The sequence below is a fragment of the Megalobrama amblycephala genome, linkage group LG2 (genome assembly GCF_018812025.1).
Source record: "Megalobrama amblycephala isolate DHTTF-2021 linkage group LG2, ASM1881202v1, whole genome shotgun sequence".
Lineage (NCBI taxonomy): Eukaryota > Metazoa > Chordata > Actinopteri > Cypriniformes > Xenocyprididae > Megalobrama > Megalobrama amblycephala.
The window spans coordinates 53,546,702-53,793,349 of record NC_063045.1 but is presented as its reverse complement, the minus strand read 5'-3'; the positions used below and the strand labels follow the sequence as shown (position 1 = coordinate 53,793,349).

The 246,648-nt window shown below is 37.2% G+C and overlaps 9 protein-coding genes across 21 annotated transcripts; 3 read left to right on the top strand and 6 right to left on the bottom strand.

Annotated features, from left to right (window-relative positions):
* Nucleotides 1-4,074: 4,074 nt before the first annotated feature.
* Nucleotides 4,075-7,076, bottom strand: LOC125262261 (collagenase 3-like). Its single transcript, XM_048180934.1, has 10 exons — nt 6,602-7,076; nt 6,261-6,520; nt 6,042-6,190; nt 5,625-5,765; nt 5,364-5,525; nt 5,160-5,277; nt 4,937-5,067; nt 4,672-4,831; nt 4,482-4,585; nt 4,075-4,376 (listed from the first exon to the last, which is right to left on the bottom strand). Exons 1-10 carry the CDS (start codon nt 6,701-6,703, stop codon nt 4,279-4,281), a joined length of 1,425 nt encoding a protein of 474 aa, XP_048036891.1. The 5' UTR covers nt 6,704-7,076; the 3' UTR covers nt 4,075-4,278.
* Nucleotides 7,077-8,750: 1,674 nt separating this feature from the next.
* Nucleotides 8,751-12,231, bottom strand: mmp13a (matrix metallopeptidase 13a). The gene is made up of 10 exons (XM_048180926.1): nt 12,079-12,231; nt 11,733-11,974; nt 11,503-11,651; nt 10,552-10,680; nt 10,299-10,460; nt 10,081-10,210; nt 9,837-9,970; nt 9,351-9,510; nt 9,168-9,271; nt 8,751-9,088 (listed from the first exon to the last, which is right to left on the bottom strand). The coding sequence occupies exons 1-10, from the start codon at nt 12,181-12,183 to the stop codon at nt 8,988-8,990; spliced, it is 1,416 nt and encodes a 471-aa protein (XP_048036883.1). The 5' UTR covers nt 12,184-12,231; the 3' UTR covers nt 8,751-8,987.
* A 2,003-nt stretch (nt 12,232-14,234) lies between these two features.
* On the bottom strand, nt 14,235-25,403 carry LOC125262252 (matrix metalloproteinase-18). Of its 2 annotated transcripts, none has more exons than XR_007183535.1 (10): nt 25,156-25,403; nt 21,448-21,683; nt 21,223-21,371; nt 18,262-18,387; nt 17,827-17,988; nt 16,652-16,769; nt 16,416-16,549; nt 16,174-16,245; nt 15,957-16,060; nt 14,235-14,503 (listed from the first exon to the last, which is right to left on the bottom strand). XR_007183535.1 is itself a non-coding variant. In XM_048180924.1 (10 exons), exons 1-10 carry the CDS (start codon nt 25,345-25,347, stop codon nt 14,403-14,405), a joined length of 1,482 nt encoding a protein of 493 aa, XP_048036881.1. In that variant the 5' UTR covers nt 25,348-25,383; the 3' UTR covers nt 14,235-14,402. The 2 variants fall into 2 exon arrangements, 1 of the variants encoding a protein (XP_048036881.1); XM_048180924.1 differs by having other exon boundaries at nt 16,174-16,333; nt 25,156-25,383.
* Nucleotides 25,404-30,060: 4,657 nt separating this feature from the next.
* Nucleotides 30,061-41,282, bottom strand: acer3 (alkaline ceramidase 3). 2 transcript variants are annotated; one of them, XM_048180922.1, is made up of 11 exons: nt 41,155-41,282; nt 39,931-40,123; nt 37,758-37,868; nt 37,540-37,592; nt 37,299-37,351; nt 36,591-36,672; nt 35,624-35,659; nt 34,194-34,252; nt 33,474-33,575; nt 32,065-32,169; nt 30,061-31,982 (listed from the first exon to the last, which is right to left on the bottom strand). In XM_048180922.1, the coding sequence occupies exons 2-11, from the start codon at nt 40,031-40,033 to the stop codon at nt 31,883-31,885; spliced, it is 804 nt and encodes a 267-aa protein (XP_048036879.1). In that variant the 5' UTR covers nt 40,034-40,123; nt 41,155-41,282; the 3' UTR covers nt 30,061-31,882. The 2 variants fall into 2 exon arrangements, with proteins under 2 accessions (XP_048036879.1, XP_048036880.1); XM_048180923.1 differs by lacking the exons at nt 39,931-40,123; nt 41,155-41,282 and adding an exon at nt 39,415-39,813.
* A 1,222-nt stretch (nt 41,283-42,504) lies between these two features.
* On the bottom strand, nt 42,505-47,668 carry serpinh1a (serpin peptidase inhibitor, clade H (heat shock protein 47), member 1a). Its single transcript, XM_048180921.1, has 5 exons — nt 47,460-47,668; nt 45,004-45,606; nt 44,822-44,920; nt 43,433-43,665; nt 42,505-43,345 (listed from the first exon to the last, which is right to left on the bottom strand). The coding sequence occupies exons 1-5, from the start codon at nt 47,527-47,529 to the stop codon at nt 43,043-43,045; spliced, it is 1,308 nt and encodes a 435-aa protein (XP_048036878.1). The 5' UTR covers nt 47,530-47,668; the 3' UTR covers nt 42,505-43,042.
* Nucleotides 47,669-56,262: 8,594 nt separating this feature from the next.
* gdpd5a (glycerophosphodiester phosphodiesterase domain containing 5a) lies at nt 56,263-94,062 on the top strand. 2 transcript variants are annotated; one of them, XM_048180919.1, is made up of 17 exons: nt 56,263-56,664; nt 71,986-72,150; nt 81,678-81,781; nt 82,073-82,166; nt 82,733-82,792; nt 82,881-82,979; nt 83,118-83,211; nt 84,586-84,731; nt 85,021-85,103; nt 86,178-86,328; nt 86,408-86,629; nt 87,742-87,899; nt 88,412-88,559; nt 89,419-89,501; nt 90,155-90,169; nt 90,405-90,514; nt 93,428-94,062. In XM_048180919.1, exons 2-17 carry the CDS (start codon nt 72,034-72,036, stop codon nt 93,541-93,543), a joined length of 1,800 nt encoding a protein of 599 aa, XP_048036876.1. In that variant the 5' UTR covers nt 56,263-56,664; nt 71,986-72,033; the 3' UTR covers nt 93,544-94,062. The 2 variants fall into 2 exon arrangements, with proteins under 2 accessions (XP_048036876.1, XP_048036877.1); XM_048180920.1 differs by lacking the exon at nt 90,155-90,169 and having other exon boundaries at nt 56,264-56,664.
* Nucleotides 94,063-95,661: 1,599 nt separating this feature from the next.
* samsn1b (SAM domain, SH3 domain and nuclear localisation signals 1b) lies at nt 95,662-111,351 on the bottom strand. Of its 3 annotated transcripts, XM_048180915.1 has the most exons (17): nt 111,248-111,285; nt 109,399-109,465; nt 109,124-109,261; nt 108,737-108,801; nt 106,745-106,782; nt 106,195-106,275; nt 105,775-105,869; nt 105,428-105,490; nt 103,362-103,485; nt 102,881-103,284; nt 100,648-100,722; nt 100,436-100,561; nt 99,249-99,360; nt 98,913-99,064; nt 97,713-97,919; nt 97,403-97,553; nt 95,662-96,225 (listed from the first exon to the last, which is right to left on the bottom strand). In XM_048180915.1, exons 2-17 carry the CDS (start codon nt 109,459-109,461, stop codon nt 96,041-96,043), a joined length of 2,079 nt encoding a protein of 692 aa, XP_048036872.1. In that variant the 5' UTR covers nt 109,462-109,465; nt 111,248-111,285; the 3' UTR covers nt 95,662-96,040. The 3 variants fall into 3 exon arrangements, with proteins under 3 accessions (XP_048036872.1, XP_048036873.1, XP_048036875.1); XM_048180916.1 differs by lacking the exon at nt 109,399-109,465 and having other exon boundaries at nt 111,248-111,351; XM_048180918.1 differs by lacking the exons at nt 102,881-103,284; nt 103,362-103,485; nt 105,428-105,490; ... (5 more) ...; nt 109,399-109,465; nt 111,248-111,285 and adding an exon at nt 100,966-101,353.
* Nucleotides 110,121-186,526, top strand: nrip1b (nuclear receptor interacting protein 1b). Of its 7 annotated transcripts, none has more exons than XR_007183533.1 (3): nt 110,121-110,224; nt 111,760-111,974; nt 132,627-133,464. XR_007183533.1 is itself a non-coding variant. In XM_048180911.1 (3 exons), exon 3 carries the CDS (start codon nt 181,532-181,534, stop codon nt 184,730-184,732), a length of 3,201 nt encoding a protein of 1,066 aa, XP_048036868.1. In that variant the 5' UTR covers nt 110,121-110,224; nt 111,760-111,974; nt 181,158-181,531; the 3' UTR covers nt 184,733-186,526. The 7 variants fall into 7 exon arrangements, 5 of the variants coding, with proteins under 5 accessions (XP_048036868.1, XP_048036871.1, XP_048036869.1 ...); XR_007183534.1 differs by lacking the exon at nt 132,627-133,464 and adding an exon at nt 112,436-113,580; XM_048180911.1 differs by lacking the exon at nt 132,627-133,464 and adding an exon at nt 181,158-186,526.
* A 9,530-nt stretch (nt 186,527-196,056) lies between these two features.
* On the top strand, nt 196,057-225,254 carry usp25 (ubiquitin specific peptidase 25). Of its 2 annotated transcripts, XM_048180907.1 has the most exons (26): nt 196,057-196,296; nt 199,845-199,922; nt 200,066-200,210; nt 201,708-201,831; nt 201,982-202,144; nt 203,714-203,800; nt 205,614-205,751; nt 206,948-207,024; nt 207,300-207,373; nt 208,876-209,027; nt 209,605-209,732; nt 210,254-210,349; nt 210,622-210,786; nt 210,887-211,128; nt 211,240-211,310; nt 211,402-211,630; nt 212,609-212,836; nt 212,915-213,054; nt 215,143-215,307; nt 215,851-215,946; nt 217,766-217,944; nt 220,532-220,610; nt 221,119-221,198; nt 221,488-221,611; nt 222,499-222,694; nt 224,309-225,254. In XM_048180907.1, the coding sequence occupies exons 1-26, from the start codon at nt 196,255-196,257 to the stop codon at nt 224,485-224,487; spliced, it is 3,477 nt and encodes a 1,158-aa protein (XP_048036864.1). In that variant the 5' UTR covers nt 196,057-196,254; the 3' UTR covers nt 224,488-225,254. The 2 variants fall into 2 exon arrangements, with proteins under 2 accessions (XP_048036864.1, XP_048036865.1); XM_048180908.1 differs by lacking the exons at nt 215,143-215,307; nt 215,851-215,946 and having other exon boundaries at nt 196,058-196,296.
* Nucleotides 225,255-246,648: the final 21,394 nt, after the last annotated feature.

Below are 246,648 nucleotides of genomic sequence, written 5' to 3'. Positions count from 1 at the left end.
CATAACGGCAACATTTCTATGTGTTTCTATGTATTATAACACAAAGAAGGGCAACATGGTAATAATGTTTTTTAAAATGCTTTACAGCATGGTCTTATTTAACTTAAATTAACTAAATAATATAAAGTCTAATATACCCCCCCCCCCCCAGTTTTAACATTTTTTTTTACCTTATTCCTAAGGTCTCTTTTGAATGGAATTTGTACAATGGAATACTAATGGCCAGAATGGGGCCACCAGCAACAGATGTTCCACTTCGTCCGCCCGTACTCTGAGCAAAACCGCTGAGAGCAAATGGATCAGCGGGAAGGCATAAAGTCTGGTACTGGACCACTTTTGAGCCAGAGCATCCAGTCCCAGAGGCGATGGAGGAGACAGGGAGGACGAGAGTGGGCAATACGTAATCAAGCTTGGAGCAAACAAGTCCACTTCCGCTCGGCCAAATGTGTGCCATACGAGGCTCACCACCTGGAGGATGTAACCTCCATTCTCCAGGCTCCAGGTCCTGCCCTGAGAGTAGGTCCCTTCCCAGGTTCAAATGACCTGGGACATGAACCGCTCTGACTGACAGAAACTTGGTCTGTGCCCAAAGAAGAACACTCCTTGCCAGTCTGTACAGAGGGTAAGAACATAGTCCCCCTTGGCGATTCAGGTATGAAACTACTAGGGCTGCCCCCTGATAGTTGACTAACCGTTACTCGACGAGAACAGGCTTAATAACCAAAATTTTATTGGTCGCTTAGTCGAGAAAGAAAATTCATAGGAAGTGGCGAAGTCACGCAGTCTGTGACGGACAGATCAGCTGGTCTGTGTGGTAAGTACAGGACATTGGGCAGGACATCCAAATGCTCGCCTCTCATGTTGTCCGTTCTGACAATTATGTGATAACACCTCAGAGAAACACTGCCAGCATCTCCAAACGATTTATGTGCCAGTGTCGATGCACCTGTGTCCAAGCAACAAAGGTCAGACGTCCCTGATAGACTGCACCCCAGCCTGTGGGGGTTGCAACTGTCGTGATAGTCTTGCGACAACAAAACACCCCAAGCTGGACTCCTCTGTGAAGGAAATGGAGCCTCATCCACGGACGCAGTGCACAAAAGCCTCTGCCACCACTGGAATGGCCTCATGTTGAGCAGGCCCAACTGAACCACAGGGGATGCTGCTGCCAAAAGACCCATCAGTCTGCCCGAACCTCCGTAGACTAGACTCCTTGTTCTGAACTGAGTCAGACAGGTCCGTAATGACTGAACATGCACAGGAGACAGATGTGCCCACAAGAATCCAAGTCCACGCCCAGAAAAGTTGTTTGTTGATGTGGCAGCAATACACTCTTTTACAGGTTTATGCGTAATCCTAGGCTCCTCAAATGATCAAGTACCAAATCCTGTGATTTAGATAATATCAGCCAATCGTCCAGGTAATTAAAAATCCTGATGCCCTGAAGCTGCAACGGGGCCAGAGCCACGTCCATACATTTCATGAGCGCTCGAGGAGCCAGAGCCAGTCCGAACCTCGAAACCGAACCTGAGGAACTTCCTGCATATCTTGACAATCTGGATGCGGAAGTATGCGTCCTTTAGGTCGATAGTCACAAACCAATCTCCTGTTCGAATATGAGACAAAATGGACTTTAACATCAGTATCTTGAATTTGCTCACTCTGAGCAAAGGATTTAGGTGACGCAAGTCCAAAATCGGACGCAAACCACCATCCTTTTTGGGCATAGAGTGTCTGACGCAGTGCTTGTCATGAGAGCTCAGCTTAAAACCCCAGAGGTGCAATATGCGGCGGGACAGTTAAGACCGGATCTGGGAGGCCACAATGATAGAAGCAAATACGCGAATACGGTTCGTCCAAACTCTCCAAAGGAGGACAAGCGAAGGGATCAGGAACTGCTGCTGGGGGCCTGAGAACGAGAGGCCTTGGCCATCAAACTCAGGTCAATCCATTCCTTGCTGTGAGCGAACTGGTGGAATAGAATAGACCCTCCGGTCTCTGCGAAGAAGTGCCATAGGCGATGGCTCACTCTGCTGCACCTCATGGGGGTGCTGTAAAGAAGACAAGTGTGAACAAACTGCAGGTAGTTGCCGCTTGACCTCCCTAGACCTGCATGGAATAAGCTGGCAAAAAACAGCAGACTGCTGCTTCGCTACCCGAAATGTTTCCACCACAGCAGTAACCGAATCTCCAAACAGACTATCCTTGGACATGGGGGCATCTAAAAGAAATGCTTTTTTCCTATTCTTTGATGTCAGGTAGAGTAAGCCAAAGATGGTGCTCAACTGCCATCATTCCCGCCATGGACCTGCCTATTGCCCAGGCCGTATGCTTGGTAGCTCTAAGTGCCAAGTCGGTAGCTCCTGTCTGAGCTCCTTAACAGCCTCTGGAGTCTAGCCCTCTCCCTCATCCAGCTCTTTAAGTACATCTGCTTGATTAGCTTGGAGCACAGCCATAGAATAAAGAGTGGCCCCCGCCTATCCAGCGGCCATGTAAGATTTCCGGGGTTAAGCACATTGTGAAAAGCCCTTTTGTGGAGGTCTTGGAAGAAGGGGAGAGGCTTACGGGGCTGGGCTGGGCTGGGGTGTAGTTATTCAAAAATCGGTCATCCCATTACGACTGGGCCTGATTTTTAGTCGGCTCGCTGCACCATTCTAGCCCCATCTTGTCTACAGCATGAGTAATTACATCCAACAACTCGTTAGGATGGGGGAAGGGGAAGTGCATTTCTCCTGTCCACTTGGAGGGAGAGAACTGCACAAATCACCCATAAGCTCCTCAGAATCAGAGGCCGCTGTAGACACATCATTGAACAGTACACAACCAAAAGAAAAAGCATTACGAACTTCCGGGATTGGCCGCAAATCATCAACAAAGACAACTATTCCATGAAGCACTTGTCTAATGCTTGCAGGCGGCCCGGAGAGAGTGAGAAAAAGGGAGAAAATTCCGCACGCACCTGTCATGAGTGTCTCCTCCTGCAATGAACCTGTCGCACGGATCGATGCATCTCCTATAACTCATCGTGTCCGCTTGAGAGAAGTGAAAACTGCTCTGAAAAGTAGCAAAGAACACAACAAAAATGCTAATTTCCTGAAGGAAATTAAATCTGATGAAATCGTGCATAGCACGCTGATATGAGCATGCATGACATGTTAGCAGTAGCACCCCATCACTATCATCACTCAAAATACTGTATGCTAAAGGACATCATAGTTACAGTAGTAATTTAGCAGACAAATAATCACATGGTTTTATAATAGGTTTAGAGGGAGCTAGGGCAGACAACACAACCCTTATGAAAATTATCGATGGTTTTACTACATGTAAAACAAAAAACATGGTTACTATAGTTAAACCAAGGTAACAGTAAAACTATGGTTGTACAAATGGTAATAAATATGCTAAAAAAAAACTTGCAAACTATACTTTTACTATAATAAAACCATGGTTAAATTTCGTAAGAATATGACTCATGATAATGCAATAACATGTTCAGTGTTTTTCTATAAAGATATTGTCATGATGTAGTTATTATTGTACTAATTTTGACATTTAGGCAATTTAGAAAGTATTGTTTTGTTAAATGTAGATTTTTAAGTTATTTTAAGATAAAACAGTAACACAATGTCCTAATGTATTACTTTAAATGCAATTAAAATAAAATATTATGTGCAAACAAATTACAATGAGGTGGTTGACAGTTCTGTTCATAACAGTAGACATTCTGACGAAAAAGTGACAGGTACAAAAAAATTACTGAAAAAAAGTAAAAGTAAAAAGTGTACTTTTGCCATCTCTGGTGACATGTAGTCATCCATTTCTCAGAAACACCATACTATATCAATTGCAACAAGTGCTGTGATTTGCTGATCTGACCTTTTATTTTAAAAAAAAGGTGTATTTATTGTTGGGGGTTTAGATTATTTGCTCTGTCAGTTTCTACAAAGTCTAATAATATAAATTATAACTATATTGGTTTGCTATTGTCTGATTCTGAAAGGGTCAGAATTAATGTTAAATGTATGTCCCTGCTAAAAATAACTTCACATGCTCTTCAATTGAATTAGGCACTTTAATTTATTTGAAAATAGTCATTAACATTAAACATTATACAGATTCTTTTAAATGTTAACAATGTTAAAATAGAAGTCCAGTGACAATTTTGATTAGAAGAATCCAGAAATACAATAAACAATTACTTAATTTTAACTGTTTTTTTAAGCATTTAAGTACTGTAGTTAAGCTCCATTCATTTCTTATTTCAGGGAAACGTGACTAACAGGGAAGGAAGTAATTATTATTCAGCACACGGAGGAGATTCCTGCTGCTGCTAAACTCATACACCTTTGTCCCACTGAAGAGATAAATATTCCCTGGAAGAAAAGAAGTCAGTGAACTTTATGAAATTGTACATTCATGCCAGTATTGAGTCTTTGAATTGTTACAGATTTGTAGAAGAGGAAGTTAGAAACACCTACCATTGAATAGATGGGCTGCTGTAATCCCTGCAGTCACCCCTGGAAATCCAACTTTCAGTCGTTTGGGATACCCTTTGTCCATCTTCTTCATCTTCTCATCATAGCTAACAAAAAAGGGGAAATTTTACATTCTGACAGCTTTTCAGAGGAAATTGTAATGCTTTTGTTTATGATACAGCATTTGACCCACCTATAGTAATATATGTCAAAGAAGAGCAGTGTTTTTCCTGAGTTTTTGTCGTGGACGGCAGCACTAACTTTTTTCACAGATGGTGGCAGACCAAAGCTCCTGAGAGTCTTGGGATAGCCCGGCTCAACATTGTTTCCATTAAAAGCCCAGACTTGTCTTCCTATAAATAAATACAGGCCACAATGTATTGTGAGTTTTTTTTCTGAGCATGGATACAGAGATTGTAAATGGAATTTGTAGTTGCCAGATTGTTTGAGAAAGATACCTTTGAAAAAGAAAACTTTATCTTGCACTGGATCCTCATAAGCAGCATCTATATTATCCGGGGCATTGGGCCAGAAACTCTTGATCAGAAGTTTAGACACACTTCTGCTTGGTGAACGATGCCAGAAAATGCTGCACAGAGACACATAAGTCAATCCATTTAAATTGTATAGGTCTATCTATAAAAATTTATACACAGGATTGTTCTGTTTTTTGTGTATTACCTATCCTTGAAGAACATTGTTTCTCCCCTAAAAGTTGTAACTGCATCCAAGATCAGGTTAAAGTTACAAGCTCTAGTAGTCGTTTGAACAGCTCTAGTAGTCGTTTGAACAGGTGGATCTGATGGGAATACCACATAGTAAACAAACAATTGAATATATTTGACTCAAAGATTATAGATGTACACTTAAAGATCATATGCTTACACATTGACTGAATCCCTGTGATGTCATCAGAGTGCAGAGAGAAACGATCCGGATCAGTGAAGTCGTATGTGGGAAACATCAGAGCACCACGAACGTTGGAATGAAAAAGACCCAAAGAGTGACCAAATTCATGGGCGGCCACCAAGAACAGGATATAACTTGCTGAGGAATCAAGTAGAACAGTTTAGGTAAAAATTACAAAGTTTAATTGACGCTTTGTACATGAAATCAAAGTGGTGCCAAAGTCAAAGCTCTGAAAACCAAAAAAATTACCTCTTGATGAGCGTAAGGTAAAAAACTCATCATCATCGAAATGTGCGTCTCCACCAATTCCAGGTGAGGGAGCAAAAGCATGAGCCAAAGTGCGTCCTGGTCCATCAAATGGGTAAGCATCACCATGATCTGTAGGAAAGGGTTAGCTAGTTTTGCTTTTAGGAGTTTTATGTGTATAAATTTGCAAAATTCTCTTTTGAATTGAATGGATTCGCTGTTAGCCCAAATATTCATATCCCTTCCATAATAATTTTACTGAACAATGTTTCATATATTATTACAACAACAGTGAGTTAGAATCCAAAATATTATCAAGTTTGAATTTAGTTCAAATAATTCATCAAAATAAAAAGCACATAGCTAATAAACAATATATGAACAGATAAATGGTTAGATAAAACTTACCTTGTGTAGCAAAGGAGATCATGATGTCAGCTGTGCCGTTGTAGATACGGGTGAATCTCAGAGGAGTGACATCTGCCCACACTTGCAGGGCCCTTTTGATGGAATCATCCACCTCTCTTACAGGCATGTCAGGAGTGTAATTCTCAATCCTGTGGAAAAGGCCCATAGTCTGTTATCTGAATCTTTTTTTTTGTGACACCAAGAGAACTGATATTATACCTGTAAGTGAGGTTGTTGGTCTGCCATTTGGGTATGTCGTCAAACACGGAGTACTCAGCAACATCTGGAACTCCACAGCGGGGCTTCTTCATCACCTCCAGTGTTTCTATGTCCAGCGTTCCAGTGACATTGAGCCCAAAAAACTTCTGCATCTCTTTCAGTTTCTCGGGCAGTGGATTTTCCTCCGGCCGTTTGCCTTCACCACCAGGAGCAACAGGAGCGAGTATATATCTCAGATTGTAGAAGCTCTCTAGGTAATTCTAAAGAACACAAAAAGAATTATTGGAAGAATTAGGCCTATGACCAAAGACAAAACAAGCAAACATATATAAACCCCAAACCGTTGCAATTCCATAATCATCAGCGGGTTGTTCAATCGGTCCTGCATCAATAACAAGCACCAGGCTTGCGAGAAAACACAGCTGGCGGTGAATCCTCCTCATGTTGTGAGTTGCTTCTTACGCTTGTTTGCTTTCCTTCTGATAGATAAGTGTCTTATGAAGACTTATATACTCTTAAAACAGTGAGGTGTTGAGGCACAGGTGAAATTATCAGCCACAAACTTCTGTGAGTAACCCATCAAACTGACAGGCAAGACAATAAGAGCAGGATTTTCAGTGTTCTTCACAGCCTTTTCCTCCTCGCCCAGATATTTGTAATATTTGTTTTCCACATGCCTTTATTTAACGGCAACATTTCTATGCGTTTCTATGTATTATAAACACAAACAAGGGCAACATGGTAATAATGTTTTTTAAAATGCTTTACAGGATCTTATTCAACTTAAATTAACTAAATAATATAAAGTCCAATATAAAAAACCCCAGTGCGTATAGCAAAATCAGGAAGAAAGTAACCTTAAATGTATGTACATTGTTAAATATAATATAGAGTTGCAGCTTAAGCTAATTCATACTTTTATCTTCTAGCTAAAATGAAAAGTCTTATATAATTAATTACTGTAAATGGTAATATTGCTTACGTTTAACCAATTAACAAAGTTAGTTATAAATTGCTGAAATATATACACTTAAACCACCTCCTCTCAAAACCTCAAAAGGAAAATTGTGACTTTATTTACTTATAAAATACAAAAGTAAAAGTTGTATTTTTTTTAGGGCTGGTTTCTGTTAGTTTGTTTGTACTAATTGCACTTAATTTCAGAACAAAAGAAATCAATAGGAATTCCCCAAATAAGAGAAGAAAGCTTGGCATGTATGTGCAAAGAGAGTGAGGTGTGTTTGGGGTGTTGATAAGAGATCTGCTGGTAACAGCAACCGTTGTCACTCGTTATTGTCAGACTAATGAGTAATATTTTATAATGATGACTGAGGCTGTATGCATCTCTTTCATATGTTGAACACAAAAGAAGATATTTTCAAGAACGCTGGTAACCAAACAGTTGACAGTAGCCATTGACTGCCATAGAAATTCTTTCCAATATATGGAAACAGAAATTTCATTTTTGGCTGAACTATCCCTTTAAAAGGTCTGTATAACTTTTATATTTTAAACAATAAAAATGTGAGGGTCTATGATAGGTGCATGTGAAGACTCTTTTTTATTAGTATTATTTCACATTTATGGGTAGCCAAACAGTTGAAAAAAATGGAAAGAATACTATAGAAGTCTGTGGAGCCCATTAACTGTTTGGTTTCTGACATTTGTCAAAATATCTTTTTTTGTGTTCGGCAGATGAAAGAAGTTCATACAGGTTGGGAACAACTTGAGAGTGAGTAAATGATGACAGAATTTTCATTTCAGGGTGAACTAACCCTTTAAAATTGAATTCTTGTTTACAAAAACAGCCTGGCAGGAGAACAGAAATCTCCATAGGCATGAGCTAAAAAGAAAATTATGGGTGGTGGAAATATAGAACATGGAGGTTCGAATGAGTCAGTAGGACACTAAAGAGGTGATTCCGGATTTGGAGAATGTTGCAGTAAACATCTTTAACTGTCATTAAATTAATGTTACATCGCCCTTGAAAACAGCTGATATGTCCTTTGTTCTTATCCCAAAGACAAGAGTTTTTTTCTTTTTAGGTGTGTAGGAAATGTTTCCTGCCTTAAACATGTTGACAAACAATATGACAAGATTTTAATTTGAAAAAAATTATGTGAATATACAAAGTACACTGTATGTTGTATAAACATTTTTAATTTGTGTGTGTAAAACATTATTAAAAATATTTTGGTGGAAGTTTTTAATCAGATGTTATAATTAGATGTTATAACTAAGAGACAAGAGAATCTGCTGATTCAACATCCATCAACATGACCACAAATCAAATTAAAAATAGTAATTTTTTTTAAACAAATTTTTTTTTGTTCTGTCATTTCCATATATTTTTACACTGTAGATAATTGTACTGCAGATAATATTTAATTGGGTAACCAATCCTGTGTTTTAGTCTTCCCTACTTTACACTCCCACATTTGGTGTTTTAATAAACAGGCAAAAATAATGAATAACAAACAAGATTGTTCCGATTGTTTATCAAACTGCTCAAATCTTTATTTTGAAATTGCATCAATCAGAACAACTTTTACTTGTTGCACAAACACTCTTTTAAACGATACAAGACAATCTATAAATTTTTCAGTAAAATAAGTTAAAAAGTTAATAAGTTACTCAATAATTTACTTTAAAATACTGACGATTCAAATTTTCCTTCAGACAGGCAGTATATTGATGAGCTTTAAAGAAAAACTCAAAATTAACGGATTAACATGGCAGGAAATAATTGTTGTTCAGAACACGGAACAGCTTGTTGTTGTAGGAGCCAAACTCGAAAACCTTTGATCCGCTGAAGAGATAGTTGAAACCTAAAAATGATCATAAAAGACAGAGTTAGATGGGATTTTATTTTAGATTTTCTCTTGTTACATTTTGTAAAACCCTCACCTTTGTACTGGAAGGCTGCGGTCACCTTCCCTGTCATTCCAGGGAAAACAACTTCCACCGGTTTAGGATAACCTTTCTCCATTCTGCGTTGTTCCTCATCATAACTGCACAAAATAAATTCTTGTTACTTGAAGACTCTTGAAAAAGATGACAAGGCTAACTCGTTCAGACTGATTTACTGACCTGTAAATCTGGCTTTCAACGAAAAACTGGATTTTGTGGCTGGTCTCATCGTAGAGGACTGCGTCGATTTTCTTCACTTTTTTTGGCAAACGGAACATGCTGAGACTCTGGGGATAACCCTGTGCCACATCATAACCATAGAGAGCCCAGACCTTCTCTCCTGAGGTGTGACAACATATTCAAATTATATTTAATTTCTCATATGACATGTAGTTATCTTCACTCTAAAAAAATAAAGGTTCTTTATTGGCATCTATGGTTCCATGAAGAACCTTTAACACTCCAGGAACCTTTCCAATGGACAAAACTTTCTTTATAGTGGAAAAAGGTTCTTGCGATTATTCAAATGTTCTTAAAATGGTTCTTCTCAGTGAACGGTTCTTTGGGGAACCCAAAATGTTTTTTCTATGGCATCATTGTGAAAACCCACATTTGGAACTTCTTTTGGAAGAGTGTTTCAGTTTTTTATATTCATATGGTTTTTACCTTGGATAAGGAAGACTTTGTCCTGCAATGGACTCTCAAATGCTGCATCGATATATTCAGGAATCTCAGGCCAGAAGCTTTTAATGAGATGTAGTTCAGCGGTTGTGCTCAGGGGATAACTGCGCCAGAAGAAGCTGCGAATAAAGACACCAGTGGGTCAGATCCGACTCGTCTTAAGTGTCATAAGCATCATAACTATCATAAGCTCACATCGACATCAGAAAGCATTTCTGTTTCTGTTTACCTGCCCTTGAAGAACATAATCTCTCCGCGGAGCATGGTGACAGCGTCCAGGACCAGTTTGGGATCACATGTGTTTGGGGTAACTGGTGGTGTGGGTTTTGAATCATCAGGGTTGATATCAGGGTTTTTTCCTGTTCGATAAAAACGTCAAATCATTACAAATGCCACTTTCAAGGTCTTTTAAGCCATCACCAGTATTTTTAATTTGTAATATCTTACCATAAAGAGACTGGATTCCGTTGACATCATCTTGAGGGAGGGAGAAGGTATCGACGTCTCTGTAAACGTAGGTAGGATACATCAGTGCACCCGGATCCTGGGAATGTTCAAGACCTAGAGAGTGTCCGAACTCATGGGCAGCAACCAGGAACAAATTGTAGCCTGAGGAATACAGTAAGTGGGAATGTGAATACAGTTGGTTTTTATTTTAAGCATTGGTACAAACTGGAGACTTTTCCAGATGAACCCTAACCTTCAGGAGATCTGTACAAGAACGTCTCATCATCGTCAAAATGGGCATCACCACCGAGGCCCTCATATGGAGGGAAGGCATGAGCCAGAAAACCATTTGGTCCGTCAAAGGGGTAACCATCCCGATGATCTGGAAAGAAGAGGAGATTTGTTTTAAAATGCACTTTTAAAAATATACTTTCATATATATATATATATATATATATATATATATATATATATATATATATATATATATATATATATATATATATATAACATACATATACATATTTATATACATACACACACGTGTATGTATATGAATATATACATTTTTATACATTTACATTATTTCCAGTTTTTTATCTCTATTTTTTTGTTTTATATATAATATACATATATATATGAAATAACACAAATATATATATATATATAATTATTGCTCATTATTTTCACAATTTTATATTTACTTGTGTTTCAGTATCAAAAATATATGCTTTTAAGTATAGTATCTTTGTATCATTTCAAAGTTGAAATATCTTAAAAATCCTTAAAACAAAATAGACTTGTTTTGTGCTATATTAAAATTTGATTTCATAGATTCTGTCTTACTGCATTGGCAGACTTTTTCACTTGTTTCTAATCTGTTTTATATTCAAAAAGAAGTAAAGAAACCTACCAGTGCAAAAAGACAAAATCTCACACTACAAACACATTGTCTGAAAACAAGTCTTAGTTAATAGTACATTTATCTTGATTCAATTTTTTTTTTTTTGATATTTTAACTGGAAAATAAGACAAAAATGTTCTATAACTCTTAAGAGATTTCAGTGAAGTGACAGTAAAATTTGTATGCATCTTTCATTTACTCTACATCCACATTTAGTCCATTATTTTTAGGTGTGTTTTCTACAAAAATCCCACTTTTTCTCATGTATCATCTTGTTAATGATTAGTTTAAAAAACTGACCTCCAACAACAAAGGAGATCATGATGTCAGCTGTGCCGGTGTAGATTCGGGTGAATCTCAGAGGAGTGACATCTGCCCACACTTGCAGGGCCTTTTTGATGGAATCATCCACCTCTGCTACTGACATGTCAGGAGTGTAGTTCTCAATCCTGGCAAAAAAAAGACAGCAAAATAAATGTTCCAAGTCCTTTTTAATGGTTTTGTGTTAAACGAGTGTTAGCAGGTCTTACCTGTAGGTCAGATCATGTTTTTTCCACTTGTAGTCCCCTGCAAAAGTGGAGTACGCCGCAATATCTGGAACTCCACAGCGCGGCTTCTTCATCACCTCCACCGTCTCATCATTCAGCTTGCCTGTTACTTTGAGTCCAAAAAACTGCTGCATCTCTTTCAACCTCAAACTCATGGCACTGGAGCGTCTTTCAGTGTCAGAAGAGGTCTGCTTTGGCAGGCCATATAATCTATTCAGGTAATTCTGAAAAAAAAAAATAAATAAATAAAATTAATCACAGTGAGTTTGCAAACTGTATCTTATAGAGATGCCAAATTTGTTAACGGTACATTCAGTGTGCAAATTACCTCAGCAATGTTCTCTCGGTCTTCATCAGCAGGTGGCGCTATTGGGCTGGTGTAACCAGAGACCACCAAAGTGATAAGAACGCACAGCTTGTAGTAGCTCTTCATGTTGCTTCTCCTTCAAGAGACTAATGCTGTCTGTGTTTTGCTCCCCTCTTAAATACTCCACAAAGGGACTGGTTGTGCAATACGAGATTGAGTCACATATCGCACCTTCCGTCACAGAAAAGGCAATCAGGGAATGACATACCTCCAAACACAGACGTTTTAGCAATAGTTTCTACTTAATATTGAAATCATGTAGACTATAAAGGAAATATTTTAATGCCTATAATTAAATCTCCTTGTGTCATTTACATTAAAAAATAATTTACATCAAAAATATCTACACTAGACTGTAAAAAATTATTTTCATGATTTGTTATCATATCTTTTTTTCTTTTGTCAAATTAACTTAGATAATTAATGTGGTTTGGATAACAATATTTTGAGTTTCTATTTATTAAACCAGTATTAACTCAAGTTTTTAATTTCAATGAACTCAAAATTTTAAGGCAACCAGCTAGCTAACTTTTTTTTAAGTTGAATCAACAATCTTTTTTTACATTGTAGGAGTAGACAACTCTTGACCAACCCTAAAATATTATTGCATTTTGCAGCTGATAATAATACTATATATGTGAGCAGATAATAATAATATTCACATTTTCTTATTTTAAAAATATATGAGAATTTAAAAATGCTAGATAAATATATTTTTTCCATCAACACTAACTTTTATTAATGGAATGAACAGTCATTGTGGAATTTTATTTGAGATTTTTGTTTAAATGGTTTTATTTTATGTCATACTCTATAGAAGCATTAATCTAATATATAACGTTAGAAAAAAAATATAGATAAAATTTTTTGCATGTATTTTTAAAGAAATTTCTGTTGTTTATTAAAAGTTTTTTAACAATCCAGACCCCAAAGTGTATTGCAAAATGTATAAAAGTGTTATCTTCATTCATTCCAAGAATTTGAAATTTTATAAAACTTTCAGAGAATCTGAAAAAAAAAATGTAAATGCATTTTCTCAAGATTGTGTAACATTGGTCGCAAGGAGTCTTACAAAAACGTACCATAACTCTTGCATAGTAACTGCAACTGCAAGAACTGTGGTATTTGTAAGACCATAATAAGCACAGAGAAAACCATGTATGTCTCTTTATTAGATCAATGTATTCATGTTTTCTATAAACTAAATAGTAAAATTTAGAAACTATGACTGCCATATTTGTCTCTTTTACTTTATTTAGGATAAATCAAATGTTTCAAAGTCAAATTAAAAAAGAGATTTCAGTTAAGTGACATGTAAAATTTGTATACAACATTGATTCTGACTTATTTACTGTACATCAACACTTGATCCATTATTTTTTTAGGTGTGTTTGTTGCAAAAATCCAACTTTTTCTCATGCATCATCTTGAGCAGGGGAAGCCCAATCCCTTCAAAACATCCTCTTTGTCCTTTAGTGTTGTAATGAGATGCGTAACATGAGCAGATGAGTTGTGACAGCTCTGTGTTACTCATTTGTGAACAGGGCCAGAATAGACTGGTTTGAATCTATTTCTTGACAGTGTTTCTGCCTATTAAGGCAACACTAAATGTCTTGTGGGTATATTTTATTTATTTTTTATAAAGATTATTATTGGTGATCGGAGTAGCTTCTTCAGTTCATTACAGTGAAATATCACTACGCATTTTTTTAAGCACACGCTTAAAAATAAACGGTCCATTAGAACCAAAAACATTCTGAACAGCCTGATGTAGTTTTATTCATCAAGTTCATTATTTTAGTTTAATTTTAGTACATTAGCACATTTTTTATCATTGGCGGATTGGCAGTACTGTGCTCTCTTTGCAGATTCATAATGTACTAAAACTAAACTAAAATAAACTAGATTGATGTACAAAACTACATCAGGCTGTTTAGAATGTTTTTGGTTCTAATGGACTCTACTAAAAAGCATTTGTTAGAAGTACGGCAACATACGGCATGCACTAATTAAACAAATACAACACTGTATCTTTTGGGGATTCAGACACACAAAAAAAGACACATTAACGCAAATGTGTATACATACAGGTTTTCATCATCACTCAAACCAGTGTGTGGTTCATACGCCGCTGAGGCAATTTATTTCAAAAGCATTTAATGAGAAATTTGAATAAATGGGAATTATGCAACAGGAAATCCTCAAGACGGCGGATGCAACAAAATAATTCACAATTTGGTTCCCATCACCTTAGATCATGCTGTTGATCAACCGCCTGTTATTTCTCAGCACTGAAGCCATGTGTTTGCAGCCATTCTCGTAGTTACTTGTCTGATTTCGGGGTCAAATTCCAGTTGGTGAGGCCCTACGAAGAAATATACACGTCCTAGACAACAATAAATAAAATTATTCAAAGGTCTGAAAATATGGCCTCGGTTTGGCTCAATATTGCAGGTTAATATAGAGAGATGCTAAATTGATTTTGCATCTATTTTTTAAAATTCTCATTGTTTTTCTCTGGAAAAAAAACACTATATATCATGACTAATTATTTGCAGATATGGGTCACCAAATAATTTTTTAAATAGAAAGTTAAGTTTTACTCTTGTAGTGTATTTTGAATAATGACATAATAAAACGTTTTTCATTATTATCACATTTCTTTATTTCTTATACACTTCAGTATCAAACATGTTATTTAAAAAAAATCTATCTACTGCATATTGCAAAACAAATCAGGTATTTCAGTATTTCTGAGTAATTTCTTTGTATAATTTTGCAAATTTGTAAAATATCTAAAAATACTTATAGATACATTTAATTTTATAAAGAATAAAAAAAAACAATATCTAGACCAACTTATTATTTGCAGATTTGAGTCACTGAGGATTTTTGTTTATATCAAGTTTATATATAAATTCACAATTGTGCATTATAAAGTCTGAATTGTGAGATATAAACTTGCAATTTTTAGAAAAAAAAAACTTTTTTTTTTTTTTATTCTGTTGTGGAAACTTAGAGTTCTTTACACAACAATGTACTAAAAACAGAAAAGACTTTTCCTTCACATTTTTCTCATACAGACAACATAGTCATCAAAATCACGTCAAAATTACACAGATCCACGAAAACGACTCAAAACACTGTTTTATGCTGCCAGGCCAGTAGTTGGCGATAGACTGAACACGTAATACACATGCGCATGACATTTTCACAAATTCGCGCTTTTGTAGTTTACACAGAGACTATAATGATATCATTTTCAAAAACGTGCACTTTTTGAGTTTTCAGGCCCCCAAAACACTTCCGTCATGTAAAAATGCCCAAAATGGATAAAAAGCTTACCATTTTTATTTGAAAATGGTGTCGTGTAATCACTCCCTCAATTAGCAATTTTGAAAAAAATGGAAAACTTTTTATGCGTTTTGGGCATTCATTTACATGACAATGGCGTTTTGAGGGCCTGAAAATGCAGCTTTTGAAAACAGATTTCAAATTGCACATTTTTGAATATATCGTTATTGTCTCCATGTAAAAAAAAAAGTGAATTTGTGAAAACTGTGACGCCATGCACGTGCATATTACGTGTTCGGTATATAGGCATGTAGTGTTTATTTACAAAGTGACATCGCCATCTACTGGCCTGGCAGCATAATACAGTGTTTTTTTGTCATTTTTGCGGATGCGTGTGAACGGGGATCGTTTTGACAACTTTGTCGCCTGTACACGAAAAACACAAAGGAAAACTTTTCCTTGTCAAGTATATTGTTGTCATGTAAACATACCCTAAATTTGTCAAAGTAAGCTTGTGTGGGATTGGTTCCACAGGTGATACCAACCATTATGGGCCACTGCAGCATCCACGGGTGAGTCAATTCCTGGCCATTCATGAGCGATAGGTTTGGGAAAACCTTCCATCATCTGTCCTGCATCTTCATTAAACCTTCCCAAAGCAGAAAACACAAACACATCCTTCAAATAGAGATTTAAGTGCTTGTCAAAAGCCAGTGTTAATTATCAATAGCTGTTATAGAGAATTTGTACAATTTCTTGTACCTCCAGCATTCTCCTCCAATGAAGAAATCAGTGAGATGTGTTTCTTGAGAATACAAGGCTGCATCGATGCTCCTAACAGTGGATGGGAATGCAAATTCTGAGATGTTTCTTGGATAGCCATGCTTTACTTTGAGAGAGCTCACTTCCCAGTATTGAGAGCCTGTGTGAGGCACAATATGTAATGGAACTATTATGTTTTTGATGAAACAGTTCTTTATGATGTTGAGCTATGAAAGCCTCACCTTTGAAAAACAGCATGCTGTTTTGGTTTGTGTTCTCATAGGCAGCATCTATGTCAGATGGAATTTCAGGCCACAAATTTGTTATTAGTGTGATTCCTATTTGCTCAAAGCTGGGATGTACCCGCCAAATAAACCTGCAACAAGCATATTAGTAAAGTTAGACAATGTAGTGCAACTAACGTTAGATTAGTGAGTTCTAAAATAAATGTACACATGTGGAGCCACACTAACGTTACCTGTTTTTAAAGAAAACTAGCTCCTGTTGCATGCCTGTCACCGCATCGAATGACAGCGTAGGATCACATTTATCTGGTGTTTTCGGAGGAAGTCTGTCCAGACTTATTGCCCTCTTACCTTTGGCAGAAAAGAAAAGGTATACACAGAACACGTTTCTCCATTCCACTGCGCTACTTTTCCATTGTATTTCAATGTAAACACGCTTGACCATTGCGCTGGCGTCTTTTGCAGCATCTCGGGCATGACACAGAGTTCTAAAAAAGGCGCTAAATTTAAAACAAAGTCTCCTTAAGACAAGTCATTTCACTCGGCGGCCATCTTTGAAACACCTCTCGGGCATGGAACTCCTCTCTCTTTGAATGGGGAAACATCAAATTTTCCAAAGCTGTTTGCCAAGCTTTAGATTAAATTTCATATTTGTAATCACCAATGAAATCTGACAACAACTGTCTCATATTTTTTTTCCAAACGCTCGAATCATGACCAAAAAAACAATTTTTCTGGCTGGATCAAGCTAATGCGCATGCGCAGACCTAAATGCGCGTCTCTTGTGCCTCATTTCTGAGGCGCGCGTCTGACTGTTTCTATCCGCTTGTCTATGTTGTTAAGTCGTGACGTAAGGAACGCCGTTTCCGGGTCCAAGCCTAGACTCGTTTCACTTGAGAATGCCATCGAGTGAGTGCTATTTATTCATATTAAACATCAATCATTTAAAAAATTTAAACATTTTTAATACTTACAGTCTACACAACAGTCTCCGTGCACACAGCATCACAGACAGTAATATTTTAACGATTTATAAAAGATGAATCGTTGTCTGACCATCTGGAATTTTGGTATGGAGATAAAGGTTATGATTATAATTTTTTTGTAGTATTACACCACATCGTGTGTGTATATTATCACCATTTGATGTTTTCTTATGGTATGAAATAGAGCGTTAGGACCCGGAAGCGCTGCCGCGTGACGTCAGACTTAATTTGTGTTACAAAGATGAAGGTCTTAAAGGTGTGGAATGACATGAGGGTGAGTAATTAATGACAGAATTTGCATTTTTGGGTGAACTTACCCTTTAACATAACCAGTTCCAGACACTGAAAATAGAGTTGCGCATGTTCTTACATTTCTTTCTCAATATCTCAAGTGTAACACAATATTCACAGACATACCATACCATATATTTCCTGTATATCATTGACGTCCTGGAAAGACAGCTGCAAAACAGAGTGCAAGCCAAAATTATAGGCTGGGAACATGATGGCTCCAGGATCTGATGAATGTGCAAGGCCGAGAGCGTGTCCAAACTCATGCACCGCCACAGCGAGGAGGTTTCGGCCTTTAGGAGATGCAGAGGTGTCATCACCCGTCATGTGTTATGTCACGTCAGCACAGAAAACATTTTGAGTATACATTAACAGAGCAGAAACTCTTCAATTGTAGACTCTTGAAGGTATAGCTCACAACTGTAATTTACTGAGTAAATACATTCACATAAATGTGTCAGGGCTTTATCGCACATGTAATATTAATGTGAGTCATGTGAAACGGCATTACATCTTCACTACTATAAGTGAATGAAAGATGTTGCAACTGTCTTCTTCCACTTTACCAGTGGCATTTGTTGTCCAGGTCTCCTCATCATCGAAGTGCACATCACCTCCAATGCCAGGCCCAGGGAAGAAGGCATGCGCCAGGATGCCTCCCTCACCATCAAACGGTGACCCATCTTCATGATCTACCATAAGTGCCACACATTAGTGTAGATCCCATATTCATATATATATATATATATATATATATATATATATATATATATATATATATATATATATATATATATATTGCTTGAAAAGTTTCCACTAATATTCTTTAAAAAGTCACCACTTAATATGACATTTTAAAGAATATTAAAATGTCATAAAATGTATATAAATTTTATATAACATATTATATATAATTATATGCAATTTTTTTATATATATTTTAAAGATATACATATAAACAATGTATTTGGTTTTGCTTGAAAATAATTTATATCATATTATAAAATGGTTAGTTCCTGTCCTTGATTCTGATTGGTCAATAGCTGTGTTTTATTCATGATAATACCATGGATAATACACGGCTATGACCGCTTCACCCAACGGTTCTGTGTATAACTACACAACACCCTTAGCAACCACTCTTAGCAACCTAAACTGTATGTTCTCAATTGATATTGTTCATTGAACTGTACTGTATTATGTAGAAGATTATTGTGAGAAAGAGATCAAGTGAGCGAGTTTATTACCTGCATTCAGATTTAATATTTTCCTTCAGGTCAGTCCTATGTTCATAATAAAAAATCTGTTTAAATATCCGATGCATTATCTTGTCCTTTTAACAGTTAAAGGGTTTTCCCGTGACTGAGAGCGCTAGTCAAAGCATTTGTCAGTTGCGTCTTGTTCCGTGTTCACAACAGTTCAGTCTTTTCAATGTAAACGCTACTGACTGACACATTCATAAAGACAGTCATCTAATGGCGTAATAATGTAACTTCTGTTGCTGTTGACGGGCAGGGACTATTTTTTCAGGTGGAAGGAAGGCTTTTGGTGAAAGTTTAATTCAAACATGCCACATGACTCCTGAAAAGTGAAGCCAAAGCATCTCGATCGCCTTCAGGTGTCTGAAAGCAGTAATAAACCCCGCCCTCTCTATGTATTCCAGTGGAACGTGAGACAAACTAAACAATTCAATTACACTTCAAATATTTTTTTTCCAAAGACAATTTCTGTCATATTAGGCAGTTTTTATCACGCTGGTGTTAGTTCAAGTGTTTGTTCTTTAAATAAGGTTTTAGTTAGTTATTTGATGCTGTAAAAACGGGGGTGAGACGTCATGATTGACAGCTGAGGTTGACGGCTTCCCTGAGTTAAGTAGTCACTGAGGCGCCAATGGACTTTTTTCTGGACTTTCCCGTGGTGACTGGAGCTTTAACTTTTTACATTTCTACATTTCCATAACTGTTTATTTTTCACCGACATAATGAGTTGTTCTGAGTTTGGGCGGGACCTTGATATCACGGCTCCACTACGCGCTCACTACTGCGCAGACTCGGGCTCTAAGTTCACTATGCGCAGACTCGAAACCATAGACAGTAAAAGAAATGGACACAGCGACCCCATTGGAACTCAATTGAGACAAGTGAAGCCCATTTTTAGCGATTTTTAGCACTTCCGTTTCTGACGCGCAGACTCAAACTAAGCTTGATGACGTCAGCAACCTGTCTGACAGATGTAAATCTTCTAGTAGCTGTGCATGCAAACTGCCATCGTTAATCTTGCAGAGACGGCGAGCTTGAGCGGGGAGTTCTTTGGCGTGAGTGAGCAGGAGTAATTATTCTGATTAATTATTTTGTATAGTATTTTAAAATGTAACGCCAGTACGCCATATTAAGTTAATGCATACTATTGCCTGCGAGCTTCTCCTCCTGTCTGTACGGTAATTTCTCTACTGTGCGACAGAGAGTCGAGTGGTTATGACGCAATCGTTAGCCTATTTTTACAAAAACTGTTTCTACGGGGCCATAATGTAACATAGAAGGTAATGGAGCCCTTTATACATTGTCGTGTATCTTTAGAAATAAATAATGGACAAATGGAGTCTTTAAACGCCTCAGATATAAAGTTATTCTCTGTCAAAGTGACGCCAAAATGAATGGGAGTCAATGGGATGCTAACGCAAGTGAAGTTCTGCTACAAGATGGCGGCACGCGGCCGACTTCAACTTCCGGTCGACTTCCTTGGGCACTGCTCGAAACTCAAGATGTCAGAGCCATATTGACACACTGGCGGCTTCAGTTACTACAGTGGAATAGAGTGAAGTGGCGTCGTCCTTTTTTATTTTTTTTACAGTCTGTGATTTAATTCATGAAAGTGGCATCGATACATATTTTTGGCTTTAATATTTGCATTGTGGTAACCGTTTTATAAAAGCAATTAGGTACTATATATATATATATTTGTGTGTGTGTGTGTGTGTGTGTGTATAATTTTATCTAATAAAGATTATTTTTGTTATCTTCAGACATTTTTACATGTAGCTTCAGTGTTCACATACATTTTGTAGCCAGAGTATAACTCCTTTAAACTAGTGCCATTTTTTACTGTATAATTATGGTATCAGTCCATTGTGACTAAATGACACAAATATTCTGAAAGCATTATACACTTTTGAAGGAGATCCCATAATGATTCATTATGATTTTACAGTAGTACTATTAACTTTGGTAACTGATTTTTTTTTAATTTGGCTTCCAAAACACACACACACACACACACTTTATGTGGACTTTCCATAGACATAATGATTTTTTGTACTGTATAAAATTGTATATTTGCTAACCCTAAACCCTACGATAAGCTGTTTTCTTCATGGGGACCAAAAAAATAAATAAATACTGGTATTACTATCCTTGTGAGGAAATTGGGTCCCCATAACATAGGGAATAGCAGGACCACACACACACACGTACACACACATATGACTATTACTCAGCTCCATAACTCAAAGGTCAGCTTTTCTTCCCCACCTTTGTTATTAAAGGAAATGATGATGTCAGCATCACTCCTTTTCTTCTGGCGGAATTTCAAGGGCACTGCTTGAGCCCAAAGTTTCCATGCCTGTCTGAATGCTGTCCTGACCTGGGCAGATGTCATCTTTGAGCTGTATCTGGAGATTCTGAGCACAGATATATGAAAATATGAGTCATCATCATGCTGTAGATTTTGCTGGCGAGAGTATTACTGAACCTCACCTGTATGTTAGGGTTCTGTTTGTCCATCGCATCGTCTTTCTGAATTTCTCAACATCAGATAGACCACAGCGAGCTCTTCTCATGGCCGCTACGGTCTGCGGATCCACGGCTCCACTCTCTTCCAAGCCAAAGAAATGTTGCATCTCCCTCAGTTTGGCCTGGAACGGGTCAGGTTCTGCTGCACGCCTCCGTCGGCCAGTTACGGGTTTATAGTTGTAGAATTTTCCCAAGTAAACCTGTTTCATCCAAATCCATTTAAATAATAAGACATTCTGTGGCCATTGCATAAACTCCAAGACAACAAATTCCAACTTCCAAGTGCACAAATTAATCATTTAAGTAAACAAATCATTCTCACTTGCTTCCATTCACAGATTAATTTCATTCTCCGAAGTCGATCCCTTTTGATTCGGATACATGCAAGGTGCCGTGACTTGTGCCTGACGACGCACAATTAAGAATATGTAATTAAATGAATTTATTTAGGTTTTTCTTGTTGACGTTTTTATGTAGGTTGATAAAGTCATGCCCAGAAGTTAACACTACATGGCTGGCAAAATTATAGATCTGATTTGTTGCCATTTAAAACTTGTGTGATGCTTCTGGGGTCTCTTTGTAGATTTTGTGTTTTAATAAAGGACAATATGACTTATTTCTGCCAGGTTCAACACAATGTTTTTAAGAGTCGTTTGAGTGATTCAATGATTCAACTTACAGAACGAACGAGACGCCAGTTTACTAGAATAGGGAAGGCGTAGGACATACAGCGCAAGCTTTTTGAACAATACGGAAAGTGGAAGCACGAGCAAGGCGATCATCTGTTTATATAAATCATATACAGTTGTATGTTTTTCGAAAATGATCGATCGTTTTGCTAGATAAGACCCTTATTCCTCGTCTGGTATCGTTTAAAGCCCTTTGAAGCTGCACTGAAACTGTCATTTTGACCTTCAACCGTTTGGTGCCCATTGAAGTCCACTATAAGAAGAATAATCCTGGAATGTTTTCATCAAAAACGTTAATTTCTTTTCGACTGAAGAAAGAAAGACATGAACATCTTGGATGACATGGGGGGTGAGTAAATTATCAGGAACATTTTATTTGAAAGCGAACTAATCCTTTCACTATTTGAAAAATGTATGTTTTTACTTGCTCAAACGCATATCCCAAAACATCACGTCATTCGGTACAACTGCTATAAAACATGGAAAATGTTGTAATATTTTAAAAATTTGTACTAAATATAAAATGTTTGATTGTCCTTTTGTTAGCTAGCTGGCAAGGTAACTAGCTAGGTAGCTAGATATCAATCTGTTACCATTGTTTGAAAATATTGTCATTCGGCATAACCAAATGTGTCATTCGGTAAAACCGAATTTATGGTTAAACCGAATTACTATCTTGTAAAAAATGACAAAAGCAGTATTAATTGATTATAAAAAAACAGATAATCTCATTGTTAACACTTAATAAAACTTCAAAATTAATTACATCTCCATTGTTTTTTTTACACTTTTAAAAACCTTATTCATCAATGGCCCATACTAGCATACAATGTATAACATAGTATATGCTGTATTAACTACACTCAAAAAAATGAATTGTTGGATTTACTTAAAAAATAAGTGTCAAGTGGTTCCACGCAACAATATTGAGTAATTTGTACAAAAAACTATTTAGTTGAATGAACAAAAGAAATTCAAGTAAAGCTGACAAAACTTCTTTGAGTAAATACAAATCATTTGAATGTCACTGTTACATAATATTTATATGTGCAGTTTACTTAATGTTATGTTGATTACATAAGGTGAACACATTTTTTTTTGAATAATCATTTAAATAAAAAGCATACAATATCAAACATATCAAAATGCACTCAAAAAATAACTAATTGAACAAACTCAATTGAATTGAGAGCAGGAATAAACATGCGTATATGAGCGCGCACAGCCTAAACAGGCGACACTCTTCTGCATGATGGTAACCACAAAATTCAAAAACATTACAGAAACTACTCTAAATGTCCAACATAACTGAACATTAAACACTAACATAAACTAACAACATCTTTCCCTTTACTGAAAAACACATAAAATAACACTTTAATCCCTAAATTTACTCTCTTAATGCAGTCCCTTGCAAAGCATGCTGGGAACTACGGATCCACTGCACAGTTAGTTATGTCAACAATAATGTGTGCGTTTCACACAGCAATGTTAGGTTGACTGAACAAACACTTACTAAGTAAAGCTGACAATACTCAATTTTAGTAGAAACAACGCAGTTAAATTACGTTCATGTAGTTACATGAGTTTTTTAAGTAATGTGAACAAGGATGGTTTGAGTGAAACTAACAACAGTGAAAGTTCATTTTTTTGAGTGTAGTGAATTGCTAAACTGTAGTAGCTTATACTGTAGTTTTATATATACCTGTCAAAAGTTTGGAAACATTACAATTTTAATGTTTTTGAAAGAAGTCTCTTATGCTCACCAAGGCTGCATTTATTTAATCAAAACTACAGTAAAAACAGAAATATTGCGAAATATTATTATGAATTAAAATAACTGTTTTGTTCATTTTAATATATTTTAAAATGTAATTTAATCCTGTGATGCAGAGCTGAATTTTCAGCATCATTACTCCAGTCTTCAGCGTCACATGATCATTCAGAAATCATTAGGCTGAACTGGTGTTCAAGAAAGAATATGGTAATACTAATACTAATACTATGGCATTTTCTCATGTGGGGTTTTGATTGTAGCAACCACCCAGAACACACTAGCAATTGCCTAGCAATATACAAAACAACATATTTAAGCTAGTCATGATGTTTAACCACGAGGTCACATTCACGTCATAGGTTCATTGTTCTGGTTAAGATTTGGCTTTCGTGCATTCCAGAAATTAAAGTTGAAATGATTTGAATTACATATCACTCACAATAAATCTGTTACCCAGAGGGCTGTTTACTATAATCATTTCAAGAATTCCACCGCTGTGCAGGAAGAGACAATGGCACATACACAGATGCTGCTTTTATTTTATGCTGAGAAAATATATCCTTCAGCCAAACTACATGTATAGACTTGAAAATGATTTTAAGACAAACACAGAAAACTTTGGTAGTCTGCCCATTCTAGCATGTGCACTGTACATCAGTGTATTTTGAATCATCCTCTTTGTGTAATACACACTCATAAAAAGTCACCATCATGGATAGCTCAATGTGTTTACGCAAAGCACCACCTCTGCATTTTCACACAGCAACACAGCTGCTGTAGATATACTTGAATAGCGGAAGTTCCCAGTGATTTCACACTATAGTAACTTCCCTTTGTGTTTAGGGATGCTGTGGTGAAGCATGAAGTCAGAAAAAACCTGTTTTGAAACATCATGTGACATATATCTTCCTGCATTACAAAGCAAGACTTTTTTTTTTTTTTTTTTTTTTTGCATGACTTGTATGCAAATAAATAAATAAATAAATAAATAATCCAAAAGTAACAAGTCATTTAGATTATTTTATCCATAGACCCTGCAACACCTGGAACACTCTAATATCCACATAGCAACACCCTGGCAACCCCTCACAACACCCCAGCATTGTGCTGGTGAGTTTTGCACAGACAAGCACCAACCAGATTTTCTGCTTAAAACTAGATTTGAATATTTTGAAGATCTATGGGTGGTTTTTCCTTTCTAATTACCTCTGCAAACTCCAGATGGCCATCACTGGACAGTCCTACAGGCCGCAGCGGGGAGGCGTGCAGAATAGCAAGCTGCAGCAGAGTCAAGAGCCCCAGCCAGAGATTCCCCATGTCTGCTGTGGACTCAGCACTCCCAGAGAGGGCTTTATATATGACTGCCCGACATCCAAACATGAAACAGACTACCTTCATTAAATGCAAGCTCAAGTCAAAACAAGCAGCACACTGTGGTTTCTAACACTGATTATATGCTATATGAACTATGCAAAAGTTTAAGCCAAAATGTGCATGTAAAGATTTGACCCTGCAGTGTTGTGGGGTACAGGGGGAGTTTTTTTTTTCTTTTCTTTTCTTTTCTTTTTTGGATAGTTCTTACAAGCACACAGTAAGGAATCTATCAACATACTGTGCAGGAACCTTACAGGCATTTTGCTTTTTCACTTAAGTTCACACATCTGTTTCATTAAATAAATGATCAGAATGAGATATGAGAGCATAGTTTATAATACCATCAGTGCCATAAAAGCAGATTTTCCCCTGGTTTCACAGACATGGCTTAAGCTAGTCCTAGACTAAAATTCAGGTTTGAGCTGTTTTAACTGAAAGCAACTTGCACTGACTGATCTTAAAATATGTCAGTGTCATTGTTTTATCTCGAGATGTACACAAGTAATGTTTTTTTCTAGGGTATGTTTATAAAAGCTACTTAAATGCCCTAATTGAAATAAGGCTTAATCCTGGTTTAGCCTAAGCCCTGTCTGTGAAACCGGCCCATTATGTCTGTAAATAGGGCAGAGGTATAAACTCAGCTCCTTGCATTACAGATCTATCTCAGCCCTCATCTACTTCCTGTACTTCCTGAATTCCTCCAATGGTTTAAATATGGACCAGAAAGCCAGTCTCAGACTCCAGACACTCAACATCCTTGTCATATGACTAATAGTATGTGATTAAAGGATTAGTCCACTTTTAAATAAAATTTTCCTGATAATTTACTCACGCCCATGTCATCCAAGATGTTCATGTCTTTCTTTCTTCAGTCGAAAAGAAATTAAGGTTTTTGATGAAAACATTCCAGGATTATTCTCCTTATAGTGGACTTCAATTGGCCCCAAACAGCCAAAATTACAGTTTTAGTACAGCTTCAAAGAGCTTTAAATGAAACTAAATGAGGAATAAGGGTAATAAAAAAAAATAAATAAATAAGGGAATAAAAAATAAGATAAGATTAGATAAGACCCTTATTCCTCATCTGGTATTGTTTAAAGCCTTTTGAAGCAACACAGATCTGTAATTTTGACCTTCAACCATTTGGAGTCCATTGAAGTCCACTATAAGGAGAATAATCCTAGAATGTTTTCCTCAAAAACCTTAATTTATTTTCGACTGAAGAAAGAAGGACATGGACACGGATGACATGGGGGTGAGTAAATTATCAGGAAATCTTTATTTAAAAGTGGACTAATCCTTTAACAGGCTACATTCACACCCAATCTGTTCCCCTTTAAAGAAATGTTTTGGGTTAAATTAAATATATATTCTGTTAAAACAGAAATAAAATAATTTTGACTAGTCTCACAGTTTGTAGGTTCACATAGAACGCGTTTGTTAATTTCACTGTGCTACATTTCCATTGTTTTCCTATGGCAAGACAAAAGGGTCAGAATTACGCTGTAGCTGAATCGCATTCACATCCAAAATGCCGTATTTGATTGCATTTAAGATGGTTTTAGCACCATCAAATACGGTGTCCTCATTCCGAACGACGTTAAAAAAACGTGCATGAATTGCCAAAACACTGTATTTGACTGCATTTTAGTCTTAGTGAAAAGTGCTGCTTTTTACACCTTTTGGCTTGCCACAAGACTATCGAAAGCCATAAGGGTCCAAATTCGGCACTAAAACCATCTTAAAAGCCATCAAATAAGGCGTTTTGGATGTAAGCGTGATACATCTATAGCGTAATTTTGACCTTTTTGGCTTGCCATATTGTTTGTTGTACTGGCATCTAGCATTTTTAACAGCAAAAATGTGTTCTGTGTGAACTGGCACGAATACAATTGAGGCTAGACACTGTTGCCTTTAGCCTGTATTTCTGATTTTGGAATAGGAAATTGGTTATTTAGATGACTCACATGATATCTCACCAAATTATCTTAACACATCATAAAAACCTGGTAGTGCCCTAGGACAGAGTCATAGCCAAGCCTAGATGCTGTAGAACAATTGTAACTCTTTTAAGCCATAAAGTTCCACCAACGCCATGTGTGCTTGTTTATTAAATACTTTGGTTACTAATCATGTACTCCCAGCTCCAAAATAAGACATTTCACCATAATGTATTTTACAGAATTCTGCTGATTCTCTCTCAAAATTAGCTCAAACATATGAGCAACAGCTGTTTATCAGAAGTGCTTCCACTGATTCAGGATTTCTGGAAATACTGTAAATCAAAAACACCCCCCCTCAAACTTCACTGATTGTCTAATCTCAGCAAAATAATTGAAAACAGCTCATCTATAAATGAGATGGTCATCATCACTTAATTTGCCTATACAGATGCTAGCACCAACACCTCTACATCTGCTATTGTGTAATCAGTTTTAACAATAGTGTTGGTGACACATACAGTAAATCTTGGCGTGACAGTCTGTTGGTTCAGGATGGAGTCAGGGAATTTATTTACAGCATGTTTTTTTCACCTCAGGGATCATTATTCATTCCTAAAATAAATACAGGTATAGGGACTGAGACATATAAAGATTTATCATGTACAGTGTGTGCATGTATGCACATATAAATCTGTATTAAAAGCCACTCAAATACAGATTTACCTAGTGTAATCTGTTCTGATGTGGATAGCTAAATGACAAACAACAGAACCTGAATATACGAGGGGGGAAATGTATATTTTAACTTGTCACTGATGAAGTTTTCACCACTTTCAGACTTTTTTTCAGGTCACTTTAACAGCGTGTGCATAAAAAAAATTATATCAAAAATAAATGTATGATTTAAAATTAATAACATGTCATACTACTGTAACGTGTCAATTATCAATGCATGTTTGGGAACATTTTGGGTCCTTTTTTACCCAGGATGCCTGAAGAACAAGCCTGATGATGTCAAGGAGTTTCCTATTTTGGTAGTCAGAATCACTGTACTCAGCTGAAGATGCACGTTCACCTGAAATCTCTGATGTCATGGAGAATTCCCTGCTTACCTGAGACTCCAGGTTCAAACATGCTTATTTTCCAGGCCAGGAAATGACTCAGTGACAGACAGGTGTGCATGTCAATAGTGTGGAGACAGGGATAGCTACAGGTCAGAGTAATGGGTCTGCTGAAAGAAGGCTTGCCAAAAGGTGAACTCCTACAACAGAAACTAACCCCTACCCCACAGCCCCCGACAGACAGCTGTCGCAACCAATGATAAAGACCTTTTTCCACACCCCAACCTTTGGTCACGTCCATTACTCCAACCTGCAGATACCCACACTTGGAAATGTGTGGAATAAAGTTCACTGTGGTGGCGCCCTCTACTGTTACAACAATGATCTGCAGCCAGTTTTTTTTTTTGTTGTTTTTTTTTGGCCAGGTGTTTTATCATTCCAACCTGAACTCATTAATCGTAGGTATTCATATTTAAAGTGTGATTCTAACACAGACTACATTTTCATATGTTTGCATAAACACTGAACGGATATTATTAACGTGACAGCATTATCGCTTATGAACAGCTTTAGAAACGTGCAAATGTTTACAAATCCATTTATGATAACAAAATTAGGAATTTACCGTATAAATTAAGGAAACAAATCAAGGAATTAAAGGGTTAGTTCACCCAAAAATGAAAATTCTGTCATTAATTACTCACCCTCATGTCATTCCACACCCGTAAGACCTTCATTCATCTTCAGAACACAAATTAGGACATTTTAGTTGAAATCCGATGGCTCAGTGAGGCCTGCATAGGGAGAAATGACATTTCCTCTCTCAAGATCCATAGAGGTACTAAAACATATTTAAATCGGTTGATGCGAGTACAGTGGTTCAATATTAATATTATAAAGCAACGAGAATATTTTTGGTGCGCCAAAAAAAAACAAAATAACGACTTATTTAGTGATGGCCGATTTCAAAACACTGCTTCAGGAAGATTCGGAGCACAAATGAATCAGTGTGTCGAATCATGATTCAGATCGCGTGTCAAACTGCCAACGGCTGAAATCACGTGACTTTGGCACTCCAAACAGCAGATTCGATACACTGATTCATTTGTGCTCCGAATCTTCCTGAAGCAGTGTTTTGAAATCGGCCATCACTAAATAAGTCGTTATTTTGTTTTTTTTGGTGCTCCAAAAATATTCTCGTCGCTTTATAATATTAATATTGAACCACTGTACTCACATGAACATATTTAAATATGTTTTTAGTACCTTTATGGATCTTGAGAGAGGAAGTGTCCATTGCTCCCTATGGAGGCCTCACGGAGCCATCGGATATCAACTAAAATATCTTGTGTTCTGAAGATTAACGAAGGTCTTACGGGTGTGGAACGGCATGAGGGTGAGTAATAAATGACAGAATTTTCATTTTTGGGTGAACTAACCCTTTAAGAATAAAGAATGGTTTTACTGTATTTAATCGATTATGCTACATTAAATTTGTTGAATGAATTATTAAAGAATATCTATATTTAATAGTAATAGCTAGTTAAAACTAATGTCACCATATAATCTGCCTATTATTTTTTATTTTTATTGAGAAATGCTTTAGTTCAGGGTCCCAAAATATTTAGCTAATAGTAAAATGTTACTATGGAATTATAGGCTATTATTTTAAAAATATTTGTTTTTAAAGCTGTACAATACATTTAAAATAAGGTAAAACAATATTAACAATATTGGCAACAGAGATTTTAATGAGAAAAAAAAAAAAACACAACTTACATAAATCATTACACAGGACAATGACCTTTACAGGACAATGCTGGGAAGGTTAGCCACAACATTCCATATTATAACTCACCATTTCAGTCATAAGCAAAATTAGAGGTCCAAAAAATGTAGTGCTTAATATCTAAACAGCTAAATCTGGATTTAAGCACTGTGATAGTGGCAGTAATTTAGCTGTTGCTTGTTCATTTGTACTCTCAAGAGCGAAAATGTTGACCTCTTTATTTTTGTTTAAATTATTATATGTGATGGGATATGTAATTCATAATTATTTGATATAATGGACATCAAGGCAACAAGGAATAAACCACAGTTTAATCTAAGGCATCCTCAGTGGTAGGCCTATACAAACACAACAGCAGCGCTTTATCTGAAACATGTGCCTCACCTCACGTCTCACCGATTATATATGTTTTTTTCTCAACTGTGCTTCACATAGAGATGACTGTGTTCTTAGTGAACCATTAACTTGGCACAATAAACAAATGACGAATCAATATTAATACACGACTTCATTCGTAACCACCCTTCACTGTTCCCTTTTTGACAAGCAAGCACAGCCAGTGGCAGTTCAAGTAGTCAAAATTAGAGATGAGAATACAATGTAGTTTATGAGACATTCATTTTGCTAATGATAGCAAGGTTTTACTTGATTTGAATCAATTTACTCTCGACTGAGTAACAGCAAGTATAACATTTAAGCAGCTAAGTGTTAATTAGCATACATGATGATTCCTTCATAAAATGTTCAACACTTTTTTTTTTAAGCAAAAATGATAATAAATTAAATTCGATTGCATATTGGTCACATGAGGGGCTTGAAATGTTTGAGGGGCAAGCTGGATCAGGCTTAAATGTTTATTTTTACACAGCGGTTAGTTCAGCGACCTCCTTGAATCATCTGTGTTTTGAGTCACTCATTCAATTGATTCGTTCGAAAACTCTGATTCATTCTGGAACAAAAACGCGACTGTCTTTACAAGTGAGTCACTGAATTATTAATTGAACTGATTCATTCAAAAAGACTGGTTCATTCTGGAAGTAAACAAGGGAGTCACTGAATTATTGACTGCAGAGCAGTTTATGACTATTGTTAATCTGTCTTACTGTAATTACAAATATTAATATGTAATATGTGTAACATAGACACAATTAAGTAACATGCTACTGTATCTCTGAAACACAGTAAAATGACCATATTACAGTAAAATGTGCATGTATCTCGTCCCTAAATGCCTTAATGGTTCTTCAGGATGAAGATCTTACTTGTTAACACTCATTCATTTTTCTGATCTGTTTCATTTGACCTTCATAATCTCTAAAATTGTAGAGATAAGTCAAATTTTGCATAATCTCAAGATAGTTACATGAAGTTCAAGTACAAAATATGAATACGTCAAATATGATCCATCAGAGCTATATTATTTTCCCTCATGAAGGCAGAAAGAAATACCAGAACATAATCCTAGTTTTGGCCGCTTCTTTCTCGCTAATTAGACCCTCCGATTTATAGGACAACTTATGTACATGTTACATTGTGCAAAATCACAAGACCACTACAAAACTCTCATCTATCCAATAATAAAGACAAAATCGTTCCTTCGTTTGGCAGCTTTCTCATTAATGCACTTGGCGAACGGAGCAGGAAGGGGAACAGGGGAACCAAACCGACAGCCGCTGGTCACTTCCTGCTGCCGCTGAAGCTCATTGGCTGGACCTCTTTCTGTCTGAGGTCTGCGATTGGTCCATCTTCCTCTTCTCAGGTCCTTTTCAACTCGCCTTCTGAGATTCAATGTGCAGCATCGGCCAAACGCCACATAAAAACTTCACTTTTGGTCTGTGCTTGAGGTAGGTTGACCGAATCTGGAGGCTATGGCAAAAAAATAAAATCATTATAACCATATTTACATGCATCATCCATTCAAACAACTTCATTTCTCTCAGATACGTACCTGAGGAGTATGTGTAAATATGACCCCAGGCCTGTTAGGATGTGCCACCAGGCATGAAGCTGAGTAACCGCCCCAATCACAGGAGGCAGTCGCTGCCGTGTGGCTCTGAATGAAACAATGACAAGTAATCACCTCTTTGGTTCTCATTTTCTGCTGTCATTTTGCTTGGCCAACCACAAAGTTACTCATAATGAACATAGTAGATCTAAGTAATATTCTAAATAATATTAATATATAAAATATTTGATTATTTACTTTAATTTTGCACATTTTTTGTAAATTAAGTAATATTTGATTTTTGTTGACTACATTTTTTGATATTAATGATAAATGATTAAATATAGATTTTTAAATCTACAAAATATTTTTAAAAATATAAAATATGAATATTTACTTTAATTTTGCGCTTTCTTGTAAACTAATTTATTTTTTTGTTGACAAATTACATGCTATTTCAGAATAAAACTGACAAAATATTTTGTCAAAACTCAAAAACTAATATATATATTAGTTTTACACATTTTATGTATTTAGTAAATATAATATTAATTATTACATAGTGATTTTTAAAACTATAAATATATAAAATATTTGAATATTTTGTTTAAAGCTGCAGTCCACGATTTTTCCTTTGTCGCCATCTCTGTTTGAAACCTGCAATTGCAGTCATATGCGGAACAGTTATCTGTAATTATGCATCGGCACAGCTCGTCTTGAAAGTATGACCAATATAAGAATTTTCACTGGAAAATATCATCTGAACAAGTAAGTAACATGTCTGCCAAACCATGCAAATTATTATTACTGTTATATTGTTCTCAAATTGTTATTGTTAACAACATCAGCATTGCGTGACTATGTGTATTTAGTGTGTATTAGTGTTACCTGTAGATTTCAATTTCTGTAGCCACTCCACAGTCCAAAGTCTTTTGCTTTTTGACTACGGGTGAATCTCCAGTTGTCACTGATGATTGTCATTTGGACCTTTCTGGATTACAATCCACCATCAAAATGATAAGTTGAATTATTTCAGCTGCTGTGAGAACAGACTATAAATAATCCGCTACCAGCAGCATCCTCACATGATAAAACCGACTTGCCTGGACTCCTTCTTTCTGTTTACGGACGTGACATAATGACGCACAGAGGAACTGCTGCATGCTTGAATTTCCCGTGGAAATCCACCATGTCGCTCTTATTATAAAACATTATTACAAGCTTACCGTTGTGAATCGAGCTAAGATAATGAGATCGTTTTGAACACTGGCTGGTTATGTACTTGCTGAAAAATGGATTTGATCGATTTGATTGAAAAAGTTACGGACTGCAGCTTTAATTTTGCACTTTCTTGTAAATGAAAATAAATGAATATACTGTTAAATGTAACTGCAATGTAACTGTAGAACTACCTGAGAGAGTCACACAGGATATTATCGATGTTCCATAATACAAATCCCAACAGGAAGACGGTTAATGACGTAAAGCCGAGGGCTCTGAGCCACGGATAGACCCTGCAAAGCACAGACATGATGTTAAAGCATTTACTTCCTTAATACACAATAACAACTTCATAATACAGCAAACTTGCATTCAAGACTGGTATGAAAAGCTCACTTTTCACAATCCAATCAACAGAAGTAAAAATTCCATTCATTTTCTCCATGGGGAATTGATTTTGAACAAGAACTTACCTTGACAGACCAACTGTGAGCTACGGGGTTGTTAAACAAGCCATTTGCTGTTTTTTGTAGTTCTTTCCCTCATTAAAGCCGTTAAGTACACAGTCTTGTACCTTTTTGTCTTTTGTCATTTTTTGCCTCAAATCAAAATGTGTAATGGCTGTTTGGTTTCATTCATGACTAAACACCTTAATGAAGACTTTTTAAAAATCTCTCTGAGAAAAATGAATGGAAAAAATACTTTTGTTTTGGAACCAAGGCTGCTTACAAATTGGGCGGGAAAAGCTTATAATCCATTTCAAAAATTTTATTAACTTAATTTTATTTTTTCAGTGGACTGGAAATGTTAAATTCAGTCCCACCCCTTTTTGTCTTGTTAAATATCCTATTTTACTCATACATCACATTATGGAAGTAAAATGGCCAGCAAATACAGATTCATTCACTCACCATGTGACTATGAAAACTGAGCGAATCACCAAGAAAGCCACTAGTATGGCATACATGACCTGGGGGAAATGATAAAACAGCTGTTAACCTGTATATTTAACATCACCATCTGATATGTAACCAATATGACTGTTTAAATGGTGATTTTTTTTTTAATTTTTTTTTTTATGTGAATGTTTTGTGCCGGCAGTTTTAAAGAATTAGTTCACTTTCAAATGAAAATTAGCCCAGGCTTAGGAGATATCGGAGATATTTTAATAAATATCCTGACGCATCCGAGGTTTATAATGGCAGTGAACAGGGCACAAGAAAGTGCATCCATCCACATCCATCCATCATAAACGTGTACTCCACATGGCTCCGGGGGGTTAATAAAGGCCTTCGGAAGCGAAGTGATGCATTTCGAAAGCGACCGCCTTCCATATTGAAGTTACGAAGAAAGTGTAAACTGGCATCACGTCAGTTACACTTTTTCCTTAAGTTGAATAGGGAAGGCGTAGGATGTAGCATAAGCTTTTACAAGACTTTTACACTTTCTTCATATGTTGAATATGGAAGGCGGTCTGGCGGAAGCTAGATATTTTACTTCATAACTTGTTAAAAACTTGTTAAATAATCATTGCATCGCTTTGCTTCAGAAGGACTTTATTAACCCCCTGGAGCCATGTGGAGTACACGTTTATGATGGATGGATGTGGATGGAAGCAGTTTCTTCAGCTCATATTCGTGACCCCTGTTCACTGCTCGGATGCATCAGGATATTTATTAAAATATATCTGATTGTGTTCATCAGAAAGAAGAAAGTCATGTACACCTAGGATGGCTTGAGGGTGAGTAAAGCTTAGGCATATTTTCATTTGAAAGTGAACTAATCCTTTAAACAAAAGTCATTACAGCAGCGTGTTTACAGAAGCTCAAGTACCATTCAATACCCTGAGCATGATTAAAGCCACACCTAACTGTCATGCCCTTAAACAACAGAAGCAGACAACAAACACTGCCTGCAGAAGAGTTGTTTTGACAGGCATGCTCTCAAAGAAACCTGACATGGTCAAGTAGGATAACCCAAACTAAAGAGGTTCTTAAAGGGATAGTTCATGAAAATTCTGTCATCATTTATTCACCCACAAGTTGTTCCAAACCTGTATGAATTTCTTTCTTCTGCTGAACACAAATGAAGATATTTTGAAGAATGTCGGTAATCAAACAGTTGATGGACCCCATTGACTTCCATAGTATTTTTTTTTCTATACTATGGAAGTCAATGGGGCCCATCAACTGTTTGGAAACCCATATTCTTCAAAATATCTTCTTTTGTGTTCAGCAGAAGCAAGAAATTCATACAGGTTTGGAACAACTTGTTTGGGTGTTAAAATGATGACAGAATTTTCATTTTGAACTATCCCTTTAATATGAGAATCAGGCCTCACCTGATGAAAGACAGGCTCTTTCCATATCAGATAAACCTGCAAAAGACAAATGAAATAAGAAATAGTAATTAAAAATATAAATAAATATATACATATGGGGTCTGAGACTGTTTTGACAATCTGGGGATTTATTCATTTAAAACAAGGGTATAAACAATGATGTACAGTTTTTTTTTTTTTTTTTTTTTTTTTTCCCAGTTCAAACTATGTTAATAACTTTAGTAATGCTTCACTTAAAGCCTATTTATATAATGAATTATAAAATAATTTTTAATGCATTAATTATGCATTGTAATGCACATTATAATGCATTGTATGATCTCATGAATAACTGTTATACATTATAATACTTAAGAGATAATACATTATGATGTACATTATAAGTACCTATATAATTATAATGCATTATACTAAAGTCCCTTTAAGACAAGTCATTTCACTCGACGACCATCTTTGAAACGCCTCTCGGGCAGCTATTTCAGTCATGCTAGTGTAGCTCCTATCTCTTTTAATGGGGTAATATCAAATTCTCCAAAGCTTGTTTCCAAGCTTACGATTAAATTTCATTTGAAATCACCAATGAAATCAACTGTTCTAAATGCTCAAATCATGATAAAAAAAGAGCATATTTCAGGCTGGACCAGCCAATGTGTGCATCTCAGAACATTGCCTGTTTCAATAGCAACCAGATCTTCTAACGGCAGCTTGCAGTGACGCAATGACTTGGTTCTTTTATTAAGAAGGCGGGACTTATTCCACCATGTTGCATGTTGCACTTTCTCCCATTCATAGTAATGTGAGTGCACCGTCTTTGTATATCTAAAGTCTTTGATTATACATATAGTTTTTAAGTAAAGTGTTATCATCATGCCATTTGAAATAAAAAAGTTTTTTTTTTTTTTTGCTTTTGGGCCCTACTGTACTGTATATTTTTTTAGAAAATGTAAAAGAGCACAGAAAAACTTACCACACTAACAGTAATACTGAAGGTCAGCAAAAGTGCAATTGAGACATAGTTAACAGCACGCTCTTGCTTGAAGCACTCGTATCTGTAATGTAAGTAATATATTCAGTATGTATGTAATGTATTCAGATCAGCCACAGAAAAAACTCAGAGGAAAAGCATCCACAATAAATTACCTACAATCATACACTATCATTCAAAGTTCAAAAGTTTGGGGTCAGTATGTTTTTTTTTTTGTTTGTTTTTTAAGAAATCAAAACTTTTATTCAAGGACATATTAAATTGATCAAAAGTGACAATAAATACATTTATTATGTTACAAAAGTTTCTACTTCATATAATGATAAGAAGAAATGTTTCATAAGCAGCAAATCGGCATATTAGAATGATTTCTGAAGGATCATGTAACAGAAAAATGGAGCATTGATGCTGAAAATTCAGCTTTGCCATCACAGGAATAAATTACATTTTAAAATATATGAAAATAGAAAACAGTTATTATACAATATTACTGTTCCTACTATATATAATCAAATAAATGCAGCCTTGGTGAGCATAAAAGGCTTCTTTCAAATCCAAAAAAGCTTAATGATAACAAACATTTTCTGTCAAATACAACATCTGATCCTCATTAAGCTCAAGAAAAGCATTCAGAGGTCAAAGTTGAAAGCAGACTGTGTGACTTTGCAGGTGTAAGAAAGGTCAACTTACAGACAGTAGACAAAGACGCAGCAGCTGTAGATCATCGGCAGCTCATCCAGTAACTAAAAGCAAAAACAATGCAGAGACTGACAGCTTTTGTGTGTCACTTGTGAATTACTGCTATTGCTTTGGGCATGTACCGTTAGAGAAGCAGCTTTGTGGCTACGAAAATGAAAGTGAAATAAGCTTTTCATGTGCTTGGGAACAAAATGCACACTTTGAAAGGCTGAAGAAGAGAACTCAAGCTTACCTGCATTTCATACTGTAGTGTCATGTGAAAGCTCCATGAACCAATGCCCACGGCTGTGACGAAAAGAGCGACAATATAAAAACAGAACTTTTTATCTCTATTTGTTTACAAAACACATCTGGGGGAAAGGTCACTCCTTTCCAAAAACTGAGATTTTTGTGTGTATATATATATATATATATATATATAAATAATGTGAATGATGGATCAGTTCGTACCAGCGAGTCCTAAAAATGACCACACATAGCGTATTTCCAAACCATCTTTACACGTCTGAATGGCTCCATAAATGGGAGGTAGGATCATTATCAGGTTACTGACGGTATTCCCTGGAGAAAGTAAAAAAAACAATGTTTTCATGTTAATGAATGTAAATATTAAAGTCACCATGTAATCACAATTAACATTTCTTATTTTTTTATGGAATATAGCAGTAGCCTATTTGTTATAAATTATTTATCTGGGCACATAATTAATTTTTTAATCATTCCTCTCCCTCTTGCAGCTCTTCTCTGATGACACGTTTACTGGTGTGAGGGCGGGACAACCTGTCACTCACATGAGATCGACCCATAGCAAGCCACAACCAATCCAATCAATTCCCGACAGTCAAAATCAAGCCCCGCCCTACATATTTTCTTGTTCGAGAAGTCACTTCACTTGGATACACATCACAATAGGGAAGAAAAGACTATCACAACTTCCATTTCATCCCGACTTTAGGCCCTATTTGAGTTAGTCAATAAACAATAACAGCAAAAACTGCAGCAATCTTCCACTTGAATTGATGTGAATAATAGTTGAGTGAACTTCATCCAAACTGGCCTCTTAGCACTACCAGCAGCTGGCAGACTGCTATTGTGCCTCTTTGCTGAGTCCAAGAAAACTAAACCTATGTTCGAAAGAACTAACATAGTTTATACAGGCCTATTGTTTCATTAGATATACAGCTCATCATACCGAACATGGCACATTCCTTCACAAGAGAACAGGTTTCCGCTGGACACTAAAGACCTCTCTGATCTCCACAGCACTGAAATTCACGCTGGTTCTAGCAAGCGTTTAAAACTTATGTTTAAGATATGACTGTGTGTTGTAAAGTACAACTCAAATAATCAGACTAACCAAAAAACCCATAGTGAATTGCCGAGGGAATTCAAGCTCTATTAGTATTCGTGTGTGTTAATGCGTTAACTGTCACTTTGTGCCCTTTGAGCATTTTATCAAAGTGACCTGAAACGTACTTAAGCAAACAACATAAAGATCTAATCAATGGCTACATACATTGCGTCCTTCCATACTTTCATATCCGGGATATAATCAGCAGTCAAGAAAAGTTAGCATCAAAGCAATCAGAAATCTAGGTAGAACTTCTCCAGTTAAATCTCTGTAGCCATGGTGAAAGTAATGGTTTATTAGCTTTACTAGTTTTCTGTTTGGAAATATACAAATAAGTGTATTATACTTACAAAAAATAGTGATGGTAATAAATGGTACTTCCAGCTGATCTGACTGGAAAACCAACAACATTTACATTTAATCATTTAGCAGACTACTAGACCAGCAAATCCTCTTAGTCTGGTTTAATGTTGTTGTTTTTATTTCAGCAGTGACCAAAAAAACCCAAATTTATTACCTATAAGTAGTATTATTAAGTGCACTAATAACTCGTATGCATGTTTACAGTAAAAGTTATGTTGTTGTTTACACTAATAGTTCTACATTCAACTGACTGATTTTCAGTCTAGCAGCACTCGAGTCACTTCTCACATTTTGATACTTGAAGCCAGTTTATAATTAAAGCAAACTAAATAACGTTTTAACATAAGAAAACATCTTCGTGGTGGGAAATAAAGAATTTTTTTCTATTCATACTCGCTGAAAATCCGTATAGTCGGCACAAGCTCTTCCCCAAATGTCGCCACACACTGGGTTTCATTCATTCTCTTCCCGGTCATTTGTATGATTTTCCTATGTGTTCTTGGGCTTTCTGATACGAGTTCAATGCGGACAGAGGGTCGCTGGCCTCGGCTGCTTAGTTACGAATCCTACTATGGCAAATGCTTATGAATTTTAATTAGGTTACGCTGACGTTGAAACGCAACTTCGCTATGAACAAGGCTTGGCTTTTTAATATTAATTACGTTATTTTGACGTTACTTCAAAACCTTCCAATGGAAATAACTGATTCATAAATATTAATTAGGCCGTGCTGACGATGCGTCGTAAGCGTCCAATAGCGTATACTTGCCTCATGAATATTAAAAATAACGACTTCTCATAGTAGGATTCGACAATATTCCTCTCACCGTTTTAACATCCGTGTTTACCGCTCTAAACAACCGTAAACCGTGTGTCCCGAACACAAGCTTTGCATTTAAACGTACTTACAGAATTCTGCGATGTAATACGAGACCACATAATTCTCCTCGCACCAGTCGAGAGTTGAGGTCGGTGTTCCCCAGTAGCCCGGCCTGTCCGCCGCCGGAGCCATGATGAGAGAGAGATCAGATAGGTCGGACGGGCGGAGGGAGGAGTTGCTTGTACGGTAACGGATTCAGCGCTCCATCCAATCTGAAGGGGCCTACGTGTGATAACAGTTGCACTGTAAACAATAGCCTTCTGTAACTCAATACAACGAAGTGCTCGTTGTTCTAATCTAGTACACTTTGAAAGGACAGTGTAGCCTACTAGCTATTATATACGCACAAAAATGCATACACATATATTATATTAGCTTAAAAGATCACATTATACTTTGATTAATTGTAATGTACATGTGTTCATGAACTATTTATCTCTGAATAATTATATAATTTGTGATGACATATTAATGAAAAATAAATGGTTGCTATATTTCATTAATATCTCTGTAACAAACAAACCAACAAATAACTTAACACACACTCTCATAGTGTTTAACATTTTACCATAGCAGGTGAACTGAGAAACTGTGCTGATTACACATAATTCATATTGGCTGTAAATTTATTTCGCATTATTTTTTTGTTCAAATATTTTGTTAACATATAATGTTAATGTTAATAATAATGTTAATAACATATAATGTTCCATTTGTTTACAATATTTGACTATATTAGTTAACATTAACTAACAATTAAAAATGCTTAAAGCATTTATTAATCTGAGTTAATGTTATTTTCAAAATTTAGCTACTAATGCATTATTAAAAACAAAAGTTGTGTCTGTTAATATTATTTAACAGACCTGCATGAGCTAACAATGAGCCAAAGATTAATAAATGCAGTAACAAATGTATTGCATATTATTAGTAAATGTTAGTTTATGCATTTACTAATGTTAACTAATGGGGCCTTATTGTAATTTTTATTAGAAATAGTTTGTCCATCATGGGATTTTTTATTTTTATTTTTTTGCTATTTTTTCTTGAATATTGGGATTATAGCGATTATTTAGCTGTTTCCCCTTAAAAATTAGACTGTATTTTTTCCCTTTTTTACCCACAGTGCAATTTTTCACCAGGACATGTACTCTTTTTTTTGTCGGTTGAAGGTAAAACATACTCGTGCACAGTTGAACCCATTCTCCTCTGATCAGATAACAGAGTTTACACATGTGAGAATACAGACAAACCTGTTTCTTTTGAATAGTCAGTCTCTCCACGGACTTGATGGAGTAACGATAAACAACTTTCTTTCTACAGCGGAACAGATTCTCTTTCTAACCAGATGCATCCAGATCACGCGTATTTTTGCTGCTTCACATGCCATTATTAGTGAGCGTTGATGTAATTTCAGTGAATCGCGCTAGATGTCGCCAAAGCTTTGTGCAGACAAAAATAGAAACCTTTGGTTTCAAACAGTACTGTACTAAATTGTGACGTGGCCTTATTTCATTGCAGACGGCATATGTATAATTCAGAAAGTGCCATCGTGTTGTTTTTTCAGACATAAAAAATAGCTATGTTTTACTTTTAATCAAATTTTGTGTAAAAACAAACGAACAATGAGTTAAGAAAGAGCTGTTAAAAATGGCTGACTTCATATAAGTCATTCTCGAGTACTTATTTTGAATAAGCACCACTAAAAAGTACATTCTATATATACACATGTGTGTAATATGAATGTTATCCAGATGTCTACATGCACTATGTTGTCATTGTCTACCACAAATTCTCTCCTGTGGCCTTATGGGATAGTAAAGTGTCAGAATCTTGCCGGAAGAAGTAGGTCATCTAGGTACTTTTTGCCTATTCTTATAAGTAGCCTACTGTGAATTCGGACATACTATTCTAGTCACATACTGTTTTTCGCCTACTATATAGTAGGGAAGTATGATTTTGGATGCAGCCAATATTTCTAATTCATTCATCACACATGAAATTGAAAGTCAGGTCAAGCGCAGCGTATTATTAGATATAGTATTCCACACAGTAAGTATACTTCATATTTTGGCAAATGGCACTAAAATCTGCATACTGCGCACTTACTGTATACTTCAGAAATAGTAAGTGTAGTCTGCAGTTCCGACCATAACCACAAACCTTACTTTGACCTTAAAAGAAGTACAGCATAAAAACTCACACACGTTCTCAGTGATGCTGATTTTATTGAAAAATCAAGGAACAATCCAACATTTCAGACAACCTGTTTTGGCACAATGTAAATACAAACTTTAAAGGGATAGTTAACCCAAAAATGAAAATTCAGTCATCATTTAATCACCCTCAAGTTGTTCCAAACCTTCTGCTGAACACAAAAGAAGATATTTTGAAGAATATGGGTAACCAAACAAATAGTTGATGGACCCCATTGACTTCCATATGGGGAAAAAAAAAATAAAAAATACTATGGAAGTCAATGGGGCTGTGTGATTACTGCCATTCTTCAAAATATCTTCTTTTGTGTTCAACAGAAGAAAGAAACTTGGAACAACTTAAAGGGTGAGTAAATGATGATAAAATGTTCATTTTTGGGTTAACTATCCCTTTAACATGGTACAGACATGGGCTCATATCACACGCTGTCTAGTGCAGACGCAGTATTCAGTGCAGACACAAGTGTGCACTTCTGAGAGGAATGTTTCAGCATGGAGTGGTGAAATTTCAGGCACTATGTGCAACAAAATCCACAGACTTTTTGGGAAATCAAACACTCGGCATAGTGAGTTATTCACTCAAGCCATCGAAATGCAAATAAAGAAGAGGAACCCCTGAGCAAAAATGCTGTTCGTGTGGATCTAAAGCAAATTTCAATAGAGATCATACTTAATATAAGCATGCTGCGCTTCTCAGAAACCGATTCAGGTGTGAATTTACGATACTTTGTCTAGTACACTTGCGTTGTTTATAACATAAAACATTATGAGGCACCTAAAGATCAATTTTCAAAGTAAACGTAACGGATAGCACATGGTGGTCCACTGATCTAATGGAACGAACTCAGGTGTACCATTTACACACATCCACAAATCTGCTCACACACACACACACATTACATACACTCACATTTAAATTAACAACCTACAATTCATCTCTCATTTTATCACCCTTTGGTCGGACCAGCCTGCCCATGAAAAGAATGGAATTTGTCTTGTTGTCCTTCACCAAGAAGATGAAGGGATGGTCAGCGTAGAAGAGTTTGGGGTTTTTGAGCTTGTCTGTACCAAAGATGCTCGTATCGGGTGGATTTCCCTCTGTGTCCCACTCCATGGCGGAGGCGTGGAAGACATTGGACAGGTAGAGGTCTTTTTTCCCTGAGATGTTAGACAGATCTGCTTTGGTCTTGTCCACGGCTTCGGTCAGACCCAGCTCAGCAAGATGTTTCTGCAAGAACGCGTGGTGTTATATAAGTAACTGAATTCACAGGTGAGTTTATCACAAACACTTGCTGAAATTGCAGACTGTTCATACCTGCAGGTTGTGACTGACTTCCATGCTGACCTTTGGCAACGACACCGCAACCGCCCTCTGTTCCATCTTACCGATCCAGGTGTTCAGTTGTTGACGTGTCAACAGTTTCTCCACTCTCTCCAGGGCTTCTACGTGGTACGGCATGATAAACACCACAGATGACATCTTATGGGCCAGCGGCATGTCCAGAACTAAAACCTTGTTGGTTGTGTCGTCAAAGAAGCCATAAATGCCTGAAAGACAGCATAAACGTATGATGTAAACGTGCAAGGGCAAATGATGAAAGCCTGAAATTTCCTGTCAAATCAAACAGCAGTTTTGGATATTAATGATTGGCTTACTGTAGTGACTGAAAGTAAGTGAGTTTTGGGAAAAAAAAAATTTTTTTAATGTACTGGCCAGTAATCTTACTGAAAAAATGCTTAATGAAAGTTTTTTTTAATTAAACTATATATATATATATATATATATATATATATAGTTAAAATATATAGTTAAAATATTATTGAGGAAATTTTAAATATTTTATGTTTACTAAAATAAAAAATTAACTAAAACTATTTATTATACAGTAATTACACACAGTATATACTTTTTCAGTCAAATAAACTGGCCAAAATGAAAGAATATGACATGATAAAATATTGAATAAACTTAAGGGATATTTTTGTTAAACACAAAAAATATATTTTTTTACATTCTATTATCTTTCTTAGTTGATAAGCAATTTAACTAAAGTTTTTAAGATTAAACTAAATACTAAAATGTTTTATATAATATATAAATATATCAATATTAATTTTATAATATATTTTAAAAAATCAACATTTAACAATAAAGATTGATATATTGCTTTAATATATTAAATATTTTTCTAAACTACAATGTTATTTTTATTGACTAAATTTACATGCCATTTTATAGAGATACATTTACTAAAATTAAACAATATGTCATGACAAAATAATGACTAAATTTAATGGATATTTGTCAAAACAAAAACTAATATATATTAATTTTATAACAACTTTAAATGTTGATATATTTTAATGTATTTAATTACAAATTAATTATATATTGATATATTTTTTAAATATCGGAAAAAAATTATATAACATATTTGAATATTTAGTTTAATTTTGCACTTTCTTGTAACCTTTGTTGATGAAAATTACGTGATTTTATTGACTAAAATTGAAGAATATGAAGTGACTAAATAAAGAATATTTCCATCAAAACAAAAACTATGACAAAAACAAAAATTGTATAAAAATGAACCAGTACAGTAGTATTGTACAATAATTAATTCTCAGTAATGTACTTTAAACCACTAAGTTTTGTGTCTCATTTTGTGTTTCAGGATCACATCTGCTTTAACCACGGCCTCACCTGTGCGATGCATCATGGGTACAGAGACGGTGTAGGAGCGGTGCACTAAGAAACCACGATTGTCTACCATCTTGTGATGGAACTGCTCATCCCAGTGTGCTGGAAACAAAACAGAGTCTCATTTTAGCTTCTAAAGAATCTACAAATTGCTTCTCATTCTAACAGTGATCAAGAAGACTTACGTTTATAAAACATGGCATTGATGATCATGGCTCCATCTGTCTTCTCCACATCTTTGGTCACCTCGGGCAGCTTTCCATCGGTGGACTTCGATGCCCATTCGTTGATGGCTTTCACCGCGCTGCGCTTGTCACGGAAGTTTATTTTGGAGTGCTCGTAGTTATAATGCTTCTTGCTGCTCTTCAGAAAGTCGTCAACGAAGCTAACAGAGCTGGGCCCATAGAAACGGTTGCTGATCTTCCAGGTGACGTTGCGTGCCGTTGAGTTACTGACCTCGGTGAGAAGCTCAGAGAGCCCAGAGTGTAGCTGCTCATCCTTCACCGTAGTGGCGCTCAGGACGGTTTTGACCTGAGAAGCAGTGTTGGATTTCCCTCCAAGAGCCACCAAACCCAGTGAGGAGGCCACTACCACAGGAGAAATCAAGATGTTCTCGACGTCCTTCTCCTTGGCCATGTTCTGGTACAGGTTGAAGGCAAAAGTGGCGCTGTTGTCTGCCAACATGGTGGCATGGCTGCTGAGGGTCTTGTCTGCACTCACAGTGGTGAATAGGCACAGGAGAACCACGCTTGACACCAACATGATTTTAGAGGTGGTAAGTTTACAGCCTGTAAGGGTAGCAAACAACTAGTTAGTGAGATGAAAAGTTCATTTTATATAGATATGAGATGATTTTCTTTATACAACAGTTCTTTCTGATTCTCGAATCTGATTGGCTGAGAGCCGTCTGTTATTCAGTATCAGCACTGAAACCGTTTCACCATTTTATATCGCTCCACTTGTACCAAATTGAAAGGGACTGGTTGTAAACAAGGAAGTTGATTTATCGCTGTAATGGGAAATCCCCTGAACTTTAAAAAGCACAAAGATATCGCTATCCTCAGCGGACATTCAAACTGATTTTGGATGTAATATTATGGACATCGACCTGAAGAATGAATGCTATATTAGATGCAGGTAATCGGAGTAATGGAGGCTTGGGCTCAACTGTTAAACTGTCAACTTGAGATTTGAAACCGTGGTGGAAGGAAGTAGTGCTGCACAAAAGAGGGTTTTCTAAAGACACTCGGTTGTTGTTGTTTCTTATTTATTTACTCAGTTGTGCCATCGAACTCTTGTATAAATGCAATATCACACTTGTAGCTGTGCGATATGGCTGTAAATCAGCACGCTGTGATTATATCGCAAGGCTACGAGTGTGATTTTGCTCATATATGGGTAGAGATGTGGACTGCTCTAGTTCCTGACCACAGAACTGAGAGTAGTGCCAAGATTAAAGCTGTAATTTACATAGACTTAATGACAGGCCTGCTATGCTAAAGAAAGTCCAGCAAACATTTAAGGCAGAAATATTACATAACTGCCACATGCACCGTTGTAACCTCACTAGGCTCTCTGAAGCTCGAAGATCCTTCATCACAACATGTTTTTGCTTATAGATGAGAAATATTCCTTGGGGAACATGAAAGAAGATATTTTGAAGAATGTTTACTGTTCAACAGTAAGATTTTTTTTATGTTTTTGAAGACGTCTCTTATTCTCACCAAGAATTCTTGATCAAAAATACAGTTAAACTGTGAAAATTATTACAATTTCAAACTAACTGTTTTATATATTAATATATTTTAAAATATAATTTATTCCTGTCATAACAAAGCTGAATTTTCAGCATCATTACTCCAGTCTACAGTGTCATGTGATCCTTCAGAAACCATTCTGAAATGCTGATTTGGTGCTTAAGAAACATTTATTATTATTTTCAATGTTGAAAACAGCTGTTCTGCTTAATATAGCTTTTATTTTAAATATAAATCTTTTGTAACATTATAAACATCTTTAATGTCACTTTTGCTGAATAAAAGTATTTTTTTTTCTTTCAAAAAGTTTTGAACGGTCATGTATAATATCACATGTACCCAGGATGCAAATATATATTCATGGGGAAAAAAGCTGTAACAGCCACATATACAGATTGCATGGCTCCCGGAGTCATCTTACACTGGATAACCGTTATCCAATCAGCACTGCCAGGATGGCAGGAAGTTCCACTAGTGTGGGAACATCAGACTTCAGACATGTTATAGTTTGTGCAGCTTTCCCCACCCTTCTACCAAATGAACAGCCCAAAATGTTGCCTTCAGCTATGCAAAATGCACCAAAATGGACTTTTGTTATGTTTATATGGGCGAGTCAGAGCTTGAAGCAGCAAGTTGAGACATACACAAAAAGCCTTTAGAATCACTACACAAAAACAGTAAATCAGATCACTTAGCTGCTTATGAACACTTTATCTTTGAGGAAAACTATAAAAGTCTCATGCAAACATTTATTTTACATTTCAGCATTTTGAATGAATTCCGTTAGGATTCCATTATGAAATACTGCACATTTTTTAAATTTTTTTATGCTGTTGATGAAGCCTGAAAATGTTTTCACAGCTGTAATGGCATCTATTACTCACCTCTCAGAGCTTCCGAAAACTTCTGCAACCTCTCGGATCTGTTGGCTTCCCCTGACATCAAATCCTTCATGCAGACTTTATAGTCTGGAAAAGAAACTTCTGGAAGTTGAGAAAGGAGTATAATAATGGTTCCCGTGTTCTATGAGACCTCCCCCAGATCCAGTTACTGTGGGAACTGGACTCTCTCCTCAAGGTCCTAAAGGCAGCAGGAACTGACCCTTTTCCTGCTCACACAATGACTATAAAGTGCTTTTTCATGCAAGGAAAATGGTGAACATGAGAAAAGGGGCAGATTAACTGATTATACTATATAAAAAAATACTCTAACAAGAAGCAAAATGTAATTTAGTCTAAAATATGGTGATACTTTTTTTTTTTTAGTATTTGTATTTAATTGGTAAGGAGAGTTTAACATTTATATTATAAAAGTAACTGTAAAAAGACGTTTCATCTGTGAGGTTAAGACAAGAGGTTATTCTACTTCCACCCCCACCCTGTCCGTCTCTCCTCCCTCTCTCTCTTCTGTGTGCCACGTTAGTACTGGATCGTGTCTAGGCCTGCACCGGACAGCAGACAAAACAGGACAGAGATTTTATCTCGCTTTGGGTGTGAAGCATGCTTTATAGTTCATATTTGTGCCCATTTAAGAAAACAACATCTATTTTAAAATGTTCTTCCAAACTAATAAAATATTTATCTTCTTCTTTATATAGCACCAGGAACCCTGTTCTACAAACATGAGGCACTGGAATGCATAAAGTTTCCCAGAGGAACATTTTATTTCTTAGAAGTTGCTCTTTCAAAGCTCAGGATACTTCTTTGTTTTGTATTTGATTTGACTTTGACTTTATTGTCCACCAACGTGGAAAATTCTCCTTTGGATTCTCATAAAAAAACATCACAATTATATAAGTGTCCTTATCTCAGCACTGAAAAAAAAAAAAAAAAAAAAAAAACATTTTCTTAATCGCTGTTTTTGTCTTTATTGTCTAAATAGTATAATACAAAATAAAATAAGGTGTGATTTTAGAGAATGTTTTGATATATATATATATATATATATATATATATATATATATATATATATATATATATATATATATATATACAGTACAGTCCAAAAGTTTGGAACCACTAAGATTTTTAATGTTTTTAAAAGAAGTTTCGTCTGCTCACCAAGGCTACATTTATTTAACTAAAAATACAGTAAAAAACAGTAATATTGTGAAATATTATTACAATTTAAAATAACTGTTTTCTATTTGAATATATTTCACAAAGTAATTTATTCCTGTGATGCAAAGCTGAATTTTCAGCATCATTACTCCAGTCTTCAGTGTCACATGTCCTTCAGAAATCATTCTAATATGCTGATCTGCTGCTCAAGAAACATTTAATGTGTACAATTGTACAAAATATTTGTGTACAATATTTTTTTTCAGGATTATTTGATGAATAGAAAGTTCAAAAGAACAGTGTTTATCTGAAATCTAATCTTTTGTAACATTATAAATGTCTTTACTGCCACTTTTGATTGATTTAATGCATCCTTGCTGAATAAAAGTATTCATTTTTTTAATTTCTTTTCAAAAAAATAAAAATAAAAATTCTTACTGACCCCAAACTTTTGAACGGTAGTGTATAATGCTACAGAAGCTTTGTATTTCAGATAAATGCTGTTCTTTTGAACTTTCTATTCATCAAGGAATCCTGAAAAAAAAAGTACACAACTGTTTTCAACATTGAAAATAATCATAAATGTTTATTGAGCAGCAAATCAGCATATTAGAATGATTTCTGAAGGATCATGTGACACTGAAGACTGGAGTAACGATGCTGAAAATTCAGCTTTGCATCACAGGAATAAATTACTTTGTCAAATATATTTAAATAGTACACAGTTATTTTAAATTGTAATAATATTTCACAATATTACTGTTTTTTACTGTATTTTTAATTAAATAAATGTAGCCTTGGTGAGCAGACGAAACTTCTTTTAAAAACATTAAAAATTGTAGTGGTTCCAAACTTTTGGACTGTACTGTATATATAGATATATATATATATATATATAGATATATATATACACACACACACAAGTCGCTGTTTGGATTTTAATAGGCAAATACTTAAGAATCTATGAATGGATCATTATTACAGTGATTATTATGTTTCTAGCATGTTTATTATGTTTATTATGTTTGGCAACGGTTCTTTTAACCATTAAAGATGGAGTGCGTAGCTTTTCATTTCTTAAACAACCATGTAGGAAGACACATCATGGCCATTTTCCAGGATGACAATGTCAAGATTCACCAGGGTTAAAATTCTGAAAGAATGGTTCAGAGAGCATGAAGAATCATTTTCACACATGAATTGGTCCAGACCTTAATTTCATTGAAAGTCTTTGGGATGTACTGGAGTAGACTTTACAGAGTGCTCACCTCAATACAAGATCTTGACCAAAAAATGATGCATATAAACACTTAAAATAGTAATCATGGTAAGACAAAACCATTTGGAAGAAGGATTATTTGAACTTTGTTAATTTTGAACAAAAAGTTACATAGTGTACCTATAATCTGAATAGCAAATCTCAGATAATTTGGTTTTGTGACTGTTAAGATGTGATCTTAAAATATGTGTCATGAAACAGATCTCATTATCTGCATGTGCTGCTGCTGCTCATTAACATCTAACATACTCTGTTCAAAGATACAAACCATTAACAGCACAGCTTTCAAAGTATACACCTCCAGGCCACTTTGTAAAGATCAGTGAAAACACAGCTGATGGCGGTGGCATTCCTCAGGCATCAGAATGTAGAAAGAATGCTGCTCGCTTCACTTGTCAGGGTTTCTTTTTGTCTCATTATGTTGTTAGATCCGCATAGCTTGTGGTTTAACCCAGACTGACAGTCACTGATTAACTGCCGTGAACAAAAGGGAAAGCGGGAGAGTTATGTCATCACTATAGACACTGATACAACTACATTTATGCCCTTTTATTTGCTTCTGAGGCGTTTTTTCAGGATTCTTTGATAAATAGGAAGTTCAAAAGAACACATTTATTTGAAATCAAAATTGTATAACATTGTAAAAGTCTTTATTGTCACTTTTGATCCATTTAATATATCTTTGCTGTATTAAAGTATTAATGTTTTTTTTGTTTTTTGTTTTTTTTGTAATCTTACTGACCCCAAACTTGTATATCTATATATAACAATAATGTAGAATTCATATGTATATAGACAATGAGCACCGGGGAAATGACAGGATGCTCTTCCTGTAGTCCTGTTTACATCCACATATCCATAAATAACCCATTACTAGGGTCCAGCCTGCCAAAATCACATACTTTAATCAAAACCAACCTCCATTTTGACTACATTTTAACTATTGTAGTTTTTATTGTAGGATTTCTGTTCATTGTAGCTCTATGTCTGTTGGATGGGATATTTCAGGTTATGAATGAATGTTCTGCAGTATATGACTACTGTATCAGAGGTTCAGATCAGTGGAAGCTGCCCAGCTATTGTGAGCTTTTCCGTCACACAGAAGGAATTTCGCTCTCAACACGTTAAAGATTTTGTCTGTTCTTTGTACTCTGGAGGCAGAGCAAATCCAGAGCAGATATGATCGCTATGTCGTAGCGGAGTCTGGTCTGTGTCTTAACTGTAAACTTAAATTCTACCTTAATGGTGTCACTGATCTCTGTATACTCCAACTATAAATGATTGTGAGGAGTCATTGGTATCTGTTGTCACTACTATGGTAAACACTATAGTATTTGGTAAAGCAGTTTAAGCTAATAGAAACAACTTTTTTATATCACAGTAATCTTTATTTATTATAAAAGACACAATAGTACACGTCACAATCTTGTGAGAGAGACAAAAATCCAGGAGCATCAAAAATAGATGAATGTGTTGTGGACAAGTATGAAAATGTCAGCTCACTTTTGTTTTGCACGAGTTTCTATGAGTTTAACCGCATGTTTCTGCAACTACGAATGTGACCACTAGGTGCTGCTAGTTTCACACGTCTAAACATGCGCAAAATCTGCAGAGGAACTGGTTTCTTTTTTGCTTATTCTTGTTTTGATGGTTTCCTATACATATATTTCACAATTTAAGGGTTGTAATTAATAAACAAATGACTATTTATATTTGATAAATAAATGTAACATGGTATCATCATTCCAATAAAAAATATTATATAAAACGATTCTATTCTATTGTTATAATCATATATATCTTATAATCATATATATATATATATATATATATATATATATATATATATATATATATATATATTTCTTAGACAGCAATTAAAGGTGCCCTAGAATTAAAAATTGAATTTACCTTTACCTTGGCATAGTTAAATAACAAGAGTTCAGTACATGAAAATGACATACAGTGAGTCTCAAACACCATTGTTTCCTCCTTCTTATATAAATCTCATTTGTTTAAAAGACCTCCGAAGAACAGGCGAATCTCAACATAACACCGACTGTTACGCAACACCGACTGTTATTTGCATATGCCAGCTCATGTTCAAGGCATTAGACAAGGGCAGCCAGTATTAACGTCTGGATCTGTGCACAGCTGAATCATCAGACTAGGTAAGCAAGCAAGGACAATAGCGAAAAATGGCAGATGGAGCAATAATAACTGACATGATCCATGATTACATGATATTTTTAGTGATATTTGTAAGCTGTCTTTCTAAATGTTTCGTTAGCATGTTGCTAATGTACTGTTAAATGTGGTTAAAGTTGCCATCGTTTCTTACTGTATTCACGGAGACAAGACTGTCGTTATTTTCATTTTTTAAACACTTGCATTCTGTATAATTCATAAACACAACTTCATTCGTTATAAATCTCTCCAACAGTGTGTAATGTTAGCTTTAGCCACGGAGCACTATCAAACTCATTCAGAATCAAATGTAAACATCCAAATACATACCATACTTACGCGATTAGACATGCTGCATGACGAACACTTTGTAAAGATCCATTTTGAGGGTTATATTAGCTGTGTGAACTTTGTTTATGCTGTTTAAGGCAGTCACAAGCTCGGGGGTGGGGAGCACGAGAATTTAAAGGGACCGCAGCCTGAATCGCCGCATATTTAATGATGTCCCAAAATAGGCAGTTAAAAAAATAAATAAAAAAAATCTATGGGGTACTTTGAGCTGAAACTTCACAGACACATTCAGGGGACACCTTAGACTTACATTACATCTTTTAAAAAGATGTTCTACGGCACCTTTAATGTTGTTGAATGAATGTTCTTGTCTATTTAAAACTAGACTTGCATAGCAGACTGGAGCTGATATGAGCAGAATGATCATCCTGACGTCTCAGCACATCAAAAAATATCACAACGAATGCACATGTGACCCACACAGCTGTGCACGGCTTGTGTGTCTAACTCAAAGTCACGCTTGCTGAAGGACGGCTTCAGTCCACCAGTAGGTTGTTATAGATTAGGATGTGATGCAAGCTTGGCTCAGGCCAGAGGTTAATCTCTCTCTGTCATCCTGGAATAGAAGCAGTGGATGCTCTGCTCTGGCTCTCTGCCCGATGCAGTCTGGATAAGTAGCCGCTGTGCCTGACAGAGGTGGCCTCTCCAAACACTACTTCACAAAACTCTTTCTTTGTTCAGGTAGACTGACAGAGCTGAGGGACAGAGACACAGCAACCATTAACGAGTTTCCATTTGGGTTTTCATGGTCAAGTATTAGCTGGTAAGTACAAGCCATAGCTGGGGTTTCTGGGGCCCCAGTGCAGATTGTTGCTGTGAGCCCCCCTGAAATCCTGTTCTTCCCCCTCGGTTGAAATTGCGTTTCGAGGTGGGTGGTGGTAGTTGAGGAGGGGGTTTCCCTCTCGGTTCAAATCACGTTCGGGAGTGGGGGGGGGGGGGGGGGTGCTTTGGGGTGTCCACCTCGGATTAAATCGCGGGGTCATCCTAAGGCTGGGGGTACCTAGAATCGCCACCACCTTTTGTCCTGCTAGCAACGGTTAGTATATAATATTGAATATTTAGTAACAATGTTAATTTACATCATTTTCAACAAATCATTAATATCAAAGACGCATGACTTAAAGTAACCCTCCACTTATAACATCTGAATGAAGTGGGATTCGTTTGTGAACGAAAAGACATTTAGTTTAAATCGATGGTTAAAGCCTTTGATGTTAAACTCCTTTTTGACGCATCTTAGCTGATTTATAGAATAACCTATTTTTAATAATAAAGTTTCAGTTCCAATTGAATTTTTTGACAAATCAGTTGACTGAATTAATCAATGACTCATTCATAAGACACTCACTTGTCGCCACCTACTGGGATAATGACGTAACCTGCAGAAAGCTAGGGCCACATATTAAGGCCCGGGTATACTTCATTTTCCATGTTCCGCTCCGTCTCGCACACAGTTGAGCGTGCAAGCCTTTCAAAATATACTCCTTTGCAGTAAGCGCGGAAAGACGCGTTTGGCACCTGCGCTCTATCTAGTGGACTTTGTTTTCAAGTGCTCAAGTCTGCACACAGACAGTGTGCGCAGACATCCACGAACCCTCCTGATGATAAAAAATTATGTCACATGGACAGTGTGTGGCCCATTGTAGAACGCGGACTCCGAAGTATACTTTGGGCTTTAGGTGTGTTTTACTTGAAGCTAAGCTGCTTAGACCAATTAGTGTATGATATCAAAGCACAGCGAGAGCGATTCGGATTTCGTCTGCTTTCTAATTGCTCTTCCAGTACGTTGATGTCATACACCAATCCGTCTGTGCAGCTCCACTTCAAGCCGAAGGCTGTGTCTGAAATCGCTCCCTACACTCTTACTGTTACTGTTCTTAAATAGAGCATGATTTGTAGTGGGGTCCAAAACTGCACTCATTAAATCCCACAATGCACCGCAATAACGAGTGTAAAACCAATGCACGCCCAATTGTTAGAGAACACCTATAATGCACTGTGAGATTTGTGCACTGAATGAATTCCCTCGTCTGACAAGATGGCGCCCACAGTTGAATTATCCATCCATCCATTTTCCAAACCGTTAGTCTAATGTGGCTACAGCATAGGCTAATCAATTTATATAGCGCTTTTTACAATGTAGATTGTGTCAAAGCAGCTTTACACTGATAACTGGTACATTATTTTGGCTGCACAGCAGCTCTTAAAGGTGCCATCGAACGTTTTTTTACAAGATGTAATATAAGTCTAAGGTGTCCCCTGAATGTGTCTGTGAAGTGTCAGCTCAAAATACCCCATAGATTTTTTTTAATTAATTTTTTTAAATGCTTATTTTGGGGCATAATTAGAAATGCGCCGATTCAGGCTGCGGCCCCTTTAATTGCTTGCGCTCTCCGCCCCCTCCCGAGCTCTCGACTCTATCATTGCTTAAACAAAGTTCACACAGCTAATATAACCTTCAAAATGGATCTTTACAAAGTGTTCGTCATGCATGCTGCATGCATACATCGGATTATGTGAGTATTGTATTTATTTGGATGTTTACATTTGATTCTGAATGTGTTTATGAATTATAAAGACTGCAAGTGTTTAATAATGAAAATAGCGACGGCTCTTGTCTCGATGAATACAGTAAGAAACGATGGTAACTTTAACCACATTTAACAGTACATTATAAACATGCTAACGAAACATTTAGAAAGACAGCTTACAAATATCACTAAAAATATCATGCTATCATGGATCATGTCAGTTATTATTGCTCCATCTGCCATTTTTCGCTATTGTCCTTGCTTGCTTACCTAGTCTGATGATTCAGCTGTGCAGATCCAGATGTTAATACTGGCTGCCTTGTCTAATGCCTTGAACATGAGCTGGCATATGCAAATATTGGGGGCGTAAATATTAATGATCCCGACTGTTATGTAACAGTCGGTGTTATGTTGAGTTTTGCCTGTTCTTCGGAGGTCTTTTAAACAAATGTGATTTACATAAGAAGGAGGAAACAATGGAGTTTGAGACTCACTGTATGTCATTTCCATGTACTGAACTCTTGTTATTTAACTACGCCAAGGTAAATTCAATTTTTAATTCTAGGGCACCTTTAAAGAATAGTGTCAATGCAGGCAGATCAAAGCACTGTTGAATATCAAATGTCAAGTCAAATGTCAAGTGTCCCCAACTAAGCAAGCCAAAGGCGACAGCGGCAAGGAACCCAAACTCCAACAGGTGACATCAGGTGGCAAACAAGTGGCAAATAGGTGTTAAAATGGAGAAAAAAACCTTGGGAGAAACCAGGCTTAATCGGGGAGCCAGTCCTCCTCTGGCGAAAATGGATAAATTCCTTCCTAATTTATTATTAAATTGTTCAATTAAGGTTTATACATAGTTTCCATGACAAAGTTGAAGATAAATCTTTTCATCTGGAGCTGCCAGTTTGCTAAGTTTAAAATGGTTATTAAACAGCAAAAGTGGCAGCCCTTCCAGCACACTCAATCCGAATTCACTCACTCGTTTTCATTCACTCCCTCAAGTGAACTATATTAGTGTACTAATGTAGGGAATAGTGAAGGTACACAGGAAAACACACCTAACGAATCAGTAAACAAATTCATAAGATTCGAGTCACTGAGGTGAATCAAATACCTCAAGTGTTTTCTTTGCTGAGAAGCTGGAGCTGTTGAGATGCTGTTTTTTTTATTTTAAACATTTATAGTTTAAACTTAATTAACAGATATCGCTTTTATGAACTTAAATACAGCACTAATCACGAATACTCTGGGTTGTTAATTATTAGGAGCGCGCTGATGACGCTTGATCAAGAGGAGGAGGAAGAGGAGGCGCGCGGCTCCTCCCACGGGCTTTTGGATCGGATGGATTTACCACTCGCCCGATCTGTACTGAATGTCTTCGGTGAATCACAATCCTTCAAACACAATGTGAAAACGCGTTGTAGTGAAATATTCATATGAACCATCTTGCTGGAGCTCATGTCAGTGCCAGTCAGATTGGATTTAAAGCGCTGCGCGCTTCCGAAACTTTAATGTAGTTTATTTCCACTAATGTCACACACCTTGATATACTCAGTGTGTTGAAGGGCTGTTTAACATTTAAAGAAAGAGACAGACAAACGACAACACAAGTTAAGAGGAGAATACTGGAGAGAAAGTAGGCTACTCAACTACCTGCGCTGATCACCTTGCCGACGAGAAGGTAAGAAGGAGAAGGATTCTGGATAAGTAGCCTATACTTAAACGTGTTTACTATCACATGCAAACCTAGTACGTCTTTACGTTTAGTTATTTGATTTATCTATGATGAATGTATTGCAACAATATGCAATAAGTAAACGAAGCCTCGTTTAGTTTATTTAAAACTTCTGTTTATCTTTATAGAACCGAGTTCCCTAAAAAACGTATGTGATTGTATGATATTAGATGGCAATACCATAACTCTTTGATAGGCTATTCCATGGTTTTGCATTTTTGTATTCATAGTATGTGTTTATGTACCAAGGTCCAGAAAACATACCATGTTACAAACATGGTGCTTTCAGGTACTTTTTGTTAGTGTTTACTTAAAGCTTCATTAAGTATGTCTGAGTTACTCTTCACTTAAAGTTATAATTACTCTACGTATAGTATATGTTTACATATAGCAGAGACTGGGGCAAGTTGTCACAGTTTTTTTACTCTAAAGTGGGGCATGTTGTCACACAGTATGGGCCTGTCACTATGGAACATTCCTATAAGCTTTACAGCAATATTTAAGCAGTACATTTTCTAATTTTTATAGTTTTTAACATTACATACAGAGCAATCAATGTGAACACAGTAAAATAGCTAAATAAATAAACAAACAAATACATTTATAATTGCTAAACACTTGATATCTTGTCCCATGTTCCTCGACCTGACATTTCGGGGGGAAAAAAATAAATTATTTTGAGAACAAGTTAAACTTTTTAGTTAAAATCTAGCTTGATTATATAGTTTACTCTTGTCTGATGTGGTTTATTATGTTCAGTTGTTTCACAGCAGCTATAGAAAGATATGATGATAATATTTCTATTTTAGTTTGGAGAACAGAATTTGCAAAATTGAGTTTTCACTTTGTAGATTATTGATACATTGTCCCTGTGGCAACCAGCCCTGGTATACTGACCATCAGCAACTGTCCTTTGAGTTAAAGAAAGATGAAGTTTGGACTTTTGTGTTTCATACCCCTCATATACTCTCAGTGGCTTTTGGACTGCCAATTGTTTATGAAGCTTCCAGAACCTAATGAGAGCAGACAATTTCTCTAAAGCTTCAAAAGTTTTGGGCTGAATGTTGTTGAGGGAAGTGGTGCAGACCGCTCCTCAGGAAATGTCCAAGAGAGATAAGACTAACAGCAGGGCAAAATGCTTGAGCAAGAGACGGGAGCAACCAGATGGAGGGTGTTGGATCTTGATGTCTTTCATCTTCTCCAGACTCAAGCTCTGACTGTAGACTTGTTCATAATAACAAGCCATTTCAGGTCTCCTGAGCATTCATTGCCTGATTTCACCTTTATTCTGGTGTCAGCAGTAACATTCAGTCACAAATACGGTCTTCGTATCATATTTCGCTTGTTCTGTGGCATCTACGTCAGGTACCGTCATTATGAGCTCTCCGCAACAACCGACCATGTTTAACATCCAAACTGAGATTGTTGTTTCCCAGAGCAGGTGAGAAGGTGCCAAAACAAAAGCAGCATAAGAAGAGAGATAAATGAGGTTTTCTTTGCTCACATTATCTCAGAAAAATCCACAGAGGGCCCACCGGAGGAGTGGGAATACAAAGGGCTTGTTTCATCCATGGGAAAGTAAACCCTTCCTCTGTGCGGTGGATCCATCAAACCTTTTGGATGATTTCCCACAGAAACTTCCCAAAGTCGTTTTAGCCATTCTTCAATATGTCACTGCTGTTCTGCTCTGTCTAATCAGCTGTACAATGACTAAATGTCTCTCTATTTTCAGACTTTTGAATCATGCATGAGTCCTTGAATAGAAACAGCGTTCATTTTCTTGTTAATGTCATGCTGGAGTTAATGAGAGTTTCTAGTCTCAAAATCTGAGGTGAGAAACATTGGATCTCATGAGGAATGAGTTGTTTGTGAATAGAAAACGAACAACATGATAAAGAAACCTTTATCATGTTGTTCCAAAACTGTATGACTTAGGGGTCATTTACACAACACTGTTTTTTTTTTGTGTTGTGTGCCGTTTACGTGTTTTGGCCGTTCATTTACACAACAACAGCATTTTTGGCTGACTGAAAATGCAAACTTTTGAAAACGGGTTTCAAAGTGCACCTTTCCATGAGCTTTTATGAAAATGATACTGTTTTTGTCTCCATCTAAACTACAAAAACGTCAATTTGTGAAAACGGTGAAATCATGCGCATATTACATGTTTCACTGTAAAAAAAAATCCCAGTAAAATTTACGGTAAAAAAACGGCAGCTGTGGTTGCCAGAACTTTACCGTAAAAAATACAGTAGCAACGTAAAAAAAATCTGTTAAATAACGTATTTCATTAACTGATATAATGTTAATTTACCAACCTAATAAAGTACTAATATCTGTTTTGTACCTTTATAATACACTGACAGTCACCAAACACAGTGGTGATAAGAGTCACATGATGAATCAAAGTTCATCACAAGCAGATTTTCTACAAGCTGAGAAGGACAACACTAACATATAGAAGGTGCACACAGTGTCATTCACACACACACTAAACACCATCATGGTAACATGCATGACATTTTAAAAATGCAATAAACATTAATTTAACAACATTAGATGTAACATAAAACCCTAATGTACATAACTGATTAGAAAAAAATGAGAAAAACTAAGAAGAAACGGAGTTATTTCAACGAAAATATATCACATGTGAAGTGTCACGCAGGGAATTGTGGGAATGTCAATTTACGGTTTTTCACTGTAAATTTTACAATGAATTATTTTTCACTTCCAAAAACTGTGAATTTAATGGTATTTTACCGTAAAATTACATTAAATGTACCGTTAAATCTATTACAGTTATTCACCGTATATAGTACGGAAACTTTCTGTAAACCAATTGATAGTTTTTCACCGCAGCATTTTTACAGTCTTTTACTGTTAAAATCACGGTCATTTTTTACAGTGTGTCTAGAGGCGCATGGTGTTTCTTTACAAAGTGACATCGCCAACTACTGGCCTGGCAGCATAATACAGCGTTTTTAGTTGTCTTCGCGGATCTGTGTTAACAGGGATCGTTTTGACAACATTGTCGTCTGTACGTTAAAAAGGAAAGGAAAAAACTTTTCTGTTTTTAGAAAGTGTAACCGAACCCTTAATTTCTTTAGTGCAGCCCATTGCACTTGTCCTCTTTTTTTTTTTTTTTTTTTTTTCCAAAAAAACAAGAAGCCTGATTTGTGCTAAATATGCAATGCAATCATTATTATTTTTATATGAATATATTTAATCATATTTAATAAATATTTTATTATTTTTTAATTATTTTATGTTATATAAAACTTATATTTTAAGTTTTATATTAAACTTAAATCCTACCCAGTTAGTAAGGCTTGTGAACTGGACAGTAGCCATTAGTTCCCTGTAAAATCCCATCAGGAATGAACAATGAGTATGTTTGTGCACATGCTGCTCTGAAGTGTCTAAAAGTAGCATTTTTTCTATAGTTTGGATGTCGCAATCAGATCCAAACTGCTGTATTTGCTGTTGGATGAATAGAAAGTGTTTCAGTTTTTGTACACTGTACGATTCAAAAGTCTGGAGTGAAGATCTTTTTAATTTTTTTTGAAAGAAGACTCCTGAATTTTTGAATGTTGTGTAGAAGATTAACAATGTTTCACCTCTTCAGATCTATTTGCATCTTTTAATCTTGCAGTGGTGTCTAATGATAGGTTTTCAGAATTACAAACAAATCCCTTTCATTTTCTCCATAGAGAAATAGTTTCAACGACAATGTCAAAACCTTTTAAGACAAACTTTCCATGAGCTCAGAGACTGGTAAATGAGCATATTTCTCTTTAGAAGTCAAGTTTCAGTTTCAAGTTGTTTAATATTCCCAGTGGAAAAACTACATTACTCATAATCTTGAAGAGAGATTCAGATTCTCCTTGGATCTACCAATCAGAGAATTCGCTGTTCCCATGGAAATGAGAACTGCGCCAAAAGAGCTTCCCACTTCCATGAAGCATTGCAAACGCCATGATCATAATCATAGTCCGTATCCATACAATCTCAAACAACTTACATATTTATTTTACAATACATTTTAAATACATTTAAAATATTTTAAATTGTTGCATATTTTAAAATACATATACACTACCAGTCAAAAGTTGAGTTTGACTTCTTCAATCAATGACTATAAGTCAATAATTGTTATTTTTTTGATCATATAATTTGCAATTCTTCATGGGCTGTTCACAGTTCATTTTCAGTTTGTAATTTTATGATTCATCTCCGACAACGTTGGTTTGATTCATGGATTATACTTATTAAAGATTTTTAAAAATGTAGAAAATGAATGGGGAAAAACACTTCACTGCTGAAACTGGGCAATCACCATTGCTCTCAGTTGCATTTAGTCCCTTTGGTCACTTAAGAAGAGGGCCTAGAGTGAGGCAGGAAATTAAGCTAACAAAATGTAGCGTCCTGTTTCTGGCGATCATACCTGTCGGGAAAGTCCATCAGACGTTGAAGGACAAGAGGGTCTGCAGTTAGAGCTTGTGTGAATGGGACTCAAAGCAGCAGACTCGTTTTAACTCTCCTGATGTCGGCGAATTCAGGCGTTTGTAAGTCATAAAAGCTCATGGAAAGCTCAGTGTCATGGAAACAGACTGAAGCATGAAGCCCCACACCACTACAGCTGCGTACACACACACACACACACACACACACACACACACACACACACACACACACACACACACACACACACACACACACACACTTCATCTCTTCTGCTCAAGTGTGTGTCTGCCATTGAGAGATACGGTTTTAAATGGATTTATGAAGAATCTGTTTTAATACTGAGTTTGAAGGATCTGTTTTGCTCTTCCAAAAGTCATGCAGCCGCACTGTACTGCTTCTCAGTGTCATAGGGAGACATAATAGCGTCAAGAAGGTGGGTTTAAGCTTGCTTACATTTATAATTTAGTATGTATAGTACTAATTAAAAAGATCATATACACTACAGTTCAAAAGTTCGGGCAGGTTTTTGAAACAAGTCTCTTATGCTGCTCACCAAGGTTGCATTTATTTGATCAAAAATAGAGTAAAAATTTATATTTTAAAATATTATTGCCATTTAAAAGAACTTTTCTATCTTAATATTTTAAAAAGTAATTTATGTGATGCAAAGTTGAATTTTCAGCATCGTTACTCCAGTCTTCAGTGTCACATGATCCTTCAGAAATCATTCTAATATGCTGATTTGATACTCAAGAAACATTTATTATCTTTATCAATGTTGAAAACGGTTGTGCTGCCTCATATTTTTGTAGAAACCATCAATTTAATGCACCATTTGCTGAATAAAAGTATATTTTAAAAAATCTTACTGAACCCAGAGTTTTGAACAGTAGTTGTATGTGTGGTGTGTTTACTCTGAACTTCCCAGGTGTAAAGCTTCCTGACTGCTCAAACTCACAAAACCCTAATGAAGTTGGGAATGAATTTTATCCCATTTACTTTCCAGCTGGGAAAAAAATCTGTAGACCATCTGAATTTATCTAAAGCTCTGAAGACTTTGTCTCTGTCCATACAATGTAAGGGTCCGTTTTAATGACAACAATGTATTAACAATGGAAAAGTTTTTCCTTTGCGTTTTTCACGTACAGGCGACAACGTTGTCAAAATGATCCCTGTTCACATGGATCCGCAAAAACGATTAAAACGCTGTATTATGCTGCCTGGCCAGTAGTTGGCGATGTCACTTTATAAAGAAGCACTACGTGCCTATAGACCGTACATTTAATACGCATGTGCACGGTGTCACAGTTTTCACAAATTTGCGTTTTTGTAGTTTACACGGAGACGATAACGGTATTGTCTTCAAAAACATGCACTTTGAATCCTGTTTTCAGAAGTTTGCATTTTCAGGTCCCCAAAACGCGGTTGTCGTGTAAATGGACAGCTAAAGAGCATACAAAGTTTTCCATTTTTATTTGAAAATGGTGTCGTGCAAACGGCCCCGCAGTCAGTAGGTTCTCACTGTTGTTCATCAAAATATTTTTTCCTCACAAGAAAGTCCTATAGGTTTGGAAGTGGAACAACATAAGGGTGAATAAATGCCAATTTTTATTTACTTTTTTTAACTGAACTGTCCCTTTTAGAATAGGGCGACAGATGGGATGTTAACATCAGGTCCATGATGTGTGTGTGTGTGTGTGTGTGTGTGTGCTCTGCCCTAGTCAGGCGGTCACACCAGAGTGTTACCTTGCTCAGACAGGGCCATTTTCAACAGGAAGACATGTCTGAAAGAGATAATGACTTCTTTTGTTTGACACAGGACAGGATGCATGTGAATGATTTAACTGGCGCATTGCATATCTGTGGGACGCTGTAGACATTGTACTAAGTGCTGTACGCCTGATTTCCAATAACAAAGGATAGTACATCAAATCTAATCACCAAAACAGAAGGGTTACACTACTCTTGATCACACTGAAGGAACTGTGGAAAAGAAAAACACAGATGCTTTCAGATTGTCATACACATTCACATTAGCATTTTCATACCGATTTGTTACAGATCCATCGTGACTTAAAGAACTGCGGTTATGGGATGACTTGTGAGGAATCATATGTTAACATCAGAGCATTTGCTTTGAGTGGTGGGCCTGTTCTGAATGACTCGAAGGAATATGATTATTGTGGAATATGAAACAGGATTTTTGAGGAAATGCCTAAAGAAGACTCTTAGTAGCTTGTTTGTGTATTGTGTATGAGTCAGGTTATTGAAGATGCTAATGATATTCTAATCTGTCTGTGTGGGCGCTTCTGGTGGACAAAGATCAAGTCTGTGCTGGCTATGTCTTGATAGCCCTCTTTAATTACTGTCATTGAAATCTGTTGTTTTTCATTGGAGCATCTGGTGTGGTAATGCTGGGTCAGTGGTTGACTTATGGGTTTGTGATGGGTTTTATTTATGATGCATTTGAGGAAACTATCAATTATGCTTTTATATCCCTCTAAAATAAGTAGAAATTAAAATAACCGCAGGTTTTGTTTCTGTTTGCAAGAGTGCCATTGTGGATGTGGCAGTTTGATGTCTCTGAAGAAAGTATCAGAATGATCCCATGCGACATGTGTTGTGTTGTATATTCCAAGTGTTCTGGGGGTATACAATATGAAATTTAATGTATTATTTAACTCCCTGAGGTCCGAAAACGTGCCGGCGTGTTTTGCAGGATTTTTTTCACATTGCAGCAAAACTTAAAATACTCCGTCATTTCTTGTCATAGAGACATAAGTAATATATCAATTGAAACTATAGAATGTCTTCTTTTATTTGTAAACACAATGTTGTGCTTTTTGTAAAATAAAGAAAACTAACATGATGCGTGATCTCTCCCTCTGAACGAAGTCCAATCTGATAGTTCTCAGAAAATGAACTGTAACTTATGAATACTAATGACAAAAAAACGCCACTTATGTCTAAAGAAACGTTGAGATATCAGGTTTTAAATCGTGCAAGTCAAATCGAAAACAAATATTCTGTGTTTATGTAATCTGTATGAAAAGAGAGCCATGTCAGAAGTCTGTGATTCAGCTCATTACCCGCTAATGCGGCCACGCCCACGGAGCCAGCGCTATTCAGACGCAAATTCTGAGGCAATACATGCATACATCGTCTCAATCGTGTATTTATTGTCTTGAAAAGTGTTTATTTGGATGTTAAAGCCATGGTTAGCGATCTCTAGAAGACATGCCGTTAGTTCCTAGTTCCTTTTCTTCTTTATATGAATTTGTGGCCTAAAGGTGTACAGAGAGCGCCCTCCGGCTGCAAGTATGAATTGAAAACACAGTATCCAGCACTCATAGTGATGACAATAAATATTACTTCTCAGTGTAGAAAATTAAATATATAAGAATCCATCAATATTTCTCCAAATGTGCATGCTTTTAAGCTAAAAGCCTATATGAAATGCCATAGAGGTAACATAATTGTTCAGACACTTTGCATCACAGAAATACATTATATTTTAAAGAATATAATAGAATACCATTATTTTAAATTGTAATAATATTTCACAGTATTGCTGTTTATGATGAGCTGAGACATTATTACAGAGGGTTTTTTTCACAGCCTACCTGACTGAAAGGCCTCATTAATATGCAAGTCATTTCAGGTCATTATTATGTGATTCTTTTGTCTTCTCAGGTGTAAATGGCCCATTATTCATGCAGATTCACGCCTCCACACATGCTGTGTTTCTTGACAAAAAGTGTCTTACAAAAACTAAATCAATATATTGTTTTATATGAAGGAGTAGGCAGCATAATTTTTACATAATTCTGAAGCAAAAACTCTTGTCTACAACCTCCAATACCCAGAAGTCTTGTGAACACAGATTTAATATACTTTTTTTGGCCTTATTTCAGTGACTTAAGTTTTTTGTTTTTTCAATAACCACGCATAAACATTATTCATTCAAAAATACAAACATGTACATACATGTTCCTCACATATTATTGTAGCCTAGTTTGTGCTGAATACAGTGTAATGACACTTTTGTCATTTATATGTTTATGAACAACTGAAAAAAGCACAAATGTCAGGGCATGTCAAAACTTCTCCAAGCCCCAAATCAGCCTCAGACTCCAGAGGGTTAATGTAAATCCTAACCTTGGCCGCTGGTCTTCAGTGCGTGGATACGCGACATGCGAGTTTGTGTGACTCCTTTAGTGCCACAGTTCACTCCGTCTAGCCCAGAAAAAGCACACAAGTTGTGAGAAATCAAGATTAACAAAAGCGCAACACTAAATACAACGCCTAGAACTCCCAAAAAAGTATCCGTGTACTTTCTTTACCGAGTCAAATGTCTCCGAATCGGAATTCTGTTTGTCTGATGACAGTTGGAATGACAGTTGATAGATGTAAACACAATGATTTCCTGTTACGACGAACACAACGGATATGTTCACCTCAGAGAAGAAGGTACATAGATTGTATTTCTTGTTACAACAATGATGCATTAAAACGGAAACGTTTTTCCTTTGCGTTTTTCTCATACAGGTGACAATGTTGTCAAAACGTTCCCTGTTCACATGGATCCGTGAAAATGACTAAAAACACTGTGTTATGTTGCCAGGCCAGTAGTTGGCGATATACCTTTGTAAAGAAACATTACTTGCCTATAGACTGAACATTTAATAGGTATGTGCATGGCGTTACCTTTTTCACAAATGTGTATTTTTGTAGTTTACACAAAGATGATTACGGTATCATTTTCATAAACTTGCACTTTGAAACCCGTTTTCAGGCCCCTAAAGGCCGTTGTTGTGTAAATAAACTGCCAAAACATAAACACACAAGTTTTCAGTTTTTAGTTGAAAAGGTGTCATGTAAACAGCACCTAAAATTACAAATGTATGGCGTTATTTTACTGTCAATTGTCGAGAGCACATTATTGTGACGCGAGAGCATATCAATGTAATGCGCGAGCGCAAATCTGTCCGCTCGCGCGCGGATTTCCTCTGCTCTCGCGCAAATCTGTCCGCTCGCGCGCGGATTTCCTTTGCTCTCGCGCAAATCTGGACGCGCGCTCAAATATACAGTGCTCTCTTATGAACTGCCTCTCCTCTCGCTCAGATATTGCGTGTGCACGCTCAAACTGTTTCCTGCGTGCTCAAACGTGTCCTGCGCGCTCAAACTGCACATGTGCGCTACGAATCTCTCCGTGCTCTTGCAGAAATTAATTTGCTTTTGGATTAAACGCTGTCAAAAGTTATAAACCAATCAGAAGAGACGACTGATCCATGAAAATGCTACATGGAATCTTATTGGCTGAGAGTGAACTGCGCCTGGAATTCTTTCGACAAAGATATGTATTTTATTTATTCACAATTTAATAATATTTATCAAATGTAACCTAGTCTAACTGCATCACATTACAGGTCAAACCCCTATTTATCTAAACAAACAAACAAAAAATGTTTCTTAAAGTTATTGTGGTCATACGTTTTGTGTTGAAATTAAAAAAAAAAAAATAGGTAACATTTTACAATAAGGTTTTTATTTGTTAACATTAGTTAATGTATTATCTAACATGAACTAACAATGTGCAATACATTACTGTAATTATTAATCTTTGTTAACGTTAAAAATACAGCTGTTTGTTGGTTGTTTACTTCACAGTGCATTTAATAATGTTAACAAATACAACATTTGATTTTAATAACGTATTAGTAAATGTTGAAATTAACATTAACAAATATTAATAAATGCTGAAGAAGAGCAATTCATTATTAGTTAATGTTAACTAATGCAGTTAAATAATGTTAACGCAACCTTATTGTAAAGTATTACCAACAAATATCTTCTGATTTAAGACCGAACAAGATCAGGGTCAAATCGTCATTCCCTTAATACTTAATGTGGAGATCACATATACCACTATAGTCAATTTCTTTTGAGGTCTGGAATTAATGATTCTGATACATCAAATACATTTTAACAGTCACTGGTCACCACCTACTGGCAGAACAGTGTAACAACATTAGTTTCAACATTCATTTAGCTACTTATTTTAATTGCTGAAATCAGTGTATATTCAGACTATAAATTGTTATTGCAATACTTGCATTATTATTTAATGTTTGCAACACAGATGTAGCAATAGTATGTTGTTGAAAACACTTTGTGAAGCTGTTTAAAACATATAGCTTACATGACCACTGCTTTCAGCAGCAATGCAAAAGCAGGTTTAAATATTCTGGTATGATTGTAATTTCAAAAGGTTTAATAGACATAACCGAATCGTTGTCATTTAGGAATAAGATCGCGTTCTTTTGCTTAATCGTGCATACACAAGAGCTTAGGTATTTTTGTATGTCATGTTTTATACCAGACCTCAAAAGAAATTGACTATGGTGGTATGTGTGATCTCCACATTAAGTATTAAGGGAATGACGATTTGACCCTGATCTTGTTCGGTCTTAAATCAGAAGATGTTTGTTGGTAATACTTTACAATAAGGTTGCGTTAGCATTATTTAACTGCATTAGTTAACATTAACTAATAATGAATTGCTCTTCTTCAGCATTTATTAATATTTGTTAATGTTAATTTCAACATTTACTAATACGTTATTAAAATCAAATGTTGTATTTGTTAACATTATTAAATGCACTGTGAAGTAAACAACCAACAAACAGCTGTATTTTTAACGTTAACAAAGATTAATAATTACAGTAATGTATTGCACATTGTTAGTTCATGTTAGATAATACATTAACTAATGTTAACAAATAAAAACCTTATTGTAAAATGTTACCTATTTTTAAAAAAAAAAATTCAACACAAAACGTATGACCACAATAACTTTAAGAAACATTTTTTGTTTGTTTGTTTAGATAAATAGGGGTTTGACCTGTAATGTGATGCAGTTAGACTAGGTTACATTTGATAAATATTATTAAATTGTAAAGAAATAAAATATATATTTTTGTCGAAAGAATTCCAGGCGCAGTTCACTCTCAGCCAATAAGATTCCATGTAGCATTTTCATGGATCAGTCGTCTCTTCTGATTGGTTTATAACTTTTGACAGCATTTAATCCAAAAGCAAATTAATTTCTGCAAGAGCACGGAGAGATTCGTGAGCGCACATGTGCAGTTTTGAGCGTGCACACGCAATATCTGAGCGAGAGGAGAGGCAGTTCATAAGAGAGCACTGTATATTTGAGCGCGCGCGTCCAGATTTGCGCGAGAGCAAAGGAAATCCGCGCGCGAGCGGACAGATTTGCGCTCGCGCATTACATTGATATGCTCTCGCGTCACAATAATGTGCTCTCGACAATTGACACTAAAATAACGCCATACAAATGCTGTAGAAGTATTGTTAAACTGATGTTAAAGGTGCTGTAGAACGTGTTTTCAAAAGATGTAATGTAAGTCTAAGGTGTCCCCTGAATGTGTCTGTGAAGTTTCAGCTCAAAATACCCCACAGATTTTTTTTTATTCATTTTTTTAACTGCCTATTTTGGGGCATCATTAAATATGCGCCGATTCAGGCTACGGTCCCTTTAAATTCTCGTGCTCCCCTTTAACAGCATAAACAAAGTTCACACAGTTAATATAACCCTCAAAATGGATCTTTACAAAGTGTTCGTCATGCAGCATGTCTAATCGTGTAAGTATGGTATTTATTTGGATGTTTACATTTGATTCTGAATGAGTTTGATGGTGCTTCATGGCTAAAGCTAACATTACACACTGTTGGAGAGATTTATAAAGAATGAAGTTGTGTTTATGAATTATACAGACTGCAAGTGTTTAAAAAATGAAAATAGAAAGACAATTTACAAATATCACTAAAAATATCATGATATCATGGATCATGTCAGTTATTAACGCTCCATCTGCCATTTTTTGCTGCTGTTCTTGCTTGCTTACCTAGTCTGATGATTCAGCTGTGCACAGATCCAGACGTTAATACTAGCTGCCCTTGTGTAATGCCTCGATCATGGACTGGCATAGCAAATATTGGGGGCGTACATATTAATGATCCCGACTGTTACGTAACAGTCGGTGTTATGTTGAGATTCGCCTGTTCTTCTGAGGTCTTTTACACAGATGAGATTTATATAAGAAGGAGGAAACAATGGTGTTTGAGACTCGCTGTATGTCATTTCCATGTACTGAACTCTTGTTATTCAACTATGCCACGGTAAATTCAATTTTTAATTCCAGGGCACCTTTAAAGGGGACCTTATGCAAAATTCACTTTAATAAGGTGTTTGAACACAGATGTGTGTCCACAGTGTGTGTAAACAACCAAGCTATAATGGTAAAAATCCACCAACTCCTTTTTTTTATAATCCCCATAAATCATAAACGGTCTCTTCAAATGCGTGGTTCCAGAATTTCAATTGGATTTCAATTATAAAGGAAATGTGCCGGATATATTTGCGCAAATCATTTTATGTTGGACTGCTTCACAAATCGGTCAGTTCCACGCTGGATTTGTACAAAAGATTAACATGACGGTACATGCTAGTCGATGGGTTGAATCAACTCCACAGCAACTATTAAAATGTATCCACTAATCATTAAGAAATGTCCAGTTGCATTCTAAAAGTTGTAACTTCATCCTGAGTCTCTCCATCAGTGTCCGACTCCGGTTTGAACAATGTAAGGCTGAACACCGTTACTGACAATTGTCATTTTGACTGCGTGAGATGCTCCAGCTTTGTTGTTGTTGAGTATCCAAAGCGTGAGCTGTTAAAGCTCCGCCTTCTTCTGGAAAGGGGGCCGGGATCAGCAGCTCATTTGACTGAAATTTGACAAGCTATAATAAATGATCTGTAGGGTATTTTGAGCTGAAACTTCACAGACACATTCTGGGGACACCAGAGACATATTACATCTTGTGAAAAGGGACATAATACTGTAGGTCCCCTTTAACAAATTAAACTTTATTATAATAAAGTTACCAACTTTTTCAGCTTCACAGCTGTATACAGGAACTGTATGAACCTTGTTCCTCAAGCTGCAAAGGTTTATGATTAAGTCTGGTGGTGTCTGCTGCACTGAGCTTTGGGGAATTTGGTGACCTGTAGACTGACAGAGAACTGCTTTGATTCTGTAGGGTCGCATCTGAATATCTGATTATGTAAAATCTGGAATTATGTATGTGTGTCTCACAGCTCATAATCAAAAAGCTGCTGCCACACAGAGTCCTGTAGGACCTGCTCTTAACCTCAGACGGGCCGCTAACAGTCCGTTCACTGACCATCAGATGCAAATTGCACACAAATCTGCCAAGAAATCTTGTGATCCAGCTAGATCTTATCTGGTTGGCCAGGATGGTGGAATAACTGTATATTCTTTTTTATTTATGAGTTACTTGTATGTCCAAAATGATCAGTACTTCTTAATTTTGAATGAATAGAAATAGAAAATCTACATTTACATTTTTTTAGCAAGGATGCACCAGTATTTACATTTTTACACGATACCTATAAGCCGATAATTATTTTAATTTTATGGCCGATAACCAATAAATGGCTGATGCTAAAATTCTTCTAAACTACTTTGCATAAGTGAAATAAAAAATAAAACATATGCACACAAAAAAGTTTTAAAATGCTACAAGTGAATTTAGGCATCTCAACATTATAATGCAAAGTATGAAAAATGAAAAAAAAAAAAAAAAAAAAAAAATTAAAATTTGCATTTAGTAGTGTTATATTACATTATTATTGGGTCATTCCGTGTCATTATTTATGGCACTCAGACAGGTATGTTTTATGCAATTAAGTTGATAGAAAAACACACGAGATACATTTCTAGTTTCAACATAATTTGTTCTTCAGATATTCCTCTTTAAAAGAAAAAAAGTGTCAGCTTTATGCAAAGTGACCCACATTTTGTTTTTGACCACTGAAAATGTGTACAATTTACCATTTTACTCATGGAGCCGCATTAAGATCCCCTTTTCTCTGGAATTGAACCATTGAGGGCCTTTAAAATGAAGGAAAGTTAGTTAAGAACCAGAATTTAAAAGGATATTAAGATATCTTTAATACTTCTTGAGTTGCAGGCATGCACACTTGAGGCAAAAAACACAAGTGCTTTTTGCAATTTTTGAACTGTCACCTTTGGCATATAGTGCAACAAAGATTGCTATAGATCTACCAATCTCTGTGTATAAATAAAAAAAAAAAATGATGCTGCCATCTTTCTAAAGTCATTTCTACACCCCTGTAAATTGGCTCCAAATCTCAGGTGAAAATTGTCATTTCTACCAATTGTTTTTTAACTTTGAGCATTAGATGACAGCAAAGGTAATCTAAATCTAAAAGTACATTTAAATATCCAATAACAATGAAACAATGAATTAAAACAAATGGTCCATAAATGTGTTTTAATTGTATTTGTTTAAGTGCTGCCAGTTGTGTTGCCATTGTTTTCAGCTGCTGTTTGATGTCATTTCCTGTCTTATCCATGATAGTTTCATTATGAAAAGATTTTGTACTTTTCATTTTACTTGGCATAAAATGACAAGGTTAACTCACATTACTGTTGACCTACAGATTCCTTCATTTATTACTGACGTGATGTTTATGCTCCGGCGCTGTAGGATTTTCTCTGGTATGTTTATCTAAGGCAAGTTTCCCAGACTCAAAGCTAAACGGCTAAATCCTCCACTGGTTTTTCAGTGCAATGTCAACACTGACAGTATAATTTAGTTGAAGACAGGGTTTCATCTCAATGTCTTGTTACGGATAATGCCATTTCTCACAGATGTGTCTCGTCCCTCCAGGTCTGCAGTGTGTGAGTGGGATGTCTGCAGATCAGCTGTGGCCTGACTATGGTGAAACACCAACCGTTACAGGTGTATGAGAGACAACTGTGTCTGTCCTGTCTGACCGGGATCTACGGCTGCCGCTGGAAACGGTACCAACGCTCCCATGACGACAGCTCCAAGGTAACCACAGCATCATCAATTGTGGGAGAAGTCATTGTATTCTAACCACATAGAAACCGAATGATAGGACATTATACAGAATAATGTTGCTGTATAATTTTTTTTAATCAATTTACTGTATTAGCACATTTTACTGAAAATCACACTGTTTGTGGAAAATTCAATTAATTCCTGTGGGAAGTTGTGTAAAGCTTAACTCTAACCGAGTTAGTGGAGCTTTGCAGTGTCAGATGCCATCTATGATTCCCACACCTCTGGATCATAGATATGGATCCACTTTGACGATACTGACACATTTCTCTGGTCGTTTTTGCCAATGTATGGTCATAAATGTTTTGCTGGATATACTTTTAAAGGGTCATGAAACCCTAAACTAAAGTTTTGTGTGTTGAACATCATAGAAGACAATGTTACCATTCCTTAGTTTTAACTGTTGTGAATTTTAATCTTTTTTGCGCTATTTTCAACTTTTGCGTTTAAATTCATCTTCGTGTGGTGGAGGTGACGTTTCCTTCTACTATAGAGGGTATGCAGGTGACGTCACCGTTGACCGAAGCGACTGCAGTTACACCCATTGAGAGGCAAAAATACTGAGTGGCAGCATTTGTTTTTTGGTTTTCAGCGTGAATGCCACGAAAAACACACAAAACACATTCAAAACGGGTAAGAGCTTTGCGATTGAGACTACAAATAGATTTGACAAGAAATCTGAGGTGTATTTTTACAGACTGCCGAAAGCTAAAGAAAAGAGAAGCAAATGGATGGCTGCAATCCACAGAAACAACTGGACTCCAGGCAGCGAAACATGGATTTGCAGTTATCATTTTGTCAATATGTTGAATTTTGGGGTAAAATCATACCCTATATATTGTATTGTTATATAATGTATTGAAAACTCATCAATTAAAAGATTTACCATCTTATATTCTGCAAAATTGGTTGTTTTTAAATAAACAACACTGACAAAAACTGTATCCCCCGGTTTCACAGACAAGGCTTAAGCTAGTCCTAGACTAAAATGTATGTTTTTTTTTTTTCTAGGGTATGTTTATAAAAGCTACTTAAAGGTGCCCTAGAACTTCTTTTTAAAAAATGTAATATAAGTCTAAGGTGTCCCCTGAATGTGTCTGTGAAGTTTCAGCTCAAAATACCCCATAGATTTTTTTTAATTAATTTTTTTAACTGCCTATTTTGGGGCATCATTAACTATGCACCGATATATAGGTTGCGGCCCCTTTAAATCTCCCGCTCCCCCTCCCCCGGAGCTCGCGCTTGCCTTGAACAGCATAAACACAGTTTACACAGCTAATATAACCCTCAAAATGGATCTTTACAAGATGTTCGTCATGCATGCTGCATGCATGCTTCGATTCCTGTGAGTATAGTAATTATTTGGATGTTTACATTTGATTCTGAATGAGTTTGATGGTGCTCCGTGGCTAAAGCTAACATTACACACTATTGGAGAGATTTATAAAGAATGAAGTTGTGTTTATGAATTATACAGACTGCAAGTGTTTAAAAATGAAAATAGCGACGGCTCTCTTGTCTCCGTGAATACAGTAATAAACGATAACTTTAACCACATTTAACAGTACATTAGCAACATTCTAATGAAACATTTAGAAAGACAATTCACAAATATCACTAAAAATATCATGTTATCATGGATCATGTCAGTTATTATCGCTCCATCTGCCATTTTTCGCGATTGTTCTTGCTTGCTTTCCTAGTCTGATGATTCAGCTGTGCACAGATCCAGACGTTCTGCCCTTGTCTAATGCCTCGATCATGGGCTGGCATATGCAAATATTGGGGGCGTACATATTAATGATCCCGACTGTTACGTAACAGTCGGTGTTATGTTGAGATTCGCCTGTTCTTCGGAGGTCTTTTAAACAAATGAGATTTATATAAGAAGGAGGAAACAATGGAGTTTGAAACTCAGTGTATGTCTTTTCCATGTACTGAACTCTTGTTATTCAACTATGCCAATATAAATTCAATATTGAATTCTAGGGCACCTTTAAATACCCTAATTGAAATAAAGCTAAATCCTGGCATAGCCTAAGCCCTGTCTGTGAAACTAGCCCTACAAGTTTTAGGGCTGGATGATATATACAGGTATAACATTGATATATGTGATCACCCAGATTAAAGCCTTGGGTTTACTTCGTTTTTTTTTACGCGTACGCTAATGTACGCGCACAGTCGAACACACAGCCTTTGAAAATATACTTTATTTGACTCGTAGGCATTCAACACATGCGCAGTTTTGAGCAATCTCTCGCCACAAGTTACAACCCATGCAAACATCTTTGTATTCTTTCATGCTAGAGTTGTACAAATGAGGGTACTTTCTAACCTCTTCGCACTTCGCATCTGTTATCTATATAGGCCTCCATCATCGCTGTAGCTTGCATGTGTTCCGGTCTGCGCATACTCTTCTGATGATGAAAATTAATTTCATGTGACTGTATACTGACCCTTGCGTATGTGTAAGAAATGAACTACACTTTGGGCTTTAGACCTACCTATATTATATAAAGCGTTTACTGCAAATTTGCTTTATGTATTTCCCCGGCGTCAAAATCAGGCACATATAAATGTCTAGAAACAGGATTACTGGCTGTATGTCAATATCCATGATTACTGGAACACTATCGAGTCTAACCTTTAGTTTAATTGTTTGTTTTACTCGTGTTTTTGCAGTTTCCCCTATTAAATCCAGTCATGCAGCAGGCTCTTTTGCCACTCAGTCTGGCTGAGGGGGCGTGTTCCGGCAGGAAAGTTACGTCAATGCATACCCTCTATAGTACATCAATGACTCATCAGTGTCCCATAATTATTAATAAGACTGTGTGCCCTTATCCTATGAGAAGACGCCTCGCTTAATTATTCACCGCAGCATGCGTTGATTTCCTATGACTGGTGTTTCAAACACTGCGATTGCATACAATATTGAGAGATGCAGTAATAGGTCAAAAATTACTGTTTTGGCTTTGTTCGAGTTTCTGCGTCACATAAGTTCTTTTAGTCTTTGACACGAACGCGATTCATCCACACTGGGAGGAGTGTAACTGGTCTTTACGGCCCTTTAACCGATCAAATGGATTATGAAAATGGTGCAAAATAAGCCTTCAAAGTTATTGAACGTGCAACAGCACGTTAATCTATATTTCTGTTGCTGAGTACAAATGCGGACTGCTATGCTTTTATTTGTGCGTTAAATTATAGCAGTCACATGAGATGTCTCTATTTGTTTAATTTACGGTGAGCTTGTGTATATTGTATTGCGTGTATTGGTACATTGCGGCGTGCCTTTGTAGGAAGCTTTGATGCTTTTAACTCAATGAGAGCTAAATAAAACTGTCTGTGTTATCGGCCTCCCCCCTTCCCTCTCCATTCCATCTTACCAAGCTGACTTTTGTAGCATTTTTCAAAACTGTGGTGAGAACTGACTGATGCTGAAACAGGGAGTTTCATGACCCTTTAAAGGCTGACAGCAGACCCGAAGGGCAACTTGGCTTTCTGTAATGAAGTCCCTTCGCTTTCTCCTCTGCTGTCTGACTGTCTCTCTATCAGACAGAGAGAAACTCAAGCCAGGGTTTCAGATTCCCCGGAGGACGTGTTGTAGGTCAATTCCAATCTGTATACAACACAGCGAGAGGCTTAGTCAGGTCTCTCAGACTCTCTTTGACTTGTCCGTTCAATGTCTGGTGACACCAAACTGGATACTGACATTATTTAGCAAAGTTATTCAACCAGAAATGCCCGTTATTTTAACCGAGCATCCATTCCAGCGCAGCGATCAAATGTTATGACCTGAACTGAGCCGCAGTCAGATTGGAAATCACCCCTTATCTAATCTGTACAGAAAGTCTTCTAATATTCATAGGGTATCAAGCTTAAATGTAGGAACAATCATTGATTTAAAGATTAAAAATCAAGCTCAGTTTATCCAGGGGTTCTGATCTGGGACTTGTATATAATACATTTTTTACATATACTGTGCAGTTAGCAGAATGCTAGTTCTAATCTGATCTGTTTATTCATTCCATATTCTGTCTGGTTTGAAGCTTGCAATGATTCAGTTTGTGGGTTGTGTTCCTTGTTTTCACCTCCCCACAAGTTAACAACAAAAAAAGTCTCCTTCAGGAGTGAACGCACATGCACACCCACGGCGATTAGTTCATTTTTTCATTTGAACAGACTCTCTAAAGAAACACCTCAGCATTGAGAACAAACTCATCAGAAGCCCTGTGATTGGCTGGCGTGCTCCGTGTCATTACTGCTGGCCCCATCTACTCTATAATTAGAGCACGGTGATGATGAGTCCTACCCGATGTGCTCATGAGCCAGTCTGGAGGAGCTGATTGGATTGAGGGATTAGCAGCTGTCAGCAGTGCAGAATGAATGAACAGAACAGTCAAATGTGTCCTTTGCTGTAGAGTGACTGCGCTACAATCCACATGACAAATAAAACATGAGTCAGTCCATTATTAAATTCTCTATCAGGGTGTGTGGAAAACTTTATGCGAGTTGTTTATGTTGGGAAGTGGATTTAAGGCATGTCAGATGACTGTTATTGTGGTCTTTGAAATGTCAGAGTTGGTGAAAAGCTTCATTGGTGTAAAATAAGATGCTATAATGCTAACCTCTAATCCCCTCATCTCTCTGTTTATAAACACCTGCGTCCATATGGCGGACACGCATACCATAATGCCCTGTCCTCTCCCAGTCTGCATGTTAGTCAAAAGAAAGAGTCTTTTTGTTGGAAATGATAGCCATTGATCCTAATATTCATAATGCAATCACATTATTTTTCAGTATTGTTAAATTGTCAGTCAAATTGAGGTCATCTGGACACTGGGTGCTGTGAAACACTTAGCTCTGTTTTTGAAAGAAGGATTAGTAGATCAGATGAAAATTACCCCATGATTTACTCACTCTCAATCCATCCTAGGTGTATATGACTTTCTTCTTTCAGATGAACACAATTGGAGTTATATTAATAAACACCCTGATGCTCCCAGGCTTTATAATGGCAGTGCACGGAAACCACCTGTTTGAAGCTCAAAAAAGTGCATCCATCCATCATAAACGTACTCCACACGGTTAATAAAGGCCTTCTGAAGTGATGTTTGTGTAAGAAAAATAACCATATCTAACACATTATAAAGTAAAATAATTAGCTTTCACCAGACCGCCTTCCATATTCAACTTGCGAAGAAAGCGTAACACCTCTCACAGTTCAAAATGTTTACGCTACGTCCTACGTCAGTTACGTTTTTTTGTAAGTTGAATACGGAATACGGTCTGGCGGAAGCTGTCCTATAACTTGATCAAAAGTGACGGTAAAGAAATGTATAATATTACAAAATATTTCTATTTCAAATAAATCATGTTCTTTTGAACTTTCTATTCATCAAATATTCCTTAAAAAAATCAGTTTCCACAAAAATATTAAGCAGCAGCAGCACAGCTGTTTTCAACATTGATGATAATAATAATAAATGTTGTGACATGGAAGACTGGAGTAATGATGCTGAAAATTCAGCTTTGCCTCACAGGAATAAATTACATTTGAAAATCTATTTCAATAGAAAACACTAGAAAACAGATCAAATAAATGCAGCCTTGGTGAGCATAAAAGACTTCTTTCTTCAAAAACATAAAAAAAAGCCTCATTGGCATATCAAAACATTAGAATATTCTAACTGGATTGGGGTGAGAATCACAGTAAATTTCAGTTACCCTAATTCACCCTGCATCTGAATGAAACACCTACAGAATCTCGGGACGTGGTCATTAGATCTCTTCCTCACCTCCGGAGGAGTGAAAGGTCTTTTTGGGTTCTGAAAGTCTGCATGCCAGCAGGATGCGAGCCATCTGATCTGGTAACTGAACTTAGATGTCTCTCTGCACCTTGTGTTACCCAACAGATTCATGTACTGTGAAATAGTGGCAAATAACATGGCTTTCTTTTGTGTTGCATGCAGAAATGTACAGTACAACCAGTATAGTCTAAGATATAATTCATGAGCAAATTAGTTTTATGATTTACGGTTTGACAAATCCTGGAAAACTGAATGAACTTGTTACTAAATCAATTGATTCATCTTTATACTTTAAAGGTGCCCTAGAATTAAAAATTGAATTTACCTCGGCATAGTTAAATAACAAGAGTTCAGTACATGGAAATGACATACAGTGAGTCTCAAACTCCATTGTTTCCTCCTTCTTATGTAAATCTCATTTGTTTAAAAGACCTCCGAAGAACAGGCGAATCTCAACATAACACCGACTGTTACGTAACAGTCGGGATCATTAATATGTATGACCCCAGAATCAAATGTAAACATCCAAATAAATACAATACTCACATAATCCGATGTATGCATGCAGCATGCATGAAGAACACTTTGTAAAGATCCATTTTGAGGGTTATATTAGCTGTGTGAACTTTGTTTATGCAATGATAGAGTCGAGAGCTCAGGAGGGGGCGGAGAGCGCGAGCAATTAAAGGGGCCGCAGCCTGAATCGGCGCATTTCTAATTATGCCCCATAATAGGCAGTTAAAAAAATTAATTAAAAAAAATCTATGGGGTATTTTGAGCTGAAACTTCACAGACATATTCAGGGGACACCTTAGACTTATATTACATCTTGTAAAAAACATTAGATGGCACCTTTAAAGGGGACCTATTATGCCCCTTTTAACAAGATGTAAATTTAAGTCTCAGGTGTCCACAGAATGTGTCTGTGAAGGTTCAGCTTAAAATACCCCACAGATCATTTATTATACCATGTTGTTAAATGCCCATTTTTGAATGGAAGGAAAAACATGCTGTTTTCATGCATGTACCTTTAAATGCAAATGAGCTGCTGCTCCCCACCCCGCTTTCCAGAAGAGGGCGGAGTTTGTACATCTCGTGCCTCAGATACTCTGACAAAAACTAACAAAACATCTGTTTGGTTTTGATTATCATCTCTATCACAGTGACATTGCAGTTCTTTGCCATCATGAAAGTTTATTATTTGCATGTGATTTAAAGCCATAACAGTTTAAACTTCTGATGTATGGTTTTCTGAGCGCAGACACCGAAGCATGTGCACCGAAAGCTGGCTGTCAGATGGTGCATCCTGCGGGTATTAAACTGATTTCTCTTACACGACTTATTGCACTTAAACTGTCAAATACACACAAAGATCCCAAAACAGAGTCGGTAATGTTTGTGAACATAAACAGCAGGGAAAGAAATCACGTGTTTATTAGATCTGCATATTAAAGTGACTGCAGGATAATACACAGTAGGCTATCTACTGCTGTTTATGCTGTTAATATGAACCAAACAGCAAAAGAAAAACAGATAATCACTCTCTTCTTTTAAATAACTTTACTAGCTTTAAAAAGAATACATTTCTGACATGAATTCTGCTGTTAAATGCTATGGTGAAGAGATAAACATGGCGGACAGTGTACAGCTCAGTCAGGGGAGGAGCTAAGCTAATAGGGTAGATCATCATCAGTCATGGGCGGGGCTTCCCTACTCTTATGTAAGTGTAGAGGGAAATCTGAGACCATTTATGATTTATGGAGATTATAAAAAAAAGGAGTGTGTGAATTTTAACCATTTTAAGCTGGTCGTTTACACACACTGCAGACACACATCTGTGTTCAAACACCTTATAAAAGTGAATTTTGCATAATAGGTCCCCTTTAATAAAAAACTTTTGAATATTTGATTACATCCTTGCCCAAATGAAAACTGATATCTGACAGATTCACTACAGAAACTCCAGTCATTGTGAGATTGTTTCAGGTGCTTGCCGCTTTTCCTTCCACTAACAAAGCTTACGAGCTCATATCATTTACACGTACGTAAAGGAAATTGAGCCTTTTGGTTATTATTATCATTTATTTAAATTAAAATAAAATTTAATTATTATAATGACTCCTACATAAATGAAATTGGGCCTTTTGGTTGTTATTATTATTTATTTAAATTAAAATAAAACGTAATTATTATAATGACTCATACATAAAGGAAATCGAGCCTTTTTGTTATTTATTTAAATTAAAATAAAATGTAATTATTATAATGACTCGTACATAAAGGAAATTGAGCCTTTTGGTTGTTATTATTATTTATTTAAATTAAAATAAAATAAAATTATTATAATTTTTAAATAATAACATCTTCAATAATAATTACACATTTAATTTTTAAATTTTTAAATTATTAATTTATAATATTATTCGAAGTAACCCCTTTTTCTGCAGTATGTCACAGGTTACTGAATAACATTTGAGAATCATACATAAATTATATAATATCTACATGACATTCCCAATCACTGAGTGAGATCTTTTACACTATCAGCATCAGGTGAGCCAAGACAAGTCGGATCGTTATTACATCACCCTTTAACTCCTGTTAACGGAACAATGAAGCTCCGCCCTCTCTATCTCCAACAGCGACCTTGTTTGGTCTCCCAGGAAACATGCTTTGGTGCCAGGCAATGTCTCTCTCTCTCTCTCTCTCTCTCTCTCTCTCTTTGAAAGATCTTGCTGTGCTGAAAATGATCCATTGCTGCTGTAATTTGCTGTGGAACGCTGTGTGGTTTCTATGGTGAAGGAATTTAATTGCCATCTTAAACTTATTAGTAGTTACTTAAGCTCACAATTTAATATGCTCTCTAAAACATTAAAGCATCTTAAAAGCTACGTGTTTGACCTCGGCGGCATTTTACCTTCCCTTGCCACTCTTTATATGTGATAAATGGGGTTTTGGATAATGTGAACATGTTGTGAAGGATATAAAGAGTGAAATGAAATGTTTACACCTGGTATTAAGATCCATTTTGGTCGATCGGATCACAAGTAGACGAAGTTTACACCTGGTGTTTTAATCTGTCTCTTTTGTCCACTTTCAATCACTTCTGTCCTGATTTCTTCAAGCGGAGGGTTTATGGGTGGGTAAATGTAAGGGTTTTTTCATATCTTCCAATCTAATGGACAAAATAAGCTTGCGCAATTTACATACAGTATGAACGCGCCCGGAGACGATGGAAAATCATACGGAGAGCAGCAGCTTTCATTTCTGCTCTGTCAACTGCAAGAAGACGCAAAACTCTGTGAGTGTGTGTTAAAAATCCGGAATGATGAGAGAACATTGTGCTTGGTACATTTTTTGTCTTCAAAGCAAACTTGGGTCTTTAGCCAAGTTTGGTTAGTGTGCTTCCCATAATGTTTTTGTTAGGTCAGTAGGTGGAGAGGTGGTCGAGGTTTTAACCCTTTCGACCACATGAGCGTCTACACTATGAAAGCAATCTGGTTGAATGTGTTTTCAAAACATTTCAGACCCCGTTTACACCTGTATTTAGTGTCGTCCACTTATGATCCGATCGACCAAAACACATCTTAATGCCAGATGTAAACAGGGCCTAAGTGTCTGTCTCATACAGAGATTATGTCCTACAGTGCATGTGTGTGTACATCACTTCCTGTTTTTGCTTTTCAGTGGGAATGTTCATGGTTCTTCCTCCTCTGCTGTTCATTTCTCCTCCTCCTCATCTGGTCCTACTTCTGGTTGGAGGCTCGTAATGACTACAACGAGTTCAACTGGTGAGTTCAGCCTGGTGTTTAAGGAACCTGCTGTTTTGGAAGTGACATCAGCTGGTCATTAACTCTGGACCCTGCTGTGTGTTCTCGCCTCGAAACTGACATCAACCCTGTGATTACACATTTCATTGCTAGAGCATGTGTATGAGTTTACTATGAGTAACTAGTTTAATTGCACGGTTTACTGTTCATTATAATTGCAAAAATTGGATTGCATAACAAGTTTCTGAATTAATTTTACATACTAAGGGTTGGAAAAACCATCTTTCTCCCTTCCCCCTTTTTCTCTGGCAGGTTGTTATATAATCGTTCGGCCGTTTGGAAGGATGGCACAGTCCCTATTCTTGCCACAACACTCACAGGATTCACTTACACTGCATTTTTAATGGTGAGCGCTTTTCTCACACGCACACGCAACAGAGAAAGCGAGCAGTGCCTTTAAACCTTTCATGGCCTTTTCATTTTCGCAAATGTCGCAAATGTCTAGCATTGTGTCTTTGATTACCTTTGCATTTATGTTTGAAGAACTTAACTACAGGTTGCTTCAAGGAAACTGTCCATGGTCAGAAATTACCTAAAACTTATATATATATATATATATATATATAAATATATATATACATATAATTTTTTTTTTTTTTTTGGGGGGGGGGGGTGTATATGACTTTCTTCTTTCTGATGAATACAATCGGAGAAATGCTAATAAATATCCTGACGCATCCAAGCTTTATAATGGAAGTGAACAGGGGTCATGAGTATGAGCTGAAGAAACTGCTTCCATCCACATCCATCCATCGTATACGTACTCCACATGGCTCTGGAGTACGTATATGATGGATGGATGTGGATGGAAGCAGTTTCTTCAGCTCATACTCGTGACCCCCTAAATTCTTATTTATTATTATAAATAATAATAAATAAATATTATTTTTTTATTTTTTTATTTTTTTCCAGATTCTTGCACTTTGTCACATTGCACTGGGGCAGCAGCTTAATTTATACTGGATCCATAAGGTGAGATGGAGCCTGTTTGTTAGTCTGTTTAAGTCTAAAGCCAAACTGAGGTTCTGAATGTACATTTAAAACATTTTGTTTCTCACAGATTGTAGTTTTGGCTATTCTACTCACCACCATAACAGGAGTTGTGTCCGTTGACGATTTCTGGCAGGACGAATGGGACATTGTCGTCATTTCTCTGCAGGTTGGATCAACCTCATCAGCATATTTCTGTCCAATGTCTTGGAGGTCTTAATTGACAGTTAATTTAAGTTCTATTTATTTTTTTAACTGTAGTGTGATATTTGAAAGTTTCATCTGTCTCATGTTTTTACTGGTGTAGTTCACAGGGCCATTCCTGCACATCGGGGCTTTAGCTGTGGTCACAGCATTAGGGTGGGTCATCGCCGGTCAGGTGGTACGCGGAGAAAGATCAAGTGAGTTGAAGGTCATGTAGGGGGAAATGACAGACCGGGTCAGAGCCAGGACGACTATAATTTGAATCAGGCACCCCTACAGTAATAAATTAATAAATCACAGTTAATTGTTATTTTTTTGTGCATTTTTATTCCACAAAAATCACAGTTTCCACAACTGTTTTAAACATTGAAAATAATAATAAATGTTACTTAAAGGTGCAATATGTAAGATTTTTGCAGTAAAATATCCAAAAACCACTAGGCCAGTGTTATATATTTTGTTCACTTGAGTACTTAAAATATCCCAAATGTTTCCAACTATTTGTAAATCGTGAGAAAATTGCAATTTTAACCAAGGCTCAGGGACGTGTGAGAAACCATGGAAACACCAAAGACGCTTTAATATATTACATGTTTTAATAGACAAGGGAACTGTTTGGTTACGTTTATAGACAGAAAACTAATTGTTTTATATAGCTCAACAGGTTTAGTCTTATTGTTTAAATCTAATTTTCTTGATTTTTTTGCGAGTACCATGCTTTACCATGCCTCAGAGAAAAACACTATTTTGTCAAGTAGCTAACATAGCATAATCAGATGCAGCTTTATTTTTAGTAACAGTAATACACAATTTTCTCCATCATACAATACGTTTAATTGCATGCCATTTATCAACACAGCCCATCCCATTTAATATGATATTCTAATATCGATCTAGCTTACTGCAGTGTGTCTCAAACAAGTGTCTCACAGCAGCTGCCGAGTGAACGCACAGAGTAACGTTATAACATCATTTTCAACACACTCAAATGTATCTAATATGATAAACAGAGCTGCGTTAACTCATACTCATGACGGAAGCGGCGCCGGCGACTGCGGCATAATAAAAGTTCCTCTGCTCTCAGCCCTGCTCTGCTTCGTACTACAGTAATGTTAATAATCGCATCCATGAACATGATTTCTTCCCGAGTCCTATCCCGATTGTTTCCACCGGCTGTTGAGGTGAAGACCACATGTCCCGAGATTCTGCGCTCAAACTTGGCGTCATCAAGCTACGCCTTTGTTTTGAATAGGCCTCTAGCGACCTCTAGCGGACAGAATTTTTACATATTGCACTTTTAAGCACTGAATCGACATATTATAATGATTTCTGAAGGATCATGTTGAAAATTCAGCTTTGCCATCACAGGAATAAATTACATTTTAAAATATATTGAAATAGAAAACGGTTATTTTAAATTACAATAATATTTCATAGTATTGCTGTATTTTTGATTAAATAAATGCAGTCGTGGTGATCATAAAAGACATCTTTCAAGTATATTAAAAAATCTTACTGACCCCAACCTTTTGAACAGTTGTGTATTTTCTGACATGCATATGTTTGTTCAGGACTCCAGGTTGTAACGCTGGTGCTTTATGTGAGCGTTCTCTTGGTTTTGTATCTGGTTCCCCTCTTCATCTCTTCTCCATGCATCATGGATCGGTCGAAGCTCGGTCCTCGTCCTGCTGTCATTGGCCGTCGTGGAGCTCCAATGGTGAGTTTCAGAATCCTGGTTTTCCATGCTGGAACATTGTTTGACCTTGTTTGAGCCCAAGGGCTGTGTGTCATGGCTTGTTTGTGGTTACTTTCTGACGTTTACCAACAAATAGTAAGATCTGGAATTATCTCCGCTGTAGAGAGTAACACTTACACTTACTCTAAACATTAAGCCGATTGTACAGTGAAGCTTAAACCTGTTTGTTTGACTTCTTCAAAGGAGTGTTAAGACAGTAACTCACATTTTACACTGCCTCTCTCTCTCTCTCTCTCTCTCTCTCTCTCAGCTCGCTCCAGAACACACGATTATGTCCTTTAGTAAAGCACTGCAACAGAAAGTAGCTGCCTTGGAAGCAGATGTTACCATTAGGTATCCATTTTGTTGTTTTTTATGAAATTTCATATACCGTTTTCAATTAATCATCTTTTATTTTATTGATCTAAAAATATTTAAGATTTAAAAATGTATGTATTTTGTTGAAATATTGTTTATTATGTCTTATTATTCAGTCTAAATCTTAAATTTTAAGAATAAAAATATTCTTAATAAGTTTCTAACATTAGAAGATACTTTTTGAGCCGAATAATTTCTAATGAATTATGAATTGATCTAAAAATATTTATTTATTTATTTTGTTTTATTAGTGAGTCTATATATTAAATATTGAGAAAATTATTCTTAATAAGTTTCTAACATTGGAAGATACTGAGCTGAATAATTTCTAATGAATTATGAATTTATCTAAAAATATTTATTTATTTATTTATTTTGTTTTATTAGTGAGTCTATATATTAAATATTGAGAAAAATATTAATAAGTTTTTAACATTGGAAGATACTGAGCTGAATAATTTCTGATGAATTATGAATTTATCAAAAAACATTTATTTATTTAGTTTTATTAGATAAATCTTAAATCTTTTAAATCTTAAATATTGATAAAAAAAATATCCTTTAATAAGTTTCTAACATTAGAAGATACTTTTTGAGCCGAATAATTTCTAATGAATTATGAATTTATCTAAAAATATTTATTTATGTATGTATGTATTTATTTTTTTTGTCTTATTAGAATGTCTAATAATCTTTAAATATTGAGAAAAAAATATTAATGTTTCTAACATTAGAAGATACTTTATAAGCCAAATAATTTCTAATAAATTATGAATTCTTTTTTTTTTTTTTTATATTTATTTATTTTAGTTTTATTAGTCAGTCTAAATCTTAAATATTGACAAAAATATCCTTAGTAAGTTTCTAACATTAGAAGATACTTTACAAGCCAAATAATTTATAATGGTGAATTTATCTAAAAATATTTATCTGTTTATTTTATTTTGTTTTATAATACCTTTTTTGAATATGAGAAAAGAGTGGCAGCAGCTCTGATTGGCTCTCAATAAGAAGACTCTTATGTGATTGGATGCTTTTTTCACTTTTCAGTCTGGATGGAGTGCCCTTTCTGATGAGGGACCGCACTCTACGCAGGACCACCAATGTGGACAAACTGTTTCCTGCCCGTCAGGACAACGACGCCTCGTTCTTTAACTGGACAGAGATTCGCAGTCTCAATGCTGGACTTTGGTTCCTCAGGGTACTAAATTCTATTCCTTTCTCATTTCTATTGTCAGCATTCACTGATAACAAAGATATTGACGTTATTTGTCCCTCAGGATGATCCGTACTGGACAGCGCAGTACATGTCAGAGAAGGACCGCAACCGCACGACCAATCAGACGGTGTGTAGCCTCGCGGAGCTGCTGCGTCTGGCTGCCAGAACGAACCGCTCTGTGATCTTCAGCCTCCGCCGGCCTCCACCCCAGCATCCCCGGCACCAGCTCTGGGTCAGTGATGCACTGAAGGTGATTCAGAGATCCAGCATCCAACCAGAACAGGTGAGAGCACAAAACACATGTGCACAGTTAGCAGTGTAAGAAATGACAGAATAATATGAATATTATAAAGTAAGTGGGCAACATGTTATGAAAGCACCATATAATTTCAAATAAATTCATAATTTATCTAACAATATTTGAGTTTTAAAAATATATTACATATGTATGTCTGTACATCTGTATGTATGTATGTATGTATGTATTTATTTATTTTCACACATACAGTTTGTCGAAATGTTATCTTAATATTTAGTCTAAAGCTTAAATATTTCTAAAAATATTCTTAATAAGCTTCTAAAATTAGAAAAGACCTTTAGCATCATTTTATGAGCCAAATATTTTCTAATAAAATTCGGAATTTGTTAAAATATATTTTTTTCAATATCAGTTTATTTATTTATTTTATATAGTTTGTTGAAATGTTATCTTAATATTTAGTCTAAATCATAATTATTTTTATGTAATTTAATTTGTGACAATTTCAGAATTTTTCAGAATTCATCTAAAAATACTTTTAAAAATTTAAAATTAAATGTAAAAAATTTATTTACTAATTTTGATATAATTTGTTGAAATGTTTTTTTTAATGTCTTATTATTCTGTCTAAATCTTAAATATTGAGAAAATATTCTTAATAAGCTTTCAACATTAGAAAATGTGTTATCAGATAATTTATTTATTAAATTCACCTTAAAAATATTTAAGATTTACTAATGTATATATTTATTTTTTATGTCATTTATGTAATTTTAGATTCATTTATTTGGCAAACAATTTCTAACTCAGAATTAATCTAAAATACTTTTACAATTTAATTAAAAAATATATATATTTTTAATCTTGTCTAATATCAGTCAGTCTAAATCATAAATATTGAGAAAAATATTCTTAATAAGCTTCTAACATTAGAAAAGACCTTCAGCCAAATCCTTTTTAATAAATTACGAATTTACCTAAAAATATATATATTTTTTATTTAATAAATTTTGTATATATAGCTTGTTGAAATTTTACTTTAATATTCAGTGTTCAAAAAAAATATTCAGAAAAATATTTTGAACAAGCTTCTAAGATTAGAAAAGACCTTAATAAGCTACTGTTTCTATGTTTAGGTGATGTGGACACCTGACTGGTACAGGAAGAAGGTGCGTGCAGCAGTTCCTCTCCTCCAGCAGACGTCAGATGAGAAACTTCCTGTGGCTGAGCTGAAAGAAAGAGGGATCAGTACTCTGACCCTGCACTACAGCCAGGCCAGAGCTCAGGATATCAGGTACACACACGCACAGATCCGCCTTTCTGAATCTGTATTGAATATCATACTGAAAGCATTTTGCAGTGAAATATAACATCAGATGTTCTCAATACCTGTAAAATCTTAGTATATTAAAATAACAATATGTAATTAAATGGGATACAGTTATTGGAAATAACATCTACACTTATTTAATATTTTATAGATGTTTTAATGTATGTATTTAGATAATTGATGGGTCTTTTACTGATGTTTTATTATTGTTTATTTTTATTACTTTATGATATCTTATAATGCATTGTTTTATAGTTTTATATTTATACAATATATATTTTAATGTTTTTAATGTGAGATTTTATTTTTGGTGCATTATTTATTGCTCTATTTATATACATTTTATTATTTCATTCATATGAAAATAGAGCATGGGGTTTTGTTCTGCAATACTTTTACTAAGCACACTTTCTCTCTCTCTTTCCCTGTGTGTGTGTGTGTGTGTGTGTGTGTGTGTGTGTGTGTGTTGTGAGCAGGCAGTTTTCTGGCAGTAATGTGAGTGTAAACGTGTATCCCGTGAACGAGCCGTGGCTCTATTCGCTCATGTGGTGCAGCGGGGTTCAATCTGTCTCCTCTGATGCTCCACACATCCTGAAGAAAGTGCCTAATCCTATCTGGATCATGGTACTGATCTCTCTCTCTCCCTGGCTGAATCCCAATTCACATACTTCTGTTAGCTCCTATGGCCACAGTCAAGCAGGCCTACACAGAACCCTGTGCAGTTTTCCACAGATTTGGAACGCCTGTCATTCAGTCCTACACATTGTCCGCATGTTCATTTAATGACTAATTTGATTATGCCGTAAGATTCCAAGGAGGATGTATTGAATCTTAGCCCTGTTTAACACATTTTTTAATTTTCCTTTAAAAACAACGCAGAAAATTTGCAAAAAGTCTCTAAATTGAGTCTTGGCATACATAATATTTGATGCAAGATTAGCAATCCAGTATTGGGAAATAATGCAACCTAGTTGCATACATTTGCATCAGAAAAACGTCTGTTTAGTACAAGGAAGTGTGGCCAATATCAGCTCCAAGAAACATGCATACTACTAGCAAATCTCATAGAAAAATAATATACTATTTGCATACTATTTTTAGACTGAATATAGACAACATTTAAAAGTTTACATTTTATGTAAAATTCTAGAAGTATCTCACATATATATATATATATATATATATATATATATATATATATATATATATATATATATATATATATATATATATATATATATATATATATATATATATATATATTCATACATGAAAAGCAGAATCAATCTCTCTCTCATATATATATATATATATATATATATATATATATATATATATATATATATATATATATATATATATATTTTATTCTATTCTACTCTGTTTTATTCTATTCTGACTATATTGTTTTTCTCCTCATAAGTTCTTTTATGTATTTATATTGATATCTAATGGCAGGTTGCTGCTATAACATGTTTTGTAGAGTGCAGATGAATATGGCCTGATATGGATCACTTCAGATTTAATCTCTGTGGCGATTGTCATTGGCATTTTCATATTTCAGAAGTAAGTGCATCTCTTTTATCACGTGCTTTGAGGTGTTTCTTAAAGGGATAGTTCACCCAAAAATGAAAATGTTGTCATCATTTACTCATCCTCAAGTTGTTCCAAACCTGTATGAGTTTCTTTCTTCTGTTGAACACAAAAGAAGATATTCTGAAGAATGTTGGTAACCAGACAGTTGACGATAGCCATTGACTTCCATAGTATTTTTTAAGTCAATGACTACTGTCAACTGTTTGTTTGATTACCAATATTCTTTTGTGTTCAACAGAAGAAACTCATACAGGTTTGGAACAACTTGAGGATGAGTAAATGATGACAGAATTTTCATTTTTTTTTGAACTATCCCTTTAATATTTTTTAATATTGGAATCAGTATGCTTTTGCTGTGTCGGTAGAGGCTTTACTGTCAGATATGTTGTTTTCTGCACTCACACATTTGCACGAACGCCTGCCTGATTTTCAGAGCAGTCCTCGGCATTAACGTTAGATTGTTTTGTAGTTAGCATGCTTGCTATATCTTAGCTGGGCGGCCGGATGCTTTTCAACTGATGGCTCTGCTCTTTTCTCTTTGGCAATCTACTTTCCCTCCATCTTCTCGCTGTCCTCTGCTCTTTGCATGCGCCTGTCCTCCTCTGCACGCTGAAATTGCTCAGCTATCACCTGATCAGGTAATAAGGATGAGTATTTTAGGGACAGAATTCTTTGAACATGCTGTTAGGTAGTTTTTAATTATTTTTTCACATTATTGTGCATTTACCTCAGTTCTTAGCTCTGTTCTTATCTCCTTTTAAGTTTTCTACCTCACTTTATCTCATCAAATATCTCAAGATGTGATGCTCAGTTTCACAATAACATCCAGAACTTTTTGGCACTTCAGAAGTGTGTCGTCATCTTTTTCCTCAGGTGGAAAATGAGTGGAATGCGCAGCTACAACCCTGAGCAGATCATGCTGAGCGCGGTGCGTCGGCCGAGCCGTGACGTCAACCTTATGAAGGAGAAACTGATCTTCTCAGGTGAGATTCACAGCTTTGTAGAGATAAACTCTGAATAATAAAGCCACAGTACAAATGAACATTCTGTGACCTCTGCTTATGGCTGTTACACGTCGCCTCCTGGTGGCAGTCATAATGCACCGCCAATATCAGTGTTCATATCTGCATATGGTAACACTTTACAAAGTGTTTTTATGTCAGGTGGTACAACCAAATAGTTGTATGTATATACTGTAGTTGTACCACCTGACACGGAAAGTGTACCAACCTACCAATACTTGAAATGAACAGTTTTTACCAGTATTTGAGAAAGATCTACAAACCTTTTTACTCCGCCACAAGGATCAGTTGGAGTCCTCTGGATGATGCATTATGTTTACTGTTATTACCTTGTCGATTCATAATAAAAGAGCCATGTTTGCAGTTGTGCCATCCTGACATTTGAGAATATACAAATTGCTGGACAAAAGTTTTTCAATTATCTTAACAGCTTTAAAACTACTGATATTTATTACATTTGTTTATATGAAAAGTTTCAAACTTAAAACAATGCCATAGTATTCAGAGATATATATATATATATATATATATGTATATATGTATATATGTGTGTGTATATCTGTCTATCTATTTCTCTCTCTCTCTATATATACAGTGTGTATATAATATATATATATATATATATATATATATATATATATATATATATATATATATAAAAAATGTGTATATATGTGTGTGTGTGTATATGTTTGCATGTATGTACACTACTGGTAAGATTTTTAATATTTTTAAAAGAAGTTTCATCTGCTCACCAAGATTGCATTTATTTAATTAAAATACAGTAAAAACAGTAAAATTGTGAAACATTATTACAATTTAAAATAACTGTTTTCTATTGGAATATAATGTAAAATGTAATTTATTTCTGTGTTGGAAAAGCTGAATTTTCAGCACCATTACTCCAGTCTTCAGTGTCACATGATCCTTCAGAAATCATTCTAATATGATGATTTGCTGCTCAAGAAACATTTATTATTATTATCAATGTTAAAAAGTGTTGTATACTTTTTTTTTTTCAGGATTCCTTGATGAATAGAAAGTTCAAAAGAACAGCATTTATCTGAAATACAAAGCTTCTGTAGCATTATACACTACCGTTCAAAAGTTTAGGGTCAGTAAGAACTTTTATTTTTTTGAGAAGAATTTAAAGAAATTATTTTTTTTTCAGCAAGGATGCAATAAATCAATCAAAAGTGGCAGTAAAGACATTTAAAATGTAACAAAAGATTATATTTCAAATAAATGCTGTTCTTTTGAACTTTCTATTCATCAAAGAATCCTGAAAAAAAATATTGTACACAAATATTTTGTACAATTGTAAACAATAAATGTTTCTTGAGCAGCAAATCAGCATATTAGAATGATTTCTGAAGGATCATGTGACACTGAAGACTGGAGTAATGATGCTGAAAATTCAGCTTTGCATCACAGGAATAAATTACATTTTCAAATAGTTTCAAATAGAAAACAGTTATTTTAAATTGTAATAATATTTCACAATATTACTGTTTTTACTGTATTTTTAATTAAATAAATGCAGTCTTGGTGAGCAGACGAAACTTCTTTTAAAGACATTAAAAATCTTACCGATCCCAAACTTTTGAACGGTAGTGTACATATATATACAGTTATTAATAAATATAAATAATCTATATATACATAAACAAAATAACATAATTTGAATTAATAACATTTAATTTTATATACTGTGTATATATATATATATATATATATATATATATATATATATATATATATATATAATGTATATTTTAGGGGTGTAACGGTGCACAAACATGACGGCTCGGTACGTACCTCTGTATTGAAGTCATGGTTCGGTACATGAGGAGGGAGAAAACTAAACATGAAATTGCCTATTTTTTCTTTTTTTTTGTAAAAAGTGGTTTATTGAACAAATTGTCTCTCTTTAAATAAATTCAAATATAATTAACATTTTCTTAAGGATAAAAAAAAAAATCTATCAGTTAATGCTGTAAAATATATAGGGAGCCTTTCCTCGCACATTACTATAATATTAAAGGTTACATTTAACAACAGAGCCAAAACTATTACATTCAGTTTAGATATAATCAAAAAAAAAAAAAAGTAAATTGCACATAAGGCAGGTTTTGGAACTTCTAAATCTAATTATAAAATTATTTTTCAATTATTTTCTACTCAAATTCATTTTTTAACTTGTTTTCATGATAAATTTATTTAACATATGAAATAATTAAGACATTACTAACGGGGAAAGTAAATAAAATGAATATATAATCTAATATAGTGCATATATTTAGTGAAACGCTCCCCTCTAGAGTTAATTTCTCCAGTGAACTAACATGCTGTGGACACTAAATGACTTGCCTGAGGTAAATGTAATGCTACGTGAGATATTATTCTCAAGCTGTTTTATTGATGTTTTTCTGCAGTTTAAACACTGGTTGAAAGATTACAAATCTATGCATAGATCGTCTGCTGTTGTTCTTCTGCGTTTTTTCCTATTCTGGCGGTTAGCAAACAGTGTTGCATTACCGTGCGCACCCTCTTCTGGAGTGGAGTGTGGATCGCCCGAGGCCGACTGTATTCGTCATCTGACTGTATCCACCGAACAGTGATGTCCGTACTGTGACTGTTCGGGATGAATACATGTACCGTTACACCCCTAAAATTCTGTTGTTATTTACAGATGTTTCTATTTAAGGCAGATCACTGTGGGCAGACACATATTGTAATATTTTATTGGAGTATAAAAACGTTATTGTGGGCTCTGTGAATGTTTCTTCGTTTAAATAGAGACCCTATATCACCCCCTAGTGGAGAAGTCTGCCCTGTGAGTCTATTAAGTTGTGTGCTCTTTTCATCCTTCAGAGATCAACAATGGTGTCGGGAGCACAGACGAGCTCTCCGTCTACACAGGAAACGGACTGGACGCGTACGCACACGATGACATCATGACACCCGCACGTCACGCAGCGAAACTTTAGTGAAGACTTGAATTCATTTTATGGAATGATCATCTCGAGCTCAAAATCGTTCATTATTTTAGACCGAGTTGCTTTTTTGAACGCTAATCTCTGATGGATGTTTATTTTGAACGTTTTTCGTTGGTTCACAGACTCTCTGGGGAGTGTATTCAACTGATTCAGTGTTCTGCTTTGATGCCTTATGTACTGATGTATTTTTTCTGTATAAAACCGTATTTAAAATGGAGCTGAGTTATTGTGCACTGTAAATTTTAGAGTCCAAACTGTTTAAAGCAGGTAATAAAAGTGTCCTATTATTAATGTTCTTGAAGAACAGACTGAAGAATAATGGATTTAATGTTAAAGCATGCAGAAATCATAGGTTCAGAGATGTTTTGAACCCCAAACTAGCCCGATTGTGAAGCTTGATTGCAGGCTGAGATGAATATTTATTTTTTATTTATTTTATTTTTGTAACACATCATTTGCTTCCTGATGATTCATATCTCATTGCACTAGCTTAAAATCATCTTTCTTCTACATTGCTGTATTGATGTCTTTTTAAGTGATTGGTTTTGTAATGAAATCTCTTGTGTTGGGAGCGTTTTTCATGAGGTTTTCAAGTGAAATATTATGTTTGAGGAAATTAATCAGTATATCAGGTGAATTCAGGTAATTTGGGCCACGTAAACTAGACTAAATCATCCTGTGCTGAAGTAAAGGAAAAAAAAGAAAAACTTTTTAGTCTCACAGAACGATACTTTAGCTTTAAAATGTCTTCTTTTGTTAATTTAAGGGGACATTTACACGACACCATTTTCAACTGAAAATGGTGTTTTGGGTGCCTGGAGATGCAAACTTTTAAAAATAAGTTTCAAAGTGCAAGTTTTGAAAACCATACCGTTATCATCATCTCCACGTAAACTACAAAAATGTGAATTTGTGAAAACGGTGACGTCACGCCCATGCATATTACATGTTCAGTCTATAGGCGTATAGTCGTTTACAAAGTGACATTGCCAACTACTGGCCTGGCACCATAATACAGCGTTTTTAGTCGTTTTGACAACAATGTCATGTCGTCTGTATGCAAAAAAATACCATTTTTAGTACATAGCTGTCGTGTAAATGTACCCTACAGGTTTTTTATTGTATATTAATGGGTAATACATTGGCCATATTCATTCATGAGCAGAAAATTTGTGCAACGTTCATGTGGCCAGTAAGATTTTTTTTAAAATAAATTAATACTTTTACTCAGCAAAGATGCATTAAATTAAACAAACATGACATTAAAGACATTTATAGTGTTACTAAATATATCCATTTCAAATAAATGCTGTTCTTTTGAAGTTTCTATTGATCAAACAATCCAAAAAAAATATATAATAATATTAAAAAATTATGTTTTTCTGGTTTCCCAGAAAAATATTAAGCTTAACAACCATTTTCAAAATTGATAAATGTTTTGTGAGCTGCTAAAAATTCAGCCTTGCATCACGGGAATAAACATTTATTTTAAATTGTAATAATAATTCACAATATTAATATTTTACTGTATTTTTAATTAAATAAATGCAGACTTGAAGAGAATTTTTAAAAATCTTACTGACCCCAAACCTTTAAACGCTAGTGTATAGTCATTACAAGTCCGTAGTTTATGCATATTCAAAAATGAATCAAAGTTTAATTGTTTGAATGTGCATTAACTAATGATTAATAAACCATTATAGAATGCCATATTTGTTAATGTCAGTAATGGAAGTTATTATAAAGAGTTACCAATTAATATGCTTTAAGATAGACTTAAGCAAGAACTGTGTGATAATGTTGCCAAACTGCTTTTTTTTTTCTCCAGCAATTATATATATATATTATATATATTTGAGTTATATATATATATACATGCCGTCAATGTTTTAAATAGTTTGCTATTTATGGAGTTAGTAAATGCTCACACTAGATGGCAGCAACAAATCAAGACTGACTAGTGTGAATGACACAGTGTTTCAGTTTCAGAGTATTTCTGATCTTTTTGTTTCTGTTGACATTTTTAGTTTGAGGAAACCACTGCCATAAGCTCTGTACCAGTAACTATCATTATATTAATATGACTGGATATGTAACAGATGAAAATAGTACAATATAAAGAATTCTTTTTATTGCATAAAATAATACATTTGTAATCTCAGTAGTTTCTTGTTTTGTCTAGCATGTGCAAGGCAAAGTTTAAATGGTTTACAAGAGCAAAGTTGTACCTCTCTTACCATATTTACAGTATATTTACATGTCATCTTTAATGTCTGTATATCTCTAATAACTTCACAGTGTCCATGACGTGAGAGTCCAGTGTCATCAGACATCAAAACTCCTTAATGCAACAGATCTGAAACACAAAGTCTTCTTTACACTGTCAAAAAATCCGGCCAAAATAGGTTGTGGTCAGCGGGTAACAGTTTTTGCACCAACCAGAGGCAGACAAGGGCAAAAAAAAACAAAAAACATGCAGGGCTGTGGTTTATGCTTCTGTTGTCGGTGGGCTGAGAGGGGCCAGCTGGGTCTCTGTGTCCTCTTTACTGTTGTCTGAACAGTCTGATCCGATGTAACAGCCCGAGTCTCTGGGACAGTTGCTCAGTTCGACTTTGACTTCTTCAGAGGGAGATTTGGGCTCCTCATTTGTCTCTCCCAGATTCTGATTATTATCTGTATTAGAAAAAACAAGGCTTTCACAACAAGCTGTGGTTTTGTACACGCACAGACGCAACGATAATGTCATCGGATGATTGTGCATAAATATTCATGAATTACTTGGAAGTATGTCTTATAACACCTAACACACGCAAGGTTTTTCTGTGTATTGCAGCATTTGATGTAGTTGGTGAGGTGTGGCTGTATGAGACGGATACCCACAAACTCACTGCTCAACACACTTCCTGTTGGGTCTTTCATCACATGCAGGCGACTGGCCTCAATGACATTCACTTTTTTCCACTAGCAGCATTTTTTTTATTTTATTTTTTTTATTAAGCTACACTAATTAAAAAAAAACCCTGAAACTCCTTTTCTAGTCATTATGGACAATTTTAAAGATATTTTAATTTTTTTAAAACATCAATGTATTCAATTTTTTATTAAAAATATTTTAAAAAGTTTATATTATCTATTTAAATATATTTAATATTTTATATTTAAAATGTATTTAATAAAACACCTTTTATTTACACATTAATTTTATTCAATTTTTTTATTTAACATTTATTTAAATATGTTAATATATTATTTAAAAATATACATTTTTAAAAATGTTTTTAAATGTTTTATTTAAAAATATATACTTTTACATTGTTTAAAATGACTTTGTTTTCTCATCTTGTCCTGTGGTTAATTTATTATGTCATAAACAAAATTTTATTAAAATATTCTGTTAAAAATTTCAATATTTTATATTATTTACTTAAATATATCTTAATTAATAATATCTTATTTATTTTATTTAAATATAGTATTTAATTTAAAATATATATATTTTACATTTTTTAATGCATTTTAGCTCATTTTTGTTTTGTGTTCATTATGTATATCACCACAGTTATACAACTGAGGGGAAGAAACTAGATTTTTATCTGAGGAAAGACGTGTGAAAACTTGAGTTTTCAGCTTGTCGCTTCACCATTGTGGCTTTGATGAGGTTTGTTTTTGAGTTTCTGAAACGATCAGAGCTCTGAGGAGCTCATCCTACATCACCACTTTAACTGAGAGAGATTTTTTATAAAACTGAAAATTCAACAACATGTCTTGGAAAACAAAGATAGCATCATTTATGTGGCATTTGCTGATATTTTTAACTTCGTTGATGACTTTTTGATGTTCACCCACTTACATTCAGGGTCCTGCAGGCTTTCTGCTGCCGCTAGCAGCAGGTGTCTGTGTTCAGGGTCGGTCATATTCAGCTCTACAAGGTGCTGCTCCTTCAAATCCCGAAGATCGTCCACCGTCTGATACCCGTTCAACAGCAGAGATGAAATGTGCTCCTGCGGTAACAAATTTGTCTGTTAAAGTAGCACCAACTTCACAGATAATACATAACATCCTGTTTTTGAGCTGTTTGAAAGTGAATTGGGTGTTTTTGGCTCTTCTGAATGGTGCAGGTTGATCATCAGTGATAGTATTTAATTGTACAGTTTAAGCACCTCCAGATTGAGTCTTTCCAGAAATTCCTGAAGGGTTTTGGGTCGAGGTCTTCTGCTCCTCCTGTGAGAGCGAATCCTCGGTTCCGGCACGCTTTCCTCCACCAGCATGTCGACGTAGATGAACTTAAAGCTTCCCACTTTACCGTTCAGCATCCCAGTCCAGATTCCCATGGCAGGTTTACTGATGATCTCAATAATATCTCCCACCTTAAAAACAAAAAATAATACATGGCAATGGAACAACAAAACCTCAAGTTTGAGAGACTCTGTGTCATATAGACTGGGAACAAAGTCAGAAATAATTCTAACATGCTGATTTGGTGCTCAAGAAACATTATTATCAATGTTGAAAACGGTTGTGCTGCTTAATACTTTTACGGAAACCATCAAACACGTTTTTCAGAATTCTTTGATGAACAGAACATTCAAAAGAACACCATTTATTTAAAACAAAAATTGTGTATTGAGTTAGCACTGCTGAGTTGAGTTTGTTTCTTTTCACTTAAAGGGTTAGTTCACCCAAAAATGAAAAATCTGTCATTAATTACTCACCCTCATGTCATTCCACACACGTAAGACTTTGGTTCATCTTCAGAACACAAATCAAGATCTTTTTTTATGAAATCTGCGAGATTTCTGTACTCTCCATTGACGGCTATACCACTTTGATGCTTCAAAAAGTTCATAAAGAGAACGTAAAACTAATCCATATGAATTGAGAGGTTTAGTCCAAATGTATATCGCTTTATATGATGAACAGATTGAATCTTTTATTCACATATAAACATTCATCAACTCGCACCGTAGTTGATGTGGTAAACAGAAGCTCGCGTGCAAGAACAAAAAAGGTTCATTCTTCCGCAGGTTCGAATGAGCTTCTGTTTATGTTCGCTGATCAATGCTTATATGTGAATAAAAGCCTAAATTCAATCTGTTCATCATATAAAGAAAATTTGGACTAAACCTCTCAATTCATACGGATTATTTTTACGGCCTCTTTATGAACTTTTTGAAGTGTCAGTTGCGTAGCTTTGAATGGTGGGACAAAAATCCCTCAAGTTTCATCAAAAAGATCTTTATTTGTGTTCTAAAGATGAATGAAAGTCTTACGGGTTTGGAACGACATGAGGGTGAGTAAATGATGACAGAATATTCATTTTTGAGTGAACTAACCCTTTAACATCTCACGTTGGTTTTTACCTTGAGTTTGAGAGACTCTGTGTCATACGGACTGGGAACAAAGTCAGTGTGGACCTTGGCTCTCCCGCAAAACTGGCCTGTGTAGGGCACGTCTTCTTCTAAACGCAGGCTGTCCCTGTTACTATAACCTTCAGAGCTGCTGGTCACGCCACCTAAAGCACCAGGAAATGCAAAAACAACCAGTGAAACACAAACCACATGGTTGAAATGTCAAGAGCACATCTGCACCAAAATGTCATTTCAGCATTTTTGCTCATGTGGCAGCTCTGTTTAAATTGCACATCAGACCTATGGTCCAATAACAAGTGGTCTACTAGTTGTAGAAGATCAGCTTACTAGATGAACTCTGGCCGCTGTGCAAACTGAACAAACTTTCCATGGAGGGGTGACAGCCTTTGGCCAGCGTACCGTCCCCGACTTCAGCCACCACAGCTTCAGTCTCCTCGCCCTGTGAAAAACATCAACTGCATTCGTGAGCGGAGAAAGTCTCAGGGAAGTGTCCCAATCAAAAGCTGATACGTGACAGGTCTTCAGGTACCAAGTCGGGTCGTGCGAGGCCGCGGGCCGCTCGAGGGAGCAAAGTCTTTAATCCGTGAGAGCTGCGATGCCATTTTTACCTCAGACACGGGAGCTGCATGTAATCCACCCACACAAGCTCCTCAGAAGCTCTTTATAGTACAGCGGCAAATAAAGGCACACTGCTTCATGAACTAAATAAATGAGAAAACTACAGAAACGTTGGGCGTTCTTGTTTTTACTGCTTTAATACCTCAGACTCACACTGCTTACTCAAGATAAGTGTTGTAGGAGAAACTTTCAAGTTCTTCTAAGAACTTTTACTCTTTGCTTTGTACTTTTTTTGATGTTTAAAAAACAGTTTTAAACCCAAATTGATGTACTTTTTCCAAGCCTGGACATCACTTTTACTGTAGATTTTTACAGTTAACCTTTTTGTCACGTATCAAGTCAGAAGGTTCCTGTATAATTTACAGATTTTCTTTCACATATAAGCAAAGCTAGTTTGAACCTACACTATAATCAAGTCTTCTTGATGAGGACATTTTTAGATGACCTGAGGAAGATTTTCAAAGATTAACAACTTAAATGTTCTCACATAAAATCTATTGTGCGACTCTGAACACTTGGAATATAACATGCAGGTCATACACACTACTTTTATGGTACTTTTTTGTCATTTTTGGACCTCAAAAGCCCCAGACCATATAATATAAAAGAGCACTTTGGACATTTTACAAATTATTTGTGCTCAAAAGTTTGTTGAACTAAGCCTTTAAAAAACCTAGAAGTCAATTTGCTTATCTGAACAACTTATGATGCAACATCAAGTTCTCAAAAAGAACTCAAGAAAAAATGTTACAGAAAAAAATGGTTCTTCATAAGAAGAGCGTTCTTTGCTGAACCTAAAAAACGTAATTTTTTTAAGAGTGCAACAACAACACGGCTGGTAAGTTTTTATGTTGTTTTAAAGGTTAAAGGTGCTGAACTGTCAAGAAAGCGCTCACCGTTTCCTCTGACAGGGCTTTAGTGTATTTCCGGCCCATCTTTTTACGCATGGTCAGTGAGATGTTCTTCATCTTCTTCCCGAGACCTCCTGATTTACTGGGATCCACCTCAGCTGCTTCCGTGGGCTACACATGGAGTTCAGAACAAGTTTTTTTGTCAGTACAAGTTCAGTTTTTTTTATATGTGCATTATTGAAAAGAGAAACACTCACCAAACTTTCTCCCTTATCTTCTGCCTTGACCTGGGTGTGCTGCTGTCTGTCAAAAATCCCAAAACTGGTGGATCGCTGAAACAAAATGAACAAAATAGGTTAATGGTGGGCTGCAGTGGTGAACAGTCCTCTGGTCACAGAAGAGATCACTAATGGCCAACAAAGTGACAGTTTCGCATGGCTTTTGTTTGCAAACAGACAAGGTCAAAACAGAATAATAAACTTTTAAGTGAGCGAACTGTTAGTACTTGCGTAATGTATCATTTCACCACAAAAGATGGACCAACTGTTTGTTTTTGGAAAAGAAAAAGGTTTTACCTTAGGTTTGTTCCTTGATTTGTCAGAGACATTTGATGGTTTCCTTTGAAGCATTCTGTCAACTGTGTCAAATGTTTTTTCTCTTAAGTTCTCCTGACAGAAAGCAGCTCAGCTCTTATTGAAGACACCAGCACTGGCCTGAAGCAACTCACACATACAGCCGAGTCTAAACACACTTCCTCAACCGCACAGGATGTGAGCGTCTACTGACATCTCTAATCAGTGACTTTAAAGTGTCCTCATTAACGTCACCAACGTTTTAGAGCACAACACGGAATTAAAGTTATTGTGATGTAATTTGCATGCGATCTGTATAAGAAATCATTGTAACTGAAAGTTTAATTTATCATTGATTAATTTGTACGCTGTTTTTGAAAGAAGTATTTTGTGCTCACCAAGACTGTATTTATTTGATCAAAATACAGTAAAAACAGTAATATTGCAAAATATTATTACAATTTAAAAGAATTGTTTTCTATTTTATTATATGTTAAAATGTAATTTATTCCTGTGATGCAAAGCTGAATTTTCAGCATCATTACTCCAGTCTTCAGTGTCACATGATCCTTCTGAAATCATTTTAATATGCTGGTTTGCTGCTCAAGATACACTTTTAAATCAGTGTTGTACTGCTTCATATTTTTTTCAAGATTTTATGATGAATAGACAGCATTTATTTGAAATAGAAATAGTTTGTAACATTTTTAATGTCTGCAATGTCCCTTTTGATCAATGTAATGCATCCTTGATGAATTATTTTATTTTTTTAAACTTACACTAAACTTTTGAACAGTAGTGTATATTACATTAAAACTATATATTATTTTATACATAAAATATGTGACATTAAAGGTGCTACAGAGGATGTTTTGTTTTGTACATTTTTGCAATATTACTTGAAACTGTCTTTACTAACTGATAAAAGACTATTTATTAGGTGCACTGAAAGGAATAATATTAATATACATCATCTGTGCACGAGGTAGGGCCTTAAAAACATCAGCCAATCGTTTACACGATCATCGCATAAACGATTGGCCCTCTGGCTTGTCAATCACTGCCGTGACGTTCCTTGTGAGAGACGTGCGCAGCTGCGCGCTCCAGTAACTTTCCACACTCCACAGGCGCCGCATGCAATGTTTTTGTCAGGAGACAGGAGTAACAACTGCAGATTATGAGTTACCTGCGGTGAGTCCGACATAATGAATCCACTAACACGACACAGCGAATGCCGGTGGTAAACACTCGTGTTCCAATACTCGTGCACGAGTTTTGGGAGGCGTTCCCTCGAAATGAGCTGTGAAGGAGGGGGGTTGTTCTTACGCATGCGCTCATTTCAAAAACTCACTAACAGTCTTTGGTTTGTCAGTCGACGAAAAAATCCTCTTTAGCACCTTTAAATACTATGTTACATAATGTAATTGTTTGAAAAATAAAACAAAGAAAATACTGTTTCAGTCTTTCTACTTCAAAAATGTAATTTCAATGTGTTACTTGCCAAATATATATATATATATATATATATATATATATATATATATATATATATTTATATAAACAGCATTTATTCGAAACAGAAATAGGTTGTAACATTTTATATATAAGTAATATAAAAGCAATTTTATATATATTTTTTCATTTATTTTATTTAACTTTGGCAATTACTATTAAAAATCCATCACAAAACAAACAAAAAAATAGTCTTTTAAGCAGTATGCACCACAAATTCCATTGTGGATCAAAGAAGATATTAATAAAAAAAACTTTTGCCTAGTTAAATTGGTATACTTTAGTTAATAAACAAATCAGCTCCCTGTTTTGCATATTTTTGTAGCTTTATCACCTCTCCCTGAAACACATCTGAAACACCAGCATAGCATGCTGTTCTTGTGTGCACTTCTGATCAGTATCTCACCAGGGGGTCTGGCATGTCCAGGTCCATGACGGAGTGGGTGATCCATCTGGCTTGCTGGTCTCGTTTGTAGGGGTCTAATCGGTGAAAAAGCTCCTCGTATTTATCCCAGTCTGTGTCTCTGGGGAGGGTGAAGTTGAAGTTGTACATGACCTGTTCAGCCGTTGACCTGTGGCAGGTGTGTGTGGATGTGTCCCACGCTGGAGAATACGCCACGGGACTCCAGTACTCCTGAAAGAGCCCTGGACTCCAGGAGCCCTCCGATTCTGTTGTATCCACATCCTTCTCCTGCATGGGCTGCTGGGATTGTGGTGGTTGTCGTGTGGGCTTCTTCTCAGCTTTTTTGGTCAGGCTGATGCAGGTTATGACAGGACTGTGGTCTTTGCCATTGGATTCTGTCAAATGACCTAAAGGAAGTAATATAGATTATGCAGCTTTTGTATTATTATTTTGTTCGAATAAAAAAATACTTTAGGTTTCTCACCACCAGGCTCTATGTTGTTCCTCGATTCTTCCGTGACACTTTGACCCCCCTTTTTCACTCCTACCAGTTTCTGGATTTTCTTCAGCGTGCCTTGCGTCTCGTCCTCGCCCTCTGACCTCCTGGTCTGAATCAAAGTGGCATTGGGAAATTACAGCATGTGAAGGAGATCAGAGATGCTCTGTACAGCTGACCTCTCTTACTCTGCCTCAAGATCAACACACATGAGATTCCACGAACTGCTGGGGCTTCTGGGTAATACTAACTCTACCATGAGGCTCTGACCTTATTAAAATCCTTTCACAGATGTGCATTCTTCTTACACTGACATGTCATTTGAGTTCCTCATAATCTGACCTATGAAATTTTCTATGAAAAACGTTTTTCTTTCTTCCAAGCTAACAAAAGTATAAGAACGTTTTGCTAATGTATGAAAACGTTTTTCCCTGATAATGTTATTCCCTCAAACATATTGCGTAACCAATGAGGTGTTACGCAGCATGTTTGAGCTTCTGGAAGAGGTTTGTTCTCATGTGTCATTCAGATTCATGTTCGCTGATCAATGTTGATATGTGAGTGAAAGCCTAAATTAAATCTCTTCATCATAAAAAGAGATTTGGGCTAAACCACTCAATTCACATGGATTCGTTTTCTGATCGCTTTATGAACTTTTTGAAGCGTCAAAGTGGTAGTTGCAAAGCCAGTCAATGGAGGAAAAGACATCTCTCAGATTTCATCAAAAAGATCTTACAAGAAAAGATCTTAAAAAAAGAGTCTTATGAATTTGGAACGACAAGAGGAATGACAGAATTTTCATTTTGGGGTGAACTAACCCTTTAAATTCATCCTAAATGTTGCATTTAAAATGAATTTTCGATTTTATTTTAATTAATTAAAAAATAGAAAAATTTTATATATTTTTTTTTTTAATTTATATAGTTTTTAGTATTTTATTTTTAATTTATTTAAACAAAATAGTTTTGACTTTTTTTAACTGATAGGTTTACTGCCATAAAATAAATATTTAGTAGCTTATTGTGTGTAATTTTATTATTGGTGCATCTATAAGATTTTGCTTAATTTGACTTAAAGGGTTACTTCACCCAAAAATGAAAATAATGCAATTTATTACTCACACTCATGTCGTTCTACTCCCTACTCACTTTCGTTCATATTCAGAACACAAATTAAGATATTGTTGATGAAATCCGATGGCTCAGTGAGGCCTCTATAGAGAGCAATGCCATTGAGGTCCATAAAGGTACTAAAAACATATTTGAAACAGTTCATGTGAGTTCAGTGATTCTATCTTAATATTATAAAGCAACAAGAATAGTTTTTGCGCGTTAAAAAACAAAATAACGACTTTTCAACGATATCTATATGGGCCGATTTCAAAACACTGCTTCAGAGCTTTACGAATCGAATCAGTGAATCAGAGCGCCAAAGTCACGTGATTTCAGCAGTTTAAGTGTTTGATAGGAGATCCGAATCACTAATTTGAAACAAAAGATTCATAAAGCTTCATGAAGCAGTGTTTTGAAATCAGCCCATATAGATATTGTTGAAAAGTCTTTTTTTTTTTTTTTTGCCGCACAAAAAGTATTCTTGTCGCTTTATAATATTAAGATAGAACCACTGAACTCACATGAACTGTTTCAAATATGTTTTTAGTACCTTTATGGACCTTGAGAGTTTCAATGGCTCTCAATACAGCCCTCACTGAACCATCGGATTTCATCAACAATATCTTAATTTGTGTTCTGAAGATGAACGAAGGTCTTACGGGTGTAGAATGACATGAGTGTGAGTAATTAATGACAGAATTTTCATTTTTGGGTGAACTAACCCTTTAATTCTCAGGGGGAAAAAATGCAGTACTCTAAGCTTTATTTCATGCTAAAATCCATTATGCATAATTTTGCAATTTTTTCTCAGAATTAGAATGGAAAATGTGAAAATTCTGGGCTGGACCATAAGTGAAGGCAGTAAAAATAAAAATTACATTAAAAGTGCAATAACTATTAAAAAGTTCAAATTTTAAAGCAGTCAACAGAGAAGAAACTCACCAAGTCTTGCTGTCTGCCTTCAGAGTTTTCTCTATTGGGATTCCAGGCTTCGAAATTCACACCCTGTGAATAAAAACACCAATGCTGAATACATTTGAGAGGGATATTGTCTCAGTGTAAAAATCTCAGGTCTGACATTGAAAGAATGATAAAAGTGCATTATTACACAGATGAATGAATTGCATTAATGTAATGGAGAATTTAATCACAGAGAAGTTTATCCTGTATTATCCAGAGGCACATTTTCTGGATGCCACTCTAAAATGAATATTTGATGGTGTTTGATGTTTTTGTCACATGAAAGTGAGATTGTAGGATATTTTTCCCATGTTGCTGCTGTGATTTACCTGGACAGAAGGATTTTTAACAGTTTTCTCTGAATTCCCCCGCTCCTCATTCTCTTCTCTGGTGAGTTTTGACAGGTGGTGATCTTTGACCATCTCTAGATTAAAAAACAGAACAATTTAGCTCAAGCCCTGGATTTATGACAATTCAGACTTTAGAATTAGATGGAAACTTGGAAAGTCTGGGGAAGAGAGTGTGACCCTGATCACATTTTATCTGACTGTCAGTGAATCAGTCTGAGCCCAAATCAAATCCTCTGTTTCACATGGGCTTTTGGAATTGCTTTGTGTCGTCACTGATCTAATCCACTAAGACTGTTTGACACACACGACTTTCTCTGACCCCTAGCCCACCCCACTTTCTCGGCTAACAATCACACACACAGACACACAGACACACTGCAGTTTTTTTAGACCTGTTACCTGTGTTCATATGGTTCTTGCCATGTACAAAGCCATCTTTTTTCCTGGTGGAAGGCCAGTGGGCATCAGACTCTGTATGATCTGTCAGAGACAATAACAGGTTATTTTAAGAGCAAAACATGGAAGGCAAATGAAATAGTGTTATGGAAAGACGCCGCTGCCAAGTAGGTCAGCAGGACCGGCATTTGGGTAACAGTGCTAAAAAATATAAGGCAGAAGAGCTTTGCTGGAATTCAGTGGGTCAAATGCAAAAATCAGTTCATTTTTTTCAAGTTCAATCCTTAATCCTGAAACAAAGCAAAAATTCAGACAAAGATAAAGCTTAATGCTATGGGTCAAGACAGATGAACTTCTGGATGAAATAAATGACCCTTGGATTATGAATTTGACAGACCTTTAAACTCTATGACACTTTGTTCTATGACAAGCGGTATTATTAGTACTGTAGTATTTAGCGTGTGGTTAAAGTTAGATTATACTGAAGTTCATAATGAACTGTGAGTAACATCAGCAAGGAATTCTGGGTATACATTTAAAACAATAGACAAACCTGTAGTCTCATCTTCAGATGTCGATAGTTTTTGGGACCTGTCATGTGAATAAGAAAATGAATATGATTAATAAGTAAGTATATAAACATTATATATATATATATATATATATATATATATATAAGTCTCCCAATCAATACATTTTTATACATTTATTTTATTGATAAGTCAATGTTATTTTCAGTTTAGAAAATGTCAGTTTTGTATTAGCCTAAGCCTTCGGTTTCATTCAGAGTGCTTGTGAGAGGCCCGAGTTCAAATCCCAAACTTACATAAGTTTTTAAGGTCAGTGTATATAATTGTAACTCATATAACTCAATAACTCTACTATACTATACTTTTTGGCAATTTGCAACAGGTTATACTTTTTAGCAACTGAACTTGCCAATTCAAGTCAATAAATCATCGAATCGTCTGGTGCTGTAGTTTTCAGAGCTCAAGAAGACAGTGACACTACAAGTGCTTGTCAAATAAACACAGTGTTAAATAGCTGATTCTTATTTTCTGTCAGCTACTTAGAAATAGAACTAGCAAATCGATGTTTGTTCCATGAATGAATGACTGTTTGTGTCGGTTCATTCGCATGAATTGCTCATACGGACAGCCAAATGGCCTAAATAAGTTGACGATTCAATTTGAATCTTTTGGAGATATTTTTTTTTACTTGTCAGCAAAAAAAACAAAAAACAAACAAAAAAACAATAGTATCCAGTTGCGGTTCTGCAGTTAGATATATCTATATAGATATATGAACAAAACTGTCTGAATCACAATTCAGTCTGAATCACTTAGTAAGTTTTCTCATTTTTTGATTCAGTGATATTGGGTAACGCATTACAAGTAACTTGCGTTACGTAATCAGATTACTTTTTCAAGTAACTAGTAAAGTAACGCATTACTTTTAAATTTACAACAAAATATCTGTTACTTTTCAAATAAGTAAAACTTGTTACTTTGTTTTCCCAGTTATTGACTGACAACTCTCCTGTCCCCATGTTGAAAGGAATCAAGAGTAAGTGCAGAGGTGTTGTGTGTAAACATGATGGTTACTGTAGTTCTAGACTAAATGTGAACATTTACTCACTTGCACAAAAACAGTCAATATTCTTCAATATGAATAAAAACAGTGAAATGCAATCTCAGAATATTGCACAAACCTGCAATAATTAAATATATTAAATTAAACAAATATACTTTATGTATTTAATCTCACTTTATTAACCAATGTCTTTGCTGCTGACCATCGATGATCCAATTGACTTTAGAAAAATATTACATTTGTGACAGCATGAAGCTTATTCATTTCACTTTTGGTGTGAAAGGGCCTTTACATTTTTCCCAAAAACAGAACTTTTTTGCTGTTATTAAAAAACAAACAAGCAAGCCCAGCATAGGTGAGTAATGTAATGCATTACTTTCCATAAAAAAGTAACTAAGTAAAGGAATTAGTAAGCGATATTGTAATGCATTACTTTTAAAAGTAACTTTCCCCAACACTGGTGCTATTCAGTATTCAGTTTTAAGTTTTTATTGTGTATTACATTACTTATTCTGGTCAAAACTACTTTAAAGGCAGATCACGACCAGTATGCGATGCTGTAGCAGGGACAAGTCTGACATTGGTTTAAACAGTTGGGTTAGAACAGTAACTAAATCCCTCACACTGGTCTCAATTAATATAATCCTAATCCAGCTCTCTCATTCTCTCATAAAACGCAGCATACGGCATGTCATGATCTAATGGCGGCCCTGGCCAAACTGACTGTAACTATTGCAGAGAAGAGATGTTAATGTTATCCTTCCCATAAAAGGTATAGTTCTGAGAAATGCATTCATATGAATTGTATTACTTTATGTAATTAAACTTCCCACAATTGTGGAAATTGTTTTCATTTTCTATAAATTATATACTATTTTTTCAATAAATAAAAAAAAGAAACATTTCACAGGTCTTGAAGTATCATTAACAGACCAATAGATCCAGAACTTACTTTCTCTTCACCTTTTCCGAAGTCTTATTTTCCTGAGTCTTCCTTGTGTGAGTCTCTGGAAGCTTCTGAAATGAGAGACAAGAACATATTTAGTGTCTGTCTTCATTTTGATTCAGATATTTATATGAGATGATCATATATGATACATCAAGTGTGCATCAGCTCATGCGACATCTCGTCAGGATTTGGGGATTTTGGTAATTTCCTAATGAGTGTGACCTGCTGTTCCCCACACACGTCACTCACAGATTAATCAGCGGTTATACAGGTGGCAGCACTTTTGCTTATTAATATTGTCCTCAATGTCACATTCAAACTGCAGTTTAGAATCTCATGAAATACCATGTGAATCCCCTTGCGTTTGTAGGAATGTGCGGATGAACCCACCATGGCGATGCAGGGCTCGGATCCGCTCCACACGCCCATGTTTTTCGCACAGTTTGGGCTGGGTAGCCTTCTGGGCAATGAGTCTTGACAGTTCAGGCCAATCTGGGCTGGTTCGTACAGGCTGTCCGTAGAGCCATCCTGGACCAAAAAAAGAAAAGAAAAAAAAAAGACATTTAATTTAAGAGATTAAGAGCTTTGCCTTTTGTTTTTAGTTACTAACATGAACCACGGTAGTAACCTGAGTGGAAATACCTCCAAAATGTCAAAATTTGTACCTTTAAAGCAGAGTTATAAGGGTTAAGGAGGTGATCTATGACAGGTAAAAGGTGATGAATCATAATTCTGATTGAAAGAAGAGACATTTTTTATCTATCTGAGAAAAAATATATATTCTTGTAGTTTGTTATGCTTTTCTCTTTTTTATATTATTCTTTAATTGATAATATTTTAAAATTTGTATCCACATGTTTTCACTCTGTAATAATGTGGGGTGTGTTTCCCAAAGCGAACTATGGTTGCAAGTTCCGTCATTACCAATAGAGTTCAATGGGACTTACGACCACAGTTGGCTAACGATGCTTTCGGGAAACACACCCCAGATTGATTGTAAATCATGAAGAATAGGTTCAGGTTCAGGTTTTCTGTCCTCCTCAGAAGTCATCAATAGTCCAACTGCTACAATAATTGTTACTGTGTTTTTAAGGTTGGTCATTGACACAGATTTTCTATTCATAAGCTTGCAATTCTTTACAGATATACTTTCAATTATATTCAATATCAGTTCACTTGGATATATATAATATGGTACAGTACATAATATTTCTCAAAGAAAAAAATCTCTAAGAACCCAGTCAGCTGGTACATTACTATATAACATTAACAACTAATTTGTATAAAATTGCATATAATGCATTTTTTACAGTAATAACGTTCTAATAACTTTTTAATAAGAGTAAAAATATGAATATGTAATATAGTGCTTTAAAAATATAACTATGGAGTTTGTGGGCATGGCTTTCCTGAGGTAAATGTGACGTTACGTCACGTGACATTGCTGCCGTGGTTGAAAACACTGAGCGATTACGTGAAACATGTATTTCTGTAAGTTGTACCGTTTCTTCCAACATTCCTTTTGATTTTCATTCATGTTTATTTCGGGCTGTTTCTAGTAGTAAAGAGTAAGAGATTATCGGTTCACCTGCCACTTGAAGTGAGGCGACACAGGTCTGTCACTCCACATTAAAGGGTTAGTTCACCCAAAAATGAAAATTCTGTCATTTATTACTCACTCTCATGTCGTTCCACACCCGTAAGACCTTCGTTCATCTTCGGAACACAAATTAAGATATTTTAGTTGAAATCCGATGGCTCCGTGAGGCCTCCGTAGGGAGCAATGACACTTCCTCTCTCAAGATCCATAAAGGTACTAAAAACATATTTAAATTGGTTTATGTGAGTACAGTGGTTCAATATTAATATTATAAAGCGACGAGAATATTTTTGGAGCGCCAAAACAAAATAACGACTTATTTAGTGATGGCCGATTTCAAAACAATGCTTCATGAAGATTCGGAGCACAAATGAATCAGTGTATCGAATCTGCTGTTCGGAGCGCCAAAGTCACGTGATTTCAGCCGTTGGCAGTTTGACATGCGATCTGAATCATGATTCGACACACTGATTCATTTATGCTCCGATGCTTCATGAAGCATTGTTTTGAAATCGGCCATCACTAAATAAGTCGTTATTTTGTTTTTTTGGCGCTCCAAAAATATTCTCGTCGCTTTATAATATTAATATTGAACCACTGTACTCACATGAACCGATTTAAATATGTTTTTAGTACCTTTATGGATCTTGAGAGAGGAAGTGTCATTGCTCCCTATGGAGGCCTCACGGAGCCATCGGATATCAACTAAAATATCTTAATTTGTGTTCCGAAGATTAACGATGGTCTTACGGGTGTGGAACGGCATGAGGGTGAGTAATAAATGAAAGAATTTTCATTTTTTGGGTGAACTAACCCTTTAAAGAGCGCCAAAACCACATTTAAATTAGGCTATTGTTTGAATTAGTAAAATTGATCGCATTGAAAATATGAGACTTTTTCATATAAAAAGAAACCTGCTCTGTTGTGTCTGTCGGCGCGTTGACAGTTTCCTCTTTGCTCCTCAATGTATTTTTCACTGCGTGACAAAATGGACGTGTGGACGTTAGAATGTGACTGAATTGAATGTCGCCCTGCATATGACAACATTTTATTTTATATATATAGCCTAAACAATATACATAATATACACATATTATAATATAATAATATATAATATAATAATCATCTAATATAATTATCTGACTATTAATATAAGTATTGATGAATTAATTGTTAAATTAATAATGTGCTATCCCACTGCATGGTATGGCTCAGAACGGCTCACTTTTATACTCCACTTTTTATACATTGTAAAATGTAATATATATTTACCTTTTTAAAATTTGTTATTATTATTATTAGACATAATTTATAATATATTTCTATAATTATTATTTTATAATTTTTTTTTTATGTAGTATGGCTGCAACTAAATAATATTCATGCAGCACATGTGTGGCTAAAAGTCTTGCTCTATGATTTTTAGATCTGCACTCTATGAAAATGAAGTATGGATTGTCCAGAGACTCCTCTCACACATGTTCAGGAGCTGCAGGCTGCTGTTGGATGGAAGTATCTGGATTCAGGGGATGCAGTGTCAGCTCAGGACCTTCAGAGGTGCTGTAGTATTCCTGATCCATGAATAGGACATTTTCCTCTCTGCTGATCCGTGATCTGCTGTAAGGAGCTCTCTGTCTCACGGTAATCCTTACCACCGCTCAACGTTTCCATACATGCCAAATCCCAGCCAAATCTATCCCACTTTCTCTTGACTTAAGACACTATCATGATATCTACATCTAAAATGAGCATTTTAGCAACTTTTTCTGGGAAGTATTGGTTTGTAGTATAAAAGTCTGTTGGAAAATCATCAACACTTGAATATACTAAGCCACTGCTGTTATACAAACATACAAGTACTGTAGCATTCAAGTTAAACCAACAGCAGTGGAATCAATGATCTAATCTTGTTCTTTCACCAGCAGAGATGCAAATAATCAGTTCAGTCTGATATAGCATACAGTGTCGGCGTGAATCAATTCAGATCATGAGATGTCAACCTCTCATATCTTCTGGAATAGCTGATGAATCACTCCTGATAAAAACAATATCCTGCTGTCAGTGTATATAAATGAGTAAACGAAGAAACTTTCTCTTACCAGAGTGAAGCAGAAGAGGTTCATTTTCCAAGTCTGTGTCCTGTCCTTGTGATTTCACACACTTTTATCACAGAAGTGCATATGTGCGTGAATGGGTACGTGAGCTCCCACATACAGAGAGTGCTGGATTGAGTGGCTATTGGACTGTCTGTGGCCTCACAGATTAATGCAAGTTGAAAATCCCTCCCATAATCCAATAGCGGCAGTGGCCGTCACTCTCTAGGTGCCCCGTCCCTGCCTGTTAATGAGCTGCAAATACCCACAACGTTCCTTCACAAAAACAAACGTGCCGTCCACGTGCCATCAGCAGGGGACAGGAGGACACGTGGCAGAAGTGGTCACCCCTTTCATGATTTCAGTTGTGTTTTTAATCAGATAATGACAAGTGAGAACAAAGTTTGAGAGTGAATTTAGCCTACAAAAAAAGTACTGGTGAAACCATAGTATTTTGACATATACATCATGGTGCTAAATTATTACAATACTCATATATCATGGTTTTTACTTTTATATTCCAAATAATTTAAAAGTACCAAAAACAAGATATTATCATGGTAAATGTCCAAAAAAATTGGAATACTGGTACCATAGCATGTCCTTAATATAGTACCATGGTACTTGATTGCCTTTGACTCTGGTTGTTTTTTTTTTTTTTTTTTTTTGCAAGTCATTAGTTGCGGCCAGCAGCTCTATTTTTGATCGTGGACTTAAAGTGCTTTTCTTATGCTCATCCTGGAGAACTTTCAAGGTTAGCTGTTCACAGAAATTCTGTTCTTTTGAATGAAATAGAGAGAGAGGGTGGCTAAAGACTTCTCAGCTGGAATTATTTCCTGAACGAGCAGGTTTTGAACTCATACTTGAAGTGTGTGTAATCTCTGGTCTTGACACATGAGATAACTTGACAGGTCACAGACAAAAACAGCTGATGCTGAAAGTCAGTTTCCTGTTTAAGTGTGAACAAGGACAGAGAGGTGTTTGTGGTAATTGTGCCTTTTCTTTATAGGTTGTTGAGTCTCACAGTTTGATAGTGTAGTTGACAGTTCAGTGCATTTTTCTTCTGTTAGCGCCCCCTTGTGGATTTAGGGTGAAATATTAAATATTTAATTTAATTACATTTAATTTATGTATTTATGAAAGCTATTTTAGAGGTGACAAGAGAAAGTATAATATAGTATGATATATGAATTTAAAAATCTAATTAATACCAGTCAGTAAAATCAAAATAGTCCTGTTCTACAGACACTTTTATCTCAGAGGTCAGACTTTTATTAAAGGTGCCGTAGAACGTCTTTTTAAAAGATGTAATATAAGTCTAAGGTGTCTCCTGAATGTGTCTGTGAAGTTTCAGCTCAAAATACCCCATAGATTTTTTTTTAATTAATTTTTTTATCTGCCTATTTTGGGGCATCTTTAAATATGCGCCGATTCAGGCTGCGGCCCCTTTAAATTCTCGTGCTATCCGCCCCGGAGCTCGCGCTTGCCTTAAACAGCATAAATACAGTTCACACAGCTAATATAACCCTCAAAATGGATCTTTACAAAGTGTTCGTAATGCAGCATGTCTAATCGCGTAAGTATGGTATTTATTTGGATGTTTACATTTGATTCTGAATGAGTTTGATAGTGCTCCGTGGCTAAAGCTAACATTACACACTGTTGGAGAGATTTATAAAGATATAAAAATATCATGATATCATGGATCATGTCAGTTATTATCGCTCCATCTGCCATTTTTCGCTATTGTTCTTGCTTGCTTACCTAGTCTGATGATTCAGCTGTGCACATCCAGACGTCCTTCCCTTGTCTAATGCTTGAATATGGGCTGGCATATGCAAATATTTGGGGCGTACACCCCAACTGTTACGTAACAGTCGGTGTTATGTTGAGATTCGCCTGTTTTTCGGAGGTCTTTTAAACAAATGAGATTTACACAAGGAGGAAACAATGGTGTTTGAGACTCACTGTATGTCATTTCCATGTACTGAACTCTTGTTATTCAACTATGCCAAGGTAAATTCAATTTTTAATATTAGGGCACCTTTAAATATTTTTCATAAAAATATGAAGCTTACTGCGTTTAAACTGTTTAACCATTACAAAAGTCATTACAAAACCATTTCAGTATTTACTGTGTGGAAATCAGTTAAAAATTTGCGACTGTCTCAGATGTGATGTCGTTTACCTCAGGAGACCAACAATTTGCCTCAAAGGTTTTCAAAAGTTAGTATACTTGGTGATCAAGGATACAACGATGAAGATCCCAAAATGAAATGTGAAACAAGTGAGGGGTGAAGAAGGTAAATGTTGTCTTTGTATAGAATATTTTATTTTACAGTTAAGATGTAATTTTGTCAAGTTACACAAAAAGTGTGGAAATATTACTGAGCTGTGTTTGTTTAGGATAAATCAAATGCTAGCTATAAAATTAGCCATAGAAAGACGTGAATCTGCCGTTTTATCCAAAAAGCTTACAATGCAATTTCGCCACCGTTATTTACCATAGATATAATTTCCACCACAGAATGTTGTGATTTTGGACTTGCCATCCAGGTGGTTTTAATAACATTCATTTTCAGGGTTTAGCTTCTCAAATTCTTTCCAAACAAAAGATTCACCCAACAAGCAACAAATTGTGCACCAACACATGCAAAACTGACAGCATCGAAAGTTTAGGAACATGTTCATTTATCTATAATTTAATTTACTTTTTTGAGGAAGTAGCTTAAGGAAGTCAATTCTAGCTTGTTTTTATACTCTTCCCCACTTGAGGTCGTTGTTGCTCCAACTATAATTTTAACACACCACACCACACCACACCACAGCCACTGCTTTCAAAGTTTTGCATGTGTAGCATGTTATGTCCTTTGTAATAATTGCTCTTGATAAAAATTACATAGGATAATATAGTGGTGCTGGCCTATTAAATTGTTTTGGCAGTTATTCAGGCAACATGGAAATGAACCCGTAGGCTAAAAATATGAGTGATTTATAAAGTAAGATCCCCTGGTCAAATCTCTCTCTCCGAGATGATCTGAGAGGTGGTGAGGGAGTGAGACAGGTGAACGAGGGAAGTGGACCTCTGGAGTTTGATATATGCGAACAGACCCCAGAGCCACAGATGATGTGCAGGGCTGCCACGGCATTGATTTTGTCTGTCCTTGTTCAGAATTCGTAAATTGTTCAGTCTGGCCTTTGCTTTTCACATTAGCTCTAGCCTTGACTCAGATCTGAACCGAGAAGAAGCTTGTTTGTGTCAGATTGTCTCTCTCAGATGATGAAGAGATGTTCACTATATTTTTTATATTAAAGGTGATCTAATAACAAATATAATTACTATTGATCTCTCAGGACCCTGATTTTACTTTGCATTTAAAAGCACAATATGTAAGATTTTTGGATTAAAATTAGGTACTTTTGTACATAAAATCCACAATTTTAACCAGGACATTGACCGTGTCATTGCGTCACCTGTCATATCCGTGTTACCCTCAATTTCCAATTCTACTTCTGTAAAAATCATGGACACACCAAAGATGCTTTAAAATATTATGTGTTTATTAGACAGATTAGCAACTGTTTGGATACCTTTATCGACAGAAAACTAATCATTGTTATATAGCTCAACATGGTTAGTCTTATTGTTTGAATCTATTGTTTTCTTGATTTACTGCGAGAAAAATGTTTGTACCAAAAAAGTAAATCAGAAAACACTATTTTATCAAGTGGCTAGCATAATTAGAAAGAGACTTATTTGTAGTAACAGTAATACAGCATTTTCTCCACCATACAATATATTTTAAAATTAATTAAATGTCATTTAGTAACACAAGTCATCCAGGTTTTATTAATAGACCTGGGATAGGCCTATTCTTATATCGATCTAGCTTACTGCAGTGTGGAACAAGCAGAGTAATAAAATAAATTTGATCACACTGAAATGTATTTTTAGTATGATTGTTTTGACCAAGTAAAACAGTGCTGCGTTACCCCACAATTTTTATTTGTCAAATAAAGTGACCTGTATAAGTTGTAATTCAGCACTTGTGGCTATTTCATTAGAATAAAAAAAAGAAAATTATGTGATTTTAAGTGATCAAACTTAACTGTCTGTAACAAAGGAGGTGGGAACCAGCAAACATTAAACGTAACATTAATCATAAAACTAAACATAACTAACAAAACGAATAAGCATAATAAAAGCTCCTGAGCTAATCCATTGGACACGCAAATGGTGTGTCATTCAGGTTTTTGTCTTATTAGTAGGGGTGTGACGAGACAGGTACCTCACAAGACGAGACACGAGATTGAGTTCACGAGAATGAGACAAGATGAGATTTTTACACAGTATTTTTAAGAAATCCTCAATGACAAACAGTCTGCAGGTGCATTTGAAATAACTAATCATCTTGTAATGAATGTCATTCCAGTTCTACTTTCTGAGTATGAATTATCATAAGCAGTAAAAGACAACAATACTCAAGCACTGTAAACGGTTTTGCCACAAACTCAACTGACTGGCTTCTCTCCTGTATGATTTCATAGAACTTTTGACCTCCTAACTGAACTCCTTTCCACAAATTGATCATAATAAAACTGTATAAATAAAAACTAATAACACAGTTTTCTCTTAGTCTCAAGTGCAAACAGTAAGTGCAACCATAATCAAAGTACTCTCTCAATATTTCAAGTGCAAATAGAGACCAAATTTTTCTTCAAGCATGATACAGAGCTTGAAGAAAAGAGAGGGGTATTGAAATCGTGTTTTAATACGTGCTCGAATTTTACTTACGCTTTCGATTTCGCGATCGATCGTAGCAGCGGTGCTGAGCGCGCATTCTACCGGATTAGACATTTGTGAGACGCTTAGGCTCCGTTGTGCAGCGAATCCTCTGCCGTGGTCTTGTCAGTCATCTCGTCACTTATTTTCGTCACGTGATCAGTGAGCTCTGATTCCTCCTGCTCCGCTACGTACAGTGCTGCAGCTCTGGAAGAGATTGAAGTGACCGTTATCCAAATGTATTAAATGGTTATTATTTCTATAAAAAGCAAAACGACAGTGGAGCCATAATGTAAACGCAGGGATGGCATATTCTATACTAATTTCACCCTCACACTCCGTCATGGCAATTTCGCGAGACAGCTTTTCTCCTCGATGAGAAATCTCGTCACATTTTAATCTCGCAAGATCGCACCCCTATTTATTAGCATTCACTCCACTGGCCCTGCATGCTTCATACCACAGTAACGTTAATAAAACTTTAAAGGAACACTCCACTTTTTTTGAAAATAGGCTCATTTTCCAACTCCCCTAGAGTTAAACAGTTGAGTTTTACTGTTTTCGAATCCATTCAGCCGACCTGCGATTTTAACCTTAACCATATCGGCCAAGAAAATCGCAACTTTTCATTTCCGTTGGTCTTTGTACACGATGTAACTTCAGAAGAGTCAAGTTTTAAAGGTGCTCTAAGCGATCCTGGGTGGAGTAACTTCCTGTTGACGTTCGAAGTGTTGTCAAACAAAACAGAAGGCGTTTCTCAATGTCAAGGATACTTCCTTGGCAGGACTGGTCCTTCCAAGTCACTTCCTTCAGAGGCTAGGCGAGGCTCCTCTTTAGCATTCGGAGAACACGTAAAATGGAACAGACTAGCAAGTGCACGTCATTGCCGGTGACGGCAACCAAGCTAACAATTGTTAAATGACGGTCCGGTTCAGTTAGCCATCAATAACGTAAGTTGTATTTGTATAATTTATAATATCAATACGGTAGTAATTTGTACTGGCATTTAAATGTTAAACTTTATTTATCTGACATATTTACTACAGTTATAACAAATGTTTGGTAACGTAAATATACTTACATTTGAAAGCATATTGCCCGCTAACGTCCGACATTTTTTTTTTTTTTTTTTTGAACAAGATTGCAAAGTTGCGCGCATAGGATTGTGGGTGATTTTAGAGCGCGAAGAGCACGAAGGCTACACATATGCATCCTACAGAGACCGCGATTTTTTTACAGTGTGTTCAGGGGACAGGCAGCTAGCGGATAGTGAGGAGATGTTTGCTGTATGTGACAAAAAATGTTTTGGCCTAAAAACGCGTGACATCGCTTAGAGCACCTTTAAATAGGAAAAATATTAAAAACTCTTTGATAGACAAAATCAAGCCCCGCCCTGCCTACATTTGTTGTTTTCTCATTTGAGATAACACATATATCACTCGGATATACAGTACATCACATTACGGAAGAAAAGACTATCGCAACTTCTGTATTATGCCGAATTTAAATGCTCACACACTTAAAAGCAGGATGGATTCTGATTGGCTGTCAATGTTTTTTATCTTTCATCAGCTGGAAAAAACATTCTGGAAGTAATTCCAAAAATATAGGTCCTCTGTGCCATTATTTTTATAGTTGTAGTATCGACCCTGCTATTCTTTTAAATTTAGAATGTTTTTTAAAACTATATCTTTATAGTTATCATCCATGGTGTGCATGAGCCTTTAGTGTTGTTTTTCCCAGCTGTCAGATGAACGTCCCGCTATGATGTGTTTCCTGTCAGCTGTCAGGTAGCTACACCGATTTTGACGATTTGTATTTGAAAAAAAATGACAAATGTTCTTTCATCTTAAAGGGTAATGTAAAACATGCACGATTCAATACATAACATGATTTAACCCAGTCTGTATTTTTTACCAAAGTTTACAGCGCAGTTCTTTTATCCCGACACACATAATATATGTCTCCGAGGTGCCTTGGCAGTGTTTAGTCTCTCTGATGAAGGATTACGCAGTCTAGCTGGATCCTGATGGAGCAGAAATGGTTTCAGGAGGAGACACAGACCGCAGTTTGATCTGCACTGGTGTCAAAAAGATTCATGGGCAGGAATGATTCGAGCTGTCGTTCGTGAGCCGGACTGCAGGAGAGAAAGAAAAAACATCAATCCATCACCAATATTTTTGAGGAACAACATCATCTATCACCTCAAGGGCATCACGCAGAGTTATTTTCTGGTGGAGGGAAAGATTTAGAGTGTATTGAGGCTTCTGTCCTGATAACCCTTTGGGAGGTGAGTGAGGTGAATGGGATGAGGAGGGGACATCACTCCCCCGGGCACCTCACATGCCTGTGCTGACCTTTGAACCCTGGTGTGCACGGAATCTGAACCCAGAGGTCGCAACCTCTCGCCCTCCTTTCTGACCTGCTGAATGTTTGACGCCCTTTAGTCAAAAAGTGAAACAGTTTGCCCCTGCGCCGGGCGACCTCTCGCCCCTTCTCATCCCACTAAGGTATGAGAGCATGATGACCTCTGTGGCCTTTATTAGCTCGGCCTGTTATTAGTCTCGCAGCACATCAGGCAGAATATTGTTACCTTCATCACTATCTTGAATGTTAAGTTCTTCAAACACAGACTGACTTAAAAATGTTGCAGTCAAAGTCAAGGTTCGCTTTTATCAGCACAGATAAATGAATCCTGTGAAGATTCTCCTTGCAGTTAAGCTGACCACTCACTGAGGGTCACCAGACTCTATTATTCTAAAGCTATAGGAGGTACACTGAGTAATAACTTTGAACCTTTCTGCATATGGGTTGCTTGGACATAAACCTATTTTTTAGGTTGTAATTTGTATAAATTTATGGAATAATATATTTGGGGGTTTGTAAGATTTTTTGATGGTTTTTAAAGAAATATCTTATGCTCATTAAGACTGCATAAATACAGTAAAAGCAGTAATATTGTCAAAAATTATTACAGTTTAAAATAATTGCTTTCTATTTTAACGTATATTAAAAAATTTACTTATTCCTGTGATGGCAAAGCTGAATTTTCAGCATCATTACTCCAGTCTTCAGTGTTCGTTATCCTTCAGAAATCATTCTGATATGCTGATTTGCTGCTCAAGAAACATTTATTATTATTATCAATGCTGAAAACAGTTGTGCTGGTTAATATTTTTGTGGAAAACGTGATAGTTTTTTTTCTTCAGGAATAGAATAGAAATAGAAAGTTCAAAAGAACAGCATTTATGTGAAACTGAAATCTTTTATAACATTGCAAATGTCTTTACTGTCACTTTTGATCAATTTAATGCATCCTTGCTGAATAAAAGTATCAATTTCTAAAAAAAAATCATAGTTTTTTTTGTTTTTGTTTTTTGGTAGCGATTTGACTCAAAACCTAAAAAATTCACGCTCTTGCATGTTTTTTTTTTTTGCAGAACCTTAGGTGCTACAAAAAAGCAATGCTCTTTTTATCAAGAACTATTTGCAGTATATGGTATATTTTAGAGAATAAAACCATCTTTAAAGAACCTAAAGGGATAGTTCACCCAAAAATGAAAATTGTCCCATAATTTACTCAAGTGTAAATATCTTTCTTCTTTCAGCCAAACACAATCAGAATTAGATTTAAAAAAATATCCTCTTCCAAGCTTTATAATGGGAGTGAATGGTACCATTTTTTTAAAAAAAATTTTTGGAAGCCCAAAAAAAAGTTTTCCATCCATCATAAAAGTAATCCATACGGCTCAAGTGGGTTATTAAAGGCCTTCTGAAGTAAATTGATGCATTTTTGTAAGAAAAATATCCATATTTATAACTTTATAAACTATAATAACTGGCTTCCGGTAACGCCCATACGCGAGTCTAGTTCTGGTCAAATAGTGACCTGTAACCCAACGCATGACGTATTGATAAACGCAGAAGCACAGAGGACTGCACAAAACAAAACACCGGTCACGAAGTCAAAAAACAGAAGTCGAAAACGAGAATTTTTAAAGAGAAATGTCAGAGGAGCTTGAGTTTGTTGCCCAGCCCTCTTTGTCTGAACCTGAGAGACGTCTACTCTCACCTAAGCTTACGCTGCTCCTACATCCTACGTCATACGCCGGAACTCCACTCTCTTGTGAACATGTGGATGGCCGCTCCGGAATCTAGTGATTACAGTTTATAAAGTTATAATTATGGATATTTTTCTTACAAAAATGCATCGTTTCACTTTCAGAAGGCCTTTATTAACCCCCTGGAGCCGTATGGATTACTTTTCTTTTATGATGGATGAGCTTCTTTGGGCTTCCAAAAAAAAATGTTACCATTCACTCCCATTATAAAGCTTGGAAGAGCCAGAATATTTTTTTTTATATAACTCCAATTGTGTTTGGCTGAAAGAAAAAAGTCATATACACCTAGAATGTCTTGAGGGTGAGTAAATTATGGGACCTATCCCTTTAAATGTTGTTCTTTGGCATCTGGCTGTAAAACACTTTTTTAAAGTTCCACTGAAATTATGGCTTTTAGTTCATGTTTTTTAGGCTTTGAGGCTGCCTATGCTAGTGTACACCCGTTTATATTTTTTTTTTTAGCAGATATATACACATTTTTAATTTCTCTTCTAGAAAAGGATCAAAAATATTGATGACTCATCCTGCACTCACTCATTTTGTCCAATCACATGCTCCCTAGAATGAGAATGTACCTCCCCCTACTTTTGAGTTTTGACTAACAAATGTTAATGTTCATGGCCATTATGTAACTAAAGCCTATTGGTTAATATTTTTCCTGATTCAATAGTACATCAGCACAGGAAAGAGAAATGTGCCAAGCCATTTCATGTTACTCAGAGCCCATTCCAGTTGTTTCTACTATCAAATCAGAGATTATTTCAAACTGTTGATGATGAGGTGTGTTTTGTGGGGTAGGTGTGTTACGCCAACACATATCAACACCTTTGTGAGAATCATTTTTTCACAGTAGTGCTAAAAGCCCACGGAGAGCTGATCCACTGTGTACTCCTGACTCATCTGCCTCTTTAGGGTCAAATCATTGACTCGGGTACGTGTAGGCCTCACGTGTGATTCTCAGAGAGTGCCCTGTGTCTCAGGATGGCATCAGAGTGTGACGTGCATCAGACAGTTGCGGTCGCCATGGTGACTCTGCCAGAGGGTGGGACACAAACGTCATTCTACACTCAAATGTCAGTCAACAGTGTCTGGCCTCAGGCCTGCATTCACCCCTTCAATCAAGACAAAGACAAAATGACGGCCAGTTTATGATCAGCATTTCACACTCCATTTCATTTAGAGTTGTAGTTTGTTTTTGTTGTGCTTTATAGGTTTTATGGTGCATTAATAAGTGCAAGTGGTTGAGCTTGCAGTTCTTTAGTGTGTTTGCGTGTCTGTGCATGTCCACAGGTTTCTCACTGCCCTTTCAGTGACCCATGACCTCTAGCGACCCTGAGCTGTGAGCTGCCCTTTCATTCCCAGTGGGCTGGTGACAGTAAGGCTAATTCCAGAGGGTGCAAGTAGGCGCCATAAAACTGTTCCCGTATAATGATGACAAAGCACTTGCAATGCTTGTTCTCTTTTAATTGGTCTATTTTGGCCTGTTCTTTCCGTTTTTACAAGACAGTGTCTGTGTGAGGCCTCAGGCACCTCTCTGGGTGTGTATTTTAAAGACTTAGCACAGGTTAATTTTAAGCAACATCATTATCATTTTTTTAACATATATTTTCATATATATACAGTATACACATACATACACTGATCAGGCATAACATTATGACCACTGACAGGTGAAGTGAATAACACTGATTATCTTTTTATCACGGCACCTGTTAGTGGATGGGATATATTAGGCAGCAAATGAAGATTTTGTCCTTGAAGTTGATGTGTTAGAAGCAGGAAAAATGGGCAAGCGTAAGGATTTGAGCAAGTTTGACAAGGGCCAAATTGTGATTGCTAGACGACTGGGTCAGAGCATCTCCAAAACTGCAGCTCTTGTGGGATGTTCCCCAAGAATTAAGAAGTTAATGCTGGTTCTGATAGAAAGGTGTCAGAATACACAGTGCATCACAGTTTCTTGTGTATGGGGCTGCATAGCTGCAGACCAGTCAGGGTGCCCATGCTGACCCCTGTCCACCACCAAAAGCACCAACAGTGGGCACGCGTGCATCATAACTGGACCACGGAGCAATGGAAGAAGGTGGCCTGGTCTGATGAATCACGCTTTCTTTTATATCACGTGGATGGCCGGGTGTGTGTGCATCACTTACCTGGGGAACACAGTGTGATGCTTTGGGCAATGTTCTGCTGGGAAACCTTGGGTCCTGCCATCCATGTGGATGTTACTTTGACACGTACCACCTAAGCTTTGTTGCAGACCATGTAATGGTATTCCATGGTGGCTGTGGCCTCTTTCAGCAGGATAATGCACCCTGCCACAAAGCAAAAATGGTTCAGGAATGGTTTGAGGAGCACAACAATGAGTTTGAGGGGTTGACTTGGCCTCCAAATTCCCCAGATCTCAATCCAATCAAACATCTGTGGGATGTGCTGAAAAAAACAAGTCTGATCCATGGAGGCCCCACCTCGCAACTTACAGGACTTAAAGGATCTGCTGCTAACATCTTGGTGCCGGATACCACAGCACACCTTCAGGGGTGTTTTGGCAGCAAAAGGGGGACCAACACAATATTAGGAAGGTGGTCATAATGTTATGCCTGATCGGTGTAAAATATATATATATATATATATACACCTTTAAAGCAATCAGAGAACCACTGAATATTGCTGTGAAACTAAAAAATCTCAGCAGGGGAGCTATTGTGACAAAAAGTAATAAGGAGAACATTTCCCCAGATGCAGGAACATCTAAACAGTCTCCATCAGTTAAAGACTCGTCAGTCAGAGGGGAGGCGAATATCCAAACCCTCAGCAAAAGACTGCTAGTTGTGACACAATATGCTCTACAGTTTTAATTCCCACCGCATGCATTATTGTGCTGGTACTTGTGATTTCTCTACGGGTCGGCTGCAGTTGTCTCCATGTATACTTTAATGGGATTGACTGTTAAACCTGTTTTCTGGTCATCATAGACCCATTCTTTTGTAGAATCGGGAAAGCCAGCGGAAAAGGGTCTTAGCAGCGGCGATGTGGGAATTCTATGTTGATTCTCAAGTTATTCATTTTTCTTGTGTTTATTCCAGTATTGTTGATTGCTTAAACCCAGAGGGACGTCAGAAGTCTTATTCTCACCTCTACAGTGTGACTATGTGGAACTGAGATGTTTGCGAGAAGCTCCTTACTCTCACCAAACTAGAACACACTGCATACACTAGATCAGTGTGAAAATTAAGTTTTGGAAGCTTTTGATGGCTTCCTTTTGTAGCCTCCAGGGAATGTTTGTTTTTATGTATATGTTCCAGAGGAAAGAAAGTAGGCCTGACATACATTTTTTTTGTCCATAATGTCCAGATGATGGTTGCCATTAGGGATGGGTCAAGGTGGTCAATTAGTTGTCTAGGAAACCAGTTAATAAGGTCAATTAGTTATTTTAGATGACTTTCTATTGTAATTGCTCAGTCAATCATTCTCCGAAATGAATCGCATTTTTGAGGGCCTAAACATGCTTGAAAACTCATGAAACTTTGCACACACATCAGAAGTGGTGAAAATTAAGTCTGATATGGGTTTCAGAATTAGGTGTGGCAAAATGGCTCGATAGCGCCACCTACAAAATTTCAATTAAGTGCCCTTCGTGTAACATTTCACGTACAAGTATGAAATCTGGTAGACAGATGTAACAGCCCAATACCTACAAAAAAGTCCCTGGGTCCAAAATCTGAAAACCTAAAAGGAAGTGAGATATTTTGAATTTTCTCTGCAAAATTTTTTGCAGTTTTTGCCATTTCCAGATGTTGTACTTTAACAAACTTCTCCTAGAGCTTTAATCAGATCAACATCATATTTGGTCAGTTTAATCTTAATGCCTTTGTGACATTAAATTGTGAAGATCTTGAGTTTTCGTTGAAGGGCGTGTCTGTGGCGGACTGACAAAGTTTGATGTTTCGCCATGAAAGAGGAAGCTGTTGTAACTCAGGCATACAGTGTCCGATCTGTCCCACACTTCACATGTGTGATAAGAGTCCAGGACTAAAGACATCTATATGCCAATATTCAGTTAGTCATTGCACCACCTGCTGGCAACAGGAAATAGCATGCTTTGCACTGTAATTCACTCCCAGAAACACATTTGTATATGTCATGAAGTACCAAACATGCTAGAAACACGTTAAATCATGCAACACTTTGCTTTAGTGCTAATGTATGTGATTAACTAAAATCGTTTCTAGTTCCTGCGTTGCGAACGTGGCAAAATCCAGGTACTTCAGCCAGTAGTTCTAGGAACTATGAAAAGGTTCCTTTGGTGCGAAAGCCCCTATTGTGTTTGTCATTTAATTCATATTGAAAGTTAATTAAATGTTACGTTTAAGAGCTCAAAAATACATACATTTTCATTTCCATTGATCCTCAAGGAATTCACATTTTTATGATTAAATTAAACATTAATATCATATCATCATATCATACCCCTAAGATTTTTAAAATGTTTTTAACTTTTATGCTCACTAAGGCTGCATTTATTTAACACTTTTCTATTTAATATATTTTAAAAAGTAATTTATTCCTGTGATGTTAAAGCTGAACTTTCAGCATCGTTACTCCAGTCTACAGTGTCACATGATCCTTCAGAAATCATTCTAATAGGCTGAATTCGGAACTCAAGAAACATTTATTATTATTATCAATGTTGAAAACATTTGTGCTGCTTAATATTTTTGTAGAAACCATATTTTTCAGGATTCTTTGATGAATAGAAATTTCAAAAGAACAACATTTATTTGAAATAGAAATTTTTGTAACATTAAAAGGGGGGGTTATCAGGAGACGTCTTGTCCTTCCAACACCTCATAAAATTCTAGTTTTTACCTATACTTCCTGAACCTCCACTGGTTTTTCCACTTCAGTTGGTGCAAGCAGACGAAGCGAGAAGGATTCTAGAAGCATGTTCCGGTCTTAGTTAAGATGTCAATGGTGTGTGTGCTTTCTCAAGGTCAACACACCCTAATAAGAATTCACCAGGGACCACTGTTATTATCAGCTAGCAACAAAATGGCTGAGGTAAAAAAAAAAAAAAAAAAGTAATTATTCCCAGGCATGCGATAGATAAAGGCTCTCATTGCTTCTATCAGTGTAGGGATAGTTTTTGAAGGTGTTGATTTCCCAAAATGCCTTTTTTTTTTTGTTACCTTCAAGAGTTAATTGTGCTTTACGCTGTTGGACATCTACCGCTAGTTAAAAATCATGACATACCCTTCAGACATAACAAGCTCCGCTTTGAGTTTCTGGGCAACGTCCAAGTTAAATGCCCTCTGTGGAATCCTTGATAACTGTTGAAAATCAGCCGATTGGGCCTTGGACGTGCTGTAAAACTGCAGCCATCACTCTGTGTCTGATGTGGAGGTCAGTGCCAGCAAAGCCAAAAGGGCACATCAATTTTTACAGCCCTCCTGAGGACGGGCAAGTTTTGCTCTCTCTCTCTATCACCTTTCCATATGGGGTGAGCGGATGTTCGTTGTTTCTCAAGGCTGTTATTTGTATGATGTCTGATGAAGCATGTGAACAGGGCAGAAGGACAACTTTCTGACCTGAACATGATGGCAGATGACAATGCAACTATTTACTTTATAGATTGTGTTATGTCTTTGGCCAGGAAATACACCTTCACCTGGGTTGTTTCAATCCATGCTTGGGTCAAATGTGGACAAACACAAAATTAAAAATGTAATTTAAAAATTCAAACAAATGGATTTGTCCATTTTTGACCCAAACATGGGTTGAAACAACCCAGATTTTTTAAGATTGCAGATATGTACTATTTTTAGTGTTTATTAATATTTTGAATTAAGTTACGTGCTTCTGTCTCACACACACACACACATATAAAGTCAAACCAAAATGTATTCAGACACCTTGAACATTTCATTTATTATTACAGTTTATTCACTATAGTTTAAAGAAAATGGTGATAAAATATGACAAGATCTCAGAGTTAAACTGCGTCAGAAAAAAATCATCTTAATTATGTCAGATAACACTTAAGCAAAACATGGTCAGGTCAAAGTTTCTGAAGAATTTTTAGTTCCAAATTTTTTAACAATTTTACTGGTAGTCCACTGTATGAAGAATTTTGGGGTATAATATATCACAGTTTACTTTATTTTGCTATCCTCACTTACATAAATTAACTATAGTGTCCTGCACCCACTAGTAAAACTATATCAAAAATGTCTGAATAATTTTGGTTTGACTGTATATATAAAATCATGTATGATCACATATAATCATACAATTCCTTTATTTTAGCATATTCAAAATGCTTGAAAATAAATCTTTGGTTTATCTTAAATCACAACTTGTGTACGGTTAATGAAGCTCTATTTGATTATGAGACATTATCAGACGCTATTGGTTGGTGTCCTACTTTCCAGCCTAGGAGTTTTGCAAACTCAGCCAGTGCCAGCCAATCCTTCAGCTTTCTTTTTGGCAGCACAAGGACGAAACGATGGCTTAGACAGCTTCAGGGGACAGCAGAGCCGGAGAGAGATAAGAGAACAAAAACAAACAGAGCTGAGGAAGAGGAGGGGGGACGAGAGGACGACGATGAAGAAGAAGGAGAGAAAGTTGTCAGGAATCAGGGTGACCCTGAACCGCACAGAATCATCTCCTGCCAAAATCTAGAGAAAGGAAACCAGGCCACCTTTTAATGTTTGCGCACGGCAGTCGGGCACGATGTCAAATCTACTGGCGAACACAGACGTGCTCATGTTCTGAAGGGATTGTCTTTGAAAAAGCTGATACTCAATCTAAATTTGCTCTAAACAGAGAGTAAATATGTATTCTACCTGAAATTGTTGCTTGTGTTAGGCTTTAGAGCTTCAGATAGTTCCCACAATAGGATGTCATGTCCGCCCTTGGTACTTTCATTGTATAGAAAAGCAGCAGCATTAACATTCTGTTAAACTTCTTTCTGTGTTTGACGTGCTAAAAACTTTTTTATATTAATATAAAATCTTAAAATGTAGTAGTTTTGCTTTTTTGTAAGACTATTCACCCTGATGTTTCTTTGTTCGAGTGTCCCTGTAATCAGAACAGGTGATGTTCCTGCCAGCTGACTGGTTACAATGGCATCGTTTTCTTAAACGCAGAGTCCGCTGCCCTCTTCCCGACAGCATGGATGACCTCTCGCATGGGTCTTTTGTTGGTACAGTGCTTAGAGAATACATCCATTTGCATTTTACAATTGTTTAACAAATAGTCACCCGTGGCAAGCTATTATCCCCCGCTGTGACCCCAACACACACAGCTGTGGCCTGGCATGCAGGGGTTTGTTCTCACTTATGCTGGAGAGAAACCAGAGACACAAGATACATCTGTGAGACTAATTGATGCGATAGATAGATAGATAGATAGATAGATAGATAGATAGATAGATAGATAGATAGATAGATAGATAGATAGATAGATAGATAGATAGATAGATAGATAGATAGATGTTGTTGAGTCAAGGACAGAGTCTTTGCAATGGTTTATGTAAATGAATTGTTTGTCTCATTAAACTTGATTTTACTTGTCTGCTTTCAGTAGATAATTCTCAGGTAAATTCAGGGGGCAGTTCAAATGAGTCAAGACTTTATTTTCCATAAATCATTAGAGAAAATGCAAATGTTTCAAAATGACTCTTCAGAAACTAAAGTGTGGTGGTTTTACTAAAGGAAAACTTCTGTTGCTCAGAGGTCACTATCAAAATCTTGTAGATAGAATTTTTTCCCAGAAGATATTATTGAAATCTCTCACTTTTGATTGCAGGCTTTTGTTTTTTGGCAAAAGTTTGTGACATTGTTACATTGTCAAGGTGACATGCAGGATATTACATATATATATATATATATATTTTTTTTTTTTTTTTTTCCTCAGAAGAAAAATATGAAAAGCGGGAGACTGAGTCTCAGTTTGGTCTCCAGTTAATCTCATTGCTGTCTAGGAGAAACAATTGTGATATTTGAATTTGTTGATATTGTCCATCTAGCAGCATGATATCAGACTTAGAAAATTTGTCTCTTGGTACGCGGAGCTGTTTTTGTTATTCTTGATCAATTTAAACGGTTGTTATTTAAAGGATTAGTTCACTTTGAAATGAAAATTAGCCCAACCTTTACTCACCCTCAAGCCATCCTAGGTGTATATGACTTTCTTGTTTCTGACGAAGACAGTCGGAGAAATATTAATAAATATTCTGAAGCATCCAAGCTTTATAATGACAGTGATAGGGTTCAATGAGTATGAGCTGAAGAAAGTACTTCCATCCACATCCATCCATCATAAATATGTGTGCCACACGGCTCCGGAGTGTTAATAAAAGCCTACTGAAGCAAAGCGATGCGTTTGTGTAAAAAAAAAAATCCATATTTAAACAAGTTATGAAGTCGAATATCGAGCTTCCGCCAGAGCGGAACGTTTCAACGTACGCAGAAAGTTTAAACCTCTTGCAGTTCACAAAGCTTCCTCTACGTCACCTTCCCTATTAAACTTACAGAAAAAGTGTAATTAATGCGATGCCACTTTACACTTTCTTGCTAACTTGTATACGGTTCGATATTCGACTTCATAACTTGTTTAAATGAAACCCAAAAAAATGCATCTATCATCATAAAAATAATCCATACGGCTCCACTGAGTTAATAAAGTCCTTCTGAAGCAAAGCGATGGGTTTCTGTGAGAAAAACATCCATATTTAAATAAAATAACTAACTCCCGGCAGATGACCATACGTGTACAACGTAAGTCGACTTGCGCCACGAATAACCCCAGTCGGCATGTATGACGTACGATGTAAGAGTATCGTAAGCTTAGATGCCTCTTGTGGTTTAGACAAATAGGGGTGGGCAACAAACTCACGCTCTGCTTCTCTTATATTGAAACTCCGACATTTTAGGGCTGACCGATATATCGCATGCGATTGTCACGCGCATTTCGTCAGTAAAGCCGGTTCCCTGATTACCGCTAAATCGCCATCAACTGCTTTCAAATGGAGCGGCATTAATAGACAGAGCCGTAGGTCACTGACAAGCTACGCAATATCGCGTTCATATCGCAGATGAATCACCTTCGATAATGAACGCGATATTGCATGGCTTGTCAGTGATCTACGGCTCTGTCTATTAATGCCGCTCCATTTGAAAGCAGGTGATGCCGATTTAGCGGTAATCAGGGAACCGGCTTTACTGACGAAATGTGCGTGACAATCGCATGCGATATATCGGTCAGCCCTCCGACATTTCTCTTTAAAATTTCTTGTTTTAGACTTCTAATTCTTGACTGATGTTTTGTTTTGCTCTATCTTCTGCTCTTCCGTGTTCGTCATGCGTCGGGTCAGGGCTTACTCTTCTGCCGCAAGTCGATGCGTATCTATACTATCGTATAGTATCAATATCGATGTCGATATTTATTATAGTTAATAAAGTTTTAGTCGTGTCTTACAAAACCCCATTGCTTCACTTCAGAAGGCCTTTATTAACCCCCTGGAGCCTTATGGATTATTTTTATGATGGATGGATGCATTTGTTTGGGCCTAAAAATCTCGCCCCCCTTTCACTGCCACTTCCAAAACTTGGAAGAGCCAGGATATTGGAAAGCCAGGAAATCTCTGATTGTGTTCATCTGAAAGAAGACAGTCATATACACCTACACAGGATGGCTTGGGGGTGAGTAAATCATGGGATAAGTTTCATTTTTGGGTGAACTATCCCTTTAAAGAGCAACCTTTGAGCAATAACATTTTCCTCCGGGTGGCCATAAAAGCATCAAGTTTTATCCCAAAGTGGAGATGAGGGGAGTTTTTTTGTATCCAGCATTAGCAGAGTTAATGTGAGGGGTTAATCTGGGTCCGGCTTTCATTAGTTGGACAGTTATATTGCAGTTGTCTGCGCAGCTTCCTGTGTAGTCCCTGCACAGCTGACATTGGGCGGTCCGAGACTGAGACAATCTGAATGCTTTGCATATGTGGGTCTGTGTGTGTGGTTGTGTGTGGATACTGCTGTTTTGTGTTTACTGGGATTCCCTCAGGGCCAGAACAGGTCGCAGCTGTACAGAACATTGCCAGTGTTGTTGAGACATTAGAAGTGTGTGCGTATGTATGCGCGCGTGTGTAAGTTCACAGTGTTTGTGTTAAGACAGCTGATGCATGAAATGGAACTCAGGTAAGCGCGGGGGCCCGCGGCTGTCTCATGTCTTCCACCAAGTGATTTTACTCTGGCGCATTGATTTTGTTCCTCACAAGCTCACAGCCGGGCAAAAAGAATCAGCTGACTGACAGAGTCCTGACATTTGACAGGTTAAACCCTTAGAAAGAGAACATGCAGTTAGTGTTACATTACATAGACCAGCAGACAAACAAACCAACCAGCGGTGCAAATTTTTTTATCAAATATATGTTACCAGTCATAAGTCGCAAGGGTATATTTGTAGCAATAGCCAACAATAATACATTGTATGGGTCAAAATTATCGACTTTTCTTTATATATTAAGTAAAGATCATGTTCCATAAAGATATTTTGTAAATTTCCTACCGTAAATATATCAAAAATGTATTTTTGTGAGTTGATATGCATTGCTAAGGACTTCATTTAGACAACTTTAAATGTGATTTTCTCAATACTTTGATTTTTTTGCACCCTCAGATTCCAGATTCTCAAATAATTGTCCAAATATTGTCTTATCCTAAAAAAAACCATACATCAATGGAAAACTTATTTATTCAGTTTTCAGATGATGTATAAATATAAATTTTTAAAAAAAATGACCCTTATGGCTGGTTTTGTGGTCCAGGGTCACATATTTGAATTCAAAGTCCCTCCAAAAATATTTTGTTATTTTATATTTTATTATATTGCATACATGTATTATTATATAACGTAATATAATATGTAATAATAAATTAAACAATCATTTAAATTATTACTTTTGATATTTAAGTTGCAATTTGTTGCAACTTAACGTATATAATTTGTTATTTATTGTAATATATTAATATTTAATTATTCATTTATTTTTATTTTTGAAAATTGTTAAAGGTAATAAAAATAATAATTGTTTGTTTTAATGGTAAAATATGTCAATTTATCATTCTCTCATTTATCCAAACTCATATTGTTCAACGTATTACTTTTCATGTTCATCAATCAATTTTTTAATTTATTTGTTTAATAGGTTAGGGTTCAAAGCTGTTGTATGACATCAGAAAACTTGTAATATAACACATATTTTCATGCTTTTTTTCTTTCTTTTGGAACTCTACAGCATCCTGTCTCCATTCAAATCCACTGTATTGGCAAGAGCAGCATGAACATTCGTCAAAATATCTCCATTTGTTTTCCACAGAAGAAAGAACTGGTTTGTAACAACTTGAGGGTAAGTAAATAATGATCACATTTTCATTTTTTGGGCAAACTATCCTTTTCTCATTTTCTTCCTCTACAAAATGTACACTGGTAAAATGAGGACACACAAGCCCCATCCAGACCTCATAAGTGAAACCTGCAGCTTGTGTCAGCCAGCAAGAGCATTCTGGGAACTCTGAATAATAAGTGTTTAGTCCTGATCAATGGGAGCCACCATGCTGTTAGTGGCAAAATCAATACAGTTTTCTGTGCTATTACAATAGGCTGTCTTGTTGCAAATGAGCTCTGAAACAGAGTTGTCTGGAAGAGATGTCGAAGCAGAACAACCTGCAGAAGTTCAGAGTAATAAAGAGGTCAACAGCTTCCATTACTGCTGCACTGAGGGAACCTCTCAGGATTCAGCACAGTCATTACTTTCACTGTTCAGAGTGTTCTTTGATTTTCCTTGTTTCAAGGAATAAAGGTTGAAATATGACCAACAAACATTAAAGTCATTAAAGTCAACAAGAATTGCGCTTTGCAACCATTATTACTGTAATTTAACATTAACTACCGGTCAAAAGTTTGGGGTCGGGAAGGTTTATTATTGTTTTTAAGAGAGGTCTCATATGCTCAAAAAGGCTGCATTTATTTGATAAAAATACAGTAAAATATTGTGAAATATCAGTTTTCTATTTTTAATATATATTAAAATGTAATTTATTCCTGTTATGGAAATCCTGAATTTTTAGCATCATTACTCCAGACTTCAGTGTCACATGATCCTTCAGAAATCATTCTAATATGATGTTATTTACATTTACATTTTTTTTTCAGGATTCTTTGATGAATAGAAAGTTCAAAAGAGAAGTGTTTATTTGAAATATAATTTTTTTGTAACATTATAAAGGTCTTTGCTGTTACTTTTGACCATTTTAATGCATCTTTGCTAAATAAAAGTATTAATTTCTTTAAAAAAAAATCTTATTGAGGCCAAACTTTTGAACAATACTGTATTTCTTTAACTTTAAGTTTTCCAAGTGTACAAAATAATATTTAGAATTAAATTATTTAGGACGGGACTTGATTTTATCTATCAGGTTTTGATTGGTTAATAAAAATATATCTTGGCGAAATATAATTGGCTGACATTATTGGATATATTTTTTTTCTTTCATCCGCAACCTTCATTACATCAACAGAAAAGAAAAGTTTCAGACTACATTTTGACAAAGAAAAAACAAAAACTCTTCAGAATAATGCGCACTAATGCATCATGTGTATTAAAACTAAGGGCATTTTGTAGCCTTTTAAGACAAAATGACATCCAGAGTGAAAATGTAAATGATTGAAATGAGATTTTCTGTTCGCATCTTCCCTCTAAATCAAATGAAACCTCAGTGTGTTGTGAGCTCATGAATCAAACTGCAGTCAGAGAGTTCAGCTCACTGTGAGAGCCCGTTCTCCAGCTGAGTGACCTTTAACGCACGCCCCTCAGTGAGACTGGATCATTTTCCCTTGAAGAGATCCATCAGGATTCTATGTACGTGTTTATGAGGCTGAGATGAGAACAGTTGTGTCTGAGAAATAGACAATACTAAGCTAAAAAGTGCATTTCTCTCTTGTTTTGTCTGAGTGGGTGATGAAATATAGCTTTTTGCTGCTGACATTAGCTCATGCAGAGTTCGGACAACTTGTTTGGTGCAAATAAAATCAATAGGAGCATGAATTGCATGAATTTCAAAACATGTCGTCACAGTAATGTCAAATCCTGATCAGTTACAAGTCCATTTAGATCTTTATCAACCCTTTTGTTTCCACGCCTAGCGCAGTCTCTGAGGAAGGCTCAGGGTTAATGCGGCACAAATGGTTCAATGCATGTTTGTGTGATCCCTTTGTCTGATACATATGACCTTATTGTGACCTTTGCATGCAGCTCAACCCCAGCATGCAAAGGACAGACGTGATTTTCCAGATTCAGGCACTGCACTGATCTTCCATTATCAGTGTTTAATATAATGAAGTGAAATGTTTTGGTTTTGAAATGTCTTAAAGGGATAGATCACCAAAAAAATGAAAATTCTTACCCGCATTCCAAACCTGTATGACTTTCTTTCTTCTGTGGAACACAAAAGGTGAATTTTTTGAACGATATCCTGGTAATTTTTTGCAATATATTAAAACTTCATAATTAAAACTGGGGTTGTCAGCACCAAAATGACAAGAAAGTCTTTTGAAGTCATATGATAACTTTAGGTTATGAACAGACTGAAGTAGTTAAGTAGTTATTCACTAATAATTTTCCACACCAGGAGGCTGTTAACCATTGTGTAACCGAATCATTGAGTTTAATGCTGAATTCAGAACTGCATACTAGTATACTACTCATACTATTTTTTACCACATCTTTCTATTGCAGAAATAGTAAGAGTAGTATGCTAGTATGCGGTTCTGAATTCAGCAAGAGTCAGATCAGTCTGATTTGTGAACAAATCATTCATACCGTATTCAAGTGGATGCTGATTTAAAGAAACGATATGCCTAAAAAACCATTCATGAATCAGACATCTGTACCGCTATGATTTAAACAGTTTTGTTCTGAAATGAGGAATCCTCATAGTTTTATTCATGTTTTTTTATATAAATCAAATGTAAATTTATGTCCCGTGTTACACTTAATGTTGTCACATTTTCCTGGTTAAATAAACATTACTTTACGTAACACACAAAAAAAACAAATACAGTTTTATTTTGTATTTTTACATTAACAATGTGAGCAATGTTCTATTTATTGAAACCAAGTATATAATCTCATCAGGTTTTATGAATTTTTACATTTATTCCAAAATAATAAATAAAGGCAGTAACAGTTTAAACAATATATTATATTTGTGAACTGATCAGCTGTTCTTTTTAATAGCCAACTTATTTTCGGATTATTAGTCATCAAGCTTGGTAAACAACGCACCTTTAATTTTACCAAGCTGATTGCTCACTAAAACCCCCCACAGTCATCATGTTTTCAGGCCATTTTAAGTTTAAGTTTTAACTAAGTGGGTGAGTTGTTTACTTACTTTTTAATTAGTCTTCCCATTAACGGCATCATTTTTTTTTTTTAATTCAGGCCAATCGTGAATGCGCACGAAAACAAGAGGTGGGATTTATCGCACAAACCAAAATAATATCCAACCATAACCAATCATATCCAATCAGCATGATGGAGGCATTGCCTCCTCTTACGTGATTTTCCTCATTCATTCTCAATTACCCCCCACCAAACCCACTGCATGTTTTAAGGGGTCTGTTAAAACTCAGTGGGCTCAGAGGAGGCAAGACTCCCGCTGTAACTTTACCTGTGGGTGTTGCTGTTACTTTTAAAAATGAGTGACTTTTTAACATTTTGTGATATTTACGCTGTTTTATTTATGTAGTATGGATTATTTTCTCATCCAGTTTTTTGAGGAGGCACTGCCTCCCTTGCCCGCTCGGATGAAATGCCCCTGGATTTAAAGCAGAAGTAGCGGCAGATGTTTTCTTCTGTTTTGTGACGTACATTAGTGTAATGGATTATCAAAAAATGTAGGGCAGGGACTTGGTTCTGTCCATCGGTTGTTAATTAGATTCTGAGATGGAGGCGTTACTCAAAAATGGAGATAAATCTAAATGCGAGCTTGCAGTATCATTTCACCGGAAGATCAAGTAATGACACTATGATTAAAAATTAAGAAGTAAAAAGAATATATATAAATGAAACATATGCATGGATGAATCATTCACAATAAGATCAGTTTAGCAGAATTTTCATTTCATGCTGGCATTAATTCTCCTTTTCTTGTGGCATACAAAAGTCATTGGGACCACTTTTATGATACTTTTATGGTACATTTTTGCCATTTCGGAGCTTGACAACCACCTTTTGTGTTCCACGGAAGAGGGAAAGTCATACGGGTTTGGAGCGACATGAGGTTGAGTAAATGATGACAGAATGTTCCTTTTTGGCTGAACTATTCCCACTACACCTCAATCTTACAGAGCTCATATCCAGATCACAAAACCCACCACACTATCTCTCGCTCTGTTCCTTATGCATCTATTATTCATCGAGGCTTTCTCTCAACGCTGCACCTCACACTGCCAAAACACTCGTGCTAATAAGGCTCATAGCTTTCCTCGATGATTATGTGTGACAGCTTGGTCAGGAATTAGCCTCACTTTCACCCCTCTGAGAGGCACAGAGTGCCTGTGGCGCCCCGCGGTCAGTCTTCTGACACTCCCAAATGGAGTCAGGCCCGAGAACTGCCTGGATCCAGCACAGCCAGCCTTCTGCGCCCGGGGTCTGGCCCGTTCTGTTTGTTCAGCAGACATTTTAACCTTCATCTCAGAACAATAAAACAAGAATAGAGCGAATGTGTGCGTGTGAAAGAGAGAGACAGTGGGGGTATTTGACACATCTCCTTAAGCCACTGTGTGCTTTATTATCTTTGGCAGGTCTTATTGGTCGTGCTAATCAAGTGAACGATTTGCCACCCTCATTCCCGGCAACTGACAAATGCATTACGAACCGAAGGGAGTGTGCGACCTTGAACGTGTCACCTGCAAACCAGCTGGCGCTCTCTCCGCCAGCAGGAAACGACCTTTCGGAGGTCAATAAACTAAATAATTCACAAAGGTTATTCACTTTGCGCTGAATGCACAACAAATCTGTAACTCCTTTGCAGCTGGAGTCGGTTCATAACGCAGATCCAGTTTCGATCACGTTCATGGCACAGGACATATGCTCGATTTCTCTGCCCTCTCAGACTACAAACATGAAGACTTCATGAATTATTCAAACATTTGGCTTTGATGTGAAACATTTAGTGGCATTTGATAACGCGGGGCGTTTATGATGTGTACGCTAACTTCACAATTTTGGCAGAGATTATATGAGGCTTGGCACTAATGTCTGTGCCAACAAATTATGATCATTGAAGTTATCAGTATACAGCTGCGAGCTTCTCCAAATCACACACGATTCCCATCTGCATGAGGTAAGAGTGTCAAACGTCAGCTTTAAAGGGTACATTAAGAATGGAAACATCAGAGGTGGCAGCCAATGAGACAGAAATGTGCCAGCAATTCACACAAGGACAGAAAACACAGTTGCTACTGTCAATAATTCACTATTCTCGCTAGCCAAGTGGTAAATATCTTCTGTATCCACACATCACAATCTTTTTTGATTTTTTTTAAATCAGTAGGGTCACCTAAATGCAACTGAAGCAAAACTAAAGGCAAGAACGAGAAGTATAAAGATAACTATAGATAAACTTTGTTTATCAGTTTGAAGTGCCTTAACAGGTAGCAGTCCTGTCGTGTGATGAAGATCCATTCAGATCTGCTCTGATGGATAGATCTGTTTAGACCCACTCTGACGGACAACAACAACAAAAAACTCCCTGAGACTTCCTAGCTCATCCATCCAGATAGCAAAATTCTGTTTTTACTGTTATTTTTGTACACTTAAAAGTACACACCTGGCAATGTGGATTAAAAATGTAACTTGGGTAACTGTTACAAAGAGAGATCAGAGAATAAATTTCATCAACTAATAAGGCAGGATCTCTAGTTTTATATCTCATCTACCATGGTTTCTTATTTTTCATCTCTGGTTTTGGTCTGTGTCTTTGAGTTAGGCCGATATGCTTTGCCTCTATAACGTTTATCAGATGTGTTTGGTCGCATAATGGAAAAATCTGTTTTTTATGTGCCAGTGTAAATGCAGCCTAAAAGTAAAACCCAAAGTATACTTCAGTGAACATTTAGCTGTCAACACATGCGTATTGGAAAGTTTCATCTTTGTCCAGTGTCAGCGCTGTTTCTCTCAACAAGTCATGGCCGATTAAAAGTTCTTTAAAAGCTCCTTAAAACTAGAGTTGCGGTTATCTTTTAACCCCCTATTATTGTCATCTACAGTAGTTTGTTTTTGTTCCATCAAATCAATTTCTTTTTTGACTGTTAAACAATGGGCCAAAGTTGCCACATTGTGAAAAAATAAATTAGTGCAAAAAAATTCTATGAATATATGTCCTAAATGGCACCCTTAACACAAGTGGTCTTCGTACGATGCATGCATGTAGAGATTTTGCCGAGTTAGACACATATTTTGTTGATCCTGGAACAACATTCCTGTCCGAAAATCCTATCCCTACCCCTAAACCTAACCCTACCCATAATTTATCCCTAAAATCAGAGGGAAATGATAGGTGAATAACACTGATGTAGAAGTGTATGCCTAAACTTGACATGAACTGTAAACTTGTCTCTCAAATCTGATTGGTTGATTGATCCAGGAACATGTTGCAATTGAACCCGGGTCCTCCGACATCGTCAATCGCTAGAGTGCCTCTTGAGATCAGGTAGTGAGGTTTACACGCACAACTCTTACTGGCCTACGACAGTTACACTCACCCCCCTAAACCTCACTCCTATCCGGGTCACGGCACCAATGTAACCTCTCCTGTTCGAACCGCCCGCTCTAAGCGGGACTCTAACCTGGGTAAGCCGGCATGGGAGTAGGTCGCTCTAACAAGGAGGCTAAAGACTGCAGTCTCTCTGCACCTCTTAGAATCAGGGGAGTGAGGTTTACATGCACAGCTCTTACTGGCCTACGACAGTTACACTCACCCCCCTAAACCTCACTCCCTTCCGGGTCATGGCACCAATGTAACCCCTCCTGTTCGAACCGCCCACTCTAAGCAGAACTCAAACTCGGGTCCACCAGCACGGGAGTCCGCCCTGTAACAAGGAGGCCAAAAACCACAGTCTCTAGCGTCAGTTGATAGAGTGCCTCTTGAGATCAGGGGAGTAAGGTTTACATGCACAGCCTTAAACTAGGATATGCATACAGCTGACCACAAAACCTTGCAAAGCATACTCTATTTTATATTGTGTGTAAACACAGGTGGTTGACACATGCTCACTGGAAACGTTCCTCGTTGTCTAGTGTCTGTGCTGTGACTTTGCAGGAATGTCTTTGTACTCCTCTTTTAAACTGGAGTTGTGGTCTTTGTGGGTTTTAATGCATCCTTGTTTGATGTAACTGTGGTATTATGTAGTACTATGATTGAATCACCCTGGCTGACCCCAGCAGGTGGGGTTTGTCTGAAGATTAGATAAAACAGGCGCTGGCTTCCATATGGCACTGAGACTCACTAAAGATTAAATATGTTTACTTACCCTTGGACTAGGTAAGTCAAGGCAAATACATCCATATGACTTGGCCAGTGTATGGTCCCCAACATAATGACTAATTCATGATACTATTCCTCACAGGTGTTTATTAGATGGACTCAAATGTCACCATGTAGTTCCAGTCTGCGTCAGGATCGTTTCCGCTGGCCTTGTGCCACGCTGTAATCATACACTGCATAACTGATGTCTCAAAGCTGCTGAAACATCAGTATTTTCCAGCAGATGCAGAGGGTTTGTAGCTGTTACATGCATCAAAAGCAGCACACACCTGGCAGCGCGCTGCGGGATATTTCTCCTGGACGCAGGTCTGACTGCAGTAATGACACTGTGTGTGTGACTGTGGATCTGATGTGAGGCTGTGCAAATGCACAAGTGTCATGAGACTTGAACATTCACATCTCATGTGTAGTGATGGAAAATTGTCCCATTCATTTCATCAAAGGCTACATCTACATTAATCCAGAGACACTTGAAAACTGAGTTTTGATTTAAAAATACTCCTCATCCACATTAGCGTTTTCAATCATTTTCCAAAAGTTGCTCATTCACACTGAAACGTCTGAAAAAGTTTTCAAGTCATCTTTACAGATATTTCACAAGTCCGTCTGAATGGTTAATGGTAAAACAAACTTGGCTTGCTGTCCTCGAAGGAGGACCCCCCCTATAACAGTACTGCGTAGAGGGAGAATAAGAGAAATAGAGGAGGAGATGGGGAGGAGGAGGGATGCTGGAAGAATTGTTGCTGGGATGACGTAGTGACTGCTGCTTATACTGTCTACACTCGTAATGATGATTGACAGGACTGAATGTTTAGGTTCCTCCCGAACCTACATTTGGAACTACATGTAATACGAAGATTCTGCAAAGGAGCACTTATCCTATGCAAATATGTTCATGTAAATAGCAGGCACAACAATGCCGGTATAACTATAGATATCTATGGGTACAATGTGCATCACATGACCTAAACATGCGTCATAATTTTCAACTACCTCCATTTTCACCATCCAGACTACAACGCAAGAACAGCATTTTCAAATGTATCCACTTTGGAGACTTTTCAAAAAGCTAAATTTTCCTTGACTAAAATAATAACCTAGAATACTGTCTAACACTTGATGGCTGCTCTGTTAAGTCTTCGTCGTCAGTTAGGAATCTGGGTGTGCTCTTCGATACCAATCTTTCATTTGAAGGCCATGTTTCTAGCATCTGTAAAACTGCATTCTTCCATCTTAAAAATATATCTAAACTACGACATATGCTCTCAATGAAAAATGCAGAACAGTTAGTTCATGCGTTCATGACCTCAAGGCTAGATTACTGTAACGCTTTACTGGGTGGTTGTTCCTCCCGCTTGATAAATAAACTACAGCTTGTACAAAATGCAGCAGCTAGAGTTCTTACTAGAACTAGGAAGTATGACCATATTAGCCCAGTTCTGTCAACACTGCATTGGCGTCCTGTTAAACATCATATAGATTTTAAAATCTTGCTAATTACTTACAAAGCACTAAATAGTTTAGCTCCTCGGTACCTGAGCGAGCTCTTAAAGCATTATAGTCCTTCACGTTTATTGCGATCTCAGAATTCAGGCCAGCTGATAATACCTAGAATATTAAAATCAACCGCAGGCGGTATAGATCTGGCACCTAAACTCTGGAACAATCTTCCTAGCATTGTTCGGGAAGCAGACACACTCTGTCAGTTTAAATCTAGACTAAAAACGCATCTCTTTAACCTGGCATACACATAACACATTATCAATTTATATTTTCAAATCCGTTAAAGGATTATTAGGCTGCATAAATTAGGTCAGCCGGAACCGGGAACACTTCCTATAACACCAGATGTACTCGTTACATTGGAAGAAGAATGGCATCTACGCTAATATTAGTCTTTCTGTTTATCCCGAGGTTTACCGTAGTCAACCGGATCCAGGCCGTATCCAGGTGAGACCAAGGACCTGAACCTTGACACGACCACAACGCAGCCCTGAAGTATCAGCAGAGATCGAGTCAACTAGATCATCCACTGTGAAGGCCTCATCAACACAACAACCAGTAGCACAGTTCCTCAACAACCGTCCATACCGGCGTGATGAATACGATCCTCAACTGGATGGAACTGAAATAAATACTTTGAATGTTGCGATCCTATCGGACTTATGATAGCATCCTGAGTCGTAACAAAGCACTGTTCGCCAGAGGAGAACTGGCCCCCCGACTAAGCCTGGTATCTCTCAAGGTTTTTTTCTCCATTTTAACACCTATTTGCCACTTGTTTGCCACCTGATGTCACCTGTTGGAGTTTGGGTTCCTTGCCACTGTCGCCTTTGGCTTGCTTAGTTGGGGACACTTGACATTTGACTTGACATTTGATATTCAACAGTGCTTTGATCTGCCTGCATTGACACTATTCTTTAAGAGCTGCTGTGCAGCCAAAATAATGTACCAGTTATCAATGTAAAGCTGCTTTGACACAATCTACATTGTAAAAAGCGCTATATAAATAAAGGTGACTTGACTTGACTTGACAAAAACGCCATCTCAATGTGGACAGAAGGCAAAAACGGAGTGAAAAATATGTGTCTTCAAATAAAAACGTATTAGTGTGGACAAGGCTTTAGTTGACCAATAAAATCGGATCTGGGGAGGGGTTTGTGCTAAATTGGTTTTGGGGAAAATGAAGATAAATGGCATTAGAATGTATTTATTATACAGAATCAGATCATCCCAAATGGTTCTCTCTCTCATATGTAGATTTGGAAAATCTGATTCATTCTAGTGAATCGGTTCTTTCAGACTGTTTATTTAAGTGATTCACAAAAGTACTCACTGATTTAAATCAGTGTGGAACATTTTAGGTGTTCTTTTCCAAAGTGGAATATTTTATTTAATTTAGCTGTTATTACAATATTTTCACCTCAGTTATATACATGAACTTATATTCTAGTTTTTAAATTATATTTAGTGTAAATAAATACTGAATTGTGTTACTTAACAGTGGAAACTGTATGCATATGTAATTGTAAATTGGATAAGAATTTGAATTGAGGAAGCAATGTAGACTTTACAATTAGATTTTTAAAATAAAGTAGAATTAAAAGGAACTGATATTCATATACTGTAAGTATTTTTGTATAAAAAAAGCTACACTTAGCTTGACATCATTAGCTTGACAAAGCCTTGTTTGACAAAAAGCTATCATATGGCTATCATAAGTAATACTGACTTCAATTATGGGGTTTTAATGGTGCATTTGTTTGTGCTTTGCTGCTTGACAGAAGCCAGGCCACTATATGCTTTCATTGCATTCAAGCTGCATGAATATTCCTCAAAATTTCTCCCCGTGTTTCATGGAAGAAAGAAAATCACGCAGGCTTGCGGCGACATGAGGCTGAGTAAATGATGACAGAATTTTCATTTCTGGATGAACTATTCCTTTTAAAGGCTGAGGAGGAAGATAAATACAGTGAGACAGAGCGAGACAGTGAGAGAGGAGTGTGTGTGTGAGGGGCGGGTGAGATTTTCACAGTGTGAAGGACAAAGTTAGTGACCCGTAGATTATTCAGAGGAGATTGTGTTTCAGGGCCATCTGAAGGTCAGACTGAATATTTTATCTCTCTGCTCTCCATAATTTGCTTTCAGCAGTTGGAAACTGTTTAATCACAGACAGCCGCATAGAGGTCATCCTTACATCAACATTTGATCTGCAGCATAAATTATAGGGGAGCTACAAACTTCCTTTTTTAATAGCAAAATATTTGTAGAGGGCCAGATGTTGCTGACATTTTGCAACTGTTTTGCAACCTGACATATTTTATATATTAAAAAAAAACTCTGCACATGGACTTTTCAGTAGAGACTGTAATTGTTTGCCGGACGCAGATAACAGTGGGGCAATGAGGGGTCAAAAAGGTCGCTTTCACACTATGAACGGTCACGGCTGCTATTGACTGGAGCGCAAGGTTGATGTGACTCATTTAAACTCCATTTGTATTTGTCCGGTCGATGCATTCCACCTCACTTCTTTTATTTAATCTATGATATTTACCTAGAATATTCATATTTTCAATATATCTATGCACATATGATGACATTCAAACACATACACACACCAAAAGCAATATATGTCACTGATATCACAGTGTCATGGAAATGTATTTGTGTAGCAGTGTAGTCAGCAGTCATTGATCTGCAGTGCCGTATGCTGAGATTTCCCCGGAGTGGACTGCCTGTGAGCGTCTCAGAGGGATGAGAAATACGTCTGGATCTGCAGTGCTGTCCAAGTGCACTAGTATCACCGTATCTACACTGAAAGTAAATGATATGACACATCAAAACTAGAATGCATCCATTAAGGGACTGTATCACATGGGCTCAGTTCTGGGTAGTAACTGATTATATGTAATCTGGATTACGTAATCAGATTACACTTGTAATTAGATATTAAATTTTAAAATATAGACTACAGTTACTTTTTATTGATTACATTACATATTATTCACACATGGCAGTAAATCATTTATCGGCTCAAAATAAGATATTTTGATATCATTCGACTGGATGGAATCATAGTCTTAAGATAAAAAATCAAGGTTGTGCTCATTATATACTATGCGATTTTCTGTGATATTTGTCCACTCTGACTGACACTCTATTGTCGACTCATCAAGACTGCGAATAGGGGCAAAAATCTGAGCAAAAGTTGTGTATTGTATTCCAACCTTAAGGAGATGATATACAGTGGGTACGGAAAGTATTCAAACCCCCTTAAATTTTTCACTCTTTGTTATATTGCAGCCATTTGCTAAAATCATTTAAGTTCATTTTTTTTTTCTCATTAATGTACACACAGCACCCCATATTGACAGAAAAACACAGAATTGTTGACATTTTTGCAGAAAAACTGAAATGCAGTATCACATGATCCTAAGTATTCAGACCCTTTGCTGTGACACTCATATATTTAACTCAGGTGCTGTCCATTTCTTCTGATCATCCTTGAGATGGTTCTACACCTTCATTTGAGTCCAGCTGTGTTTGATTATACTGATTGGACTTGATTAGGAAAGCCACACACCTGTCTATATAAGACCTTACAGCTCACAGTGCATGTCAGAGCAAATGAGAATCATGAGGTCAAAGGAACTACCTGAAGAGCTCAGAGACAGAATTGTGGCAAAGCACAGATCTGGCCAAGGTTACAAAAAAATGTCTGCTGCACTTAAGGTTCCTAAGAGCACAGTGGCCTCCATAATCCTTAAATGGAAGACGTTTGGGACGACCAGAACCCTTCCTAGAGCTGGCCGTCCGGCCAAACTGAGCTATCGGGGGAGAAGAGCCTTGGTGAGAGAAGTAAAGAAGAACACAAAGATCACTGTGGCTGAGCTCCAGAGATGCAGTCGGGAGATGGGAGAAAGTTGTAGAAAGTCAACCATCACTGCAGCCCTCCACCAGTCGGGGCTTTATGGCAGAGTGGCCCGACGGAAGCCTCTCCTCAGTGCAAGACACATGAAAGCCCGCATGGAGTTTGCCAAGATGGTGAGAAATAAGATTCTCTGGTCTGATGAGACCAAGATAGAACTTTTTGGCCTTAATTCTAAGCGGCATGTGTGAAAACCAGGCACTGCTCATCACCTGTCCAATACAGTCCCAACAGTGAAGCATGGTGGTGGCAGCATCATGCTGTGGGGTGTTTTTCAGCTGCAGGGACAGGACGACTGGTTGCAATCGAGGGAAAGATGAATGCGGCCAAGTACAGGGATATCCTGGATGAAAACCTTCTCCAGAGTGCTCAGGACCTCAGACTGGGGCGAAGGTTTACCTTCCAACAAGACAATGACCCTAAGCACACAGCTAAAATAATGAAGTAGTGGCTTCACAACAACTCCGTGACTGTTCTTGAATGGCCCAGCCAGAGTCCTGACTTAAACCCAATTGAGCATCTCTGGAGAGACCTAAAAATGGCTGTCCACCAACGTTTACCATCCAACCTGACAGAACTAGAAAGGATCTGCAAGGAGGAATGGCAGAGGATCCCCAAATCCAGGTGTGAAAAACTTGTTGCATCTTTCCCAAAAAGACTCATGGCTGTATTAGATCAAAAGGGTGCTTCTACTAAATACTGAGAAAAAGGGTCTGAATACTTAGGACCATGTGATATTTCTAAATCTGCAATTAATAAATCTGCAAAAATGTCAACAATTCTGTGTTTTTCTGTCAATATGGGGTGCTGTGTGTACATTAATGAGGAAAAAAAATGAACTTAAATGATTTTAGCAAATGGCTGCAATATAACAAAGAGTGAAAAATTTAAGGGGGTCTGAATACTTTCCGTACCCACTGTATTTGACAAAACAGTATATGGGCATGCATAAAGTCTTTTATATATTTATATTTTTTATATGTATTAAAAATATAAATAAAACATGCAATGCGATCCAGCGTTCTAATTTTGTTGGATCGCATTGCTTGTTTTCCACATTGACACGTGTGAGAGAGAATGATAATGTGAGTATGTGTGAAAAACAGAGAGAGAGACAGGGTTGTTGTGGACTGCAGACTCCCCCCTTGAACAGGGAGTTTTATCTCTACTACGTACGGCCTGTTAAAACAGCCTCAGACTGTTCCATGCTGCTCTGATAATGAGCAAACAGGGGCAATTGAATGTCAATGCCCCCGTGGGAACAGAGGAAATGTGCCCGGGGGGGCCATGGCCGCTCTCCCCCTCCTCCCCCTGAGCGACCGGTCTAGAGTGGGAGAGAGAGGCAGTGTAACCTTGCGGAGTTGTCTTTTTGTCCTCTGATCAGCTCACTGGGTGAGGGGGGGTCTCGCTGACAGTTGAGTTTCCCCCACAGGTGGGCCTCATGCAAACAATGCAGATTGGGCTGTTTTAAAGTCAAAGACTGCTTTTGACCTTCGAGAACTTAATTAGGATGTGACCTTTGGGTGTACTTATCATTATAGACGTTTGTTGATATTTCATCTCTCTCAATTTGGTTAAAAATATAGAAATGTCAAAGGAATGATTCAATGATAAATGTAAATTCTGTCACTTTTTATTCACCCATGTCATTCCAAAACCTGAATGCTGTTTGTGCAGTTTTCGTTGTAGAATAAAATAGCTGCATCCGAAAACTGAAAAATGGAGAACACGTTCCAAGGTAGGAAGGCATCAAGGCATGTCAGAATCCAAAGTTAGCTTCACTTCCTGTCTCTCGAGATACCTTCATCTGATCGATTTTTGAAGGCAGCATAGATGTATCCTTAGCTGCCTTTGATATCCCACAATCCTGTGCTTTCCAGTCTGTGACAGTTGAGCTAGAAAAAAAAAAATGCATCTGAAAGTTGCGGTTGGTGGTCAGTTTGTGTGTAAATACACGTTTTTGACTATTGTTTTCCACTTTTGATGTAATTTCTAGCAAGAAATTACTATTGTAGTACTTAAACATTTGCTTAGTTATCACTAAAGCTTGCTCTAGTTTGCTGTAGATCATTAAACCGTTATGTCATTGCGTGTCCTGATGAAAAAAAACAGCATATGTTGGTTAGGTATGTTTTGAAGTATGGCAACTGGTTTGAGCCGGTTTATTCTGGTCTTTAGTTGGTCATGAGCTGGTTTAATCTGGTCTTTAGCTGATTATAAGTTGGTCCTGAGCTTGAGCTAGTTGCGTAGGACCAGCTTAGGACCAGCACTTGACCAACTTAGGACCAACTAACGTCAAAGTATCGTTAAGTTGTTTACCAAGACCTTATTTTACTCATAAACTGAAAAAAACCCTTACAAAAACCCATAGGAAAATCTTGAGGGAACCATTGGCGAATTAGTCTTCCAGGTTTTGACGTCATCCCTGCCACATTTCCTCTGTTTTTACTTTTAGATTACCTTAACCATTATCTAACGCTCACTTAGTTAATCTTTACTAATACTTTACTAAAACACTAATAATTTAATAATACTGTTAAATGTAATCTTAAATTAAATATCCATTTTCATGTTGTTTTCATGTTCATGTTTTATTTTAATATATTTAGACAAAATTGTATTATTTTATTTTATTTCTTAAGATTTATATATAATATTAGTATATAATATTATTTTTATCTTATACTATAACATAAAATCACATGGTGATGGAAAAAATGTGAGATGGGAGGAAAAATTATGTCGATTCTTTTGCATTCCCCACAAAACTTTTGCATTGCCCCAACAAGAAAATTTGCATTCGCTTACAAAACTTTTGTGTTCTTTCCGAGAACAGTAGTTTGTATGCCCACCACGTGCTTGTGTGCATGCTTGACAACATCGGGTCATGCTCCTAATGAGATGACGGAGGGTGTCCTGGGGTGTTTCCTCCCAGATCTGGACCAGGGCATCACTGAGCTCCTGGACAGTCTGAGGTGCAACCTGGCGGCGTCGGATGGACCGCAACATAATGTCCCAGAGGTGTTCTATTGGATTTAGGTCAGGCGAGCGTGGGAGTCTGGTGTTCATTGGCAAATGCCAATCAAGCTCCAGAGTGCTGGGCAGTGAGCAAAGGGCCCACTAGAGGATGTCGGGCCCTCAGGCCACCCTCATGATTGTTTGGTCAGAGACATTCACACCAGTGGCCTGCTGGAGGTCATTTTGTAGGGCTCTGGCAGTGCTCATCCTGTTCCTCCTTGCACAAAGGAGCAGATACCGGTCCTGCTGATGGGTTAAGGACCTTCTATGGCCCTGTCCAGCTCTCCTAGAGTAACTGACTGTCTCCTGGAATATCCTCCATGCTCTGCTCTTGAAACTGTGCTGGGAGACACAGCAAACCTTCTGGCAATGGCACGTATTGATGTGCCATCCTGGAGGAGTTGGACTGCCTGTCCAACCTCTTTAGGGTCCAGGTATCGCCTCATGCTACCAGTAGTGACACTGACCCTAGCCAAATGCAAAACTAGTGAAAAACAGCCAGAAAAGACACCAAAGCAGCTGAAACTGATTAACAACCCCCTCTGCTACTTAACGGACCAGATCAATATCCCAGGAGTTTAACTGACTTGATGCTATTCTCTGATTAAAAAGTGTTCCTTTTAATTTTTTTTTTTTGAGCAGTGTATTTGATGCACTGATGCAACCACCATATAGGATTTGAAAGCTACAGTGGAGTTCAGTCATAGCTCTATCAAATGGCTTCAGACTTGGAAAATTTCATAAGTCGTATGAAATCTCTTGAGGGTGAGTAAATATTGACATAGGTTACATTTTTGGGTAGAAAAGTAGAAACCTCCATACAGAGTTCCTTCTGTTTCATCCACAGTGGAAACTGAGGTCTGTAACACATGTCCTAAACACAAACACGATCCCCTATCAACTACAACATCAGCAATCTGACACGAACGAGGATGACAAGAGGTTCAATAACTCGATCCTTTTAACGCTCTGTAATAAAATCTCACCCAACTGTGTCACTTAGAAAGCCGATACACTGGCTTTTATAATGTGTTTATCTCAATCTGAAAAGATTCTGATGCACAACAAAGTCCACAAGGAAAAGTAGAAAAGACCAGCCTACAAAAAGAAAAAAGAAAAAAATATCGGTGGCATCTCCAGAGAACGGCGTGTTAAGTTAGAAACAAGGCCAGATGCAACATGACAGGAAAGATGTCAGAGCTTGTTTGTCACCTGATGAGAACCATGTCTCGGTGTCAGTAACAACTCAGACGCATGCGATGCCTCCTCCGAGAAAAAGGGATTGCAGTAGGAAAAAAGATCAGAGCAAAAGAATAACAACGACAGAGAGTGCTGTGATGGCACATTCAAATCTCACGGCTGCCTGGAAATGTTTTTACAAGGGGCTCTGTCCTTTCCATCTGATAGTCAAATGAGGCAGAAGAAAAGCAAAGCAGCCCCTCCCAGACCACTCTCTCGCTCTCGCTCTCGCTCGTATCCAGGGATTAACCAAAGACCACAAAGTAGGTCAAGAAGACACGCTCAGAAAGCGCGAGGAAGGATAGACCGCAAACCATCTCTCTGTGACAGGCCGGGACTTGTCCTTCTGCTAGATTTCGCCGCATTTACTCACACGTACGCACATCAGCGGCAACCTAGATTTCAAATTTGAGCAAAGACACAGAAGTGACAGCCAAAGTGTTTGAGAGCCTGCGAATGTAGGTTAAATGCTGAAGATGTAAAGAGGGACATCTAGAGTAAATACTCTCTTCCCCGTCAGTCACCGGGGAGCTTTTAAACTTATTTATTCATGAAACGACAAGCTCAAATCACTCATCAATTTTGATTAACGCAGGGAACGTCGTTTCGGAAACCATTTTTTATGGCATGAATGCACCAGAGACGCTCTTCAGAGACGTTCTTGTCTCTCTCGCCTCAGACTTTTTGTGTCTTTGAGCCTCAGGGAGCGAAAAAGACTAGGAAAAAAAGGATGAAACTGCCTCCCACCTCTTTCTGACACATATCATGGAGATATCAAGAGGCTAACGGGTGCTCAGACGGACTTTGAACCCCTGCGAGTGTAACACTCGCTTTAATACCTGCGATGATCAGTCGCTGAGCGCTCTGAAAGCTTCCTGTTCAAGATATAATCCTGTGAGGGCTATTTATAGACGTATATTTGGAGCCCTGCAAAAACAGAATATTAAATCTTATGCCTTCATGCCTGTCTGATTATTTCTGAATACATCTTTATCTAGGTCATGACTTTGGGTGCTGTGGTGATCACCTGTGTCATTTACTCTCAGTTTAAAGGAATGGTTTTCATAAAGCCTAATTCAAGTTGTGTTTTTTATTTATCTTTTTTTTTTTTTTTGTACATTTTACCATGCCAGATTGCGTATACTTTTGCATTGATTAATTAATTAAATTATTTATTTTAATGTTTTGCATTTTGTATCCTGGTTCATGTTACTTTTTTTTTTACTACAATGCCAGATTTTTTTTTGTTTTCGTAGTTTTGCTTGTAACATAACTGGATAATAATTTTAATTAATTCATTCATTCATTGGGTTTTCATTTTTTTTAGTATCTTAATTGCTTTTACACCTTCAGTCATGCATTGTTTTAACATTTCCATTATTTCCCCAAAAAAAAAAGAAAAAGAAAAAAGGGTAATTTAAAGTGGTTTCCATCTGCATTTAATTTCTTTATGAACCACTCAGTAAAGGATGTTTATAGGGATTCAAAGTGGAGAAAATGTGAGGAAAGTTTAAAAGCGCAAGATTTAAGTGTAATCCAATGAAATGATTCTATAAATGTGACCTGTGCTGGCAAAATGAGTCGCAAAATTTACAAATTTTACAAATAAGTTATATAAAGTCTATAAAAAAATTCAAAACGATGCATGATTTGTTAGAATCAGAGAACAAATGACTAAGCTACACCTGTTTGAAGTTGATAGAGTCAGCAAAGTCAATTTTGAGAAATATCAAGGTAAAGTTTTTTTGAAGGTTCCGAAACAAAATCACCTAGAAATCATACCTTAAAATCCCTGTTAATAATAATAATTAATTTGGCACACACCTAGTCAAAACCAAATATCTATAGGAAAATTATCATTTGACCATTTGCCAAAATCAATTAAGCTCATTTTATTTCCTCATTAATGTACACACAGCACCCCATATTGACAGAAAAACACAGAATTGTTGACATTTTTGCAGATTTATTAAAAAAGAAAAACTGAAATATCACATGGTCCTAAGTATTCAGACCCTTTGCTGTGACACTCATATATTTAACTCAGGTGCTGTCCATTTCTTCTGATCATCCTTGAGATGGTTCTACACATTCATTCACAGTCCAGCTGTGTTTGATTATACTGATTGGACTTGATTAGGAAAGCCACACACCTGTCTATATAAGACCTTACAGCTCACAGTGCATGTCAGAGCAAATGAGAATCATGAGGTCAAAGGAACTGCCTGAAGAGCTCAGAGACAGAATTGTGGCGAGGCACAGATCTGGCCATGGTTACAAAAAAAATTCTGCTGCACTTAAGATTCCTAAGAGCACAGTGGCCTCCATAATCCTTAAATGGAAGACGTTTGGGACGACCAGAACCCTTCCTAGAGCTGGCCGTCCGGCCAAACTGAGCTATCGGGGGAGAAGAGCCTTGGTGAGAGAAGTAAAGAAGAACCCAAAGATTACTGTGGCTGAGCTCCAGAGATGCAGTCGGGAGATGGGAGAAAGTTGTAGAAAGTCAACCATCACTGCAGCCCTCCACCAATCGGGGCTTTATGGCAGAGTGGCCCGACGGAAGCCTCTCCTCAGTGCAAGACACATGAAAGCCCGCATGGAGTTTGCTAAAAAAACACCTGAAGGACTCCAAGATGGTGAGAAATAAGATTCTCTGGTCTGATGAGACCAAGATAGAACTTTTTGGCATTAATTCTAAGCGGTATGTGTGGAAAAAACCAGGCACTGCTCATCACCTGTCCAATACAGTCCCAACAGTGAAGCATGGTGGTGGCAGCATCATGCTGTGGGGTGTTTTTCAGCTGCAGGGGCAGGACGACTGGTTGCAATCGAGGAAAAGATGAATGCGGCCAAGTACAGGGATATCCTGGATGAAAACCTTCTCCAGAGTGCTCAGGACCTCAGACTGGGCCGAAGGTTTACCTTCCAACAAGACAATGACCCTAAGCACACAGCTAAAAAAAATGAAGGAGTGGCTTCACAACAACTCCATGACTGTTCTTAATTGGCCCAGCCAGAGCCCTGACTTAAACCCAATTGAGCATCTCTGGAGAGACCTAAAAATGGCTGTCCACCAACGTTTACCATCCAACCTGACAGAACTGGAGAGGATCTGCAAGGAGGAATGGCAGAGGATCCCCAAATCCAGGTGTGAAAAACTTGTTGCATCTTTCCCAAAAAGACTCATGGCTGTATTAGATCAAAAGGGTGCTTCTACTAAATACTGAGCAAAGGGTCTGAATACTTAGGACCATGTGATATTTCTAAATCTGCAATTAATAAATCTGCAAAAATGTCAACAATTCTGTGTTTTTCTTTCAATATGGTGTGCTGTGTGTACATTAATGAGGAAAAAAAATGAACTTAAATGATTTTAGCAAATGGCTGCAATATAACAAAGAGTGAAAAATTTAAGGGGGTCTGAATACTTTCCGTACCCACTGTATATTCAATATTTTCAATATTTTGAAAGACTGTAGTTCTGTTTATATGTGTATATCGGGATTGCGCACTGTCTAAGGCGTCTTTGTGTGCACACTTCGGATCTGTCAGCACGAGTAAGATCAATTTGTTTACATCAGCATGAGTTTGAAAATCACATTTCATTGGTTCAGACTCATGCCATCAAACATTTGCTATGATTATTCACAAAGTTGGAATGCTGCGCTGTACAACGATATCCAAATTTGTGCTGAGGTGAAGCGCAAGTGGTGAAGCAAACAGAGAAAAATGGCATTTTTCATGGACAACGAAAAGGTACCCCTCTCAGAAAACGTACAAATAAAGATACTTTTAGATGTTTAATTGCTATTTGAAGCATTTGGATCGCTAGATGAGGGCTTAATAAACTCATTTTTGTGAAAACTTCAAATTTGACCAAAATCGACATTTTTGATCGAAATTAGCCCGTGCGCATTCCGACTCATTTTAAATCAAGTGAACAAATTGCAAAAATTAAGGTAAAATATATACAAAGTTCTGTCATGAAATGGCATAGGTCCTTAACTCAATCTGCTTGCAATCACATCACTCTCTATAGGGACAGCTGATTGGTTCCTGCTGTATCTGTACCCAATGAGCTCACTGCTCAACCTTCAAATACTTACTCAGCATTTGCTGTTGCAGTTGCAGTGCACTTTCAGAAACCCTCCACCTTCCCCAGCTCCACCTGTATAGATCTGCTATGGGTAATTGATGTATGTTATATTGTACAGCAGCAGCATGTCTTACTTGCTCACAGCAGCGTGTCGTGTATGTTTTGGCAGTAGGAAGTCCTGTACTTGTTCTGCAGCAGCAGCAATAACAGCAGCAGTGTAGCAGATCTATTCCACCAACACCAAACATATCAACATTGTCATATCCATTACCATGCCAAACGCTCCAAGAGTTGTCATGTTCATTCAAATTCATGTTTCAATAGTTTGATTCCAGTGTTGTAGTCAGAATCTTATTTGAATAGGTGTATAATGAAAGCTTCCTAGGGAGAAACTTGACACTTGTTTATTTTACTTCTCAGCTTCTTGACTTTTTGCTGCCATTCTTCCACCCAATTTGTTTAGCACAAACTGTTTTGTACAATTCTAAGAGAGAAAATTTGTTTCTGCTGACATTCGAACTGCTGTTCCAAATACCTTCCAAATTCACTCCTAAGTGTGTTTACAGTGCCTGCCTTCTTACATTTCTGAATACAAAGGTAATTTAAGGGTTCAAGAGGTTGACGCCTGTAATGTTTCTGGGAGAGAGTTTCTGAACTTTGTCTAACAAAATGTATTCATGTGCATTTGAACAGTGAGGTCTTGCTGCCAGCATGCTCATTTCCCCTTGTTGCCTCATCTCGAGTCATATCTTTTGCTCTCGCTGGTCTCTCTTCCTCTCTGGCCACCAGATACACAGAGGTTAATGCATGGATGGGGCCAGAGGTCAAAGGTTAATGCCCTCTGACACAGCGGCCTCTTCCCCTTGAGACAGTCAGGCGTCTGAGTTCAAATGCCCTGGGCACCCTGCTGGACCTGTGGAACCAGAGAATAAACCTGCCCAGCATTTCAATGACAGCAAAGAACAAATTGCATATAAGGCCATTGTACACTAAGACTGTATTATATACTTCATTCAGTCTGAGACACCTGTTTCAATTCAAATGTTTAGAATAACTGAGATTTTGTAATGTTTTTAAAAGAAATCTCTTATGCTCATCAAGGCTTCATTTATTTAATCAAAAATACAGTAAAAACAGCAATACATTATTGCAATTTAAGAGAACTATTTTCTATCTTAATATATTTTAAAATGTAATTTATTCCTGTGATGCTAAGCTAAATTCTCAGCATAGTCTTCAGTGTCACATGATCCTTCAGAAATCATTCTAATATGCTGATTTGGCTGTCAAATTGTTTTTTTCTTATTATCAATGTTGAAGACATTGTGCTGCTTAATGTTTTCATGGAAACTGATATATTTTTCAGGATTCTATGATTAAAATTGTAAAAGAACAGTGTATATTTGAAATAGAGCTCTTTTGTAACAATTTGTAATTATCTTTACTGTCACTTTTGATCAATTTAATGCATCCTTGATCAATAAAAGTTTTAATTTCTTTTCTTTTTTTCTAAATCTTACCACAAACTGTAGTGTGTTATGGTTTCCACAAAAATATTAAGCAGCAAAAAATTCTCAGCATTGACAGTAATAATAAATGTTTCTTCAGCAGCAAATCAGAATAATTTCTGAAGGATCATGTGACATTGAAGACTGGAGTAATGATGCTGAAAATTCAGCTTTGATCACAGGAATAAATTACATTTTAAATTATATTTAAACAGAAAACAGTTGTTTTAAACTGTAATATTATTGTACGATATTACTGTTTTTATTGACATTAAACATTAAAAAAATGAATTATTCCAAACTTTCGACTGGTAGTGTATTTGAGTGAGTATCTCTGCCTTTTGTGTGGCATCTTGGCAAATCTGGCATGTTTTGAGACATTGAGATCTCTTCAGAAATTCAAGTGGCAATCTTTTGATATTACTAGTCTCCATCCACTCTCCATTCCTTCTCATTGCTGTCTAGGAGAAACAACTGAGATAAAGCAATTTCATTGGTGACTTTTCTGTAATATGGGTTACAGAAGAATATATTGGGGAGGATGGAGGCCAAAGTATGACTGGAAAAAATCATACTTAAACACACGTGTCTCTGTTCTGAGGTCAAAGGTTGAAGTTCCATGAACCATGGTTCTGTGAAAAGCTTTGGAACACAGGTCACCGACTCGAGATGGTGAAGGAATGAAGGGCGGATATTGTATCTCCATTCATGTGGCATTTGGGGTCAAAGTTCAAAGATGAAAGGTCCCCTAAGTTCAAAGGTCAACTTGGTGAGATAGCACTGAAATTGCTGATCCGGCGTGTTTGCGAGATCCAGGAACTTGTAGTTGAATCGTACTCATAAAAATGCAGTCAACAGTGCATAAAAAAATGCATTTTATAACAATTTTCATTGGCGGAGAAGCAATATTCAACCTGAGTGGCCAATTTAAAATCCACACAATACATTAACTTATTGTTATTGATCATTCAGTTGAGATTGCTTGTACAATAACACTTTTGGTTCTGTGATATACCATTTGTGCATTGATTTATTATGTCAAATAAGTCGCAATATAAATGTTTATCCATTTTGCTTATAGAATACGGTATTATCAGAAGCCATAAAGGCTCTCCTTTCCTCAGATTACTCCAGATTATTAAGGGTGAGAGGTGAGTTGACGCACGGTCTCCTTGTGCGCGCGCACGCACGTACACACAAAGCGCCTCCTGTAGCTTTAAGCTGCGCTCACTCAGTCAGGGAGGGCACGAGAGAGCAGGAGGAGGAGTGTGAACATTGCGGGGATTCCGAGAATATACAGTTCAGACTCAGACCCGACAGTCGGTGCGGGAGCCCGATGAGTTTTTGGACTCTACTTCCATTTGGCGCGTTTCACGGCGCACGTCTGCGCGCAGGAAACGCTCACGCTCGGATAGCGGAATCAGGTATGTGTGTAGAGACGACTCGATGCCCGCCCAGCAGCTGGAACGACTCCGCTGCATATGACTGTGATGTTTGCTGTATGTTTATTGTGATCCTAGGAGGTGCTGAAAGAAAACCCGACGCGTACGGAATGTGAGACGCCGTTCACACGGGACACGTTCTTGCGTTTTAAACAGGACATTGTGGTCTCGAGACAACCTTTTTTAAAAGTTGAACAGTTTTTAACTTGACTCGGCGTCTTAAAAACGTAACAACGAGACCAAAGACGCAAGAACGTGTGCTGTGTGAATAGCAATGGTCGCTCCTGTCATTTAGTTTCCATTTTGTTTCTCTGTTACAGTCAGCGCGATGTTACCGCTTCATTTATCTGCTGCTTTATTATTCGTAGACATACAGGGTTAAGAATATGTTATTTATATTTCTCTTTTCCCAAGCCAAATCTATTTATGGTATAGTAGCTATAATGTAAGATTATGTAAGGCTATCTATCTATCTATCTATCTATCTATGACGTTTTGTCTTGGCTATTGAAGTGTCTGACAGAAGGTTATTTAATGCTGTTTGTTATACTTAAGAGCTGTCATTTAATAGTCATAAAGTCATTAATACTCTAGGTTAATCTCTTCAGGACAAGATCTCACCTGCTAAGTAAACTTGTCAGGGTTTTTTTTTTTTTTTTTTTTAAGATGACAGGCACAGATTTTGGACTTTGCATTGTTTATAGTTTCATAAGGTTTCCTGTGGCTTCAGCCAATATAAATTGGACTAAAGAGGTCAAGGGTTGAAGTTTAAAGGTTGTCAGAGATCATAGTTTGGCTTCAGTGTTGGTTCATGTGGCTTTCTTCGCTAAAAGAAAAGACCAAAGTTACAGAAAAGCTCACATTTGTCATAGTTTCTGCAAACAGCATAGATGTAACACATAGGTATAGTGGATTGAGAAACAAGTTGGTAGCGTATCTTCCATTTTCTCATAGCATTAGTTAATTTAAATATTTCACTCTCATCTCCTTGAGAAAATGTGTCTCTTTATTATGATATGTACATCACTGTCTCTTCATCAAACATTTGTAGACATCTGAAGAGATGGGAGAGAATCAGGCTGACAGCATTATGCGGCTTCTTTAAGATTGATACTGACTTGTAGTGATGTTATCGTTGCTAGAGAAATGAAAACGAACACATGGCGACCTAATTTCTCAGAGGGGATGTCAATAAAATGAACTGAGAGTGGTTAAAACAGTGCTGGGTCATCGTCACCTTAAAATACCATCCTCCTAAACTTCAACATCAACAGTGAGATGTCTGTCCGCTAGATCTTTCAGACTATCGCATGTTTTTTAGGTTTAACAAAAGAGTGATTATCAGAATGTGGCATTTTTCAGAGCACACATACTTAGCAATACTGAAGCACATGGTTTTGCTCATGCAAACATAAACTTGCTGGTGTAACGTGTCGTAAATCCATAGAAGCCACGGGCGCTTTACACTCATTAACAGGTCAGTTGACAGCTCAGGGACACAGTGGTTGCATGTTTGTTCCTTGTGTAATGAATCTTCTTGTATACAGGGTATATCAGTGATAATAGGTGGCCTGGAGATCAACAAGCACTGGTGCTGTTTATATGAGAGGTTTTGTACACCAAAAGAAAGGCGCTGTAGGTGTAAGACCAGGAGTTGAAACGCTGAGATTGTTTGAAATACAGGGCACAGGTTCTTCTCCCCTCAGCCTTGAGACAGAGGCAGGGCTTTCATTTATAGAAATGGATAGATTTTTTTGCTGATTGATTTACTGTAAACGATTTATAGTTTGCTGAATTTGCGGTGGAGGTTTGCTGGGAGATGCAACTCCGATAAACTGAGCTTCACCACACATTAGAACAATAGCAGTGACCTCAACACACCTACCAATCAACTAATCAATGCAGTTTTAAATACTAAATTGTACACTTCACCGCCCCTTCCCTGTTAGTATGTATTTCATATACATTTTGGCCAATAAATTAGATTATGGGCCAATAAATGAAGTTAACACACTAAGGCCTGGTTTCACAGACAAAGTTAGTTCAATTACAACATTTAAGTAGCTTTTATAAACTTATGATTTCACTTTTTAAACTTTAGTTAGTGTTGCTGCTTGAGCATTAACAACATCTGCAAAGTTACAATACTCAAAGTTCAATGCAAAGGGAGATATTTTCTTTTACAGAAATCGCTTTTTAGGGACTACAACAAAAGGCAGGTAGGGACTACAATGAGCTTCTACCTGGGTTAGTGACATCATGAACCCCAAAATTTACATAAACCCTGACCCCAGGAACACGCAAAAAAAGGGGTGAGGTCATGTTGGGCTGCTTTAGGGAAGAGGAAGAGTTTTTGTAGTAGAGTGTTGTACGCCGGACTGCTTCACAAATGAGGGTCAATTCAACGCTGGATTTACACAAAAGATTAACATGACGGCACATGCTAGTCGATGAGTTGAATCAACTCCACAGCAACTACATACATTTATCCACTAACCATTCAGAAATGTCCAGATATATTCTAAAAGTTGTAACTTCTTCCTGAGTCTCTCCATCAGTGTCCGACTCCGGTTTGAACAATGTAAGGCTGAACACCGTTACTGACAATCCTCATTTTGGCTGCGTGAGATTCTCCAGCTTTGTTGTTGTTGAACAACCGAAATGAGAGCTGTTAAAGCTCCACCCTCTTTTGGAAAATGGGCCAGTAACAGCAGCTAATTTGCATTTAAATTTGGACTATCACTAGGCTTAAGCCTTGTCTGTGAAACCGGGTGTTAATACTATTCTTAGGTCCACCTAAATAATGGAGAAAATGATACAAATTTGCATATGCTGTCTAATTCTGGCTATAACTAGATTTTGCTTTGCTGCCATTAGTAGTTAGCCATCAACGTTTCGCAAAGAGCGGTGGATGGAAAGCATGTAGGCCAGTTGTAAATGTGATTTGGCCTCTAAAATGGACAAATGCTGATCATGAGAAACATGATCTCAACAACTTGTACGACACACAAGTTAATTTAATATAATTCCACAGCTGACCTCTAGCTGCCAGCTGTATTACTGTATTGCCCATTATGTCCTGAGGCTAGATGGACCTGGAGGTCAAGGAATCCTGGCAATTGAGTTCAGGAAGATTTTACTGTTCCTGGGGGACATTACTAATCGTGTCTTATTTTAAGCAGGTTATATGCTGTGCTAAGTGAAACAGCAGTCCTTTCCAGTGATTCTGGAGTTGTAAGGCTTAGTCGTTTGTCTCTTTGAGCTGAGAGATGAATACATGCAGATTTTGCAGTTCAAGGCCACTGCGTGCCAAGCTGTCCTTCACACCATATTAGTGGCCTGTCCTTTCAGAAACCTTCAAAGCTCTGAGAAGGACACAAACCCTGCAGTAATGCCGAAGAGATGAACACTCGCAGAATGATCTGCAATCAGCGCATCAGTTAGGCATTCACAGAGCAGGCGACAGGAATGATCCCAGCTTCATTATTTCTCTCATCTAAAAGCTTTCAGATCGCACCGGCCCAAGCAATTAACTAAAGAGGAGTTTTTGGAATTTATGAATGAAAGATGGATGTGTGGGTTATGAAGACTGCTGCTTGAGGCTGAACCGTTTTGATAAGCTTTATTTTGTAAGTGAGGGTTTCGACTGAGGGCCTGAACCAGAATTTAGTTTTGTGATTATAAAATATGATATTCATAAACACGTTACTGTACACCTTACAAAGTTTTATGTTAAATGCGATTAATTGCAATTAATCGATTTGACCGCACTTGAGTGTATATATATATATATAATTTTCAAGTTTTTTGTCCTTTATCAACATGGTTTATCCACAAATGAAAATGATTTTGTTTATTTATTCATTCAGATATTATAATGCTTTATTTTTTTTCAGCTGTGGAAAAAAGTAAGAGATGGAAAAAAAATTCTTGTTAATTGGGTGCAGTTTTGCTTTGGGCCTAATTGACTTTCATTGTATGGGCAACAACATTTGTAACATTAAAATACCATTTTTTTTTGTTCTGCAGAACAAGGTAGGCCTATTTTTTTTTAATTTTTGTGTGAACTGTCCCTTTAAATCATGTGCTTACTCCCCTCGACAAAATTTAATCGTAAGTAGTCACGGGTATAAGCAGTGACCACTTATGATGGGATCACACGAGACTGATGTTAATACCAGGTGTAAACATGGTCTTTATCGCAGCTTTGAGCTAATAGTTTCCTGCTTCTGTGGATGTCATGTGGCCTTTGTCATAGGGCTGATTCTGCTCAGACTCATTTCATGGAGAGGTCAGGGGTCAAGCTCAGTGGAGCAGATTTACGCTGCTGTGTGTTTTTGAGCACAGAGCTGCACTCTAAAACCCCGGAAAGTAATAAAGTCCTGTCACTTTTGTAGCGGCCCACCCGTCACTGGCCTCAGACTGCTGAATCACTTAATACTTACTTAAGGGGTTAAAATGAGCTGAGCTGTTGCCAGGCAACAAGGGACACCTCAGCAGCCACTAGATGTGGGGTGTAGCTATCCATCCCTCACGCACAGCCAGCGGTGAAAACGTTGAAAGATTCACACCGCATGCCCCTACTCTCAAAGCACTCTAATGCTTTGTGCAGTGAGGCATGCTGGGATATATTATTATGGACTGCTGTTTGTATGCACTCCTGCCACAGAAAGTAGACACGAGTGAAAAGTGTTGGATTTTTTTGTGTTGAACGAAGACCTTCTCCATGTGAGATGCAATTCCCGTGTGTTCACATCACACTCTCCCGCATCCCAATCAGCCGCGAGCCGTTGATTAGTTGAGTTTGGGCAAATCTCTTTCAGTAGTTTGAGAGATGCCCTTGGACAGACGTCCTTTTGTCCTAGCGGAGCGCTTGGGGCTTATGGAGGCAGCGCCTGCTTTCCTGGCATTAACACAGCGCGCCGACCTTGACCTGACTGATATGACCTGAAAGCTTTTAAGTAACTGTCTAAAACAGGATTTGGTCATGTGACACCATGTGAAGGGCTTATGTGTCACACTTGACTACAGGTGTGGGTGAGTTTTTCATTCATATTGTGAATTAACAGCTGTGCATGATGAATATTGATTCGGTGATTGATTTTGCATAACACAGAAATGAATAATTATAGTGGAAGTCTTGCCTAGTTTCAATCTGGTCTATTGGAAAGAAATATTAAACATAATTCAGTTGTTTTTGCCACATGCTTCATAAGCTATGGCTGTGCAATAGAAATATTTAATGTATATGGTAATGTTTATATATGTGTGATGAAATGGCCTAAAACTGATTTTGTTTTTCTTATAAATTATTAATTTAATTAATTAATTTATTACCAGAGGAATTATTTAAACTAATTAATTAATATAATAGTGTATAAAAATGATTTTATATATATATATATATATATATATATATATAGATAGATAGATAGATAGATAGATAGATAGATAGATTTATACATTAATATTACAATAGAAACAACAAATTTTATATATTTTGTGAATTTTTTTTTTGTTTGTTTTTCTTTTTCTTCTACATTTAATTAATTAATTTATTACCAGATTTATTATTTCAACTAAATAATTTAGTAGTGTACAAAAAAGATAGTGACACACACACACACACACATTAATATTACAGTAAAATGCAATATTTAACTACATAAATTTTTATCTAAAATGTTATATTAAATTAGTAGTAAAAGTATTACTATAAAATAGTATAAAATAATGAAATTCCTTTTTTTTTAGTACATTTATTGCAATTGCTTGAAAGATTCTCAGAAATTACTTGAACTGCCCAACTATATCAGCATTTTTCTACTGTAGCTGGTAAAGAATAAGGTGATCATGTACTCCCAGTGTACTGTGATCAGCAAAGTTTGCCTTTTTCACAAAGCCGCTGTGGTGTGAGTTGGTAGTTTTCACCCAGTTATAACAAAATCAGTTCTGCTCCAGTGACCTTGAGCTGAAGCCAGATTGGAGTATTTCAGTGAGCTAATGCTGTATGTTTGTGCGTTCTTCATGAGACTGGATGAGAGCCATGTAGAAACTGGTTCACCTGTGGCCGCTGACCTGTGGTAGATGTTTACATGTGCTGCCGCTCTGCTTGTGTAAGTTCGTTTACATGTCTGATTCGGTCGCAGAGGCCAGACGGCTCAAATAGAGCAGATCTTTTCTTTAAGCCACCTGTCTCTCCATCCAGGGCTGCACTTGCCGGTTATATTAAGGTAGGGCTTGCCCTAAATACACTTAAACGGGTTTAATAAGGTCAATGATCAGTTTGATTCAGCACCTTGTTGCCACCCTTCAGATTTGTTTATGTGAATGTGTGAGATTTTCTTTAGGCTCATGTATTTCTTACACTTTATGAGGGGTGAATGCTTTCCAGAGTGATTTGTATGGGTAAAATTTGTGTTTTTAAGTGTTTTTTGTAGTGATAGACTGAGATATGATGCAGGCCAATATTTAAAAGTTACTTTTTTGGCAAATTTAGAAAAGGCAGATAATTGTTAATGTGTTAAACATTTTGATTTTAGCAGTTTTGCACATTTTGTTGACATAATTACTGAGATGTGTGCTGGGTGTTTGCGTTTGAAACTGACAAAACCTTTTTTTATGTCAGAGAGCTTGAGTTGTTGGCATTGAGTGCGTGATCGATATCTATTCATATGCATGTGTTTGTGTTCTTTGAAAATATGTTCTTCTCACCTTACAGTAATCATACACAAGACTTTCATATCACTATCAGCACAACACATCCACATCTCACTCAAAAAAACTTGTTAAATAAATAATATATATATAAATATATTTTAACTTTTTAAACCTAATTTTTGGCCTTAGCTAAAAGACCTTGCTACCGAACTTGGTCCCACCATGCAACTTTTGAAATGGGTCGTTTTTTTTAAGGCTCTGAATGAGGAATTGTGTACATGTCGTGTGTGTTTTAAGGCAGCCGCAGTTGACTCGTGAGCCATGTTTAATTAAGGCATGTGCTGTGTGCGTTCCTGCCGTCTGATAAGACCCTTTGACGTCACTGATGCGAGGAGCATGTGCACTCTGAATACTGAGGTTAATGAAGGTACTGTAGACTCTCTTTCTCTCCTGTGTTTGTGTTTTTCTCTCCTTCTTTTGCTGAGCTGCCTGATCTAACTCTGCAGCAGTCTTCATACACTGTCTTTTAGAGGAAAAAAAAAGAAAGAAAAGTGGGCCATGGTGACCTATTTTTCTCACAGTTCAGGGAGGCCGAGGGTTGCGGTGCTGCAGTCAGTCGGATGGGGTGCAGGGGCTGTTGCCAGACGCAGCCACACAGAAGTGGGTCAACGGCAGGGACTGTGTCTTGTAAACGGCTTGTCTAACAGTAGAGAAAGCTGCAAATGAAGCATATATTATATGCCCAAAACTGTTCATGGAGGTCTGCGGTCTCTTAGGACCTTCACACCCATTGCCTCCACTGGGACAAAAGCTGAGAAAATACAATATCGTCTCAGTTACAGTTACAGTTCAGAAACAACAGCTAAATACAGTTGTCACTCCTGTTCTGGGTGCTTATTCATAGATATTGATATATATTTATACTTAATTATATTTTATAATTATTTAATTATATTTCTTAAATGTAGGCCTATTTGAGGCAAATCTGAGATATTGAACGGATTCTCTCATTGGTCTTCTCATGCGTTTCTTTACAGGGTTAGTTCACCCAACAATGAAAATTCTGTCATCATTTACTCACCCTCATGTCGTTACAAACCCGTAAGACTTTTGTTCATTTCGGAACACAAAATGAAGATCTTTTTGATCTTCTGTCCCTCCATTGACAGCCTACGCAAGTGCTACTTTCAAGCCCCAGATGAGTAGTAAAGACATCGTAAAAGTAGGGCTGGGCGATATATCGCATGCGATTGTCACTCGCATTTCGTCAGTAAACCGTAGATCACTGACAAGCTACGCAATATCGCGTTCATTATCACAGATGAATCGCCTTCGATAATGAACGCGATATTGCGTAGCTTGTCAGTGAACTACGGCTCTGTATTAAATGCTGCTCCATTTGAAAGCCGGTGATGGCGATTTAGCGGTAATCAGGGAACCGGCTTTACTGACGAAATGCGAGTGACAATCGCATGCGATATATCGCCCAGCCCTACGTAAAAGTAATCCATGTGACCCCAGTGGTTTAACCTCAAAAAAACATAATTTACCACCAAATCTCCAACCTGTGTTCATTAGAGCACCACGACGCATGCGTGTTGTGTTGACGTGAGAGCGGACGTTATTGCGTGTACTGTTGGAGATTTATATCGGGGCTTGAAAGTGTCAGTTGCGTAGGCTGTCAATAGACCTTTTTCACAAGAATCGGAAATCACATGACGCAGGGTAAAGTTAGTTCCGCTATGCGTCTACGGCTATTAGATTGATATGCTCTTTTCTCAAATATCGCTTCTTACCTTTTCTGTTTTCCTGTATAATCTACAAAGAAATTATTTTCTACTTGTTTGTAGCTTATACGGCCACTCAGGCCGTTGCTTAAATTTACCAGCAGGTGGATTTATATTACCAGCTGTCATACAGTTTAGGCTACGGCTACGCAGCTACTCATTCAGCAATTTCCCCGATTGTATTACGTACGAAGAACATTATTTATAAATAAAAATTAACTCCCAATATATACTTCAGTGGGGGATATAAAGTCGTGAGATAGCCTATTGTCATTTTATACGTTTTAAAAACATATAGCATGTTAATCTCATATGGCATTACATCCCACATTCAAGCAAATGTTATAACTAATCCTGATCGATAAAAATGATTAAACTAAGACATAATTAATTTCCAACACCACACTGTACACAACTATCAGTCTTTGCATTAATGTTGCAACAGCACAATACTGTGCATAATACACACTTTAAGATGATGACGACTGGAAAATATGAGATGACTGAAGTGTTTATATCCAGAAATATCAGGGTGCGAGCGGTCCTGTTTTATGAATCAGAGGATCAGGCTTGCGTGATAAGGGAGCTGCCAGCTGATCGCTTCCCCAGCACGTCGCTAAAAACACTCTATAGCCTACATCCCGATGTGCATATCCACCCTAAATAGTACTGAATATTACTAATGTCACATAGACTACTATTTAGGATGGATAGTGTGCACGTTGAGACGCAGGCATTATCTTTACAGCATATGAAGCGCGATAATGCAGAGCCGCGCCAAACAGACACGAAGAATATAACCAGTTTAACCGCCATCATTTTGAATTATTTATTAAATTTAGCTCTTAATGAGAGCTCTGTAGTCTCACCAATAATTCACCAAGAACGTTCAAACATTTTCATGACATTTAATTCGTAAAACGACTTTGATTCCCGAGCTGGTTCTGAACGAGGCTATCTATCACTGTAACCGGAAAAACTTTTACCCGGCGTGGATCATTCCGGAAGCCAAAAACCCGGAAGTGTGAAAAAGGAGGGTCGGAAAGCTCTCAGATTTCATTAAAAAGATCTTCATTTGTGTTTTAAAGATGAATGAAAATCTTATGGGTTTGGAACAACATGAGGGTGAGTAAGTAAATTTCATTTTTGGGTGAACTATCCCTTTAAAATCCCAAATGTTGAAACGTGGCAATTGTAACGACCTCAATATCAGTCCCGAACAATCTGAGTGATTACCCTAGAAACGCTGAGCAAATTTCCTCCCCTTTAAAAGTTTTGATAAGTTTGAAAGTAAACTATGTACGAGTTTTACAATTTGATGGACTTGAAACACTGAATCTTTAAATCATTCATGATCAACATGATTTCCCAAAGAGTTTCCTTAAAGACGCTGAATTTACAAGATGAGCACGCAGCTCAATTCAAGGTTGTTGTTTTTTTCCCCATAGCTCAGGGTAATTAAGATGACATCAGTATTGGCACACTGGTGAAAGCCAGGAGTCATGGGAGAATCACTGCATCATCGTTTACGCTCCTGGACACAGATCCCAGTGGGCGTGGCCTTTTATGACAGATTGTTGTTTTTGTAGAACATAAAAGGTCAACGGATCCTTCAGCGTATTGAGAGAAAGCCACAGAGCAGGCGGCTGGACTCTGGAACTCAAAAAGTGTTCCTTTTTGAATAATGACCGTTTATATTGCACAGTTCAATATTTGATTTAAATGAGCTGTTCTTCATCTAACAGACACGGGGAGACTTTGACCTGACTGTGAGTTTCAGTATTTGAGATTTTGAGTTGTGTGCACACACTATGGCTCTTATCATGAGTACTGTGAGTAATGGAAAGCAGGTTGGCCTGCTCTGAAAGTGTAGGGCGGCGTGACTGTAAAACACGGCAATTGCAACGACCTCAATATCAGTCCCAAACAAGCAAAGACACATTTCCCCATTAATTCCCTGTAGTTCCCCTCTTTCCTTTAACTTTGAGAAGTATTTAACAATGGCAGTTCACCCAAAAATGAAATTTTTGTCATCATTTACTCAGTTGTTCCAAACCTGTATGAGTTTTTCTTCTGTTGAACACAAAAGAAGAGATGTTGAAGAATGTCGGTAACCAAACTGTTGACATTAGCCATTGACTCATAGTATTTTTTTTTTTTCTTACTATAGAAGTCAATGGCCACCATCAACTGTTTGATTACCAACATTCTTCAAAATATCTTCTTATGTGTTCAACAGAAGAAAGAAACTCATACAGGTTTGGAACAACTTGAGGGTGAGTGATGACAAAACTTTTCATTTTTGTCATAAGAAGTTAACATGAATGACAGCTCAGACTGTTGACGGTAGCTACTGTACAGAATTTGAATTGGCTGAATTGAAACACTAAAACTTTAAATTCTTTATGATAAACCATTTCATCACATCATTATCAGGTATCTAATGTCTAGCTGTTGAAGACTGTTCTTATTAGTGGCTCAAGATATTATATGAAAATGACTGAACCCGTTTCACTTCATGATAATGCACGTATCACTTCTGCTTTACATGCTTATTGATTCCTCACAGCTATAAGAATTAATACCACATAATATGGAAACTATTCAGTATTATTCAAGTATTACATGAATATTTTGACATGAATGACATGAATATTTTGAGGTATATTTTAAGGTGTATTCTTATTGATAATAATTAAGATTAATAGTTACACTGTATAAAAAGAATTGTTGGTTTAACTTAAAAAGTAAGTTACCTGGTTGCCTTAATTTTGAGTTCATTGAAATTAATGTTTAGTTAATACAATGAAGGCGATTGGTTTAATCAACAGAAACTCAAAATGTTATTTGATCTAAACCACATCAATTATTTAAGGTTGATTTGACAAAAGAAAAAATGTTGTCATAACAAATCATGAAAATAATTTTTTACAGTGTAAGATGTTTTTTGTTTATATTAATCACTACAACCGTTAATCAGTTAAACTCTATATAAATTAATTTTATTATTTGTTGATGCACTTTTATTATTTGGCTTGTAATGATACAGAGTAAAACTAATTGATAAAATGGTATTTTCAGTTATTGATAAAGTTGTTTCATTGTTTCATAAGTGTTTCAAAAATCTGAAATAATATAATTTGTGATTGTTTTACCATTACCGTAGAAACTGTCACATGGACATTTTTTTAGTAGTTTTCGTGTAGTTTTTTTCCCCCCATAAAAATGTGTATATTGTGATTTTTAAATATTTTTTAGAACAATTTTTTATATTGTGTTATTTCTGCATACACCATCCACCCTATAGTGTCTTTTATCATGTTGTTGCTCCGTTTCTCGTCATGTCTACAGCACTGCTGAACCATGGTATAATCACTGTAACATCTTTTATGACTTATTGCTTCCCCGCTCGCTTCCCTACTTTGAGTATGATACTAATAACCCACGGACATGATGACTTGGCACGAATGACCTTTGGTCTAATTGAGTGTATCGTGTAGCGTGAGGATCCTATCCCAAACAGGGCCAGGTGGGTGTTCCTGCGGTAATCTGATGAATTCCAGCGAAGGTGAGGAGAGCGGTGACGTCTCGGACTCCTGCGTGCTGCCAGAGGAGTCCACGGCAGATGGTTTCCAGCAGGATCACATATGACATGCGATAACGTTACAGTCAGGAAAGGTCAGTCTACACGGCACTGCAAAGTCTCCCGCAAAGGACACGATCCACACGTTCCCGGGCCGGGCGGGATTCGTGCGTGCGCGTTGTGTTCCTGTTAGCAGCGAGGCAGGGTTAGTGTTTAAACATGACATTTCTCCCCTCTTCCCCCACCTTGATGTCAATGTACAGAGGACAGTCCAAATATTTGTTTAAAGTGATGAACCTTGTGCAACCAAGGGCACTGAATTTGCATGATGATAAAAGGTGCTTTATGCTCTCCTGTAGCACATGCAGTGTGTCACTTTTTGTTTTTATGCCATTTCTATTGAGAAAGGCATTGGGGATGCATATGCTGCCATTTCTTTTTTTTTTTTTGCATTTTTATTGAAAAGATGAAGAGTAGAGGTGTGAAATGATACATATCAGGATACTAGTTGTAGTTAGTGCTAGTTTGGTGCAGGTCTAGCTGGGGGACCAGCAAAGACATGATGTTCACCAGCAAAACATGTATGTTGACCCTGGACTTGTTTAGATATTTAAAGGAATATTCTAGGTTCAGTACAATGTTGAATACTGTCAGTGTTATTTTATTTTAGTGTTATTTTATTTATATACTATTATAGTATATTATAGCGTTCATGTTTTATATTTCCGTTTTTATTTTAATTTTAGGTCAAGTTTTAGTAATTTTGTTATGTGCTTTTGTCATTTATTATATTATATTATATTATATTATATTATATTATATTATATTATATTATATTATATTATATTATATTATATTATATTATATTCTGTTTAGCTTTTTTACCTCAGTTTTAGTTTTTGTACTTTGACTTATTTTATTTCAGTTCGTAGCCAAGGCCATTTTCATTTGTTTTCATCAGATTTTTATTTTATTATATTTTATTTTAGCTTTTATACTTTTGAATTTTCCCTCCTTTTCTTAAAAAAAGAAGCAAAAATCAGTGAAACACAATGGAAATGAAAAGTTAAATCCTTAAACATAAAAATATTCAATTTTAATAGTATAGCCACTAGACGTAAGCAATATGCATGTTAACAAATTTAGTGTAAAAATCATTTACTAACCTTTCCTGTGATTATAAGTGCTCTTATAGAATAATCTTAACATTTCTGTTTTTTAATCAGCCCCATTCACATCCATTATAAGTGCAACACAGCAACCTCAATTTTTGCTTCTTTTTTTTTTCTCAAATAAAATAATTTAAACTCATCCCTCGTTTTATGTGGTAATCAATGTTATACCACAAATGCTGCTAAATGAGCTCAATTTGTAGTTGTAATGAACCCAGAATATTCCTTTTAAGAAGCCTCTTACAGATGCCAACATGCTAGGATACAAATCTTTCTTACAAACACACTCATGCAGAACTCTAGCTGATAAAAACAAAACAAAACCAGCTTGTCCAGCTATTCACTGAAAGCTTTTTTTTCTCCTTGCTTTGGTGGGTGTCTTCTCAGAGTTTGTTCGGGGCTGTTGTGAACGTCAACTTGTTCTGCGTCAAAAAACGCATTCCAAGTCAGCCTGGCTAGTGCTTCGGATGCCGTGGAGAGTCATCTAATCCCCTGAAACGGAGACAAACAATCTGTGGAAGAAGGTTAAAAATACACCAGTGAGACATTTTGAAATTCCGCCTCTGTCTGAGTTCAGTGCTAAGGTTAAAGATCCAGCATTCAGATTAGACTCCCCCACTGGGGAGGAGATAACAGGCACGCAGATTGAAAAGAGAGAGAGAGAGAGAGAGAGACGTTTGGGGTGGTGGTGGTAGGGGGGAGATTTGAGATGTCTATCTGGCAGTGTGAAGGTTTTTGTCTTGCAGATCCAGTTCAAGGACGCCTGGAGGCAAGGCAGCCCTGACTGTGCCAACGATGCATCTCAAGGTCACATGCGCTCACCCTGTGACTCTCAGCAACAACAGGAAGAGGAGGGCGGGGGGAATGGGGGCACTGTAAAACCCTTCATTTACCCCACGGTTAACCCCTCAATGTCTTCCTGCGACCACAGTTATTGTGGCTGCGTTGAGGCGCCAGTCAAGGGCTGTCTTCGATTATCCTCAGACGCTTTGAAACAACTCTGTAGTGCCACATATTCCGGTGCAGCCAGGAAAGAGGGTGTGTGTGGTTTTAAAATCTGGATGAAATGGAGGGAGAGAGGTTTTAACGTAACTTGGCCATTAACGGTCATGCTAACCGCTTCCTCTCATGCTTTTAACTCGTGCATCCGTTTTTATCTGCGGCGATTAACAGTTAAAGCTCTGTTAAGTCTGCAGTCTCGCTGCCCTAGTGCCCTGTGGTCATACATGAGCTTAGTGTAAAATTCCCCTGCTTTACGTCATACGGCAGTTTGTTTGAGTAGTTTTGTCTGAAAGAATCTTACTAGTGTTGAGAGAGCATTTAAAGGATTAGTTCATGACTTACTTTCTTCTGGGGAGCATGCATTTGTGTAGAATATCCAAGCCACTTTTTCAATATAATGGGAGTGAATGAGCACTGGGGTTGTCAAGGTCCAAAATGCCCAAAAAAAAACCATCATAAAAGTGGTTCATTTGAGTTCTGCATTGTATAGTGTTCTGAAACAAGTAACACGAGTTATAATTGGATTACTTTTTTTCACGTAACTAGTAATGCATTTACTTTACCATTTACAACAAAATATCTGAGTTACTTTTTCAAATAAGTTACTTTGTTTTCCCATTTATTGACTAACAGCTCTTCTGTCCCCATGCTGAGAGAAATCGGGAGTGCAGAGGCACTGTGTAAACACGATGGTTATTCTAGACTGGTTCTAGACTAAATGTGAGCATACATTTACTTATTTACTTCTTCTCCTGTATGCTATTCTGCTGTATTCCAGAATGGCAGCATAGCTGAAAGGCTTGTTTGTTTGAACTGCGCCATCTACTGTACAGGCGTGAATTTGCATTTCCTTCAACCTGAGGATTATTCATTTCACTTTTGGTGTGAAAGGGCCTTTACATTTGCCAAAAATATAACTTTTTTGTTGTTATAACAACAAACAAACAGCCCAGCCCAGATGAGAAAAAGTAATTCAAAAGTAATGCTTTACTTTCCATAAAAAGTAACCAAGTAACACAGTTAGTTACTTTTTAGGGAGTAATGCACTACTTTCAAAAGTAACTTTCCCCAACACTCTCTGAAATCATTACAGTACCTTTGTGTAAGGAACAGAGCTAAATTTAAGATCAAAATCTTGACTTTCCCTCTCTTTCTTTCATTATATAATAAAAAGTAGCATTTTCTGATTTGTGGATAACTTTTCACTGAATCATTTCATCCAGTTCACAGAACTGTTCTGAATGATTCACTCACAATTTGGACTGATTTGTTTCTCAAGTTCACCTCATTGACATAGACTGTAAGTGAATAACGGCTTGTATTTTGGACTGCTCATCACATAAAGCAATTTTATGGCTTCAGAGGACTTTGATTACAGCATTTTGAGTTGCATGGGCTACTTTTAGAATGCTTGTGTGATGCTTTTGTAAAGTTTGAAAGCTTCCCCATTCTTTTAATTTGCACGGTAAAGATTAGTACATTGTTTAAAATTCTTTCTTTCGTGTTCCACAAAAGAATTTTGAATGTCATGAGGATGAGTAATAACAAAAAACCTGATTCTTTAGTGATTCTAATAAAACTTTGAGAGTGAACCTGGTTGACCTTACGTTTGGCTTCAAAAAAGATCATTTGGAGAGGAAAAAAAAAACAGCAGTCGTGTTCTTGAGGTATCTGTGCTAAACTAATCTGTCCCTCAGGCGTCCGTTATCACCATTTTGCGACTTTTCGATTAAACAGAGAAACCATGGAGACTAAATGATCAATAACCACTGTCATGATTCCGGATTCTGTCTGTCGTAAATCTTCTGCCGGCTGGCGTCCAGCTCATTTCATTTCGCTCTTGCAGATTAGTTTCCGTCTTACTCAAAACAGAAGTGTTTTGAGATGATAAATTATACAATCACAACAAATTTGTCAACAATTTCCGCGCTCCCTGACACACTGCTGAGACCGAAGTGATCGTCTAGTTTGCATTGTAGTGCGTTATCCTAAAAACACACACCCGAACAGACACTCACACACATAGTGCAGAAAGGTCTGTGGCAATGGCAGAGGAAGAGCATAAATCTTTAATATTAACGAGTCTTGCTGTGGCAGGAGACCCAGCAGCTTTGTCCCTCTTTCCTCTCGGCTCGCCTACGCTCCCTCGTCATTTAATTAACAGTAGGGAGATTATGGAGGCCCCAGGCCTGTGAAGATCTGATTTAAACATGGAAATGTTACATTACTGTCACTCTTTTGGCAGAAAAAGGTTGGAGAGGAAGTGAAAAGATTACTTTTCTGGCCCTCCATTCCTTCACAGTAGTGTAGGGTATCACAAACTACCTCACAATATATGTATTGCAACACAAAAGTTGCGATTCAGTACATTACGACGCTTTACATAATTGGATCATGATTTAAACTGCGTGAAAAGTCTGACAAAGTGAAACTGTGGTTCAGTTGCACGTTTAGCGTCACCATATTTGAAATACAAGTTTCAGAGTTTTCGCTTATTTCGCCTATCTGCTGCTTCCTTAATTCAGGAAATTAAATGAATGTGCAAATAACTAAGTAAAAGTTGATGTAAGGATTAATTGAAAATCAAAAATGTAAACCCCAAAGTAAACGGAACCTTTTACGGTTTTATCAAATTAAAACAAAGTAAATTTCATGATACAATAAATAGCAAAATTTTTATGCTATTTTTATTTTAAAAAAGTATTGTCAGCGCTGATATCCTCATGGGCAGTGCGCAGACATATAGCACTGTTGTGCTTCCGGCGACCCAAGTTCGAGTACTGGCTCGAGGACCGTTCCCGATCCCGTCCCCCCCATCTTTCTCCCACCTCACTTCCTGTCTACCTACTGTCCTATCATAATAAATAAGGAAAAAATGCAACAAAAAAAATCTTAAAAATGATTAATTTTGTTTTAAAAAATGTTATTTGTTTTAAATATTTATTTTTGATGTTTGTTGCCTTTATTATGACAGGACAGTAAGTTGACAGGAAGCGAAGTTGGGGGGGGAGGGGGGGGGGTTATTGGGAAAGGTCCATGAGCCAGGACTTGAACTGCGCTATATGTCGCCGTTGCCAACGACATTTTGCCCATTTGTAAAGAGAACATTTTATTAAATTATAAAAATGCATTTATATTAAATAAATGCAATTATATTAAGGTATAAAAATTGCCTTTTAGTCTATGCTGTGTATCGATATATGATCGTATCAGCCCTATTCACCATGTTGGGCATCTTTTAGAGTAGATGTTGCTCTTGATATCTGCTGTGGGATGAACGGGGTATGCCAGTAATCAGGTTGCAATGCCTGCAGGCTAGAAACCTGGAAGCATCGAACATCATGTGTTGCCCAGGCTTCCTGGAACCGAAGCAGTTAATGTTTCGCTGTAATTGGCACCCGCAGCTGCTCTCCAGTTCGACAGGGATGAGTTTGGAGCCTCTGCCTTGCGTGACAGCTGCCTAATTGGGCATTCTCCCCTTGTGGCAGGTGCCGCCTCCTCCAGTCGGGCTGCTGAAGAATGGCAGAGGATTACAGATGAGGACATGGTGACCCTCTCTACCTTCCATTGGCGTGGGGAGTGGGGGGTGGCGGTGTGATGTAGTTCAATGCCGTTGGGTTAGCAGGAGGAGGAAGTGAGGGTGGGGTTTTGCCAGGTGGCGGATGACAGAGTGTCACATGACAGTGTCAGTGTGTCAAGGGCGCAGATTTCAGCAGTGCTACAGCAACCTGTTTTTTTTCTGTCGTTCTTTTTGAGGTTTTCACTCTAGTTTTATAGCTCCTGGCTGTCTTCACACTTCAGGATGTCAGCTTCCTGTGTGTTCCTGTGTAGCTTCTCTTTCTATTCTCCAGCTGTGTATGAAACTGCCAAGGTGAGGTTGCGTCCTCTTGTTAGAGGCGATTAATGACGCTCGATGTGTAAAAAGCTAATTATTCCTGATGATGTAAAATGTGCTATTGGCTTCACTGTACCGCTGCCCTGTTGACTGCAGAGCAGAGGGGACAATCAGTACAGTGGTTAGCCTTGGCCTAGCAGTTAGTACATGTACTCTCACACATTGAGCCCTGGGGCTCATGCGGCGATGTGATTTTGAATCCAGCTCAACATTTTCAAGTCCTGTTCCCCCTTCTGCCAGTCATTTTCTGTCATCTTTCCACTGTCATATCAGTAAGAGTGACAAAATTGTTCAGAGATGTGACCTAGTAGTTAGTTCGAATCTACCTCGGGTCATTTCCTGATCCCATCCTCTTCTTTCCCGATGCTTCTCCACTTTCCTTTTAAATGTAAGTAAAGATAGATAGATAAATAAATTGTAAAAAGCATTATAAAAAAATCATATACAGGTTTATTTAAAGGGTTAGTTCACCCCCCAAAAAATTGTCATTTATTACTCACCCTCATGTCGTTCTACACCCAGAGCGCCAAAGTCACATGATTTCAGTAAACGAGGCTTCGTTACATCAATTTCAATAGTACGCGTGACTTTGGCTGTTTAATAAGTGATCCGAACCACTGATTCAAAATGTGATTCGTGAAGCTGCGAAGCCCATCAATAGATATTGTTGAAAAGTCTTTATTTTGTTGTTTTTGGCACAAAAAAAGTATTCTCGTCGCTTAATAATATTAAGGTTGAACCACAGTACTCGCATGAACTGTTTTAGTAGCTTTCTGGGCATCTGAAAGTGTTAATTATCTTGCTGTCAATGCAGGCCTCACTGAGCCATCGGATTTTATCAAAAATATCTTACTTTATGTTCTGAAGATGAACGAAGGTCTACAGTAAAACCTAATATTGTGAAATATTATTTTAAATGACTGTTTTCAGCATCAGTGTCACATGATCCTTCAGAAATCATTCTAATATGCTGATTTGGTGCTCAAGAAAAAAATCTTATCAATAATGAAAATGTAATATTTTGGGGGAAACTGTGATACAAACTTTACTTTACAAACTAACTGAAACGTATATTAGAAAAAAGACGGAAAAACTTCTGTGTCCATTTCAATTGGAGCTTTAATTATCAGGATTACATAATGTTTGAATTCCAAAGGGCCTGTATTTTGTTTATACCAGCATGATTTTGACACTTTTATTGTTTTGATTGTGAAAAGATGATCGGGAAATGCTGGATTTAAATGTGTTTCCTGTGTTGCCACACCTTCAATACGTTTTTTAAAATTATTTTCATTTTATTTACTTTTTTATACCTTAATGGAGAAAAAATAAGTAATGTTTATAGATGCCCAATGACCCTTATTAAAATCTGGGAGGTGGGCATTAAAGATTCAGCTCTATCCCTAAATTGTGATAAATTGTTTTTCTCCTCTGACATACCTTTCCCCTTGAGTGTTTATATGGGTGACTGCTCATGTGTTTCTTTCTGAATGTTTACCTTGGACGCATCTGTACCTGTGTGTGGCGGCGCAGGTGCGTGTTTGGTTTCTGTTTTGTATATTTCTGGCTGTAAGTGTGTCCACGTGCGTGTGTTTGTGTTCAAACGGGACCGTGCAGCTGGGGTTGTACTCCAGGTTTGACTTTCACCTGATTTCCCCCGTAGCTATTTTGAAGTGTCGAGTGGAACAGCCATGTAATCTGTACCCTGACGTGTACACATAGCCTTGAGGGCGGCAGTGATCAGCCTAGGCGTTTTCTCATTCCCCCCAGCCAGAGCAACTCAAGGAAATAGCTGAAATGTGTGTTTGAGTGAACGTGTGAGAGCGTGATTGAGATTATTTGTGTGTATTTGTGTGTATGTGTGTGTGTGTGTGTGTGTGTGTGTGTGTGTGTGCGTGCAGAGAGAGAGATTCATTAGTATTCTGCTGAGGAGTCCTGCCGGTAGAGCAAATTGATTACCACACTTCACCTGTCTGAGCCTCCCGAGATCTGCAGCGAAGGCGCCCGTTCTGTCTGCACTCCCATCGCCTTCGAAACGGAGGGCCGCTCTCATTAGCCGTCATTAAACAAAGCTTATAGTTTGAACACTGTTGTCTTAAGTAGTCCTAGCATGTGTGAAGATTGCTGCTTCGGTTCTTGACATGAAGACTTCTGGCGGTGGTTAAAGGTGTTTTGTTGGGAGGGGAATAGATTGTTTGTGTATTTGTGTGCTTTAAATTGACTCATCCGTTCAGGTGACCTTTTGGAGCAAGACTGCAGGAGCATGGGAATTCATATCTGTGTTAAACACTTGTGAAGTGTGGGGAAGAGTAAACCAGGGCTGTGCATCATTCAGAACGGAACTGAAAATGCAACTGAAAAACTGAAACTGAATTTCATTGTGAATTTAAATTAGTAGGATTTTAAAAAATTAAATAAAAGACAAACTTTTTTCCAAGTTTGACAGTTTTATAGGCCTTACATAAGGACATATGTATGGATCAACATGGAAGAACACTTCATTTCCCCCAAATGCCATTACCTCTTGAATTTCTTTGAATTTCAATTCAGTAAATTCCACTGCAATTCCAATTCATCTTCAATTCAGTTCAAACTTAGTAGTAGAACGATCTTTAGGCCTGAGACGTGGTATAGTTGTAGGAGCACTGAGGAACAGGGTAAGATCTATTTGTAACGGCCTATGTTGCTATTAAAGAGACAGCGGGTGAGTAGATATGGAGGAGTTGGCAAGCGGAGTCAAAGTGTTTCTGCGAGTAGCAGGAGCGTGTGTGCACGCTACAGCCACAGTGATAAGAGCGCAGAGTGAATGAGATGCTGTAATCGTACTCGGGTGGCATTTCGTTGGCATGTTCTGCCAACATTTGTGCCAGCTGGAATGATGTGCCAAGAGGAGGAACCCAGGTGCTTTGTGTTTTCATTGGTTAAGTGCACTTAATCGATTAAGAAAATTAATCTCTGGTTTGAATTTAATTACTAGCCTTATGCTGATGTTTTCTAAATTTGAATGTTCTGGAGTTACTTGTCATGAACCGAGCAGCAGAATTATAATGAACTGTAGGCAATGGTGACCTTATGTGATCATTTTTTAAAATGTAAATTAAAAAAAGCCATTCAGCATAAATTTTTATGTAATGTTTTTTTTTTTTTTTTTTATTACATTGTCCCCCCTTTTTCATGGGGTGAGGGGGACAATGTAATGTCATGGAAACATCGAGTTTAGTCTGTAGGCAGTGTATGTTTACTAACTGGTCAAGTCTCTTTTTTCTTAAGTTTGTTCTGATTGACTTTGTTTTAGATTTATAGCAGACTCAGTTTTCAGAGCTCCATGTCATCGCAGCAGCTCTATGCTTCACTCCAAAAGAGGAAAAGTTCACTGATGTGGACGTTACAGTCGTGTTTGTTTAGGTAGCACGTCACTCCCCTTATTTAATTTTCTCGAGCAATATTGGATTTACAAATTCTGCCCGGCGTATCTGAGTGAGCGCCCGTAGCCTGGCTGAACACCAGCTGCCTAAGATAACATGATGGAAAGCGGTTCACACGGCTCCCTTTCCTTTAAGATTTCTTTAACCTTGGCTTACCTTTAACGCCGGGGAAGCGTCTGCCAGTCTGGTGTCAGATATTAGCGATACGCGCAGCAAGGACCGGGTTGTCACTTTTTATTAACACTGAGCGCTTTGCATGGACTCCAGCTGTTGCGTACACTGAGACTCATGCGTACTTGACCTTGACTCGCAGCACAGTTCCTGCGGCTCACCCTATTTTTAATCATGCATTTTAAATGGTGTAAATGGATTACGGTTCCTTATAATGGGGATCATTCATTAACCTTTTTTTGTTAGGGTACTTTGTGGGACGAGTTGGATTCCAATTAATTTCATACCCCACATGTGAGCGATTGGCTCTGGATATCAAATCCCTGACATTTGCGTCAAGAAGTTAGGCGTTCACAGTTAAGGCCATATTTTGTCCAGCTCCTCAGGGGAAATTGCCTCTCAGCCACTGATGATGGTTTGACCTTCCTGCTCGTGGTGTCTGGGTGAGCAAAGAGAGACGCCCTGCCATGATAAAGCTTCCTGTCTGCCGCTGTTCCCTTCACCACTGGCTAGTGAAATCACTTAAAATGCTGTTGGGTGTGAATGTTTGACATTGTCAGAGATAATGGATAATCACTTGCGGACCGCTGGAGGGAGAGAGATGGAGGGGAAAAAGAGAGAGAAAACATATTTTCTATTTCTTGTTCAGCAGGGTCATGTGCGGGAAAGACGAATCTTGCTGTGAGATCGAATCTTAGACCCGTATTTCCCGTCCCTTGTATGCCTGCTTCCTCTCGTAATAATAGTAAATGATAAATATTCATATACTTATTCATAGTCTTTCTTGTTAGACTTTAAAGGAATCATTCACCCAAAAATGAAAATTCTGTCAATTTTTATCCCCTTCATATCATTCCAAACCTGTGTTTTCTTTTCTTTTTTTTGCCCATACCATGAAAGTCAGTGTGGTGTGATCTTGTTGTTTTGGACCCCACTGACCTTCATTGTGTGGATTAAAACTCAGAAGAAAAAGTTGTACAAGTTTGGAGTGGCATGAGGGTGATAAATGATGACAGAATTTTCATTTTTGGCTGAACTATCCCTTTAGTTTTCCTTTTGTTTTCATGGACAAGATCTAATCTAGCCTGATCCGATTGTAGACCGATATTGATTTGTCTTGAATGATGTGTTTACTTTATTGTACTCATGGTCCAGTTTTTCAGCCTGTCTGTTTATCTTCTGTTTATCTCTGTCTGTCCCAAGTTTGAACTTTTATTTGTTGGGTAGCAGCATCGCCATTGGCGGAAATTAATCTTAATCTGGCCCATTAAGATTAGCGTGAGACGTCAGATGGCCCCGTTCTAGCAGGTTGCCCTCTTTGTTGTTAAATTTAGGTCAGTGGCCCAGGCTGATAATGTAACTGAGACTGAATTAGTTAATGAATTAGTTTTCCTCCTCGCTGTCCTTGCAGTCGTAACTTGTTGCGTCCAACCGTTGCATCTTAATGCAGTTTGCATCAAATTTAAATGCGTGTGACCTTGTGCTGATTCTCGCAGGATTTTCCTGTCACGTCATCTTGAGGATCTTAAGTTACTACAGCACATTCAGGATATTCCAGGCGTGAGCATGTTGTTGAATTGCTGTAACAGCATCCCTAGCTCAAGGTCGAGCTTAACTCCTCAGCAAACCACTGAAACACGTTACCCCGTTGCTGAAGGGGCAGGACATGGAGGGTAAGATGTTCTCTGGCAGCTGAGCACTGCTTTAGGGGAGCTGGAATCCTGTATTAATTAACCTTTGTGATGGTGGCCCTGACAGTGGGAAGTCAGGAGTGTTTATGGAAGCAGTTCTGACAGGGTTCAGGCCCGTCGAGCGAGCAGCCAGCGGTGCTGTCATGTTATCTGATGCTGTGGCTCTGTGGAGGAGCGGTCTGACAGGTGTGCCATGTGTGCCCCTCTACACCTGCCAGCCCTTCTGAGCCACTACTGGTCCGAGTATGAGGGGCTGCTGACAGCCGTTTTTGAACGGGTATTCACTTCTTTGGTCCTGTTATGCCAGGTAGACTGTCATATCTGTGGAAGAGGAAAATGTATTATTTTGATTGTTATCCTAAAACTTGTTTTTCTGGATTGAACAATAGTTTTCAGTCATAATGTAACTTGGTATTTGCTCATATCTGAAAGAGAGTGTACTTATCAAAAAGAGCAGATCTGTGTTTAATGTTTTACTTGGAGATGCACCGATATTAAACTTCTGACTGATACTGATAAGTTGATAATTATTTTCATATAACGGCTGTGGATGACCAATAAATGACTAGTATCAAAATTCTATACTATTTTTGTCTAAAGTGAATCTTGGCATTACAACATTTTGTGAGTGACATTATATTGTTCATTTTTTAAAGATGCTTAAGCACAGCAGGCGAGAAGATGTCCTTATTACTAACAAACTTTTAAGCAAATATATTTGTTTTGGATGTTGTATGAGCAAACACAGTCTTATAATTAAGAAACCTTACTCTCCTTAATCTGTGGTGATATCCGTGGTGAATGCCTAGCCTCATAGGAAGAAATGGACATTCTCTTTACATAAGAACAAACATTGTGAGGTCCTAAAGAGGATTCTGAAAAAAGCTGGGTGTCAGAGCATTTTGATTGACAATTGCTGGAGTCCCTATAAAAAGCTTTGTGTTCATTCTGAAGTTTTCTCTTTTTTTGCTTGAATTTAATTAGTTCTTTTGTGATAATTGGTTTTGACAGAGACTTCAAAGAAAGTTACAGTGGTTGTTTTGATGATGCTGGAATGTTGACGCCTGTCACTCATGTAGCGTTTTCTCTTCTTGTGCTGTAGGTTCCCGTGTGGCCACGTCTGAGATCAGAAGAGCAAACAGTGAATGCTGAGCCTTTGGTTTCTCCCAGAAGAACTTCCAAATATAGAGTGCATGCTTCATTGGGACAGAGAAACCTCCTCATTCCTCTGATTGTACTCAGAACATCATTTTAAAGCAGTCTGGATTTACTCATTGAATGCACAGCAATGTCAGTTGGGTTGTCGTGCTTGACATTACGAATGCCCTCTGGTCCTATATGTAAAACTTATTGACTGAAAGGAACAAAATCCAAAGCACTGCTGGAGTTCTCTGCTCTCATCATTTATGGCACAGATCTTACTAAGACATTTTCAGTAGTTGTAAAACACCACACCAGGGCATCCTGCTGTTGAACATGACTCATGGGGTGGAGTCTGGCCCTGAAACTCACCAGGATTCTGCTGCTTTAACATATCTGGAAGGTTTGCTAATGCATCCGGTCACCACTGGGCCTGCTGCCACTGCCACACAGAGATCAGAACCTGTCCACAACAACGTAGAAAATGGCAACAGGCTAACTAGGGTGTTTCAGCTCCCCAGTCATGGCTCCCCCTCGCCAGACAAGGGTAGACCACCTAGTGTTGTCTCGCAGCACCTTAAAAAAGCCAGACTGCTTCGCTCAGGAGCGTGGAATGAAGATGACAGCCAGAAAAGATCAGGCACTGTAGTGGAAGTGAATGGACAGAGAAGGGAGCACTACAAAGGAAGCCTGGATGGCTCTGGGCAGGGGGAGAGCACCTTGCTGGCTTCTCTGCTGCAGTCCTTCAGCTCTCGGCTGCAGAGTGTCGCCTTGTCACAGCACATTTCTCAAAGCCACAAACCGCTCGACAGGGAGAGCAGTGAAAGTGCTCCTGTTGATAAGGAAACCTACCAGAGTTACGGCACAGCGTCAGGCCGCCTAAAAAGCCTCATGAGGAAAAGCAAGCAACAGAAACAAAATACCGTGCCTTACTGTCGTCAGAGTAACCAGAATCGAGGCTCTGATTCTCCTCATTCCTCTCAAAGTTCTGCCCAGCCCACTAGCTCAGAATCAATGTCCTGCACAGAGCGGCTCAAGGCTGTTGCCAATATGGTACGGACCAGGTCCAGTCCAGCCCCTTCACCCAAGCCCAGTGTCGCTTGCAGTCAGCTGGCCTTGTTGCTGTCCAGTGAGGCTCATCTACAGCAGTACTCCAGAGAACAGGCCTTAAAAGCACAATTAACCAGTCGATCAGCCAGCGAGAGGCTAGCTGCTATGGCTACTCAACAAACGCAGGATAAGAGGCCTCCCAGCATGGGGCAGCCAACAACCGCCCCAGACATGCTAAGCTCCTTAAATGTTCAAAACGGAACACTCCCCCCAACAGTGATAAATTCTAGCAAAAGAAGCCCATCCCTTTCCTCACCCACCATGAGACCCCCCAAAGAGAGACGGCCCTTTGATAGACACGGTCGACCACCGCAGAACTGCAGCAGCCTTTTGCTCCTACTTCTCAACAATCACAACTCCCAGCAGCAGCTCACCAGAAACGGACACCTGGAGGACGATTGCAGCATCCTCCAGAGCCGGGCCTCCTCCCTGCATTCTGACAGCGAGTACTCCAACCAGGATAACAGTCTGACCAAAGATAGCAGTGATGCTGAGAGCTTCTCCAGCTGTTCCCCCATTGACCTCTCCATGAAAAGCAGAGTGCCTAGCCAAAAATCTGAGCCCTGCTCTTCATTAACCCCCTCTGTGGAGCTCACAGAGTCTCTCATAAACAAATGGAAGCCGGAACCTTCCATGCCAAAGGTCCATGAGGCCACAGATCTGGATGCCAGCCCAGACGTAAAATCCCATGATAAGGTCACTCTAATGCAGTTACTGCTGGACCGCAGAAAAAATGAGAAGGTAAACAAAAGTTCAGATAATCCTAGTTTGCAGCCAGACGCAATAATCGGTAGCTTGACTACAGGCCCACTTAAACGGATTGGCACACCTGAGGACAGCAGAACACTGAGTCCTCTGGACAGACAAACAGCTACCTTCAGTTCGGTCTCCCCTTCGTACTCCTTCCCCTCGCCTCATGCCCAGTCCAGTCCATTAGATCTGTGCAAATCTAAAGCTCACTCAAGTGAAAAGATGGTGGAGCCTCCGTTCAGTGCCAGCAAGCTACTACAGAATCTAGCCCAGAGTGGTATAAAAAACTTGTCACCTTCTCCCCCTCCTTTACACACTCAAATGGCGACGAGCAGAAGGCAAAGCCCAGAACTTGAGCTTAACAAGCCTCAGGCCCGATTGGATCGACTTGTCATTCCAAACAAGCGGAACAAAGCCTCTGTACTAGATGGAGGTTCCCCTCCTGCTCTCCCACCTCACAAATGTAACCAATCACTCTCGGCGTCATCACAGATAGAAAACCTTCTTGAGAAGCGCACTGTACTGCAACTTCTGCTTGGAACGGCTTCCCAGAAAGAAAGAACCAGTGGGCACAGATTCTTGGAAGTAACCTCAGGGGGGCTGGAGAAGCCTCAGACAGGCTCCGTCAACTGTGTCAGTTCAAACAAGCCTTCACTGGACCATAAGATCAAAACGGAGCCAGTAGAGGAGAATTTTTCATCAGACAGCTCTGATGATGGGGTGTACCATCAGAGACGATCATTACAACACTCACCCATTGCTGAAGCACAGGACACAATCAAATCTGAGTTATGTCCTACAGAAACAGCTGCTAAATTTGGACTTCTCAGCCAGCTTTTGAAGCAGCAGAATGCTACCTACCATTCAAACCCACACACTAGGCACCTCAGGAACTCTGTAAAAGAGGAGCCAATGGATTTTCAGAGCCCCGTTCCTAAAAAAAGAAAACTGGCAGAGCGCCTAAGTGATGAACTTTGTCAATCGTCTGGAGATACCACTAGTGACAATCTCGTGTCTGGAACACCTGAATTTAATGGTAGAGGCCTAGTAAAACCAAAAGAGGAGGAGGTAGTTGGGAGTCCCAAGAGCAAAACTTCTCTCTCCAGAGAAAGCCAAGGCTTCAATGTTCTCAAGCAACTCCTCCTGTCAGAGAACTGTCTGAAGGAGCTTACCCAGCCTCGAGGGGCGCCAAGTCCCTTCATCCTTCAGGCAAACTGTGCAGCCAATGGGAACTTATCCCAGTCTGGTTTCCCTCACGAGTTGTCAAACTTGCCGTGGTACCCCTATTCTCTCAGTACAGGTCCCAAAATAGCACCCACACCTGTTGATACCACAGGGGGGTCGTTAGTCTGGGCTAACTCCTCTCCCAAAGCCAGTCCTAAACCGGTTAAAAAAGAACCTGAAGGGTCTCATGGAGAAACTTTTAGCAGGGAGGAGAGATCCAGTCCAGACTCACCCCCTTTAACCAGGTCTAATCCAATTCTTTACTACATGCTTCAGCGGGGAAACGGTCAGCTCAGACCTGAGATCCGGGATCAGGTGCAGCCGGCCCACTGTGTCATGAGTGCAAAAGTGGAGCCGCACAATGACTATGAGCACAGAATAAACTCTCCAGTCCACAGACAGACTCATAGCCAGAGAGAAGAGAGCCTAAATGGTTCTGTGGAAAAATGGTAGATGTGAACTGCCAAAGATGGAGAGAATCTGAAGAACTGCATGTACGGTATTTGTCTATAATATGTTTTTTCATCTTAAAACAGAAACTGAATAAATTTATCCATGGAACATGGTCATTCACGTTTGGTTGTCTGACACTGCTTGAAATGATTTAATTTGTATGTTTGTTTGATTTTGTTTTTTTTGTTTTTTTTTATTGATGTCAGAATAAGATGGTCACATGATTCTCCATGATATAATTATTTTGCATACACATCTTTGAATGTTTTTTTTTTTTTTTAATGTATGCTAAGCTAAATTCTTTGTTCAGCACAATGTAAAATGTCCACCACAAAAAGCTTTTTCTCCTTCCACAACTGAAACATTTATGAAGAACATCCAATTACGTGTATTATTGATGAATCCAGAAATGTTACTGCTAATTTCACACTATATTTATCTACAGCCAAATCAGGATCCTTTCCATTTTATTGAGGCAAAGAAAATTGTACAGTCTAAGCACAATATTGGATTTGTGGCATTGAAATGTCCAATTATAAAGTATATTTTCTTACAGCTGAATTTAAAGGAATGGCAGTGTAATCTATCAGGTATCTTTCTTGTAAAGCTAGCTGAGGTCAAGAGGGTTCTCACGTGATCAAACGGTAAAAACATTTATTGGAATGTTCCACAATCGTAACTTAGTCAGATTTACAGTGCTTTATTTTTCATCTGGAATGAAACTATAGCAGTTATGTGGTGATAATGGCATGACGTTTAAAAAACTACAATAAAGCTGAGTGTCATATTTTTAGCCAATGAAATGTATCTTTTTACAATTTTGTATAATTTGTTGTTTTGTATTCTATCTAACTATCCTGTATGTAGCATTCACACATTTACGGTGTTAGGAATTTTGAAAGAGGTGATACTGTATGTCCACCAAAGCTGTGGCGGTTAATTATGAATAATATTTATGGACTGAAAATGTTCCAGGATACTGTGTGAATCAGACGCTCTACTGTGAGAAGGGATTGGAATTCAGTCTAAATCTTTTCTTTTTTATGTTCACTTTATTTGAAATAATTTTCAGGGTTTTTTTTTTTTTTTTCAGATAGGCCCATCACTCGAGTCTTAAACGTTATCCTACAAAAAAAACAAAAAACAGATTTTATTCCACAATCTCTGTACGAGTCATAAATTTATGTAAATATTGCTTTCAAGATTACTATTTTGTATTGTTCAAGACATAAAAAAAGTTTTTAACGTCTTGCAGTGTACATATGAAAACCGTAATAGTGTACATAGGGTACTGGAGGATGACACTTTTCTGCATGTCTATGTTGTGCTAACGATAATCTTTGTTCATCTATTGCTCTGTCCGAGGCTCTTTGCTGCCTGTAGCATGCACACGCATGGGGAGTCCCTGTGTTAAGGGAAATGTCAAGTCTTAAAATAGATGTTTTTATCATGGAGAGATGGGTACTTAAACCATCATCTATCTGCAAATGCAGTCCTAAACTGTTGAGCCAGTGCTCAAACCTGAGGAAAAAATGTGCATAATTTGTTTCTTTTTTTTCTGAATGGTTTTGTTCGTAATTCTTTTTTTGTTTTTTTGTTTTTTAACTAACTAAAAAACAAAATTGTTTATTTTAGAGTCACTCTGCAGTGTTGTGACTCTGCATTGTGAATAACTAAAAAAAAAAAAAAAAAAACTTCATATACTCCTATGTTGACTGGAGCCTTTTAGTTTTCTTATGGTCTTTGGTGTTTATTTGCACTGATAGCATAATAAAATATTGAAATGCACAGAAATGAATGATGGTTTGTCATCTTTTACCTCTATTTACATATCCAAGGTTACAATGTGTTGGAAAAGCTTTTTAATACATAACCTTACATGGTCAGAAGTAAATATTTAACCATTGTTGTCGATTTTACAGGTGAACGTGTCAAAAAACAAGATTTTTATTATACTATTTTCCAGCAGTTTAAACTGCTCAGATGTACACAGAACATCTCCAGGCAACTAAGTGTGAAAAGGTTAATCAACACTTAACATTTGAACTACAAGCATTCATTACGACCATCATCTCTGTGTCTTTGACTCCAAATCATAAGTGAACACAATATATAAAAAGACTTTCCAAACTGGTACTTGCGTGACTGCCAGTTCTCAACAATGGCAGGAAAGAGATGGTAAGGAGGATTTGGAAAACATTGTTTCATAATTATGGGAAAACAGGTAGTTGGCTTCCATTTTGAGAAGTGCCTTGTCCAACCATTGTGAGAGAAATGCATTGATCTCAAATTTGTACTTCCTTTCTGGTCACTTAAAACAAACGCCAGAATAAACATTTCAAGCCAAAATTGTTGTGTTTCATGCGCCAATGGATTATAGTATTTTCCCATTGTAGTAGCTCATTAAAACTATACAGTTATATATAGTTTCAACAAAATATCAAGTCTAAAGAAAGAAAAACTATTTTATGCAAAATATTTTTAGAAAATAGAATTGTTAGGTTTTTAAAATACAACAGATACTGTATAATATATACAATCTTTGCAAAACTGACTCAGAAAATAAAGTTAGTTGTGAGAAAATGTCTAGCAGAATTTTATTTTTTTTTTGCAGATGCCACTTTCTTTTTTTTTATTCTTTTTTTTTTATCTAACACAATGACATTCAGACATTTTTAAGTGTGATGAAAATGTCAATAGTTTAGGGGCTGCTGCAAAGTGAATAATAATTGTGATTTTACATTTAATTGCACATTTCTACTTCCAGGCTCTTTCTGAGGGAGAGGCTTTTGTCTGCCGTCTTCCCACTTCCTTAATCCTCTAATGAGGTTTCTTTTCTTCAACTTCACATAACCTTTCCTCCATGTGAACTTCTCCATCCAGAGATGCTTATCATGCTTGAACTGCCAGTAACCCCCGATTTCCTTTTGGCTTCAAAACAGAAGAGAGGGCAAATGCACAAGTCACACTTCTGAACCGAGGTCAACGTTTAAACCGTACAAACGGTCGTTTGTCTGTCTCACATCCTCTGATATCCTGGACTGTGCCGGTGGACGGGGCAGGGGGGTTTGGAGGCGGCCCAGAAAGCTCCTTACGATTTAACTACAGCCCACTACACACAGGAAATGGTTTGGTCTTCCAGGAAGACAAAGTACTGGGGTCAGCAAGGTTCAGCAGGTTGAGATGGAGATTTGGAGCCGCTGTGTGTATTTCCTACGCTGAAGCACGGCCTCCTGCATCAATGTTTAACCAGACTCCATTGCAAGCCACAGCTGCTGGTTTAGAAAACACTCATTCACAGGTGCTTAATTACAACTTAGAGCTTATCTGATTGAATGATTCTCACAGGCTGCTGTCTGAAGGAAATAATTGTGTACCATTAATTTACCACATAAGAGACACATCTGTCCGTCCGCCCATCCATCCATCCATCTATCTATCTATCTATCTGTCCATCTGTCTGTCTGCCTGTCTATCTATCTATCTATCTATCTATCTATCTATCTATCTATCTATCTATCTATCTATCTATCTATCTATCTATCTATCTATCTATCTATCTATCTATCTATCTATCTATCTATCTATCTATCTATCTATCTGTCTGTCTGTCTGTCTGTCTGTCCATTTATCTATCTATCTGTCTGTCTGTCTGTCTATCTACCTATCTATCTGTCCATCTGTCTATCTATCTATCTATCTGTCTGTCTGTCTGACTGGCTCTCTGTCTGTCTGTCCGTCCCTCTGTCTATCTATCTGTCCATCTGTCTGTCTGTCCGTCTGTCCATCTGTCTGTCTGTCCGTCTCTCTATCTATCTATCTGTCTGTCCATCTGTCTGTCTGTCTGTCCATCTATCCATCTATCTATCTGTCCATCTGTCTATCTGTCCGTCTGTCTGTCTATCTATCTGTCTATCTATCTGTCCCTCTGTCTATCTATCTGTCCATCTGTTTGTCTGTCTGTCCATCTATCTATCTATCTGTCCATCTGTCTGTCTGTCTGTCTGTCTATCCATCTGTCTGTCTATCTATCTATCTATCTATCTATCTATCTATCTATCTATCTGTCTGTCTATCTGTCTGTCTGTCTGTCTGTCTGTCTGTCTGTCTGTCTGTCTGTCTATCTATCTATCTATCTATCTATCTATCTATCTATCTATCTATCTATCTATCTATCTATCTATCTATCTATCTATCTATCTATCTATCTATCTGTCTGTCTGTCTGTCTGTCTGTCTGTCTGTCTGTCTGTCTGTCTGTCTGTCTATCTATCTGTCCATCTGTCTGTCTGTCTGTCTATCTATCTGTCCATCTGTCTGTCTGTCTGTCTATCTATCTATCTATCTATCTGTCTGTCTGTCTGTCTGTCTGTCTGTCTATCTGTCCATCTGTCTGTCTGTCTGTCTGTCTATCTATCTATCTATCTATCTATCTATCTATCTGTCCATCTGTCTGTCTGTCTGTCTGTCTATCTATCTATCTATCTATCTGCCCATCTGTCTGTCTGTCTATCTGTCCATCTGTCTGTCTGTCTGTCCATCTAATCTATCTATCTATCTATCTATCTATCTATCTATCTATCTATCTATCTATCTGTCTGTCTGTCTGTCTGTCTGTCTGTCTGTCTGTCTGTCTGTCTGTCTGTCTGTCTATCTATCCATCTGTCTGTCTGTCTGTGTCTATCTGTCTATCTATCTGTCCGTCTGTCTATCTATCTATCTATCTGTCCATCTGTCTATCTATCTATCTATCTATCTATCTGTCCATCTGTCTATCTATCTATCTATCTATCTATCTATCTGTCTGTCTGTCTGTCTGTCTATCTATCTATCTATCTATCTATCTATCTATCTATCTATCTATCTATCTATCTATCTATCTATCTATCTATCTATCTATCTATCTATCTATCTATCTATCTATCTATCTATCTATCTGTCTGTCTGTCTGTCTGTCTGTCTGTCTGTCTATTTGTCTGCCTGCCTGTCTGTCTATCTATCTATCTATCTATCTATCTATCTTTTGTTTGTCTATCATTTGTCTGTCTATCTGTCTGTCTGTCTGTCTGTCTATCATTTGTCTGTCTATCTGTCTGTCTGTCTATCTATCTATCATTTGTCTGTCTATCTGTCTGTCTGTCTGTCTGTCTATCATTTGTCTGTCTATCTGTCTGTCTGTCTGTCTGTCTATCATTTGTCTGTCTATCTGTCTGTCTGTCTATCTATCTATCATTTGTCTGTCTGTCTGTCTGTCTATCTATCTATCTATCTATCTATCTATCTATCTATCTATCTATCATTTGTCTGTCTGTCTGTCTATCTATCTATCATTTGTCTGTCTATCTGTCTGTCTATCTATCTATCATTTGTCTGTCTATCTGTCTGTCTGTCTGTCTATCATTTGTCTGTCTATCTGTCTGTCTGTCTGTCTGTCTATCTATCATTTGTCTGTCTATCTGTCTGTCTGTCTATCATTTGTCTGTCTATCTGTCTGTCTGTCTATCTATCATTTGTCTGTCTATCTGTCTGTCTGTCTGTCTATCATTTGTCTGTCTATCTGTCTGTCTGTCTGTCTATCTATCTATCATTTGTCTGTCTATCTGTCTGTCTGTCTGTCTATCATTTGTCTGTCTATCTGTCTGTCTGTCTATCATTTGTCTGTCTATCTGTCTGTCTATCTGTCTGTCTGTCTATCTATCTATCATTTGTCTATCTATCTGTCTGTCTGTCTGTCTATCATTTGTCTGTCTATCTGTCTGTCTGTCTATCTATCTATCATTTGTCTGTCTATCTGTCTGTCTGTCTGTCTATCATTTGTCTGTCTATCTGTCTGTCTGTCTATCTATCTATCATTTGTCTGTCTATCTGTCTGTCTGTCTATCATTTGTCTATCTGTCTGTCTGTCTATCTATCTATCATTTGTCTGTCTATCTGTCTGTCTATAATTTGTCTGTCTATCTGTCTGTCTATCATTTGTCTGTCTATCTGTCTGTCTATCTATCTATCTATCTATCTATCTATCTATCTATCTATCTATCATTTGTCTGTCTGTCTGTCTGTCTATCTATCATTTGTCTGTCTATCTATCTGTCTGTATATTGGTCTATCTATCAATATAGCTAGCTAGCTGTCTGTCTTCAAGGCTTTTTAAACTGTACTTTTCTTAAAAATGACAGTTACTGGTATGTGAAGTTTGTTAAATTCAATTACGTTCTAAAAAAACTCACACCCTACATTCAAATTTGAAATGTAATTCTGCATTCTATATGCCTCTGTACATTTCTCAAATCATCCTTAAAATGTTCAAAGCAGTAAGTGCATTTATTGAAACAATTTGCACAAACAGCACCACACCATGGATTACCTGCAAAAGCCTACAATTTTTTCAAAATTCTTAGTTATTCTCTCAAAAGTAAATATTGTGCCATATCAGTGCCATCAGAATGAGAAGTCCTTGTGTCATTGTTCACAAAGGTAGTCAAAATGCTTTGCCAGTTGTACTGTTAGTATTTCCTGATGTAAACTATGAGTATTGTTTTAATGAAAATTACTGAAAATGCACAAGGTTTCTGTGGCATATGTGGGATATTGATAGCAAAAGATTGGACAGGATTCACATTTACTATTTTTACTATTGGTAAACTTTTACTATTGGTCTGTCAGCAAGTTACAGTTCAAAGGCAATTTAATACAGAAAAGAAAAAGATAAGACTATTTTACAGCACATAGAAAGGTAAACTTATGCCCCTAAGGCAGAACAGATTCTCATCCACATCACAACCTTGCAATGCAGCGCAGAAAGCATCTTTTAGAATGTCTAATCAGCCACATTCCCCTTCTTTTGTGAAAGTCAAGATTAACTGAGAGCAATTCATCGATTCAGGACACATTTACAAAAAAAAAGTCTAATAGGAATGTATAGAGATAGATCTCAATTCAAACACCCATCCACGTGCGCACGATTTACTAATTAGTTCCCTCGATTTATAAATCATGCACATGATTTATAAATTGAGGGAATTAAATAGTAAATCGTGCGCAGAATTTAGTACATCGAGGGAACATATTAGTAAATTGTGTGCACGATTTAGCCTACTTTTTTTTTTTTCCTGCGTGTCATGTGCGGGGCTCTGTAGATTAGAGATCTGAGAAATGTACCTAAGCAACTGAGAAAAACTGTAATTGATCTGAAAGAAACTGAAGGTAACTCTATCGCCCCCTTGAGAACTGGAGTATATTACTGCCACGGTAAATAAGAACAAGTATACAAAACATTCAGCCTTAATATTAATTATGTTGCTCAGCAACATTTAACAGTCCATATTTAGGCTAATGAATTATATTACTTTGCAAAAGCATTTTCGGGGGTTATTTTTTTAACAAGAAGCTATGTTTGGCATTAAACTGAAGTTGCAACAGTCTTTTCTTCCCTATTGTGATGTATATCTGAGTTAAACGGCTTCTCGAACAAGAAAAAATGTAGGCCGGGACTTAAATTTTGTCCATCTGGAATTGATTGGATTATTGATTGTGGTTTGCTATTGGTCGATCTCATGTAAGTGACAGGTTGACCCGGCCTCACGCCAGTAAACACATGATCAGAAAAGAGAAAAGATGAGCTGCAAGAGGGAGGGAAAGTTATTTTGATTAAAGATTATGTGGGCACATGAATTAAAAAAAAAAGATGTACACAGATAAATCACTTTTAATAAATACTGCAATTTTCTATAAAAAAAAATTGTCAATTTCTTGATGACTGAAACTTGCTTTGCTTTGAAGCAATTGTGAAAAACACTATATAAATAAAATGGACTTGGCTTGATTACATGAGCAGTAAGCCATTAGAGACTGTGCTTTACAGAGGTTTTTCCACATCTAAAGAGGTTTTAGGCATTTCTCTGCACATCATGCCTAACAAACACCCATTAACTGTGGTAAAATCACTATAACACGTGTCTTTGTGTGGCCTATTGCTTTAATCAGTGCTGTGTGCTGGAGATATTCTTTGTTTCCATTGTTTCACCTCCTCCTCTGTGCTGGATGCTGGTGAAGGTGAGCTTCTTGAAGTCTGTGCCAGTGCCTCAGGGGTTGTGACCTTTGTCTCTCTCTGACATCTTCAGCTCACTCACTGCGGTTGATCTGCAGTTGCCCTGCAGCTGTGACCCCCCTCCCATTTCCCAGCAGCCCCCTCTTCAAAGGCCACCAGAAATGTGACAGCTGGCAGAAGAACTTCTCCTTTCATTAAGAGCGCTCACTGAGCCTGTTGTTGATCGCGGGCAACTGGTGGTGTGTTGACCTCGTGCCACAGAGCATAAAAGAGCTTAAAATTGATTCACACTTAACTTATGTTGGAGTTAACGTTTCATGGGCTAATGACACGATAAATGGACTGATATTTCAAGTTCAGTGCTGGAACAGATGTGGTCCCATGACCTTTGATAATATAAGGGTTTTGTGCGTGATCTGAGAAAATCTTGAAAATGCAAGTTCAGATAGATAGGTAGTTTTAGTTCTATTTCACACATTAAAAATGAAGTGTGTTTTCTGTTCATGGATGATTTTTTCAATTAATTTCAACAAATAGAGCAATTAAGTGAATTTTCATTGTTTTTTTTATTTTATTTATATAATTGTTTTATATTCTGTATTATAAAATCCTAATGTAACTTAAATAAAGTTGTATAATTTAAAACATATTATTGCATTTTATATTTTGTCTCAGGATTTTTGGACCTTACTTTGTACAATATTAATAGATTTTTTTAAATTCAAATTATAACAAAACGTAAAATATATATATATATATATATATATATATATATATACACATACATATATACACATTTATATACTATATATTACATTTTTCTCTTTTTTTGGTTGCAAATGTTTAAGAAAAAGTTTGTTTTTGTTTTCTAATTTTTCTTTGTCATTTAAATCTGGAAATAAAATGTTAGAATTGAAAAAAAAATGTATATATTTTATAATGATCTCAGGATCTATCTGGACACCACTTTATATAATATTAATAAATTCATTATATATATATAATTTATTTTTAGGTTTTATTGGTAGTCCACTGTATGAATAATTTTTGGGTATGTCAGTTTACTTTATTTTGCTATCCTCACTTATATAAATGAACTATAGTGTCCTGCACCCACTAGTAAAAATATGTCAAAAATATCAAAAATGTCTGAATAATTTTTGGTTTGACTATATATATATATATATATATATATATATATATATATATATATATATATATATATATATATATATATATATATATATATATATATATATATATATATATGGACCCCAGACCACAAAGTCGCATGGGTATATTTGTAGCAATAGCCATGGGTATGGGTAGTATGGGTCAAAATTGTCGATTTTTCTTTTATGCCAAAAATCATTAGGATATTAAGTAAAGATCATGTTCCACAAAGATATTTTGTAAATTGTACATTCAAAAATGTATTTTCGTGAGTTGATATGCATTGCTAAGGACTTCATTTGGACAACTTTAAAGGTGATTTTCTTAGTATTTAGATTTTTTTGCACCCTCAGATTCCAGATTTTTAAACAAACCATACATCAATAAAACACTTATGACTGGTTTTGTGCTCCAGGGTCACATATATACATACAATATTTTATATATACTATATAAAACTAGTTTTTCTTTAAGTATGTTCTATGCATGACCAGCTCAAATCCAGCTTCATGGGTCATGGACTTTTAGTGCAAACATTTCCACAAATCACTTTTAAATGTGAAAGGGCACTTTAGTGTCAAGCAATCTCACTGAGGCCAGATTGAGATTAGAACTATTGGTTCTGAGGGCAAAGGTCAGAGAGTGACCGCCGTAACTTACGCATTAGTACGGAATACTGCCAGAGATTCATTTCCACTCCCAAAATTTTTAAGAGAGCTGGGAGAGGGGTAGAGGTCAGATTTATTTAGTTTGATTAAAATGAATTCTTTACTGTGGATTCTTTGTGAGTAACATGCTAAGTGAGTGTTATTTTTAATTTAACCTCACAGATAACAGCTGTAACATGAACTCACATGTGCTTGCCATGGTGGAGCCAAACTACATTATAATCTCATCACATTTTGTGACCTCTGACATGTAAATCTATCTTATGTAATCAGAGAGAGCTGTGCTTAATTACTGTACAGGAAACAGTTTTGATATTCCTCAGATAAATATTATAGATACACACATGCAGTGAAATATATATCACACACTATAACTATCAGGAGAGACCAAACTCCATATTTACACAGAGTTCCAGGAAAAATCTAGAACAGGGATACAAAACAACACATTCAGTGTCATGGTGTTAGTAAAATGACACCTGGAGTAAAACCCTAGTGACGCAGATACTGCTGTTTAGGTCGTGTTCTCATTTGGGAGACTCATTGAGTGACTTGAAAGGAGAAAAAGGTAAGTTCACAGAAAAAATGTACTAAAAACCTCTGATCGGTGACTTTTTTGTGTCCTTTACTCTGCTGCCTGGGTCAGAGTTTATACAACTTTTAATTGATTGAAAGCATGTACAATAGCGCCACCTGCTGGCACAGCACAGCATTATCTATCTATCTATCTATCTATCTATCTATCTATCTATCTATCTATCTATCTATCTATCTATCTATCTATCTATCTATCTAACATCTTAATTAACACGTGAGGATTTAATATTCATAAAAAGGACCAATAACAACCAATATTAAGACGCAGAAGCGAGACTGCACACCATGTTTAATTCATTTAGTATTTCACACTCAGTCTCTGCAGGGTCTTACTTACACTTTCGCTGAACAGAAACAGTTTCTTCTGTGAGAAAACTTTCACTTTCGTTTCTTGGATGTTTGAACTCACAGTCAGCTGACTTTGGCCTGTTTGTATGCAGCAGTGATTACATGCTATGATGCTATCACGCTATTATTACACGTTATATTATTACGTTATCACGTTAAAAAGCAATACAATTAAAATAGACGAATATTTGTCGACCAAAACAATGTATATTAAGTGTTACATTTTTCTTGTTTCGTAAATTGTTTTGTGTTTCATAATCGTTTTATTGTTTACATTTGCTGGTTTCCATAACAACATAACGTAACTTACTCCATACAGTATATATGCTATCTGCGTGTATTTTATTCTTTGAGAAACAACAGTGGATTTTTTTTTTAGTCAAGTATTTATTAATTATATATTTTATTGCATTGTTTATGTGTGTATTGTTTTGTTTATACATGTTTCAATGTGTGCGTGTTTACACAATCACTATGACGTAAGGGCGCGCGCGCGCGTGTGATCCAGACCCAAGTAATGGATGTCAGAGATGTCAGATGTGCTGCTCGTGTTCGTCATGGCGCCTTTGCAGAGCGGATGAGTACAGGGTTTTTCTTGTTTAAACTCTCCCGTATTCTACTCCTCTGACTCCTGTATGCTCCGTTTTTACCCTCGAACCTGAGTCCATTTCGTCTGGATCGGAACCGGCCATGACCGTGGAGCAGAATGTCCTGCAGCAGCACTCTCAGAAGGTAACGCGCGCGCGCACCGCCCGAACACACAGACCCGGTTCGGTCCGGTTCGGCCCAGTTCGGTTCGTCTCGGCTCGGTTCGTTCGGTGTCATAAGGCGGTTTATGGTGGCGCTGAAAGTGCCAGTGGCTCAGTTTGATTGCTGCGGCCTAGTTATAGCATCACATTAGCCGCGCCTCACGTTTTAGTGTTTGTTTTTATTTATTGGTCCATCTTACACATTTATGAGTTTTAAATCAATGAAACCGTTTAGAACAATTAATAACTTTAAATAAAACAACATAAGCCCGTATAACTTACAAAAGCTGCGAAACAGTAGCGTTTGTGCTAACAGAGCTAACCTGCTAAACTTACCCATCAAAACACACTGAAATCTCAGTGAAACTCTCTTAAATCTTATTAAATACCCTGAAGAGTCTCTGTTTGAGTGTTCAGAAGTGTAATGATACCTCTTGTTGGGTTTGTGTTTGGTGTAGCGTGTTTGTTTATGGTCTGACACCCACACAGCTGCTGTAAAATGTGTTTGTAAACATTAGGCATTTCATATTCATTTGTGCCATATATTTGCGTTTTTGTTGATTTTTTGCATCTGTTTTTAAACATTAAACTTTTTCTTGTTGGCTTGTGTTTATGTGGGATTCAACTTCATATGATGGGTGTGTGATATATATATTTGTGCTTTGTTCATAAACATTAGTTTTGTCTTGTTGGATTATTTCCTTTGTAAACATTAGGGCTTTCTTGTTCTTTGATTTTAATTTTTATCTGTTTGGTCTTTTGTTTATTTGTGGCATTTTAGCTTTGTTCCTTTAATATGTAAGGTTTAGATGTTTTAAATAACATGCTTGTAAAGAAACTCTTGATTTTTATGGGTTTTATTCAATCTGTTTATAAATATTAGGCTTTTCTTCTTAGTTTGTGTTACATATTAGCCTAGTGTTTTTGTAGTTTGAAATTGAATCTGTAAAAATTTTTTTCTACAGTTTGCTTAATATGATACATCTTAAGTGCACATTGATGTGTTGTTTTGGCTTTTAATAGTATGAGGATCACTTTAGTTAAATAGGCAGATTATTCATCAAGTTAATATGCAGTAACCGAAGAAGCGATTTTGTGATCTTAATTACACAGGATGAGTTTTCAAACCAGAGTTGCAGCAGGTGGTGGGGAATATAAAACTGTGTATTTCACATAAACTGAAAGTGAACTGGCTGTAAGTTTCAGCAGCTCTTGTTTGGCACAGAGCTTGTGTTGCTTTATCATGTTACTGTTGAGATATGTGTGTTACTTAGTCCAGCGCGTCCATAGTATACCACGGGCAGGGAGGGGTGTGCCACCTTCAGAGTGTTGGGACGTGCGCGCTCCGCACATACCACGTTTCATGTCATATCTTGAACGGAAAGGCATGCAGTGCATTAGAAGGTCAGTGCAGCATCCCTTAGCCACTGGCTGTTAGTTTATGTAATGATGTCAGTAACTCAAAGCTTATTATGAGGCAAGCAGAAGAACATTTGTAAATGATTCGATAGAGCCCGATCTAAAATGGTCAAATGAGTAGAAACAGATCAGTCATACTGCGTTTCGGTCTTGGGAGGAGCGCTGTTCCTCCCTCTTCGGCTTGGCACAGGTTATGTTTGTCTCATGCCATTCCTGATCAGAGCCAGGACTGAGATAAAGGGCCAGTACTCTGTGTTTCCCATCCAGAGGTGTGAGATGATGTTCTGTTTGCAGTGTGTCCTGATGCTCCTGAGTGGTGCTGATCCGTTTGCCACGTTATTTATGCCAAAACCTGCCCACGTAGACAGGAAGAGACAAATAAAAAAAAATTAAAAAAAAGTAAAATGACCAACTGCAGTTCACTTTTCTTAATATGACATTTAATGTGGGGTAAATGAATATCATGTTTAGGGCTGTTTAATTGCATCCAAAATAAAAGTTTGTGTTTACATAATATATTTGTGTGTACTATGCATAATATTTATTTTGCATTTATAAACATACACAAGCTTGTATATATTTAAGGAATATTTACATGTATATATTTATATATAATTTAAATATAAACATTTATTGATATAAATACAAAATAAATATAGACTACACAGTACACACATATATTTATACAAACTTTTATTCTGGATGTGATTAATCGTTAAACAGTTTTGATAACACAAACAACATACTAATATTTTCATGTTATGGTTCTTAACTGATATAAGCTTGATATTAGTATTCTATTAAATTTTGTCTAATTCAAAAATAAGACCAAAAACTAAACCAATCAGTATTAAGTGCTGCACGTGAATTTAGGCGTCACAACAAACAATATAAAATTGGATAATCATTTAGAGATTTGTTAAAGATTACATTTAACAGCGTTATTAAATTATTAGTGTTATTAAAGATTAACTTTAAGTGAGCGTTAGATGACTGCAAAGCTAATCTCAATGTAAAAATAGGGGAAATAAGCACACAAAAAATAAATAAATGGTATCAATCGATATGAAGTAGTATACAGTATACTGAATCGTAACAAAGCACTGTTTGCCAGAGGAGAACTGGCCCCCCGACTAAGCCTGGTTTCTCCCAAGGTTTTTTTCTCCATTTTAACACCTATTTTCCACCTGTTTGCCACCTGATGTCACCTGTTGGAGTTTGGGTTCCTTGCTTGCTTAGTTGGGGACACTTGACATTTGACTTGACATTTGATATTCAACAGTGCTTTGATCTGCCTGCATTGACACTATTCTTTAAGAGCTGCTGTGCAGCCAAAATAATGTACTAGTTATCAATGTAAAGCTGCTTTGACATAATCTACATTGTAAAAAGCGCTATATAAATAAAGGTGACTTGACTTGACTAGAGAGGATGTATAGTCATATGAGCACAGGAAAGATTAATTTTGATTCACTTAACAGTTGTTAAATTTTATAAACACATACATATACATGTATATATAAAAAAAAAAATAGAATATGTATATTTTTAAAATATAAAAAAAATACATAAAAATCAATAAGTATTCACATATAATTTAAATTATATATATATATATATATAAATATATACATGTAAATATTTCTTAAATATAATATGCATGTGTATGTAAATACAAAATAAATATGCAAAGTACACACATATACTACATAAACACAAACTTTTATTTTGAATGCAATTAATCGTTATTAATCATTTTCTTTCTCAGCTGTTTATGTTCACTTAAGACATAACCGACTGTTTTCATGAATACTCACGAAGACAGGCATTTTGACATAATTTTGTGTTTGGCCATATAAGCTGCGGAAGAGAACTGAATTTGGGATCATGTGCTGTCCGAGACGCGGCTTTGTGTGCGTGCGAGTACCACATTGAGTTCTTTTCCGTGGCTTATTGTGTTTAGAATTTACGCAACTTTTTGAAGTATTAAAATCATTCATTTATCGCAAGCCATTGTGTATATATGTACATTTGCAATATTTCAACATATTGTGCAGCCCTAGTTGCCAGTTTCTGTTTAAAAATGTGTTTTCTCTTGTGTTTTCCTCACAGCACCAGCAGACATTACTGAACCAGCTGAGGGAAGTTACTGGAACTACAGATGTTCAGCTGTTACAGCAAGCACTGCAGGTGAACTATCAGTTTCTCTGTAAACAGTATAGTATGACTCATTTGCTTTATTTGCAGCTGATTTGATAGATGGACTTTAAATATTATTTGCTCAAAGACGAGTTAGTTTCTTAGTGCATGTAATGAAAGGTGTTTGTGTTCAGGTCAGTAACGGTGACCTAGCCGAGGCGGTTGCCTTTCTCACCGAGAAGAACGCCAAGGTCCCACAGCAAGATGAAGCCACCTATTACCAGACGGCCCAAATCACCAATGATAGATACATCAGTGTGGGCAGCCAGGCTGACACAAGTACGTATTTAAATCTCAGAACAATGATTGGCCGAAATCCAGGGAAAGATTACGCTGCTCTGTGATGAAGCACAATGAAATGCCATGACGCAAAGGAAAGCTGAGTGAAGAACCAGCTTTAAATGCTCTGTATCCGACAGCTAGCAAAACTGATTTCTAAGCAGTTCTCAAAAATACAATTTCTTTTAGATTTCAATTTGTGTTTTGATGCCTGAACTTGATAAGTGGATTGATTCATTAAATTCTAAACTGCAGTGAATTAGCACTGCTGTGTCAAACCAGAAAATTAATATTTTTGCCACACATGCTGAAATTCCTCTTTAGGAAAGAGATACTGAAATGAGACATCATGTAACTCATAACAGTGGGAGTTCTGGCAGCTCTTTTATAAATGCATGCACATCATCTCAGAGAGCCAGACCTTTAAAGATCCAGCCTGCTGATCCTCCCAGCTTGTTTTAAATGATGATGACACAAACTCCAGTCCTACTGCTGAGAAAATGCTGACAGAGGGAATGTTAGTTTGGCATGCCGCCTCATGTTTTTATTTGAGCTCTCGACATGCGCTTAAGAGATATTCTCTATATTCTCTATCACTATGACAGTTTGTTGTAACCTGTTGATCTGTCTAACTAACGAAATATCAAACAGGCTGATTAATCGGTATTTGAGCATTTTGATGTTCTTGGCAGTGGCTGATTAACAAAAGTGTTCAATGTTACACTGTTACACAAACAGTTTGTGTATTTTATTTGATGTTACATTTTAGTAATTAATAAATTGTATTATTTTAAAATATTACATTTAATTTTGGCCTGTAAATATTCAAATATTATATATTGTATTATGTATTATAGGCTACATAGTGGGTTATATATATATGGGTCAGTGACGTATAAGGATTTTCAACAGGCTAATTTTAAAATACAAAAAATAATCTATTGCAATTGTTTAAACATTAAGAATGTTACGTACACATAAATTCATATTAAAATGTTAAATTAAGTGATTTTAGTGTTTTTTTGTTTTTTTTTTTATCTAGATGAATCGGCCATAGCCTTAAATGTCATGCGGTAACCGTAATTTATCTTAAAATTAATCTATTTCCTTAACATGCTTATGCTTATTTTTTTAACAAGTTCTCAGTAATTAAAGTGTTAGAAACAGAGTATTTGCAGTTCTTTTGAGATTCTGTAAAGAATGACTTTATATTTTTGTTCTATAACTTCAGAGTTGCCTTCTTAAATGTAGTTAACAGACTTATTTTTTCTGTAAATCACATAAAACTGATAAAAATATTTTAAAAATACCATTCATTTAAGCATACTGTATCAGTGATTCATATTTCAGCCACAGAAATTAAATATTTTATTTTTAATTTAATACAGTTATTGCTATTATTGGTCGCACCACATGATGTATATGTATGTGGTCACCCATTAGGACATCCATCGTTTGCTAGTAACCCACTTTTGAATGTTTCTGTGATTGTTTCAGATGTAATTGATCTCACTGGAGATGATAAAGATGACCTTCAGCGGGCCATCGCTCTCAGTCTGGAGGAGTCGAACAGGGCCTTCAGAGAGACGGGCATCACTGATGAAGAACAGGCTATCAGCAGGTGGGGTTTTAACTGTACTTTTTAACTTTTTTCCTGCTGAATATTTTGTATTACTGTAGATTTCAGTATAAAATTAGTCACACGACAAGCAGAGTTATAGCAGAACTCTGCGACCAGACAGAAGTGATGTTTGGTGTCTTTGTGCTTCAGAGTCCTGGAGGCCAGCATCGCTGAGAACAAGGCCAGTCTGAAGCGCACGCACACAGAAGTATGGAGTGATTCACCCAACCCTCACGACAGGAAGAGGATGGAGAACTGTCCTGTAGGGCTGAAGAATGTGGGCAACACGTGCTGGTTCAGTGCAGTCATACAGGTCAGTGTCAGCCGCTGTGATTACTTTGCAATTACAAACACATTTGCTTATTTAATGAACTGAAAGCAACAAATGACAGTTTAATTCATTAATTTTAATTGCGTTTTATTTGATTTTATAATTCCCCAGACAGATTGATTATGTTAGTCTCACATGTGTTGCAGATCTAAATGAAGCCGAGTGGCCTTGCATTGCAGTTATTTAATAATGAAGAGATATCGCTGTATCAATGCTATATCAATGCTTCAGTATATTTAATATTTTTGAAGAAGACAAAATTCAATTTGTGTATCTAGACAATGCTGGATCATGTTTAGAGTGATAGAGTATTTGAAATATGGCAAGAAAATATATAATGAATAAACCTACACTAGTTTAAAAAAATAAATTAATACTTTTATTCAGCAAGGATGCATTAAATTGATCAAACATGTCCGTAAAGACATTTATAATGTTATAAAAAATATATATTTCAAATAAATGCTGTTCTTCAAAGAATTTAAAAAAATTCTATCAAGGTTTACACAAAATTATTAAGCAGCACAACTGATTTCAGCATTGAGCATTCAGCATTTGAGCCCCAAATCAGCATATTAGAATGATTTCTGAAGGATCATGTGACACTGAAGACTGGAGTAGTGATGCTGAAAATTCAGCTTTGCATCACAGGAATAAATTGCATTTTAATATATATTCAAATAGAAAACTCTAATAATATTTCACCGTATTACTGTTTTTACTGTGTTTTTTTTAATCAAAAATATTGGTAAGCATAAGAGACTTAAAAAAAAAAAAAAAAAAACATAAAATCTTACCAACCTTAAACTTTTGAATGTTAGCATATAAAAATATATATATAAAAAAAACACTTTTCCCTTTATTATTCAAGATAATGTGCGATTATATTGTTCACAGTAATGTCCAAGACTTATCTGTTACCATCTCAAAAATGACAATTGTAACGTCTGGCCTCAAGTATGTTATTGCTTGTTTTACATTTATTATTGTATAAATTATTTATTTCTTACATTTAATATTGTGTACTAGCCTAACTGTAGGCTATTTACTATTACCAAGCAACTTGGTGTATTTATATAGCCCTCATATTTATGCGCGTATATCGGCTTTTTTTGCTTTGAATGTGACTTCAGGTCCTACTAAGGCCTGATTGTTTGTGTCTGTTACACGATGTCAGAACATGAACCATGTAGAGAGCTGAGTAATGATCGCTGAGTACTGTCACATGCTGTTTACCTCTTGTGTGTAACCTGATGCCTGAAGAAGCCCCCGCTCATGTAAGAACGCTTACGCGCTCAGCGCTCTGTGGATTTATAGATCTGGACAAGGAGACTCTAAATGTGTGAATCTGTCACCAAAAACAATGCGTCAGTCATTCACACAACGATACTGTAGTGACACTTCAACTAAGCATGAGAAAAACGCCAAATGTGTTTGTGGGAAAAATGTGCAGTAGTCTTTTTGTGTCATCACAAGGTTGTGCTGACATTCAGTGCTGGTACACACTGTTTTCAAACACTGATATTTATCTTTTTTATCTACATTTTTCAGTCTCTTTTTAACCTGCTGGAGTTCCAGAGGCTGGTGTTGCATTATTCCCCCCCTGCACGGATGCAGGACTTGCCCCGCAATCAGAAGGTGAGATTGCCGCCCGATACCCATGTCCACCGTGGCTAACAACAGCTCGCATGCCATAAGAGCTTCCATTTCTCACCGAGACACACTTCCAGCGACTGTGACCTTGCTTGACCTGGTTTGAAAGCCTCAGTTGCATGCTGTGACATTATCGTGCTTTTGCGAGCAGTGATTTTCACCCATCTGACTGGCCTGTGACCAGAGGAGGTGAAGCAGAGGAAGTGCTTTATCAAAGTCTCTGTGTTCTAGCTGTTAAACTGTCACATGAGCTGCTCCAGACTGCGTTTTAAAGTGGAAAAAGTAGTGGAACGGTGTCCGGCTCAGCAGGCCAACTGCTGTCTGTGTGATTGCTGTCTTCGGGTCTTTCTCTGAGGACCCTGAGCCTGCGAACGGGGTCAGCAGACATGGCCGCTAATCTGAGCTTAACCTCATCCACTGATAGAAGACCACAGAGTCCTGGATTCATTCTTTTCTCTCTCCTTATTGCTTGTACTTTTCATCTGCTGGGTCAGTGGAGAAGCTCTTTCTAGACTTTAATTTATTATTATTTAAGACTGAGGAAGAAAATCCAGTTGATGTGATCCGGTGAAGGTTTCTGACCCCTGTGTGGCATTGAGATGTTTTTAAGGCAAGGATCTCCTTAACTGATACCAGACAGACCTAACTAATCAACTCTCATCATTCAGATTCACTTAAAGGGATAGTTCAATTAAAAATGAAAATTCTGTCATTTACTCACCCTCATGTTCCAAACTCGTAAGACTTTCGTTCATTTTCAGAACACAAATGAAGATCTTTTTAATGAAATCTGAGAGCTTTCTGTCCCTCCATAGACAGCTATGCAACTGACACTTTGACGCTTCAAAAAGTTCATCAAGAGATCGTAAAACTAATCCATATGAATTGAGCGGTTTAGTCCAAATTTTCTGAAGAGACTCGATCGCTTTATGTGATGAACAGATCTAATTTAGGCTTTTATTCACATGTAATGCAAACCTGTTTGAGCCTTTGTTTACCACAACTGTTGTGTGAGTTTATGAATGTTTATATGTGAATAAGAGCCTAAATTCAATCTGTTCATCATATAAAGTGATCAAGTCTCTACAAGAAGTTTGGACCAAATCGCTCAATTCATATAGATTCTTTTTACGATCTCTTTATGAACTTTTTAAAGCGTCAAAGTGGTAATTACTGTATGTAGATGTCTTTTTAACTCCAACCGTTGCCATCTCTCAGTCAAATAATGGGAGTGAATGGGAACTTGGATCAATAAGAGTTGAAAAACCTTGCATAGACAAATCCAAATTAAACCCTGCAGCTCATTACGACACATTGATGTCCTAAGACACGAAATGATCGGTTTGTGCGAGAAACCGAACAGTATTTATATCATTTTTTACCTCTAAAACACCACTATGTCCAACTGCGTTCAGCACTCGCTTAGTGAGGTCTGATCGCGCTCTGACAACGGCAGTGATGCCTGGCACTCATTGAAGTATGTGCGCGAGACATCACTGCCGTTGTCAGAGCAGAAGAAACAAAGTCAGCTACATTTTGGATGCGCTGGGGGTAAGCAGATAAACATCAAATTTTCATTTTTGGGTGAACTATCCCTTTAACAATTTGCCGTCATGTCTGATCAGTGTAAAGTTAACAATTTATGCATTCGGCAGACATTTTATCAGTTGTGTATTCCTTGGGAATCAAACCCATGACCTTCGCATTGCTAGCGCTATGCTCTGCTGTTTGAGCTGCAGGAACACTTTGTTTTTTCTCTGTGCCATTAAGAATTTGTTCTCCATTTGCATTCCCACAGGAGCACAGGAACCTGCCCTTCATGCAGGAGCTGAGGCGCCTCTTCTCCTTGTTGGTGGGATCCAAGCGGAAGTATGTGGACCCGTCCAGAGCTGTGGAGATCCTTAAGGATGCCTTCAAGTCCAGTGAGTCTCAACAGGTAAGACACTAAAAAGACATATAATGGAAAACAGGATTTTTTTTTGCTCTTTTCAAATAAACAAGAGGGCTTCTGTGTAGGCATATTCTAACATTCAGAATGCGAAATTTGGGGTCAGTAAGGTTTTGTAATGTTTTTGAAAGTATTCTCTTATGCCCACCAAGACTGCATTTATTTGATCAAAAGTACAGTAGAAACAGTAATACTGTGAAATATTATTACAATTTAAAATAACTGTTTCTATTTGAATATAGATTTATTCAATCTATTTGAACAAAATGTTGTTTAGTCCTATGATGGCAAAGCTGAATTTTCAGCATCATTACTCCAGTCTTCAGTGTCACATGATCCTTCAGAAATCATTCTAATGTGTTGATGAAACATGATTATTATCACTGTTGTGCTGCTTAATATTTTTCTATGGAAACTGTGATACATTTTTTCAGGATTCTTTGATGAATAGAAAGTTCAAAAGAACAGCATTTATTTGAGATCTAAATCTTTTGTAACATTATAAATGTCTTTAATGCTTCCTTGCTGAATAAATATTATTATTATTTTTTTTTTTTTAAGAAAAAAATTGTACTGATCCAAAGCTTTTCAATGGAAGTGTACAATAAAACCTAATCATTCACAGTATTGACTTCAAAACAATTAACATGTTAGCATATGCCCTCTGACATTTACATATTAATGCATATTCTGTATTCAGCAATTTTGACTGGTGTCGTTACTTATATCACTTGCAAAGAGGATAGCTAGTAATAACAGAACTTATTTACATACAGTATATAGTATTAAATGTACAGTACATCTCAAAGTCTCAGAGAAACAGTAGCAAAAACAGTCTCTTTCATTCTAAGGTTCAGCAAATGGGTCATGAAATTGTGACATTTTTACAAGAAAACTAGATTAACATAAGTGGGCTTTAGGGAAAAACCAAATGCTATAAAAATAGGGACCTATTTATAGAGCTCTAAATATTTGTGTCAAGGGTCAATCTGTTTTATACCCTCTCAGCATCACAGATAAGCCTGACCTTTTGATTAATATGGTACATGTGATCGTTCTTAGTTTGGACCCATTTTTGGCACATTTGCACTTGGTAAGAGAACAGACATGGACAAAATTGTTTTCTAGGACCAGTTAAAACTTGAATACATTTGTTCACGATTTGAATTGTTTTGTTTTTACAGCAGGATGTGAGCGAGTTCACCCATAAACTCTTGGACTGGCTGGAGGACGCGTTTCAGATAAAGGCAGAGGAGGACAGGTGAGATCCTGTACATCCTACCAGAAGATTCTCTGTAACTCTGTGTTCCTTGCTCATATCATTCAGAATGATGTATGACCACATGACAGATTCAGCTGGAACAGGCATTAATGATGATTAACGTGGTACATTAACCTGCGTGACTTCAATTAGCACCTTTAAATACCCGCTGAATACAGTCCCTGTGTGACTCCTACAGCCAAAGGACACTGACTCCTCTAGTCCTGAACATTTCCAGCCCCATGCAACTCCATGTTTGCTCTTGTTCTACACAGGGAGGGAGAGAAGCTGAAGAACCCTATGGTTGAGCTTTTCTATGGACGTTTCCTGGCTGTGGGCGTCCTGGAGGGTGAGTATTCATCGGCTGTATGAGTCCACTCTCCTAGTTAATGAAAGTGACCTTGTGTTAATGTGATGTGGAGTACCCAAGATGTAACGGTCATTGATGTGTGAGTGGTGTTGGGTTTATTAAACATGACAGCACTGATCATAGCTGGTTACATGCAGACTGTTTATTAGGTGACCTTTTTACCTTTTTTTGCTCACTTGAGCACCAAATTAATCAAAATATCATTATAAATCTAGTAAAACCTCACAAAAAATGTCTGATTTCTTGTTTAAAGTGCAAATGTTTAGTGTTAGGAGGGGTGTTTAGTATTTATAATTAGAGTCCATTAATAAGTACACTACCTAAATTGCATTAAACTGATCAAAAGTGACAGTAAAGACATTTATAATGTTGCATTTTCTTTAATTTCAAATAAGTTTTTATATTCATCAAAGAATTCTGAAAAAAGTATCACAATTTCCACAAAAAGAATAAGCAGCACAACAGTTTTCAACTTTGATAATAATAAGAAATGTTTCTTGAGCAGCAAATCCGCATATTAGAATGATTTCTGAAGGATCGTGTGACATTGAAAAAAGAAATTGAAATAGAACACAGGTATTTTAAATTGACTTGATCAGTATTTGTATGTGCGAGTGAATGTAAGGCCATACACATATTCTGTGCAAGTACATTAATGCAAATGATTCATGTAGCTCTGTTGTCTTGATTTTGCATGCATTACGAAGTATTTCAGAATGCAATTCATAATGCAACTCAAGCGCTCATTCCATTCTCAGAATTGCCACAAGGGGCACTCTTGCAAGCATTAGTGTAAACCTTCTTCTATGGTTAATTTTAGGCCCACTACTTTTATGATGACGCAACATTTTAAACTGAGCAAGTTAAAGTTAATAAAACTGTCAAAATATTGAGGTAGCTACCTGAATAATAACACATCTACTGTAATTCTAGTGTGGTAAAATTTACGTTAATTATGTCCCTGTAAGGCAAGTCATTTCACTTGGCGGCCATCTTTTTTTGTTTTTAAATGCTCGAATCATGACAAAAAAAATGCATTTTTCAGGCTGGATCAAGCTAATGCGCAAGTGCGTGTCTCTATAGGAAGTGCGCGTCTGAGCTTCTGACGTCAACTGCAGTGACGCGATGACTTTAACAGTCGCCAGTTGGCTCTTATTGAGAAGGCGGGACTTATGCCGCCATATTGTGTGTTGCACTTTCTCCCATTCATAATAATACGAGTGCACCGTCTTTCTATATATAAAGTCTTCGCTATGTATAATGGGACCATGTGGTTATTCCATAGCCCACGTTTCTGGCCTAGCCTGGTTCCGGCAGATTTGCGTGTTTGTTGGTTTATTTTCCCTTGTGCATGACATACTTTCACTGTGGTGTATCCATATGATGCCCACTAAATAAAGTGATTGCATGGATAAGATAAGAGATCATCATTACACAGAGAGTTTTTAAAGTCAATGATGTGAGCATGTGTGTGTTCACAGGAAAGAAATTTGAGAACACTGAGATGTTTGGGCAGTACCCTCTCCAGGTTAATGGCTTCAAAGATCTGCACGAGTGTTTAGAGGCAGCCATGATTGAAGGAGAGATCGAGTCTTTGCATTCTGCCGAGAACTCCGCCAAATCAGGGCAAGAGGTTTGTAGAGACGTTTTCTTTCCATCCGAGTGCGCCACAGTACCTTCAAACACCTAAAACCGTTCCCATATTCCTTCTGTTGGCTGTCCAATCACAATCTTTGAGGTGAAAGGGAAAAAAAACATGTGACTTCTGACCGAGATGTTACATAATGGCTTTTCAGTCATCAGTGCCGCCCTGGGCAGATCCCTTTGCAGCTGCTTCCTGCTAATTACTTCAGCTGAGTGCAAATAAAGGAGGAGATTCTCTGGTGTACATTATTCTGGGCACCAACAGGCTGGGATGTTAATGAAAGCCCAGCACACTGTGTCTCTCTCAGAATGTGATCAGGTCACCAGTGCTCATTCCAGCTGTCAGCATGGGGGGCGGAGCTGGGATGGGTCACACGGATGGGCCTCTCATTGAGCACGCTGGGGTAGACAGATTTTTGGAAAATACTTGATTATCAGATCAATCAAAATTCTTTTAAAGACTTTAAAGCCATTTTATTCACTTGTTTCTCACTTGACTGTTATGGGTAAATGAAAAAAATGTGGCTTTAGTATTCTTATTTGCAAATGTTTGCTGTTTTTTCCAGCACTGGTTCACAGAACTCCCACCGGTTTTGACGTTTGAACTGTCGAGGTTTGAGTTTAATCAAGCCTTAGGCCGTCCTGAAAAGATTCACAACAAGTTGGAGTTTCCCTCCATGCTGTACATGGACAGGTTAGTGCTATTTACTTTTTTTCAAACTAAAAACCTTCAAACTTGCAGCTTTTAAAACTACTTCAGACTTTCAGGTCAGGCTTTCTCAAGCCAACATCAAAGTTTGTTTTGACAAAATTTTTAATCTAATTTCATAATATTCTTTTTAAGAGATTATAGTTTTTTTTTTTTTTTTTTTTTAAACGTATTTTAAATGTAGCCTGTATTTTCTAAAATGGGGGGAAATTTCACATTGACCTGCATTGTTCCCAATTCAAAATATAAACAATATCTATTACATCATTGTAATATTTGATAACTAATTATTTTTCTTGCATTTATTTCATACTGAATTGTGATTCTCTCTTGTATTTATGTTGTATTTTGTGTTTTGGTTTGCTTTGGGTTTTTGTTTCGTTTTGTTTCATTTTGCTTTGATTAAGTTGTTTCTTGACGCCACATCAAATAACAAGGATTATATACGAGCAACACAAATTATTTCCAGTTTTCAGTGAAACTGTGTGATATGCGATTGATTTCAGGTACATGGACAGGAACAGAGACATCACGCGGATAAAACGAGAGGAGATCAGAAGACTAAAGGAGCACCTGACCGTCCTCCAGCAGCGACTGGAGAGGTTTGTTAACTCTATTTAACCTCTGCTCTGATCTAGAGATAACCTGCTGTTAACTTACATAGCAGGAAAATCTCAGCTTTCTTTTCACCATGAAGGAAGCTTTTAAGCGAAAGATGAAAGTCACATGCTTAGGTTTGGCTGTTATTTGCCTGAAGAATCAGTAAGAGGATACCAACTGACTTTCTTTATTCCTATTTCTGCTGTCAGTCTATAGACAACCAACACTTTTTCTTATTTGAGATCCGTTTTCCCCAAAACGTTCTCTGTGCCAGGTATCTGAGCTATGGCTCAGGGCCCAAGCGGTTTCCTCTGGCCGATGTTCTCCAGTATGCCATGGAGTTTGCGTCCAGCAAGCCTGTGTGCACGTCGCCTGTGGAAGACATTGATACAACAGCACCACCTGGTGGCATGACTGCTCAGCTGCCACCTCCAGCAAGGCAAGTTTTTTTTTTTTTTTTTTCCTCCCAACTATCCAAAGAGGGAAATATTATTTAGAATAGTTCTGAGATATTAAAGTGTTTTCTGCTTGGACTTCAGCACAGGGGATCAGCCGGATGCATCTGTCTCACCCGAGAGCTCCTGTTCTGGTATGCAGGCCCAGCAGCAGCAGCAGCAGCAGCAGCAGCAAAGGGTTTCGATCCATAAACCATTCACTCAGTCTCGCGTGCCGCCGGATCTACCCATGCACCCCGCCCCACGACACATCACAGAGGAGGAGCTGCGGGTACTGGAGGGCTGTCTGCACCGCTGGAGGAGTGAGGTGGAGAACGACACCAGAGGTACAAACATCCATGCATGCAAACATGTGCTCGTATTGCATACAACCTGATTTCAGTTTCCTGTTGCTTTGGGCTTTGTAAATTTACATGTTTCTGCTTGATCTGTGTCAGATCTGCAGGCCAGTATATCCAGAATCCACAGAACCATCGAGCTTATGTATTCTGACAAGTCCATGATGCAGGTAAGAAGCTTTTTGAGATCTCTGATAGTTTTCTGTATGCCTCAGAAATGACCCCAGAATGAGTTCATTTGTACTTGATGCCGTGTTTTAGGTGCCGTACCGACTGCATGCTGTTTTGGTCCATGAGGGTCAGGCTAACGCAGGTCACTACTGGGCGTACATCTACGACCCACATCACCGACAATGGATGAAGTACAATGACATTTCAGTGACAAAGTCGTCCTGGGAGGAGCTGGTGCGAGACTCGTTCGGTGGATACCGCAATGCCAGCGCATACTGCCTCATGTACATTGATGATAAAAAACCCTTCCTTATTGAAGGTAACCTCATCTGCATATGCTAATTTTTGATTCTCCTAGGAGTCAACACAGTTGAGCCAATTAGTGAAATCTAAAATTTGCCATTTAAACACACATTTTTATTTGCCATTTAAAAATAAAATAAAGAAATCAATTATCAATTTATAAAGAATACAAAAATAAATACTTTTGGCAAAAATGGCAAATAAATGATGTTTATGTAACTCATTGTTTAGTTAATATTTAAATTAAAAAATAAAATAAAGGAATCAGTTATCAGTTTATTAATTCAAAAGTGAAATATACAGTAAATAAATACATTTGAAATTGCCAAATATAAATGCAAACTGTTTATTGAATTACATTTTTATAAAGTATTTATACATTTATTTTCTTTATCAATTTGCCAATAAACTGGTCTTTATTATGGCATTACTTAAAAATCATTTGACAGTCGCGTTAAGATAAGCAGTTGGCTTGCATTGTGCAATTTAAACCACAAAATGTTTTATTAATGTATTATTTTATTGTTACAACTAACATTTTAAACATGAATTAAACTGTTTTAAATGTTTTTATTTTCGTCAGTTTGAATAGTGATTTATTAATTTATTATTTTTGTCACATTGCCAGTTTGAGAAGTATTTACATTTTCAGTTACATTTATTTATTTAAATTTTTATTTTTTAATGAATAAATTGATCCTTATTTTTAAGTGGCACTCCAAGTTCTCCATAGTTTGTTTATTTAGCTGTATTTTGAGTACAAAATTGTCCCCAGAAGTTTGCTAAATGTGACAAAACATCCCGTTTAGTTTGTTTTCAAAGAAAGAAAAGATTTTTCCCATTTAGAAAAGTCTTGAATGTGTAGGGATCAGTTTCAAATAGTCTGTCATACTTGTAATTTACTTTATATGAATAAAACCACAGGTAAGATATGTTCTCATTTAAATAGATGGATGTGTGTGAAATGCTGACTGTCTACTTATGTGTATCTCAGAGGAGTTTGATAAAGAGACAGGACAGATGCTCAGCGGCTTGGACAAACTCCCCCCTGATCTAAAGGAGTATGTGGAGGCAGATAACAAGCTCTTTCAGAAGGAGATGGAGGAGTGGGACACTCTACAGGCCCGCAAACTCCAGCAGGAGAAACTGGCTCTGGCCGCTGCTGCCGCCAGTGTGGCCGCCCAGCCCATGAGCACTGAACCCAGCCCTCCAGACAATACTGGTGAGCCTAGTCTGTGGACATACCGTCTGAAACAACTGTCCTTAATTCAAGGAAACTCATTCTCTGCTCTCTCAACAGCCCCTCAGCATGACCCAGAGTACATGGAGCAGCAGTCGCCCACCGGAGACTCTAAACACCTGCAGGAGGACACGGAGAGAGCCATCAGCAAAGCTGCAGCTGAGCACGATGAGAAGAGTCCAGAGGCCCTGCTCAATACAGTAAGACATACACAAACACATGATGAACCAGATCTGGGTCCTTCAGATGATTCTGGAGACTAAAGGGTGTGTTTAGAAAGAGCTCTTTTCTAGTTGGATGTAGGGCAGACCTTCATGTCTACAAATGTGAAGTCATGGCAGTAGGTCTTATTTGTGTGGTTTAGTTTCCAAGATGTGAAATATGTTAGTTTTCATCTCATACTATTTGTGCTTTTTTCATCTGTCTTATGAACACATTGGACTTTGGGTATTTGGTTCTGATCACTCAAATATCCAAAAAAAGCTCTTTATATCCATGTTGTGTTGCATTCACGCTTAGCTTCATCCATCTGAATGTGTATTTTTTTTCTACGCTTAAGTACTTTCCTATCCAAGTTTAATATGCAGAGTTTAATGGTCAAAGGTTGTACACTCCGAAGGTCGCATGTGTTGGCCACATATGTCAGAGCATGTCTCATTTCAGATAAATTAAACTTTATAAAATGGATTGTTATTCTTCATGAGGTGTAAATTACTGTAATTTCTTTCTTTGGAATGTAATGGTTACTTTTCTGAATCGAGGCAGCCCAAAAGACATATTTGGCTGACAAATGTGACCTCCGGAGGGCGCAGCCTTTGAAATGAGACACAGTGGTACTTTCATTATTGCTTCTATTGTTCTCCTCAGTTGTAAGTCGCTTTGGATAAAAGCATCTGATAAATGATTAAATTTAAATGATTTCCCTGAAAAAGCAAGGGTGGAGCTATTTGTTTGCTCGGCCTAGGGCCGGACAAGCCACGCAATATCGCGTTCAGTATCGAAGTCGATTCATCTTCGATACTGAACGCGATTTTGCGTGGCTTGTCAGTGAACTACGGCTCTGTCTATTAAAAGGCGCTCCATTTGAAAGCAGGTGATGGCGATTTAGCGGTAATCAGGGAACCGGCTTTACTGACGAAATGTGCGTGACAATCGCATGCGATATATCGCCCAGCCCTAGCTCGGCCAATCACAAACATAATCCCAATTCAGTTTGGTGACACTAGTGGCTAAGTGTGCCCAAAGTCCCTTTCAAGGAATGTTCACTCGGCGGCCATATTTGCAACGCCCCTGGACAGCTATTTCAGGCATCCAAGACCAAGTCCTATCTATTTGAATGGGGGAATCCTAAAATCTCAAAAACTGCTTGGCAAACTCACAATTAAATAACATATTTCAAATCGGCAACAAAATCTGACATGAACTGTCCCATAAATGTTGTTTCTTATGCTCAAATACGTTAAAAAAACCCTTATTTTTCAGGCTAGATGAGCCAATGCGCATGTGCAGTCCTAAGCGCGAGTCTCAGTTTTCTATGGGAACCTTGGGACTTTATCAATCAGCGATTGGCTCTTTTACTTAGAAGGCGGGGCGTATTCTGCCATATTGTGCGTTGCAGTTTCATAACTAATTGGAGTGAATCGTCTTTCTATATCTATAGTCTTTGGTGTGCCACACACATCCTGAAAAGTGAAGCCAAATCATTTATTCTCCCCCTGGTGGCTGGCTGCAGTATAGGTCATAGACCCCGCCCTCTCCATGTAATCGAAAGGGACGCGAGCCAAACTAAAAAATCCAATTGCACTTAAAATATTTTTTTCCCAGAGATGGCTTCTGTCCTTTTAGGTACTTCTTATCATGCTGATGTATGTTCAAGTGTTTGTTTTTTCAATAAGTTTGGTTTTAGTTATTTGATGCTATAAAAACGGGGTGTAATGTCATGATTGACAGCTGTGCTTGCGATTGAGTCTGTGGGAGTGGGAGTGTGGGCGGGACCTTGTGGCTCCACCCCATACTGTGCACACTCTGGCTCTAAATCACGTAATCGGCAAGGACTATTTCTGGGATATTTTGGCTTCATTTTTCTACAGTGGAAGGAAGTGGAGACGCGTCGTACATCTTTTTTTACAATCTATGCTAGTGGAGTATAAACGTCACACTTTAGCTTTAAGGTAACACATGTTCTCACTGAAATACTCACTGATTTACTCACAAGTACATGCTCTGTCAGTTCTTCTGGTCCACTTTCTTTTGCGGCAAGCTTTTTTCCCTCTCTCTGTCTTTCTTAGTCATCTCATCCCGACAGCGAGGTGACCTCTGACCCCTGCCCTCCCCCTGACCCCGCGCAGGACGACTCCGCCTCTCCGCCCGCACCTCAGCGGGTGGTGGAGGTGGCCATTCCTAATGTAGGAACCTTCGTCATTCAGTCAAAGGAGGGAGGTTATGATGATGAGGTAGAGTTCTTGGAGGCGTTTGGTCATGAGAGTGCAGCCCTAAAAATCCCAGCATCTCTTTCACAACCTGCTCTGGCTTGCCAAACCCATTTCAGATTATCATTATTTGCAGTTTACTCCCACAGGACTCCCAAACCACTAACGTAGCCCCTGTAAAATGTTACAGAATAGGAAATATCCTTCCATTTTGCCTGATTTTTGTCCTTCGTGAAGCATGTAGCACAAGCTTCAGATCATTGTGCTGTTTATTTTCACTTTAATTTAACGTCTACACAGCTGACTATGTTGTTCGTAGCTGATTTAAAGAAGCAAAAGACACATTAACCTGCATGATGGTCCTGTTTTTGTATGTTTAATCATCCTCAAGTGCTGTGGGCATGATATCGAATTAGCTTTTCTGTACCAAGCTAATTTGTTTACTTTAATGGGTTGGCTCAAATTCGTTCGCTGGTGGCTGAGCTGTGGTGTGATTGGCATGCGGACTGCCCAATGAGAGTTTTGGAGGTGTGGCCGGTGTAGTAATATCCTTCCCTCCTTGGGCAGGCAATGATGACCCCAAACATGCAGGGTGTCATAATGGCCATTGGCAAATCCAGGAGTGTTTATGACAAGTGTGGGCCTGAAGCAGCGTTCTTCAAGGTACATGACCTGCTGCATGCCACACCCCCTGTGCATCTCATTAGCTCTTTGACCACACCCCCTCCCCCTGAGCATCTCATTATCTTTGTGAGCTCACTTTTTACACCACAGGCTATGGAAAAACCCTCTGCATCCTGTTTTAATATGCAAATTAGGTTTTTATATTACTCATTGTCCAGTGTAGATTTGCGTCTGAAGTGTGTGTAGTTTTGCTGATGAGGTTATGTGGGTGATGCTGACACATAAGACTGGATAGATACAAGCTTCCAGTACTGGTATCGATACTGATGAAATTACACTAGTGCTATCAATATATAATTCAGTGTCAATTATTCATTATTAATTTATTATTATCTAGCTGATTAGCACAGTTCTGTTCAAAAAGAAACATAAAAAAGTAATTTGTAAGATAATTTGTATTTGTTCAGTTCAGCAATTAATTTTTAATTAATGATTAAATTAAAATATTTATGTATTTTATTATATTATTTATTATTTACTAAAATAAATAATTTTCATATAATTTTTTATTTATATTATTTAAAGGGGCTATATGTAGAATTGTTATTAGCGACACCGGTGGCTGTTAAGTGAACTGCAGCCAGCAACTTACAAAAGACTGAACGTGATTCGTTCTTCGCTTAGAAGTAAAAAGAAGTTCCCTTTACAGCAATATACTTTTAATGAACATCCAGAAGCTGTAGATAAATTAAAACAAAACAAAAATGACAGTGGTGAGAAAACATCAGTTAATAAAGCATCTGATCATAGCAACATGTCGACAGATGAGGTAAATAAAATTACGGTTATGATAGTTTGATTGTAAAGTGTACTTGAAACTATAGACTATGTAGATCTGACTATGTGAGATCAGTTTAAATGAATCCCTTTTCATTGCATGATACATTGACATTATACAGAAAGCATTCATTTCATCTGTCGTTGAACGGAAGAGACGCTCTCGGGAACGCGTGTAAACATCACGTTCTTTTGAATTTCCCGGCAAAAACGTCCTGGATCCTTCACATAAAAATCAGTCTACAGGTTTTCATAGTCTACCTAGGAAGTCGTTTTTAAATTTTGTTACAAGCTTTTCACACATTGGCAATAATTAAATAAATAAATGAAAATTCTTACATATAGCCTCTTTAATAATTCATATGTTTATTTGTTCTATTATTTATTAATTTTTATAATACATGTAGCAACTTCCCTCACACTTTAATGTGTTAAATGCTAACAATATATATATATTTAATGAATCTCATATCATTGCATTATGCTTCATGTCACACTGCACCGTTTGGGTAAGGTACTGATATTTTTCAAAATTATGATATTGAGGTACTGCAGTACTTTTTTTTTTTTTTTTTTTTTTTGCTATCAGTATACTGTGCAGTCCTACTGTCACCATCTGTTGTCAGCTAACTGTAATTGCTGCTGTGTGTTGAGAAGAGTTTTTGTTTTATAAACATCAGTTTTGTTATCTTAGGCAATGCAGTATTGTGTACTTCACACAACATAGCAAAATAAAGTGAGTACTAGTTAAAATCTGTGCTTTTAATTCCATTAAATGATTTAAGACAGTAAGTGGTAAGTGAGAGTTTTTTTTTTTTATTTTTATTAGCAGATCTCTGTTGGCCTCTGTTGTTTTGTGTCTTCACTAATGTCCAGCTGTGTATTTCTACTCTGCACGCAGGCTGTTATTTCTACAACTAAAGATGTTTGGGCCACATGCATTACAGTCACATGCGCTAAATCTATCTCTGCACATCTCAAACTCTCGTATTTCTTTCTGGCTTCTTTCTCTCTGTAACAGGCAATGAAAGTAGAGTACACTCGTTTACTGAGGTTTGCTCAGGAGGACACGCCCCCTGAGAGAGACTACCGGCTGCAGCACGTCATTGTTTACTTCATACACAACCAAGCGCCCAAGAAGATCCTGGAGAGAACTTTGCTGATGCAATTCGCAGACAGAAACCTTGGCTTTGATGAGAGGTACAAGTTATATGAACCATCTCTCTACGAACTGCAAAGAATCTCTATAAAATACAAGCAAATGCAAAATGAAATCACTGCTTTTTTGATTGCTTAATTTAACACAATAGCTGGGTAACTCTTAGAGAGAAGTTTATTTAATTTTATTTTTATTTTCATCATGTTGTTGCTTGATTCCACATTAAATCATAAGGATTGTATACACGCGACACAGTGTTTTTATTTTACTTAATTTAAATTTAATTTACTCACCCCCATGTCATCCAAGATGTTCATGTCTTTCTTTCTTCAGTTGAAAAGAAATTAATGTTTTTGAGGAAAACATTCTAGGATTTTTTTCCATATTGTGGACTACAACAGGGTTCAACGGGTTGAAGGTCAAAATTACAGTTTCAGTGCAGCCTCAAAGGGTCCAATGCCGAATAGGAGCTGAATGGCAGAGCAGTGCAAGACGAGCATTTATGGTAAAAAGTATACATTTTTATTTTATTTTTTAGAAAATGACTGATCGTTTCACTAGATAAGACCCTTATTCCTTGGCTGGGATCATGTAGAGTCCTTTGAAGCTGTTTGAACTGTTGAAGTCCACTATATGGAGAAAATCCTGGAATGTTTTCCTTAATTTCTTTTTGACTGAAGAAAGAAAGACATGAACATCTTGGATGACATGGGGGTGAGTAAATTATCAGGAAATTTTAATTCTGAAGTGAACTAATCCTTTATTGGAAGTTAATAAAATCTGAAAAAGACATGGACATTTAATGGTGCCCTAGAATTAAAAATTGAATTTTCCTCGGCATAGTTAAATAACAAGAGATCAGTACATGGAAATGACATACAGTGAGTCTCAAACTCCATTGTTTCCTTCTCCTTATATAAATCTCATTTGTTTAAAAGACCTCTGACGAACAGGCGAATCTCAACATAACACTGACTGTTACGTAACAGTCGGGATCATTAATATGTACGCCCCCAATATTTGCATATGCCAGCTCATGTTCAAGGCATTAGACAAGGGCAGCCAGTATTAACGTCTGGATCTGTGCACAGCTGAATCATCAGACTAGGTAAGCAAACAAGAACAATAGCGAAAAATGGCAGATGGAGCAATAATAACTGACATGATCCATGATAACACGATATTTTTAGTCATATTTGTAAATTGCCTTTCTAAATGTTTCGTTAGCATGTTGCTAATGTAGTGTTAAATGTGGTTAAAGTTACCATCGTTCATTACTATATTCACGTAGACAAGACTGTCGTTATTTTCATTTTTTAAACACTTGCAGTCTGTATAATTCATAAACACAACTTCATTCTTTATAAATCTCTCCAACAGTGTGTAATGTTAGCTTTAGCCACGGAGCACTATCAAACTCATTCAGAATCAAATGTAAACATCCAAATAAATACCATACTTATGCGATTAGACATGCTGCATGATGAACACTTTGTAAAGATCCATTTTGAGGGTTATATTAGCTGTGTGAACTTTGTTTATGCTGGTTAAGGCAAGCACGAGCTCCGGGGACGGGGAGCTCGAGATTTAAAGGGGCTGCGCAGCTTGAATTGGCGCATATTTAATGATGCCCCAAAATAGGCAATTAAAAAAATGAATTAAAAAAAAATCTATGGGGTATTTTGAGCTGAAACTTCACAGACACATTCAGGGGACACCTTAGACTTATATTACATCTTTTAAAAAGACATTCTACGGCACCTTTAAGTGAATGCACTTTTTTTTTTTTTTTTTTAAGTTATGCTCAGCTCTAAAATATTTTTATTTTCGGTCTTTATAAAATGTGTTAAATACAGTAATCATTTGCAACTTACAAAAATCCTGGAAATTCATTGCTCAAAGGATGTGGAAACTGATTTTTTTTTTAAAAACAGTAAAATAATTTTTGCCTATGTTTTTATTCTGTTCAAAGTAAGACAATAAGTACATTGATATTTTGTGCAAAAATTAAATTTAAATATTTAAATACTTTTGATGCCACTGTATTTCTAACAAGTTCGGCTCTAAATGCCCTATAACTTCACTTATTAACGGCGATTGTATTCTACAGCTAGATGAGCATCACATCGACAAATATGAAAGACAAGCATTAGCCACACACAATGCCGCAGCTTGACAGAACCGCCTCACTGATAACTGATTGATTTTAGAAGAAGGGAACCCTATTCCAAAGGCCAGTTCCATCTCAAGCGTCCCAGACTGACACAGAGAGTGATTATCAGCTCGTCACAGCAGTCGCTGCTGTTTCTGATCATTGTTTTACCAAACAGCTTCCTGTCTGCACGCCCGAAAGGCTTTTGTCTCACTACACAGTCTTGTGTCTCCAGAGCAGACTGCACGCTCCGGTGAGGAACGTGATCCATATTCATAAGCAAATTGATTTCTTTCTCCTCTATTTTGAGCGAGGTAATTAGATTGATGTGAGCACGGCCCCAGATGCGACGCTATCTTTCCATTTTGTTTTGGGTAATAAAGTATGATTCATGGGCAGAGGACGCAGCTCGTTCCTGAGAGCATCTCATGAGTCACGCCTGAGCTCTAATGTGGCGGCCCTGTTCTTCCCTGCAGGTGTAAGAGCATCATGAAGGTGGCACGTGCTAAACTGGAACTCATTAAACCTGACGAGGTGAACATGGAGGAATACGAGGTGAGTGAAATGTTTCTTAATCAGGGTTGGGCTCTGTTTGGAATTGAATTGTGAGTGCTAAGTCAGTTTCTGAATTAAATTGAACTGAGGTGGTAAAACAGGACAATCATCTAATTTAAATGACGTACTTATGTTGTGTCACAAAACTTGTTGGACTAATGACTCTTTAATAAGTCATTTGTGTGACTAGGTTGAATTTCTTTAAAATTTAGTGAATTCCTCTTCCTGTTGTTCCAATTACAATTCCACTTCAGCTTCCTGAGGGGTGTAGATAATTCATTTAAAAGTCGTTAGAATTAAAAATAAATATATATATAATTAGTATTTATATTTATTATTATATTCTTCTATAAAATTCTATATTAAATTTTCTAAAATGACTTGCGACAGGGTTTGTCAAATAATGTGATGTTGAGGAGAAGGAAAAGTTTGCATGTTTTGCTGACTTTCTTTTTAACCATACTTTGTCTTTTCGAAATGTTATTTATGCCCATTTTTTTGGACACAGATGTGGCATCAGGATTACAGGAATTTCCGTGAGACGACAGTGTTCCTGTTGATCGGCCTAGAATTATTCCTAAAGAAAAGGTGACGCTTTAGTCATTCACGTCTTGACTTTTCTTTTAATACACATTGTCTATGAAAACAATCGAAAAGAAGACCTGTTCTACAATATCTCCACTAGATGGCAGCATATTCTGTTTTATCAACTTTAGCTTGCCACAAAACAGTACTTGCTTCAAGAAACACTTAGCATGTAACCTTATAATTATTTCCTTACGTATTATTATAATTGCAAATGTATTATTTTATATATATTTCAATTACAATTCCATATTGTGCAGTATTAAGATGCTCTTTTCGTTCTTTACTGCAGTTACGTGGAAGCGTTGATGTACCTGATCTACGCCTATCAGTACAACAAAGAGCTCCTGGCGAAAGGGCCGTACAGAGGCCACGATGAGGAACTGATTGCTCATTACCGCAGAGAATGCCTGCTAGTGAGTGAATTAACCACCACCTCTTAACCCGCATCTATGACCGGATCAAACTGTGCTCCTAACAGCTCCAAAACTGCCTTCAGATCAGTCTAAAACACAACGATGCACACGCTTTCCTGTAAACATTGTTTCTAACGCCAGTGACTGGAACAAGTCTGGTTAGCTTTTCAGTTCAGAGCGCATTAACGGCAGTAGTTTGCATAAGTGTGGTTTTGCAAATACAATTAGGAATAAACATTTTATCTTTCAAGTCCAAAATGCTGTTTTCATTTCCTGTCAAATTTTCGATTAGGGGAAAGTTTCTCGTACTTTTATGGCATTTGGATTCGCTTAAGATTTAAATGCAGAAAGTTAAAGCTTGAAATAAAAGTTTGCTTTGACTTTGCCGTTCACTGCCATTCTCCCCGTCTAGTACGGCTGTACCCGGTGACCCCCGCACGGCCATTGTGCTCGTAATATAATCATCAGTCCTGGAATAGGAAGCATACTGCGCTCAGTGTGTAAACACATTAGCGGGAAGCACGTCGCTGTCCTTGTTTCACCTTTTGCGAGCGCTGCAGAGGCCTTGACTTCATCTCAAGCTGTGCTGTTTACCCTCTGCTCGCTTTAATTGAAAATACTGCTAACATTGACATAGCTAATGTACTGCAATGCTTTTTCCCCCTGTATTCTAGCTAGTTGCTAATTCCAGCAGTATGGCGAAAGGGGTTAGAGAGTTTACCCACCGTGTAGTTTAAGAGCGTTTAATTGCTGTGGCAAAGAACATCAGATTTTTCCATCAATAAAAACAGTCTGGGATGTGGAGGATGTTTTTGTCGAAGGAACAAGGTTTTGCACACTGTTGATTTTTTATTTTTTTTTTCTTCATTTTTTTGTGTGTCCCGCAGAAGTTGAATGAGCACGCGGCCACCCTGTTCGAGACAGGCGAGGAGACGGAGGTGAATGCAGGCCTGAGCATCATGAACGAGCTGGTTGTGGCCTGTATTCCACTACTGCTGGTGGATGAGATGGAGGAGAAAGACATGGTGGCCGTGGAAGACATGAGGAACCGATGGTGCTCATACCTGGGACAGGAAATGGAGCGTAAGTCTTCAGGGTGGGATCGTTTGGAATCTTACGATTTGACTAGATTCCTGGGGGTCACAATCGAATCGATTCTCGATTTTTAAATCAAATTTCAACTTAATATAGTAACTATTCAGTACAAAAATAAAATTTCTAGAGATTTTTGTTCCACGTCTTTCATTTTTGGATCATATCGTTTGATCCTAGTCTCAATTTTTTCTTACTTCATTAAATGTATGCATCATCTTTAATGTCAAATTCTTACCTTTAATCAATTAGTTCAATTAATCTAATCTAATGAAACTAGTATTAAAAAGAAATCTTTGGCATAGAAGCTGCACCTGATGTGGCTTTTATAGATTTTAAGGCAGGAACACACCAGGTCGGCTGTCGGACAGTTTTTGTTAATCGGCCGACTAAGTTTTCTCAGTGTGTTCCGCACCGTCGGCTGAAGTTGGTCCTCGTCGTCCTTTTTTCAGCCGATTCGATTTTTTTTTTTCTTCATTTTTTTCAAGCTCATCGGGCCATCTGATCATTCTGATTGGCTGTTCAGCTACTGCCACCTGCTGCTACGGAAAGGCATTTCTTCTTACGCAGGCACAGAACGGACGTGCTACCTGGCCATCGGATGTCGAGCGTTGGTTTGGCGTGTCAGGGCAACTTTGGACCCAGACGCTGCCGACGTGAGCCAACCACGCAGTCTGCTTTCGTCACCACTAGTTCGTCGGCGTCGGCTTGGCGTGTTCCCGCCTTTAGGGGTGTGACGAGATCTCGCGATATTAAAATGTGACGAGATTTCTCACTGAGGTGAAAAGCCGTCTCGTGAAATTAGGATAGAATATGTCACCGCTACATTTACATTATGGCTCCACTGTTGTTTTGTTTTTTATAGAAATAAAAACCGTTTAATTAATTTGGATAACGGTCACTTCAATCTCATCCAGCTCATCCAACACGAGCTTCAGCACTCTACGTAGTGCAGTAGGAATTAGAGTTCACATGACAAGAGTAAGTGAGGAGATGACTGACAAGACCATGGCGGAGGATTCGTTGCACAACAGAGCCTAAGCGTCTGATAAATGTCTGATCTTGTAGAATGCGCGCAATCACGGAAGCAAAAGTAAAACGTGAGCGCGCATGCAAACACGATTTCAATACCCCGCATTTTCAAAGCAGCTCCCCGATGCATGCAAATATCTCCCAAAATGAAAGCTATCTTAGGCTGGGCTGTGTAGTTGTAACCATCTTAGCTCTGTATCATGCTTGAAGAAAAATGTGGTCTCTATTTGCACTTTGAATATTGAGAGAGTACTTTTGATTATGGGTTGCACTTATTGTTTGCACTTAAGACCAAGAGAAAACTGTTATTCATTTTTAAATTCACATAAGGTGTGTTTTTGTTTGGTTTTTGCAAATTTGTGAGGCGGATGCTGGACTGCGGTGGACAACATTATTAACTAACTAACATTTAATTTTTAAATTTGAGAATCAACTCAAATTGGTAGAAGGTAGAAAAGTGACTTCACGTATGAATCGATTTTCCTCCCTACCCCTAGTAAGTCCACCTTACAGATACTGTCTGAGCTTTTTACGTGCCACACACACTCAAACTTGTGTCCTTTTCTTCGCCAGCTAATCTGCAGGAGAAGCTCACCGACTTCCTTCCCAAGCTGCTCGACTGCTCGACCGAGATCAAAAGCTTTCACGACCCGCCCAAACTCCCCTCGTACTCCACGCTGGAGCTGTGCGAGCGTTACGGTCGGGTCATGACGTCACTCACCCTGAGCCGGACCCCCGCAGACGGCAGATGAGCTGCGCAGACTTCATCTCTTCTCCACTAACACATGCCTTCCTTAAAGCAGGGCTTTCCCAAACCTACCGACCTTTCCTTTCTCTTTTGCTGCTAGAGATTTTAACTTTATCCTTATTGGTATTATTAATATTATTTTGAGGATTCTGTTATATTTTAAAGCTAATGCAACTGCAAGGACGGTGTGAAACTGAGCAGAGACAAAGAGGTTTAGTTCATACAAAAATAAAAGTTTGGTCATCATTTAATCACTTTAGATACGTAGCAGAAGGTTAAAGTGGATGGGGACCAGACGCAACCGTGGCCACCATTTACGTTAATTATATCGAAAAGAAGAAAGTCATACGGTTTCTGAATGACATCAGAAATGATGGCAAAGTTTTACTTTTGAGTGAACTATCTTTTCAAAGCAGTTCTTTAGACATTGGTGCATGCAGCTTTAGCTTTGTGAAACGAGGTTGAGGATTCATTTCAGTATTTAGTTTTATTTTAGTTTTACTCCCCCACCCATCATCCCCTTTCACATCAGAAGCAGATCAACCTGCCACGCCGCCCTCAGTTTGTTACAGTGTTACTGCATTGTTTGGTTTTGTTTTTCTAAGGACAGTGAGACAAAAAGCTGGAGGTTCTCGGACGGGTCTGTGGACCTGACAACTGGGACTTTAACACAAGTTTTAAGTGCTGTGGTTGGCAGCCATGGGACATACTGTGGCTTGTTAATACATTGAGAGAATAAAGTTTTATTTATGGCTCTTTAGGCCAAATACATATTTTTTTAAATGTTCCTAATCTTTATTGAACTTCGCATTGATGAAATGAAACTGTGCTGTGCTACTTTGGGTATCTCAAAGAGAACAGAGTATGTTTTGCCCATGGACTCGGATAGATTTGACTGCACCTGAATCCTTTTTAGACTTTTCCTGAGTTTGTTTTACCATAAAGTTTCATAGCTACAGAAAAAAAGCCAGTTATTGAGTAAAAAGGCACAAACACTATTGCTATCCCAAAGAAAACCGATAAGAACACAGTACTATACTATACTATACTATACTATACTACAGTTCATTGCTGTGCATTCGTAGTATAATGTGCAGAGTGAACATGCTTTGTTGCATTGTTTCAAGATAGCTTTAAGGGGGATTTGATGCCAAGCATCAACTAGAACTAAAAGTTTAGCGTTCACACTGGTGGAAAACTGGATGGATGCACTCAGCATTACCATTGTACATACTTACACCTTTATGTTTGTGTCAAAGAGTGTGATTTTCTTTTTTTCTTCCTTTTTTTGATCAGAGCAGCTTGTTCAGTGCATTTGACTTTAAAGGCTATTAAACAAAGCTGACACAAATAAACAAACCAAAACTCACTGTAAATGCATGATTTTCTCTGATTTAATGCAGTGATCCACAAGTGAGTGATTTGGGGGAGGGGTGTATACAGTGACTTCACACCTGCAAATGCCTGTTTAAAGCCATTTTTATCTTTTCATAGCTATTATTCTTATTCTGGACAACATTGTACAATACATTTGCACAAAATGGGTAAAATTCTGAGAAGCCATCCTAAAAATCTAGGCTTTCTAGGAACTGTTTTATTGTATTAGGGTGCTTTCACACTTGGTTCGATTGCCTGGTCTGAACCCGAGTTCGATTGCTACCTTCTCTCTGCCAGAACTGTGTGTGCACCCAGTGACCCACTTTAGAAATAAGGTCACTGATGGAGAGATGCGGAACAGTCCTTATCACGAGGCTAGCCAAAGATCTGCTTGCTAAACAGAAAGGAACGAATGGAATGACCAAAGGCACTAAATACGATTTCTTCTAATATGTGGATTGACAGCATAGAGTAATCCGTCACCCAAATCCAGGCTTAAAAACCTGACTACCTCATGAAGGTAAGACCAAATATGTGTTAGGAGGATCAAGTTGGATTATTAGTATTGTCTATTGTCAAATCTGTAATTTGGCGATGCTTTTTATTTTATTCAGGGAAAAAACTAAATAATAATAATAAAAGAATCACATAAACCCTGATTTCGATAAACTCGTGCAGCGAGAATATAATTTTGTGATAACATTTTTGTGTTTGTATCGTGTTGTAGAATGGAGACGTTGCGCGTGACGTTCAATTTGGCCCGAATCGGCGCTCGCGGCACGTTATGACGCCTCTGAGGCTCGCGCTCAGTCGTACATTTTTATAAATTCTTACAATGTTTGTTGTTTTGTGGCAACAAAACTGTTTTTAAATCCTTTCTAGACAATATTTAGTCCAAACGAGGAACAGTTCTGCCTTGATGTGCACATGAATTATACAAATAGGTGAGTGACATTTGTCTTTTGTTTACGTCACATCAAACTAAACACTGATAACTTAAATACTTAACTGAATCATATCATTTAAAGTCCGGTCATTCACAAATGTGAATATCAAAAATTTTATATTATTGTCATTCGGTGTTAAAGACATTAATTTAAAGTCTATTTGCTGCTGTCATAGGATGCTAAGGACACTTGAAGACTCGTTAATCTGTCACTCAGGAGAAGCTGGTAAATTTGGGGCCAAATGTTGGTTTGTAGTTATTGATGAAAATATTTTATCATTTTTTTTTTTTTTACAATAACTTACTGCTAACAGGGTTGACTGGATGATTTTGAAGAATGAGATTAGCTACTTATCATACACTTAGACATGAGACTATATGAATTTGCTTTTAAATACGTAAGATTTTTGCAGTAAAATATCCAAAAACCACTAGGCCAGTGTTATATATTTTGTTCATTTAAGTACTTAAAATATCCCAAATGTTACCAACTATTTGTAAATTGTGAGAATATTGCAATTTTAACCAAGGCTCCGGGACGTGTGAGGAGTCGCCTGTCAATTGCGTCATACCCTTGTTACCCTCGGTTTCCGGTTTAATTTTGTAAAAACCATGGAAACACCAAAGATGCTTTTACATTACATGTTTTTATAGACAAGGGAACAACTGTGTGGTTACGTTTATAGACATAAAACTAATTATTGTTATATAGCTCAACACATTTAGTTTTATTGTTTAAATCTAATTTTCTTGATTTTTTTTTTTTTGCGAGTACCATGCTTTACCATGCCTCAGAGAAAAACACAATTTTGTCTAGTAGCTAACATGGCATAATCAGATGCAGCTTTATTTTCAGTAACAGTAATACAGAATTTTCTCCATCATACAATGCGTTTAATTGCATGCCATTTATCAACAAGCCCTCCAGCATTTAATATGATATTCTAATATCGATCTAGCTTACTGCAGTGTGCAACAAGTGTCTCGCAAAACAGCCATGGAACGAACGCACAGAGTAACGTTATAACATAATTTTCAATACACTCAAATGTATCTAATATGATAAACAGAGCTGCGTTACCTCATACTCATGGGTTCCTTGCTGCTGTGGCCTTTGGCTTGCTTAGTTGGGGACACTTGACATTTGATATTCAACAGTGCTTTGATCTGCCTGCATTGACACTATTCTTTAAGAGCTGCTGTGCAGCCAAAATAATGTACCAGTTATTAATGTAAAGCTGCTTTGACACAATGTACATTGTAAAAAGCGCTATATAAATAAAGGAGACTTGACTTGACTCATAGCTGGAAAAGCGGAAGCGGCGCCAGCAACTGTGGCATAATAAACGTTCCTCTGCTCCCGGCGTGTGTTGTGCAATCGCTCCAGCGGCCTCGTTCAGCTCCCACAACACTCAGTCCTGCTCTGCTTCATACTACAGTAACGTTAATAATCGCATCCATGAACATGATTTCTTCCCGAGTCCTATCCCGATTGTTTTCACCGGCTGTGATGTGAAGACCAAATGTCCCAAGATTCAGCGCTCAAACTTGCCTTCATCAAGCTACGCCTTTGTTTTGAATAGGCCTCTAGCGGACAGAAAATCTTACATATTGCATCTTTAACTGTGAAGCATTATATAATGTAATAATGTTTATTAATATAATTCATTAATCATTAATGAAAGTGTTACCCTATTCATTTTTTTTTTGCCTGGACAGCAACCATAGAGAACGTATGAATTGCTGCTCATTTTTCCCCCTTATAAGTTTTGCAGTTTGCTTAATGCCATTTTAGGTATGGATTAATCCAGGGCCTTAACCACCATCCATATTCCCCCAGTAGTATTCATAATAGTGGTCGACCATAATGGGTTCAGTAGTTGATTCTTCAATTATTAAATTTGTTCACTGCTGATCCTGAATATGTGCGTTCAACCTTGGATTAGTCTTCAAAATGAATTTCCTGCAGAGCTGGTTTACTGAGACCATGTTAATCTGTGAAGGGATTTATCTGCTTATGTCTCATTATCTAACCACGTCCAGACAACCGGAACTGTTGCTTAACTTGTAATTGAGTTTTTGTCCGCTCGTCTTTCTTCTTCACTTCAATGAATCATTGCTTTCTGATGCCTTAGGGGGCTTTTTTTATTAGTTTGTCTTCAAAAGGTCAGGCGGTGTATCTGTTAAACATGACTTGTCCCAACTGTTGACTGTCACACTCCGCTGATAACAGCCTGCCCGTTTCCATGGTGATATTTCATTGTCTGACTGTCTAGACACCCGGTGACATCTGACACGTTGAGCCCGGGGGTCGCGGTTGGCCGTGCGAGTCAAAAATCGAAGGCTCAGCTGCCCTCTGCGTCTGTTGTAGGTCCACAGAGACATTAGCAAATACATCGCAAAATGCAGGGGCCTGTTTAAATCACTGCTTCTTTTAATAATGTAAGGCCATTTGTCATCATTTTACTGAATGACGTGGTTGTTCTTTTGTGTTTGAATAGATTTTTTTTGGCAGTTTGTTTTCTTTTGTACTTTTGTCATTTTTATTAGTTTTTCTTTTATTACATTTCTGTATAGCTTTAATTCATTCTTAGTTTGGTTTTAGTTTTAGTCATTTTAGTTTTTTAAACTTAAATTTATTTCAGTTAGATGCCAATGTAACATTTTTAATTTTAAAGTAGTTCTGCATGATTAATCGAAATTAAATCGCACGCAATTTGGCAGTTGCTATTTTTTTATGCGCAGCTTGTCAGTGAAGTACGCCTAAATGCTGCTCCATCTGAAAGCCAGAGGGCGCTCTCACACAAATATGCCCCTCAGAAGAAAGATAACACAGGTCGTTCCAGGAAATTCCTATGGGCATCACACTATCGCTGTAGCTGAATAAGCAGAAGATTGAAATGCTTTGATTGATTAAACATGACTAATAAACACAGGACTATAACAATATATCGTTTATCTGAGTTCTTCAAGCCCTCTCGGGTATTTTCATGATAATGAAGTATTTTTATAATGCAATGCTAATCGACATAGCCTTTATCACTGTATAGAATAATCTGAAATAATATGTTGTGTGCCTTATTCTGTGTAAGAAGCCACATCATCTCACTGAAGGATGTTATTTCAAACACTGACGTTATGAAGTGAGTTTGGAGTGAAAACATGTTATATTAAATGCTGTCTTTTGTTGGACTAAAGGTTCATAAATGCTTCTCATGTTTGGAAAGATGTTTGACGCATTTTGCCTTTTCAAATGCACTTTATAAGCGACTTAAACTCGCAGTGTTTTCAGATGGATCAGCATTTACTACTGATCACAGATCCGGGCTTCAATAACAAGCTGCGCATAAAAAAAATGTATCGCACTAAGCCAAACGGTTTAAGCGCAATTTCAGGTTAAAGGGATAGTTCACCCAAAAATGATCCCATGATTTTCTCACACTTAAGCTGTCCTAGGTGTATATGTCTATCTTCTTTCAGACAAACACAATCAGAGATATATTAAAAATATCCTGGCTCTACCAAGATTTATAATGGTAGTGAATGGGGGGCCTGTTTTGAAAACCCCCCAGAATGCATGTATCCATCATAAATATAATCCATACGGCTCCAGGGGGTTAATAAAGTCCTTCTGAAGCAAAGCAATGGGTTTTTGTAAAAAAAATATATTCATATTTAAAACTTTATTAAGTATGAACTGGCTTCCGCCAGACATATACACCTAGGATGGCTTGAGGGTGAGTAAATCATGGGATAATTTTTAACATTTTTGGCTGAACTATCCCTTTAATTTCGATTAATTGTGCAGCCCTAGTTTAAAGGGACAATTCACTCAAAAATGAAAATTTGCTGTTAATTTACTCACCCTCAGGCCATCCAAGATGTAGTTGTCTTTTTTTCTTCAGCAGAACAGTAAAGACGATTTTTAGCTGAAACTTTGGTCCTTGGTGATTCATATAATGCAAGTCAATGACTATCATCGCTTTGAGAGTTATACAGGCAAAACAAAATTAATACCCTTGGCTCCTGACGATTCACTGAGGACTCATGAAGTGAAATGATCAGTCTTTTCAAGAAACATTATTTACAACATTATTACCTCTAATCCACAGCCTCTGCAAACGGTCCTGAGCAGGTTTACGACAGTCTGCAGTGCGAGCTTCCTGTCACGTAATGACGTATGCACAGGAACTCAAATGTTGGGAATCTTCCTGTCAAAAAGTTACAAGTTACAAATTCCAATACGACTTAAGGAAAAGTCTTAGGCCTGGTCTCACAGACAGGGTTTAGATTTTTTTTTTCTTGCTTGCACTTGCACTTGCGCTTGACTTACAGTGAGTTACAAAGATACTTAACAGCTACGACTGTGTACACTACTTGCTTTATGCAAGCATTATATAGGATAAGTCACTATACAGGATTTGCCCTATTATACGTTATTGACACGAATTGATAAGTGAAACAACAAACAGCTACCCACAAATAGTCTATAAAGAAAGCATCAGGCTGTCACTGTCACTGTCTTTGAGTTCACATGAACAACGGTTAAAGTTACTCGTCAGGCTACAGAAGAATACCAAAATTCCTCCGTTCAATTGGTCTAATACATCGAGAGTCACGCAGACCTATAACAACTTAGCCACAACACATAATTACGAATAACATGCCTTACCTTAAAGTACACATGAAATCAAAATTAGGGTTGTTCCGATTCCGATACTAGTATCGGAAATACCACCGATACCACAAAAATTTCTGGCATCGGTATCGGCGAGTATTTAAACTCACGTACCGATCCGATACCATTTTCTTAAACAATACCTAGTTGTGCCCGCTATCTTTGCTTAACGCAGCAAATCGGAAATCAATTCTTCGCGGCTCAGAATGCAAACACAGGAAGTTGTGCTGTGTTGCCACAAGCAACCACTGTTTAGAGCAGCGGAGAAGTGAAAACGCGCTAGCAGTATGTCTGCTGTTTGGCAGTATTTCTGACCAGTAAAACGGCGACATGTCTCATATGCAATGCTGCAATTTTGAGTGGCATAAGTATTGGCACCTTTAACACAAATAACTTAATAAAGCATTTGAAGACGCGTCACACCGCGCAACACAATGGTTACATAAAGGCTAATGCTGCGTTCACACCAGACGCGAATGAAGCGATAAGCGCGAGTGATTTATGTTAAGTCAATGCAAAGACGCGAATTGACTCCCTGCGGCGCGATTCGCGTGAATGACGCGGTGCGAATTGAGCGATTCGGGCGTTTCACGCGCTTAAGATGGAGAAGGATGAGGCGTGCCAGCTTCATTCAAACAAAGAGAAAAGTTTTCAAAAGACAAATAAAGATAACCGACAAAATTTTCGGGTTTATTGTTCTGGATGACCAGCTGCTGTCAGCCGTCGAAAACGTGAGATTTTTATTTAACAAAATTGTTTCTGGACTGAAACACAGAATAAAAATTGTTTGTGGCAGTAATCTTTAATCAAAATCTGAAAAGTTACTTCTGGTCTGGAATGGCATTCCTTCTCTGATAACGTCAGTTTGACGGCTTGGGTTGAAAACGCGTAAACCACTCCCCTCCAACCGTTCGTCTGCTATGAGCGAGATATGGAGAGGAGGAGCGCTAGAGTAAAACTCTGCCCTTTATTCAATATTCCGTTTCACTTGGAAATACGTCACAACACTGGAGAAAAGTCTTTTGCAACTTCCGGTTCACGTAGACTTTAACACAGGCCTGAGGTCAGCTTCCTTTGCTGTTCGAGTTAACGTGTACTAAACATGAGTGGAATTTGCACCGCAGCGCCCCCACACCTTGATGCTCATGACAAGAATAGCATGTATAGTTTTCTTTATTGAAGTGAATTAGGTTTAAATTGCCGTCATGCATGAATGAATGATATTTTTGCAATTTTACACATAATAATCCACGATGATAACATTACATAAAACTGAAATTGCACGTCAAAATAACACATTGTCAATATTTTTTGAGACCCCCTAAAATCTCACAAATCACTTTTTCAGGGGAGCCCATGTCTTATTAAGGGGAGGCGAGCTCTTCCTAGCTCCCCCATATTTCGCACCCTGATCAGAACGCCGACTCATTATTGGCTGGCTCCTGCGTCATCGTGCTGCTCTCGTGATCAGCTTTGGCCAATACTGAGCTGGCATTCAGGTGTAAACACGGAAGCCTTCACTGTGCTTACTGTGTCAACTGCGTAAGGATAATGACGGGGAAGAGAATTGTTGTCGAATAATTGTTGAATAAAGTCGTTATTTTTGTTTTGTTTCTGCGCACAGTATTCTCGTCACTTCATAACATTAAGGTTAAACCACTGCAGTCACGTCGACTGTTTTAACCTTTACCTTTCTGGACCTTGAAAGTGGTGATTAAATTGAGGTTTATGGACAAGTCATATACCTCTCGGATTTAATCAAAAATATCTTAATTCGTGTTCTGAAGATGAACGAAGGTCTTACGGGTGTGGAACGACATGAGGTTGAGTAATTAATTACAGAAATTTCATTTTTGGGTGAACTAACCCTTTAAGTATCTTGTTGACATGTTGGGATGAGTAAGGACAAAACACAAAAGATATAGTACCTTCAATGGCTTGTTGATGGTGATATCACTTCTTTTGTGTCAGAAATAAACTGCTGCAGAAAATGTTAAGTGCCTAGTTCCCTTGACAAAACGGCAATAGGATTTTTTCTATTGGCTTTTGGATGATTGCAGTAAATAAGCTCTGTAATCAACAAAATTGTATGATACTTACTGAAGCTTTAATACAATTGTCAAAATAAAGCTAAATTTAGGTTATAAATTAACGATGCCACATTTGTAGGAAAGTTTGACTTAGAATACTGTAAGAATGCGAGTATAAACACAACGAGCTTGTGAAAGTAAACTTGAGTTTTCCTGTTTGGCGTGATGATTGTCCCCGGCAGCCTCTGTAGTCCCATTTAGCCGGTTGTTACTGCGATATCTCTTATGTTTTTTACGTCACAGAATAAAACGTGAACATAACTTGAACTTGTGTTATCCAAAGACTTTATTTCAAGCATTTAAAGTCAGCATGAAACGGAAGTTGCAATAGTTTTTTCTTCTCTATTGTGATGCATTGACAAGAAAAAAAATGTAGGGCGGGACTTGATTTTATCTATTAGAATGTTCGATCATTGTGATTTGCTATTGCTGTGATGTCATGTGAGTGACACGCCCTTGTCCCGCCCTCACGCCAGTAAACTTGTCATCAGAGAAAAGAAGAGATAAGAGTGAGATGATGTTTTCAGATAAATCATTTATAATAAATACTGCAATATTCCATAAAGACTAATAATTGTTCGTTTTGATTTCATGGTGACTTTAGCCAAAAACACGTTTCTAAAATCTTTTGACTTCGAGACAGTGGGAACGGAAGTTCAAAAATACTAACTTACTTTCCAGGTTTTTGCAACACTCTATTTAATAATAATTTTATGTTTTGTTCATCCAACAAAAAAAGAAAAGGGGGAAACTGTCACTTTAAAAATTTGGCCTAAATGTTTTTGCTTGGCTCTTGGTCTTCAGCTTTTATTTTATTCAACTCATCCGTCTTTCTCAGTGCCATATGTCTAACACAACCCCCGATTGTCTTAATTTGCTGCAAATCTGGTGTTTTGTTGTTAAAAATTCTGTTTAGATAGAATTCTTAAGATTTGCTTAATGATCTCAACAGTAAAAAAGAGAACTAAACAAATATGGCCGCTCTATTGTCTTTTTTGCTGCACTGAGTCCCGTGTGATTGGCCGATTGTCGCAGCACACAGTGTTAGATTTACTCTTTGCTCTTTTCACTGGTACAGTCTGTTTCGTTTATTATTATTTTAATTCAGACTGTCCAGAATGATCTTGTCTGACAAAATTCAGGACCAGGAGTGGATTCAGAGCGTAACCGTCTGCTAAAATATCCACGGTCCCTTGAGGCAGCCAGAGGCTGTTCTCTGAGAACCCGGCAGAAGAGGACATTCTGTTCAAAGCTATTCAATGGAGATATTTTTTGTTCAAGAGTTTTTTCCCTTCCTGAACTGAATATCAATCAACGGTCGCCTCTTTAGTGTGCTAAAACTTGAGAAAAGTATCACGCCATTACCAGAAAAAAAGTAAAAAAATAAAAGCATGAAAGAGCGAGAAAAATGAGGTGATATTGCCAGCCATCGTGTTTAATGATGCTCTCTCCGAACTGCTGCCGTCTGGGTGTCAGAGACCGTGATTTTACCACAAACACTGCAGCCCAGCGGGGTGCGCGGTTATAGCGAGACGGGTCGGGACGGGGGCAGTCAGGTTGAGAGATTTAGGGGGGCTCGGGGTGGTTTTGGGACCCTCTCAAGGTGCCTCTTCCATGGAAACGCAGCTGGCTGAACAAGATTCCCATCAGTCGACAAATAAGAGACAAGCTGGGCTCTTTCTCCGCACGGGCCACACTGTTACCAGGAGCCGACAGCCAATCACAGCACCCCAGCGGCCTCATTTCGACAAACGGCTCTTTTCTGCGACCAATCACAGGTGAGTAGCATTATGACATCACACGATAATGAATTAGACTCATCGTAAAGCTTTTCAAAGGCTGATTGGCCCTCCAAATGAGTGATTCTGCCTCAGGAGTCAAAGCGGCATCGCTGATGGAAGGCCATCTCTCTTCACTATCTTTGTCCTGGTTACGGGATTGCACGGTTGGGGCCTTTTGAGCGGTCCCCATGTTTCCCAGCTCTGCATTTGATTTTATTGTGCATTAGTGCTGACCCTGACCAATCACTTTCAATCACCATAATTCTCTGATTACAGGAAATATGCCATGAGATGGATGAATAGCTCTTAGGTCATTTCAACCCTGGACGGGTTCCAGAGTTTCACTTACCTCTGACATGCCGTCAATCTCTCACTCTCTCTCTCTTTGTCTCTCTCTTTGTCTCTCTCTCTGTCCCTCTCTCTCTTTTTCAGATGCATAGATGGCAATCGATTTTTCACCAAATGACACTAGAGAACTTAGAGACACTTTATATTGGCATCGGCCAATATCTTTACCTGTTTGCAAGTTTAACAGAAGTGGTAGTTTCCCCTTGAGTCAATTTCAAGAGTGAATAATGTGCATTTTCCGTTTTTTCAGTACTATTTTGAATATATATTGTAAAATAAGTTTTAATTTCTGCAGTTGTGTGTATGTGTTATATCAGGCACACTGTTCTCTGTATGCATTGTTCATTGAAACTTGCATCCATCATCCGCTACTGAACATCCTAGTTTATAAATGTGACACTTGGATCTTGTCTAAGCTATCAGCTAATCATAAAATCATAAACGTAAACCATAAATCTTTACCTGATTTCTGCAAAACATCTGCTTTGACTAAATGACAACGTATGTACTAATGCATGTCAATTTAATGTTGAAACTTGTTCAACAAAGGATAAAGGGGTTATTTTTTGTGGCATAATTTCCAACTTTTAAACATAAAACAATTAAAAACAGCTCTCTCTTCATACTTGGGATTGGATTCGAAGACAAAATCGAATCTGGTTAGATAAGTTGCATGAACTTCCGGATTTTCTAATTTGGTGATTTTCTTGTTCCTTTTTGCACCTCGTTTAAAATTTGGCTTTAGGGATATTTTTAAATACTTGTCAAGTGCTTGCATGGCATGTCAGTGAGCAAAGCTGTAACTTTTACTGAGCTACATCAGGGTTTCTGATCGTTGCTCTGCAGACTTATCTATATTATTCTGACAAATGCAGCAGAAAGTAGCTCTGGCTCTTAATATTTTAAAAAGTGGTTTGAAATTAATGTATCCAGTCCTGCAGTCTAGAGGAGTAGAGCTGGAACATATATTAGATGTTTATCTTAGTTGGTCCTTAGAAATAGTTTTAACTGTTTTATGTTAATGTTGGTTTTATCTGCAGATTTAAGTACAAATGGTTTTGTATTTAATAATTATGGTGTGGTTTAAGTAGTCTGTTTGCTGTGGACTCATTTTATCTCACAATAAAAATTTGTAGATGCTTAATTCTCAAAGTTATCTCATTTAATTGTTTACATTTTAACTTTTTGATTCAATCTTTATTACCTCAGTTCTGTTTAACTGTCTCTAAGCTGACCATATATAGGTAAGGGTTCAAAGTCAATTAAAATTATTGATATTAAAATATTTAGTGTTAAAGCTCCCTTTATTTACAGCACTCTTTCAAGTTACTTCACGTGTTTAAAACTGGTTTTGCGCCACAAGTGTCAGTTTCAGTTTGACTAATTTGTCACATACGTAATGTTCTGACTTCAGACGTTTTTATTTATTTATTTATTTTTTTGCTGCAGACACTTGAAATGGTGATGTGAGTGAAAAGATCCACAGCCTCGTTAAACATGATTTGAATTCTCCAAATTCTCAGCTCGCCTCTCCTCAAGTGACTCAGCCAGCGCAGCAGCTGATATCTGGAGTTTAAGAGCTTCTGGAGAAGGTGACAAAAACACTGAACACATTTCCTCCACTGTTACGTTTTTACTAGTTCTGTTAATTTTATTGTTAACATGAATGGTGGCCCTTCTTACTTCTGTAATGTGTTGAATTTTCAAGTAAAACAGAGAATGTAGGCACAGAACTTTTATCCATTCTAAAATTTATGGGATTTTGAAAAACTATGTGGCTCTGTTCAGAACAGAATGCTAGCATACTCAATACTGCACAGTATATTAAACAATTTTTTGAAAATAGTAAATGAAACGGTAAACATTACTCCTCTATAAACTTTTTAAACAGTGGAACGGTACAATGTAATCAGATGACCTCATCAAATTGCAATAGAGTGTTCCTGTAGCTCAAACAGTAGAGTATTGTGCTAGCAACGTCAAGGTCATGGGTACCCAGAGAATGAATGAACTGTTGAAATGTTGAATGCAGTGTAAGTCAGTTTGTATAAAAACATCTGCTGAATGCAATTTTTTTTTTTTTTTGTCATTTTGCATTTTTAATCCAATTTGGTGTAACGTTTGGCAGTCTGTTAATAAAATAATGCCAAGAAAGAGTTTAAAATCACAGCTGATATTACTTGCAGTTCATCTGTCACATTGACAGGTGTTGTCTAGTGCACAATATTCAGTGTTGTATGCTGCTCATTTTCACAAACGTAGTAAGCGATACTAGGAGTAGTATGATAGTACAGTATTCTGATGGGTGGTTGAAGAGGCGGAGTATAAAAATAAGAGGGCTTGATGTCAGTTGAAAAGAAAACTTGTTTCAGAGGCAGAGCAAGTTGATTTTCGATAAAAGTTTACAATGACCAATTTTCACAAAAAGATGAATCAGTCACAAAAAGAATGTATTAGAAAAGGAAATGTTGTTTTCATGTTGATTGTAATGTTTTATAGAAGTTATCAAAGAAGAGTAAAGCAAATTTTTATATACACAAATCTTTTAGGAATGATAAAGGATTAGTTCATTTCAGAAGTAAAATTTCCTGATAATTTACTCAGCCCCATGTCATTTTTTGCTTTCTTCAGTCGAAAAGAAATTAAGGTTTGTGAGGAAAACATTCCAGGATTTTTCTCCATATAGTGGACTTCAATGGTTACCAATGGGTTGAAGGTCCAAATTGCAGGTTCAGTGCAGCTTCAAAGGGCTCTACATGATTCCAGCCAAGGAATAAATGTCTTATCTAGCAGGATGATCCGTCATTTTCTAAAAAAAATAAAAATTTATATACTTTTTAACCACAAATGCTTGTCTTGCGGTGCTCTTTGATCTGCCACACATTGCGTAATCATGTTGGAAAGGTCCTGCTTGACGTAGGTGGAAATGCAATTTTTTTTTTAGAAAATGACATCGTTTCGCTAGATAAGACCCTTATTCCTCATCTGGGATCATGCAGAGCCCTTTGAAGCTGCACTTTGGAGTTTCACTCCACTATATGGAGAAAAATCCTGGAATGTTTTCCTCAAAAACCTTAATTTCTTTTTGACTGAAGAAAGAAAGACAAACATCTCGGATGACATGTGGTGACATGAGTAAATTATCAGGAAATTTTACTTCCGAAGTGAACTAATCCTAAAAGTGAATAGTATAAAATCACAAATGATTGTCTCTCTCTCTTCTCTGCTTTCAGCAGTGTTGTATTTACTCTAGACACACGTCTGTTTAGTGGTTATGCCTGCTTAAACACACACACACACACACAGGCTCTCTTACACACACTTGCCGTGTCTGACCCCCAGGTCACGCTGAAGTGACTTTGTGCCCTGTTTGTAACTGGGCCTCTTTGAAAGTGGGCCTCGCATTCCTGCTCCCTCGGACGGGGGATGTCCTGCTTATTACAGCAAGTAGGAAGTTTCTGCCGTTAGGGATTATGTGCCGTTTCCTCGCCCAGAAGCTTTCGGCTTGTCCCCTCCCACTCTTGAAAAAGCAGCGAGTCCACAAACTAGACAACGGTGCAAACTAAATACCTGCCTCTCTGACCACCAGCCTCAGCCTTTCAGCCCCGCTCGTCTGCGCTTGTGCGATTGCTGGGAGGAGGCATCCGCGTTCTGTCCGCTTTTGTGTGGTTGTACAGAAGTGCCGCGGTTGGGAGGAGGAGGAGGAGGTGGAGGGGAACAGCTGCTCCCCACACAGAAGCCGGTTTCCTAGCCTGACAGGCAGTGAGAGGCAGTCAGCGCCGGGGCTTTTTTCCCGGGGGCCCTAGGGTTGGTTCGCCAGTCTCCGCAGCTCCGGCTAGGAGGGAGATTTTTATGGCGGCGGCGAAACACGAAATGGACCAGAACAAGTAGGATTCTGTCCTTCACAAGGCCGGGCGCTCGTGTTCAGCGTGAGTACTCTGCTGTTTTTTTTGTTTTTTGCTAAAGTTGCATGGACAAAAAGGATCGTACAGTCCTCGATGTTCTTTTTGTGCTGTTTTGTTTGGCTTCTCTCTGTCTCTCTGAATCGTCAAGAACTCAGTTTCCTGTGAGAAACAACTCGGGCAGTTTATCACTCGCGTTGAGCTGCAGGTTTTCGTGAAAAGAGAGCTTTGTGCTTTTGAATTGCAGCTGGGCTAAAGGGTCACGGCCAGAGGCATCGGTGCTGTGTGTGTATGTACATACCAAATACGGACTAGGATCTGATAAAGACCGTTTATGAATGTTTGTAAATCCTCTGTTATTGCTTTTGGAAGTTATGGAACTCGACAGCATGCTTTGAACTTGGCAGAGAGTGAGAAACTTTGCGTTAACTGTTGGAAGGACTGTGCGGAGAGACGCTCTCACTGTTACATACTCATGGCTGCCGGGTTTTGAATCAGTGTTGCTTTCACACAGCATTTAAAGAAATCTCTGAGCTTGTTTAATCATTTTTTTTGCCATAATATTTTTTAGGGAGTAGCATTAATCTTAAAGAAATTATATATATTCTATCTATATATCTACCTATCCATCCATCTATCCATATATATATATATATATATATATATTGTCTAAATCATATATTGAGGCCCTTTTGTTTACCTTTCTAAGCAGCGATTTCATTAACAGAGGCTAAATTAATAGACAATATTTAGCGGAAATGGGCAATTCGAACCTCTAAAGAAAAAAAAACTTAGTTTAGGATCAATACTGTTAATCTATTCTGGAAGTTTGGGAATACATCAAATCTGTTTTATGCTGTAGTATACAATACATGTTTGTACTAATGAATGTCTGCTTTATTGTGTGAGGTGTTTTCCAGTGTACAGTAATTTCTTAGTCTAATATTTTTTTCAGTCAAAAAGTATCTTTTGTTTGGTTCTTATGAATCTGAAACCTGGTGGTTACCTTTATTCACATTATTTCGTTTTTTTTGTTTTGTTTTGTTTTTTATATACAACCTTCTGATGCTATGGTACCTGTTCTTTTAAAGCCGGAGTCTTGTAAAATATCTTTTTCTTTAAGAAAAGCCTGTTCACCTTTTTCTGTTGCCCCCGTAGACGACCTTGTGTCACAGGAATGAGATGTTTGGACAGGCATTATCGTACGGCTTTCTCTTCTAGAGTGCTTTTTCAAAGCACGGCCAGAGGCATGGAAAAGACGGAATGCACAAAAAGAAATAAGCAGGAGGACAAAATGGCAAACGAGTCGAGTAGTTTTGGCTTAGCTTGGGTTATGGTGCTGCTTACGGTTTCCAGGGCATTTTGTGTGTGTGTGTGTGTGTGTGTGTGTGTGTGTAAGGTGGGATATTGCTGTTTAGTTGTCAACTTAGCACAGAGAGAGAGAGAGAGCGAGGGGCCACCACTGAATCTAGTTCTCTATTTTAGGTATGTAGGTCACTATCCTCTGAAGTAGCAGATCTGCACACCTTCTTAATGAGGGCTTCTGAAGTCTTTGTGGCAGATGGTTTATTTTTGGTTCTTTGCTGTTCTATATTAAAGTTTCTTCAGGGCACATCAAGTTGATGGCCTGGCTTTTAAAAAACACAGAGATCTCGTCTCTGATCTCCTCTCTTCTCCAGTACTCAGTTTAGACCAATCTAATTTGAGGTTCATCCTGTTTCTATTGGGCTGACTTTTCAGTCACCTGTAAAAAAATATTTTTTTCATAATTTATCACACATTTTTTCTTTTGTCAAATCAAATTCAGTTATTAATGTGGTTAGGTTAACATAATATTTTGAGTTTCTGTTGATTAAACCAATCGCCTTCATTGTTTTAACTCAAATTTTTAATTTCATTGAACTCAAAATTTTAACTAGTTAACTAACTTTTTTAAGTTAAACCAACAATTCATTTTTACGGTGCAGAAATACCTGCACAGCAACTACATACCTAGAAACCTAAGTGGAAAAATACATGTACAAAAAAAAAGATGTACAAGGTCAATTCTTAGATGGAATATATCATGTCACACACTAGGAAATCTATTTTTTCCAAAAGTATTTAATGTCAGCTTTCTTTATCTATATCTGTGTCCTTTTATATCTATATCTATATTATATATAGGCTAACTATGGCAGGATGATATGCTATAGTTATAGTATGTAGTGGCATTATTGCTTTTGTTTTTGTTTCGTTTTATCAAGTTAACTTTTGAGTTGAGATAATAGCCTATAAAAAAAGAAAAGAAAAAGAAAGTGCATGACCTCTGTGGGCTTCCGTATGTTTAGAGACAGTCATTACTTTTGCAGTTTTATTTTGCACCACTATGAACTTGAACTCTTCACACTGTGCTTTAAAGGATGTAGTCCTTGTCTCATGAATTAACTAGTTTCCACAAGATTTGTAATGACTTTAATTTCATGCTTAAATTGGACTGTAGAAACAATGTCCAATTGTACAGCCCTTGTTTTAAGTCTTTTGTCCACACATTTTGTTCTGGTCTGCGCTGGAGCAGCATCAGAAGTGGCGCAGCTTAGAGAGAACATTGGTTCAACCTCTAATGAGCAGTGCTGCTCTTAACTTAGTGATTTTGACAGGAAGGAAAGGAGCACTGTTATTTTGTGTGTGTGTGTTCTCATCGCTCTGCTGCGGTTCTAACGGGCTAAAAGGTGGATGCATACTTGCTCTCGGTTGACAGGCAGAACGCCGAGTGCCGAATATGTTTAACTGCCTCGCAGGCTGTAAATTTGTGACACTGTCATTTGCCCAGAGGAGAGTGAAAACCGCAGTTTGCCACAGAGCTTTATGAGCTGTGAGTTTCCAGATGCTGTGTGGTCAGACGGTTCTGGTGATCAGGATCCGGGCCTGAGACGTGTTTTTCTAGGTATTAGGTTTCCTCCGAAGCTTATATTATAAAGATCATAATTGGATGGATATGGATTGTGCAGTTTAAAAACTTTTTGATAGAAACTCCACTCTCTTCAGATTAACTTATTATAATTTTTTTTAAATACTTCTTTAGTTTATTATTATTTTTTTTTAGTTTTCATATTTTTTTTCCATAACATGGATTATTATTTCACTCAAATGAATAATACATTTCTTTTAATTAAATTAAAATCATTTTAGGCAGACTGTCCAGCTTTGATTCTATCACATAGAGAATTTTTAAGATATTAATGTTTTAAGCATTTATTTAATAGATAATATTCGTTATTTATTTATAACAGTTGTATTATGTTTTAAATATTAACATGTATACATTAATATTATAATGATGCATTTTTATCCAGCATTTCTTGGTTTAACTTAAATATAATTCTTTATGTTTTAATTTAAGATTGCAAGTGTCATGACATTGTGTTTTAAACATAAATCTTTCTCTCATTCCTTCAGGCTTTAGTTCATTAGTTTAGCCGGATTCTGACACTCCACAAATTATTAGTTTGACTACAGTTGTCAGTGTAAATGTTTTCAATCCCTGGTTTAATGTGATTTATAGAGGGAAACACACACACACACACACACCACACACACACACAGGTTTTGTTACCAAGAAATGGCACTCACTCTCTCTCTTTCTCTCTCTCTCTCTCTCTCTCTCTCTCACACACACACACACACACACACACACAAAATGTGTCCTGGAGAGCCATAAAAGAGATGATGTCATGTCTGAACTGGAGACTGTGTGTGTTTGCACTGATCCGTTTCTCATTCAGAACCATTGAATGGGCCAGATCGCTCTGAAAGAGGACCAAAAAAAGCCCTGAAATCCCCAGCAGACAGCCTGAAAGTTCCCTATTCTAGTCAAATTTAATTTAACTCAATCTTCTATAAAAACGTAGACCAGCTTTTTTGCACATTTAAGGGTTTATATACCTTTTCCAGGAGGATTTATGATGATTGTAAAACTGAACAATAAAAGAATTTGAATGAAAAATGTCATAATCCCTCAAAACGCCTATTGGAAGTGTTTTTTTCTCTGTTCAGTTTGCTTTTTGTCAGGTTAGGCAATATGATAAATCTATTGTGAAAAGCAGTGGAGGGCTATTATGTCTGTGTATGCATTTTTATCTGTTTCCACACATTCTACGAAGAATCCTGACAAACTGTTTGTGCAGGTGTGATAGTTGTGAACCTTTTACTGATATTCTAAGTGACCTTTCAGAGTGTGTGCATGTTTTACAGAACAAAAGAAACATATTGTGTTTGGTTAATGTTCACTACAGTTCCCTAGTTCATATGGCAGCACTGGTGACAGGGCTCTAGAGGTGAAACCCATATCCCTGCTTTTACGGCTGCCTTGTTTTGTCCTTGTTTACTTGTTAAATGTCCAGCAGTCTTTCATTCTTGCCTTTCTGATGTCCTAAAGGGACGGGGTGGGACTGCGTTGAGAGCTGCTCTTCATCAAGGGCTTTTGACTGCAGTCTGAAGAGAGGGGACTATTTCAGGCACAAAAGGCAAACACACATATTTAGTGTGAGACAAAGGCTGTCCTGGGCAGCTCGGTGAGGGGTTAAACTCTCCTTTTGTTTGCATGCAATTAGAAGATCACTAGCTTGTCTTGTCCTGTCATCATCAAGACTTTAAGGTTGATACTCAAGAAACCTGTCAAGAACATGTTTGGGACATATTTCACCACAAAATTAAAAATAAACGTATAAGAAATGAATTATTTGACATTTTCATGAGAGTTAAGCACATTTTACCCCCAAATTCCTACTTACCAATTACTGTACTGCAAAAAAATTCTCACGACTATAATGTGAAAACAATAATGTCATATTTAAATTGTAAAATATTTACAGAACATGTTCTTTTTTGTTTTTTGTTTTTTTTGTACTGCTTAATATTTGATTTAAATAAAAATAGCTTTTTTGTAATAAAGTAAAACATTACTATAATGAGAATCACCAGAATAATGGGAATTTAAATCAAGTATAATGCCTGGAAGCATTACAATTATTGGAATGTAGCTGTAAAATTTGACTAATTGACATTATTTAATGTCACAATGCAAAATATGATTTATTATCCTTTTGTTTTTTTGGTGAAATGTGACTCATGAGATTCATTCTCAAATACAAAGTTGCTGTAGGTTTCAGAAGCATATCAGTCTCTTACAGTTGTTTATGAATGCTTTGATTGATTTTCTTTCTCTAACAACTATTGTGTTATTTTTTAGTTTTTTGGCTGTCTAACCTTTAATTTTCTTTCTTTTTTACCATCTCTATCTTCAAAACCAACCTCTATTGAGTTGTGAAAATGAGAATGCTAACAAATATCTAACATTTTTTAAAGAATGGGAGGATCCCTTTGTATTTTGAGGAATACTCTTTTTCCTCTCAAACGTTCAAATCTAAAATATGCTTAACTATTTTAGATTTGAATTTTTGAGAGGAAAAAGAGAATTCCTTAAAATACAAAGGGATCCTCCCATTCTAGGCAGACACAGGGGAATGCATGGCCAAAGTGTGTGTGTGTGTGTGTGTGTGTGTGTTGGACTAAAGCGCCCTTGAGAGGCAGGTTTAGAGGCAATAAAGGGAGATCTGGGAAGTGGAAACTCAATAGCGGCAGGGGCTTGTGTTGCTATTGTGCTCATGAAGTCTCCAGCATCTGTAGACAGCAGCCTGTGAAGTAATGAGTTGTCTAGGTTTATATTGACCGGTCTGGTGCGGTGGCCATGGGGACGATTACATTTGCTATTGAGAGTGAAAGGATTACACATCTAAAATAATTGAAATGCAGGGAATGAATAGATGGAGGTGGAAAATGAGGCCATCGCTCTGCTAACCAGGCTCCCTCCTTCTCCCTTTCTGATTTTTTTTTTTTTTTTTCACCCTTATGTGACGTCTCAAGATTCAAGAACATGACAGTGGAGATTATAGCTTTTTTCCCCCCACTTTTTCACAAGTGCAGGTGTTTTACCAGAAAAGGCACAACTGAACTGGCTTATATTATATTATATTAGATTAAATTAAATTATATTATATTATATTATAATTTAGTGCTGTAAAACAATTAATCACATCCAAAATAAAAGTTTGTGTTTACATAATAGAAATATATAAATACACATTATTTATAATTATTCATTTAGATTATTATTAGAATTGATTAATAGAATAGAAATGTTGGTAACACTTTACAATAAAGTCTTATTTGTTAACATTAGTTAATTTATTAACTAACAATAACTAACAAAGAGCAATACATTTGTTAAAGTATTTATTAATCTTTGTTAATATTAGTTAATAAAAATACAACTGTTCATCATTCTTGTCATGCATTAACTATTGTTAACAAATACAACTTTTGATTTTAATAATGTATTAGCATATGTTGAAATTAAAACTTCTATGCTATAGAAGTATTGTCATTCTTACTTCAAGTTAACTAATGTAAATAAATAATTAAACCTTATTGTAAAGTGTTACCGATTTTTTAATTTATTTGACATTTTGATGGTTAAACTGTCTACATTGCAAGACATGTCTGCAAAACATATATATATATTTTCTATGTAACGGGACATAAACAAATGTAAATACACTGTAATTGTTACTTTTCATGATAGTTCATTGTACCATCTGTAATCTTAATCTTAATTATTTATTTGATTAATTGTGCAGTCCTAATATCCATTTATTCATTTTAAATGGCAATGATCTGGTGAATGTGCCAATCTTTAATGATTCTCTGGCTTTACATTTTAAACTCAACTGCACAGAATTGGATTCCTCTACAGATGAAAAGCCTCTCCACTAGGACGATACACTAAGGCTTTCTCTGTGAGCGGGAACCCGATCTGGGCTGGGACCGGCCTTCAGGGAGCGGGGTTGGGGCTCTGTTTACAGCCTCCGTGATTGGTTTCACTTACGGTCGGCCGGAGAGGCAAACATATGCGTGCGCTCGTGAGACAGAAAGCTCTTGAGGGGTCCGACGGAGCAGAGGGCGAGCGGAACACAGCTGAGGGATTCAGAAGTATGAACCAGAGC

Excerpts from the sequence above, each read along its gene's own strand:
- usp25 (XM_048180907.1), top strand. The coding sequence starts at position 196,255 with ATGACCGTGGAGCAGAATGTCCTGCAGCAGCACTCTCAGAAG. Across the intron at positions 202,145-203,713 it reads GGTTCAGTGCAGTCATACAG|TCTCTTTTTAACCTGCTGGA; the intron begins GTCAGTGTCAGC and ends TACATTTTTCAG. Across the intron at positions 207,025-207,299 it reads ATAAAGGCAGAGGAGGACAG|GGAGGGAGAGAAGCTGAAGA; the intron begins GTGAGATCCTGT and ends TGTTCTACACAG.
- nrip1b (XM_048180911.1), top strand. The coding sequence starts at position 181,532 with ATGACTCATGGGGTGGAGTCTGGCCCTGAAACTCACCAGGATTCTGCT.
- acer3 (XM_048180922.1), bottom strand. The coding sequence starts at position 40,033 with ATGGCTCCGGCGGCGGACAGGCCGGGCTACTGGGGAACACCGACCTCA. Across the intron at positions 36,673-37,298 it reads TGCGTCTTTGTCTACTGTCT|ATACGAGTGCTTCAAGCAAG; the intron begins GTAAGTTGACCT and ends CTTACATTACAG. Across the intron at positions 32,170-33,473 it reads ATCCTGTGTGACTCTCTCAG|AGCCACACGGCAGCGACTGC; the intron begins GTAGTTCTACAG and ends TGTTTCATTCAG.
- gdpd5a (XM_048180919.1), top strand. The coding sequence starts at position 72,034 with ATGGTGAAACACCAACCGTTACAGGTGTATGAGAGACAACTGTGTCTG. Across the intron at positions 82,167-82,732 it reads CTTACACTGCATTTTTAATG|ATTCTTGCACTTTGTCACAT; the intron begins GTGAGCGCTTTT and ends ATTTTTTTCCAG. Across the intron at positions 87,900-88,411 it reads GCCAGAGCTCAGGATATCAG|GCAGTTTTCTGGCAGTAATG; the intron begins GTACACACACGC and ends TGTTGTGAGCAG.
- LOC125262261 (XM_048180934.1), bottom strand. The coding sequence starts at position 6,703 with ATGAGGAGGATTCACCGCCAGCTGTGTTTTCTCGCAAGCCTGGTGCTT. Across the intron at positions 6,191-6,260 it reads ACCAACAACCTCACTTACAG|GATTGAGAATTACACTCCTG; the intron begins GTATAATATCAG and ends CCTTTTCCACAG. Across the intron at positions 4,832-4,936 it reads TAAAGTTTTCTTTTTCAAAG|GAAGACAAGTCTGGGCTTTT; the intron begins GTATCTTTCTCA and ends ATTTATTTATAG.
- mmp13a (XM_048180926.1), bottom strand. The coding sequence starts at position 12,183 with ATGAAGAGCTACTACAAGCTGTGCGTTCTTATCACTTTGGTGGTCTCT. Across the intron at positions 10,461-10,551 it reads CTTGTACAGATCTCCTGAAG|GCTACAATTTGTTCCTGGTT; the intron begins GTTAGGGTTCAT and ends TGTATTCCTCAG. Across the intron at positions 9,089-9,167 it reads CGCAGCCTTCCAGTACAAAG|GTTTCAACTATCTCTTCAGC; the intron begins GTGAGGGTTTTA and ends GATCATTTTTAG.
- serpinh1a (XM_048180921.1), bottom strand. The coding sequence starts at position 47,529 with ATGAAGGATTTGATGTCAGGGGAAGCCAACAGATCCGAGAGGTTGCAG. Across the intron at positions 44,921-45,003 it reads CAATGCCATGTTTTATAAAC|CACACTGGGATGAGCAGTTC; the intron begins GTAAGTCTTCTT and ends TTTTGTTTCCAG. Across the intron at positions 43,666-44,821 it reads ACCCATGATGCATCGCACAG|GCATTTATGGCTTCTTTGAC; the intron begins GTGAGGCCGTGG and ends GCTGTCTTTCAG.
- samsn1b (XM_048180915.1), bottom strand. The coding sequence starts at position 109,461 with ATGATTCATCACCTTTTACCTGTCATAGATCACCTCCTTAACCCTTAT. Across the intron at positions 103,486-105,427 it reads AAGGCAGACAGCAAGACTTG|ACCAGGAGGTCAGAGGGCGA; the intron begins GTGAGTTTCTTC and ends ACTTTGATTCAG. Across the intron at positions 96,226-97,402 it reads AAGCCTGCAGGACCCTGAAT|ATAATAATCAGAATCTGGGA; the intron begins GTAAGTGGGTGA and ends TTTCTAATACAG.
- LOC125262252 (XM_048180924.1), bottom strand. The coding sequence starts at position 25,347 with ATGAAGGTAGTCTGTTTCATGTTTGGATGTCGGGCAGTCATATATAAA. Across the intron at positions 21,684-25,155 it reads GCCATCTGGAGTTTGCAGAG|GTTTACTTGGGAAAATTCTA; the intron begins GTAATTAGAAAG and ends TGGATGAAACAG. Across the intron at positions 16,334-16,415 it reads CAGCATGCTGTTTTTCAAAG|GCTCTCAATACTGGGAAGTG; the intron begins GTGAGGCTTTCA and ends TGCCTCACACAG.